The sequence below is a fragment of the Phyllostomus hastatus genome, unplaced genomic scaffold, assembly GCF_019186645.2.
Source record: "Phyllostomus hastatus isolate PE091 unplaced genomic scaffold, TTU_PhHast_1.1 phas_scaffold_585, whole genome shotgun sequence".
Lineage (NCBI taxonomy): Eukaryota > Metazoa > Chordata > Mammalia > Chiroptera > Phyllostomidae > Phyllostomus > Phyllostomus hastatus.
This window is the reverse complement of record NW_025334037.1, coordinates 29,062,254-29,341,358: the sequence shown is the minus strand read 5'-3', so window position 1 is coordinate 29,341,358 and position 279,105 is coordinate 29,062,254. Positions and strand designations below refer to the sequence as shown.

At 45.6% G+C, this 279,105-nt stretch overlaps 12 protein-coding genes, 1 long non-coding RNA gene, 2 other non-coding genes and 1 pseudogene across 41 annotated transcripts; 10 read left to right on the top strand and 6 right to left on the bottom strand.

The window, feature by feature from the left end:
* The first annotated feature begins 423 nt into the window (after positions 1-423).
* On the top strand, positions 424-528 carry LOC123810245. Its single transcript, XR_006784209.1, has one exon. It is a non-coding gene; the product is annotated as a U6 spliceosomal RNA (small nuclear RNA).
* Positions 529-2,111: 1,583 nt separating this feature from the next.
* On the top strand, positions 2,112-43,554 carry FNBP4 (formin binding protein 4). Of its 2 annotated transcripts, XM_045825320.1 has the most exons (17): positions 2,113-2,442; positions 3,744-3,836; positions 9,293-9,429; positions 9,781-9,967; positions 10,821-10,968; positions 11,076-11,196; positions 13,221-13,559; positions 14,484-14,694; positions 17,967-18,091; positions 19,277-19,381; positions 20,386-20,519; positions 21,507-21,694; positions 26,836-27,155; positions 27,279-27,423; positions 28,206-28,549; positions 39,795-39,952; positions 42,528-43,554. In XM_045825320.1, exons 1-17 carry the CDS (start codon positions 2,199-2,201, stop codon positions 42,616-42,618), a joined length of 3,090 nt encoding a protein of 1,029 aa, XP_045681276.1. In that variant the 5' UTR covers positions 2,113-2,198; the 3' UTR covers positions 42,619-43,554. The 2 variants fall into 2 exon arrangements, with proteins under 2 accessions (XP_045681277.1, XP_045681276.1); XM_045825321.1 differs by lacking the exon at positions 19,277-19,381 and having other exon boundaries at positions 2,112-2,442.
* Positions 43,555-44,060: 506 nt separating this feature from the next.
* AGBL2 (AGBL carboxypeptidase 2) lies at positions 44,061-79,654 on the top strand. Its single transcript, XM_045825158.1, has 17 exons — positions 44,061-44,529; positions 44,722-44,835; positions 45,081-45,144; positions 51,630-51,686; positions 52,460-52,645; positions 54,067-54,174; positions 59,735-59,888; positions 61,454-62,236; positions 63,864-64,020; positions 66,365-66,491; positions 67,088-67,188; positions 68,342-68,472; positions 72,428-72,494; positions 73,797-73,922; positions 74,443-74,550; positions 76,725-76,814; positions 78,676-79,654. The coding sequence occupies exons 2-17, from the start codon at positions 44,800-44,802 to the stop codon at positions 78,847-78,849; spliced, it is 2,469 nt and encodes an 822-aa protein (XP_045681114.1). The 5' UTR covers positions 44,061-44,529; positions 44,722-44,799; the 3' UTR covers positions 78,850-79,654.
* Positions 79,655-96,525: 16,871 nt separating this feature from the next.
* LOC123809935 lies at positions 96,526-103,162 on the bottom strand (annotated as a pseudogene).
* Positions 103,000-119,128, top strand: MTCH2 (mitochondrial carrier 2). The gene is made up of 13 exons (XM_045825539.1): positions 103,000-103,250; positions 105,404-105,488; positions 105,642-105,748; positions 109,274-109,300; positions 109,494-109,556; positions 111,425-111,482; positions 111,751-111,802; positions 112,231-112,290; positions 113,440-113,533; positions 114,440-114,487; positions 115,181-115,248; positions 117,142-117,217; positions 118,919-119,128. The coding sequence occupies exons 1-13, from the start codon at positions 103,164-103,166 to the stop codon at positions 119,003-119,005; spliced, it is 912 nt and encodes a 303-aa protein (XP_045681495.1). The 5' UTR covers positions 103,000-103,163; the 3' UTR covers positions 119,006-119,128.
* A 16,428-nt stretch (positions 119,129-135,556) lies between these two features.
* C1QTNF4 (C1q and TNF related 4) lies at positions 135,557-140,185 on the top strand. The gene is made up of 2 exons (XM_045825756.1): positions 135,557-135,966; positions 139,060-140,185. Exon 2 carries the CDS (start codon positions 139,065-139,067, stop codon positions 140,037-140,039), a length of 975 nt encoding a protein of 324 aa, XP_045681712.1. The 5' UTR covers positions 135,557-135,966; positions 139,060-139,064; the 3' UTR covers positions 140,040-140,185.
* Positions 140,186-141,360: 1,175 nt separating this feature from the next.
* Positions 141,361-143,087, bottom strand: FAM180B (family with sequence similarity 180 member B). 3 transcript variants are annotated; one of them, XM_045825666.1, is made up of 3 exons: positions 142,836-143,087; positions 141,966-142,036; positions 141,361-141,757 (listed from the first exon to the last, which is right to left on the bottom strand). In XM_045825666.1, exons 1-3 carry the CDS (start codon positions 142,990-142,992, stop codon positions 141,362-141,364), a joined length of 624 nt encoding a protein of 207 aa, XP_045681622.1. In that variant the 5' UTR covers positions 142,993-143,087; the 3' UTR covers position 141,361. The 3 variants fall into 3 exon arrangements, with proteins under 3 accessions (XP_045681622.1, XP_045681623.1, XP_045681625.1); XM_045825667.1 differs by lacking the exon at positions 141,966-142,036 and having other exon boundaries at positions 142,836-142,916; XM_045825669.1 differs by lacking the exons at positions 141,966-142,036; positions 142,836-143,087 and adding an exon at positions 142,218-142,291.
* Positions 143,088-144,063: 976 nt separating this feature from the next.
* Positions 144,064-148,817, bottom strand: NDUFS3 (NADH:ubiquinone oxidoreductase core subunit S3). The gene is made up of 7 exons (XM_045825273.1): positions 148,699-148,817; positions 148,521-148,586; positions 147,310-147,407; positions 146,949-147,098; positions 145,926-146,051; positions 145,703-145,822; positions 144,064-144,309 (listed from the first exon to the last, which is right to left on the bottom strand). The coding sequence occupies exons 1-7, from the start codon at positions 148,754-148,756 to the stop codon at positions 144,142-144,144; spliced, it is 786 nt and encodes a 261-aa protein (XP_045681229.1). The 5' UTR covers positions 148,757-148,817; the 3' UTR covers positions 144,064-144,141.
* On the top strand, positions 148,766-153,708 carry KBTBD4 (kelch repeat and BTB domain containing 4). 3 transcript variants are annotated; one of them, XM_045825267.1, is made up of 4 exons: positions 148,766-148,922; positions 149,844-150,461; positions 151,319-151,425; positions 152,081-153,708. In XM_045825267.1, exons 1-4 carry the CDS (start codon positions 148,766-148,768, stop codon positions 152,939-152,941), a joined length of 1,743 nt encoding a protein of 580 aa, XP_045681223.1. In that variant the 3' UTR covers positions 152,942-153,708. The 3 variants fall into 3 exon arrangements, with proteins under 3 accessions (XP_045681223.1, XP_045681224.1, XP_045681225.1); XM_045825268.1 differs by having other exon boundaries at positions 148,870-149,027; XM_045825269.1 differs by having other exon boundaries at positions 148,874-149,027; positions 149,848-150,461.
* Positions 153,709-154,117: 409 nt separating this feature from the next.
* Positions 154,118-158,855, bottom strand: PTPMT1 (protein tyrosine phosphatase mitochondrial 1). Of its 2 annotated transcripts, none has more exons than XM_045825270.1 (4): positions 157,989-158,855; positions 157,730-157,887; positions 155,634-155,841; positions 154,118-154,395 (listed from the first exon to the last, which is right to left on the bottom strand). In XM_045825270.1, exons 1-4 carry the CDS (start codon positions 158,751-158,753, stop codon positions 154,237-154,239), a joined length of 1,290 nt encoding a protein of 429 aa, XP_045681226.1. In that variant the 5' UTR covers positions 158,754-158,855; the 3' UTR covers positions 154,118-154,236. The 2 variants fall into 2 exon arrangements, with proteins under 2 accessions (XP_045681226.1, XP_045681227.1); XM_045825271.1 differs by having other exon boundaries at positions 155,634-155,825; positions 157,807-157,887; positions 157,989-158,780.
* An 8,555-nt stretch (positions 158,856-167,410) lies between these two features.
* On the top strand, positions 167,411-236,762 carry CELF1 (CUGBP Elav-like family member 1). Of its 18 annotated transcripts, none has more exons than XM_045825486.1 (19): positions 167,411-167,562; positions 170,546-170,616; positions 180,998-181,128; positions 194,869-194,983; positions 199,596-199,635; positions 204,905-205,056; positions 214,366-214,553; positions 216,402-216,484; positions 216,841-216,889; positions 221,419-221,553; positions 222,096-222,175; positions 222,487-222,648; positions 225,053-225,128; positions 226,560-226,688; positions 227,025-227,138; positions 227,655-227,840; positions 229,489-229,632; positions 230,347-230,510; positions 233,828-236,762. In XM_045825486.1, exons 6-18 carry the CDS (start codon positions 204,986-204,988, stop codon positions 230,472-230,474), a joined length of 1,545 nt encoding a protein of 514 aa, XP_045681442.1. In that variant the 5' UTR covers positions 167,411-167,562; positions 170,546-170,616; positions 180,998-181,128; positions 194,869-194,983; positions 199,596-199,635; positions 204,905-204,985; the 3' UTR covers positions 230,475-230,510; positions 233,828-236,762. The 18 variants fall into 18 exon arrangements, with proteins under 18 accessions (XP_045681442.1, XP_045681446.1, XP_045681454.1 ...); XM_045825490.1 differs by having other exon boundaries at positions 230,596-236,762; XM_045825498.1 differs by having other exon boundaries at positions 225,065-225,128; positions 227,028-227,138; positions 230,347-236,762.
* On the top strand, positions 177,159-177,322 carry LOC123810232. The gene has a single exon (XR_006784201.1). It is a non-coding gene; the product is annotated as a U1 spliceosomal RNA (small nuclear RNA).
* A 10,820-nt stretch (positions 236,763-247,582) lies between the features above and the next one.
* Positions 247,583-258,445, top strand: RAPSN (receptor associated protein of the synapse). The gene is made up of 8 exons (XM_045825808.1): positions 247,583-247,976; positions 248,484-248,822; positions 254,520-254,678; positions 255,221-255,319; positions 255,394-255,516; positions 256,016-256,069; positions 257,512-257,711; positions 258,168-258,445. The coding sequence occupies exons 1-8, from the start codon at positions 247,785-247,787 to the stop codon at positions 258,238-258,240; spliced, it is 1,239 nt and encodes a 412-aa protein (XP_045681764.1). The 5' UTR covers positions 247,583-247,784; the 3' UTR covers positions 258,241-258,445.
* On the bottom strand, positions 255,174-258,590 carry LOC123810218. 2 transcript variants are annotated; one of them, XR_006784198.1, is made up of 4 exons: positions 258,452-258,590; positions 256,470-256,673; positions 255,650-255,784; positions 255,174-255,313 (listed from the first exon to the last, which is right to left on the bottom strand). It is a non-coding gene; the product is annotated as an uncharacterized LOC123810218 (long non-coding RNA). The 2 variants fall into 2 exon arrangements; XR_006784197.1 differs by lacking the exon at positions 256,470-256,673.
* Positions 258,591-263,722: 5,132 nt separating this feature from the next.
* Positions 263,723-269,988, top strand: PSMC3 (proteasome 26S subunit, ATPase 3). The gene is made up of 12 exons (XM_045825376.1): positions 263,723-263,976; positions 264,209-264,292; positions 264,840-264,965; positions 265,408-265,512; positions 265,626-265,688; positions 265,951-266,088; positions 266,521-266,664; positions 266,782-266,930; positions 267,823-267,919; positions 268,622-268,767; positions 269,611-269,692; positions 269,804-269,988. The coding sequence occupies exons 1-12, from the start codon at positions 263,902-263,904 to the stop codon at positions 269,912-269,914; spliced, it is 1,320 nt and encodes a 439-aa protein (XP_045681332.1). The 5' UTR covers positions 263,723-263,901; the 3' UTR covers positions 269,915-269,988.
* A 1,518-nt stretch (positions 269,989-271,506) lies between these two features.
* On the bottom strand, positions 271,507-278,733 carry SLC39A13 (solute carrier family 39 member 13). Of its 3 annotated transcripts, none has more exons than XM_045825736.1 (10): positions 278,560-278,733; positions 276,805-277,113; positions 275,223-275,336; positions 274,875-274,999; positions 274,374-274,481; positions 274,174-274,263; positions 273,405-273,455; positions 273,028-273,156; positions 272,780-272,879; positions 271,507-272,680 (listed from the first exon to the last, which is right to left on the bottom strand). In XM_045825736.1, the coding sequence occupies exons 2-9, from the start codon at positions 277,103-277,105 to the stop codon at positions 272,817-272,819; spliced, it is 981 nt and encodes a 326-aa protein (XP_045681692.1). In that variant the 5' UTR covers positions 277,106-277,113; positions 278,560-278,733; the 3' UTR covers positions 271,507-272,680; positions 272,780-272,816. The 3 variants fall into 3 exon arrangements, with proteins under 3 accessions (XP_045681692.1, XP_045681690.1, XP_045681691.1); XM_045825734.1 differs by having other exon boundaries at positions 273,024-273,156; positions 278,560-278,731; XM_045825735.1 differs by lacking the exon at positions 274,374-274,481 and having other exon boundaries at positions 273,024-273,156.
* Between the last annotated feature and the right edge of the window lie 372 nt (positions 278,734-279,105).

Genomic DNA, 279,105 nt, shown 5'->3' with positions numbered 1-279,105 from the left:
TTTCTCCTTCCCTTCTCCTCTCTCTAGAAATAAATAAAATCTTTTTAAAAAAGTAACAGATTTTCAAAGTAAATTCTGTTAACCTCTATGATTTATGATAATCAAGCTGGACTTGATCATACCGTCAGTCTAATGTAAATGTTCCTGGACAAATTTAAAAGCAGTCATACCCACAAATTTGGGGAAAGTGGAAAATAAAATCTTGCATTTTAGTCTGTATATTAAAATTTCTCTTTTAAGGAAATAAGCTGTATATTATTTCCTTGTATGCCCTTTGACCTTTCTTGAGTTGTTTTATTTGTTTCAGAGAGTTTTCATGCATTTACTTGAGCCAAACTGATGATACATGCTAGGGAGCACGACCTCAAATGCTCCTTGACTTTTCATAAGATTTTAATTTTTATATTATCAACACCATATTTAGTGCTGTTTGGTGGCACATATACTAAAATTGGAACAATACAGAGAAGATTAGCATGGCCCCTATACAAGGAAGACAGGCAGATTTGTGGAACGTTGTGTATTTGAAAAAAAAATCACCGGGTCACTCAGTTGGTTAGAACAGCATTTTCTAAAAGCCACAACCTTTTTGGCACTAGGAACCTGTTTGCTGGAAGACAATTTTTCCACCCACTAAGGGGGTGGAGGTAGTGGAGACAGGAGGCAGAGCTCAGGCAGTAATGCAGGTAAAGATTCCCTGGGCCACTGCTCACCTGCTGTGCTGCGAGGTTCCTAACCTGGGTTAGAGCATCATCCTGATGCCCCAAATTGCCAGTGCAATCCCTGGACAGGGCACATACAAGAAGCAACTAATGAATGCATAAATAAGTGGAACAACAAATTGATGTTTCTGCCTCTCTAAATTCAATAAATTTATTTAACGAAATACCATATTTACATTATATCTTGGAGAGTTCTTGTCCTCCCACTGTTGTAAACCTGTGGCTTCCAACTGCAGCAAGAAGTATCTTTTGACCTACTGTATATACACATTTATAAGCAAAAGAAAGATTTCACGAAATTTGTGTCCTCTTACTATGTTCTCTGATGTTTTCATGAGTGACTAATGGGTCAATTTGAGGATTCTCCCATAAGGGGAGGATAATGATATCTACCCCATAAGGTTGTGAGAATTAAATGCAATTCTACATGTAAAGCGTTTAGTGCCTGACAATAAATTCTGGGTGAATGTTAGATGCTTAGTAAGAACTGAGCAACCAGGAGTATATATTTTCGTAAGCTGTTTAGAAGGGGTAAACGAGTACTAACTATAAATGTTAAATGCTAGGGCAAGTTAATGCCTGCACTGGGTCTTGAGGAATTAAAAAAAAATCGCCACGTGGTGGGTTATTCCGGACTATGAAGGATTGAAGGTGAGATGGTGTTCCAAGCGTTTGACTCCAGAATTGGGGCGGGGGTGGGGAGCGAGGGGCTGGGTTCCAAAGAAAGCTACATAAAGCAGGTTGAGGCTACCAGTGGGCCAGATTGGGAAGACTCCCGTATCCCATCGCCACAATTTGGGCTTCTACCTCGTACACAATGTAATTCCTAGTGATTTTTTTTTCCAGCTGACAAGCAACACAATGAGACATGATCTTTGTACTCTAAGGAAAATATTCACAAACGCATAAAAGACCCACTATTATATTTACTGTTCAGTGCTATACCCAAATTAACCCACAATAATGAGGGGGAAGTCCCCTCGTTAATACACAATAATGAGAAACTTGGAGGAAGTCCTGGAAAGCAGCACATCTTCCTAAGGGACAAATGACAACGAACAGTAAGCACAGAACAGGTACAACATGGAGGACAAGGAGGTAGAGAAAAGACTCCACAAAAGACGCATGGGCGGGGCCCGAGGTGCTAGGGAAATCTAAACTCAAGCCCTTACGTACTATTGGCTTGACTCTCCTTTTCTTCCTTTTTATTGGCTACCGGCTCCTTCAATGGGCCAAAATAGCCAATCGCGTAGCGTTATGGGTAAAGTCCTCCCTTCCCCCACTGAGAGGGTGAGGAGCCGGAAGAACCTGCAAGGCCTAAGGCGCTTGCGCGCGCGCGCGCGCGCGCTCCGCCGTTAAAAAATCGGACCTTTGCAGGAGGCGGTGTCGCGGTGTATGAATATTGATTACGCAGCGCCGCGCCGAGCGCCGCCCTTCTCGGCTTCCTGACGCGAGCGGCTCGCGCTTGGGCTCGCGATGGGGAAGAAGTCCAGGGCGGTACCCGGCCGTAGGCCTATCCTGCAGCTCTCCCCGCCGGGTCCCCGGAGCAGCACGCCGAGCAGGGACCCAGAGCCGGAACTCGACACCGAGCCAGACTCGACGGCGGCGACGCCCAGCCAGCCAACCCCGGCGGCGACGCCCAGCCAGCCAGCTCCGGCGGCTCCGCCGCCGCCGACCGCGGTGACCGCCGCGGCCGCCCCAGAAGACTCGCCTTCGGAAGGTAAGGGTGCGCGAGGGGCCCCGGCCTATAGGTGGGGCGTCCGAAACTCCAGCGAGGGGCTTGCGGCCTAGTCTCTTGGGCAGGGAGGGCCCTGGGAGGAGGAGGAACTCGGGCGGGCGGCGTCCGCACTGAGGCCTGCTGCGTGGGGCCTGAGAGGAGGACGCTGCAGGCCTCAAGGCGACGGAAGGGGCCGCGGAGCTGTGCGCGCGGGTCCCAGAGGCGCCATCTCTGGTCCAGGGTTTGGCCCGGCACGCTGTGCCTCGTTAATGTCCGCACTCGGTTTTGGATAACTTACGGGGTCGATGTGGGGTATGCGTTTACCCATCCACGGCTTGGTGACTCTGGAACGTGGCCTTTTTTACACGTCACCTGCTCTTCTCGTTTTGTTGAAACCGAGAGAAACCTTCGGAAGTGAGCAAGGCTTTTTTACGATATATGTCATCCAAAGCTTCGGTAATCCCAAATTGGCAGTTATTCCACAGATTTTTTAAGTGCGGTTTTTGGGGTTCCCAAGTACCCCAAGTACAATACTTGTGTGTTTCTTCCCGGACTGGTACTTGGATTAAGGTTAACTAATAAGATGGTCTAACCACTATGCCTTGCACTTGAAACTAACACAAAATAATAGTGAATGTAAACAACGGAAAAATGTGTACAACGGAAAAAAACTTTTTAAATAAAAAAAAAAAGGTGTCTCGACAGCGCTGATCCAGGGACTAGACGCCGGAGAAGCTGCAGTCGTTTCAGGTGTTAAAAAATCACATTGAGGAGCTTTTTCGAAAGAAAGTGCTTGTGCTTGCCATAAAGGCTTGGTGGTAGCCTGGGGAACATTCAGAGTGTGTGTGTGTGGCGATTATTTCGGATGTAATTTTTATTTATAATGTTCAGATTCATTTTTTAAAGATTTCATTTATTTTTAGAGAGAGGGGAAGAGTAGAAAGAGAGGGAGAGAAACTTGGATCAGCTGCCTCACCCCCACCAGAGACCCAACCCCCCAACCCAGGCATGTGGCCTGAGGCAGATTTCAGCCAGTGACCTTTGGCTTTGCCTAAGGACCCCCAGCTAGCTGAGCCACACCAGTCAGAGCTATGATGTTCAGATTATTAATGTTAAGCCAGTAGAAGATTCTAGTTTTGCTTGTTTATCTCAGTTATTTTGGTTAGTGATAGGTTATACACTGCCTTTTAAAAAGTGAGATCTAGACTTGAAAGGGCAAATCAAAGATTTGTTTGTGTTGCCTGTAGTGTTTCTCTGGTCCATTGTCTGACTGTAGTTTTCTTTTGTTCGTCCTCTAAATCCAGATGAGCAGGAAGTGGTGGTGGAGGCTCCCCGAGTTGTTCAGAACCCTCCAAAACCAGTCATGACCACCAGGCCTACAGCTGTCAAAGCAACAGGTATAACTTTTTACATTTTTTTCTATAGTATCTTTCATTAGGATCAAATCGGTTTTATTTATGGAGTGTTAACTGTTTCAGTGTTGGCTAATTTATATTTCTCCCATAAAAGTTGCGATTTAACTTTCAATTTTTATTTGTTTTATTGATTGATTTAGAGAGAGAGGAAGGGGGAGAAAGAGAAACATCAGTTCATTGTTCCACTTATTTATGCATTCATTGGTTGATTCTTGTGCACAGCCTAACCAGGGATAGGACTGCAACCTTGGTGAATAGGGGGATACACTCGAATCAGCTGAGCTACCTGGCATTGCAAAGTGGAAATTTTAAATCTCTCAGAGTTTGTTGGTATATGTACAATTCGGCCAGTGTACAATGTGTTGCTGAATAATCTGTACCCAAAATCCTACTTTTCTTCTAATGCCATCTTGTAGTGAGTGGTCTGGCATCTCCCTCTAGCTCAGGTACCATCTGTGTCTTCTAACACATTGCTTTGATTGGTTAGTGGAGCTGAAAAGTGCTCTTAAGCATTAAGGCAGGGGTGTCAAACTCATTTTCACTGGGGGCCACATCAGCCTCATTTTGCCTTCAAAGGGCCAAAGTAATTTTAGGAAACTACTGGTTAACTGTTAAGTTGAAATTACATTTGGCCCTTTGAAGGCAACCACGAGGCTGATGTGGCCCCTGGTGAAAAGGAGTTTGACGCTCCTGCCTTAAGGGATACGGTATATGCCGCAGTGGTTTTGTAGACAAATTTGGGTTCAGATCTTTGCTCTCGAGTTCATTCTAAGACCTCAGGACCTCGTTCACCTATAAAATGGATCTGACAGCCCTAAGTGTTATTTTTGGTGATTACATTGAGCAGTTTATATCAAGTTTTGCACAGAGCAAGCACCAAATGTATGATATATGTATGTATCTTGAAAGGTTAAAATATGTTTTGATACTTATTCTGTAATTGGTAATATTGGGTTGGCCAAAAAGTCTGTTATTTTTTTTCCATAAAATAAAACACAATTTTCATTTTCACAAGTAACTTGATTTGAATAATCTGAGTGTGTCAGCTATCTCCCGCTATTGGCTTCTAGTGGGTAGAGGCCAGGGCTGCACCTAAACATCTTCTAATGCATAAGACAGCTCCACAGCAAGGAATTATTTGGCCAAAATGTCACTAGTACTAAGAACCACTTTTGACGCACATTCTATCAATCACAGCACCTTCTCCATACACTGCACAAATCATTTTTTGTATTTCAGTTGCATTTTTACCTTTTTTGAAATAATAATATGCCAAAAACTGTATTTTCTTCCAACTTCACTATTTAAATGGCTGCATAAAAACGCACCAATTTTGATGTTTTCTTTTTTTTTTTTTAATTGTTTCGAATGAAGTTGAAGATAACTAAGCACAACTAGAACCATCATATAGAAAAAATGAAATGAACTTTTTGGCCAACCCAATAATTCTTTTAAGTTTGGTATACTTTTTTTTACTTAATGATACCTGTAATAATAGATACTCATTTCTTCCTCCTGCCATTTTCCACTCACCAAACAAAGGGGGGGAAAAAGAGCCCTGGTTTGTGTGGCTCAGTGGATTCAGCCCTCACCTGTGGACCAAAACGTTATGGGTTCAGTCCTGGTCAGCACACAGGCCAGCCCCCAGTTGGGGGCCTCTGAAAGGCAACTGATCAGTGTTTCTCTCACACGTCATTGCTGCTTTTCCCTTCCTCCATCTTTTCCCCCCTCTCTCTAAAAATAAATAAAATCTTTAAAAAAGAAAGAGAGAGAATGAAACCCAGTGTGGGTTAGAAAAGCTAAAACTTCATTGTGAGAGAAATATTTAAACTAAAAATAATATTTTCTATTCGTAAACTACGTATTTTATTTTACTTAATTTGAATGGCTTCGAGTAATAGAGTAGGCACTCGAGTTGACTATATTTTTTCTTTTTTCTTTTTTTTCTTTTTTTTTAATTTTATTTATTTATTTTTAGAGAGGGAAGGGAGGGGGAGAGAGACAGAGAGACATCAATGTGCGGTTGCTGGGGGTTGTGGCCTGCAACCCAGGCATGTACCCTGGCTGGGAGTCGAACCTGGGACACTTTGGTTCCCAGCCCGCGCTCAATCCACTGAGCTACGCCAGCCAGGGCCCTGACTATATTTTTTCTTGAAATGGTTTTCGAACTTTACCTTTATCATGAACATCAGATTTCTTTCTATTAAAATGAAATAAAGATTTTAAATTATTAATGTATGTTTTTATAATATAGTAGAGCAAGTATATCTAATACTTTGTCCTAAAAAATAGTTTTTAAGAGTATATGCATATGTAATTAAGGAAAACTTAATAGAAAGCTCTATTAAATTATATCAGTAGGCTGCTGTGATAGCCAGTATTTAAGCATCTTCTACAGAAGGGTACTTAGCATGGTTCCCCAGATGAGTGTCAGAGGTCTGAGAATCCCCTGAAACTTCACATTCGTGTATGTGCTTCTGTGAGGGGGTTCATAGTTTTTATCATTTTGATTGTTAAGATTCTGTGACTAAAGGGTTAAAAACTACTTTATGTTCAAACGACATTATGGGGAAATTATAATAGAATTACTAGAAGTGTAAGACATAATTACTGTTTGAAGCTTATCAGGAAAGTAAGGTATGTAATCTAAGATATCACTGTCTGATATATAGTTGATTTGTAAGCTGTATGGCACCATGCATTAAAGGTAAGCATATTGAGGTCAGCACCCTTTTCAAAAAAAAAAAAATGCTGCTAAGGACTGTGGCTCCAAAGAATGGCTCTGCTTCCTCTGGTTTGATGTGGCAACCACATCTCAGCAGTAGCCTGGGACATGGTCCTATAAGACTTCTATTTTTCTAAGATTAAGCAATTTTGCAGAATATTGTGAACATTTTTCAGTATTTTAAATTCATTTCCATTTTTATCAGTGTATGGATTAAATTTTCAGAGGTGTAAATAAACTTACATGCATTTCATGACTTGGTTTTATCTTGTTTTTATTCCCTTAGCATTACTTATTGTCCCCTTAGCATTATTTCATGTAATCCTATAATGGTCTAACTAATCTGATACTGTGTTGTAGTTGCTTTGCCAGTCCCCTATTTGAGAGCATTTGAGTTGTTCACAGCTTTTATTTATTTAATTAAGGCTGTTAGAAACTTTGTGCAAAAAAATATTTTTTTATTTCTTGGGGCTGTATTCTCACAGATGAAATTATCGAATTAAAACGGACTTGAAGTAGTTCTTGATACATGTTACCAGATTGTTACTAAGAAATACTGAATTGCCCTAGCCAGCTAGTATATTGGTTAGAGCATTGTCCCCAGACAACAAAGCGGCAGGTTCTTTTGGGTTGAGTCTTTTCCCAGTCAGGGCACATACTAGAAACAACCAATGAGTGCATAAACAAGTGGGACAACAAAGCAATGTTTCCATCTCTCTCTCCCTCCCTCCTTCTCTCCCTCTGTCCCTTCCTCTCTCGCAAACCAAAGAAAAAATTTTTAAAGAAAAATACTGAATCACCTTAATGTAGGTGTCTCTAACAATATTAAGTATGCCTCCTCCCTCAAATACTGAGTTTAATAATTTTCATTTACTTTCCTATTTAATAGTCATTATGTTATTAAAAGCTTAGAAGAGGTTTGATGTTTGTGCTGTAGAAAACTCTGAGGCACGAAGAAAAGAAATAGGTGGAGCCCTGACTGGTGTGGCTCAGTGGGTTGGGCATGTCCTGCAAACCAGAAGGTTGCTGGTTCCTGGTCAGGGCACATGCCTGGGTTGTGGCCCAGGTCCGCAGTTGGATGCGGGTACAAGGCAGCCAATTGATGTTTCTCTTGTTTCCCTCTCTCCCTTGTTTCCCCTCTCTCTAAAAATAAGTAAAATCTTTTAAAAAAAAAAAATCAATGGAGCCTTGGTGAGCATGAGGAATTACCTCTGCTTTAGGAATTTTGTAATTAAAATTCCATACAGTTCACCTGGTTGGAATCTTACCAAAGGGTATAGGTAGCATTAAGGACAGTGATTTGGGTGATTAGATCTGTGATTGTCTCTAAACCAAGAAGTATTGTTATGTAAAAGTACAGATTTTTCCATCTTCCTCCTTTCCTCAAAAAACCATTAGTGCTAAGTGCTAAAGTGCAGACTTTGTCCTTACAGCAATGTCTCCTTTTGTAACCCTACCCTTACAAGGCTAGGAAAGTTGATGTGTCACAAAACCACGAAAAATAAAATATTTGGTAACACTGTCAAATGCCTACCTACTTCAGATCATTTTAGTCAGTTTAAAGTAGTATTTTAGAAATTAATATTTAGTGTAAAAAATTTAACCTATATGCTAAAACATTTATGTGACTAAAGCATTGAATGTGAACTCTTATATAATATGAAGCAGTTAATGTTTATTTTTACATTAACCCAGGAATTCACTTACGAAATTATGACAAAGAAAACTAGATTTTGCTTTTGGTAAATAAGACGTTTACCAAATATTTATTGAAAACATAGAATGTGCCAGACACTGGGAAATTTAGTCTTGTTAATAAAGCTGAAAAGTCTGGCTAGGATTAAACACTTTATGTACCTGCTATTGTTCCACTTATTTATGCTTTCATAAATATGCTTTATATCAGGACAACATTTAGGCATGTCATCCTGATACAACAAGGTTCTGGGTTCGATCCCCACTCAGAGCACGTACAAGAATCAACTAATGACCCTGGCTGGCATAGCTCAGTGGGTTGAGTGCGGGCTGTGAACCAAAGTGTCACAGGTTCGATTCCAGTCAGGGTACATGCCTGGGTTGCAAGCCACAGCCCCCAGCAACCGCACATTGATGTTTCTCTCTTTCTCTCTCTTTCTCTCTCTCTCTCTCTCTCTCTCTCTCTCTCTCTCTCTCTCTCTGTCTCCCCTTCCCTCTCCTTCCCTTCCCTCTCTAAAAATAAAAATAAAATCTTAAAATTAAAAAAAAAGAATCAACTAATGAATGCATTATTAGTGAAACAATAAATTAATGTTTCTTTCTCCATAAAATTTTTTTTAAAGGACTTTGTTTTTAGTTTTAAAAATCTCTGTTTCGTCTTCTAAACCCTAATTGGTTTACTTGTTTGAAATAAATACATAAATTAACAAATGCTGAAATCCGGATATACTGTATGCTATTTTGACAGAATATAAGGCTGAGTGATTGAGCATGTATTTTGAGTAGAGAGTATTTTGAGTGTCAAGTAGCAATGCAGATTGATTTTATTAGCTCTAAGTGCATAATGTAATTTAACTCTGGTAGTTCATTGATGGTTTATTTTCAGGGTTGCTCTAATATGTAAGTAAACTAAATGTAAACTGTTTAGCTAAAGAACCATGTTATATTTTCTTTTCTTGGACATTACCTAGTACATGTTAACATTGTTATTAAGTAATGTTTACCTTTTTGTTTCTAGGAGGTTTATGCTTACTTGGTGCATATGCTGATAGTGATGATGAAGAGAGTGACGCTTCAGAAAAACCAGCACCGTCTAAAGAGGCGAATGGAAATCAGTCAGCAGATATTGATAGTACATTGGCCAACTTTCTAGCAGTTAGTAGTACTTTTGCTTGGGTTTTAAGTTATTGAAGCCACTCTGGAACCCAGATCTCAATTGGCTAGCCTACTTATCAGTCTGTGTCTCACTCTTCCTTCTCCCCTTTTACCTCTCTTCCTCACCCCCCATCTCCTTCTGTCTTCTTTTTGTCGAGGTTGTGAGAGAAAAATGGAGAATAGAATGGTTTGGGGGGACTTGTGTAATTAGAAGATAAGGATAATTTGAGAAGTTAAGAACTAAACATGGAGGGGTTTTTTGTTTTTGTTTTGTTTTTTTAGTGATTGTCATTTTCTCAATTTTCTGGTTTTTATGTGATTAATGGATTTGTTGCTATTTTCTTTCTAAAGGAGATTGATGCAATAACAGCTCCTCAGCCTGCAGCTCCTGTAGGAGCTTCTGCTCCACCTCCAACTCCACCTCGCCCAGAGCCAAAGGAATCAGCAGCATCTTCCCTTTCTTCCACTACTTCAAATGGAACGGACTCAACCCAGACATCAGGGTGGCAGTATGACACTCAGTGTTCACTGGCAGGAGGTAAGCTTGTTCCTTTGGTTTTTAAAGAAATCAAAAGTACGACCCTTAAAGCTGTTCTCGGCATTAAGATTTCCAAAGATGAATGCCCACATGCTTTAGCCCCAGACTGTAGGATTCTGCCTTTTTATTAATTTTTTGTTATTTTAAAATCCTGGAGCTCATGCTTATTGATTTTAGAGAGCAGGGAAGGGAGAGGGAGAGAAACATCAAATTGGTTGTCTCTCATACATACCCTGACTGGGAAATTGAACCCACAACCTTAGGTATGTGCTCTGACTGGGGGTTTGAAAACCATGACACTTTGGATATGGGACAGTGCTCCGACCAACTGAGCCACACCAGCCAGGGCTAATTCTGCCTTTTAAAATACAGTATTTGGGAAGATAATAAGTAGGATAGTTGCCTTTGAGAATTACTAAGAAATATTTTTATTATTTGAAAGATAATTGCTTGCCCCTTTAACCAGTAACAGCTTGTGCCAAGTGAATGATTGAAGCCATTATTTTAAAAAAGTTTTGGGGGGGTTCAGAGTGAGTTTTGCACTATCAGACTGCTTTTCCTTTTTAAAAAAAGGTATGCAAAGGTGATGGGGGGGTTGCCCCTGAGGGACATTTGACAATGTCTACAGACAATTTTGGTTGTCACAACGGGGGGTAGAGGCCAGGATGTTGCTCAACTCTGCATAAGACTGCCCCACCACCACCACAACAGAGAACTGTCCTGCCCAGTTTAATTAACATTGCTGAGGTTGAGAGACCCTGTGTTAGATTGTTACGGCTTAAGAGATGACTTGGGCTATAAGGTCAGAATTGTGGAGGAGTTTGTGCTTAAATTTTGTTTTCTTTTCTTCTAGTTGGAATTGAGATGGGAGATTGGCAAGAAGTCTGGGATGAGAACACAGGATGCTATTATTACTGGAACACACAAACTAATGAAGTGACTTGGGAGTTACCCCAGTATCTCGCCACCCAGGTACAAGGATTACAACATTACCAGCCCAGGTAGGAATAGACTTGAAATTACCTCAGAGGAAATCAGAGTCTTTATTTTTTAATGATAATATTTGCCTTCTGTTTTTCTTGCTAAGATTTTTTTTTTTTTTTTTAAGTTCTGTGACAGGTGCTGAAGCTAGTTTTGTGGTAAATACAGACATGTATAATAAGGAGAAAAATATTTCTGTTTCCAGTAGTAAAAGTGGACCAGTTGTAGCCAAGCGAGAAGTTAAAAAGGTCAGTATTACAACTTACCTCACTTGCTTATTTTTAAATCTGAAGAATTTGAATGTTACTCTGGCGCAGGTATATAATAAGCCTTCTATTATTTTATAACACAGATGTGAAATAGAATAAGTTCTGTTTCTTGAAAGTTTTATTTAATATGTCTCTGTTTATTATATGGCATTTATAGCAGTTTGACAAGTTCAGTGGTTCTTTTGGAGCTTTAGGGTACCTAAGAGGTTCCTTGGGTCATTGTAAAGGCTGTGGAAGCAGCCAAGTAGGTAGGGCTTCAGGTTCCCTTCTGGCTTCAAAATACTTTTATTTGGGGATTCCACGTAAGTATTGTTGCCAGTGCAGTAGTGTATTAGTTTCAGCTGTTCAACATAGAGATTCAACAGTCACACACCTTACAATGTGGTCACCACAATAAGTCTGTTAAAAATCTGTCATCATACAAAGTAGTTATATTATTGACTATGTTTCTTATGATGAACCTTATATTCCCGTGACTGACTTATAATTGAACTGTGAATCTCTTACTGTCCATCAGCCTTCTGCACACCCACAGCCATCCATGTGTTTTCTGCATATATGAATCTTCATTCATTTTTTAAAAATTTTACACAAGTGAAATATTACAGTACTTGTCTTTCTCTGTTTGACTTATTTCACTTAGCTATCTATGTTGTCACAAGGGGCAAGATTTCCTTCCTTTTTGTTATGTAAATAAGGCAGCAGTGAACATAGAAGCACACATATCTTTTCGAATTTTACTTCCATTTTCTTCAGATAAACACCCAGAACCAGGATTGTTGGGTTGCATGGTAGTTTATATGTCAATTTTTGGACAAACCTCCATGTTCTATTCCACAGCGGTGACACCACTTTGCTGTCCCACCAGCAGTGCACAAGGGTTCCTCTCACATCCTCGCCAGCACCTGCTGTTTGTGAACTTTGATAACAGCCAGTCTCACAGTTGTGAAGATTTTAATTGTCTTGAGCTTTTGAATGATGGAGTGAATGGTTATATCAAAAAAAAAGTGTTTTTAGAACAATTTCATCTTTACAATTCCAGGAGGGAGGTAAAATAATTTTTCCCAGTAGAGGAAATAGATACTTTAATAATAATCACCATTGCATTTTAGAAATATTTCACTTTCCTCTAAATCACCTTAGAATAAATGTGAGGTTATCTCATCATACAGAAGAGTAAGGTGAAGATTTATCAACAGTTATGTGTTGAACCTGTGAAACTTTTTTTAATTTATTGGTCTTATAGAGGAAGAGGGGAAAAAACATTGATTTGTTGTTTCACTTAATTTCTACATTCATCAGTTGCTTTTTGTATGTGCCCTGACCAGGGATCAAACACATAACCTTGTCCTGTCAAGACAACACTCTAACCTACTGAGCTGACAAAATTTTGGTCTTACTTATTTACTTATGTATTTAATTTTTTAAGATTTTATTTATTTTTAGCCTTGGCTATGTATCTCAGTGGTTTGAGTGTCCATCTGCAAAGCAAAAGTTCCCTGGTTCAACTCCTGGTCAAGGCACAAGCCTTTTTAAAAGTTTTTATTTATTTTTAGAGAAAAGGGAAGGGAGGAAGTACCATTCAGTTGCCACTCGCATGCCCTTCCACCCAGGACCAAACCCACAACCCAGCCATGTGCCTTAGCCAGGAGTCAAACCAGGGAGGGACCTTTCGCTTTGCAGGACAGTGCCCAACTAACTGAGCCACACCAGTCAGGGCTGATCTTATTTAAATCTGCCTGTGCTTCATACCAGTCTATCTTTCGACAGTGGGGGTTGGGGGGAGGGTATGTTTGAGTTCCACCCACAATTAGGTTCTAGGTCAGACTGCCTTCCTAAAGGATCAGTGTTTCCATTGTACACATGTAAGGAAAATGGTACAAACATAGTAATCTATTGGGAGTTGGGTTTTCAGGTTATTCAATGACAGAAAAATAGTGATTTTCTACATGACTATATACAGGTGAGATTTGTTTGAAAAGTGAGTGATTATTTCTTTATAGGAAGTAAATGAAGGAATTCAGGCCCTCTCAAATAATGAGGAAGAAAAGAAAGGGGTGGCAGCATCACTACTTGCTCCTTTATTGCCTGAGGGGATAAAAGAAGAAGAAGAGAGATGGCGAAGAAAAGTCATTTGTAAAGAAGTAGAGCCAATTTCAGAAGTGAAAGAAACAAATACAACAGAAGAAGTAGCAACAATAGTAAAGCCACAGGAAACTGTATTGGACAATATGGAAGACCCTTCTCAGGAGGATCTTTGCAGTGTTGTTCAATCTGGAGAGAGTGAGGAGGAAGAGGAACAAGATACCCTTGAACTGGAGCTTGTTTTGGAAAGGAAAAAAGTGAGTTTTTGAAATTTTAGTTAAAGCACATTTTCTTCTCCCAGTACTATCATATTCTGGGTATACTGTGCTCAGCTTACAACAGTTATTGGGATTTTGTTTTTCTTAACCCTTCATCTAGATATGTTTAAGCTTTTGAACTATGCAGTCACATATTTTTTGGTTCCTGGTGATCCTTTTTTGTTGGTTGACAACCAATAAAGACTGACATTGTTCTGATTTAAGGATAGATACAGTGAATAAAGTACATATTTAGCTTCTTAAATAAGCATTACAAACTCTTGTGATAACTTGTTTCTTAACCCAGCAATTAAAATTAAAGTACAGATCAACTTACAGTTATCAGCCATGGTATTGTTTTGATAGTTAAGTGGGCATGTAAGATCACAGAAGAATTATGAGGAAACCATAATTGCATGTGCTTTTCTTTTAAAAAGGAGAAGAAGCACCATCTTAAAAAGATGGTCCACAGAAAACTTTCCTGATTAACAAGTTGATTCTTAATCATTTTCTTCCCTGATTTTCCTGGAATAGTTTTATCTACTGCTTCCTTGAGTGAAGCAAAATCTTAACAGGTGTTATAACAGTAATATTTCCTTGAACCTATTTCCTTGATTCCTCTACAGGGACTAGTAGCTAAGTTAGGCTTTATCTGTTGTGTATACCTGTTGGATATTTTGTCTATTAGTGGATTTCTAAAACCTGTCTCCTTCAAATCAGTATTTGTTCACTATAATCATGAATCAGCATTTACTGAGTAACAAATGTGGACCATAACGCTCAGTTCTCATGGAAAAATTGTATTAAATGCTTCCTGTTCACTAAGGATTTAAATTCGGAGAACACATTCTTGCTACTCACAGACACTTAAATGTAATAAACAGTTAATGACACTCTTAACCTTATTTTCATGTTTTTTTGTAGGCAGAGTTGCGAGCCTTGGAGGAAGGAGATGGTAGTGTGTCAGGGTCCAGTCCGTGTTCGGATATTAGCCAGCCAGCATCTCAAGATGGCATGCGTAGACTTATGTCTAAAAAAGGGAAGTGGAAGATGTTCGTTCGAGCTACCAGTCCAGAATCTACCAGCCGGAGTTCTAGCAAAACTGGACGAGAGACTCCAGAAAATGGAGAAACTGGTAATTCATGATTTAGAGGTGAAAGATGTGGAGGGGAAATCTTTCATTTTCTGTTTTTTGTCCCCTCTTCAGCTGAAAGCAGGGACAGCACTTTACCTTTTTAGAAAAATGCTGGGAAGGAAGCTTCCTTTCACTTCTCTCTAGCTTTTCCTGCCCCACCTTCTAGTGGAAGAGTAAGATTCCAAAAAACTGGCATTCATTGGGTTATGTATTTACTACTGATTAGAGATTACTTCTTCTTCAAAACATAGAAAAACAAGATTGACCCTCACTCCCGCCACCTTTTTTTTTTATCCCACCACCACCACAATAATTGTATTGGTCTGTGTGAGAACATGGGCTGGCCTTGTGTAGCTCACTCTTTCCAGCTGGTAAGCAGGTCACGCAGAGACCACCTCTGGCAAGCCCAGCCCATCTCTGCTCTCTGTATAAGCCGCCCAGCCTCCACTTGGCTGTGTAGACGGTTTGATCCTGTAGTGAGGACTCACTGTCTTCGTTCAGGGTAATATGGAAGAGATCCTGCTGCATTTTTGCAATGTTATTAGAGCTAATTAAAGTGTTTATCTCCGTTTGGCCCCAGTTCCGTAGTGGAAAATTAGCAGCAAGATTTAAATACCAAATTGTAGTTGAGTATACCTAGCAGAAGATACCTGATAAGTTATGGTTTAAAAATCAACAAATGAAAACAGGGGTAATAAATGCAAATAACTTTGAATTTTCTCTTTTCAATCAATAATACAGAAGATGGTGAGGTAGAATTCTAAAAGTTCTCCATCTTTCTCATTCCCTACCCCCGAGGTCCATTTTCTGTATCTATGACCTACGTATATTCTAGAACTTTCTTTCTATTTACATTTGAAATTGTGTGTACATGTACATATGAATTACTAGGCGGTATTTTTTTTTTTTTTTCACTTAATATGGCTTAAAAATTATTTTTCTTAACCACGGAACGGTATAGATGTCTCCATTTTTTTTTAAACAAATAGATTTTTAAATGTTTTTATTGGTTTTAGAGAGAAAAACATTGATTTCTTCCACTTTATTTATGCATTCGTTGGTTAACTCTTTTTCAATCATTTTTTATTTTCAATTACAGTTGACATACATTATTATATTAGTTTAAGGTGTACATTCCAGTGATTAGATGTTATATAACTTAATAAGTGATCATCCTGATAAATTTCACACCCATCTGACACCATACATAGTTATTAGACTCTTATCAACTATATTCCCTATGCTGTGCTTTACATCCCCATGACTGTTCTGTAACAATCATTGGTTGAGTCTTGTATGTGCTCTGACTGGATCGAGCCCACACCCTTGTTGCATGGGGATGACAGGCTAACCAGCTGAATGAACTACCTGGCCAGCGCCTGTATGTCTTTGTTTAACTCTTTCTCCATTGATTAATATTTAAGTTATATTCATATTTCACACTTAAGACTGCATTTAGCCCTGGCCAAATGGCTCAGTTGCTTAGAGCATTGTCCCATATACCAAAAGGTTGTGATCTCAACCCCCAGTTGGAACCTATGCATGGAGGCAACTGATTGATATTTCTCTTTCACATCAATGTTCGTAAAAGAGAAAACATGGCTTGTTCACTCTCAAATCAAAAAATACATCCTCAGGTGACAGTTAGGAAAAAATAATAATTATTATTATTATTATTATTAATATTATCAAACATATAAGCCATTCAAATGTCCATCAAAGCTAGAATGGATAAATTGTAATATATTCTTTTTTTTTAACAGTTTAGTTACAGTTGTCCCCACTTTCCCCCTATTGTGGTATATTCTTACAATCAAATTCTAAACAGCAGCAGTGAAAAATAAATGACCTATAGTTATATACATCATTATGGATTAACCTCAGAAGTAATGTTGAATTGAAATAGACAGAAGAATGCATATGTTAATATTCTGTGGATATAAATTGGGAAATGCATAAAGATATTGTGCTTAAAGACCTACACATGCTGAAAGGAAAGGAATGAACTAACACCATCGGGGTAGAGGTTCTATCTGGTGTCGACATAGTGGCAGAGAGGCCAGAGTGGCTAGGAATAGTCTTCTGTTAAGCTGGGTTATAGTTCTTTGAGTGCTCCTGTTTTAAGACTGTATGTTGTACACATTTCTTAGGATGTTTTATGAACATATGCTGTGATACTTCACAATAAGAATAATGCTGTAATAAACATCCATCCTGTATATATTTTTAATGCAGATTTTTGTGTCATCGTATAGATTCCTAGTTGTATATTACTAGGTCAGGAGGTGTGTGCATTTTAATTTGATAGATCCTGCCTAATTGCCCTTCAAAATATTCAGGTTGTAGAGCTCTAATGGTGCTTAAAATTGTTAAATTCTTGTGCCTGCCACCTGATGTAAAATGCCTGATACATAAATGAATTACAAACTAATAAGTGAAAGAGTAGAAAAATTATATTTCAGTTGATTAGAAAATGCAGAAGAGATGTTAATGATCAAATGAAAGAGAAGAAGGCCATTTTAGGCTAATAAAAGCTGAGGAAAGTGATGTCAGTGTCACATTTCTTCCTTAGATCAAGGAATAACCAGAGTTAAGAAAAGGTACTCAAATTTGATTGTTTTTAAAAATCTGGTTCTCATGACAGAATGATTAACATTTTATATGAGGATTACTTTGTTAATCGCATGTTAAGCAGACATAACAAAGAGAGTTCATATCTTTTATTCCATTCAAGTTGGTGGTAAACCTGTGAAGGTTTCCATTGCTAACAGACATCAGCACCAACCAAAAGAGTAGGTTATAGGTTAGGCCAATACAGATTATCTATAGGTCTTAAGCAGATCAGGAAGGAAGTTACCAGGTAGTTTAAAATGCTCTGATTTTGGAAGCCTTTCCCCCGAAACTCACTTGATAAAGAACCCTCATATATTCCAAGTTTGATATTTAGCTTTTGTAAGTAATTTGAAGCCATGGTATTCTGGAAGAAGAGATTAATAAAGTAGAAAGAGAAAGCAGGAACTATAAAATAATGTAGTAAAACAAAGTAGATTTCATGCATAGGCCCATATCAAAAGTGATTATAAAGGATAAAAGGTTTTTGACTTAATGAAGACAATTGATAAATCATTAGGGCTTCTTTAGCAAGTAAGACTCACAGGCAACAGAGAGAAAGTTAACATTTTTTTTTCAAAGCTCTCTGATGTAGGGGTAAGAAAATGTTTAAGGTACTCAGTATCAATACCTTTGACTTAATTTTGTGTTTTCTTTTGCAGCAACTGGTGCTGAAAATTCAGAAAAAATAGATGAGAATTCAGACAAAGAGATGGAAATAGAAGAATCTTCAGAGAAGATAAAAGTACAAACAGCACCTAAAGTAGAAGAAGACCAAGATTTAAAAGTATGTGTACATATTCCTTAATGCAACATGACAGTTTTTAAAAAAATATTTATTTTTAGAGTGGAAGGGAAGGAGAGAAGGAAAGAAACATCAGTGTGTGGTTGCCTCTCAAGTGCCCCCTACTGGGGGCCTGACTTGGCCCACACCCCAGATGTGTGCCCTGACTAAGAATTGAACTGGCTACCCTTTGGTTCCCAGGCTGGCGCACAATCCACTGAGCCACACCAGCCAGAGCATGACAAATATTTTTAAATTGTCTAACCATTGAACTACTTCCTATTAGCAAGTAGTAAAAGTAATCTTTACTCTCTCCAAAATATAAATTATTTACTTTGTTGGATGGAAATGTCATATTTAAAGCTGAAATAAGGAATTATAAGACTGATTTTAAATGTAAAGGAATTTTCTAAAAATATAAATTCTTAATTGCTTTCTCACAATAAACCTCCTTTAGAAAGCAATAGCTTATTAAAGACTTATCTAGTTTGAAAGTACTAACAACACTATAAAAGTTAAAAATTCCTACATGTCCTTACACAAAGGCAAATTTGCTTCCAATTTCATTTTTTTTTCTCATATGAGTAGAATTGAGCCATATAAAATAAGTGGCTATTTAAGGGCAGTCTCTTGGGAAAAACAATTAGCATATTCTTCAGTCACTAGCTAGTGTACAGCAGTATAGAAGGGACTAGGGGAATTAATTTTTTTCAGAATGTGGCTAGTATACATAGTTAGTAATGGATAAATAATAGTTTGAACAATGTCGAGAGTTATTTAGCATCTGCTTTCAACTGTTGCATTATGTGTGTGTTCAAGTAGATAATGCTTTAATTTCTCTACCTTCTATGAGTTATTTTACTATAAATTATAATTTTATCTTATACACAACTGGATGCAGCTACTTGAGAAAGGTCATATAACTCTTTTAAGGTTTTATTTATTTTTAGACAGAGGGCAAGGGAAGGAGAAAGAGAGGGAGAGAAACATTAATGTGTGGTTGCCTCTCACACGCCTCCTACTGGGGACTGGGAATGGAACCAGCAACCTTTTGGTTCACAGGCTGGTGCTCAATTCACTGAGCCACACCAGCCAGGGCAAGGTTATATAATTTATAAGCAGGTCCAATTTACTTAACATAGAAAATATCGCTGGTTCCATTTTTAACTTTTCTTTCCTGCATTTCAGTTTCAGATTGGAGAACTAGCAAATACCCTGACAAGTAAATTTGAATTTTTAGGCATTAATAGACAGTCCATCTCCAACTTTCATGTGCTACTCTTACAGACTGAGGTAATTTAGCCATTTTTGGTATAGTCAATGTTTAAGTGAAATGTTGAATGTCTTGTTATGTTTTAATCCTAAATTTGAATGTTTAACCTTGATGTATATTTTAACCACTTACCCAGGAAATAAAACTGTGTATTAGCCAAAGCAGAACATTAAGATAAATACTGAAAGGTATACATATTGTATATAATGATGATACTTATACTTACCACTTTCAATGGGCATATGTATTTTATTTTATTATGGTAACATTAGTTAATAACAAATTTTACGTGTACAACTGAAAAGGCTTGTGTGTGTGTGTGTGTGTGTGTGTGTTTATTTATTTATTTATTTATTTAAGATTTTACTTATTTTCAGAGAGAAGGGTGGTGAGGGAAAGAAGCATTGATTGGTTGCCTCTCTCATGCCCCCAGCTGGGGACCTGACTAGGAATCTAACAGGCAATCTTTTGGTTTGCAGGCTCAATTCACTGAGCCACACCAGCCAGAGCAATGTGTATATTTTAATACAGGTTTTTTTTCTAATAAGTTAAAATTCTATTCATAATCAGATGAGACCATATAATATTGAAAGTACTTTATAAGTGCTCAAGTATAAGAAATCTAAGAAAAGTTCTAAAAAGTTCTGAGTCCTATTTATAACCAGCTTCCTGTAGGAAGCTGAGTGGTTTTCTTTAGAACTGAACTTTGAATTTAGATTAGTAACATTACTGACCTGAATGAACTATCTGCCCAAATGGGAGGTAAAATCACTGGGGAAATAATATAGTCTAAAGGGGGAAACTAAAACTGCTGCTCATCTTCACAGATACAGGCGAGTTGGCAGTGTAAAATGTACTGGGATCCAGGCTCATGTTTTATTAAATTAGGATGGGAATTCTTTTCCTCTTCTGTCTGCTCCTGCTACAGTCTAGCAGTACAGTCATAGACTGGAGGATTTGTGTCCTTACTTCTGCCTCCTGACATAGTAAGTCTCTAAAACTTAGTGTTGTTTGTTGATTCTAGACTCGGATTGCAGACTGGCGGGAAGGGGCTCTTAATGGAAACTACCTTAAACGAAAACTTCAGGATGCAGCAGAACAACTAAAACAGTATGAAATAAACGCCACTCCTAAAGGCTGGTCCTGCCACTGGGACAGGTACGCACTCTTCTCCCCTTTTCACCTTTCACCTTTGACATCTCAGACATGATTTGTGATCACCACCACCTGACAACATGACAGCCTGTCTGGAGACTGAGAGCAGCTGCAGTCAGCGGTGCTGGGCAGGCAAAGCACCGCAAAGGCTTACAGAGTTTGGGCCAGCCACGCGTTGGAGAAATAAAAACAATGTTTAAAGTGTTCCATGTAACGGATTTTTTTCCAAGATCGGACAAAGCTGGTTTTACTCTCCAGAGTGTTGCACGGAGTAGGGCGGGCTTGGGGGTTAAGCGCATGCGAGAGCTCTGTGCGCTTTACAGGACCTCTGGAAGCAACTACTCCTGATTAACCTCGGTGAAGTTAAGGAAAGCTTCGTGGCTGAAGATGTGAATGAAGAACAAGATTACTATCTTCTGCCAGCAGGTCAGATGAAAACATTTCTTTTTATATTTGACTTTTCTTGATTTTTTTTTCGTTATTTGAAATCTTTGCTCTTTTATTTTTCAGCTCCCAGATCCTCTCCCTCTCTTTAGCTTTCACTGTGTTTGGTATCAAGAGTATGAAATGTGAATTCCACGGTCCAAGAGGGGAAGAGTCACCTTCCGCACACTTCGTTGTTCTCTTCTTTGGAAGGGAAATTAGTGTTCTAGGAAACTGAGTCCCTCTGTTAATGACACTTGAAATCCTGTTAAGCATTGGCAAAAAAAAAAAAAAAAAAGGATATGAGAGATGTTTTCTAAGTCATCTGTTGGTGTGAGAGGGCTCAGGGCTGTATTCACAGAGCTGCTGGCAGTGCAAATAGCTTTGAATTATCCTTGGTTCTCCATTCTCAAACGTCAAAGCTCTTTGTTGCCTTTGTGAATAGCAGTCCTTTAAGAAGAGGTTCATCCCTGTGAGAGCAGACTGCTGTCCTGGGACAGGACCAAATGGAAGTGTCTTTGTAGGAGAATGGGTCTTAAAACATGCGTTTTCTTTCTTGTAATTTAGGGATCATAGACGATATTTCTATGTAAACGAACAATCGGGCGAGTCTCAGTGGGAGTTCCCAGATGGTGAGGAGGAGGAGGAAGAAAGCCAAGCACAAGAAAGTAGAGACCAGAATCTTCCTAAACAGACCTTGAAAGACAAAACTGGCACTGATTCAAATTCTACAGAATCCTCCGAGAATTCCTCAGGTGGGATAATTTACCCTGAATTAATTGGAGAGAAATTATTTTAGAGAGAAAAGACTTGTATTGAGATCATAAAAGAAAGAAATTTAAACCATGACATAATTCTTTATTATATATTTTATTTTTAGAGAGGGGAGAAAGAAAGGGAAACATCAATATGCAAGAGAAATGTCGATTGGTTGCCTCTTGCATGCCCCAGCGAGTAACCTGGCCTGCATCCTAGGCATGTGCCCTGACTGGGAATAGAACCAGTGACCTTTCAATCACAGGTTGGTGCTCAATCCACTGAGCCACACCAGCCAGGTCATAAATCAAAACATAAATTTCTGATTAAAAAATAGTGGTTAGAGCATTGTCCCAATATACCAGAGTTGCAGGTTTGATCCCTGGTCAGGGCACATACAGGAAGTAGGCAATGGATGCATAAATAAGACTCTCTCCCTCTCTCTTTTACTCCCCTCCCCCTTTTTGTTCTAAGGAGAGAGAAAGAAAGTAGCTTAACCTAAAGAAAGAATGCAGAAGTTATGCTTAAGAAAACAAAGGCAGTAACTGGTTGAAAATCAGCATACTATTGAGAAAAAATGAAATGATGAGCCACTGTATTTTGATTTAAAAGAGTGTCCTATAACTACCCTTTCATATCACAGACAAAGCTGTGAATTTCCAGTAACAGAAATGCTAATTAATGCTAAGGAACTACATGGTTAAATTGTGGAAATCTATGTGGAGTAATAATTAATAATGTGAGATTTGTTGCACCTTTCTGTGGAACTCTAGTGCAACCTCATTTTTCAACTTCATTACAGAAGTCTTAAAAGAAGTGTGGTTGTTTCAAATGATCTACGGAAATGCTATGAATATAGGACTATGCTTGTTCCAGAGGAGCAAAATAATTTATTATTACAAATAGTCAACAGTATTTTTCTATAAATCAGGATTGCTCTTCATTTAAAGTACTCTTGGAGCTCTTCGGTTTAGTTATAAACAGTAAGCCTCACTTACCTCTTCAATAGGCTCTGTGACTACACAAAACAATGTAATGAAACCAGTTTTACCATAGACTAATTGATATAAATAAGAGTTAGGTTCTTAAGTCATCTCATTCATCTTGTTGATGTTACAACAAAACGTTATGCGAAGACCTATTGTACCCACAGGAAGGGACTATCGTAATTTCTCAGTTACTTTGAGAATCTGGTAGCTCTTGTAAGAGTCATGTTTTGATTTCTTTCCCCATAATGGAAGAAGATACACATTTTTTTCTCCTCCAAGTCCATCTTGGAATGACAAAAATAAGTGAATAATGAAGCATAGTCAAAACTGATTAAAATTTTTGTTCTAAGAGAACTGGTAGCTATTAATACTTGTTAAAATGATGGCATATGAAGCCAAGAGTCTCTGGAATCATTTCTAAAGAAATGAACCTTTGAAGATAAAAAGACATGGAATCCGTTGGTAAGAGAGGGAGTAAAGAGCTGAATTCTTTTGTATTCTGCTTATCAGAAATGGTGCTTTGTGGTCTGTAGGCTCCCTAATCCCCGTAGAAAAGTTCTGATGATGTATCAAATGAAAGGAGTAATGATTTTAACTTCTTAAATGCCCTATGAGTCATCATCAGAGCACTCTAAATAAAAAAGCCCCATATGACTGCAGTGATCAGTTTAGAACATAGCAAAAAGGTGGTTTCATTCTACCTTTTCAGAAATACATTTTCTCACCTTGGCTGGTGTGGCTCAGTGGATTGAGCGCAGGTCTGTGAACCAAAGCATCACCGGTTTGATTCCCGGTCAGGGCACATGCCTGGGTTGCAGGCCATATCCCCAGTAGGGTGTGTTAGAGGCAACCACACACTGATGTTTCACTCCCTCTCTTTCTCCCTCCCCCATCTCTCTAAAGTAAATAAATAAAATCTTTTAAAAAAAAAATACATTTTCTCAAGTTACAGGGTATTTTACTTACCATTTTCATGAAGAGGTTTTCTTTTGATTACTTTCCCCCTTTCTTTTAGTAGCAGTGATAGATAGGTATTTTAATAAGTTGGTTTTATTATTTGTATTTTAGTAGTTAGTGAACTTAAGAGGCTTGATGGTGGTTCTGGGGAGGTGATTCCACTCCTGACCACTGTCTGATGTCTTTCTTGTATGTTCCAAAGCTGGATAGTCTAGAATTACCAACTAAGTGTGCTGTGGTCAGATGACACACCTGTTGCTTCTGTTTGGTAACGGGAAGACCTTGAGACATTCCTGTCTGATTAAAATAAAAGTAATTATGCTATGGGGAAAAGCCACTGCTAAACCAGCTTATATTCTTCAACCTCTTTATTGAGAGCCAGTAAAATCACATGATAAACTTGATGTAAATAAAATCCATATGTGTACTTAGGTTTTTGGGATTTAAAAGCAATACCCATTACTATTCTATGCCTATAAAGAAGGTTTATCGTGCATGCAGTGTGTGCTCTTGGTTAGTTCAGCAGTGGTTAAAGTAATCTTTCAGAGAAGAAAAATTACTATACTTTTGGGAGCAAGGAAGTTCCAGAGTTCTCTTTATTTTTAGTCCTTGTTTATTGTTTAATGTTTGAATTTAACATGTTTCTAAAGATGAGTGGTATTTCAAGATACCCAGTATGTCTCTTTTCCTGGGCTGTGTCTCTTAGTTTAAATATAGGGCTGCTTTTCAAAAAAAAAAAACTCTCTGAGGACGTATTATTTATAAAAGTTCTTGCTTGAAATTGCTAAACTGGCCTCTTGGCTCAAAATACTATACAGAGTTTTCTCCTTGTGGGAATATAGGGAAATAAAGGAAGCCCGCCTGTAAATAGAAATAAAGATGCATAGAAAAGACATGCTCTTGAAGCATTCAAAATTTGCATCCCCATACTATTTTGTCTTTAAATTTGTTGTTTTCTAAATCTGTTAGCATATAATGAAAGCTGTGTATGTACCATTTTAATCTCTCCTTGCACTTCATACTTGAGTGTTCTCTTTATTGGCAAAATAAAACAAATGAGTTACATTTAGAAATGAAGAAAAGCATCATGTGGATGACATCATGACATCCATGGATATTCAAACTAGGATTTCTTGGAAGTTCTTTGTATTTAAGCTAAAGGAGATGATGATAAATATTAAGACACAGCTTTTATGTTTTGAGTAAATGTAATTTGGAATTCAAATATTAATTCTAAAAGTGTTCCTTGTTTGCTGCTAAATTTATCAAGTCTGGTTCATTTTATATTTACACAAAGTTTAATTCTGATTCGCTTTGTTGGAGGTTGTAAACCACACTATTAATCTGAAACCTATGTTTCCCCGAGTTCCTCTGCACAGCAGCATGTCACCATGGTAATTGTATTGACATTGCACTATGCTTCTAAATGAAAAATCTGCCAATATATAAAATCTGACGTTTTTACTTACCTACCATATGTTGTGGTTGGTTTATTAGCAGGAAGTTTAGTATGATACTAAGCCTCAGTGTTTATTGCCTTAGTTCTGGTGTAATCTTGATATACTCTTATGTAATGTAGTAAACTTCTTGGCCATACCCAATCTTTGTCTAAAAGTTATTGTATAAATTCATAGGTGGGGTATAACCAAATACAAGTATAATGACACATTTGAAGTCTTCAGCTAAAAAATTGCATTTCTGTTTTCTGGTGAAATTTTCAGTGCTCTTTTCCTTAGTCCTAAACAACTCCTCAAAATAACTACAGTAATCATGTGCATCAGGTTCTTAAAAGTCTTTTACATAATGTGTCTATTTTCTGTTTCATGAAAAGTAAAGCTATTTCAAAAGCCAAATCGTTCATGGTCACTTTGGTTTTACCTTGTTGAGTGCCATTGTGGTGTTTTGTGAGCAAAGTAAGGTAGAATGCCTTATTCTTGTCCCAGAGCCTTTTATAATAGAGCCCTTACCTAATTCACTGCTTTTGACCATGAAATTGAACAGGTGACTGCATCTGGATCTCCATGAGAAGTGAGATTTATTTGACTGAGATTTCTAAAGCTCTTGGACTCCTGATACTTCACAGGGAAATCTTGGTAAACTAGCACTAGACTAGGAGTCATATGGCCACTAAGCTGTATAGTCTTAGGCAAGTTATGTATTTCCTCCTGGGTTTCATTACCTTTAAAATGAGAGGGTTGAACTAGATGATGTCTCATGTGTCTTCTACTCCTAAATTCTATGAATTTTAGGGAGAAAATACCCTTCAGCATTCCTGGGATATATATCTAATAGTCCCATATATTGTGAAACTTCCCTATTGACGATAAAGAGGGATGGGGAAGGCTACAAGTAAGTATATCCTATTTTCTCTAATCCTTAAAGCTTTTCCCACTAGAGAAAGGACAGTAATTAACTGTGAATTTTGGAAAACCAGAGGAAAGCTGATCCTACAGCTTTTCAGCTGTAATTTAACTCAGACTTCAACAGCAATTTCAAATCCTCTACATCTTCAAACACCTCTTGTGTGTGGGTGCCTTAGTTATTTACCTTGAAGATTTGTCCTCCTGAATTTCCCTTTTCTCACCACAAATAAAATTACCCTCTGTGATTTAGCAAATGAGTGTAATTCACACAAAAGTGTGAATGAATGTTAAGGTTGACAACAGCACCTTGCAAATGGGTTTTTAAAGCTTAGTGACCCAAATTCATTAAAACAGGTAGAATTTGTGAATGTTTTGAATGAGTACTTCTCTGGGTCATCCTCAATTTCTTGTCTAACTCAGTAAAACTACATGAAAATCAGCACTGCAAATGCACATCATTGCCCTCATCGCTTTTTGAAAATAAAGAGATCCCAGAGTGTTTGCCTTGTCATTCATGTATTTTGAAACTGAGTGTAGGTTCAGATGACCAAATTTCTCATTGGGTTAATGTGCTTCACTCATTTATAAATCTGGACCCAAAGAACAAAATTCGTATTTCATAGCTGGGGTATGAGTGTTAACTTTGAGATTCATAAATTTATCTTTCCATGAACGTCATTTTTGAACTGAGTTATTTGGTACTTAAGTGACATCAATATAGAATAGGTCTGTGGGTCAGATTTTGTCTCACCAGTCAGTTGCACATTTCTGTAAATAAAAGCCATGATGTTTTTGTATTGCTTTTTACCTGACACTTGTTTGTTTTTTTAGGTTCTCTTTGTAAAGAGTCCTTTTCTGGTCAAGTTTCTTCTTCATCACTCATGCCACTTACTCCATTTTGGACCCTCCTTCAGTCAAATGTGCCTGTGCTTCAACCTCCATTGCCTTTGGAAATGCCACCGCCCCCACCTCCACCCCCGGAATCTCCTCCACCGCCACCTCCTCCTCCCCCTCCCCCTCCTCCTGTAGAAGATGGTGAGATCCAGGAGGTAGAGATGGAGGATGAGGGGAGTGAGGAGCCTCCTGCCCCAGGAACAGAGGAGGATACTCCACTGAAACCTTCTACACAAACCACAGTTGTAACCAGTCAGGTAAGAAATGCTGTTTGGCATCCTAAAGAGTTTTAGGGGAGCAGGGTATGATTGACACCATGTTTTATTTTAGAAGAGGATGTTTAACCAGGTCCTTTAGCCACTGACCCTTTTGTGTTTCAGAGTTCAGTTGATTCTACCATCTCTAGTTCTCCTTCCACTAAAGCAATAAAGAGAAAAGCTACAGAAATTAGTACTGCAGTAGTTCAGAGATCAGCTACCATTGGTAGTTCTCCAGTCCTCTACAGCCAGTCACCTATAGCTACAGGTAAGCATCATGATTAAAATGTTTTCCTCGATGTACTATATCTTTGTTTCCAGAATTATGTGTCGTAAATTAGTGTTAAAAGCTTCTCATTGCATAGACAATTTATATGTGTTTCATTTGCTAAACACTCGGGTTACTATTAGCAATTTGGCATGTATTCTTCCAGATTGTCTTCTTTGTATTTACATAACAGTGGTTTTGATGTTTAAGTACTTTAATGCTGAAGTATTTTAAAGTATTCAGAAATTCATATTTTGCTACTAGCCCTAACCAGTGTGGCTCAGTTGGTTGTCCTGTAAAGCTACAGGTCACCAGTTCTATTCCTAGTGAAGGCACATGCCTGGGTTGCAGGTTTCTCTCCCTTTCTTTCTCCCTTCTCCACTCTCTAAAAATAAATAAATAAAATTTTTTGAAAGAATATATTTTGTGCCTTGGCTGGTGTGGCTCACTGGATTGAATGCCAGCCTGTGAACCAAAAGGTTGTAGATTCAATTCGCAGTTAGGGAACCTGACTGCATTACAGGTCAGGTCCCCAGGTGAGGGCATATGAGAGGCAACCGATGGATGTTTCACTTCCCTCTCTTTCTCCCTCCCTTCCCCTCGCTCTAAAATTACATAAATAAATTCTTTCTTTAAATAAATATTTTGTTACTAGAAAAGGTGGCTATATTTTTTGAGGAAGATTAGGATCATTTTGTAGGTGATCTGTAAGTTCCTCAATTCCCTTTTCTTTCTTGTTGTAGAATTTGTCATAAAGTTTCACTTTATGTTTTCTGTATTAGGTCTCCAGACAACAGGTACTGGACAACAGTCTGCAGGAATCGGACCCCAGGCAATACCAGTTAGCCATCCAGCAACAGGAATGGGTCATCAGGCCAGAGGAATGAGCCTGCAGCCAAATTACCTAGGACTGGCATCCGCCTCTGCAATTATGAATTATGCTGAGTGTTCTGTCCCAATGGCAGTGACTGCTCCCACACTGCAACCCGTGCAGGCCCGAGGTGCTGTGCCTGCCACTCCTGTTACAGAACCGCCACCGCCACCTCCTCCTCCTGCTCCCCCAACGCCACCTCCAGCTCCCAAAATGCCACCACCTGAGAAGACAAAAAAGGGAAAGAAAGAAAAGGTATAGTCAATCTCCCTTAACATTTTTTTTTAATTTATCTTAAAACTATTATTATTATTATTATTATTATTATTATTATTATTATTACTATTGAAGTGATACATAAAATTAACCATTTTAAGGGATATAGTTCTGTAGCATTTAGTACATTGATAGTGTGCAGCCACCACCTCTCTAGTTAACATTTTCATCACCTCAGCAGAAGACCTCGTACCATTAAGCTGCCCCACCACCCTCTTACCCTAGGTTCTGGGAACCACAAATCTGCTTTCTGTCTCTCTGGATTTACCTATTCTGGAACCATGAATATGTGAACTTTTATGTCTGGCTTCCTTTACTTAACACAGTGTTTTTAAAGTTTCTTATCCATGCTGTAGCATGCATCAGTATTTCATTCCATTTTATAGCTTTTAGTAGTAGTTGATTATATATACCACAGATTATTTATCCATTCATCCACTGATGCACATTTGTATTGTTTTAACCCATTTGGCTATTACAAATAGTACTGGCATGAATATGCATATGAGTATATGCATATTGAGTACTTGTTTTTGTTTCTGTGGGGTACATAGGAGTAAAATTGCTGGGTCATATGATAATTCTGTGTTTAATTATTGAGGAACTGCCAAAAGTTTTTCCACAGTGACTGAACCCATTTTACATTACCCACAGCAATGTACAAGGGTTCCAGTATCTCCAAATGTACACCAACATTTGTGATTTTCCTTTTGTTATAATTTTTTATTTTTTTTTTAATATATTTTATTAATTATAATAGTTGTCCCAGAATTCCCCCTTTGCCCCCCTCTGCCCAGTACTGCCATTACCTCCAACAGTCCCCGTTTAGTTCATGTCCATGGGTCATGCATATAAATTCTTTGCCTACTCCCATTTCCTGTACTGTTCTTAACATCCCTTCCTGTCTATTTTGTACCTACCAATTTGTACTTACTAATCCCTGCACCTTTTCCCCTATTCTCTTCCTTCCCCTCCCCACTGTTAACCCTCCATGTGATCTCCATTTCTGTGAGTCTGTTCCTGTTCTAGTTGTTTGCTTAGTTTTTGTTTTTGCAGGTTTAGTTGTTCATAGTTGTGAGTTGTCATTTTACTGTTCATCATTTTGATCATCTTTTTCTTACATAAGTTTCTTCAACATTTTATATAAGGGCTTGGTGGTGATTAACTCTTTCAACTTGACCTTATCTGGGAAGTACTTTCTCTGCCCTTCCATTCTAAATGAAAGCTTTGCTGGGTAGAGTAATCTTGGATGTAGGTCTTTGCTTTTCCTGACCTTGAATACTTCTTTCCAGCCCCTTCTTGCCTGCAAGGTTTCTTTTGAGAAATCAGCTGATAGTATTATGAGAACTCCTTTGTAGGTAACTCTCTCCTTTTCTCTTACTGCTTTTAAGATTCTCTTCTTATCTTTAATCTTGGGTAATGTAATTATGATGTGCCTTGGTGTGTGCTTCCTTGGGTCTAATTTCTTTGGGACTCTGGGCTTCCTGGACTTCTTGGAAGTCTATTTCCTTTGCCAGATTGGGGAAGTTTCCCTTCATTATTTTTTCAAATAAGTTTTCCATTTCTTGCTCTTCCTCTTCTTCTGGCACCACTGTGATTTGGATGTTGGAATGTTTAAGGTTATCACGGAGGTTCCTAAGCCTCTCCTCATTTTTTTGAGTTCTTATTTCTCTCTTCTGTCTAGTTAAATGTTTACTTCTTCCCTCTGCTCCAAAATCATTGATTGGAGTCCCAGTTTCCTTCCCTTCACTGTTGGTTCCCTGTATATTTTTATTTATTTCCCTTTGCATAGCCTTCACTTTTTCCTCTATTTTCCAACCATACTCAACCATATCTGTGAGCATCCCGATTACCAGTGTTTTGAACTCTGCATCTGATAAGCTGGCTATCTCTTCATTGCTTAGTTCTGTTTTTGGAGTTTTGATCTGTTCTATCATTTGGGCCTGATTTCTTTGTCCCAGCATGCCTATTACATAGTAAGGTGTGGGGGCTTAGGTATTCACCAGGGTGGGGCAACCCACATTGCTATGTTGTCGCACTATATGTGGGGGAGTGGTTCAAGAGGAAATAATGCCATTTGCTCAGCTCTTGCTGGCTTTCAGTCACTTCCTCCACTACCCACAAGCAAAATGGGCCCTCCTGGTGCTGATTTCCCAGTGAGGGGTGGTTTGTATACATTCCAGAACCCTGTTGGTCTCTCCAACGAACTCTCCTGTAAAGCTGGGAATTTCTCCCACTGCCGCAATCCCCACAGGTTTTCATAGCCAGAGGTTTTGTGGCTTTCTTTTCTTGCACTGGAACCCTGGCTTGAGCAGTCTGTCTCACTCCTCAGTTGTTCCAGGACCTCCTGGTTTATCTGCATGCAAATGTGGGACCACCAGCCACCACCTTGCCCACCGGTCCTCCAGCTGTTGCCTTGCTGCGCATCTTCTCCGCTCCTCCTACCAGTTTGAATGAATGTTTCTTCTTTAACTCCTTGGTTGTCAGAATTCCATACAATTCGATTTTCTGGCAGTTCTGGTTGTTGTCTGCTTTTAAATTTGTTGTCTTCCTTTTGGTTATGAGAGGAGGCGAAGTGTATCTACCTATACCTCCATCTTGGCCAGAATTTCTTCATCACTTTGAATACTTCTTACCAGTCCCTTCTAGACAAAGTTTCTTTTGAGAAATCGGCTGGAAGTCTTATGGAAACTCCTCTGTAGGTAACTCTGCTTTTCTCTTGCAGCTTTCAAGATTCTCTATCATTATCTTTTGGTATGTCTATTTTCTTTACCAAATTAGGGGAGTTTTCTTTCTTTATTTTATCAAATAAGTTTTCGATTTCTTGCTCTTCTTCTTCTGGCATCCCTATGAATCAGATGTCAGTACATTTGGAGATGTCCCGGAGGCTCCTTACTCTATTCTTGTCCTTTTTAATTCTTTTTTTTTTTTTTTCTTGCTGTTGTGATTGAATGTTTTTTTCCTTCCTTATGTTCCAAATCAATTAGAATCTTGGCTTCATCTCCTCTGCTATTGGTTCCCTGTGGATTCCCCACCCCACCCCCACTTAATGCAACCTTCATTTCTGCCTTGGTCTTTTTTATGCTGTTGCAGTACCCCAGTGATTTTTTTTGAGCATCCTGGCAACCAGTGTTTTGTACTCTGCATTTGATAGGTTGCTTATCTCCATTTCCTTTAGTTCTTTTCTTGGAGTTCTGTTCTGTTCTTTCATTTGGGCCATATTTCTTTGTCTCATTTGCCAGCCTCCCTGTGTTCATTTCTGTGAATTAGATAGAGCTACTTTGACCTCATTTTTTTAGTAGCATGTCCTGTTGTGGAAAAGGTACCTGTCTGGAAGAATATGGCTTCTTTAAATCCTGAGTTGTCAGACTTCTATTCAGCTCAATCTTCTGATGAATCTGGATTAAATTTGTTTTGTAATATACTTGTAATTTTTTCTGTAGTTGTGCACAGAGGCAAAGCATGTTTTCCTATGCCTCCATCTTGGTCAGGCTATCATGAAGGTGTATATTGCTTTAGAGGCTAGTAGCCAGTTAACTTGTCACCTATCCATATGCAAATGGCCTGTATTCCTCTGGTCTGTGAGATCTTGCCCTCTTTAATCTTCATTCCTCAACTCCTAAACTTCTCCACTCTTCTTCATCAGAAGATCTACATTGGGTGCCTCGTGCCCTCCTTTTTTTTTTTTTTTTTCAATTTAATCTTGCACCTTGAGTTAGTCTGTCAGCGCTAGGCTGTTTATTTTCAGTGTCCTGTGCACTCCTAGCAAGCAACTGCACCATGACTCTGACTTCCAACTTGAATGTATCGTACCATTGCTGCTGGGACAGCTGCGATTGGTTATCTAGCTTACAAAAGATTTTATGTTAAAGATCATCGCAACAAATCTATGGTTAACCTTAACATTCAGAAAGACAGCCCCAAGATCATACATGCTTTTGACTTGGAGGATTTGGGAGATAAAGCTGTGTACTGCTGTTGTTGGAGGTCCAAAAAGTTCCCACTCTCTGATGGATCTCACACAAAACACAATGAAGAGACTGGAGACAATGTGGGACCTTTCATCATGAAGAGAAAAGAAGCTTAAATCAACAGTTTTAATGCTGCAAACCAACTTGTCCTGATTGTTAATTAGAATAACTACCACCTCTGTCTAATTGGCCTTCTCTGGGTTCTAGATGTGATCCATTGCAAACTGCTGCTTTCATATTCATGGCATTTGCCATACTTGTTGAACCACCATGGTGCACATTGGTTTAAACAACAAAAAAAGGAAAAAGTGAAAGAAAAAAATTAATCTTTCTTTTTTAACATTACCTTTTAGTCCCCTTAGTGATTTTCTATTTTTCAAGAACATTATTATACCAGTCCTAATGGCCATGAAGTGGCACCTTATCATGGTTTTGATTTCTGTATCTGTGGTGAGTAATCTTGTTACACAACTTTGCATTTGCTTGTTAACCATTTGTATATCTTTGGAGAAATGTCTGTTTAAGTCCGTTGTCCATTTTTTAAATGGGTTGTCTTTTGTTACTGAATTGTAAAAGTTCAATCAATATATATTACAGGTTAGGGTCCCTTATGAGTTATATGATTTGCAAATATTTTATCCCACTCGTGGGTTGCCTTTTCATTCTGATAGTGTCCTTTGGTACACCAAAGTTTTTAATTTTGATAAAGTCCAACTTAACTGTTTTTTCATTTCTGCTTCTGCTTTTGGGGTCATAGCTGAGAATTCATCGCCAAATCTAATGTCATGAACATTTACCTCTATGTTTTCTTCTAAGAGTTGTGTAGTTGTTACTATTTTAATTTTTATGAGTTTATTTGAGCCAAACTTATGACATACAGGAAGCAAGATCTCACATGCTCCACATTATATAGTTTTAGCACTTAGATTAGGTTGTTAGGTAAAGGGTTAAATTTCATTTTCTTGAATGTGGATATTCTTTTGTCCCAGCACCATTTGTTGAAAATACCATTCTTTCTCCATTGAATTGAAGACCTTATCTAAAATCAATTCACCATGAATACATGGGTTTATTTCTGGACTTTTAAATCTATTCCATTGGTCTATATGCCAGTACCACAATGCTTTGATTGCTATAGCTTTATAGTATAGTATGTTTTTAAATTAAGAAGAAATTTTTCGCCCTAGCTGGTGTGGCTCAGTGGATTGAGTGCTGGCCCACCCACCGAAAGGTTGCTGGTCTGAGCACATGCCTAGGTGATGGGCTGGGTCCCCATTGGGTGGAGTGAGAGAGGCAGCCAGTAACTATTTCTCTTGCACATCATGTTTCTCCCTCCTTTCCCCACTCTCTAAAAATAAAGAAATAAAATCTTTAATAATTTTTTTAAAAGTACTTTTTCAATATTGGCTATTCTGGACCCTTCTTCAGTCCAGTGGGTCTGTGCTTCAATCTCCATTACCTTTGAAAATGCCACCACTGCCACCTCCACCCTTATAATTTTACATGAATTTAAAGGTCTGGTTTTTTTCATTTTTGCATAAAAAGGCAGTGTGATTTTAATAGGGACTGCATTTAATCTGTAGATTGTTTTGGTCCTATTGCCAGCTTGCCAATATTGTTTGAATCTTTCAGTCCATGAGCACAGGACTCCTTTTTATGTATTTAGGTTTTTAATTCATTTTACAAATTTTTATAGTTTTCAGTGTACAAGTCTTTTAGGCTAAATTTATTCTCAGGTTTTTTGGGGGGTTTTTTTTTTTAAGATTTTATTTATTTATTTTTAGAGAGAGAAGGGAGGGAGGGGGAGACAGAGACAGAGACAGAGACATCAATGTGTGGTTGCTGGGGGTTATGGCCTGCAACCCAGGAATGTACCCTGGCTGGGAATTATTCTCAGGTTTTTTTGTTTTGTTTTGGTTTGGTTTTTTTGGATGTTATCGTAAGTGGTATTGTTTTAATAAAGTTTGGTTTAGTTACTGTTTTATTATATAATGTCTTTCTCTACTTCTTGTAACCGTTTTAGACTTATAGTCTGTTTTGTCTTGTGTTATTATTGATACCCCTGATTTCTCTTGATTACTGTTTGCATGGAACGTATTTTTCTGTCCTTTCACTGTAAATCTGCCTGCCTCTCCTTATTGATAGGTAAGGACTTAATAGTGCCATTTTTGTTCTTGTTTTGTATATGTCCTTTTTGTTTGAAATATTAGAGTCTTATTTAAGAAGAACAAAAATGTCAACAATAAAATGGCAATAAGTACTTGTATATGTTTAACAGCTTTCCCCTTGTTTTCTCCCTTACTGTCTTCCTTTATGTTTAGTTGATTTTTTCAGTGATTTTCTTCTCATTTCTTTTATGTACATTCTGTATTTGTGGCTGCCATAGGAGTTTCATAGAATATGCTGAAGTTATGTTGTTGGTGTTAAAAATTATATCTTTATATACTACATACTTGTTAACATAAATTTATAATTTTTTATGCTTTTGTCTTTTAGATTCTGTAGAATAGATAGAATTGCCATCTAAAATCACAGTAATACTCATTTTGTGTATGTAATTGTTTATATTTACTTTGCCAGAGAACTTTATGATTTTGTTTAACAAGTTATTATCTAACATCTTTTTGTTTCCACTTGAGGGACTCCCTTTAGCATGTCTTCTAGGGCAAGTTTAGTGATAATGAACTTCTTCAGCTTATGTTTATCTAGGAATGTCTTAATTTCTCCCTCATTTTTGAAGGCCATTTTTACCTGTCATAGGATTCTCAGTTGATAGTTTTTCCTTTGATCACTTTACATGTATCATCCCACTGCCTAAGGCCTTGCAAGGTTTATGCCAGAAGTCCTCTGAATACGTCACTTTTCTTTAGCTGCTTTTAAGATTCCCTGTTTGGCTGTTTGATTGTGTGTCTCAATGTGGTCTTCTGGGTTTAATCCTACTTACAGTTCATTAGGCCTCTTGAATGTGTTAATCCATGTCCTTTCATAAATTTGGGGAGTTTGGGGACATTGTTCAAATAAGCTTTCTGCCCCTTTTTCATTCTCCCCCTAGGATTCCCATAATGCATATATTAGTGTACTTGATGACATCCAATAAGTGCTTAGACTGTTACTCTCTTTGCTTTATCTTTTTGCTTCTCAGACTCAATAATTTCAAATGACCTATCATCAGTTTTGCTGATTTTTTGTCTTCTGCCTATTGGATTCTGCTGTTGAACTAAAGAATGTTTCAATTCAGCTGATCTATAGTTATCCAGAGATTTATTGTATTCCTTTGAATGGGCATGTTTCTCAAATTTTTTGTATGCTTTGTGATCTTTTCTTGAAAATTGGTCATTTGACAAAACTCTCCCAGTCTGTACACTGGCTGTGTATAGGGAAGACCTTCATTAATATGCCCATAGTGAAGGCTCAGGATTTTTTCTTTGGACCTTTTCTGGACATATGTGTTCCCTAGACTTGTGCTGCTTTGTTTTTTTTTCCCCCATTACCTGTATACATTTAGTTTTAATTAACCTATGAGTCTCACATCTGGTTCTTCTAGGAGCCTTAGATTATTCTATTGTATTCCTCTCCCATAATCTCTTGGCACCAGGTATTCACATGACTGCAGTCCTCCTGTGATTTTCAGAAGCTCAAGCACCTGCCTTTGCTCCAAGTCAGGCAATACAGAAACCTGTTCCTTAGATAGTGATAGGCCAGAATATTTTAATACGTTCTGCTTTTTTTCCATTATAGTTTATGTTCAGTATTATTTTGTATTCGTTTCAGGTATACATACATTGCTTTTTTTCCCTCCTAAGGGAAGGAACTGAGAATTGGGTTACTTCATCCCAGTAGCACTGGGGAAGGGATTGTGCAAGTATAAGCAAATACACCACAATAATTCCTACTGTTCTGAGTGGCTTTTTTAAAAAGAGAAATGTTGATTTGTTGTTCTACTTTTCTATGCATTCATTGGTTGATTCTTGCATGTGCCCTGATCTGGGATTGAACCTGCAGCCTTGGCATGTCATGATGACACTTGAACTAACTGAGCAGCCCATCAGGGCCTAAGTGGCTTTTTCTTGATCAGGTATTCTCTTTGTTGCTGTGAATCGCTGTTTTCCACAGTTCCCACAAGCCATTTTAGTCCGTCTGTATCTGTGTGCATAATGTTTCCACATGGGGACAAGGGCTCTGGGTTTTTTGTCTGCCATCTCTCAGATACCACCTTTGTGGACACTTGAATGCCCTAATAACCCAGAGAAAGTTTCTGGATAGTGTTTTCTACCACTGTCAAAGTTCTGTTGTCTGCCTCAACCTCAACTGCATGTAATCTTTTGCTCCGCGGATCAACACAGCAAATTCATTTGCTTTACAATGGTTCAAGGAACCTTTCTGAATGAGCTTTATGTTCACAAAAAATACACAAGGTATTTCTGGATTTGAACCACACTTGTCCAAGTTGGTACCATGGTTCCAGAAATTATCTAGAAATGAAGTAAATATAAAAATCAACAGTGACAATTAGGACAATATCTTGAATAGACTGTTTTCAAGCTATGTACCATAGCGTACACACAACAGTTCTTCTGAGCCAATGTACTGTTTTAGCCCCTTGTCTTAGCTTTGTCCATGAATCCCACTAGTGTTCATTCTTTATACAATTAAATGTTAGACAACCAGTATGTCAGGAAACATTTCTTTTATGAAGCCTCCCTTAGCATTCTTCCTCCAGTCCTCCAAAAGAGGTATTAACTACTCTCTCCTCTGTTAATTCAACAAGAAAGTTTTTAGCCAGGTGTGCTTTTATGATCTTATATAAATAATCATTTTTGAAAACCCAGAATCCTAAATTAATACATGGTTTTTATATACCTGATACCTGTAAAGAAACAACCTTTTTGTTGTTACAAGCCATTTTTAAAGACTATAAAATGCATAATTAATTCCTCTAATGTTTAAGAATATTTGAGACCAATATATATTTTCACCAAAATGAAGTTTTATGTGCAGCTTAATAGAAAATAAACTAGAAAAAAAAGTTTTGCCATTTAATTTTTATTCCTCTGGTTACAGTGTTGCCCTATTTAAAATATGTTCAAATAGCCAGTGCAACTCAGTGTCCATGATTTCAAGTGTGACATGATTTCAAGTGTGACAGATAATTTCTAAAATAAAACTTACTTTCCCATGACATACAGGAATTAAAAATGCAAAAGTTCATGAAACCTTAAAAAGTCGAAATGGAACAGTGGTGACTCTATCTAGATCTTTGGTTTTTAATCACATTTGCAGGTGTTCAGCAAGCCCTGTATACACACGTGACCATTACTTACCCACATTGCTGCTAACCCAAGATGGGCTCTGGCTGCTGGAAGGGTGTGTGTGTGGTTGGTCTCCTTGTACCACAGGTGAAATGAGAGAATGGAATGTGGGAAGGTGCGTGGAGCTGCAGGTCTAAAGCATCATGGGATGGGCATCCATTTTCTCAGACACTTAAGAACTGTCAGTGACAGTCAAAATAGGGTATGGATCAGGGAGCCAAGTATTTCTTTTATTCAGGCTGAAAAATAGTATTGACATGGATCTTTGGGACTTAAGAAATGTGTTGCTGCCAAGCGTGGGCAGGAAAAACAGCATGGACGCTCATAGCCAGTCCGGGCAGGATGAGTAGCATGCAGTCACAGCTGCCACTCGAGTGCCTGTGTGTCATGCCTAGATTGTAACCTGGTCAGCTCTTCAAGCACACAGCTCTGCTCCTTTTCAAAAACAGCGATACTCGTTTGTTTTACCAATTTCCAATACAGTGGCTCTCTTAATTTCACATAACTAATCATACATGTCAAGTATATTTCAAATGCATACTACTTGTCAGGCGTTCTCCTTAGGAGCCTTGGGATTTGGTAATAAATCAAATGAATATAATCTCTGCTTTGGTACAGCCCCTTTTCTCGCCAGCCAGGGGAGAAGTTGCAACAGAGGTGGTGAGACAGATAAGCAAATAAATGTTCAGCATTTTAAAATGCAGTGGAAAGTTCTGAATGGTGTGGCCAAGTAGGTTGGGCATCATCCCACAAACAAAGGTGTTGCTGCTTCAATTCTCACTTGGCCACTCCTGGATCCCCAGTTGGGGGCATTCAGGGGTCAGCCAGTTGGTGTTTTTCTTGCCCATCAGTGTTTCTATCCTTTTCCTTCTACCTCCATTTCCCTCTCTCTAAAAATAAATAAAGTGTTTTTTGTTGTTGGTTTTGTTTTTGTTTTTGTTTTTGTTTTTTTAAATAAAATGCAGTGAAAAAAAATAAGCAGTGTAAGAGGACAGAAAGTAGTCTTTGGGAGGTGGTACTATTTCAGATTGGGCTTAGGCAAAGGAAGGCCTTTCTGCTGGAGTGTCATTGATCGGGAGCCTGAAGGTCATGATGGAATAAGCCATGTTGGACAAACACAGTTCTGCATTTGCAAATATCACAAGTTTTTTTGTTTTTTGGTGGTTTTTTTTTTTTTTTTAGTGCAAAAGGATGTGTTTATTATAGGAAATTTAGAAGATAAAGAAGCCAAAAGAAGAAAAGGAAATTTATTAATACCCTCTTAAAATTTCCCTGGCTGATGTGGCTCAGTGGATTGAGTGCCAGCCTGCAAAACAAAGGGTTGCCAGTTCCATTCCCAGTCAGGGCACATGCCTGGGTCATAGGCCAGGTACCCCGTTAGGGGCATGAAAGAGGCAAGTACACATTGATGTTTTTGTCCTTCTCTTCCTCCCTCCCTTTCTCTGAAAATAAATAAATAAAACTTTAAAAAATGTCATTCATATTTTGACATATCTCCTTGCTTTTTTCATATTTCATAATTGCCGTGGACTTTGTTGCTCTCCCCAGAAATGCTGGTCATTTGTTTCTCACCTCTATTTTTCGCTTGATGTTAACACTGCATCTATTTAAAATTTGTGAAGAAGAACACCACAATTCTCTGGAGATGAGGTGAGGGCACCAGTTCTGACTTCCATAGAACATGGAGGCTAAAAAAGTTTTTTTCTGACCTGATTTGATAAGACGACCATGTTTACATTTTTTAAATTTTTAGCCAAGCATTCAGTTTATAGTTGGTAGGAATTTTTAGCAAGAACTCAGAATGGTATTTATTTTCTTTCTGTTATTTTGATTTTAGTTTACTTATTTTTTTAGCACTAGGAAAAGATCCTGATGTCACATATGGAGGACTCGTTTCCTTATTTTATGTATTATATTCCTTCTGACCTTTAACCTTCGTCATAGGCAAAGAAGAGTAAAACCAAAATGCCATCTCTGGTGAAGAAATGGCAGAGTATCCAGCGTGAGTTAGATGAAGAGGAGAACTCTAGTTCCAGCGAGGAGGACCGGGAATCAACAGCACAGAAGCGGATTGAAGAGTGGAAACAGCAGCAGCTGGTCAGGTAAAGAGACCACAGATGGGGGGTGGGTTGTGGTGAATTCATAGAAATATTTATCCATAAACACTATGGTTTAGCCTTTTTTAAAATCAGAATTATTAGAGTTGCAGTACTTTCTCCTACCAGTTGCTCATCTTATGCAGAGGGCTGTGTTTTAACACTCAGGATACCAGGAAAAATAACAGCCTCCATTTACTTCTAAATCTAATAGACTCTTTTAAATATACTTTTTAAAAGTTTATTTTATATATAATGTACAGAAGTTAAAAATAAATGGAAGAGGTGAAAGCAATATATTAGAATTTTTTTATTTTTCTTTAAGATTTTATTTATTTATTTTTAGAGAGGGAAGGGAGGGAGAAAGAGAGACAGACATCAATGTGCAGTTGCTGGGGGCCGTGGCCTGCAACCCAGGCATATGCCCTGATTGGGAATCAAACCTACAATGCTTTGGTTCACAGCCCGAGTGCAATCCACTGGGCTACGCCAGCCAGGGCTGTATTAGAAATTTTAAGAATTTAAACATAGCTAACTCATTTTTATTTTTTATTTTCCTAGTTTTGAAGGTATATATATATTGAAATGAGCAACATTATTCTAATGTTGCCCAATTGTCATGCGTAACTTGGACCATATTTGCCTCATAAATAGTGATGCCAGATTTCAAATTCATCTCTGATAGGTCTAGTTTATCATTCTGGTGTTTGAACTGGCAGTATCCATAAACACAGTACTTATGAAAACATTCAGTAGAAGATAGCCATTCTTCGTAATCCAAAGTATTTTCATTTTTGGACACATAAACACCAATTGAATTTGTTTCTACAATATCTATTTCTCTCAAGTCACTACCTATCTGCTTTCAGCATTTTTCCACTTGAGAACCGTGTCAAATAAATTTTAGCATGCAGCATCGTAAAACTGGAAATATTCCTGTCATACATCTTTTTAGGAAAATGAGCTGGTGTTCTTGTTACAACATACTGGGTGATGAAATTGTTCCTTTTTTTGTCTTTAGGAAATACTGTTTACTCGCCAGTCTTGAATTTGAGAAAATTTTAGAATATGGTCTTCTGGTCCTGGCTGGTATGGCTCAATGGATTGAGCACGGGCCTGCAAACCAAAGGGTCACCGGTTCAGTTCCCAGTCAGGGCACATGCCTGGGCTTCAGGCTAGGTCCCCAGTAGGGGGCATGTGTGAAGCAAATAAAATCTTTTTTTAAAAAGATAGAATATGCCGGGCTAGTGTGGCTCCATGGATTGAGTGCCATCCTGCAAATCAGTGTCGCTCATTTGATTTCCAATCAGGGCACGTGCCTGGGTGTGGGCCAGGTGCCTAGTAGGCGGTACATGAAAGGCAACCACACATTGATGTTTTTGATGTTTCTCTCCCTCTTTTTCTTCTTCCCTTCTCCTCTCTCTAAAAATAAGTAACTTTTTTTTTTTTTTAAGAAGAATATGGTCATTTTAACACATAATCTGAGATTTTACTTATTTGGTCAGTTTTATCATAATTAGAATCTACAATGCCACTCTCTGTCACTTTGTTTTGTATTTGTTAAAAAAGAAAAAAAAATGCAAATGTCTTCTCCAGACTTGATACATTATTTTGGGCAACATGATTAGAAAACTGAGGGATGGTATTAGTGACAATTTATTTCACTTTTGCATTATCCTTATAGGTGATTCCGTTATTCAGGGTTGGTTTGTTTTTTATTGTTTTAGTACTTTTTTTATTTTTAATATTACTGGGAATTCAGTAATGATTAATTCCTACAATGACGAAATAGCAAACTACTTAAAATGATGGAGGGAAATGCCAACAATCCTGTAATTTATCTTAGATTATTTTAGATTTTGAAAAGAATTTAGTACACCCATTCTGATAATTGCAAAATAGAATCTGAGAGCTTTAATTTTTTAATATTTTATTTATTTTTAGAGAGAGCGGAAGGGAGGGAAGGCGAAAGAGAGGAAGAGAAACATAAATGTGTGGTTGCCTCTCACATGCCCCCCTACTGGGGACCTGGCCCACAACCTAGGCATGTGCCCTGACTAGGAATCGAACTAGTGACCCTTTGGTTCAAAGACTGGTGCTCATTTCATGGAACCACACCAGCCAGGGCTAATCTATTTTTTTAAATGACCGAATAAGCCACGAGATACCACTTTTTATGAATAGAACTGGTCAAAAGAGAAGCTCAAAAACATTAGGTCTAAAGGTTCCTGATGGTATATTGAAGGTTAAATATATCTTCTTTAAAGAATCATAACTCCAGAGGCCATTAAAAACTTTGATAAGAATGTGTTTTATGCCTTTAATGTGGCTTTAGTGGTTGCTAAAGATATATAAATATATGCACTAACATACACATAAAACTATACAAAGTGTGTGTTATGTTTTTCATTGACCCATCAAAAGAAATTTGACAAAGAATTTTCTGGTACTTAGCTGAGGAATTTGAAGCATTTTCACACTTGAAACTTTCACATCTGTTTCAGTTAGATATTTTTGGTAGGAAATGAACAGTTTTATTCTTTTTTTTTCTGGTGAAGTAATCTATATGTTTTCTTTACAGTGGCATGGCAGAAAGAAATGCTAATTTTGAAGCCCTTCCTGAGGATTGGCGAGCAAGACTGAAGCGAAGGAAAATGACTCCAAACACATAGTTTTTGTTCTGTTTTGTTTTCATTCTTATTGATTGTGTGTGTGTTCAGAGTCTTAACATGTTTCACTGTTGTCAATAAACTAAATGCTATGAGGGGGGAGCATATGAATTTTCTGGGCAAGGACATACACACAGAGTTTGGCATTTGTGAGATGGGGTTTTTTGTTTTTTGCCAAAGGGTGGGGTGACTGAACACTTGGGTCTGGCTGCCTTTATTGTCACACTGGCAAACTCAGCATGCTAGTTACATCACCTCATCAGCCTGGACCGTGTGGCTCGTGAGGGTGACACCTCTGTAGAGGACCCTGATGGGAAGTGAGCAATTTCCCTTCTTGATGGAGGCCCATGAGGCGCCCCAGTGTGGAGCACTCCTACCCCGCTCCAGAACAAGTGCAATTAGGAGGCAGCTCTGGCCTCTGCCTCGCTTCCCTGGGGTGTCACAATCTCCCTGAACGCTTCCTCTGCTTGGCTCCCCCTGAAGTGCGGAGTTGGGTCGGGCTGCTATTTGCCTTGTGCTGGCAGGTGGCCACACTCTAAAACATATCTCGCACACTCTGGAATCGATGGCTGTCATTTCATGCACAAGATGAAATACTTCCATTTCAGTACCAGCAGCAGCACGTGTTCTTGTCTTCAACTTTGATAATCCCCCCTTTCATCTATGGCCATCTGTGTAGCCAGAGCCACTGTATGTTAATGTCTCCATTGTTTTACCTATTCCAAAATCCACCTCCCTTCTATGTGTGAACTATTTTCCATAAAATTCCAGTATTTAAAAAGCAGTTTACTGTTTTGTATTTTCTATTGTACCACAATCAGGTAAAAGTCACTTTAAACTGAAGAAAAGTCAAATTGTGTTTTAAAGCTGTTTGTATTTATCCAATTTCTGACCTTGTAAATTTGTATATATGCTCTAATAAAGCCTCTTTTTTTAATACTTTTGATGGTCTATTCTTTTACTCTTGGTAAATTTAACTCTGTGATTGTGTAACCAAGCCTTATTTTAAGTCAATCTTTTTTTTTTAAATCCTCACCAGAGGGCCTTTTTCGTTGCTTTTCAGACGGGAGGGGGAGGGGACGGAGAAACATGGATGTGAGCGTGGCACCCCTTCGGCCACGCTTGTTAGCTGAAGCTGTGTCAACAGCAAACGAGTTTGGGGTATGTTGAGGACTACAGGCTGTGTACTCCTCGGCCTGTTGCGACCGACAACCCAGAAGTGGTGCCAATCGTGTACGAAGAGGAGGACTCGGACACCGCGATCTTGCCTAGGCCTGCGATCCGGAGGGTCGCAGGAGGGTCGCATGCGGCCTGGGTTGCGGGCCAGGTCGAACAGCAACTTTTCCTCTTTAGGCCGGGGGCCTCGGTCCCCGGAAGCGCCCGCCCTCCCGCTTCCGCTTCGCGGTTGCTAGGTTACGCGGGCCCCAGTAGCCAGCGGCGGGTGAGCTTGGTTCTCGTGTCCGCCTGGTGCGCGGCGGAGTCTCTACCTGCTGTGCTTAGCCTCCCGCCTCGCTCAGGCGTTCCTGCCGCAGCAGGCGCCGCGCCCGCCCCTCCTCCGGGGGCGGCGGGAGCGCGAGGGCAGCGGCTCCCTTCCTTCTGCGCTTCTAAGAAGTCCACCCTGCCGCCCACCCTGCGAGTAACTTCCCTTCACCACCTTCCCCCGGACCGGGAAGCCCTGAACCCCTGCACGTTATTTTCAGAGCCCACTCTCCGAGCCTCTGGCCTTTCTTTTCCATCTACCTCAAACAAACTCGCCGTATCCGCCCGTTCTCATTTTTTTTTTTTTTCCGCTTACTTGCGGCTCCTGGAGGCGGGCATCCTTCTGCTCAGGGAGAGGGAAGCCTGCGGCCTGCAAACGACGGGCGCCTCGGGAGGCGAAGGCTAGAACACGGGTCGCCCACCCTAATTCCTCAGGTGTGCCTCCGCGCCGCAGAGGGAACCACCGGCGGGGGCTCTGAGCAGAGGCTGAGTCGGCAGGGAGGAGCGAGTGATGTGGCAGGGCGTCGTAAAATCGCACGGGAGCTGCGGGAGCAAAGGGTGGGAGTGGTGAATATGGGCAAGCTTTCCAGTTGTCCTGTTGTTGTTGTTTATCTTCTGTGCAATCAGCTGCCCATTTGGAACTCGGGCAGGAGCTGTGGCTAGATGCCTATGTGACTGATCTTCGGTGTGCCATACAGCAGTGACATGTTCCCAGCGCTGGAAACAGACCTAAAGCAGGAGGTGGGTACACGCCCCTCCCCAGGAACTCCGCAGAAAGTCAGTACAGTCGGAAGGTGTACAGCCTTTTTCTAGCTGGAGATCTTCATCCCCAGGACAGAATGATTTGTGTGAATGTCTTTCCGTTGGCTTGTTGACGGAAGTCCTCAGGCATACTGGCCTCCGCAACAATGCTTGTGTACCTTTTCTTAAGAGTTCAGTATTATTTGAAAGGACTTTCCTGATTTAAACGGCCTTTCCTTTCACAGACTCGTTCTGATCCTTATGAAGACTTTATGTACCGTCACCTCCAGTACTATGGCTACTATAAAGGTAATATTTTACCGGATGGGGACCGGGCCCAGAGCCGGTAGTGTGTGGGTTCTTGACTTCATGCAGGACAGATTTCACCACAAGGGTCTAGGTGAATTTCAGAGTACATTTATTCAAAGCAGGGACAGTGAACCAAAGGAAGGGCTTAGGGTAGAAGAAGCAACAGGAGAGAGCCAGGGGGCCCTGGAGACAGAATCAGGGGGTTAGCCGGGAACGAGCTGCTGGTGCCCAGTGCACCCCTGGTTGCAAGTCTCTTGGGGACCCTTAGAGTTTAGGAGGAAGTAAAAATTTCCAGTTGGAGAAGGGGCGTGGCCCTGCTTTAGAGCTAGCCACACTGGGTCTTTGGCTTAAGGGTTTTTTTCTTTCTTGGGAACTGGGGGGAGAATCTTAGGGAAGGGTTTCAGCAGGATATTCACTAGCTTTGCAGAAGTGTTTTTCATATGCTTGATGCATCAAAATAAGTGGATAGGGGAGTCTGGTGTTACTCATTGATCTGCTTTACTGCTTTATCTTGCGTCTGTCAAACTCTGATTGAGCTTGTGTTATTATCTGTTCCCCTGACTTCATTCTTTCTTGTGTTTAGCTGGCATAAGTGGCATTAATCGGGTCCCTGTCCCCTATCTCCCTGACCAGGGTGACATAAGCTAGGCATTCTCTGGTTATCGAGGAGTGGTAGCAACCATTTGCTCTCAGGTGTCCCTGGTTAGGGAAGATGAGGTTTCAAGACTCCCTAGCTGGCTGGAAGTTGTTCCAGTCGTTTGGCCTTGTTTAATTATCTGGTCTCAGTTTCCCCATTCCGCTAGCCCAGGACATTTTTCGGCTTCTTAGCATCCTGCTTCAGTGTCTTGTTCCTGTCTAGCATCGCCTTTTTTGGGTTCGTGAAGCAAAACATTTCATTAACTGAGAGAGTTATGCTTGGATCAACTAATAATGAATTTTTTCAAGCACCATTAGTGAAAAGTGCTTCCTTTCCCCATTGTCTGTCTTCCCTTACACTAATACCCTTTGTTAATTATACTATGTGACGTTAAAAGTCTTTTTTTTTTTTGCTTTAAAGCTTCAATATGCTGGATCATGGCATGAAACATTATTATTAACTTTTGTTAGTATAGTCTTAATATCTGGAAAGGTACATCTTCCAGATTGTTCTTCAAAAGTGTCTTGGTTATTCTTGCCTTTTCATATAATTTTAGAATTGACTTGTGATATTTAAAAAAAAATATTGGGATTGCACTCAATCTATAGACTCTAATTTCACAAGAACTGAGAATTTGCTGATACTGGGTTCTCCAATCTTAGGAATTTAGTCTAATTCTCCATTTACTTAGGTCTTCCTTAATTTCTCCCAATAAAGTTTTATAACTTTTATCATAACACTTCATATTTTATGCTATTATAAATTATGTCTTTTTAATTCTGACTTTCTAACTTTATTCTTGTCATTTAGAAATAAAGTTTTTACATTGACTTTATTACTGTCAGCCTTGTTCAACTTTCTTATTAACTGTTTCATTTTTTTAACTGATTACTGATTTGGTGAAAACCGTGTATCCAGTCTTCCGCAGAGCCCTCGCGACAAATCAGCTCCGGCACCAGGGCTCCGCCCCCACTCTGAGTACCAGCCTGCACTTGGCGAGGGCTCTCTCAGCCACTCTTAGAGCCACCAGCGCTCTCTGCCTCCCAAGCCCTTTATTTTTCCACTGTCCATGCTGCTTCTCAGGTCTTCTCCTTACTGTAAAATGGGGAAAGTGATGTTTAACTCAAGTAAATTGGAATGTGAAAGCTCTTTGGGAAAATGAGATGTATTCATTGTGAAGGCCTGTGGTAGTGGGGTTTGGTAGTGATGGTTTTGGCACAGAGCTAGATGTTGGAGGTGGTGAACCAATCTTCCAGCACCTTTAATTAAACCATCTTTTCTTAGTTCAGAAAGGGAGTTTACCAAACTCTGCCCCACACCAGCGTGTTTGGAAGAATAATCCCCGATTCGATTCATCTTGGGTGGCTCCTTTAGGGAAAGAGATGATTTGATACCAGACTCCCTGCAAAAGGAGAAGCTTCTGTGTGAGTAATAATCAGTGTGTATGAGCCCCAAACCCTCACTGCCGTGAGCAGCTGCTCTGGGTATTCGGCCAAACATGGCCCAATGTAGGAGAAGCCAGAGAAGCAGCCTTGGCCACTGTTCCTGACATCACTCAAAAATGTTCTCTCCAGCCCTGGCTAGTGTGGCTCAGTTGACTGGAGCATCATCCTGTAGCCAAAAGCTTGCAGTTTTGATTCCCAGTCAAGGCACATACCTAGGTTCAGTCCCCAGTCTGGGAGCCTACAGGAGGCAACCAGTCAGTGCTTATCTCACATGGATGTTTGTCCCTCCCTCTCCCTCCCTCTCCCTCTCCCTCTCCCTCTCCCTCCCTCTTTCTTTCTTTCTTTCTTTCTTTCTTTCTTTCTTTCTTTCTTTCTTTCTTTCTCTTCCTTTCTTTCTTTCTCTCTCTTTCTCTCTTTCTTTCTCTTTCTCTTTCTCTTCATCTCTTTCTAAAAGCAGTAAAGAAATGTCCTCAGGTGAGGATTTTTTTTTAATGTTCTCTCTAGATCTACTTTGGATTGTAGGTTTAAATTAAAATACTGAGCATGCTTGGTTGTCTTCCTCAATTGTTGGCAAATTTGTTAAGACTCTTTGCTCCAGAGTAAAACATTGACTTTTCTTCTTAAGGTTGTATTTATTTATTTATGTATTTATTTTTGGAGAGAGAAAGAAGGGACGGGAAAGAAACGTCTTTGTGAGAGCAATGCAGGCATGTACCCTGACCAGGAATTGAACCAGCGACCTTTCGCTTTGCAGAAGGGACCCAACCAACTGAGCCACACTGGTCAGCACTAAAACACTGACTTTTCACACAGTTTTGTTGGATATATTTGTTAAGGCTCTTTGTATAAGAGTGGTGGAAACTACTTCCAGCTAGCTTAAGCAAAAAATAATTTTCTACAGGTATTCCACAGATTTATTCCAGAATCCAAGACAGGAATTCAGTCAAATACATAGTCAGCCAGATATCAATTCACTTCTCTTTACTCTACGTCCTCCCTGTCCCCAGCCCAAGCTACCCATCATTTCTCACTATTGAAATAGCTTCATAATTGGTCCCTGGCTTCTCCTGTTCCGTCATGCCCTTTTCCAATGCATTTTCCACAAAGCAGTTATTTTTGGTTTTTTTTTATTTGCAAATCTGATTGTGTCTCTTTTCTAGTTAAAACCTTTGAATGACACAAGACCCAAAGCCATAAAGTAAAACATTGATAATTTTTACAAAAAGTTAAAACATCTGTATTGAAACAAGTACCATCAATAAAGGAAATCAGAAAATGAAAAATATATATATTTGTGACAAACACATCAAGAATTAATTTTTTAATATGTGTTCTTGGTTATGCTATAACAGTTGTCCCATTTCCCCCCCCCCCTAATTCCCCTCCACACCACCTCCCACCTGCATTCCCTCCCTTTGGTCCATGTCCATGGATCACACATATAAGTTCTTTGGCTTTTACATTTCTTATACTATTCTTAACCTGCCCCTGTCTGTTTTCTACCTACCATTTATGCTACTAATTCTCTGTATCTTTTCCCACTCTCCCCCCCACTGAGAACCCTCCATGTGATCTCCATTTCTGTGATTCTGTTCCTATGCTAATTGTTTGCTTTGTTGTTTTTTTGTTTTAGGTTCGGTTGTTAATAACTGAGTTTGTTGTCATTTTACTGTTCATATTTTTTATCTTCTTTTTCCTAGATAAATCCCTTTAACATTTTCATATAATAAGGGCTTGGTGATGATGAACTCCTTTAACTTGACCTTATCTGAGAAGCACTTTATCTGCCCTTCCATTCTAAATGAAAGCTTTGTTGGATAGAGCAAATCTTGGATGTTGGTCCTTGCTTTTCATGACTTGAAATACTTCTTTCCAGCCCCTTCTTGCCTGCAAGGTTTCTTTTGAGAAATCAGCTGACAGTCTGATGGGCACTCCTTTGTAGGTAACTGTCTTTCTTTTCTCTTGCTGCTTTTAAGATTCTCTTCTTATCTTTAATTTTGGGTAATGTAATTATGATGTGCCTTGGTGTGTTCCTCCTTGGGTCCAACTTCTTTGGGACTCTCTGAGCTTCCTGAACTTCCTGGAAGTCTATTTCCTTTGCCAGATTGAGGAAGTTCTCCTTCATTATTTGTTCAGATAAGTTTTCAATTTGTTACTCTTCCTCTTCTCCTTCTGGCACACCTATAATTCAGATATTGGAACATTTAAAGATGTCTTGGAAGTTCCTAAGACTCTCCTCATTTTTTTGAATTCTTGTTTCTCCATTCTGTTCTGGTTGAATGTTTCTTTCTTCCTTCTGGTCCACACCATTGATTTGAGGCCTGGTTTCCTTACCATCACTGTTGGTTCCCTGTACCTTTTCCTTTATTTCACTTAACATAGCCTTCGTTTTTTTCCTTTGATTTGCAACCAAATTCAACCAATTCTGTGAGCATCCTGATTACCAGTGTTTTGAACTGTGCATCTGATAGGTTGGCCAATCTCTTCATTGCTTAGTTGTATTTTTTCTGGAGCTTTGATCTGTTCTTTCATTTGGGCCATTTTTTTCTGTCTCGGCACACTTGTTACGTAGTAAGGGGCGGAGCCTTAGGTGTTCACCAGGGTGGGGCAACCCAGGTTGCTAGGTTGTGATGCTGTATTTGGGGGAGGGGTCCAAGAGGAAACGATGGCACTTGCTCAGCTCTCTGCCATATTTCAGTCACTTTCCCTGCTTCCCCCAAGCAAACTGGGCCTTTCTGGTGCTGATTCTCAGGTGGGTGGGTTTGCGTACATTCTAGGCCTCTGTGGGTCTCTGCAATGAACTCTCCTGTGAGTCTGGGGGTTTCTCCCACTGCTGCCTCAACCCCCACAGGTGTTTTCAATCAGAGGTTCTGAGGCTTTATTTCCCTGCACTGGAACTCTGGATTGCATGGTCTACCTCGCTCCCCAGTTGTTGTTTCTCCTGGTTTATTTATCTGCACGCGAATGTGCAACTGCCTGCTCTGCAATCCACCACCTCACAGGGTCTGCCAGCTGCTGCCTTGCCTGCTCCAGCCCTCCAGCCGCTGCCTTGCCCAAGTCCTCTCTGCCTGGCTGCCTGTCTCCTCCCCTCCTACCAGTCTGGATGCATATTTCTTCTTTAACTCCTTGGTTGTCAGACTTCCACACAGTTCAATCTTCTGTCAGTTCCGGTTGTTTTTTTGTTTTTAAATTTGTCGTTGCTCTTCTTTTGGTTGTGCGAGGAGGCACAGTGTGTCTACCTATGCCTCCATCTTGGGTGGAAGTCCAAATTAATTTTTTTTAAATAAAACCGCTTTTATAAATCAGTATACAAAAGATGACCAAATAGAAAACTATGCACGTAATTTCTAGAAAAACAAACACAGATGGTCATAAGCTTAATGAAAAGGTGCTCAGTTTTACCTCTAATTAAAGATACAAACCAAAATATCAAGGTCCCATGTTTTAAAGATGAGATCTGGGCAAAAAGACGAAGTGCCCAAACCAGCTGGTGGAAGTAGCACGACAGGGGGTCTCAGTTCAGGGCAGAACTGACGGCCTGGCACCTTTTCCCCTGCGTTGATCGTTGGAGAGAGGGAGATATTTTTTTCTTCTTTCTTTATAGCAAAGCATTTATTGTCCTTTTTTTTAAGATTTTATTTATTTATTTTTAGAGAGGGAAGGGAGGGAAAAAGAGGGAGAAAGAGAGAAACATCAATGTGTGGTTGCTGGGGGCCATGGCCTGCAACCCAGGCATGTGCCCTGACTGGGAATCGAACCTGCGATACTTTGGTTCGCAGCCCGCGCTCAATCCACTGAGCTACGCCAGCCAGGGCTCGTCTTTTTTTTTTAAACCAGAGAATTCAGAGGTAAAAACAAAAGTTACATTTAAATGATAGAAAAAAGCACAAAAGGAAAGCTGAACGCCCTCCTTACTCAGCAACCCCCAATGTAGGCACTGCTGTTATCATTCTTTTTTGGGGGGGCAGGGAATCCTTATGTGCCTATATATTTTTTCTTTCTTTTTTTCTAAGATTGTATTTATTTATTTTTTTAGAGAGAGGGGAAGGGAGGGAGAAAGAGGGGGAGAGAAACATCAGTGTGTGGTTGCCTCTCACGTACCCTTCTTGGGGACCTGGCCCTCAATCCAGGCGTGTGCCCTGACTGGGAATCGAACTGGTGACCCTTTGGTTCGCAGGCCGGCACTCGGTCCACTGAGCCACACCAGCCAGGCTTTACCATATTTTTAAATGTTTATTGTTCCTCCCCCCACCCCCAATTAAACATTGGGGAAAAGATTTAGAGATAGAAATACTGGGTCCCAAAGTGGGTCTGGGGAATGGAAAGGGTTAGGGGAAAGGGGGCAGAGAGAAGAAAAGACAAAGATCCCTGAGTCAAGGCCGCCTTCTCCCGCCTCTTTCCAGGGCCTCCCCGTCTCTCTTCCTCCGCTGTGCACAGACAGGCAGAAGCTGTGAGCAGAGGTACTTCGTGCCCCTCCAACCAGACACCTCCGATTCCTTGGTGGGAACAGGCCTCCCCCTGCTGCTCTCCCCCCGGAGCCGGGAGCGGCCGCACCTGGGGGCCTTCTGCCTTCCCCTCCCCTGGCAGTTTCTTTCTGTTCATGCTCCCTCCCATTTCCTTTCTTTTTCTTTCTCCCTGAAAGTCTTTCTTTTCCTCCCTTTTTTCTCACTCTCTGTTTCCCAAGAGCTCCTTTCTGTCCCTCCTGAAAGTATTCACAGTACTTTCCCACTCCCTTATCATTCTCTGTTTGAGAAGTCTCTCTGTCCTTTGAATGGTCACGTTACGAAGTAGAAATTTAATTTGCAGATTGTTTTAAAGAAAGCTTTATGTATACTTTTCTAAAATGCTAATGAGTGAATTGAAAGGTCCCTCTCTTGCCTCACTCTACACAAAAGTAATGAAAGGCATTAAGTAACTTTTTACTCATTTGCAACCCACTGTGGCAATGTCTTAGACTCATTAGCTCTGATTTTTTTAAAAAAGTTTCTTCTAACTTACTCTGAAATATTGAATAGACTGTGCAAAATTTTAACTTGATTTTTATAATTTCAGTGCTGTCATCCCCAAATACATCTCCTTGAAGGAGAAATATGTACACATGTACAAGAGAAGATTACACATCTGTGCCCATATTTTAATACAGTGCGTCCCGTTGCTTAGTTGTTCGAGTTGACTAGTGAAGTTCCCAAGAAGGAAGAGGAACCTGCTCACTCATTCTCTTGCCCTTCCACAGATTCTTTTGTGCTGAGTTCACCGCTTCTCAAGAAGAAACAGCTGCTTCACGATGAGTTTGGTGAAGCAAACCCACGTCTTCGAGAACCCCGAGACCTCTTTGCCTTTTTCTCTGGCAGCGAGCCGATGCAGGCTCCAAGATGGCCAATAGAGTGTGAGGTCATCAAGGAAAACATCCATCACATTGGTAATGTGGCTTCCGTGTCGTGGTCTTGCCGTCCTGACAGACTTGATTCCGAGACCTCACAGTTTTAAGTCCTTTGTTCTGAAGTGTGGGGCCAGACCTTAATCATTCCACCCTGAAATGATTAGGCTCTGGGAAACTGATACACACTCGCCAAAGTCAAAAGTTACACCAATATGTAAACTGGAATGTTTCTGAGTTTATTGGAATGGGAGGATACCTTGCTGGAGACCAAAATATATTCATACTTAAACCCGATTTCTGGATTATTCCCATCTCAGTATTAATGTGCACAGTTGAGTTGCATAAAAGTTGTATTCTTGACCAGCTTTGGTATAGTTGATGCACATGCCGCAGCATTGTTTTTACTGTTTTTCATTATATTTTTATTTTATTGGAGTTTTTATTGGAGTTTTTATGGGAGTGGTGGAGGCATTTTTAATGGCATTGCTGGTCATATCTTTGAGCTATTGGTGCAAATATTATCTCCAGCACTCCATTGATGAAGCCTTTTCAGAAGCGCGTTGCATTGAAAAGTGGGGACTTTTCTAGTTGCCAGGACACTGACGTCTAGCAGACATCATGTCTCTGCTGTGGACTGCTGGATAAGCAACAGGATGTTTCTTATTTTCTCACTCCCCTCATATAATACGCATCCAATAAATATCTGTCAAGCGTCTACCATACGCTAAGTACAGTGCTTAGTGTTAGAGACACAGTCGTGAACAAGGTGGAGACACCCTGAGCTCCCACACCGGTGGGGGAGTTAAAAGATGTAACCAGGCAGTTGCATGGAGCTTGGTGCCTTTGGGAACGCTTCACCCCAGCCTGGAAGATCGGGGAGGGTTTCCGAGGAGGGTTGAAACCTGAGGTGAGATCTGAAGGAGCAGCTAGAACTGATCCGATTGAGAGAGTCAAGGAGCAGTATTCCAGTTAGAGGAAATGGAGAAAGAGCGAGCGTGTCAAGTTTGAGTGACTGTGGAGCACTGAGCATGAAAGACAAGAAATGAAGGGAAATATAGGCTTTCATCAATGGCTTCTATACTTAAAATGATATTGAAAATTGCCCAAGTTGCATGCAAGAAATCTCTTAGAATTAAGTGTTAGTGAAAAAGCCTTGTTTTCTCTGAAACTATTGATATACTTGTTCCTATGTGGTAATAAAATGTATGTAGCCGATCACACTTTCCTGATTGTAAAAGGAAGCTCGGGGCCAAATTTTGAAGAGTTATTGCAGCAACTATATTGACCTTTCCGGCTTACTTTTAAATCTTCTACTTATACCTTACATTTTGTATTGAAAGTCTCCTCATAGTCTTATGGAAAGAAGCAAGACAACTCATAAACACACTAGAAATTTAGGTTCTGCTAAAGTGCTTTTTATATCTTTTCTTATTTTGCACTTTTTCAATGTCTTCTTTCAGACAGAGTTCCACCTCAACCAGAATATTTTTATCAACCTACAGGAAACGAAAAGGTGCCAGAAATTGTAGGAGAGGAAAAAGGCACAGTTGTCTACCAATTAGATTCAGGTATTGTCGTCACACTGAACAGTGAGTAGTTAATCATGACAGGGTTATAAATATTTTCTGTAATCGTGATTTCTAAAAATTCATAGTTCAGTGATGAATTGTCTTTTCCAAACCAACCGAAATGGGAGGCCGCCTATTCATGACCAGTCAGCTTTAACATGGCAATCTTTTTTTTTTTTTAGTGACAGTACCTTTTTCTTAATAGTTCCAAGTTCATTTTATAGCTTCTCCCTTGCTATTCCTCTTTCTGAAATTCAGATGTTGGATCTTTGGGGAATTTGTTCTTCTTTTCTCCACCTCCTATATATACTTTGGTGAGTACTTTTATAGTATGTGCATATGACTGTCGTTTACTATGTGGTTTCCTGCATGAAGTTGCAGGCTTCCTAGGGGAAGGCTCCGGGTCTCTTATTAAAGTGTGCAGAACATCGTACCCAACAAGAGCAACAAAATACACTTTCTTTTCACAGGCACATAGTAGACTCCCCAGTATGCACCATATGCTAGGTTGTAAAGCAAGTCTTAATACCTATTATTTTAAAGGATTGAAATGGTACAAAATATATTTTCTGACCACAATAAAATTCAATTAGAAATCAACAACCAGAGGACATTTGGGAAATCTGTAAATATTTGGAAATTGAGCAACACATTTCTAAGTAACCCATACATTAAAGATATCCCAAGGAGAGTTAAAAAGTATTTTGGAGTGAACATAAAACATCAGAATTTGTGTGATGCAACTGAAAGCATTGCAAGATAAATTTATGGCTTTAAATACATGTGTTTGAAAGGAAGAGGGAGAGCCCGAAAAGGATTGTGGGAGAAAGTCTCTTCCTTTCCGTCTGGGAGACACCATCAGGTAAGCCAAGATGGGTGCGTAGAGGTACATCCAGGAGCTGTGGAGGACAGAGCAGTCAGATGCAATGTGCTTCCTTCTCAGGGTATGCTGCTGGCAGTACCGCTTGCTCCCTGTGCTCCACAGGGCCCCCCGCCCCCTGCCCCACCTGGCCCAATAAAGTACAGCAGACTGTGATACAGGGTCAAGCAAGGTTATGTCATACTCATATATGGGATTCGTGGGCACCATGGTGGCCACAAAGGCCCAGTTTGTAAGGGTGCAACTACGGCAAGCCTGTCTGTCGTGGTGTTAGCCAGCGAACCTGTGCTCGAAGCCATCAGTCTGTTGCCAGAGGGCGAGCTGGACGTGACTGTGGGGCTCTGAGAGTCCTGAATTCTTACTGGGTTGGTGACAATTCCACATACAGATGCTTCGGGGTTATCCTCATTGATCCATTCCATAAGGCCATCAGAAGGAATCCTGACACCCAGTGTGGACCGGATCACCAAACCAGTCCACAAGCACAGGGAGGTGTGAGGGCCGACACCTGCCGGCAGCAAGAGCCTGGTCTCGGAGAGAGTCACAGTGCCACCGCACTGTCGGCGGTGCTCCCCGTGCCGCTTGGAGAGGGCGCGGTGCTCCCAGCTCCACCATTACCGCTAATATAAGTAACATTTGTAAAAGTATTACCTAATGAACAATTTAGGACAGTCAAAATGTGGGTGGGGGCAGGGGGAGCATGAGAAAGATCTCAAATCAATTACCTAAGCTTCCACCTTAGTCGGTTTGAAAAATCAGGGCAAAACAAATCCAAAACAAGCAGAAGGAAGGAAGTCAGAGATAATGATGAAATCAGTGAAACAGAAATCAGAAAAGTAGTAGGGAAAATCAAACCAAAAGTGGAATCTTTGGGAAGATAAACAAAATTGACAAACTTGGATTAACCAAACCAAGAAAAAAAGGGGAGACACAAATTCTCAAAATCAGCAAGGAAAGGAAACATCAACTCTTCAGAAATCAGAAGAATTACAAGGCAATGCTGGCAACAGCTTCACGCCAACAAACTGGAGAGCATGGATGAACAGGACCAATTGCCAGAAAGACACAAATGACCGAAACTGGCCCAGGAAGAAATTAGAAGTCTGACTAGATTATAACAAAGAAATTGAATTAGTAATTTAAAATCTTCCCACAAAGAAATCCCTGGCCCAGATGGCTCGACAGGGTTTGTTTGAATCATATGAAACATCTAATGAAATAGCACTAATTCCTTATAAACTCTGAAAGCAGAGGAGTTGGAGGGAGCATTAACCAACTCTCTTTGGTGAAGCCAGTGTTGTCCTGATACTAAAGCCAGACAAAGACATCACCAGAAAACTACAGATCAAGATTCCTCATGAATACAAATGCAAAACCTTTCAACAGAACACCTGCATGTTAAAGGATTATACACCATGACCAAGGCGTCTATCCCAGGAGAGCAAGGGTGGTTCACCATGAGAAAACCAGTGGAAACCCATTAGTAGAACAAAGCAGGTAAAAAAAAAAATATATATATATATATATACATCTAAGTACAGAAGAAGCATTTGACAAAATCCAGCCTTTCATGATAAGAACATTCAGGAAACTAGAAATTGGAGAGAATTCTCTCAAGTCGATAAAGGGTATTTATGGGAAAAATGGATAACTTCACACCCACTAGAATAGCTGTAATAAAAATATAGACAATGCTGGGGAGAATGTGGAGCAGGCGGTAATACTAACACTTATGACAGAAAAGAAAGGGAAGTAAGTGTTGAATTAATAATGTCAGGATGCCAACTTGGTAACAGGGAGGGACATGAGGAGGTAAGGAATCTGCTGACGGGCACCCTCTGTCATCACCAAAAACCCCTCTGAAGCTCATTGCACACACAGGTACCACAGCCCATCAGAACTTCTTAAAAGGAATTCTCTGCAGTTGGGGAAAAGCTGTATTCAAGAAATAGAAAGTAAGAAAATATTCTCATAATTTGAAAATCATCCCTACTAGATCATCATCAGAAAGGAAATGTGTTTTTTTGGAAGAGGAATATGTACTAAGTTTCGTCAGGAAAAATAGAATGGGTTAAAGAAAATGACATGAGGGGAGGCTTCTGGAGAAACAACCAGAAGAAGGAGGGAAGGTCCACACTGCCTTTACGCTCCTGCAGCCGGAAGGGTGCAATGAGCTAGTCACTCCGGGGGGCTCAGCTCTGCCCCCAGGGCCTTGATTATGAGCCCTCCTCACGGTAATAATTTGGTGAGAAAAGCTACCATACTTTGCCGTGTGTAGTGCACACTTTTTGGCCCAAATTTTTGAGGGAAGAAAAAGGACGCACATTATATGTGGGTAGTACCAGGAATACCTGTATCTGTTCTTGTGTTTTGTAATTATTTGTTACATCAAATTTCTTGTACCATAATATGTTCAAAAATAAATGCTAAAATTCCTTTTAATACCAAAAAACCAAGTATCTAAATAAATAAAAATTGAATTAAGTAATTGAAATGAAAGACTCTTTTTCCCGGAAGGTTTGGGGAAGAAACATAGGTGCGCACTTTCCATGGGTGCACATCACACAGGGCAGGAGTAGGGTCTGTGCAAGGAAGTAAACGAGGGGGAGCAGCTCACAGTCTGCCCAGCTCCACCTTGTGGACTGTCTGAGGAGGAGCTTGGGGGGCACTGAAAGGGAGATTAGAGATCGTTAGGCTTGGGTTACTAATAATGGGGGATGTAATGTTTCTACAACCTTAAGTAATTCTTAGGCTTGTAAGCCTATTTTACTGGGTTTGGAGTCAGTAAACCAGGTGCCCGGGAATCCTCAGTGCTTCCTCTGTTCTAGTCAGATACTTCCGCACGTCTCACGCAGGAGGGAACCCCAGGGCAGGGAGCACTTTGTCCTGATACAGCAGCTTTTGTGCGACGTCATCCTTGCTGTCCTGTGAACACACAGTTGTGGCAGCTGCCTTGATCTTGTCTTTTAGATTCATCAAGGAGAGCTGAGCCCACCTAACTGGTGGAATAAAGAAACAGAAAACTGAGAAGATGGGGCTCCAGAGGGAACTTGGGAGTTTGTCAGTTTAGGGGCCCCACAGCAACTACATGTGATGAGAATATTGGGGGAGGGGGGTACTGGTTTGATATTTTTTTGAGAAATATTCCTCTGGGCTATGAATTGGATCTTTAATGTTACCTAAGAGACTCAACAAAATACTGAAATTTCTTTATTAGTGGCATCCGGTTGCTGGTTGTACTCTGACTAGTTTCATGAAGAGACTGCACCACGTGGGTCCCCAGCTTGTACTGGGATTACATGTACTTTCAGCTGCTGCCTCTGCTCCTTCCTCTGTGCTCATTTTCCTCTTTCACTCACTCCTTTACGTGATGGATTTGTCGTCTGCTCTCACTTCTTACCCACATGTTTATTATAAAGTCTCCACACTGACATGTGGTTGCGTAGGAGCAAAAGTCATCATAGTGTTGCTGTGTTTACCAGTGAACTGGCTACTTGTATAATCAGGCCCCTCGCACATTACTGTGTGTTCAGTGCTCCAGAGTCAGCATCTTTGTTGGTGTCAATCACCTGCTGATTGGTGGATATTGTTAACATCTGATAATATAATGCACATAAAGTAAATAAGTGCAAAGTGAAATTAAGGTTCTTAACAAGAGATGCAGGATTTTATGAAGTTGGTAAATGTTACAGGACCGCTTGACTGCTTGACTCACTCACAAAGCCACTGACAAATGAGAACCTAGAAATTTTTATCAGTTAAACGGAAAATCAACAAAAGATGACTAAAATAGGTTCTTCTAGACATAATGATGAGAATATTGTGGTACAAACAGAAGTCCTTGGGAAAACTGTGAAGCCCGAAAAAAAGTTTTGCAAAAACCAAAGATGTTATGTGGCATTCTTACTGAATTTGTCTGAAAAGTTACAGCCCTACTTTAAAAAAAAAATTAACAATTGATTATTATTCCAAGTATTAGAGATTATTATTATAATCTAAATTTTTTTAAATAAGATAAAGTTCATCACTTTTTTGTTTTAGCTTCATTTTAAAGTTAAAATTTTAGATGGGCAGGGCAGGGGAGAGCAATGGGAGGAAAATTGGGACAACCGTAACTGAACAATAATTAAAAAATAAAATTAAAAACAAAGTTAAAATTTTAATTGTAAACTGTTTACTACTTACTGTGATATTTTGGTTCCTTATTTAGGGAAATTCACCCATACCAATTCTCAAATTTCTATTTTTGTTATATTTAAATCTGGAAGGATATAGCAAAAATTTTTATGGAGTGTACTACATTCTCTCTTTTTTGTTTTTACCTTCATATTTTTAAAATGAATCAATAGGTGCTATTTGTTGTGTGTTTTTAAATAAGATTGCAAATGTTTTCCGGTACTCCATTTAGAATATTACCTTTTGCCAACATCCTTTTACATTAGGGCTTAAGTGGGTACAAGCAGCATCTCTGATGACCAGGGTGGCCTGTAGCAAGAGGAAGTGCTCTAAACAGGCCTTCAAAGAAATACACTTTAAAATTAAAAGTCGCAGCAAGGACAGTTGAAAATTCGAATATTCACTGTCATTGACCTAGAACAGCACTGCTGAACACACGCAAGGGCACGGTGAATGTTGTGGGATGAGCGAGTTCTGAGAGGACCGTGTCTGTCCCATCTGCAGTGCCCGCCAAAGGTTCCTACTTCACCAGTGCCAGAGTGGGAGGCAAACGAGGAATCATCAAGGAACTCGCCGTCACGTTGCAGGGGCCGGAAGATAACACTCTCCTGTTCGAATCCAGGTTTGAGAGTGGGAATCTGCAAAAAGCCGTCAGAGTGTGAGTAACAGAGAGGGTTTCCCCAGAGGGAGGGTGACTGAAGTGACGGAGGAGAGTCCTAAGGAATCACCTTAGGAGTCAGGAATGTTTCTGAAAAACAGAAGGGATGGGACATGGTTATGAGGATGATAAAAAAATGGAAAGACTGTGCCTTGTATTTTCCCCCAGAATAAACATTTATCTAAATTGCTTTTTCTGCTTATAAAAGAAATGAGTGCTCATTTGAAATTTGTATGAATAAAAATACATAACATAAGATTTTGCCCTGGCCGGTGTGGCTCAGTGGATTGAGCGCCAGCATGCGGACCTAATGGTTGCCGGTTCAGTTCCCTGGGTTGTGGGCCAGGGCCCCAGTAGGGAGTGTGGGAGAGGCAACCGATCACTGTTTCTCTCGCACATCATGTTTCTCTCCCTCTCTTTCTCCCTCCTTTCCCCTCTCTAAAAATAAAGTAAATCTTTTAAAAGTTTTGTAAAAATTTTTGAGTCCTATAATCATGCTTCCCAGGTGCAGCAATTGATAACAATTTGATATATACTCATATATATTCATTTTCTCTATGTATGTGTAATACACACATATGTATTTTTAAAAAAATAGGGTAATGGTATGCATACAATTTTGCAAATTGTTTTTTCCACTTGATACATTATAGGTGTTTTTCTATGGCAATACCACAGTTATATCTCCTCATTTTTAATAGCTTATATTATTCTATTATATGGATATTCCATACATTATTTACCCTGTTCCTGACTGATGAGAAATTAAGATATTCACAACTTTTAAAACAAATGAACATAATTAACACCCTTGTGCCTGTATATTTTTATGGAGTAAATTCTGTTATAAAATTAGTGGGTCAAAGAGTTTGAACACCTCGGTGTTGCTAGTTTGGGCCACATCGCCCTCCGGTGTGATTTCAGCTCCCGTCAGCAGTGTGTGAGAGTGCGTTTCCCAGTGTTGAAATGTTGATGAGAGGGTGGAGGAAACATGCCGTTTTAATCTGTATTTCTTTAATGATGCATGTGGATGAGTATCTTTCCATGTTTTCGGCATTTGTATTTCCTCTTCTGCAAGCTAGTCCCGTTTCTTTTAAACAAGGTGCACGCATTCCAGCAAAGCCCCTTTATCCTCAAACAATTAATGATCAGAGATAAAAATAGCACAGAAAGCTTAAGGATCTGGTCCACACTGGTGATGTCCAGGATGTAGCTAGCAGCCCACACTAAGGGCTCCAGCTTCACTGCTTTTCAGTGTGTTTCAGAGAAATGGAGTGCAGTGGTTAGAAACTGCTCCTGGGTGTTCTAGAAAGACACCAAGAAGCTCAGAGCTCCCCAATCCTGTGCAACAGTGTGAATTTTGAGACTCTTCCATCCCGCCCCAAATCCACTTTCTTTCCCCAAGTTTCTGTTAGCCTAATACATGAGTTGGAGAACTGGGTAAATGAGAAAATAAATGTTTGATGTAACAAGGTTTCTGTTGGAGTAAGATCTGTTTTTACCAAGAAATAACAGTATCTTGAGGGCGGTGTTACAGAGATATTCTTCTGTATTCTTCATTACAGAGACACCTACGAGTATGAGCTGACCTTGCGAACCGACCTCTACACGAACAAACACACTCAGTGGTTTTATTTTCGAGTTCAGAACACCAGGAAAGATGCCACCTATCGCTTCACCATTGTCAACCTGCTGAAACCCAAGAGCCTTTACGCAGTAGGGATGAAGCCTCTCATGTACTCGCAGTTGGATGCCAAGACGCGCAACATTGGCTGGAGAAGAGAAGGGAGTGAAATCAGGTACTACAAGAACAACACGGAGGACGGGCAGCAGCCCTTCTACTGTCTGACGTGGACCATTCAGTTCCCGCATGACCAGGACACTTGCTTCTTTGCGCACTTCTACCCGTACACGTACACTGATTTGCAATACTACCTCCTGTCGGTGGCGAACAACCCCCTCCAGTCTCAGTTCTGCAAACTTCGGACTTTATGCAGGAGCCTAGCAGGAAATACTGTCTACCTGCTCACCATCACCAACCCATCCCGGACCCCTCAGGAGGCTGCTGCAAAGAAAGCTGTGGTCTTGAGCGCCCGGGCCCACCCCGGGGAAAGCAATGGCTCCTGGGTCATGAAAGGGTTTCTGGACTTCATTCTTAGCAACTCCCCCGACGCTGAGCTCCTCAGAGATATCTTTGTCTTCAAAGTGGTCCCCATGTTAAACCCAGATGGGGTAATCGTGGGGAATTACCGGTGTTCCTTGGCTGGAAGGGACCTGAACAGGCATTATAAAACCATTCTGAAGGAGTCTTTCCCGTGCATCTGGTACACCAAGAACATGATCAAGAGGTGAGAGCCCTTATCTGTTGAACCTCCTCTGATTACTGGCTAGTGGCAGGGGGTTGGGAGGGGTGAGGTCTCTTCTAATGTTGTGGGAAGTGGAAATGGCTTTGTAGACAGTCCTTACCATTCTCTTTGTAGTCACGTGTGTTTGTTCATTTTCCAACTTTTAAATCAGGTCTTATCTATGAGTGGAAACTGAACATGCAACATTTTAGCCAGAGATATTTCACTTAGAAGTGAAATGATTGGAAAAGGTCAGATGTCAGAGGAATTCATAGGTCTTCATGATGAGAGTTGTGTAATAATAGAATATAACAATTTATAGTTTTATATGAGATGACAGGCAGTATTAACAGTGCTTTATACTTATGACCCATTTCATCTTCAACTCATTTAATCTTCACATTAACCCCCTGGGGTAAGCACAATCAATATCCCCATTTTTTTATATAATGAGGAAATTAAGGTCCAGAAAGGTTAAGTAACTTGCCCAAGTCCTAGCATAGTAAGTGACTGAGTAGATATTTAAACACAGGCTCTCTGATTCCAGAGTCTATGCTTTTTTGGGGGTGGGGGGGATTGATTTGCAAGGGAGAGGGAGAGAAACATCGATTTCTGTTCCATTTATTTATGCATTCATTGTTTGATCCTCGTATGTGCCCTCACTGGGGATCAAACCCACAGCCTTGCTGTATTGGGGTGATGCTCTAACCAACTGAGCTACCTGGCTAGGACTGGAGTCTGAGTTTCTCATTACCATCTTATGTTGCCTGTCATCGAAGAAGGAATAATAAATCAGTTAGCATTTTTCAAGCCTGTGTAAAAGCCATGGAAGGCTATGATGTAATAGCACCCAGCTTAAAAGGGCTTCCATTTCATTGGAAATGAAACTCCAGCATACAAGACTATGTCAGTGCACACACCGTCTAACCATATCTGTGTGAAAGGGTGGAGTGGTGTTGGGCTGGGAGCAAAATGGTTAAGGGCATATGTTTGGGAGTCAGACACGCCTGGTTCTGAGACCTAGTTTAATTATTGGCTGGTCCTGTGACCTTGGAAGTCACTTAACCTCTCCCCTTCAGCTTTCTCATCTGTAGAATGAGGATAGTAACACCTGCCTTGGATGGTTCCTGTGAGGATTAAATGAGATAATCCGTGTAATCTGGTTAGCATAGCATCCAGCACATTGTTAATGGGTAGCATATTGTCATACTCTTCATCCTCTCGTTATGGGGCAGGTGACCTTGTTTGGAAGATTGTACAAGTATTCTGGGTGATCAGGAAACCAAGATCTGAGCCTTATCAGAACCAGCCCCGGGAAGTGAAGAACCAAGGCTTTCTTTGGTTCTTTTTATCCCTGCAGTTACAGCCTCTCTGCCTCTCCCCACTTTCCGCTGGTCTACACCAGGGTGGGGCTACTTTCAACAGATTTTCCCCGCTTCCTTGTCGCCCACCCCTTTCCACATCAGGAGTGGCTGGGGAAGGTAGGGGCCTTGGAAGGCCATCGGGAGCTGGAATTTTCTTAGAAGGGAAGGTATCTGCAGGCACACTTAAAGAAGAGACTCCAAATAATCCTTGATTATCCGCATGCATTTGGATGTCCACTGAGTCCTGTGTTTGCCCCCCTCAATAGACTTCTTGAAGAAAGGGAGGTTCTCTTGTACTGCGATTTCCACGGCCACAGCCGTAAGAATAATATCTTCCTGTATGGCTGTAACAACAGCGATCGCAAGTACTGGCTTCATGAGCGAGTCTTCCCTTTAATGTTAAGCAAAAACGCACCAGAAAAGGTAAGCATGTGAGGTCATTTTTTCTGTCCATCGACTCAGGGAGAAGGGAGCTCCCTGCTTCTTATATGTAGTGTTTGATTTGGCACTCTGTATCTCTTTTTATCATCTTGGGTAAATCCCAGCAACCTGACTTCAAGAATGTATTCCATGTCCATCAGCTGGTGAGCAGATAAGTAAAATGCTGTGCATCCACACGATGGACTGTTGTTTGGCAATAAAAAGACTTAACTACTGACATGCTAGCACATGGAGGAAACTTGAAAGCATGGTGCTAAGTGAAAGACAAGACACAAAGGCCACGTTGCCTGATTCCGTTCTGTGAAATGCTGCAGAGACAGACGGCAGCCAGCGGCGGCCCAGGGCTGCGGGCAGGGCGGCGTGGGCCGTGACTGCTCGTGGGCCCTGGGTCTCTGTGGGGGTTCTGAAAACGTTCCAGACTTACACTGCATCCCTGTGAACATACTTAAACCATTGAACTGTGTACCATAAACGGGTGGATTTTACGGTATGTGAATTACATCTTAATAGAGGTGACTTTTAAAAATTGCTCTGGCTGCTTTGCCTGGGCAGAGTTCAAACTCTCATTAATGGAGTTATCCATCATCTTGAATCCTGTGATTGGCAGTGGAAGCAGGGACTGGAGGACAAACAAAATGTTATTGATTGTTACGTGAGCCTCCACAGAAAAGTTCATGTAATGTGAGACCACAGGTAACGAAGACACTGAAGGGCTAGCGCAGGCAGCAGGAGTCTGTGACAGTCGGCCGAGCACCGGCTGGGCGGCAGCCGGGCGTATACGGAGCATCCTCATTGGTTCAGCACCATAAATGCACCCACACAACGTAACTGGCATTAGAAGAAGTTAGGTTGGATTTCAGAAAGTATTTGAATGATAGTACAAATTTTCTCATAGAAGGTGTTTGAGACGAATATTTTGTATCTGCTGCTCTTATTGTAAGAAAGAAAAAAGGAAGCTTTTCTTCCTTTCTTCTTCCCTTCTTCCCTTCCTTCATTCCTTTCTTTTTTCTTTTTTTAACATTCTTGTCCATTTTTGCCAGGGATCTCTTTCTTCCAATGAAATCACTTCCAGAGCCCAATATCTAAAGCAATGAGAAGCAGAGCTGCACTGGTGAGGAGGGGTAGAAGGCTGGAAACCACGGCCCTTCTGCCTCCTCCTCCAGTCCCTGGACAGCAGTGCCCCCCCGCTCCTCAGCAGAGCTCCTGGGCCCTAGAGACCTCGAGTTAGCAACCACTAGGTAGTGAGGGGTCTCCCAAATGTGAAGCATCTTCAGCAGGATGGCCAGGGCAGGTTGGGGTAGGTGCCAAGTGCACATTACAACTTCCAAGAGAGGAGACAATGTGGGGGTGGTCGTGAAAGACAATGGAGGACATTGAACTCCGAGCTGAGAGCGTTGGCAAAACGGAGCCAGAGAGTGAAAGGCAGAGACTGTCGTGCTGAGGCACTCACAGATCACACAGAGAGGATAAACCCAGCTAGATCCGAGGGTTCAGGTTGGGGTGTGCTAGAGCGTAAGTCTGGTGGTTCTGACCGGCGTGGCTCAGTGGGTTGGACTTCATCCCACAAAGAGAAAGGTCACTGGTCCCTGGTCGGTGCACATGCTTCGGTTGTGGGGGGTGTCCCTGGTTGGGGCACGTGTGAGAGGTAGCCACCAGTGTTTTTCCCACACATTGATGTTTCTCTCCCTCTCCTTTGGAAGGGAGGGAGAAAGAGAAGGAGAGATACATAGATGTGAGAGTGATACCCATTGCCTCTCGCACGCCCCCAACTGGGGACCTGGCCCGCAACCCAGGCATGTGCCCTGACTGGGAATCGAACTGGTGACCTTTCGGTTTGCAGGCTGGCGCTTAATGCACTCAGCCACTTCAACCAGGGCTAAATAAAATACTTTTTTAAAAAGAAAAGTCTTACAAAGGCTGTCCATTGCTTTCAATGCCAAATTTGGTCAGTGTTCTCAAACAGGCATTCAAAGGAACCCTAGTCCTGCAAAATGTCCCTAAGAAAGGTGGGTTCATGGCCAATGAGAAACAATATACTCCCTCCCCTGTGGAGGGTCACAGTCCACAGTAACATCAGCTGCTCTGAGAGGGGCTGGAGAGGAAGCCTGTTCAGTTTGTTAACCCTCTATCTCCCTGATGAACAGAACCACGGAACTCATGCTTTCCTCTGTAATATCTATTAATAGACCTTAGCATTAGTATTTTATGGAACGCGCTCTCGGAAACAATATATAGATCCCAAGGGGACCATTCTTGTGTCACGTTAATGAATCTGCTTAAGCATTTGCCAGCTTATGATTAACAGAGGACTTGGATTTCTGTTTAGTTCTCTTTTCATAGTTGTAATTTTAAGGTCCAGAAGAGCAAAGAAGGAACGGGACGCGTGGTGATGTGGCGGATGGGGGTCCTGAACAGCTATACCATGGAGTCCACCTTTGGCGGGTCCACGCTGGGTGAGCTCCCTTCTGTGCGTCGTGGGCCCGCGTGGCCGGGGGCGCTCTGCAGAGCGTTGGGGAGAGTCGTTCCCTTTAAATGTCTGGGTTGGGGGGCGGGGAGAATTGACCTAAAGAATTTTCTTGTCTGTGCCTCATGCCAAATTTGAGTACCCAAAATATGAGTGTGAAATATAATATATGACGGAGCAGGTAGCATAGTGGCTGCTGAGGACGTAGAATCAGGCAGATCTGGGTTTGAATTTCAGCTTGGTTTCCAAGTCACGTGACCCAGGTAAGTGACTTAACTCTTTGAACCCTATTTTTCTGTAACTGCCAGCAGAGCACCTGCGTTACAGGTACTACCTAATGAGACAGTGCATGTAAAGAAAGCACTTGGCCTCATGCCTACCACAAGGTACAACTTTGTCATCATGGTAATTATAACTTCATAATCATAGCCTTCGTCGTTGTAAACTTTTTCATTGTCCAAGATTCTCCGGAATCAAACTAAAACTAGAATCAGAGGTGGTGTTTTTAAGGAGATACTCATAAATTAGATTTGCAATTGCTCATTAAGATTTAGTAAGAAATGTTTATGGGTTGTTTTTTTCCAGGCAATAAAAGAGACACTCATTTTACCACTGAGGATCTGAAGTCCCTAGGTTATCACGTCTGTGACACCCTTCTGGATTTCTGTGATCCTGACCGAGCCAAGGTAAAAAGGGAGTTTCCACAAATGCAGTGCCCTGGCCAGTTGGTTGGAGCATCATCCCGTGGACCCAAAGGACACGGGTTTGATTTCTGGTCAGTTAAAAAAAAGAAAAGAAAAGGAAGCAAGAAATGTGGTGATGCAGCTACTGTGATCAGTTTCACATAGGTCCAAATTCAGCTGAGTGGGATTTCAGGTGATCTTTATTTCTTCTTAACATTTTTCTGAAATTTTTGTAATGGAAGGAAAAAAGAAAGGCCCAGCCTGCCCTCTCCTGGCAAATGGTGAGACTTCACCAAGCAGACAGCAGCCCTCCTGCCAGTCCCTCCAGCGCACCTCTCCCCCGTCGCTTCGGGGCGCACCCATGGCCGCTCCCTCCTTCCCTTTCTCCTGTTTCCCTTTCTCCTGTTTCGGAAAACCAGTCCTCACGAGTCTTCTCCAAAACCAGCTCTGCCCTTGGTGCATTTGCTGGCCTCCCTGACGGCCCCCGAGGTCTTGCCTCATTAATAACCTCCCTTTTTTTCTGTGTCCTCGGTTTTCCCCTCTTACTTCTTCCCTTCAACTGCAAATGTTCTCAAGGTGCTCCAATCCCAAGTCACAGAAGTTCCCTCTGGCCTCATTTCCTCTGCAGTTTGTTTTCCTGCATCACCCAGCTTCTTAAAAAAGGAGTCTGTACTCGTGGTCTCCAACTTATCTCTCAGACCCCCTCTGAAATGTCAGCCTTGGGGACACGTGGTGGGCACCCTCTCTGGATGCAGCTGCGTAAGAAAAAATGTTTAACGGAGAATTTGGCCGCAGCATGGCCTGTTAGATCGTATTTGCAATAGGCCAAAATCTGAACAATGCTGTTCTAACTTTTCCTTCCTTATTACTCCAAAAGAAACAAATAGACAGACCTTTGCGTTTATAGCCAAGAAGTGTGGTACTGGCTACAGCCGAGGAAACGTGGCTAAAGCAGTGCTTATGGGTGTTCTGTCCTGAAAACACTTCTGTGTGTTCCCACAGCTCACGCGGTTTACCTGGTAACGTGTCCGGAGTGGCAGACGTTACAGCGTCCTCTCCTCGTGTCCTCGGCAGCCAAGTGCCTGTTAGCATACACTTAGTATATGATGAATGAGTACATGAATAATCGGAATAAGTTCTTGTCTTATTTCCACAGTTCATGCAGTGTCTAGCAGAGCTGAAGGAGCTCTTACAACAGGAAATCCATAAGAAATTCAATGAACTTGGACAAGATATGGATTTAGGAGAAAGTTGGAATGACATCTCTTTGTCTGACATTGAATCCAGGTAACAAACCTCACTTCAAAGAAAAACCAGGAAAGTTTTATTTTTTTTAAATTTGTTTGTTTGTTGTTTTGTTGGTTTAGATGCAACCTCATATGCAAAATACCGAGTAAATCACGGCACGTATGACTACACTCGCTCCTTTGACAACTCTGTGTTGGCTGCCTGTTCTTTGACCCCGTTGTAGGCACTAGAAGGGGTTGGGGAGATGGGAGGCAGTTGGTACGGAGCCTTGTAGGCAGTTGTAAAAGCTTTTGTGTTTTATCCCTGTAGGGGGCGGGGGGGGAAGCCTTTGGAAGATTTTAGGTGGAGACAGGCCCTGACCGGCCCAGGTTTTAGTTTCCGCAGCAGTGTTCTGACTGCTCTGCAGAGACGGACTGTAAAGAGGACCTATCTCAGCAGGGACACGCGCTAGGAGGCTCTCTCAGTGGTACAGGTGCAAGGGGAAGGCGGCTTAGACCAGAGGGGTAGTGGTTGGTGGCGTGTGAATCGGTGGGATTTGAGATACATTCTGAATACATTCTGAAGTTTCAAACATTCGGATTTGCTTATGGGTTGAATATGGGGCGCAAGAGAAAGAGAGAACAACTCCACGGTTGGCAGGATGGGGTTGCCTTTCACTGAGACGGAGGAGGTCCGTGGGCTGGTGAAAACCAGGAACCCGGCGCTGGGTGTAGTCAGCTTGAGACGTCTGGTAGACGTCTGAACGGAGATGGCGAGTGGGCAGTGGGCCGACGAGTCTGGAGTTCAGTGGGGAGGGCTAACGGAGTTGTCGCTGAACAGACATTTACAGTTTAAGACTGGGTGAGATCCCAGGGGAGCGAGTGCAGAGAGAGCAAAGCGGTCCGAGTCTGAGCTGGTTCCACAGCTTTTGTTTTTAAAGATTTTATTTATTTATTGTTTTAGAGAGAGGGGAAAGGAGGGAAAAAGAAAGGGAGAGAAACACCAGTGTGAGAGAGAAACACCTCACGCGCCCCCACTGGGGACCAGGCCTGCAACCCAGGCACATGCCCTAATTGGGAATCGAGGCAGTGACCTTGTGCCTCAGGCCCAGCCGAGCCACGCAGGCCACGGCTGGTACCACAGCTTTACAAGGTCAGAGGGCTGGGGAGGAGCCCGGAAATATGACCAAGAAGGGATCAACCAGGCCAAAAAAAAGTCAGGAGAGTGATTATTTTTAAAACAAATCATCCCTGGCTGGTGTGGCTCAGTGGATTGAGCACTGGCCTGCGGAATCAGGAGGTCACTTGTTCAATTCCCGGTCAGGGCGCACGCCTGGGTTGTGGGCCAGGGCCCCAGCTGGAGGTGTACAAGAGGCAACTGACTGATGTTTCTCCCACACATCAATGTTTCTCTCCCTTTCTCCCTCCCTTCCCCTCTCTCCAAAAGTAAATAAAATTAAAATCTTTTAAAAAATCGGATCATGGCATTCCTCTATTTAAAATCATTCCTGTTTAAAACACCTTAATAGCTCTCCCAGTTCACTCAGACAAAAAAGTCTAGGACCTACAGTGAATGGACTACAGGGCTTTAGGATCTAGCCCCCTGACACCTCTATGACCTCTGCACCCACCCTCTCACACTCCGCTGTGGCCACACTGGCCTCCTCGCTCTTCCTCACACTTGCCAGACCTTCTTCTGCCTCAGGACCTTTGCACTGGCAGTTCCTGGGATACTCTTCCCCGAGATTTCCGTCCACTTGGCTAACTCGGTCACCTCCTTCACGTCTCTGCGCCAACGTCAGCACGTTCCACATGCCTACCTTCCTCACTCCGACGCTGCAGCAGCCGGCTCCCCTGCCCTCCCCTCCTGCCGTGCCCGTCCCCCTTAGGTGCTCTCATTTTTGTCCACAGCATTTTATCACCTCTGTCATTCTGTGCCATTTACAGTTTTATTGTGCCTGTTATTTGTTATCTTTACTCTCTTACTAGGATGTAGGCTCCACAAGGCCAGAGATCTTTGTTCTGCTCACCTCCGTACCTCATGCATCTGCAGCAGTACCTGGCACACAGGGAAAGCTCAGTAAATGTTTGTTGAGCTAATTTAGTGTGTAGGATCTCGGCCCCACCCTCACAGTCTCCAGAGGTATTTCGGAAGCCCCCAGGTGGGCACTATCTCACATGTGTGCGAGAACACCTTCTACCCCAGCTTCCCCACCAGGGTGCCTCAAGCCCGAACCCGATGCCCTCAGTCAGAGGTTTCTGGGCTGGGCGTGGAGGCCTTCTGCCGGGAGCTAGGCTGTGGTCCATGGGGGACAGTGGGCAGCGGGCCGCTCTCCCACATACTCTCTGTGGCACATTGACCTCTGGGCACTGCAGCTGATCTGCTGGCTGGGGCTCCCAGAAGTCTGCTTAAACCACATGATCGGGCCAGGTCAAGTGCCCGATTCACCAGGTCTCCTCTTCCATGCTCCCAGAATCCTTTGCCTGCCCCCCAGGACCGGGATGAAAACAAAACATCCCCTGCATATGAACGCACACAGAACAGCCCCAGGGGAGTCAACCCAGAGACAGCCAGACCGCTTTCCAGCGGGCTCAGCAGAGAAACACTGACACGTTGAGTTAGAAATGACTGAACCGTTTGCCAGCTTCTGCACCGGGAAGCCGGCTCCCACGAGCCCCCGCGGGGTGCCGCCTTTCTCCTCTCACCGGGTGACACAGGGAAGCAGGGCGCGCGTACAAGCCCAGCGAGAGTCTGCTCTGTCCGTGTGCGCCCTGCCGTTCTCGGCATTGCTGTGGCATCCTGCATCGAATGCTTTTATCCCATTTGTTGACGTTCTCTGTTATCTCTGAAAGGGACTTCAGAGACTATTATCCAGTGGCCTCAGAAGCCGCTCCTTGGACTGAAAAAGCCCTGTGAGAACAGGGAACTGGGACTTAGATCAGAGAGAGAGGGCTTTCTTCCCGCCGCCTGGCTGTGGGGCTGCTCAGTGTGCGCCGGCCTGCCTGCCGGGGTGGAGGGGCGGGGGCGGGGGAACGAACAGAATGAAAGGGCTGAGCGAAACGACGGCTTGAAATGCTGCCTCTTCCCAGATTCGAGTTTTGTGCCTAAGACGTTCTTTTGTATGCGGAGAGTGCCACAGAGCTCAGTCTCCGTCAGCGCCCGCCACACCCCAGGAGTGAGGAAAACACAATGTGACGCACGGTGGAGGGAGGAAGAATCGGTCATCTGAGACCTTCTTCGCCCCGGCCCTTGGAGAAAAGGGGGCGGGCACAGCCGGTGGGGGAGACTTCAGATCAGTCTACACACACACAGCCAAAACTGGTTTTTAGAGTTTAAAGTGCAAGTGAGTTTATTCGTGAAGCAGCGAGACAGAGAGCAGGTATTCCACCGCGGGCAGAGCGGCCCGTCCAGAACTCCTGAAGGGAGAATCGGGGCAATAAAAGTGATATTCCTAGTCTCTGACCTGTAGACTCTTCGTATTGAGTGTATGTGTTCATATACTGAACACGTTAATTTGGAGAGGACCTGGAGGGGCCTCGCTCTGGGCGGACACAAGCCACACGGGAACGACTGCGACCGGGCCCTGCTCTCAAACAGACCCCGGCCCCGGTGTTCTCCAGGGCCGCCTGTCCACTGTCCCAGGGCCTCAGGCAGTCACTGCCAAGGGCGGCTCTGCCCACCTGGCTGGCTGGTGGGGTTTTTTCGTTGGTTGGTTTGGTTTTTTGTTTGTTTTTTGCCACATGGATTGCAAACTCTCTGGGGCAGGGACTCCGCTATGTCCATCTGTTTCCTGTGCCTGATGCACTACCTGGCATTAAGTAGGCATTTGGAATGAATGAATGAATGAATGAATGAATGAATGAATATGCTCGTCAAGGATTCTTAGTCATTGAAACAGACAGTGCGGGCCAATAGCAGCCTGGATGTCCTAGCCCCACGCACCTGGCCTGGGAAATGGCCTGCTTCCAGGCATCAGTAACAGGCATTTCCCTTTCTTCTCTCCTTTCGAAAACAGCACCAGTGGTTCTGACAGTTCCCTCTCAGACGGCCTCCCTGTTCACCTCCTGAACATAGCAGATGAGGTGAGAGCAGACAGAGTCTCGCACCCAGGAAACAGCAGCCTTAAAACACCATGGCACTGCTGGGGAACTGGGTGGAATTCTCCAGCTGACCTAAGATCTGCAGAAAACAGAGCCATAGCCCTTTAACTGGTTCTGGAATCTTTGGCTTGGTCCCTTATAGCTTTTGTTTTAAAAATCTAGGGGGGAAAATGTGAAGACTCCATATTTATTCCAAAGTTAAATAAAAAATGGAAAAAAAGGTTTAACTAAAAGTGAAAACCATAGCAAAAGACAGAGGTTGCTAAAAATGACCCATGCTTGTTTGCCAGAGGGGAGGGTGATTAGGGGGCCGGTGAAAACGGTGAAGGGATGGACAAGTGCAGGTGGGTGGTTGCTGAATAGTCGCGGGGATGTGAGGTGCGGCGTGGGCAGCACAGTCAGTGACACTGCAGCGACCGTGTGTGGTGCTGGGTGGGCGCTGGAAATGCCAGGGGAGCCCTTTGTAAAGCATATGATCTCCTGCTCTAACCACTATGCCGTACACCTGAAACCAATACGAAATAATATTGCATGTAAACTGTAGTTTTAAGTTAAAGTTCTTTTATTTTAAAAAAAAAGATCCATATTTTTTAAAGAAACTGTTTCTTTATTCATGTGGTCTTAGGCAGTTTTTATCCTTTGATGTAAGTAACTTTGTTGCCTCATCTGTTCACAGACTTTACATAGATGATATGTAAGGTGATATTTAGAAACAGCAAGATATTTCTTGTGGCTTATTGGGCGCATGCTTGCCCACTTGCATTAAGAAATGTCCCAGTGGTAGGGTGAGATCACAGTGGCTGGGAGGAGCCAGCCAAAGAGACAGGACCCTGCAGTTTCTTCATCTGGGTTGACAGCAACGTCAGATTAAGCCTCACCACACCACAGGTGCCTAGAAAATTAGTCCTGAGCTTCATTTGCTTAACTATGAAAGCCGCCTTGTAGTAACAACCAAATTGAATCTTTAACCACGTGTCTAATGATCAGTATTGTCTGTACCCGACATTATTGCCGTAAGTAACCAGGTTTCATGTTACAAAGCACGGGTGCCTGGTTATTGGTGTAGGAGCCCCTTTGGCAGCAAATGTACGGTGGTGGGATTTGGGAGGTGTTAAAAGGGGAGCAGCCTCTGGCACGGAGGTGACGGAGCCGTCTGTTCTCCAAGCCGACAACGGTTGGACACCATGAGGGCCGCACACCAGGTTGGCCGTTGTGTCCTGAGTGTTGTGTGAAGAGAGTCCTCTGGCATCCTCAGTGACTAGTTCCCTGTACTTTCTGGAATAGTTGAATCAGAAGAAGAAGATGGATAAGAAGAAAAAAAAGAAGCCACCTCAGACAAGGAAACAGCGAAATGAACAGTATCAGAAGAACAATTTGGTACGGGAGTTGAAGTCCACAGAAGATGCCCTGGTAAGAAAGCTGTGCTGCCTGCATCCACCGCCGTCTGGTGAAACGGCCTCCCGTGGCGGGGCGTCAGGCAGACTCCAAACCAGAAAGGGAGCTGGTGGCGGGAGTGGGTCTTTCAGCCTTTAGGTCAGAGCTGTTCCCCGGTCCCTGGACATCTCTGTCCAGGGCTTCCAGCCTTGGCGCACCGGTCTGCTTCTGTGCTCCGGAATAGCAAGCCTGGGTTTTGACCGAGTCTGGATTTCCAGAGGGAAGAGGTGGAACAGGCTGGATAAGCAGTGGCCGGAGCTAGTCCAGGGTTGCTGGGTGCTGAGGGGTCAGGCCCGGTCCAGGCTGAAGACCCCTGGATTGCACCGTTCTAGGCCTTCTCCTCACTGCTGCGCCCACATTGTACCCTCTGCTTTCTAACACCGAAATTGCTTTCAGAGGTGGGAGTTTTACTGTCAGGTGAATTGGATGAGTTTTGAGTTAGAGTAATTGCAATGGATCAATTGAAAAACATTCTCTCTGCACTCAATCCTTCTAGGAGAGGGCAGGATTTGCTTCTACAGTGCAAAAGCGGTCTACCTTTTCCAAAAATGCAGATCATACCAGCTCCTCAACAATCCAAAATGAAAAACCAAGGCTGAGTGAGGTAATATATTTGCTGGACTTTTTAAACATGCTCATGGGAAATTCATTAAAACGTTTTGGTAACATATTTAAAGTGTACAGTGTGATGCTTTGATACGTGGATACATTACGAAAGTGTTCCCACCATTGAGTTAATGATCACGTCCCTCACCTTACATATTTACCTTCTTTTCTCTTTTGGTGAGAACACTTCAGATCTACTCTTAGCAAATTTCAACCATGCAGCACAGTGTTCGTAACTGCAGTCACCACGGTGTATGCATCAGAACTCAGGCTGTGGCTTGTCACCAACGGTTCGTGCTCTGTCGCCATCCTGCCCCTTTTCACCCCCCCCAGCCCCGGCAGCCACCACTCTGCTCTCTGTTTGATGTTGTTAGGTTCCACATGACAGGTGGTTCCATGTAGTGTTTGTCTCTCTGTGTCTGGCTCACTTCCTTTGTATAACGTCCCCAAGTTCGCCCGTGCCGCCGTGGACGGCAGGGTTTCCTCCTTTCTTATGGCTAAGTACCGTGCTGTCCGCGGACATTCCTCCCATCCAGGAGGCTGCCTTTCCATTTCGTTGTTGAGTTTCTTCACTGTGTAGAAGCATTTTAGTTTGACGGGGTCCCGCTGGTTTGTCTTTCCTTTTGCTGTCTTTGCTTTTTGTGTCAAATCAGAAAATCATTGCCAAGACCTATGTCAAGGAGCTTGCCTCCTGTGTTTTCTTCTGGGAGTTTTACAGAGTCAGGTCTTAAATTTAGGCTTCAGGCCACTTCGAGTTGAATCTTGTGAATGGTACAAGACAGGGTGCAGTTTCATTCTTCTGCACGTGGATAGTAGTTTTTCCAACATCATTTATTGAAGAAACGGTCTTTTCCTCGTTGTATATTCTTGGCTCCTTTGTTGGAGTTTAAATGACCACTTGTGCATGAGGTTATTCTGGGCCCCATATTCTGTTCCACCCTTGACCCCCCCACACACACACACACACACTCTCCGATGTTTCCAGTTAGCGTGTCTCCCCACAGAGAAAACAACCCGAGAGCCCTCCGCGTCCCCCAGTCGGCGCCGCCGGGAGCGGGCTGCATTAAACGAGTGGGGAGACTGGCTCTGCCTTGGGTTGGACGCCGCTGAAGTCTGGTGTCAGGTACTGGTCATTCGTGATTCTGCACCCAGACCACAAGGACAGGCTGCTTCACCATCCACCCACCCGCTCGTTCAACAGACTGTGCAGCTGGCTGCCGTATGCCGGGCCCTCCGCTAGGAGTCGGGACCAGGACAGGGAGCAAAACACTGACCCTGTCAGGGACCTTGGGGAGTTCAACACGCGAACAGCCAGTGACATAGCAGGATCGGGTGCAGGGAACGCAGAGGAGAAGCAACTCACCAACCTTTAGTGCTCTGGAGTTTTGTGGCTGTGAAATCCTTGATTCTTTTGTGTGTAAAAATAGGTTTGGGTACATAGCTAATTCTCCGCGGATAGGGTGCACAGTCAGCCCTCCTCAGGTGGAAGGCTGCCCTGAGAATGACAGTGACGCAACAAGGTCCCACTGCATTAGTCGAGGAACCCTCACAGGGCACAGCCATCTCTGTTCGGTGTCAAGGGACATCGGGGTCTAGTGTAATAGTGACAAGGCCATGAGCTTTGAGGTCTGTCTTGTGTTAAAATGACACTCCTGCCCTGGCTGATGTAGCTCAGTACACTGAGCGCTGGCCTGCGAACCAAAGGGTCACCAGTTCGATTCCCAGTCAGGGCACATGCCTGGGTTGCCGGCCAGGCCCCCAGTAGGGGGCGTACCAGAGGCAACCACACGTTGATGTTTCTCTCTCTTTCTTCCTTTCCCTCTCTCTAAAAATAATAGATACTCTTTTTTAAAAATGCCACCCCTACTATTAATTTTCCACAAGCTACTTAGTCACCTTGGGGCTCCTTTTCCACATCTAAAATATTGGGGAAATAATATCTACATCACAAGGTTGGCTGAGAAAATCAGATATGAAACTGTGTAAAGTGCCTAGCATATGGTGGGCATTCAATAAGCACTAGTTTCCTTCTTTTCTTTGAATTATTTGTGCCCCACCCCTCTTTTGGTGTCAGAGTATCGTGATGAATAAAAACAGTCAAACAATGTAGGTTTTACATAACCACACCTGTCCAAGTGGAAGTGTTGATGAGGATGTGTTTGTGTGTTTTAGTCCCGGTTACGTGGAAGAGACAAAGGCCTCTCCCTGGACGCATCAGAGGCAACCGCCTTGGTTCTGACTAAGAGTAAAGACAGAGTGCAGGTATGTCACGTAATGTATGCACACACACATCCATGCCAGTGACTTACTTTACTTGGGGCTTTTTGTTGTTGTTTTGAGGATACATTTATTAAAGCCGGGACAGAGAAGCAAGGGCGGGCTTCGGAGAGAAGCGGCAGCAGGAGAGCCGGGGCGCGGCTGCTTTGACTCCACGCAAACGTTAAGGGGGAGAGAAGGGAGCCCGGGCGGGGCTGCTGTCCGCTCCCTGGGAGGCCAGAGGAAAGGGGGCCTCGGAGACTCATTCTGGAGTTCTGCTGCCACTGTTCCTCGGCTTGCCCGTCCCATGGGGGCCCCGGAGTTTTTTCTTTTTTCTTTTTTTTCTTTTTTTTTAATAGTAAATGAAGGGCGTTTTTTAAAAGATTTTATTTATTTATTTTTAGAGAGGGAAGGGAGGGAGAGAGACAGAGAGAGAAACATCATGTGCGGTTGCTGGGGGTCATGGCCTGCAACCCAGGCATGTACCCTGACTGGGAATCGAACCTGCGACACTTTGGTTCACAGCCCGCGCTCAATCCACTGAGCTAGGCCAGCCAGGGGTTCTTTTTTCCAGTACACGCCCAAGAGAGGAGTACAGGCACCGTGAGCACGCACTTTATCTGGTTTTGAAATGTATTCTGTGATAGGGAGGGGTAGGTGCTCCACAGTCCCCAGTTTCACTGCCTCAGGTTTGTTCTCCTCTGGTGAACACCCAAAGTAATTTGCACCTCAGGCTGCACCCCACCTGACCTCCCTGAGGCACAGCCCGCCCGCTCAGACTTGAACTACAACTGGGGCTCCCCAGTCAGCTACAGCGTGGCTCACATGCGGTGGCACAGCGATCGTTACCTACTGAGCTCCGCGTGTGGTTTGCTTTTTCAGAAGAGTGAGTGAGCAGGAGTTCACGTTTCCTCCTACAATATCACTCTTGCTCGCTGGGACTTGGGTGTTCTTTCCTTAAAGGGAGGAAATGGAGGTGGACACGCAGCGAGGGAGCTGTCGTTTCAGACGGCGCCGGTGCCTCTGTGGGGGGCAGGGGTGCTGCTCACAGGTGTCCAGGCAGAGACCGGCCACCACCGGGTCATGCAAGTGTCCCAGCTGTGCACCCAGATCCCCAGTTCCCCCGAGGTGTGGTCCCTGCTGTCTTCTCCAGCCTGCTGCTTGACAGTTGTCAGGCTGATGTTCTCGTCACCCAACAGTATCTTAGGGAGAACCCACCAGGCTCGGGGCCCTTCGGGAACAGCAAGACCTGTGCCTCCCTTAGGCAGTGATCCTCTGCAAGGGGGTGGCTGGTCATCCAACCCGCTGGTAGAACAGAAGCTGAAGAGCAATGAAAAGAGAGGTTTAAATAAAGTCAAATCAGAGAGGGCATCTCTCCTGACAGACCAATAAGTGATGAACTCGTCCTTTTTCCTCATTCAGCACGTATTACAAGAAGTCTTGTAATGGTGGCTAAAACCATATCCCGCAACCGAAACACGCTAGTTAAGCTGTGACAACGGGTAACTAGGGTTCCAGTTAAACCCGGTGCACAGGGTCAATGCCATCCAAAGCTGTGCCTTCGCTTCCTTTTCCTGAAGTTCCCAGGATCCCATTTCTCTAACAGAGACGTAGGCCTTTGACTTCCAGATGGCTTACTGACTGCCGTCCCCGAACTTCTCAGAGCAGTTAAAACGGTGCCACCGACCTCGGGCGCTCTGAGGGACTGGGCCCGAGCTTGGTTCACTTCTGCCCTCCAGCCACGGCTCTGGTTTTGGGGGGGAGCAGCTACTTCTCACTGACTCCTTGTGAAACCACCCAAATCCTTGCTCTAGCTCTACAAATGGCAACACAGAGTGAGCTCAACTCTTACATCTTGTTTGCACAGAGAGAAAAGCCAGGACACACCACGGCCTGCTCTCCAAAGACGAGCATGACCCCCAGCCGAGAGCCCGCTCCAGACGCAACGCAGAGGTGGCTCCGGAACAGGCTTCTGGCCCCAAGGAGACGCCGAGCCACCATGGTGGTGTACCCGTCCTTGCACGTCTACACGTACCCGTAGGCGCCTGGGCCGCGCCCCCATGCTCCCTCGGCGTGTTTCGGGTCGGACACTTTTTGTGAAGAGGGGAGTGGAGTGGTGTGGCTGGTGGGCACTCTCATCATAACGCGCTGGGTCGTGTGTTCGTGTGCACCGACCTCCCACTGTGTGCGCACACTGTGTGCACGCCTGCGAGATGCGGACCTCATGCATTACATTATTTTTCACAAAATGGAGTTTCGTGATAATGAATAAAAAAGCTTTATCAGAAGTTGAATGTGTGCTTATGGAACTACATAGCACAGATATACCTCATTTTAGCCAATAGATATTCTCTCTAAGATTATGTGAAAATCAATTTTAGAAGATCAAACTCTGTTCCAAACACATTCTGGGAGCGTGCCGTGTTCAGAACGTCTGTGTCGGAGCTGCCCGGCGAAGAGGCAGGGCCAGTCAGACGGCGGGGTCCCGGGCTCGCTCAGGGTGAGGTGTTCCCAGGTGCAGAAAACAGCCCGTGTATTACCCGGAATTTGATGTTGCATATATTGTGTTCCACGCGGTTATGTAAGTTTTTAAACCCAGTGATTAAAATTCTTTCTCTGTAACCAGTTGTTCCCATTGATTGGTTCACTGCATAATCTTAGGTGAACAGACACTGCACACCCCTCACAAGCAGCGCCCGCCTTCTGCGGCCCGTCCTGTCGACGTGCTGGGGTCACGTTAAATGAGGGTCACTCCGGGTCATGCCCGGCCTCCTGTTTGACTTCACCTTCTTCCCGAAGTTCTTCATTATCACGTTTAAACTCTTGCAGCCACCACCTCGACCCGGGGGCCAGCGATTAGAACCACATGGCAATACAGATTTTATTACAATCCCAGTATCTGTCTTTAGAAACAAATTACTGGAGTTCATCCGGAGAACAGTTTCAGATTTACAGATAATTGGACAGATAGTACAGAGTTCCCATGTGTGCTGCCCCCCCCTCCCCCTCCCACCACCCACACAGGCCGTGCCCGTCTTTCTCTTCTGTGTTTTCCCCCCCCGCGGTCCCCTTACAATCGCCACACCGTTGTCCACGTCCATGAGTCCTTTGTCCTCTTTGCTCAATCCCTCCGCCCCCTAACCTCCCCCTCACCTTAGCTGTCATGCTGCTCTCTGAGTCTGTCTCCGTTTTCCTTGTTAGTTCAGTTTGTTCATGAGGTTCCACATATGAATGAAATCATATGATATTTGACTTTTTCTGACTGGCTTATTTCACTCAGCACCATGCTCTCTATCCATCCACGCTGTCTCAAAGGGTAAAAATTTCTTCTTTTTTACAGCCAAGTTGAATACCATTATGTAAATGTCCCATAGTCGTTTTATCCACTCATCTACTGATGGACACTTGGGCTGCCTCCATATCTTGACGATTATAAACAATGCTGCAGTGAACATAGAGGTGCTTATGTTCTTTCAAATTAGTGCTTTGGGTTCCTTGGGATATATTCCCAGAAGTGGGATCGCTGGGTCAGAACACAGATTCATTTTTAATTTTTTGAGTAAACTCCATACTGCTTTCCACAGTGGCTGCACCAGCCTGCATTCCCACCAACAGTGCAAAAAGGTTCCCCTTTCTCCACGTCCTCCCCAACACTTGTTATTTGTTGATTTATTGATGGTAGCCATTCTGAAAGGTGTGAGGTGATACCTTATTGTGGTTTTAATTTGCATCTCTCTGATGATTAGTGACATTGAGCATCTTTTCATGTGTCTATGGGCCACCTGTATGTCTGCTTTGGAGAAGTGTCTATTCAGGCCCTTTGCTCACTTTTTAATTGGGTTGTGTGGGTTTTTTTGGTGTTGAGTTTTGTAAGTTCTTTATAAGTTTTGGACATTAATCCCTTAACAGCTGTATCAGCAAATATGTTCTCCCATTCTGTGGGTTGTCTTTTTATTTTGCTGCTGTTTTCCTTTGCTGTGTAAAACATTTTACTGTGATGTAGTCCCATTTGTTTTTCTTTTGTTTCCGTTGCCTGGGGAGATATATCCGATAAAATATTGCTATGAACAGTGTCCAGCATTTTGCTGCCTTTGTTTTTTTTCTGTGATTTTCATTATTTCAGGTCTAACATTTCAGGTCTAACATCTTTAATCCATTTTGAATTTATTCTTGTGTGTGGTGTAAGAAGGTCTAGTTTCACTTTTCTGCATGTGTCTGTCCAATTTTCCTAACATCATTTATTGAATAAACTCTCTTTAGCCCATGGCATGTGCTTGCTTCCTCTGTCGAATATTGTCGAATATTACTATAAAGGAGTGGGTTTATTTCCGGGCTCTGTATTCTGTTCCATTGATCTATGTGTCCATTTTCATGCCAGTACCATGCTGGGGTTTTTTAAATAAGATTTTATTTATTCATTTAGAGAGGAAGGAGGGGAGGGAGAATGAGAGATACACCGATCAGTTGCCTCTCACACGCCCCCAACTGGGGGCCTGGCCGGCAACTAGGCACGGGCCCTGACTGGGAATGGAACCAGCGACCTTTCAGTTCGCAGTCCGGACCTCAATCCACTGAGCCACGCCAGCCAGGGCATTAAAAAGTTTTTGATGGATCACTAAATATAGGAACTCTGTGTAGACATAGAGGCTCCTTGAAAACAAAAATTCTACATGTTTTTGCCATTGTCTTTCAAAAAGTGCAAGAATTTTGGAGACCTGGTACCTGGCCGCTCTGAAACTACCACTGACCACTGGTTTCATTGTGTTGTCTCCAAATTTGACCCCAGCTCTTGGCAAAATGCCACGCAGAGGGCTCCACTTTGCAGAAGCAGAGCAGCTAACCCCCAGTTTTCCAGACTCTGCTCAGACTCCTTAGTTCTGGTTTCATCACCTAGAACAGCAGAGATGTTTCCAGAGCACAGACACTCGGCACCGTCTGCACAGGGCGCCTTCGAGGCTGCAAAGCCTGCTCTGTCCTTCAGACCACAAAGACTGACGGTGCGGCACGGCCGGGTTCAGTTGGCCGACCTCCCACCAGCGACGTTTCTGTCCATTTCTTAGAGGGATATTCCCGCGGAGGACAGCTCACCTCTGTTCGCATGTGCTGAGGTCAAACGTCTGTGTCCCCTTTGCCTCGCCTTGCTGCTCCCCGATAACTGAAAAGCAGCTCTGAGTGGACTTGCCCCTTTAAGGGTGTGCCACCTCGGCTCTGAGCCACTGGAGCCACGTGGTCTCGGAGAAACAAGCCTCCTTGTGAAGTCGGGTTCAGAAAGGGTTCGTTTTAATAAGGATGATAACGGACAAGCTCCGGTGACAAGGCCTATGCCACACGGCCAGGGTAATGCTGGATCAATACGGGGCAGAAGAAGCAGCTCCCTCAGAAGATGGGAAGAAATGGTGTCACTTGAAAATGCTGACTGCCTGCCGACCCTCCCGCGCTGAGACGCGGGCTGTTCCCGCAGACTCATCCATCAGAAAGAATGCGTGTGTGATTCAGGAACTGCGGAGGATGCGGCGATGTAGGAGGCTGCATTCCTGCCTCTGTGCTCCCGACCCGGGCGGAGGAGCGGAGCCCAGCTGGCCAGGCTGCAACTGGGCCACTCACCTCTCAGCCACCGTGCCCGCCATGTCACCACGTGGCCATCAGTGGTCCCAAGCACTGGGAAGAAAGTGGTGCTTTCTCCACCCCAGGGTTCCAGGACGTAGTCTGGGGCTTCATCTCGTCTACCCAACACATAATATAAGGCAACTACACCTGGGTTTTCCCAAACAACTTCTACTTCCTCAACCCTGTGGAACAGAAGCTGCCACTGACTAAGGCTCAGTATGGGGGCTGCTTTCTTTTCTACTTTCTCCCCCACCAAAATTAAAATGTAGGGGGTTTTTGATCCTCCCCCCCACACACACAGAAAAAATAGCTCAGATGGAGGACAAAGACAAGTGTACGCACCGGCACAAACCAACCAGTGAGACATTTTGCTTGCTTCTGGGTTTCAACCCGCCTGGGCACAGTTGCCTAATGGCTCCGGACCTTCACTTTTTGACCTTGAAAGTGAAGTGAATGTCCAGGTGAAATCATCTCTAAGATCCTTTTCTTTGTATGAAATCACATTTATTTGGACACTTCTCTCAGCTGCTGATCATGCATTGCAGCAATGTGCCCAAAGAGCTTCCTGCTTCACCCTGTGGCCCCCAGGTCTCCTCTCAGCCTCCCGCCCCTGGGGAAGCAGAGAGCCTTGGTTGCTCTCATTACAGCACCTCCCCGGCTTGCCTCCAGCCAAGTTCAGTCCAAGGCCATCTCTCCCCCTCGTCCCCTGCGCTGGCTATTCCTAGACTGTCGGATTCGGTGACCGGAAACCACCTCGGTGAACCCCCTCTCAGCCCAGCATCAGCTCCAGCCAGTCCCCTTTCTCTCTCTGGGCTTCGCTTCCTCCCCCGCCCCCTGCCCCCCCCCCCCCCGTGCAGCCCAGACTCTGGGGAGCATTCTGTCAGCCGCTCTCTTGCAAGCACCCCAGAGCCTGCACCCTCAGTCCTTCTGCCACATCCACATGGTCGTCCCCCAACTTGGGACCGCTCCAGCCATCCCGGCCATCTGTCTTCTCTGTCCCATGCCCACGCTGCCAGGATGGCTGCGGGGGACCCTGCTGTCAGGTGGCCCACCCGGGGCCACCGCTCATGTAGCTCCTCCAGCCCCAGAAAGGCACCCTCTGCGTCTGGCACTGAAGCACCCCCCACCCCCGCGCTCCACCTTCTGAGGCCATGTCACACCTTCTCCACAGCCACAAGTCCCCTGCTCCCTCCCTGCTACCACCTCCCTGCCAGTGACAACCTGGCTTCAGGAGGTGGTGGTGAAGAAAACCACAGGCAAACCCTGAGCTCTCTTCAGCACGTTCATTTCCACCCTGGCACTGGCGAGATGACCCTGAAACGACTTCAGGTGCATTGCATGACGGAGTAAAGTGATTAAGTGTGTTGATGTGAAGAGCCAGGGTTCTCACTCTGGAGGAAGAGAGAAATATTTAATGGAGGGAAATAAGGAGAAACACTGTGAAAATGGCTTGGAATTAGAGATATCAGTGTGAACTCATCATTTCTTTTTTTAAATATTTTATTTATTTTTAGAGATGGTAAGGGAGGGGGAAAGAGAGAGAGACAGAAACATCAATGTGTGGTTGCCTCTCATGTGGCCCCCAATGGGGACCTGGTCCACAACCCAGGCATGTGCCCTGACTGGGAATCGAACCTGCGATGCTTTGGTTCGCAGCCCGAGCTCAATCCACTGAGCTATGCCAGCCAGGGCTTCATCATGATTTCTAAAATAAGGGTATGCATGCTTATTCATATGCGTGTACGCACCTATGTATGTGTGTTCAGCGCTGCCTGCTGAAGGGCCTGAGATGAAGTGCGCTCCATGAGCAGAAACACACTTTGCACCACGATCTGGTTCTCTGACATTGTTCCCCACTAGGAGGACTCAGGGTTCCTTAGAGAAGTGGCCGATTGCACGGCTGGTCATTGTAGCTCTGAGCTGAGGGGCCTGGAATATTCTGTTATGCCACAAAGCAAGAAAGTACTTGAAAGAAGTACTTTCAGGCAAAGGAGCCAGTTTGACTAGCTTGGATATCTCAGGTGAAATAAAATATATTATTAAAATTAATTTTACCTGTTTCTTTTTACTTTTTTCTTTTTAGCAACATTTTACTTTTTAAATATATTTTATTGATTATGCACTTACAGTTGCCCCAATTATTTCCCCTTTGCCCCCTCCACCAGTACCCCCGTTCCCTCAAGCTGTCCCTCCCTTAGTTCACGTCCATGGGTCGTGCATGTAAGTTCTTTGGCTTCTTCATTTCCTGTACTGTTCTTAGCATCCCTCTTCTATTTTGTACCTACTGATTACGCTTTTTAATCCCTGCACCTTTTCCCCCACTCTCCCCTCCCCCCTCTCCCAGCTGGTAACCCTCCAAATGATCTCCACACCTGTGATTCTGTTCCTATTCTGGTATTTGCTTAGTTTGTTGTTTTTAGATTCCATTGTTCATAGTTATGAATTTATTGCCATTTTAATGTTTATAGTTTTGATCTTCTTAAATAAGTCCCTTTAACATTTCTTATAATAATGGCTCGGTGATAATGAACTCCTTTAGCTTTACCTTGTCTGGGAAGCACTTTATATTTTTATCCACCACACGTGGGTGCAGGGCCACCAGTTCCGCATCTCCGCGCCTCTCCCCATGTCTGTGCCTCCTACCCATCCGGATGAATGTGGCTTCTTTAGTTCCTTGGTCATCAGACTTCCATACGGCTTGATTTTCTGACCATTCTGGGTGATATTTGTTTTGTTGTCCAGTTGTAATTTTTGCTGTGGCCGTGCAAGGAGGTGAGCTGTATTTACCCACACCTCCATCTTGACTGGAACTCCCTGTTTTTACTTTTTTTAAATGTAGCTACTAAAAATAACGAATGGCTGGAATTATATTTCTGTTGGGCAGCACTGTTCCACAATATTCATCTCATGATGAAATACGGCTTCTTGTCACGTGCAACACCACTTACCTTAGCTCCCTGAATGCACCCTGGGCTTTGGGGCTCTCCCTGTGCAGGCCCCACCTGGGGGATCTGTACACCCCAGTGACACAGGGTCAGGCCTCTCCTGCACCCCAGTCCACTTGATCATCTCCCCTCCATCCCTGCTCAGTTCCCTTCCACACCTCAAAGGCAACATGCCCCAAAAGGAATCATCCCGTTATCTGTTCCTTTGATTAAACTAGAGCCTCTGTCTGTTGTCTCCCTCAGTAAACAGGGCCTCGGTCATTACCATGCTCACAACCTTAGCACTTCCAGAGCCCCTTCCCCTGCCCCTCCACCGCCAGGGAGTCACCACACCCTGTTGACTCTCCCTCCCGAGCAGACATGAACTTCTAAACTTCGCTCCACCAGCTCGGGGCAGGTTGCTGTCATTCTCCTGAACTGGTCAGTCTGGTCTCCCAGCCTCCAGTCCTGAAGACCCTGACCTTTCTCTCCAGAGCACGTCACAAGGCAAATCTGGTCCTGTCGGTCCCTGGTAGGGCACCTCTCCTGCAGGACAGACCTCCTCTGACGTGGGCCTGCGGCCCCGTGGGCCTCAACTCTGAATCCGCCCTGTTTCCTGTGAATCTGCAACGTTAACTGCCTCCCCTCTCCCTCCCCACCCCCACCCCACTGATGCAGACTGACTGCGAAGAACAAACTCACACGGACTGCAGAAGTCCTGTGGGGAAAAAGGGACGGCATGGCCGCTCTCTGAGTGAGAGAGAGGACCCTGGCCCCCGCCTGGACAGGCTTTATTGCTTTTCTGGATATATTACACTGAGGATGGTCCTCGTTTACTATGCACAGGTTTGCTGTAGGTGGTTACCTTTTACAGAAAACAAAGGAAAGAATATTGCTAATTACTTCAAAGAGAAGGATGTCACAGACTAAGGGGAAAAGTGGTTGAACCGGTTATACTTCATACTTGGGAGGTTTAGCACAGACTTTATAGAGATATGCAGTCAAGTTACTTTTAAGATATGCAGTAAACGTTTGCTGCCTCAATGCAGGGTGAGGGAGTTTTAGCAAAAGCAAGCCTCATAGCAGCCTAGGTACAATGCAGGCCTGATTCCCCACCTACCTGTGAGTGTGGGTCCTGTGAGCCGGACCTCACTCCCCACTGGCCTTTCCAAGTAGGGGCTGGGCTACATTTTCCACCACCAGGCGGAACAGTCCCTTACACCCCATTACTTAGCAAACACCTGTAATCTTTCAAGACTCCGCTCAGTTACATGTCAAGTATATCAAACTTTTTTTTAAAGACTCAGCTCAAACAGCAGCCCACTCTCTGAAACTGGCGGGGATGCTGTTCCCAGGCGGGAGCCGGCAGTCCTCTCTTCGCCTCCTACAGACTTCTCCCTCGGCACCCGGAACACCTCAGTGCACAGCGTGTTTGCTTGTCTGCCTGTCCTAACTGGAATGATTTCCACTATAGCCCACGGGTGGGGGAGGGGTGACACGAGCAAAATGCAGCATTGCTTCAGGTAAACCAGTAGTCCAGGCATAGGGCAGCTCCAGGACTTGGCAGTGTACCCGGCAGCCCACTGGTGCCATTGAAGGTGAAGGCCTTGTCACCTTCCAGCCCCCCCACATGCAGTGCGGACCTTGGCCAACGCTGTTGCTGTCTATCTGTCTGTCTGTCTGTCTGTAGCAGACCCAGGCAGACCCCCAGACCCATGATGCCCATTGAAAGAGAACACCTGTCTCTGTGTGTCTTTTTGCTTTTCTTCTATAACCTTATCTTGTGGTAACGTTTGATTTACAGAAGAGTTGCAAAGACCCTCTCGCAGTCCCAGTTTCCCCGAATGTTACCCTCTCCCATCACTGTGGCTCGAGGTCAAAACCAAGAGAGCATGGGTGTGCCACTGTCCACTAAGCTCCAGCCTTTATTCAGATTTCACTGGTGGTGTTTTTTTTTTTTAATATTTATTGATTGATTTGTTTTTAGAGTGGGGAGAAAGAGAGGGAGAGCAACGTCAATCAGTTGCCTCTCGCACACGCCCCAGGCAGGGACCGGTCAGTAACCCAGGCACGTGCCCTGGCTGGGGATCCAACAGGCGACCTTTCACTCAGTGGGACCGACGCTCAGCCAGCTGAGCCTCACCGGCCAGGGTGCACCAGCATTTTCCTTAATGTCCTTTTTCTCTTCAAGCATCCAATCCAGAACATGCATTTCTTTATCACTTCTCTCTAGGCTCCTCTGGTCTGTGACCATTCCCAGTCTTTCCTTATTTTTCACGAGTGATATTTTCAAAGAGTACAAATTAGGTATCTTATAGAATGGTCCTCAAATTGAGTTTGTCTGATGTTTTCTCATGATTTGACTGGGGTAATGGGTTTTTTTGGAAAGATCACTACAGAGAAGTGTGCTTCTCATCAGTCAGGGGCACTTGCTGTCCACAGGACATTACTGGTGATAACATGTCTCTCTCTTTAAAAAAAAAAGGTTTTATTTATTTATTTTTAGAGAGAGGGAAGGGAGGGAGAAAGAGAAGGAGAGAAATATCAATGTGTGGTTGCCTCTCACATGCCCCACACCAGGGACCTGGCCCCACAACTCAGGCATGTGCCCTGACTGGGAATCAAAACAGCAACCCTCTGGTTCACAGGCTGGCACTCAGTCCACTGAGCCAGACCAGCCAGGGCAGATCCGTCTTTTTAAAGCCAGGAAAACCTTCCCAAAAGCCCTGGAGAAGATTTCTGCTTATGCCTCATTGGCCAGAATCCATTGGCTTTGATATCAAGATAATAAAATCCTTATAGAAGGAATTAAGTAGAATGTCTTTCCTCTATTTTCTGAAAGAATTTTGCAAGAATGATATTTTTTTTTCTAAATATTTGATAGAACTTATAAGCCACACTATTTGGGCCAGGGTTTTTCTTAACAGAAAGATTTTTAATTACTAATTCAATTTAATTTTTTATTATCAGTTAATCAGTTTTTCTTTTTTATTGATTTTAAAGAAAGAAAAGGAGAGAGAGAGAAACGTTGATTTGTTGTTCCACTTATTTATGCATGCATTGGTTGATTTTGTATGTGCCCTGACTGGGGATCGAACCCACAACCTTGGCCCATAAGGATGACACTCTAAGCAACCAAGCTACCAAGCCAGGGCTAATCAATTTTTCAGTTTATTTTTGAACTGGTTTTGATCATTTGTGTCCTTATAGGAATTTGTTCATTTTGTCTAAATTGTCTAGTTTGTTGACATAAAGTAGTTTGCAATATTCCTTTTTAATCCTTTTCCATTTCTGCAGGATCTATGACAGTGTCCCCTCTTACATTGCTCACTTAGGTGATTTGTCTGTTCTTTCTTTTTTTTATGGTCAGTCTAGCTAAAGATCTATGTTGCTTTTTTTCAAAGAACCAACTTTTGGTTCCATTGATTCTTCTCTATTGTTTCTGTTCATTATTTGATCGATTTTCACTTTGATCTTTTTATTCTGTTCCTTCTACTGACTCTGGTTTCCTCTTCTTTTTTTTGGATTCCTGTTGTAGAGCCTTATTAGAATAGATACGTGAAGCTATAAGCTTCTCTTAACACACTGCATCCATAAATTTCATACATTGTGTTTTTGTTTCCATTCAGTTGAAGGTATTTTCTAATTTCCTTTGTCATTTCTTTTTTGACCAATGAGTTATTTAAGAAATATATTATTTAATTGCCAACTATTTGGGTGTTTTCTAAATTTCTTTTGATTCCTTATTTCTAATTTAATTTCATTTTGAAAAGTATACATTTTATTATTTCAATCATTTTAAATTTATTGAGACATTTTTATGTCCTAGAATATTCTACAGAATATGTTTCCAAATAAAAAGTAAGTTGGAAAATAGTATGATAAGATGTGGAACTGAGGAAGAAGTGAGTATAAATTTATTTCAACATTGCTCACAGTAGGGAATCAATAGGTACTATCTAAAGAAGAGAGAATAAGATACAGTATATAAACTTGTGGTCACAAAAATAACCACTATATCTAAAATAGAAACCTATCAAACATACCCCCACACACTCCCAAAGCAGATAGTTCACACAGGAAATGTTTATTTTTAAAGTATTGAAAAAAAAACTATTTAAAAAATAGTAAATACTTTTTTAAATGTTGTAAAAAAATTGTATAACCAATTGTAATGGAAGTGTGACTAAACATATGTGTCATATTTAGAAACATGACACATAAATGGGCCCTGACTGGTGCAGCTCCATTGGTTGGACAATGTCCCACAACGCAAAAGGTCACCGCTTTGATTTCCAGTCAGGGCGCATACCTGGGTTATGGATTTGATCAGTGTTTCTCTCCCTCTCTTTCTCCCTCCCCACTCTCTAAAAATCAATAAATAAAATCTTTTTTATTTTTTTATTAAATATATTTTATTGATTGTGCTATTACAGTTGTCCCATATCCCCCCTTTATTCCCCTCTGCCCTGCACAGCCCCTCTCACCCACATTCCCCCCTTTAGTTCATGTCCATGGGTCATACATGTAAGTTCTTTGGCTTCTCCATTTCTTATATTATTCTTAATCCCCCCACTGTATATTTTCTGCCTACCACTTATGCTACTTATTCCCTGTACCTTTTCCCACTCTCTCCCCCTCCCACTCCCCCACTGATAACCCTCCACATGATCTCCACTTCTGTGAGTCTGTTCCTATTCTAGTTGTTTGCTTAGTTTGTTTTGGTTTTGGTTTTAGGTGTGATTGTTAATAACTGTGAGTTTGTTGTCATTTTACTGTTCATATTTTTAATTTTCTTTTTCTTAGATAAGTCCCTTTAACATTTCATATAATAAGGGCTTGGTGATGATGAACTCCCTTAACTTGATCTTATCTGGGAAGAACATTATCTGCCCTTCCATTCTAAATGAAAGCTTGCTGGATAGAGTAATCTTGGATGTAGGTCCTTGCCTTTCATGACTTGGAATACTTCTTTCCAGCCCCTTCTTGCCTGAAAGTTTCTTTTGAGAAATCAGCTGACAGTCTGATGGGAACTCCTTTATAGGTAACTGTCTCCTTATCTATAGCTGCTTTTAAGATTCTCCCTTTATCTTTAATCTTGGGTAATTATGATGTGCCTTGGTGTGTTCCTCCTTGGATCCAACTTCTTTGGGACTCTCTGAGCTTCCTGAACTTCCTGGAAGTCTATTTCCTTTGCCAAATTGGGGAAGTTCTCCTTCATTATTTGTTCAGATAAGTTTTCAATGTGTTACTCTTCCTCTTCTCCTTCTGGCACACCTATGATTTGGATGTTAGAATGTTTAAAGATGTCCTGGAGGTTCCTAAGCCTCTCCTCATTATTTTTGAATTCTTGTTTCTTCATTCTGTTCTGGTTGAATCTTTCTTTCTTCCTTCTGGTCTACACTGTTGATTTGAGTCCCAGTTTCCTTCCAGTCACTGTTGGTTTCCTGTTCATTTTCTTTCATTTCACTTTTCATAGCCTTCATTCTTACCTCTAATTTGTGACTATACTCAACCATTTCTGTGAGCATCCTGATTACCAGTGTTTTGAACTGTGCATCTGATAGGTTGGCTATCTCTTCGTTGCTTAGTTGCATTTTTTCTGGAGCTTTGATCTGTTCTTTCATTTGGGCCATTTTTTTTTTTTTGTCTTAACATACCTGTTATGTAGTAAGTGGCAGAGCCTTATGTATTCACTAGGGTGGGGCAACCCAGGTTGCTAGGTTGTGATGCTGTATGTGGGGGAGGGGTCCGATCGGGAACAATGCCGCTGGTTCTGCTCTCTGCCAGATTTCAGTCCCTTCCCCCACTTCCCACAAGCAAAGTGGACCCTTCTGGTGCTGATTCCCAGGTGGGTGGGCTTGTGTATATTCTAGGGCCCTGTGGGTCTCTCCAATGAACTCTCCTATGAGGCTGGGGGTTTCTCCTGCTGGCTCAACCCCCACAGGTGTTTTCAGTCAGAGGTTCTGAGGCTTTATTTCCCCTCACTGGAACTCTGGATTTTGTGGTCTTCCTCACTCCCTGGTTGTTCCTCTCAGTTTATCTGCACTCGAATGTGGGACCGCCTGGTCCTCCAGCTGCTGCCTTGCCCTGAGTCCTCTCCACTCAGCTGCCCATCTCCTCCCCTCCTACCAGTCTGGGTGAATGATTCTTCTTTAACTCCTTGGTTGTCGGACTTCCATACAGTTCAATCTTCTGTCAGGTCTGCTTGTTTTTTGTTTTTAAATTTGTTGTCCTTCTTTTGGTTGTGCAAGGAGGCACAGTGTGTCTACCTACGCCTCCATCTTGGCCAGAAGTCAGTAGGCTTCTTTTTAACAAAACCTTTTTTTTTAAAAGGAAGCTTAAAAAAAGAAATATAAATTGTCTAAATTCATTCTATTCAGAGTTTCAGATTGAATCCCACACAAAACCCACAACTACATAGCATATATAGGAGACACACTTAAAACAAAGTAACTAAAGAAGGATGAAGATGAAAGGTCAGAGGAGAACTAAAGAAATAAAAAAATAATAATAAAAAGGCTATTGCCTTAATATCAGATAAGATAGAATTCAAGGCCAAAAGCATTTAATAAGACAGACTGAAAGAGTGCAATATACAATTAAGTTACAAATTCTCTACACCAAATAACATTGTATTGATATTCATAAAGATAAAACTACTGGAAGTACAAGGAGAATTTGACCAATATACATTAACATTAGAGATTTTATTTCACCTTTCTTTGGTTGAGTGGACAAAAACTGAATTAAAATGCACATACACACACAACGCTAACCCTGAGAAAAGATGATATTTATCCTTTGCACACACTCATGAAACACTCCCAAAAATCACTCATATATTAAAAGCAAGTAAATGTATAAAGCTACAAAAAGTAGAAACAGAAAACCACAAAGCAATAACACCAGCAATGAATCATATTATCTGGAAGGTACCATAAAAACGAAACTGCCACTGAAAAATTAAAGAGCTCTCTAGAACAAATCTTTGGCTGAAGGAGAAATCAAAACCAAAATTGCTAACTACTGAAGAACATATTAGAATCTGTGAGCCAAAGCTGTGCTCCAAGGGAATTTCCTAACCAAATGCTTACAGTAATGAATAAGAATGGGTGACAACAAATGAAGTAAGTAAGTGTCTACAGTAAGCAGACTTTTAAATGTCTCCCCTAAGATTTCTGTCTTCTGCTTATTTAATCAAACACTAATCTCAGTACTGCTAGGGAGGGATGCTTTGTGGATGGAATGAAGGTTACTAACCAGCTGTCTTTAAAATGAGATTATTCTAGATTATCCAAGTAGAGAAAATGGGTGAAAGATGCAAAAGAGATTGCTAGAAGGGAAGGTCAGAGATATTTGAAGCATGAGAAGGCTGGAGCCACCTTTGCTGGCTTTGAGTCAGAGCAAGGGGGCCCTGAGCCAAGGAATGTTAGCCTCTAGAAGCTGAGACCAACCCCTGGACTACAGCCAGCAAGGAAATGGGAATCTCAGTTTTAAACCACATGTACCTGAACTTGAATTCTGCCACAGGGTGAATGAGCCTAGCAGCAGAGTCTCACCTGGAGCCTTTAGGTAAGAACCCAGCAGGCCAACACCTTGACTTCAGCCTTGTGGAACCCAGAGCTGAGAAATCAGCCAAGCCTGCTAAACTTCGGACCTGCAGGACTGTGAGATAGTAAATGTGTGTTGTTTTAAACCCACTAATTTGTTATGGTAATTTGTTATGGTAGCAATGGGAAATTAATTCAGCATCTAATTTTAAAAGTTAGAAAAAGAACAACCAAATAAAGTCAAGGGAAGCAGATGGAAAGAACTAATAGTTAGAAATAGAAAATGATTAGGGCTTCCAGTCGAGATTGAGGCATAAGTAGACCCACTTCACCTCATTGCACAAACATAAGAAGGAACAAAACCAGCTTAAAAATGAAAAACACCCAGAACTCCCAGAAAAACACCTGTAAGTGTACAGAAGTCCCACAACCCAGGATTTAAAGAAGCCATATTCATCTAGATGGGTAGGAGGGGCAGATACAGGGAGTCTGGGCAGAGAGGACACAGTGGGGCCGCAGTGGGCAGAACAGGTGGTCCCATGTTCACGTGTGGTGGATAAAAATCAGGAGGACACCTTGTGAGTGAGCGATTCCAGCCCCAGGCCAGATCGAGCAGCCCAGGGTTCCAACGCTGGGAAAATTAAACCCTCATAACTTCAGGCTATAAACCCAGTGGGGGTTGGGGTGGCAGAAGAAACTGCCAGTCTCTCAAGAAAGCCCAGAACATACGTAAACCCACTCACTCTGGGAACCACAACCAAGACAGCAACTGGAGGGGTGCCAGTCACATAAGGGAAGTGGGTGGAGTGACTGGGAAAGGGGGGAGTGCCAGGCAAGCCTGTAGAATCAGCCAGCAGTGGCATTGTCCTGTCTTCAACCCCTTCCCAATACCCAGAGCCACAAAGGAGTGAAGCAGGTTGCCCTGCCCTGGCAAATACCCAAGGCTCCACCCCATACAACTTAACAGGTGCGCTAACCAGGAGATCAAAGCAGCTCTACCTAGTACATAGACACAGGGAGGCTGCCAAATGAGGAAACTAAGATCTATGGCCCAAAAGAAGGAACAGAACCAAACCCCAGAAAAAGAACTAAGCAATGAGGTGATAGCCGACCTATCAGGTGCAGAGTTCAAAATACTGGTGGTCAGAATGCTCAAAGATCTCACTGAATGCAGCAAAAGCATAAGGGAAGAAATGAAGGCTCTACTAAGGAAAAAAAAAGAAAAATTCACAGGAAATCAACAGTGAAGGGAAGAAAGCCAGACTTCAAATTAACGACTGGAACATAAGGAAGAAAGAAATAATCAACCAGAACAAGATGAAGAAACAAGAATTTTTAAAAAATGAGGAAAGTTTAAGAAGCCTCTGGGACATCTCCAAACTTACCAACATCTGAATCATAGGGGTACCAGAAGGACAAGAGGGAGAGCAAGAAACTGAAAACTTATTTGAAGAAATAATGAAAGAAAACTTCCATAATTTGGCAAAGGAAATAGACATACAAGTCCAGGAAGCACAGAGAGTCCCAAACAAGCTGAACTCAAAGAGGACCACACCAACACACATCATAATTAAAATGCCAAAGGTTAAAGATAAAGAGAGGATCTTTTTTTTTAATATTTTATTTATTTATTTTTAGAGAGGGAAAGGAGGGAGATAGAGAGAGAGAAACATCAATGTGTGGATGCTGGGGGTTATGGCCTGCAACCCAGGAATGTACCCTGGCTGGGAATCGAACCTGGGACACTTTGGTTCCCAGCCCGCGCTCAATCCACTGAGCTATGCCAGCCAGGGCCTAAGAGAGGATCTTAAAAGCAGCAAGAGAAAGGCAGAGAGTTGCCTACAAAGGAGTTCCCATAAGACTGTCAGCTGATTTCTCAAAAGAAACTTTATAGGCCAGAAGTATTCAAAGTGATGAATAGCAAGGACTTACAGCCAAGATGACTCTATCCAGCAAAGCTACCATTTAGAATGGAAGGGCAGATAAAGTGCTTCCCAGACAAGGTAAAGCTAAAGGAGTTCATCATCACCAAGCCCTTATGATATGAGATATTAAAGGGTTTTATTTAAGAAAAAGGACATCAAAACTATGAACATTAAAATGACAATAAAGTCACAACTATCAAAAACTGAGTCTAAAAAAAAAACAAAAATAAACTAAGCAAACTAGAGCAGGAACAGAATCATAGAAATAGACACCATTTGGAGGGTTATCAGTGGAGAGGGAGAGAATAGGGAAAATGGTACAGGGGTTTAGAAGGACAGTTGGGTAGGTACAGAATAGCAGGGGAGGTTAAGAACAGCACAGGCAATGGAGAAGCCAAAGAACTTACATGCACCACCCATGGACATGAACTAAGAGGGGGATCGCTAGAGAGAAGGGAATACCAAATGGAGGGGTGTAAAGGCGGAAAAACTGGAACAATTGTAATAACATAATCAATAAAATATACTTTAAAAAAGGAAATGATTAGGGGACAAACAGAAAGCCATCAATCCATCTGCGAGCCAGTTAAACTGTAATGAACCCTACATAATCTGGCAGAGAGTCCAAAGCATTTCCTCAATTTCATGAGCCTCTCCTGGGCCAGTGGCCAAGGTGGGGCAAGGCCATGAAGGACAAAATGCATATTCTTGAACAGGAAAATCCTTTCCATAACAAGCAAGCGTGGGTCCACAAATAGCCACCTTTGTAATCTCTAAGATGGAATAAGCCCAAGTTGCAGATGGGCCGCAGAAGCTTTTTCCTCTCCACAGTGAAAGGCAGGAGTGTCACTCACTCTCTGCTGCCACACGGTTTTCTGTCTCCTGGGCTGTGCGTGTGACTCGGACGCTGTCGGGTCGATCTGCTTAATGCTCTTCTTTCTAGCTTTCCTGCCTCCTGCACTAGAACTTCTGCTTTTATCTGCCAGCTGCCAGCCCTTTCATTTGCTCTCATTGGTTTTGTCCAACACTGGACTGATCTATATTTTGGTGGGGGAGAAATAAAAGAGTTAAAGTGTTGGCTAACCTCATAAATGAAAAAAAAGTATAAATATAAATGCATAAAATAAGCAATGACTACAAGGAAGTTAACCACAAACTCAGCATATGTAAAAAGAAACATGAGGCTCCTTCCCTCAGCTCCATGTAATTACATTTGAAAATCTGGATGCAATCAATAAGTTTCTACACAATGTCAATTATCAAGAGAGATGGAAAATCGAAACTAATTGCCTTAAAATAAATAGGGAAAGGTGTCAAAAAGCAAACCCCCCAAAGAGCACCAAGCCTTAGTTTCACAGGACTATTCTACCAAACTTTAAGAGATTAATTACAATGCTATTTAATTGTTTTAGAAGATTAAAAAAAAAGAAAAGCTTCTTTTTTCAAAAATCAATAATATTGATACCAAATCACAGGGCCAGCACAGAAAAAGAAGATAACAGACCACTCTCACAAGATTTATCTATTCATAAATACCGTGTAAACTGTTATAGAATCAAACCTAATAAAATTTTTAAAAGATAGCACACCTTAGACTACGCCAGGATTTCTCAATGGCTGCACTACTGCTGTGTCCAGATGTTGCCCAATGTCCCCTGGGGGACAGAATCACCCTCTTCTGTTTGATTTGGTTTGGTACCAAATTACTTTAACTGAAGGAACAGTACAAGTGAAGAACATAAGTGGATGTTTCGTACAAGTTATAGAAAAGGCCAAGGTCTACCTGTACCTCCAACACGCACACACTGCCTTGGCGACCAGGAAGTCGCCAAGTGGCAGCGGGAAGGCAGCCTGAGGCTAAGCCCTTGTCACTGTGTCCCAGCCTGTGCTTGTCAAAAAGACGCTCTGCCACATCAGACTCAGGGGCCCCCGACCTGTTCACGGTGGTCACGCGGTCACCCAGCTCTTTGAGGGCTTTCAGCAGCTCGTCCAGGTAGTGAGTGTCACTGAAGTCACACAAATGAGGGTCGTCTTTTTCAGGGGTCAGTTTGTGCAGTTTCAGCAGTGACTGATTCACACTTTTTTCCGAGTGGAATGCACACTCCATCGCGTTCAGCCCACTCTCCCAGCCATCACCGGCTGGTGTCTTGATATCCTGAAGGAAGATTCAGCCACCTCGTTGGTTCTGCAGCTTCTTCAGTTTCTCAGCGCATTCTCTCTTCTCATGAGACTGGTGAAGAAGACATTTGGCAAAGTTCTTCAAAGCCACATCATGGCGGTCAAAGTAGTAAGACATGGACAGGAAGGTGTAGGAAGCATAGAACTCCAGGTTGATCTGGCAGTTGATGGTGGCCTCCAAGTCTTGGTGGTAGTTCTGGCACACCTGCCAGGTGACATGGTTGTCATGATGGGGGGCTGAGGACAGGTGGCTGAGGACGGGCAGTTTCAAGGAGCTGGGGTGGTGGTGCAGCCCTTGGGGCAGTCTGAGGGCGCTGTGAGGAAGTGGCAGAAGGACGGGTCACTGGTTCCATCCAAGCACTGTTGAAGAAGGAAACCACGGTGACTGTTGGCGAAGACTGTCAAATCATCCCCGGCTGTGAACCACTGGCAAGGGACCCACTTCTGTCCAATAATTCACGAGACGTCTGCTAGGGGGAGGCAACTGGGGGAAGGTTTTCTTTCTCCAAAAAGAGAGCTATGGAAAAAGACCCCCTCTCCCTTCTTTCTTTGCCTATGTTAGTGTTTGGATATGAAGCCAAAAACTGCAGCAGCCACCTTGCTATCAGCCTAAAGATGAAAGGCAAGGTGGAAAGAATCCAGGTCTTCGATAACATCCTTGAGTCATGGACTCGTGCAATTCAGAAGACTCTGTGAACTCAGGTCTTCCTGTGATGCAAAATAAGGTACGCTACATTACTGAAGCCCGCGTGACTCACTTAAGGAAGAAAGTACCCTGCTGAGACCTGGTGAGTCCAAGGAACAGAGAGGAGAGTAAGAGAGACAGGGACGAGGTGTTGCCTGCCTGGGGAGGGAAGGGTCAGGCTGGAAGCAGGCACGTAGATGAGGGTGTTGGCAGGAAAGAAGCAAGATGGCACCTTTGCTGTCCAGTTTCTCCTGTCACAAGCCCAGGACTCACCTGCTGAAGTCACACAGGCCCAGAGATTTTCGCCTGCGTGGCACACTGGGGCTCCTCAGCCTCCCCGTTTTATCAGATGGGGAAACACAAGCCCGGAGAGGGGCATGAACCCAGGATCATAAAGCAAATAACAGCACACTTCTGGGTTTCTGGCACCCAGCCGAGCAACCTTCCCATTTGTATTGTCTGTTCCCTGTTTAAAACCGATAGGGCTCCCTCTGGCCTCACAGTCAAAACCTCCAGGACCTTCCTTTCTCACCTCTCCTACATCAATCCCAACCCATCCTGCTACACAAATTTTCTTCCTTTGAAGTCACCCTCCTATCTGCCCCCAGCACTGCTCTTGTGGCTTTCCCCAGCCAGGACCTAGCAACCAGATAAAGGCTCTCAAATAATATTTGTTGAATGAGAGAATGAATGAATGAATGAATTTTCTCTCCTTAAAATCGTAATTCAGTTCCTACTCCCTCTTTGAAGCCCACTGAGATCTAAATCTGCTCTCACAGATGTCTCCTTTCCTTGTGCATTGGGGATAAAATTCAGTCCTCAACAGCTTCCTGCATCTTAGTTTTCTGTCCCTAACTAGATTGTTCATTCTTCAGTATTCATGTATATAAAATTTAGCTCCCAGACCTAGGTTGAGAGTTCTATTTCTAGCTGTATTATAACTTGGTAGAGTCTCTAAGCCTCCTGAAGTTGTCTTCTCATCTTTACAAACAGAAACGATCCCTTGCCTGCCCATTCATCAGGTTGCTGAGAACGGCCTGCCCATTCATAAGGTTGTTGTATGTGAAGAAGCACTGGAAACTGAGGTGGTGTTATGACAGTAGGTGCAATAACTGTTGACTGATTAAAGAAGCAAAGAATCAACATTTATTGAAAACCTGCCAAATTTCAAGTAGAAATGAACTACTGTAGCACCATTGTAGTTAAGAAATACAGTGCTATTTTTACCCATCCAGTGATCATTAGCCTTTTTTCAAATATCAGCACCCCAACTTTTCTTTGGGGGAAATTGTGCCACTTTCCATCATGTACTTTGGGTGGGCTTCCAGTTTATGATGTAAGCTCCCTTGGGGCTCCAAGGGAGGCCATGTGGTCTATGCCTCAGTTAAGCTGCATGTCCCATCCCTCTGATCACAGTGAGTTCAGGAGCCTGTATACAATCCAGCCCAGACCCTCAGGATGTTTGTGGGGACCTTAGAGTTGAGGGTAGCTCCACTGTCTGGTCTCAGGACTGTGGGAGATGCAGGAGGACCCCCTGAGGAGTGATCCTATCTGAGAATAAAGCCTATAAAGAAGCAGGACTGCATAAACAAAACAACAAACAACAAGTGTTGGAGAGGTTGTGGAGAAAAGGGGACCCTAGTGCACTGGTGGTGGGACTTCAGACTGGTACAACTGCTATGGAAAGCAGTATGGAACTTCCTCAGAAAACTAAAAATGGATCTGCCTTTTGACCCTGCAATTCCACTGCTGGGACTCTATCCTAAGAACCCTAAAACACCAATTCAAAAGAACCTATGCATCCCAATGTTCATAGCAGCACAATTTACAATAGCTAGATGCTGGAAGCAACCAAGATGCCCATCAGTAAATGAATGGATCAAAAAACTATGGTACATTTACACAATGGAATTCTATGCAGCAGAAAGAAAGAAGGAGCTCCTACCCTTTGCAACAGTGTGGATGGAGCTGGAAAACATTATGCTAAGTGAAATAAGCCAGGCAGTGACAGACAAATACCATATGATCTCACCTTTAACAGGAACCTAAATAACAAAACAAAGAAACAAGCAAAATATAACCAAAGCCACTGAAATAGAGGACAGGCTGATGGTGACCAGAGGGGAGAGAAGAGGGAATTTAAGAGGACAGTGGGAAGGGTTCACAGGAACAAACTTAAAGGACACATGGTCATAAACTAAGGGGAGGGTGGTAATGGGAGGGAAGAAAGTAGGGTGGGAGGGGGGACTGGATTGGGAGTAAAAAGGAGAAAACTGTATTTGAACAATGATTAAAAAAAAGAAGCAGGACTGAGCAAAAAAGGGAAGCCTAGTCTATGTAACATCCATTAAAATCCTGGATGCAGCCATGCCTGAAGTCATCCACTTACATGAATCTGTAAATTCCCCCCCGCACCCAACCCCAAACAAATTTGAGTGGGATTTTATGTCACTTGCACACAAAAAGCCCTAATTAGGACAATAGTTGAGATTAACACAGCTTATTTTTTAATGTAGTTTATGGATTATGCTATTACAGTTGTCCCATTTTCCCCCCTTCACTCCCCTCCACCCTGCATACCCTCTCCCACCCACATTCCCCCCTTCAGTTCATGTCCATGTGTCATACTTGCAAGTTCTTTAACTTCTACATTTCCCATACTATTCTTCCCCTCCTCCTATTTTCTACCTACCATCTATGCTACTTATTCCCTGTACCTTTTCCCCCTCTCTCCTCCTCCCACTCCCTGTTGCTAACCCCCCATGTGATCTCCATTTCTGTGAGTCTGTTCCTATTATAGTTGTTGGCTTAGTTTGCTTGTTTTTGTTTTAGTTGTGGTTGTTAATAATTGTGAATTTGCTGTCATTTTACTGTACATGTTCTTTATCTTCTTTTTCTTAGATAAGTCCCTTTAACATTTCATATAATAAGGGCTTGGTGATGATGAACTCCCTTAACTTGACCTTATCTGAGAAACACTTTATCTGCTCTTCCATTCTAAATGAAAGCTTTGCTGGATAGAGCAATCTTGGATGTAGGTCCTTGCCTTTCATGACTTGGAATACTTCTTTCCAGCCCCTTCTTGCCTGAAAGTTTCTTTTGAGAAATCAGCTGACAGCCTGATGGGAACTCCTTTGTAGTTAACTGTCTCCTTTTCTCTTGCTGCTTTTCAGATTCTCCCTTTATCTTTAATCTTGGGTAATGTAATTATGATGTGCCTTGGTGTGTTCCTTCTTGAGTCCAACTTCTTTGGGACTCTCTGAGCTTTCTGGACTTCCTGGAAGTCTATTTCCTTTGCTAGATTAGGGAAGCTCTCTTTTATTGTTTGTTCAAGTAACTTTTCTACTTATTGCTCTTCCTCTTCCCCTGCTGGTACCCCTATAATTCAGATGTTGGAATGTTTAAAGATATCCTGGAGGTTCCTAAGCCTTTCCTCATTTTTTTGAATTCTTATTTCTTCATTCTTTTCTGTTTGATTGTTTCTTTCTTCCTTCTGGTCCACTCTATTGATTTGATTCCCAGTTTCCTTCCCATCACTATCAGTTCCCTGTACATTTTCCTTTATTTCACTTAACATAGCCTTCATTTTTTTCATCTAATTTGTGACCAAATTCAACCAATTCTGTGAGCATCCTGATCACCAGTGCTTTGAACTGTGCATCTGATAGGATGGCTATCTCTTCATCGCTTACTTGTATTTTTTCTGGAGCTTTGATCTGTTCTTTCATTTGGGCCATTTTTTTTTTTTGTCTTGACACGCCTGTTACGTAGTGAGGGGCGGAGCCTTAGGTGTTCCCCTGGGTGGGTCAGCCCAGTCGCTGTGCTGGAATGCTGTATATGGGGGAGGGGTCTGAGAGGGAACAGTGGCTCTTGCTCTGCTCTCTGCTGAATTTCAGTCACTTCCGCTACTTCCCCCAAGCAAACTGGGCCTCTCTGGTGCTGATTCCCAGGTGGGTGGGCTTGTGTACATTCTAGGACCCTGTGAGTCTCTCCAACAAACTCTTCTGTGAGGCTGGGAGTCTCTCCCAGCACCTCAACCCCCACAGGTGTTTTCAATCAGTGGTTTGAGGTTTTATTTCCCCACATTGGGACCCTGGGTTGCGCAGTCTGTCTCACTCCCAGTTTTGCCTGGTTTATCTGTGGACGAATGTCCGGTGACTACCCGGTTCCACAAGTCACCTTGCACACCAAGCCCCTGCACAATCTGTCGCCTCACTGGGTCTGCCCACTGCTGCCTTGCGCAACTGTGGGGTCCACCAGTCACTGATTCTTTTTTTGCCGCCACCTGGCTGCCCGACTCCACCCCTCCTGCTGGTCTGGGTGAATGTATCTACTTTCAACTCCTTGTTGGTCAGACTTCCATACAGTTCAGTTTTATGTCAGTACTGGTTGATATTTTGTTCCTAAATTTTTGTTGTCCTTATTTTGGTTGTGCAAGGAGGCACAGTGTGTCTACCTACAGCTCCATCTTGGCCAGAAGTCCCCAGACAGCTAATGTTTCTATTTTAATACAGTTTTTAAAAAATATTTTCCTGTACACAATTTTACTTAATGCTTAATAACCCTGAGATGTAGGTACTAGTGTTACTCTTTAATTTAGATACAAAACCTGAAAACAAAGGAATGCCTCCTGAATCATTCGAATAGAAGAAAAAGCCAGGATCTAAAGAGAGGTCTCCTCCTTACTTCATTCTCTGTGCCACGCTGGGTTGGGGGCTAAAGGGGGCAGAAGAATGCCTTTTCCTTTTCGCCTCTAATAGCCTATAGTCTGATGGGCACTAAAGTATTTGTTCATTCATGAGCACCAGTTATATGCCAGGCTGAATACACAACAATGAAAAAGGCTGTGTAGGTTCCTGAACTCAGAGCTTATATTCTAAAAGAGGAAACAGATATATTACAACATATGCTACAGAACGATATACTAGGAAATAAGAGATCAGAGAAGGCACTTCCAAGACGTTAACATTAATTGATTGCATGAATGATAGGAAACCCACTAATGGATATCAAAATTACATAGTTTTTGTTAGCCATTAGATTTTTTTATGGTTCTCACGCTGAATGCCCTTTGAACTTTATGTTGCTAATGCAAGGCGCAGAGGCGAGTCATAAGGAAGAATTCTTTCAATTATTCTTCTGACCTTGCCTTCGCTCTCAGGGTCACCCGCACCCCATGACCACGCCCGTTCTTCTTCCCGGCGCTTCCTGCCTGCGCAGGCGCAAGACAAACTGCCTTTCCTAGTGGAGGACGCGGATCCCACCACCAAACGCATGCGCCCCAGAACCCTACGCGGGCGCGCGAGCGCTTGCCGTTTCTCTAGGCGGCGCGGTGGGCGGGGACTGGGCGGAGAGGCGCCCGCCGGTGTGTGCGTGCGCGCGCGCCTCGGGCGGGCCGGAGGAGCTGGAGGTCCTGGCACGTGATCTGGGGCTGGCTAGGTCGCTCGGTGGTTCCGTCTGTCTGTCGGTCCGCGGGTGCCATCATGGCGGACGCGGCCAGTCAGGTACTCCTGGGCTCCGGTCTCACCATCTTGTCCCAGCCGCTCATGTACGTGAAGGTTCTCATCCAGGTATGAGTCTCCATTCCCTTCCCCGCCGGGCGCCCTCTGCGGTCGCCGCTCCAGCTCCTTGGCCTTCAGCCCCACGAGATGCTGCTCCTTTGCTACCCCGTCTTTTCCCGCAGGGGCAACTTCCACCGCCCGCCGCCCTCCCACTGCCTGCGGGCGCGCTCGAGCTCTCGCCCCTCCGCCAAGCGGCGAGGCCCGCTCCGTTCCCAGTAGCCAACTGTCGCCGAGCCCTGCCCGGTGGCGCCTCTGAACTTTGTTTTTTCTTCCCGGAGGTTAATCTTGGCCGGTCCTCACCCAGAGCTTCCCAAACCTACTCATTCGCCCCTCTGAAATTAGCATTCACCTGCTTCCCCGCCTCAAACTCAAGACACAAAATCTGTTGAAATTTGGAATTAGAGGGGAGCCAACATTTTATTAAGCATTATTTTTAGGGTTTTGGTTGTTTTTGTTTTTTTTTTTGCTAGTTACTGTTGCTATTCTGTCTGTTCCGAGATTTTAGCACCAGATACCCAGATAAACACAGGAGCTCTTTCAGAAGTGGTAATGAAGTGGTGGCCGAATCAAATTTCGGAAGGAGCCCCTGGGTGCCCTCAACAGCAGCAGCCCATGTGGCTCCTGACAGTGAAAATCACATCTGTCTGAGCTGAAAATCAGTTCAGCTGAGAGTTTTAGCTTGTTTAAGCATATATGTTAGTTTCTAATCTGCTATCAAACAATTCCTAAATGGAATTTTGTATTCACAGGCAAGTAGGCCAGGTTTTAGTGACAGACCATAGGTAGTATATGCAGTTGTCTTCGTGAAATTTCCCTGTGATGAGCAGGTCATTCATTTTTTAAACCTTTGTTGAGAGTTGACATAATTACATCATGCGTTGCGCCAAAGAAGGGAGCGGCTTCTAGAAGCCCTCCTGTCCACACAATCTACCTTTCTGTCAAAAATGTGCAACACACTAGGGAGGACCACATTTCTTATTCTTGAGGTGATGCTAATCCAAATTAAGTTATTTCAACCAAGAACAAAGACTTTGATTGAACTGAAAACTATACTGTGTTGCCTAAACCAGAATTGGCACATTTGTAGCTACATAGTATCTATGCGGGTAGCGTTTTGTAGTGAAGCTGCTATGAGCCCATTGCTAAGCACTTTACCAGAAGGTTCTCCAGTGGCAGTCAGAGCTCTTTATGTGTTGCCAAGTGTCTCAGGGGTTTTGGTGAAATTCCCAGATATACAGTTGTTTGGGGTTTTTAAAAAAGACTTTATTTATTTTTAGAGAGAGGGGAAGGGAGAGGAAAAGGGGGTGGGGGACAAACACCAGCATGTGGTTGCCTCTCGCATGCCCCCTACTTGGGGGCCTGGCCCACAACCCAGGCATGTGCCCTGACTGGGAATCAAACCAGCGGCCTTTTGGTTCACAGGCCAGCACTCAGTCCACTGAGCCACACCAGCCAGTGCTCAGATCTGCAGTTTTTTAAAACAGTTGTACGATGACACTTTCAGGGAGCTCAGTTGAGAGTTATTTAATTGAGCAGGTTAACAATCAGCAGCAGAGCCCAAACCATGTCCTACTGTGTTTTCATTCTCTCAAGTATCTCTTCAGTACTAAAAAGACTCAACTGTAGAAATAACATGATAATCATTAACCCTAAAATGCCCTTCATTAGATTGTTAATGACAGTCTGCTCTTTAACGGGGTCTTAGTTTATACTTATTTCCCAAGTGAATTTTCCAGCTACGTCTGCATTCGCCTTTGGAGTGTTTTATCTTACTAACCAAATATGAAGTTGATAGCTCAGCCTTCTCATTTTGTCCAGCTATATGAAATGTGCTAGATTTTCTTCAGAAAATATTGCCGAACCTCCTCAGTAAATAGTTGCCTTCCTAACACAAAGTTCCCTTATTCTGTTTTCACTTTGATGTTAGTCTGTCTCAGCTAAGTAGCTTACTTTCTAGAATTTGAACCAAAAGAAAACCCGTCTTATCAGTTGACAAAAGAAAAACTGACAAGGGTGATGCTTCATCATTGCCTTGGAAAACATACATAGCGTTTTAACTTGTGTTCAGTATTAACCCCGATTTTGTTCTTAATTCAAGACCTTGCAACCAAGGCATTCATGTGGATATTGTTTAGTAACAATATATTCTCTTGTTTTGAAAGGTGGGATATGAACCTCTTCCTCCAACAGTAGGACGAAATATTTTTGGGCGGCAAGTATGTCAGCTTCCTGGTCTCTTTTCTTATGGTAAGTGTCTTTGGTTTCTTTGGAATTGGGTGGCATTGGAGATCATGACAGGCAGGAGTTACTGAAAGAAAATATAGAGAAGACATGTTTTCTTGAAATATCTATGTTACCATTTTCTTCAACTAGAATTTCAACCTCCGACTTGTCTTTTAGCTCAATACATTGCCAACTGCGATGGGAAGCGTGGGTTGTTCACAGGCCTGACTCCAAGACTCTGCTCAGGAGTTCTGGGGACTGTGGTCCATGGCAAAGTTTTACAGGTAAGAAGAGCATCAGGTAATCCGCCCACAGATTTAGATTATCTTTTTTTCTTTTTTTTTTTGAGTTTCTTGAAGAAAACACATTTACGTAAACATGTTGTAAAGAGTTTATAGCATTACTCTAAGTATTTCTTTCAGTAGAAGTTGAAATATGTGCTTTCTACAGTAATACATACTGTTTTAACACAACTGTGGTAATGATGCACAGAAATGCCACATTTGCAGTAATTTTCATAGGAAATAACTCCTAAGAACAAGTTTGTGTTACAATTGCATGAACAGAAACTAACTCATTGAATTCCTTAAGTAGAAAGAAACTCTGAGGTACAAAATGCTGCAAAGTAGTCTTTTTTTTTTTTAATTTTCATGGGAAATAACTTTTTTTTTTTTTCAATCATTGTTCAAGTACAGTTTTTTCCCTTTTACTTCCAATCCATTCCCATCCACCCTTTTCTTTGTTTAAGATTTTGTGTTTAGAGAGAGGAAAAGGGAGTGAGAAAGAGGGAGAGAAACATTAATGTGTGGTTGCCTCTCCTGAGCCCCACCACCAGCGACCTGGCCTGCCACCCAGGAACGTGCTCTGACTGGAAATCAAACCAGCAACCCTTTGGTTTGCAGCCTGCACTCAATCTGTAGAGCTAAACCAGGCAGGGCTACATGATCTTTTATGCAGTTTGTTCTACTGATCACAAACAATTCCAAAGATACATTTATAACCATGGCCTTTCTTTATCTTGATAAACATTGACATGAAATACCTGGTCTTAATTCTTTCCTGGGAAGCAAGGAATTTGTACAAAACGAAGTAACTGATTTTGATATACACAATCTTCTTCCTCTGAACTAGTTCTGAGCAGACATTAAATACACTTATTTGATCTCCTGGACAGAAATTAGATACACTTAATTGATCTCCTTATAGCTTATTTTATTACTGTGAAAGGGAAGGAAGCTGATCGGAACCTTATTTCTTTCCAAAGTTATTTTCTTCTCCTTTCTAGAGTCAGCCTCTAGTAAAATGATTTCTGTTACAAGTGTATCTTTAACAACAACAAAAAGAACAAGATAAACATAAAGTCAGGATAGTGTTTATCTGTCGGGAGAGGGAGAGGAGGAGCCAGTGCATGGGGGTTCTGGGTAAAGAAAATTATTTTACCTGACCTGGATCATGAGTATGTGATATTTGCCTTTTTATTCTTTATTGCATTGTGCACTTGTATTTTGTATGCTGTTTCCATACCTGTGTTGTATTTGCATAAATTTGAAAGGTTTTTTTTGAAGATTTTATTTATTTTTAGAGGGGAAGGGAGGAAGAAAGAAAGAGAAACATCAAATCAGTTGGTTGCCTCTCACACGCCCCCAACTAGGGGCCTGGCCCACAACCCAGATGTGTGCTCTGACCGGATATCGAACCAGTGACCTTTTGGTTCACAAGCCAGTGCTCTGTCCACTGAGCTACACCAGCCAGGGCTGAGAGTTGTGGGTTTTTTTAAGCCTCACTAAAGTATACATGTACTGCAGGGTAGTGGTTACTTTTGGGAAAGGGAGGTGAGGGTGGAATTTAGCTATATTTGTGGCATTTTATTTTAAAAAGGCAAGAGATCTTAAGCAAAAAGGGCAAAATGTTAACATCAGTTTAACCTTGGTGGTAGATATGTAAGTGAATGATTTTGTTAATTTTTCTGTATGTTTGAGGTATTTCATAATGTTTTTAAAAACATCAAAGTTGCATTTCCTTTTTTAGAGATGCTTTTGTTTTACCAGCTTCTTTTAACTTCAAATGCTAAAACATGACTTTGTAGTGGTTTTTCAGTTGCACCAATTACAATGTAGGTCATACAGCATTGCCTTTTGCTCTATTTATAAAGGTGTTATGAATACAAATTCTGTACCATGTAGAACAGTCCATGGGAATGTTGTTCAGCATGAGTGTGGTTGAGAATACAAAACTGATGGGTTTTTTTCGTGCATTGTTGTCTCCTGGCAGCAAGGGTGTTATCTTCTGTGTTATAAATCAGAAATGTGTATGCCAACCAAATCTATATAATACTTTCAACCTGAGTAATATATCAGATGTGCTAAATTTCAAATGCTTACTGACTACTTATTCAATTAGTACTCAACACGATCTCCCTGTACTTTTTTAGGCTTTAACATTTGCCCCAATTCTAATGTTTCATCATCTGATGAGCAAATCATTATCTTGTTAAATAGTTGCATGATCTACGTGGCTTAGATTCATAAGTGCTTTTTAGCCTTCATGGGTGTGAACTGGAGAGGTTATCAGTTAGTTCCTCACACGGAAACTGTTGCACCCTTCAGTTATTTTCTTTTCTTCTTTTTTTATAATTTTGGACAGTTTCCATTGCTGTCTTTTTTTTTTCTTTCAAGACTTTATGTATTTATTTTTAGAGAGGAGAAGGGAGAGAGAAAGAAAAAGAAAAACATCAATGTGTGGTTGCTTCTCACGCACCCCCCTGTTGGGAACCTGGCCCACAACCCAGGCATGTGCCCTGACTGGGAATCGAACCACAACCCTTTGGTTTGCAGCCTAAGCTCAATCCACTGAGCTACACCAGCCAGGGCTCTTTTCTGTTTTTTGTTTTTTAAGATTTTATTTATTTTTAGAGAGGAGGAAAGAGATGGAGGAAGAGAGAGAGAAACATCAGTCGGTTGCCTCTTGTTATGTACCCACACTGGGGACCAAACCTGCAACTCAGGCCTGTGCCCTGAGCCTGATTCCCTGACCGGAAATCAAACCGGCAGCCTTTGGCTTTGAGGAGCGAAGCCCAATCAACTGAGCCACACTGGTCAGGGCTCTTCCCCTGGGCTTTAAATACATAATTCTTTTTACAAAAGAAAGTGATTCTATTTTTTAAATATGGTGTCACTAGGAACTTCATTGTCTGATTCTTTCATTTCACCTAGCCTCTCTATTATTCTGAAATACCCAACAAATAACATTTCCCCTTTCAGTATAGCCTGTGCTCCAGTGGTATTCATGTTCTCTTCTCTGATACAGGGAAAAAAATCTCTGACTTGTTTTGGAAATAGATACAAAAGACAAAGTGGGGCGATCCCGGCTACTCAGACCTAGCACGGATTCTCTGTTCTTTTGTGCAGTGAAGAAAAGAATCTCGCCCTGATTTGGTGTTGGTCCTGCTTTTTCCATAAAAAAGCCGTGAGGTTTTTTCCATCACCTTAGTCCTAGGCTATGTTTTTACTGATTGTCTTCTATTAAATGTCTGTTTAATAGGGGGCATTCTTGGATATTTGTTTTCCTTTTTCTTGTAGATGAGAGTTCTTGTGAGCATTTGCTCATTCCTTCAGCTGGCCAGGATGTTAAACTTAACAACAAAATTGTCTTAGAGATACTTACAATTAACTAATTAGAAGATAATTGGAGATTTACAGCAAAAATAAAATCAATCAGCTTTTAGCAACAGAGTTTTTATTTTATGTCTTCTCTCAGTGACACTGTGATAGCCCTAATCATCCCTTCTTTTCCTTTCTCTTCCTTTGCAGCATTACCAGGACAATGAAAAGGTTGAGGTAGGTCGGAGCTGATTTGCATGCATGGGCCCCTTTCCCTAGCAGGTTGCTGCTCTTGCCCTTTTTAGGAGAAGGGACAGGCAGGCAGTGTCCCTTTCGCCTCAGTGAGTGTTGACATACAGGGTGGGCTCCTGTTTGAACAGTTCTATTTAAAATCATCAAGATATCTTATCTTCTTTTATTTGATTTCCAGGAGTTAGGTCCTGGAAATGTACAGAAAGACGTCTCATCTTCCTTCGACCGAGTTATCAAGGAGGTAAGAGATGCTCTGTCCCGTGCCGTTCTCCTAAATCAGAGGGCATGCAGTGTGGCGGTGGTGGACTCGGGATCGTTGATCCTGTATGTGCAACTCCTGTTCCAAATGAAATTAAACCTTCAATGTAACTGGGGCTTTTCTGTATGTATAACATTAAAAAGAGTGGAAAAGCTTTGCTTGCTATTCAGAATAGGTACATTTCAAGAAAACTAATTTACCCCACTTACTTCATTGCTTTTTTATAGATTTTATTTATTTATTTATTTTTAAGAGAGGGAAGGGAGGGCAAACGAGAGGGAGAGGAACATCCATTGGTTGCCTCTTGTACGCACGCGCCATCTTCCAGAGTCCAAAGCCACAACCCCAGGCACTTGCCGTGACCGGGAATCAAACTGGCAACCTTTAGCTTTGTCAGACGACACCCAGCCAGCTCAGCCCCACCAGTCAGGGCTCGTTTGATCTTTAAAATGGAAGCGGTTTCCACGGAAAGTCTGCTGGTGGAGTTGAAATCCTCTGATACAGAAGTCTTACTGTAGTGGCCAGACCCTTTGTGTTTGGGTATTATGTACCCAGAAGTGCTTTTAGGACATTATTCTGGCTTTGGAATATTCCTCATTACCCATTTCTCACTCCTGTATGCTGCCATTGGAGTTCGTTTCGTTCCTGATGCTCACTTAAGTACTACTTACTTATTTATCATTCCTGATACTTAAAAGCCATTGATAGCTTTTAGAACTCCTCTTTTATTTCTTAGTCTTTACCTCGTCTAATTGTCTTTAGTAACTTCACAATTTTCTAGCAAATGCTGTCATCTAAAATATATATTCCAAAATAAACCTTACTAAGATGAATCAACTCAATTTTCTATAAATTTTTATGAAGTGAATTTATTTAAAAGTAAATGTATTAATAGACATTTTGTATTTTTTCTTTAGATTTTATTTATTTATTTATTTATTTATTTATTTATTTTTAGGCAGAGGGGAAGGGTCAGGGAAAGAGGGGAAGAGAAATATCAATGTGTGGTTGCCTCTTGCATGCCCTCTACCAGAGACCTGGCCCACAACCCAGGCACGTGTCCTGGCTGGAATCAAACCAGTGACCCCTTGGTCTGCAGGCCGGCACTCGGTCCACTGAACCACACCAGCCAGGGCTGTTTTCTCAACTTGAGTTAGCCCATCCTGTACCATAGGAAGTTTTCAGAATGACTGCTGGCAGAGGAGTGAGGAATGTCTTAACCAAGTGATTGAAGATAGTGTTTAAATGCAAAAAAGAATGATAGACCTGCTCTGTTTATAACTACCTCCAAGTATTGTAATTTAACTTTCTTTACGACCTTTTTGTGGAGTCCTGTAAAGACAAGGATGAATACAGCAGCTCTGAGATGACTGCAGGGCTATAGGGTTGTGTTCAAAACACAAGTCGAAGGCCTGTCCTCACAGAGGTGTCAGGGCAGATTCCAGTGAGCCTGACGTTTGTCCAGCACTGGTGTCAGAGTCTCTGAGGTCCCTCACAACTCAAGAGCCACTTCATAATCTGACTCCAGGCCTCACGGTTTTATTCCAGCTCAGTGACGATTTGCTGGTGACCCTCCCTGTTTCTTTGTATTAGTTTTTCTTACCTATAAAATTGAGAAGATAACAGAAATATTTGCAGAGAAATTTTGAGAAGTAGCTGTGACAGCAGTGAAACCCATGAGTGAAAGCGGTGATGGAATATCATGCAGTCAAGCTACTTCCCCTTCCCGACTCCAGGGCGGGGTGCTGTGCCGCTCACTCCCGTATTCCACGGTACCCATCCCCGCACTTCTCACGGGGACTTGGGCGTCGTGTATTTAGATCTCAGAAGTGTGTGTTGATTGTTTCTAGACAACACGAGAGATGATGGCTCGTTCCGCTGCTACCCTCATCACACATCCCTTCCACGGTACGTGAGCAGTCGACACCCGAAATGGGATTTCTTACCATCCTTGTATCACACGGCCTCTCCCGGCAGCTTGGGTGGTTGACGTGGGGGTTCCGTAAAGGGCCCTGCCTGCGTGTTTTTTGTTTGCTTGCATGTTTTGGCTTTTATCCAATTTATCCACATAGCAAAGTGTCTTTTGAGGTAGAAAAAAACCTTTTTATTTATTTTTTTAGGTCTATCAAAATTCATCTCGTATAGTTTTAAAAATTCTTCTCTCTGTGTTCTGTAGTGATCACTCTGAGATCCATGGTACAATTCATTGGCAGAGAATCCAAGTACTGGTAAGTGTTTCTGTTTTCAAGTATTCAAGATCCATTGAAGCCAAAGTATTAAAATAATTGTGCTTTATGTTGTTATGTTACTTTAGAGTTTACAGAACAAATTCATGTATCTTATATCATTTGATCTGCACAAAAACCAGTAAATAGAAGAAGGTAACCTAGACAGGTTTAGGAACCTGCCTGGGATCTCAAAATAAGTTACAGAGCCACTGAAGCCGAAATTCACACTGACTTCATGTGATTACACCCGTTAGGTGGTAATATCTCCCTTTCCGTGTCCAGATTCAACTGTCTTTGCAGAGTAAGGGTGGTAGAAGGGGGGGTAGGGGGGATATAGATTTGACCTTGTCGAAAGTGATAATTGAACATTTTCTAAAAATAGCTTCAAAATAATCCATGTATTTTACCTTTCCTTCCTCTGTACCTAGTGGACTTTGTGACTCCATAGTAACCATCTATCGGGAAGAGGGCATGCTAGGATTTTTTGCGTGAGTAAATTGCAATTTGTGGGTGTGATTGTTGTAAGTGGAGAGCTTTAATGAAAATAAGGACATGACTCGTTATTTAATCCTTGAGGAAAATGTACTTCTGGGTTTACTTCATGTTAAGCTCTATTTAGACCCAGCTGGCTTAGATCCCAGACTTTTGCTTCTGGTTATCTAAAACATTTGAAATGAGAGTTTTGTTTGTTTTTTTAACAAATGAATTCATTCCAAGTTTCTACCCTTACAGTAAGTTTCCAATATGTACTGTTGATACAATAAGGAAAATTAATTTTTGAAAAAGGGGGAAATCATCTAACATGTAGCTTCCTTATCCTGAGGGAATACGTTTTTGCAAGGCTGTATAAACTCCCTGGGATTTATTTTGGAAGAACTTAAGGCTGCTACCTTTGGGTTTTTTAAATAATAATAAAAACTTCATTATTAAGTAAATGATCCTTTTTAATTTTAAGAGTGTTTCTACATAACTGATTTTATTTGTGCATCATAAATACTCTGGAAGATGGGCAGAACAGCCACTTACTGTTGTCATTTTAGAGATTAAAAAATATGGATGCTCTGGGAAGTTCATTTGCTGCTGGTCATAGAGCCGATGAGTGACAGAAGTGAATTTGATCCCTGGTCTTCTGTCTGTGGGGTGATGCCTACCCTACTTCTCCATGCTGCCTCACCCAGATCTCCGCGACTCCCGAAATGGGTTTTTATGTCCCTCACCTGTATCAGGGTTTGGGCCGTTCTCATTCATTCTGCAGTTTTTCTCATCTTTGCCCTGCCAAGTTTGAATATCAAATACAGTTTAGTAAAAACCATACTTAAGCCTCTTCTCCAAAGTGGGCAGATCTTGGGCCTCCCTGTTTATGGTTATTAATAGTAAGGTGAGCCATTGGCCATAGCTTAGCAGTATAGCTGACCTGCATTTTAAAAAAGGAATGAAATCATTAGAGATAAGCCTCAAGTACAGTTGTATCAACTAGAACAAACTAGTTATGAGGGCTGGCTTCTGGTATTCGATGTCTTTTCAGTGTTCTGGAATGTTTTGAAAGCTCTAATTCTTTGGGAAGTGCTTGTATGGAGTGGATTAACTTTTCACTGATCACATTTCTTCATTCTTATTTTTATTGTTTCTTCATGTAGGGGTCTTATTCCTCGCCTCCTAGGTGACATCATTTCTTTGTGGCTCTGTAACTCACTGGCCTACCTCGTCAATACCTATGCGCTGGACAGCGGGGTAGGTTTGGGGCCTGGGCGAGGCGTGCAGCTGCCGACTCAGCAGCTCGGTTAGCTTTAAAGTAAGGTGGCAGTTCGTTGTGCACCAGGCTCATCACTACAGAGCTGAACATCAATCAGGGTTTCAAAGACTGATGGGACAGCCTGTACTATCTACCGTAAAGAGTCTACCTAAAGAGTCCTAGGGTGTAGCATGGTAAGGCCAGGAGAGCTGTGCCTGTCTCTGTGCTGCAAGGAGGTCACCTCTTTATCAGTGCCTAACTCGAGAGGATACCAGGAAGCAAGACAGTTGTACCGTGCATTCAGGGTGTTTCGTCTCATCTGAAGTGTTAAGGGGACCCCTCTGTTGGGCTTTCTAGGAACCTCGGTCTGGGAGGTTTGGCAAATCAGCCTTTCCTAAAAGTAATGTTTCCCCTGCCTCAGCAGTTGTGGGCCTCTTTGAGCACAGGCAGCCCCACCGCATGGTGGAAGATAGAACACACCCAGGAGCAGGACTGACTCCGGGCTGTAAGCTTCTTGAGTACGTGGCCGGGGTGCAGGGAGGCAGTGACTCGTCCCTCGGGTGGACTGTCAGTGTGGTTTCTGGGGGTGGGATTTCCAGGACATGGGACAAGGTTGCCGATCTCCTTCTCTTCTGAAATCCTGACGCCGTTACATTTGCTCCTAAGCCATTTAAAAATTCATTCACCGTGGATTTGCTCGTGTTGCATCGGGTGGATCATTTGGACCACTGCCTGTTTGTGCGCACAATCAGTATTTCATGTGTTCACCCTCAAAGTTAAATCTCAAGGTGTCAGAGAACTAATAATTTAGAAATAGAATACATGGATGTGTTTGGGGACAGTTAACTGTTACTATCAGCTTACTGTTTTCACTCATTCTAATACAGGCTGTCTTCCTGTTCTAGGTGTCCACCATGAATGAAATGAAAAGTTATTCCCAAGCTGTCACAGGAGTAAGTTTTTTAAAAAATTTTTTGACCATCTAGGAATTGTTTTGTTTGCTTTTGTTCTAAATTTGGCCTGCATCATCACTGCTTTAAGCACCCAGGTGTTTCGCAGGAAACTCAGATTTGTTGCTGTTTGTCAGAGGTGCGAGTCACACAGAGTCTGTGGGACACAGCGGCGGTGATAAAGGGCCCAGTGCTGCGGCGGGTGGCGTTCGGGGGCTTGCGGGCCTCTCTCAGCGGAGCGCTGCGCCTGGTTCTCGGGCCTGCCTCCCCCTGCGGCCCACGGGCCTGCCGCCGAGAACCTCACGCTCTCTAGGCACAGGGGCACTCTGGCACTTGACCTTGGAAGGCGTTTCCATTGTCTTTGGAAGGGTGCTTATGTTTTCTTACCTTTCTTCAGGGCTGTTTTGAAATTATATTTAGTTATATTGCTTTTTCTCTCAAATATTGTAGTTCAGTTTTATTTGAGGACTCAATCACAGAATACAAGAAGTCTTCTGGCCTTTAGTTAACATGTGAGCTGTAGTGGCATATTAAGAGAAGGAAGCATTTCCAGGCTCAAAAATGTATGTAGTCTTTCCTGGGATTCTGAGAAAGCAAAGCCAGTGTCAAAGCACTGGGCTGGAAGGGAGAAGGACGAATAGAATAAAGAAGGCTGGAATGGCCTAATAACTTAGCTGCCTTTTTACTGTTTTACAGTTTTTTGCCAGCATGTTGACCTATCCCTTTGTGCTCGTCTCCAATCTCATGGCTGTCAACAACTGTGGGTAAGTGCTTTGCGTTTCTCAGCCTGGTGGCGGCTGCCTGCATGCCTGGCAGTCAAGGCAGTCCTGGTAGAAACGTGGGGGACGAAAGTACAGTTGATGCTGTTGCTAGATTTCCTCTTTTTTCTCTGTATGCCTCAGGGGCCAGCAGTGGCATTAATTTATGTCATAAGCAGCCACCTCATTTCTTTCTCTTTTTTTAAATATTTACTTCAGAGAGAGGAGAAGGGAGGGATACAAAGAGGGAGAAAAACATGAGCATTCAAGAGATACATGTGATCAGTTGCTTCTCGTGAGCCCCCCACTGGGGACCTGGCCTACAACCCAGGTCTGTGCCCTGACTGGGAATGGAACCGTCAGCCCTTCACTTCACAGGCCAGAGCTCATTCCACTGAGCTACACCAGGCAGAGCTCATTTCGTTTTTTGGGTTTTTTAAAAGACTTTATCTATTTATTTTTAGGGGGCGGGGGGAGAGAGAAAGAGAGGGAGAGAAACATCAATGTGTGGTTGCCTCTTGCATTCCCCCCATTGAGGACCTGGCCCGAAGTACAGGCACGTGCCCTCACTAGGAATTGAACCAGCAACCTGTTGGTTCACAGGCGAGCACTCAATCCACTGAGCCACCCCAGCCAGGGGTCATATCATTTTTTGGAGTAGGGAAAGACATGAATAATATTTGTCAAGTACTTATACACACTTTCCAATATAGGTCCCATTCTGAAAAGGGCAGGATAATTATCAAATTATCCTATTTTCACATTTTTCCTTTATTTTAAATCTCTTTCCTCTTTTTCTTGAAAGTTATAAAAGAGTCCTGGCCAGGGAGTTCAGTTGGTTAGAGTGTTATCACGATATGCAGAGATTGCAGGTTTGATCTCTGGTCAGGGCACATACAGGCATCAACCAATGAATGCATAAATGAGTGGAACAGCAAATCAGTGTCTGTCTGTGTCTCTCTCTGTCTCTTCCTCCCTCCCTCCCCCCTTCCCCTCCCTATCGCCTTCCCCTCTCTCTCTCTGAAAACAATGGAATAAAAAGTTACAAAAGGTATTTTCAGGGATTGAACAACAGCCTGCACCTGTTTTTCCTAGAGGGTTCATAGAGAAAGTTTTAAAGAAAGGAAAACAGGAAATTGGTCCATGGAAAGTTTCTTAATCTACCCCTGTATTGGGCAGGAAGGGTGGGTGGAGGTGTGATGATGGACCCCACTGAGTTCCAGCCGCTAGATGCCAAGTGGCCATTTGGACTTGGAGAGGCTTCGCCCCTCGATTGGGTTCAGGAGAACTCCGTTCCCGTGCGGTCCCTGCTGCAGCACGCCCTCAGACCCGCGGGCCGCTGTGTCCGAACACGACACCAAATGGGAAGCGGGGTGGGGCTCCGAGCGCAGCTGTCGTGTTCCACACCATGCTGCACGCTGTCTGTTTTGTGAGTTGTAGAGCAGCTGCCGTGTTTTAGCCCGGAGCATACTTGGAGGATGAGCTAACCGCACTATGATTTCTGACAGTTTTTGGAGAGCAAGTGATTATACCTGAGTAAGAGCAAGTAGTCACCACTCTTTCTATCCAATTGTTACATTTAGGTTCTTTTAAACACCACGTCATTTTTAAATCCCTTTTTCCTAGTCTTCAGTCATTTAAGTGCTGTGTTCTAGAATTTCATGTGTCCACAAATTAAAAACCTAGGCATTTTAGAAAATATGTAACTGATTGAAGTTTTTGTTTATTCGTTAATTCAAAATCTAAAATATAAGGAAGGGAAGTTTGTTAGAACTAGATTGCCTCTTGGGGAAACGTCTAGGCAGGAGAACATTTTGACAGAGATTTACTGACCTCTTGAGAACATGCTTTGTACATATCGACTTGACTGGCTCTGGCTCGCCTTCTGTTCTGTTTCAGGCTTGCTGGTGGATGCCCTCCTTACTCCCCAGTATATAATTCTTGGATAGATTGCTGGTGCACGCTGCAAAAAGAGGTACTTCTGTCATTGTCTCTCCTGCTTTTGCCCCTCCCCCAAACATACTCTTTTGTTATTGTTGGTTTTCTCAAAAAATGTCACTGGAATCCAAGGTTAATTCTGTAGCTTAGCTTTTAGCTACCAGTCGCAGTGCCCTTCACAGTGTCCTGTGTGTCGCTCTGGCACAGAGGTGCAATGCTGCTTAGAAACCATCAGGAGGGTAATGCAGAAGTAGGGTCCCCAGATGTGATCCAGAAGCCGATGAGTGATCACGTCCAAATCACAGCAGGTCTGGGTAGATAGTTATCCTGGGTGTTCAAAGGATGGCCTTGGTTTCAGATTTTTGTTTCTCAGCCTCACCGTTTGGTAACTTCTCAGACTCTCCTTATATATTCAAGTGCTCTCCTACAGTGTAGTAGAGCAGAACCGGAGAGATAAGTTGTTTATTTATATTATTTTTTCACAATGATGTTGTTGGAGCTGGTCTCTTCTAGAGTCTTGTCAGTGCATGATTTTGTTCCAACTCTAGTTTATTGTTTCCTATTGCTGTGAGATATAAGCATTATTGGGAGACAAAACAATGGCTGTGTGCTAAACTTAACACAGGATTGCTTAAGCTGTTTGTGAGTGGGAAGCACTTTTCGTAGGACTGCAGAACAAAGTGTGCGAGAAGCCCTTTGTTGCAGTACCTTGTAGCACTAGTGATACACATGAGAAAGGCCCTTGTCCGCAGAGCTGGGGCTTCCCCAGCCTGAAGTCAAATGAAAAGGCCTAAGTGCATCTGCGGTTGCTTTGGCTCAGTGCGCATGCCCAGCAAGCCCCTCTGAATCCACGCTAGAACTCTTGCATGATTTTTGTACAGACCTACCGAACATGAACACTCTGGGTTTCATTCCGAGTTTTACACTCTCCTACTGTTACCCCAGTTTAAAAGGAAAGGTATCCCTTCTTTCCCTGCCTTCTAACCAACCCCCTTCTATAGTAAGAAAGCAGATAGAAAATGTATTAGGGTATGAGACATCTTACCTAGGAAACAGTTGGTCCTGTAAGTGCTTAAGGCAACAGCAGATCTTGGCTGGAAATTTACTGCATCTCAGGCACCATGCTAAGAGCTTTCCACCTGTCAGCTCGTGATTGTCAAAATGACCATAGGAGGTGGGTACCATTTTTTATTATCCCACTTCGCACGTGAAGACACGGGCTTTGGACAGTTAAATGACACCAGTTACGTGACTCAAGGTTGCACAGCCTGTGTTTGGAAGAGCGGGGTCTGCGTGAAGGCACTCTGACTGCAGCCTCCCCGGTTGTGCTCACGTGACTTGAGCTGTAAGAGTTTATAGGTACTCCCTAAACACCATTGCAGGCCATTGCATTAAAAATGAGTAAAAGCTGACCCTTACTGAATGTTAGGACTGTTCTCAGCACTTGATATGTATTGACTCATTTGATAGCCCAGCTAGCGAGTGGCAGAGCCGGAATCCAAACTGGGAGTAACCGCTAAGTGAGAAAGGAACTTTTGCCTTACACCCATGTGGTTGTAGTTCCTTGGACAGAAGCTCAGCGCGAGTCAGAGGGTGCAAATGGCTGCTCTGCGGTGCTCGCCCCGAGTTTGTCCTGCTCTCTAGTCATGTCCCCAGAAGCGTCCAGCGGGACCCCCGCTGGTTTGGACGGGGTGAGCTCATTTCACACTAGACTTTACTTGTATTTTTTTTTTTCCAGGGAAATATGAGCCGAGGAAATAGCTTGTTTTTCCGGAAGGTCCCCTTTGGGAAGACTTATTGTTGTGACCTGAGAATGTTAATTTGAAGATGTGGGACAGGGACAGTGACATTTCTATAGTCCCAGATGCACAGAATTATGGGAGAGAACGTTGATTTCTATACAGTGTGGCGCGCTTTTTAAATAATCATTTAATCTTGGGAAAATGGAGGTGTTTGGTGTCTGCCTTTTTTATTGTTTCCCAGCACAGCATAATGTACCACTAATACTCCCTCTTTAGTTACTCTGAAATGGGACACTTTGGCTCCAGACCTCTCATTTTACTTACACAGAAAGAAAAAAGTTGCCTTTTCTTAAAGATTGTCATGCGATTTAAGTCTTACCTAATTCAGAGCTTTGTAAAATGAAGAGTACAATCCCAAGAAGAGAAATAGTTCCGTGAAAGTTAAGAAAATCAGTAAGGCAGACTCTGAGGGAGGTCGTGACCGTAACAACTCAGCGGCATCCACCGGAACCTGCCCCCCGTTGTACGCTTCTAAGCATGTTTGATGAGCCCGTCTCTCCTGTGTCACGAACAGGACGATGCATTGCCGAGTTACCCTAGGAAATCGCTGTGTGAGGCATACACATCTTCCATCTACTGTTGAAAAGTGATAAATTGTTGCCAACAGCAGGAAAAAAGACAATGATAGATAGGCAAGATTTGGAGAGGAAGCATAATGGCTCCCCCCCCCAAAAGAGATTCTTGTCATGTAAAAAATGAAAAGCAAATACCGCAGCACCAGCCCCTTCTCTAAAAGCTACGTATTTGCCTGTCCCTAAGTGACATCTTTACACAGTTCTAATTGTATATGCTCTTCTTCAGTTTCTGTTTTGTTTTCCTTTTGTTGTTGCAGAAGGTGAGTAGTTTGGTTTTCCTTCCTTCAGACACCCTTAGAAAGTGTACTTGTAACTTCCTATTAGGCGGTACAGTCCACAGGGTTCTTTAGAAGGAAGTGAATTTCAGCTCAAGCATAAAGCTTCTATTTACTCAGGACTTTTAAAAGCAGGTAAAATGCTCTAAGATGAGAATGGATATGGTTTCAAGTTTTTAAGGAATCCACTAGGATGTTGCCAAATGAGTAAGTACTTCGCTGCTTCCCAGACCTCCCTATCAAAGCAGCAGCCCCCTAACGTCAGAGTGAGCATGCAGGGGCCTCCTTCCTCCTCCAGGGTTTAGCAATACAGCCTGAAGCTCATGGGTAGCTTACCTTGAAATGTCTCTGATGTCTCTTACTTTGTCTCCAAAAGTAATGTAAATTTTATATTCTATTCAATATTATATGCATTTGTTTAATATAAAAATGTTTTGCATTACCCGTCTTACCCCTCCCCCCAAGAAAATCTTCAAGTAAAGATGATCTAGGAAAACCTGCCATGTTTATTATCCTGTGGCTTCTGTGCTCTTACCCGCCTGCCTGTTCCTAGTTGAGTCTGACTGCGGGAACCAGTCTACCACCAGAGGGCACCAAGGCTTTGGGGTTTTTTGTTGGGCTTTTTTTTTTTTTGCCTATGCAAGTTGGGCTGCTAAGAAATTTCACCAATGCCTGGAATTGTTCAGAGTACTAGTCGAATCACCCTAACTGCATCCAAATGATAGGTCCAGTAAGAGTACTATACCTGTGTTCCTCCATAAAATCTTGTAAGTTATTCATGTAATCAAAAGTCTGGACTTTATTCAGGGGCTAGTTAATGCAAGTAAGATACTCATGTAAAAATAGTGAACTCCTATATGTAAATAACATAGACTTAGATAAGGACCGTGTGGTAAACTGCACCTGTGAAACTGGACAAGGCGTTTGCCTTGGCTGTGCTGAGCTCAGTGCCAGGAAGCACCCCTCCTGGGGAGCGTGATGGTCTTCGAAGCCTTGCCTGAAGAACCCGGGCTTTCCTGGAACTTTTAGGGTGGTTGCAAAAGGACCAGGGTACAAAAGTAACTTTGGGATGAAATAAACTCTAAACATTACCTTATATCCCATCTTCTTGCTGTGACCGAAACATACCTTGGCTTTGCAATAATCTACTTTAGAAATGTTCTCTTCTCCTCCTCCCCATTGAGCTTTTTCCTGTCTGGTAAGTTTCCGTTCTGGGGCCATCTCTTTATTGAAATAAGTCTCTCATTCGTAATCCTCCCAGCTGGAGGAGGTCTCTGCCTTAAAACTCCTCCGTAACTAGAGTGTAATATAAATGGAACTGATGAGACAGAACCTACACCCAGAAACAAGTCCAAGGCTTACCCAGCAGTGGCATTACTTCTCTCTGATTTGAAAATCTTTAAAAAAAAAATTACATTTAGCCCTTTTAAACAGGCCCACTAAAACACTAGGCTTTCTAGAAAGATTGGCTGGCCAAGCCGCAGTGCAGGCAGTCGGTCGGTCCAAGGTGTGGTGGCAGGTGAGGGAGCGAGGAGAGGACAGCACGGGGAAGGGGTGCCTGCCACGCCTGTCGTGGGGGTTCCATTCTCGCGGTCTTCCGGAGAGCAGTTACCCCCTTCAGAAATAAAGGAAACGAGACTCAGGTTCAGTTACTCATTCACAGGCACGTAGCGTGTTTCGGAGCTGGAATCACACCTGAGTTTCCCATTATAAGGCGTATTTACTGCTTCATGGAGGGTATGACATGCTGAGGGGGAAAGTAGCCAGTGAACCAGATGGTCAGCCAGTCATTCATGTGAGGAGAAAGGCCACGCATGCCAGTCAAAGCAGCGAACCAGAGAACAGGCCTCCCACAGGGTGGGGGGTAGAATAGTCTTAAGTCAGAAACAGTTCTCGCCTCAGCAGAGTGGTAAGTAGGTAAAGAAACTGAAAATAGAAGTGGTCGCCGTTCCTTTTCTAGACTATTAAGATGGTTTGTGCAGCTGGGAAGTGGAGTTACTGTGCAGTAAGGATTTACTCCTAGGAGTCCTGTCAGTCCATTTTATTTGGGTTTCTGCTACATTTGGGACTCCAATGGATTCTTCTAGAACATCCTTGCATATTGGATGGGTTCCTCCAGGCTGCCTTCTTAAGTGCCTTAGTAATTTCTTGGGGTTGTCTTGTTTGTTTTTTAAATATAGATGAAGACAGATGTTTCACCTCCTCTGCAGAGACTTGTAGGCTTACCTAAAGATGTCACATGTGACGTGTCGCCCCCTCCTCCCCCCGCCCCGTTGAGCCCCTGTCTTACTGTCTCTTCAGACTTGAGTGAGTCAGAATCTTCCAACCTCATTTTTGTCTTAGAGGCCAAGTTGCAAATTAAAGGTGTTTTTTGCCACCACTCCCTTCTTTTCAGGAGGACGTCTGATAACAGTGATTCATTTTCTAAAGTGACTGAGAGCGTGTTCCTTCCAACGAACTCTGTCCCTCTAAGTCAGCTTCCTCGTGTTTGCTGCCTGAAGAGGTCCTGGGGAGCCCCACCCCCAGCACACTGCTCTAGTCAGCTGTCACTCACAGCCTGAGATGAAGTCTTGAAGAGCCCGTTTTGCATTGGTCTCATAGGTGGGTTCCTCTGCAATCCAGGCCTAAATTTCTGGGGTGGAACCACTTAGACAAATTTATAACTTTACAATTTATAAACATTTACGATTGTTGAATCAACACACTGCAACCTTGAAAAAGAATATTTTCAAATTGATCCAGATTAAAATATGGTTGGAGAACAGTGCTTTAGAGAGTGTCAAGGAAAAGAGGGAGAGAAACAGAAATTGGACCTGGAGGTGCTCTGCAGGAGTCACCAGCTTCCTGCTGGGAGAGCACAGAGCCAAACAGACCTCGCCTCCCCCCCCCCCCGCCCCCAAAGTCTCCAAGGCAACATTCTGTACCACCCTCTACCCCCCTGAGGCGAGGTGGCCAGAGGAATGGAGCGTTCTCCTGTAGTGCCATATTTGCATGGAAAATCTATTCGGTATTGCAACTTACTTCCAAACAGACTAGTATGAGGAACCGGAGGTTAAGTAAGGACAAGAAACAGAATTGTACCTACTCACTTTCTGTCCGGTCTGGGACCTTGCCCTCCTGGCATCAGAAAGACTGGTGAGAATGTCCTTTGGCTGCAAACGAAAAAGGAGGGTGAAAATGGAAACAGCAGCCACACCTCGCTTTAGACCGCTCACTCCCACTGGAGGTCGGTATCTCACGCCTCTCCTCCCCCAAGGGGCCCACGTTGAGAGTACAGTTGAATGCTGCCTGTGCGAAGTCCGTGCTAGGGGCAGGGGAGGGCGCGTGGGTGTGTGGCACTGCTCGCCCGGCCCCCATGGCACTTCCTGTGCGCGGAGGGAGGGATGCAATGTGACGAGAACACGAAGACTGGGACTGGTGGGAGGATTAAATGGAACCATATGTAGAACAAAGCCTGGTACACTGAGAGAGGACAGACACTGAGTTCCGGAAACACACTGTGGTGACTGTCCTGCCAGGCAGTGTGTGCCAGGAAGTGTTGAAACCAAGCACCCTGGGATGCACGAGACTGGCGGGATGGTCTGTGCGGCTGGGGAGGTGTCAGGGAGGGTGGCGAGGGTGCCGGAAGGCTGGGGGCTGGGATGGGAACAGTTTCCAGCGCTGTCAGTAGGTCTAGCAGCTGCAAGACCTTGGGCAAGATACTTGATCATTTTAAGCCTCGAGTTCCTCATCTCTAAATGAGAGTGACCCTCTTATTGGACCATTAAAGTTAGTACAGTGTCCGAGGAAATATTTGGTATGTGGTAGCTGTTACTATTTAAGAGTCAGAAGGAGAGTACAAGCGCAGCTAATGTGGGCGAAGCTGTGGAGCTAGTGGCTGCTGAGGAGTTGAGGGCAAGTGGAATCGCACCTCCCAGCCTTAATTCAAAGCTGCATTTGAAGCTCACGAGTAATAAGCACCCAGAACAGTAACTACCACATAGGACTGGGCAAATGTTTGTGAATGGATCCTGAAACTGAATTACATCCCCACCCCTCTCCCCAAGCCTGCAGCGGTACTTGCCTTCTCCAACTTTATTAAACACCTCATTATCACCCTGTTTCCCAAGCTGAAAACTCCCAAGCTGGAGGTGACTGAATCCCCCTCCCCTCCCCTGTACTTCTAAGAAGTCGCTGTGAGGTTCTCAGAAACGCCTCCTGGATTTGTCAGCTCCCCTCCACCGCACATCTGGGTGGATCCTCGCTGCTCAGCAGCTGCTGCAGCCTGTTATCTGTCTTCCCCGCCTGGAGCGCTGCACGGCAGGCAGTAGATAAGCTGGAGCTGAGTCTGGAGGACACCTAACCTAGGGCTGTCTGACTTCTGGCCCTGGCATCCTGAGCCCTTGTGTCCTGAGCCTGAACTGTACAGCCCCAGTTCTCCAGCCTGCTCTGCTCTGCGCCTTCGGACCCGCCAGCAGCCGCTCTGTGTGCATGTGGTCTCCCACTGGAGCCTGTGCAGGAGGAGCCAAGCTGAGAGACCAGGGCATTTATGAATAGGAAGTGAGTGTGAAGTTCCCCTAGTGTCTCAAACAAAGCGAATTCCATCTCCTCCATTCGAGCTTTGAAATTCCTATCCGCCTCTTCCATCTTTTCCCAAAGTCTGTGAATTCCTGCCCACTCCTTGGTCATGGCCATGATAAACCTGGAAACCATGGCGGCTAAGAGGTGTGGCCTGGAAAGCAGTGTAGGAAATACAGTGGATCCGTCATCTATAGAGAGCTGTACAGAGTAACCACTATTGAGATAACAAATGGACTTACCAGCTAATGATAGGGTGTTTACTGGTGGCCTACTCATGTCCTGCCCATATGTCTATTAGCTGCAGCCCATAAAACAGCTGTATAAGCAACATCACCCCTGTTTTACTGGTACAATAGTGAAGCTCAGATGGGCTAGCCGATTTGCCCAAGACTGGTAAAGAGCAAAGCCAGCACTCAGGCCCATGGCTGCAGGCCTGGGGAGTTTCCAATATGCCATGCCCATTTTGTGAGTCCTGCTGTTTTGCTGCATAAAATAGGGGAACCAGTTTAAGGAGTTCAACATGAAACCTGATGAGCAGGAACTCATCATTTCATCCAATGAGAAAGGGTCAACATTGTAGATTCGGTTGTGTACTCAGGAACCCAACCAATTAGCTTCAGACAAGGAATTTATTGGCTCGAGGAACAAATGGCCAGAAGGTAATCAGCACTCCGTTTTCATCCCTCAGTCTGCCCGTCTCTGCCTGGTTTTCCTCTGACGGGCTCATTCCACGCGGCAACAGCGTGCTAGTGGCGGCTCCACTCACTTGGCTTCCTCACGCTTGTAATTCCAAAGAGCGAGCAAATGTCTCCTAGGGAAGCTCCTGGCAGATTCCAGCTTGGAATGCACATCCGTGTCCAAACGGGGATGAGTCAGGCAAAACAGGGTTCATAGGAAGTTGAAACCCCAAACAGGAGAGAGGACAGTAAGAAAAAACCTAAGCCATTTAAAATGAGGTGCAGATCCCGAGGTGCTGAACTGCCTTTGCAGATAACGTCCTGGACCCCCTGCCAGGGCAGCTGAGAAAAGGGAGAGGGGCCGCAGTGCCTGGTAGCTGCAAATACCCTGACACTCAGAAAACAGGAAAGGTAGGTTCCGGAAACCCTAGAAGGGGGCATTTGAGGCGAATCTCCCCAGCACTTATTCTAGAGTACGATATTAAACTGTGGGCTCGAGAACACCTAGAAAAATAACTGGTCCCTTCACTAAGAATAAGATACGGTAAATAATACCAACAATAGTTTATTGTTACTTATTTGGAAGGCCACTAGGAAGGTTCCCTGGACAAAGTGTACTTGTTTCCAGTTAGACATGGAATGCCTCCTGATCGAGACCGCGAGGAAAGCAGTGATCTCAGAGATTACCCAGTCATTGGATTTGTATCGCTTCCCCCAGCTGGCCATCCAGTGCGTGCAAATCTGGAGAGAAATCTTAAGTCCCAGGCTTCTAGACTCTGCACGGGTTCAGCGCAGCAGTTATCAGTTCTGCCGCACTCCCCGTGTTTGCAGATGGCACCACTTATTGAGAGCAAAAGCTAATATTTGAGTGTCAGAAATCAAGATTCTAAAGTATCTTGAAACAGTGGGCTGAAACCAACAGGATGAATTTAAAAGACGCGGAAAGCAAATAGGGTGGCGTTACAGCTGCCTGTGGAACTCGGTCCAGCAACAGCTGTGCAGGTTCGCAGCCTGGGAGCCGCAGGCGGCACCGCCCAGGTTTGCGTGACAGCCATGTTCGTGCAATGACATCTCCAGACCTCGCACTTCTCAGAACGTGTCCCTGTAGTTAAGTGACACGTGACTGTGTAAACAAACTACCCTAAGCCCAGATTCCGCCTGCTTCATTAATTGAGCACCCAAACCAAGTTTCTTTGTCTTGTCAGTTCCTCAGAAATATATTGTTTTCGTTGGAAAAGAATAAAACTGCCTGCCTCGGTCATTTCTTGAGGTCCCCCCAACCCACCCAAACAAAAAAGAAGTAGAAAGACCTGCATTTAGATTTTTTGAAACCAGCTGCACACGCACAGGAGGAAGGAAGCGTGGCTTGGCAGTGGTGCACGTGAGGAAAGGCCGGCCCCAGGTTGAGCAGGAGCCATTAGGAATGGAGCAGCTGCCTAAGAAGATAGTGGTCCTCCCGAACCGTTTTTATTTTAGGCACAAAAGGGTGATAGTGAAAAGTGTGTCTACCCCGTGACCATTCTTCTTCTCAGGAGGCACCCACTGTGAACAGCTTCTAGCAGATGCTCCAAAATGCATTCTGTGCACATAAAAGCAAACGTGTACTTTTTTCTTTACATAAATGGTAGCATGCTGTACACCTTGTTTTTCACTTACCAGTGAATCTTAGAGATGATCTCATATCGTTATTTGAAATGATTCCTCATTCTTGTGTAAAGGATGCATAGTCTTCTATTGGACATGTGTACCAGAATTGATGAAATGGGTCCTCTGTTGCCGCTGGACCTGCAGATTTTTTCCAGGGTTCTGCTATTACACACAATGCTGCAATGAATCACTCATTTCAAACGAGTGGGCATGAATCGGAAGAAGAGCTTTTTGAGAAGTGGAATCACTGAGTTAAAGGGCATGCACATTTTTACATTTAGTAGCTGTTGTCCAGGCGTTTGGTTGTGCCCACTAGCAAGGTGTGAGTGCCTGTTCTTGCACCCCCACCCCACCCCACCCACGGGGTGTGCCGTGAGTCTCACCGCTCTTTGGCAGCCCGAGAGGTAAGACTGGAACGGCTCCTTACTGTGATGTTCTTATTCTGATACTTGTATGTTCTTTGTATTGTTTATCTCCATTGTCCGTTTTTCTACTGAGTTGTCTTTTTCGTAGAGCTCTTTCTGTATTAAAGAAATTTGCTCTTTGTGGAAGGAGTTACAAGTATGTTTTCCAGTTTGTAGTTTGTCTTTTGATTTGTTTCAGGCAATTTTGCCATGTTTTCCTTTTAAGCTGTAAAATGTATCCAGCATTTTGTATGACCTCTGGAATATATGTTATCATTTAAAGCTCTTTTCCACTCTAGAAAATCACCACTGAGCCCTGACTGGTATAGCTCAGTGGGCTGGGCGTCATTCTGCAAAGTGAAGGGCGCAGGCCTGGGTTGCAGGCCAGGTCCCTGGTCAGGACATGCAAGAGGCAGCCAATCAATGCCTCTCTCCTCTTCCTCCCTCCCTTCCCCTTTCCCTAAAACAAGTAAACAAATAAAATCTTTTAAAAAATCATCACTTGATTTTTAGTGCTTTTTTGGTTTTATTTTTGCATTTAAATTTGTGATCCATTGGGAATTTGATTTGCTGTAAAGCATGATGTATAGATCCAACTTAATTTTTTTTCAGATATTAAGAGTCAAAAGCTGACTCCACCTGGGTCCTGGGTGCTACCTAACTGCCCCCATGCAATTTACTAAATTATGTATCTTTCCTCTGATTTAAAATTCCACGTTTGTAACATTCTAATTCCAATATGTATTTGGGTTTAATACTAGATTTTATATTCTGCTCTATTGATTTTCTTGTGATACACTTGAAATAAAGTATAGTTTTTATTACTATTTTAAATTATTTTTGAAATGAAAGCCATAAATACTTGTTGTAGGAAGTTTGGGAAATAGAAACAACCACACTGAAAAAAATAAATATCATTCCTGAACCCACCATAAGTAACTAAATATTCTGGTGTTTATCCATCAGTGTTTTTCTACATGATTATAATTGTTACTCAGTTAAGATGAGGCTTCGTGGGTCTAATTTTCCATCCCCCAAATGTGATGCGAGCTAAATGCCCAAAGTGGACCTGGGCCTCATTGCACCCAGACTGTCACCTCCCCCAACCCCGGCCCCCACCCCATCCCGCTCCCTGGCACCCAGGACCCAGGTGGAGTCAGCTTTTGACTCTTCCCACACTTTCCCTCCCCGTTTTCATCCTCGTCGCCAAGTCCTCCTATTTTCCCTGCATAGACACGCTCTGGATTAAGAGATCCTCTCGACACACAGATGAGGACACCAAGACCCAGAGGGGAGAATAACTCGTGAGAGTGCTTTTAGCTACGAGAAACTCAACTCGCAGCGGCTCAGCCGAGAAGTGGGTTTATCAGCGCTCGGACATATTGAGAGGTTCGCAGGCAGGGTCAGTCCAGGGTGTGCTACCTCAGGGGCTCGGTGATGTCGTCCAGGACCCCATCCTCGCGTCTGCCTGTTCTGCCGTCCCGTGTGTGTGTGTGTGTGTGTTGGCTTCTGTCCTCACACTTTCCCCCTCGTGTTTTCAAGATGGTGGCAGTAGCTCGAAGTACCATCTCCTCATGTAATATTACCCAGAGGCCAGGAGAGATCATGCCCCTTCCCACCTCCGTGGTGCCCAGAGCAGGAGGAGGTGGGGCCATTGGGGAATGTAGGAGGGTGTTTTTGCTGGTCACAACGGCTGAGGGACCCTAGTGGGCAGGGGCTGGGGGTGCCAGACGTCGTAATGTTTAGGGCCGTTAAGTGAAACATTAGCTTTTATTTCTCACAGTATTCAGGTGAAAAAAACAGAACCTAACTCTGTTTTTACATACAAACTGTTTTTGCATGGTTTTAATGGACCCTGAATTTTTTCAGGAATGTAACTTTCCTGTGAATTGAAGAAGGATTGAATTTTTTTTTTATTTGGAACTTCAAAAAGAGTCATTTAGCCCTGGCTGCTGTGGCTCAGTGGATTGGGTGCCGGCCTGCAAACCAAAGAGTCGCTGGTTCGATTCCCAGTCAGGGCACAAGCCTGGGTTGCAGGCCAGGTCCCCAATAGGGGGTGCACAAGAGGCAACCACACAATAATGTTTCTCTCCCTCTCTCCTTCCCTTCCCCCTCTCTGAAAATGGATAAGTAAGATCTTAAAAAGAGAAAGTGTCATCCACTATTTCAGACGTCAGTGCTCCCCATGCACCAGGACTCCCAGCCGCACACTCCGTGTCTGCCAGTGTTCGTGGCTGTTGCACTCGTGATTCTGCGGAGTGGAAAAATCCAGCTGCTCTACTTGGCTTTTCTGGTGTAGCAATGCCCCGATATTTACATACGAAAAACATTATTTTATTAAAATTACTGCCTTCCCATTTCTCCTTTATTTCACACTTGGAGCATTCTACTGACTTTGGAATACGTGTTGTTCATCTTCTGTGGATTTCACTTCAGTGTAGGAAAGGAGGCGTTACAAAGTAGCCGTTACACATAAAGCCTGGAAAGCTTCACCTGGTGCTTAAAATCCCTCACGCTCAGATTCCAAACCCACTTTTCGGGACCCGCCTCCTGGCAGCATCCCCGGGTTTCCATACTTCAGCCCTGCCAAGGTGACTGTTCGTTTTTCAGACACAACAAGCAACAGTAATGGCACATAGTGAGTGCTTGCGACAGGACAGCGAGACATAGATACTCTCCTCATCCCCATTTTCCAGGTGGGGAAACGGTCACCTGCTGAGTGATGCAACTGGGGTTCAAACTAAAGCAATCTGATGCCAGTTCCCACTCTTCACCGGGACTCTGCATCGCCTCCTGGGGGGATCCCCCCCACCGCCTGGTCCTTCCCCCCAGGATGTATGTCCCATCTCGACTGCCTGTCAAGGTCTCGCACAGCCTTCATGGCTTCCTGTCAGTGTTGCTCCGTTCATTAATCCTTGCTGGATCCCTCTGCTTGGAAATAATTCCTTCTCCTAGTGCTGCTCTCATTGCATTTAATCTGTGATTGCTATTGCGACTACTCTTTCAAGAACGGAGGTGACAAAGATCAGGTGCTCTGTCCAGTCCTGTTCCTGTCTCCTTCCCTTTCCCCACAACAGATACTCAGCTGGGCTGTGGATATGTTTATGTCCCAGCCCCTCTCCCCCAGTCACTCGGGACTCTGCTGACCCTCCCACTGGCTGGCACTGCCCTGGGGTAAGCACAAGCAAAGCGATGCATCCCCCCCACACACACATCACACCCACCGTTCAGAACCAGAATCCAGTACCTGGCATCAAAGGGCACTTCGTTGTCGGAGACACGGATCAAAATGCCACAGGGGCCACAGGGGTCCTTGGGCGTGCCCTTTCTTTTCTCTCTCCCACCCACTTTCCCAGCGACTGTCACGCTCTGAGGCTCCTGCAGGCCGTGACCATGGTCTCTGCCTCGGCCGCTGCTGCCACCACTCTCTCAGCTCTCACGGAAGAGTGGGTCTTGTCCCAGCCTCCTCCAATTGAAAAGCTGACATTTGCCCCCAAGGACGTGTCCATCAGGGTGTGTACATACAGCCTCCGTGGCCAGACCACACAGAATCTGGGTCTCCTGACCCGTCTGGAGTTATCTGTGCCCGCAGCCTCCCTGCCGCCGCCGATCAAGGGGAACTTGCCACAACAGCTCAGAAGACGAGCCTGGGTTTGGGAAGAGACTCAGTGACTGTCCTGCACCTGCACCCCAGTTTTGAGCAGTTCTGGTTTCCCCAATGTTCCAAATATCAATTGCTGCAGGAACCCAAAAGTCACTGACTTAACAGCTATTGCTACCCTCTTGCGAGCCTGGAGGCCATGGGGTTCAGCTACACGGCTCTCACTCAGGGGCCCACATGCAGTCACAGTCAGCACTGGTCTGTGCGGAGGTTTCCCCGCCCACGCTGAGAGCAGCTGCCGCTGGACCCTCCGCTGGGGTCGGGGACAGCTTCATGGGCTGGAACTTGCACAGCTAGCTGCACAAGGCCCCACACTTAGAAGGTTTAATGCTCTGTTGCCACCATTTCAATTTTTAACTTTTGAATGAGGGGCCTGCATTTTCACTTTTGCACTGGGCCTTGCAAATGAGGTGGCTGGTCCTGACGGGGGCTGTGGGCCACCACATTCTCAAGCCTTGGTGGCGGGGTTCCCAGGGTGAGAGCTCCAGGAAACAGACAGCCAGGCAGCAGCCGTCTCACCTTCTGTGACTGAACGTAAGTCCTCCTCCTGCAGGGGCGTGGCCAGGTCGCAGTGTGAGCAGCAGCGAGGGGCGCCGAGGGGCGCCGTCCCAGCTGTCTTTGGAAAATGCAATTTGCCATATCTAGTGAGCAGACCACCTCCCATCCGGGGCCTCGACCTCCCCATCTGCAAGAGGGGTGGGGGTGGGGGGTGCAGTTCCTCTCTGGGAGAAGGACCCAGGGAGAGTGGGGACCTTGATCTTTCAAGCAGCTCCCAGCTCTTCCCCTCCCAGGTCTTTTTTGCCCAGTGCTCAGGGGAACTGGAACCACGATCAGGTCAGAGCATGACCCGTGACCCCGGAGCTGCAAAGCCGCTCCCCCGGAGGTCTGGAGCCTCGAGGGAGGCGGAGACTCAGCGCCTGACATCTATTTCTCCTGCGGGCATCTCTGCTTGGCTAACAACCCCTCTTCTTTCGTTTCTCCCCGGGGCCTGTGGTTGTCTTCTCATTAACTTCCCCTCAGCTCCCAGCAAGGTCCCCAGACTCCGAGCTCTGCTAATTCCCCTGTAATCTCCTGGCAAACCAGGAAGCTAATTAAATTGTGACTTTGTGCAGCCCTCTCTGTCAATCTCTGTGTCTCTCTCCCTCCTGTCTCTTCCCGTTACCTTTCCTACTCGCCCTTACCTGCCCGTGACCTCTCAGGAAAAGCCCTTCCCTCCCTAACTGAGCTTACTGTTCCCTCCCCAAGCCCCCACCCTGACACCTCCACCCGTGTTCATATTCTGGATCCCACCCCTTCACTCCTCCTCCTCCTCACTGGGTCAAATCCTCACCATAATTTAGGAACAGCCTGCACTGTGACAGCGTCCTGATCTCCCCAGCTGGAATGTCTCCCTCCCTGAGCTCTCAGTGCACTCTGAGCTCTCAGTGCACTCTGCAGTTCTCTCCCAGAGGGACGCTGACCTCGTTTTCACCCTTTCCACCCCTTACAGTTCTTTGTGTCCACACCCAGCCTCTCTGCTACTTGATTAGCTCCTCCAGGCCAGAGGCTCCAGGTCGTCCTCATCTCACCTTCTGAGCACCTACCTAACATCGCCTTGGAACACTTCCTTGCTGTCTGCTGGCCCCAGGTGGCAACTGGCGCTCCAGTCTTTGTGTATACATTCCAGGAGGAGAAGAGGGAAGGCAGAAAGGGTGGCCTCCCAGCTGAGTTGGTCCCTAGAAAGCAGGGGTCCCCAACCTCCGGGCTGCAGTGCCGGTACCATTCTGGGCCTGATGGGAACCAGGCTGCACGGCAGGAGGTGAGCTTTAAAGTAATGAGCTTGAATCATCCCCACCCCCGTCCGTGGCAGAGTTGTCTTCCATGAAACTGGTCTGTGGTGCCGAAAAAGTTGCCGTAAAGCATTTTCTTGCCCGGTAACTTCTGCTTTCATCTGGTTGACCACACCGAAATTCAGAAGACACGGTACACTGCCTCCCATCAAACTCAAGAGCTCACCTCTCCTTTTACAGGTGAAAAAAATAAGGCCCAGGGAGGAGGAGAGGACTAGGGAGGCTGCAGAGCGTAGTGGGTAAGGCCTGGGTTTTGGAAGCAGACCTCGGTTGGAAGCCAGCCCCTGCATTAACCTATTTATTTCGCACTTGCAAAACTGAGTTAATGATACCTACTTCAGGGAATGTTGAGAAAATTAACCAGTCCTGGCTGGTGTGGTTCAGTGGATTGACCACTGGCCTGTGAACCAAAAGGCTGCCAGTTTAATTCCCCGTCAGGGCACACGCCTAGGTGGTGGGCCAGGTCCCGGGTTGGGGGTCTGCGAAAGGCAACTGGTTGATGTTTCTCTTGCACAACACACTGATGTCTCTCGCCTTCTCTTTCTCCCACCCTTCCCTTCTCTCTAAAAATAAATAAAATCTTTTAAAAAATTGTTCATTGTCTTAGTTTAGATTTGGGTGCAAGTTGTTTATCTAGGAAGTGACCCCAAAAAGCAGGGTGAGGGAGCTGGCCAGTCAGCCAAGGGAGGACCGCACACAGCACACACACACACGAGAGACTGAGGTTTTATTTATCCGCTCACACTGGAGCCTCCTTGGCTGAGGGCTGCTCTGAAGGTGTCAACTCTCCACCTCCGGCCTCCCCGACACTCACTTCCACAGCTAAGAATGCCTCAGGAGAGGCCCTCAAAGTTTGGCAAGTTCTAGAACTGTCTGCAGGTGACCTGCCGGTGGGTGGGGCGCTGACAGCATCTGTGACATTCAGTAAAAGGACCTGCTGTTACAACTACAATCGTGTTGTGATAGCTGCAGCTTAGCTACCACGTAAGAGCAGGCAGGGACTACAACCAAACTCAGGGCTCTTTTCCCTGAGCCCCGCACCGCCTCCTCCTCACCTCCATTCTGGCACCCCCTCACCCACCACCAAGCGCCCCCATCAGTTCACGGCATCCTCTTCCTCCGTGTCCCTTTCCCAGTGGCCTCTACCCCATCCCAGCCCCCTGCTGTCATCTGCTTCAGTCACCTGTCTCTACCCCTGACCCTGACCTCTCTGGAGAAACCTTTGGTGGACTCAGGGAAAGTGTCAAAGGGCTTTCAGCCTGAGCCAGGCCCCCTGCTGGGGTTTAATGGCCCTGCCTGGAGAGTCCTGCCTTCTTCCCTCCCATCCCACCATTGCAGCCACATTTTCAAAAGGCACCTTCAACATGGCAGCCCTACCGCCACCTGACCTGACTGACTGGTGTGGTGGGTTGGGTGCTCTCCCACAAGGCAAGAGGTCGCCAGTTCAGTTCCTGATAGGGGCACATGCCTGGGTGGCAGGTTTAGTCCCGGACGGACGGGGCTTGTGCAGAAGGTAATCGATCAGATCTCTCTCACATCAATGTTTCTCTCCCTTTCCCTCCCTTTCAGAAATAAAATCTGAAAGAGAAAAAGACAAGGAATGAAAGGAAGATGGCAGCCCCTGCCCTCATGGTCCAGAGGAGGACCAGTACTCTAAGGAGGGTTGAGGGGGTAAAGGCGGCAGAGGTGGCCTCCTGCCTGCCCCAGCCCACCTGCCACATTCCTGTGCCGTTTGGCCCACCCTCACCCTGCCCCACGCCCTCTCCATCGGGCTTTCAAGCTGGTAAAGGAGATAGTTGTGATCACAGGGCTAGACAGGTGCTTCGCCCTCCACCCCAAGGCCCAGCCTCTGCTCATTCTTTCCCTTTAAGGCACGTGATCACTCATTCATCATTCGCCTGACACCCTGAAGAACACACAAGGAGCTTATCGTCATTATCAACACCCTCATGAGGATTAACACCTATTAAATTAACTGGGATCGTGTACGTTTTCAGGTAACAGAAAGAGAGCTCCCGAGGGCTTCACGGGGCCCCAGGCTTCTCAGGGGCCATGCAGAGGGTCTGTGGCAGAGCCAGGACTGCAGCCCAGGCCTCGCACCCCCGCCGACCAGGTCAGGCAGAGGACACCAGCGACTGGCACCTCAGAGGAGGCTCTTCCGAAGCCATCCACTCCACCTGGTGAGGGCCATCCCCCCACGAGAGAACAGCAGCTCCCTGAGCTCCGGGCCATGGGGTCAAACCCCAGAGTGGGGGCTCGGATGACTGCTGACATGTGACAACTGTCCCCAGCCCTGCCCTGTGACTGGCTCCTGCTGCCCCCGCCCCAGTGCCAACAGCTATCAATGTCCCTCTGCAAACAGGCCCTTCGAGTCCTCCCATTGACCCTCTCAGCCTCCTCCCTCCTCTCAGGTGCTGACCCAGCAGCCCGTGCAGCCAACATTCGGTTCTGCACCAAGGACTCCCTCCTTCCTCACCCGCTCCCCAGGGGCCCCAGACTGGCCCCAGGATGCCTGGGAGCTCTGTCTTCCTCCTTCCTCACCAACTGTGGGCATTCTCGGATTGGGAGGGGAGGGAGAAAATCAGGTCACCCGAAGCCCTTTCTACACCCGCGACATTGACCCATTTATCCTTCTCGTCCCTGAGACCCTGTCCCCCACTGCCACTCAACCACTCAGCCTGGACATCTGTCCCGGCCAAAATCTCACCTTCCACTGTCCTTGCAGCCCAGAGGCTAGTCCGGCCCCTGTGTCCTGCTCCAGGCCTCTCTCCTCAAACCAGACAGGATGGGGGTCTGCAGAGAGCCCTGGGCCACCCCCAGTTTGGCCCCTGCCTCAGGCCTCAGTTTCCCCACCTGCTAACTTGAATTAATGCTGCCTGCACGCTAGACCCAGAGGGATGAAGCAAGCAAGCTCTAGGGAGGTCACGGGGGAGGAAGGGCCCGGAGCTCCGCGCAGCCAGCCGGCGAAGGGGCCTCCTCGGGGCCGTGCCCTCGGGCCCGCTGTTCGTCTCCCCTCCGCGGTGCGCCCCTCCCTCCCGCTTCGCTCCCTGCTCTCCGCTTCCCGCCTCTGCGCGGCCGCCCCTCCCGCCGGTCTGCGGGGCTCGCACTCCGGCTGTCCCCTGTGCTTCGCGCCTCGCTGCCCCGCGCCCACCGGGACCCCAGCCCCCCACCCTGCCGCCGCCTTGGGTTGGGGAGAAGCAGCCCGAGCCCCCGCCGCCCCGCCAGGCCCCGCCCGCTGCAGCGCGGGCGGTCAGTGCGCAGCCCCGCGCCCGCGAGGAGTCCGGAGCCCGGAGCCCAGATCCCGAGCCGGATCGCGGGCTCGGAGCGAACCCGACCTGACCGCAGTCCCCAGCCAGGTGAGGGCAGCCCCGGGTGGGGGCGGGGACGGTGCAGCGGGAGCAAGGTTTCTCCTTTATTGGGAGCGGGGGCGGGGAAGGCGCGGGGAAATCGGGTCCTTCTTCCCTGAAAGGAGGACCTGGGAGGTTTTTTAATGAAAGAGGCTCAAGGGCTTTTTCGCCGAAGGGATGGATGAAGGGGGGTCTGGGAGGAGGGGTCCTGCTGGTAGGGAGTCTGGGGTACCCCTTTGTGGGGGATTCTTTTTGTCATGAGAAATTATTAATTGGCTTCTGTGAAAGGGGGACTTAATTGGGAGCATCAGGGGCTTTCAGGGTAGGTGGGGAGGGGGTTCTGGCAGGGCTTGAGGGAGGGTTTGGGGAGGGGGATCGGGCGGGGTGGGGGCCCCTGAGATCCCCTTAGCCTGCACCTCCCCCGTTGGTTTCTGGGGCTCTGGGTCTGCCCACCTCTCTGTGTCCCAGTTTTTTCTCTTTGAAGATGACTATTTTGAGCCCCTCCTGGACAGAGCTAGGAACAGCCATTTCCTTCCCTGCGGCTACAATGCCCACCTGACAACCTCCACCTCTGACCTGCTTAGGGAAGGAGGGTTAGGGAAGGACGGAACCTAAGCATCTGGGAACTGGGCAGTGGTGGGTGACACGGAGGCGGGGGTGCTGCAGGAACCTCTGACCCTGGCGGGTATACCAGACGTGGCAGGGAGCTTGCTGGAGGTAGGGTGGGCAGGTTCCTGGGGCAGGGCAGCTAAGAGAGTAGCAGGGTCAGGGAGAGCTCGGATGTCCCCATACTTTCTGAAGGCAAAACAGTAGAGTTTTTGTTTGTTTGCTTTTTTTTTCTTTCTCTTTCACCCCTGATGCCAAGACTCATTCCACTTGCTTCTCCTATTTTTGCAAAAAAGAAAAAAGAAAACCAAGGAAGAGGACAGGTTGGTTGGAAATATCTGTGTCTAGGAGGGAAAGGCAATGGAGGGGGTACACTGAATCAGGACTCAAGAGACCCTGGTTCAAGCTGGCCTCCGTGCTCCATGGGTGACCTTGGTCCAAAATGCTTCTTCCTGTTGGGTCTCAACTTCTTTTCTCATCTGTAAAGCGTGAGAGGGCCCACCTGTCTCCCAAGTTTGCCGTGAGCCCATATGTTTCCAAAGAGTTTTGTAAAGGGGAATGCAAGGTGCAACCTTTAAAAAAAAAAAAAGGTTTTATTTATTTATTTTTAGGGAGAGGGGAAGGGAGGGAGAGAAACATCGCTATCTTGCATGCCCCCAACCAGGGACCTTGGGACCTGGCCTCCAACTCAGGCACCTTGCTTTGCCCAAGGACACCCAACCCACTGAGCCATGCAGGTCAGGGCTGTGAGGCGCCATCTTTCCGACTGCAAAGGCAGATGGGCTCCCTTCCTCGCAAGGGTAAAGGCTAGCTCATGGGGGAGGGCAGGTGGGGGGTGCTTTGTAGGAATTAGGAAAGGTACCTCCTCTGGAGGGAGAGTATTCAGCTGGGGTTGGCCCTTGGGGTCTTTATTACGAGGATTAGAAGAAGACACACTTTCCCCCAGGTGCATCAGCCCTGCACCTTTGGGCAAGTACAATGTGGGCTAGGTTCCACGGCCCATCTACCCTCAGGTGAATGTTCTTGTGGTGCAGGACACACCTGCACCTGGCAACCCATCTCAGCAGACACAGAGCTACACACACTCCCGGGATATTGCCTATAGAAGCCCACATCCTAGGCTGTTGCCAGCTCACTCTCTCTCTTGCTTTGTCTCCACGTCAGGGCCTTTGGGTATTCTGTCCCTGAAGCCTGTGCTTACTAGAAGCATGATGGAATCCCACCATCAGAGAGTGACTCCCTGGAGTTAACCAGTGCCTTCACCAGGCCCCCAGGGGTAGGAGTACTGGGTCCCTACCTAACCCTTTATGTTAAGAACTTGATCAGATTGCTTTCTCAAGGCCAAGAGCAGAAGCATCTACACACTTGGGTGTGCACACCTGTTATCTCAGAGCATCCTTAACAGTAAAGCTTGGAGGGAAGTCTCCTTCCCATGCCCAGACAAGTTAAGGAACTGGCCTAAGGTTTCACAGCTTGTTCGTGGTGGAGCCAGGACCCAAGCCTAGGTCCGGCTCTCTGTCCTCTTCACTCCATCACTGAGGAATAAAGCTGCTGACCTCACAGTCTTGTCAAAGCCCTGCCGGGATTGTTGCACTCCCTCTCTGTTCCCAGCAGCTCCTGGCTCCCTCCTTCTACTTGGGGGGCAGTCACTTTCACTTCCTCTGATTTCATGGGAGCAAGAAGCTGCCTCAAAGCTCAACTATTCTGGCCTCTTTAGTGCAAAAAGGGCCCCTGGGGAGTCCAGAGGGCCAGTGTAGAAGCTGACCCTTGAATGGGTCCAAGGCTAGTTCCATTCCTAGATGGGGGCTGAAACGGTGGCCACCATGGAGGACATCAGTACAGCAAGCTAGTCCCTGAGTGAGAGGCAAGCCAAGGACCACAGAATAGGGCCACAGCCTCCAGGTTGCTGCATTTGCAACAACCTGAAGGCTGAAGGAAACTCCGAGACCCTGCCCCTGGCCACCAGGAACCAACCTTTGTGTTCCCAGAGCCCCTGGATGCCAAGGGGAAGAGATGGGGTAAACCCAGCAGACAGGGCTATAGGGCCCTACAGAGAGAGCATTTCTGCTTGTATCTGTGTGATGTGTTCGAGCTTTCATCTGAGGAAGGGGTCTGGTGTTTACAAAAAAAAATTTTTTTGAAGAGTTACTGGTCTATCTAATGGTTCCCAAAGTGTAGTCCTGGATCAGCAACATCTGCATTACCCAGGAATTTGTTAGAAATGCAAACTCTAAGGCTGCCTCCTAGACCTGCTAAGTGGAAACTCTGAAGGCGAGCCCAACAGTGTGTTTCAACAAGCTCTCCAGGTAACACTGAGGACTGCCTAAGTGTGTGAATCACTGTTTTAGTCCAAGGGTATAGGAAACAAAGACTGTCGTGGATCAAGGGCAGGGCTGGGAAGAGAATCACTAGTCTCCTCGTCTGGGAGCTCCAGGAATTTGCAGGTGGCCCCCCTTTCAACCCTCCTCTCCTTCCCCTTTTTGCCTCCCGTCCCAGGGGCCATGCTGCCATTCCTGCTGGGCCTGTTGAGCCCAGTGGCCTGTTGGGCACTGGGCCCGGCTCCCGGCTCCACGGAGCTGCGCTCGGCCTTCTCCGCAGCACGCACCACTCCTCTGGAGGGCACGTCGGAGATGGCGGTGACCTTCGATAAGGTGTACGTGAACATCGGCGGCGACTTCGACGCGGCCACGGGCCAGTTCCGCTGCCGCGTGCCCGGCGCCTACTTCTTCTCCTTCACGGCTGGCAAGGCTCCGCACAAGAGCCTGTCAGTGATGCTGGTGCGCAACCGCGACGAGGTGCAGGCGCTGGCCTTCGACGAGCAGCGGCGGCCTGGGGCGCGGCACGCCGCCAGCCAGAGCGCCATGCTCCAGCTCGACTACGGCGACACGGTGTGGCTGCGGCTGCACGGCGCCCCGCAGTATGCGCTGGGCGCCCCCGGCGCCACCTTCAGCGGCTACCTGGTGTACGCGGACGCCGACGCGCCTGCGCGCGGCCCGCCGGCGCCCCCGGAGCCGCGCTCGGCCTTCTCGGCGGCGCGCACGCGCAGCCTGGTGGGCTCCGACGCTGGCCAGGCCCCGCGACACCGGCCGCTCGCCTTCGACACCGAGCTGGTCAACATCGGTGGCGACTTCGACGCGGCGGCTGGCGTGTTCCGCTGCCGCCTGCCCGGCGCCTACTTCTTCTCCTTCACGCTGGGCAAGCTGCCGCGCAAGACGCTGTCGGTGAAGCTGATGAAAAACCGCGACGAGGTGCAGGCCATGATTTACGACGATGGCGCGTCGCGGCGCCGCGAGATGCAGAGCCAGAGCGTGATGCTGGCGCTGCAGCGCGGCGACGCCGTGTGGCTGCTCAGCCACGACCACGACGGCTACGGCGCCTACAGCAACCACGGCAAGTACATTACCTTCTCCGGCTTCCTGGTGTACCCCGACCTCGACCCCGCCAGCTCGCCCGGCCTCGGGCCCCTGGAGCTCTGAGCTCCCACCCAGGGAGGAGCCCGAGGGCGTGCATGCCGGGCCAGCCGGGCTGTGGCCGACCCCTCCGCCGGCGTGAGCATGATGGCCCGCCCAGGGCGGCTGGACTCTGCCAATAAAGTGGGCCTGCGCCGGCGCCTGTGTTCCTGGGGTCCTGTGCTCTGTCTTGATTGCCAGTTTTGTCTTGGGGCTGTCGAGAGACACTGACTACGGGGCGCGGGGTGAGGGTTGGAGGTCAAAGGGCAAAATTCGGTCAGGCCCTGGGAGGGTGAGGAGATGGGAATTCGAGTGAAGCCTCCACGCCTAACCTGTTGTGGGCCCTCCATTCATGTCCTTTTCCAGTCAATTCCTCTGCCTGACTCCTCCCCGCTGACCTTCAATGGTGTTCTTAGGGCCCACTGATGGCTGATTCCTCTCTGTGACAAAGGACAACACCCTCCTACCTCTCGGAGGTATGGGATTTAGGGAAACAGCACGTTGCTTCTTCTAGCAGGGCGCGTGAATGGGGCGAGCAGGCAGCACCTGGTCCCCCCAGCTCCTGCCCTCCTAGGACAGGCAGGGAGAGTGATTTGCTCAGGTGGGGGGTGAAACAGCTTACTCTGACATGGAAGGAGGCAGAAGGCCAGAACAGAACATTTTATAGGGTGAGCCAGACAGAGTCAGGGTGTATGCCAGCCAGCCTCCACTTGTCTCTCGCAATCAGTCCCCCACCAGCCCCATTCCTTCCTCTGAGAGGTGTTCATCTGAGCCTCGAAGAGATGGACCAAAAAACATCCCTGCCCCGCCATATGTATTTCCCCGCCTGCTTCCCTTCACGCACCCCACAGACCAAATTAAAAATGTCCAGTCTATTCTTCCAGCCCAAAGAGGGAATTCTGAGGTTCAGGGGCCCCACAGCAGAGGTTGGGCTCAAAGGGGTGTCCAAATTAGGACTGGGTGCTGGGCTCCTGGAAGGCTTCTGCTCTCGTGGACTGCCGGGGTGGGGCTTGGAGGGTCTGACCTGCCGTACTCAGGGTCAGCTTCCCTTTCAGCATCTTAAACACACTTCTCAGTCCCGACCCCAACACACACACACACACACACACATACTGCCTGCAAGTCCTGCCTTTAACTTGGTACCTGCCGCCCAGGGCCCAGGGCCCAGGCTCTTAGTCTTCAAGACCCAGGGAGGATGAAGAGGGAGAAGTAAATGGGGGTCTGGGGTGCAAGCCAAGCCCAGAGACCTGAACACAGGGGGAAGAACCAGATGCCAAATGGAAGTCCCTGCCCAGGATGGGTCTGGCTTGGAGGTGGGGATTGGGGGGCTGGCAGGGGAAAGGGGAGGGTCAGGGAAAGGGGTCAAGGATTGAGGCCCAGGGCCCCAAAGAAGGAGGCTGGTCGTGAGGGCAGAAGCCTTTGCACAGGTCCCAGAGTGTCTCCTGTGCCAGGAGGGCAAAGACCTGTGCCCAGCGAGCCCTCTCCTCAGCCTCCAGAGCCTTGTGGAGCCGGTAGACACAGGATAGGCCTGTGAGGAGCAGATTTTCAAAGTCCCAAGGGCTTAGAGGAGGCCCCGTGCGCAGGTCCTGGAACTGCCGCAGCCGCTGCTCAGCACCCTGCCAGTCACTGGGCACGTGGCGCTGCAGGAGGAGCCTGAGTCGGCGGCCTGGATGTGTGGATGCCAGTTCCTCATCCTGGAGGTGCAGCTGCCCCATGACATCCAGCTCCAGCCCAGCCCAGAGCAGCTGCAAAGGGAGCCATGTAAGGAGTGGGCTGGGGTCTGGGGAACAGGGCAGGGAGCAAGAGTGGGCCAGCAGGGTATAAGCAAGCAGTAGGACCCAAGCTGGGTTGCCCCCCTCCCCCAGGCCCAACTTGAGATATCCCCCTTCCCGACCCTGAGTTCGGGGACCTCTGGATGCTTCCACCCCCCACGCCCCGGGCTGGAGGAAAGACCTCAAACATCACTTCCGGGGCCTCTGGCTCCTGCAGGCCACCTCCCACGCTGCTGCTGTTCGTGGGCTGCCCTGGGGCAGCAGAGAGAAGTCAGGCCCCTGCCAAGCTTCACCCTAAATACCCCAGCCTCCCAGAAGTGCCCCTCAGCTGCCTGGTAAGGGTGCCTAGAAGTTCTTCTAGCTGCAAAAGTGCAGGAATGCCATTCCATGCCTTCCTTTCCCTACACACACATGCACATCAACACTTACTGACCCAGGCATAGGTCTTGTGATTCCAAGATCATCATCCCAAACCCAGATACCTCCTTAGCAAATGTCCAGGACTCCTTGAACTTGTACAGTTCCCTTGGCCAAGAGCTCCAGGCCAATGGGTCACAAGACACTTGACTTCCTACTTCCCCTCCCTATCATCATCTGGGGACAGTGTAATCTAAAACAGTGCCAGTGACCTTCCTCAAAGATTGAGGACCCCTTTGAGAAGAACCCACTCTTTCCTTACTCCTCAGTAGTAATCACATGCAAAGTAGGATGTCTGGTGCAGCTTCCTTCATCCCACCCCAGGGTTCACCTGGCCCTTGGCATAATTGTTCCAAGCCCAGGGGAGATTAAGGGGGTGCTGCTTGGGGCATCATCTGGAATAAGCCCAGGCCCAACTCTGTCCAGGGCCAGCACTGAGGGCAGCTAGGGCTATGTCCCTTCACTTCACCTAACTGGTCCAGTTCTGGGGGTGAAGCCCACGCCATTAGCCCCCATAGCACAGGTCAGCCTGGAACAGACCATGCCCAGTTTCTAGGCTCAGACACAACCAACTCTAACTATTAGCCAGCAGCCTTCCTCGGCTCCCATCCACCCGACCCTGAAGCCCTGGTACCTGCGCCGTGCTGGGTTGTCGTCATCCCAGGGAAGAGGACAGTGGCTACCATCAGCCAAGCCAGGAACCGCATTTTCCCCGCCATGCCCCACCACATCCTCTGAGTCTTACTCTCCCCAGCTGCTCTCTGCTCCTGTACCCGCCTGCCGCACACCATGGCTCCAACTTTCCACTGCAGGCTGCTCAGGCGTTCCCTGCTTTGCGTGTCAGTCGTCAACACTGAACAGGGAGGGACTGGCTCTGGCTTCCCAGGGGCTCTTTCCATCCTGTGGAAACGTGGAATCTTTGGCTGTTGGCAGGAGCCTGGCTCCCTGCCTGTCAGGCCCTCAGCCTGTTCCCCAGATGGGCAGGATGCTTGGTTAATAGAAAAAAGGTGTTTTGTAGCAAACAGTGCGCTTGGCCCCCCCAAAAGGTAGGAAAGACCCCAGGCAGTAATACTACCTTACCGTCTGTCCTCACACCCAAAACATCCTGCAGCTGAGCCAGCTCCTGACGCCCAGTCCAGCTCATACTCCAGGGAGCCCCTCAGCAGCCAGAAACATGAGCTGCAAAGCCTAGTCCTTCAAACGCACGGTGGACTGACTGGGCAGCCCCACAGGCTTCCACCTCAGGCACTTGGCCAGACTGGCGGGACCCACCCTGGCCCAGCTGGAGCAGGCAGTGCTGTCTCCCTGGAAGACAGACTGCAGCGCCTGAGTTTCTTTGGTCCCAGCCCTGGGACCTCCTTTGCTTGTTTACAACATTCTTGGCTCAGGCCCGAGTGCAGGAAGATTCCCTTAGCCCAGGCGTGATGGGCTGTCAGGTTGCAGGGAGCAGGATGCAGAGTTCAAGACTCAAAAACGAGCTGCGGCTCTTCCTGACTCTGGCTGTCGACTTGTGGAGGGAGCCCCATGGATGTTCGGATGGAGTGAGCGTGGGCAGGGGTCACCCCGGACCCACTGGCTACCACAGGGGCTTTCAACACTTGTTGAGACCCTTCCAGTCCTCAGGAGAGGCCATGCCACACCCATCCTGAGCCCTGTACTCTGTGGGAACTTTTCCATTTCAACTCCAGAACCCCTCTTTCAGAAATGCACCCAGGCCTGCAGGTCACCATGTCTGCACCTGCACTACTTAGTCCATGCAAACAGACTCTGGTTTGGTAGTCTCTCTCTCAGGGAAGAGGGAACCCCCGCCCGTATCTTCCCCCTCCTGAATCAAAGCTGCAGGAGGATCAGCACACAAGGAGTGGTGAGTCTCAGCAGGGTTTTATTTACAGACAGTTACAGATAAGATGCTTTCTAGGATCCATGTGCCTTCCCTGGAGCTACTTGGTTTCCGGTTTCTTGTCTCCGGCTTCAAGCTTGAGACTCTCAGGGGGCTGGCGATAGGCAGGGAAAGCCTCCCACGGGCTGTTCAGGTCAAACTTGCGGAACTCTTGGGCCAGCTCCACCGGCTCAGCTACCACCCGCTTCACCTCGTCGTCATAGCGTAACTGCAGAAGAAGAAGACAGTTTTGTGCATAAAGGAAGGCCTTGTTACAGTGACCAGCGCACTCTCCCATGGCCTTGGGGGGCTTCCCAGCCCCTTTACTTCTCTGCTCTGGAGTGCTGTCCTAGCCTGACTCGAGTCTCCATCCACAACTCCGTTACCTCTCAGCCACAGTCCAAAACGGCTTCTCCCTCACACCCGGCCACCACCCGGTCAGGCTCCCCTGCGACCGTAGGTATCATCGTGAGCTCTGAGCTCCTTCTCCAGCAGAACCGAATCCGCTCACCCAACCACACGCTTTATAAGGTACCGTGCAGGATCAGAGAGCAAGGCAGTGGCTGAAGAGAGTACACCTAAACTGGCAGGCACCAAGTTCAGGTCCTGTGGCCTTGGGAATAGATGCAAGGCAGTGAATTTTGGCATGTTTTTTCTTTCTTTCTTTTAAAATTAATTTTAGAGAGAGAGATGAAGAGGCATGGGGAGAAATATCAATTTGTTGTTCTACTTGTTTATGCACTCACTGGTTGGCTGTTGTATGGGCCCTGACTGGGGGTCGAACCTGCAACCTTGTTGTATTGGGATGATGCTCTAACCAACTGAGCTACTCTGCCAGGGCTATGGCTGTTCTTGTTATTGGAGGATCAGCTGGATGAGGTAAAAACAACCAGGAACTGGTGTGAAGAGGCAATCCAGATCAGGGGGACGGCAGGGAGGTCAGAAAGGGAGAGGAGAGGGAAGGAACGCTGACCGGAAGTAGCTTGAGAAGAACACAGGAGCATCTGCACCCTGAAGGGAAGGGTCGGACTGCCGCTGTCTCAGTGTTTCTAGAGAATTTGTTTCTCTGCGGCAGAATCGCCATGTGAATGCACACAACAGACCATCTCCCTGCTAGTAAACAACCCGCTGCACGCGGTGGTCAAGTAAAACACAGAAACCCTTTAAAAAGGCCCTTACAGCCATGTGCTACTGGTCCTGCCTCTGGCCATGCTCAAGACTGTCTTCCCTGTCAGCTTCCTTCTCAGCAGCCCAGGGCAGGGTGTCCAGATCTTGGGGACAGGCCGAGTGTGTCCTCAAGGCTGCCCTGGTCATTAAAGTGATCACCACAATAATGGCTAAACTCAACTGAGCATTCCTAATGCACTGGGCATTACACGCACACCACTTGGCACACTGCAGATCTTAACAGGTTAAGTACTATGCCCATTTCGAAGATGAGAAAATTGTGTCATAGAGAAATTACACACTTTGCCCCAGATTTCAAAACTGGATGTAGGATTTGAATCCAGAGCCTAGGCTTTTAAACCACTACAATCCATATTCCCTGCCACGCCCAGGATCCCCTAGATCCCCTCAGCCCCTCCCTGAAGCTGCTGCTGCCACAGTTCCAAGGCTCCTACCTCAACGTAGCCAGACAGGGGGAAGTCCTTCCGGAAAGGGTGGCCCTCGAAGCCATAGTCTGTCAGGATCCTTCTTAGGTCAGGGTGGTTAGCAAAGAAGACTCCAAACATGTCCCAGATCTAGAAAACAGAGGCCTTCAGGCAACCAGTCCACCGTGGCCAACACGGGTTGGGCATGACACCTCGGGCCCAGAGGCCGCATCCACCATGTCCAGTAACTCACCTCCCTCTCATACCAGTTGGCTGCCTTGTGCACAGAGACACTGGACTCAATGGGCGTCAGCTCGTCTGTGTAGGTCTTCACGCGGATCCGGGAGTTGAAGCGCAGAGAGAGCAGGTTGTACACAATCTAGGGAGAACAGAGGGAATGGAGGACCAAGATGGCCGCAGGCAGAAGGGTATGCGGCGGGGTCCCTGAGGGGGTACATCACGGATGAGGTCACGAAGTGAATTAGGGCTCTGCCCAATGAACCCAACTTCTATCTGGAAGCTCAAAACTTCAACGCTGCAAAGGCTTCAGCCGTGCTGATGTGCAGCAAGGGCGTCAGCATGCTTGTCTTTGTTCACCCTGTGCCCTTTGCCTGGCATGTCTCCCGGACCCGCCTCCCCCCACCCCAGGCCTCATTGGGCGAATTCCTAGTGTCCTGGTTGTCCATTAAGACTCAGCACAAACATTCCCTCTCCCTTCAGAGAAGCCTCGCAGACAGGGCTGAGTGGCCCTCCTGCATTCTTACGGCATATCTCTAACGCCCCATGTGTTTCATGTTATTACAGTAAGCTGTTTATGTGTCTTCTGCCCTCACTAGAGTGTGGGGGACTCCTGGGGCGCAGGTATCGGGTGTTACTTCTCTCTCTATCCCAGGACCTGGCAAACAGTGTATGATCGATAATATCACCAGCTAAACATATCGAGAACCTGTGTGCTAACAATCTACCTGTACTCTCTCCTTCAGTCCTCACAGCCACCCTGCAAGGTAGGGACAATTTCATACTCACTCCGCACGTAAGAAAACTAAAACGCAGAGAGATTAAACAAAACGTTGGAAGTCACACAGCCTGTGGGTGGCAGAGTCGTGATTCGGACTTGAGCATGTCTGATTCTGAGCCCCCAGTTTTACTGCTCTGTCAAACCGTCTGACTCAAACTGAAACTAAGAAGGCTACAGTTCCTACTGGTAGCTGTCCCCCTGCAAGTGCTCTGTCCCCTGTCCTTCCTTTATGCCATAAACCTTCTCAAATCTCCTGACCTCAAAACGGTTCTGCCGGGTTGGGATGTCCACTGCCGTCAAGTCAGCCAAGGATTTGAACTGTGCGTTGGTGTGATCCCTGAGGAAAGTCAGCACTGGAATGACTCCGTCGGGATGGATACAGATTTCCAACTCATTGAAGCAGGACACCTGCAGACGTGGAGCAGGAGGGGAGAGACAACGAGGAGCTACCAAGGGAACAGCGAACTTCAGCGGTTCTCCTGACATAAGGCAGGGAAAGAGGCCCAAGTTGGGATGGGGAATCTGTGGCTTCTTTGGTACTGGGCTGCCCACTCCCACGTGACCAGAGAATACAGTTCTTTCTTGACCCCGACCAAATAACAACAGTAGTGAATATTACCTGAGCTTGTTGGACATACTTAGGCAGGATTTCAGCCACATACTCTCCAAAAGCTGAGAGCTGTTTGTGGACCACGTCATTCCGCGGTCTGACAGTGGCTAGAAGGAAAAGGCATATTTCACAAAGGAATAGCAAAGGCAGCAGCCAGCCCTGCATCCAGTCTGGGCTTATAAGGGGCTCCCAGGAGAACGTTGAGAAAGGTAAGGGTGGAGGGTTCCCCTTCCAGGAAATAGGAAGCGATGAAAATTTAGGGGAAATGCCACCTACACAGTCCGAAAGGACTTTCATTCCTGAAGCTGGCGTGTTCGTTTCTTCTCAAAAGTACTCCATTCCTTCCTTCACATTGTCTGCATTTCTGCTAATGCATCATATGTCTCAGCTCTTATCAGACTAGGAGCTCTTTACGAGTGGGAACAACAACATTCCCTTCTGTGTATCTACTTAGCACAGGGCTTGGAGCAAGCTCCTGGCAGAAGAACTTTAGGTCTTAAGAGCCCTCATGGATTATCTAGTTGAAACTTCTTTACTTTTAAACACATGAAGATACTGCGGCCCAAAAAGGAGGGAACGCTAGGTCTCCTGCCTCCCGGTTGGATTAGGTCGACTGTGACATATTTCTACACAAGGACTCATGCAACCCTAAATCACTGAGCGCCTGCACATCATTGATTGCAGGGTAATGGTTCCATGTTCTCTGCCCCTGGCAGCAGGCCAGTTTGCTCAGTCACTCACTAGTACCCTAACCCTGAGGGTGTTATTTCTTTGTAGTTTCCTGATCCACAGGACGAAAAGGAATACTATCTACCTCATGAGATTGTTGTGAAGACTAAGTAAGGTCATTCATAAAAGCACTTCGCGGTTGCTAGACACAACAGGCACTCAAATGTGAGTTACTATTACAACAGATTCTACTATTGGGCTCTGAGGCCCAAATGTTGTTTTCTGCTGTCAAACAGCTGACAGCTTAAAAGAAAAAAGGAATCATGGAAATGGACAAGGGAGAATCAGGGCCACAGCAGAGAGGCCTAAGGGCACAGGGAGGGCCCGATTCTGTCTGCAGAGTGGGAACCATTGCAGTCAAATCTCCAAGGACAAGCAGATTTTGCCAGGATGCAGGGAAGGGCGTCCCAGAGCAAGGGCAAACATATGACGAACGCAGTGAGGGGCCCCCGCCTGCCATACCGACAAGGGCCGGGCCCACACATACTCACGGCGCGCGTCGGCTGCTGCGCTTTCCCTCCTCACCGGCAACAACAGCGCCGAGAGTCGTCGGGACACTGCACCGGGAGATAAAAGGCAGAGGAACGCAGCGTGAGGCCTAAGGGGCTCCCTGCGCTGGTTGCGCCGCTGCTTCCTGCCCCAGGCCTCATTCGATTATCCCCTGCTCACCCCTAGGCATGGCCATGGCCCCCACGAGCCCCCGCCAAGAGGCTCTAGCCGCCGCCATATTCCCCAGATGCACACCAAGCACCGGCGGCAAGACTCACAGGACACGGAGCCCCAAGGGCACGGACCGGAAGCGGAAGTGTGCCTTAGATCTTCTTCCCCGCGGACTGGAGGCCGGAAGCAGAGGTTCCGGGTTCTGGGTTTTGGAATGAAAGGAGGGAACGCAGGTGAGGAAACGAGGCAAGCAGGTGGGCAAACGGTGAGGTGAACCTGGCTCTAGCTTGGCGTGGCAGAGGCTGGAGAGAAGGCGAGGACCCTAAAGAACCCGACGGGTGAGAGGAGGAGAAGGGGCGGGGGTTCTGGGTTCTACATGTCACACCCCTCCCCCTCTCCCTAAGCTAAGCTTTTGACAAGGGCTGGCGGGGCTGGCTGGCCTAGTGGGGGTGGGGAACGGTTTCCCTGGCGACCGTTTCCCAGGCGACTCCTGGTGAAGCGGCGACACTGCACGTGGCAGTGGGCCTTCTTGTGCCCCGGGCTGGGGACAACTGGACTCTGACTCGAGTTCTGGGACCGAGCTTAGGGGAGTCATTAGGGGGAGCGGGGAAGTGCTGGGGAGAACTCGCTCAGAAGAGACCATATGTGGGGCTGACAGATGTCCCAGCCAATCCTCGAGTTGGAAAGTCTGGTCTCCATGTGCACGGGGAAGTGGGAAAGGGGGTTGGGAGTGAGCTCTTCCCGCACACAAGGACTTGGGCGTCCTTTTTATTTGTTTCTGCTCTCTAGAGCCTCACTAGTTTTATACCCAGTAGTTAATTCAATATTTGGTTTGCAAGACTCTTCTCCAGACTTTTAAGATCATGGTATCTCTCCAGCCGTTTGCTTTCATCCGCTGACCAAAAATACCAGGGCTTTTCTTATGTCACAGAAAGGAACATTTCATGTCTTCTCAGGGAAACACCCAGAGTGAGGAATTTTATTGATTTTATTAGGGATGGGGTGCCACTGCAGGAGAATGAACTCAGCTGTGGTTGTAGGGGATCATCCAGAGATGTTATGGTCTGGGCCCACTTTGCTTTCAACTGCACAGTTTGATCCATAGACCGTGGCTGTGGATTCCCCAAGTTACTGAGGGTGGTGTTGCTTTGCAGACAGCTGGCAGAGAGAGAAGCTGGCCACCATGGAATCACCGGAGGAGCCTGGAGCATCCATGGATGAGAACTACTTTGTGAACTACACTTTCAAAGATCGGTCACACTCAGGCCGTGTGGCCCAGGGCATCATGAAACTGTGTCTGGAGGAAGAGCTCTTTGCTGATGTCACCATTTCAGTGGAAGGTCGGGAGTTTCAGCTCCACCGGCTGGTCCTTTCAGCTCAGAGCTGCTTCTTCCGGTCCATGTTCACTTCCAACCTGAAGGAGGCCCACAACCGCGTGATTGTGCTGCAGGATGTCAGTGAGTCTGTTTTCCAGCTCCTGGTTGATTACATCTACCATGGAACTGTGAAACTTCGAGCTGATGAGCTGCAGGAAATTTATGAGGTGTCAGACATGTATCAGCTGACATCTCTCTTTGAGGAATGTTCTCGGTTTTTGGCCCGCACAGTGCAGGTGGGGAACTGCCTTCAGGTGATGTGGTTGGCAGATCGGCACAGCGATCCTGAGCTCTATACTGCTGCCAAGCACTGCGCCAAGGCCCATCTGGCCCAGCTGCAGGGCACGGAGGAATTTCTCCACTTACCCCACCATCTGCTCACTGATATCATCTCTGGTAAGTTGAGGGAGAGGGCACATCGCACCCAGCTACTTAGTTATGCTCATTGGATATTCTAATTCAGGAGAAAGGAACCCTCAGGCCTCCTGGTGTTAGTTTACAGTATTATTGGTGGGAATTTAGATACCTTCTGAGGGAAATTGACTTGCAGTTTAGCACAGCTGCTATCAGAGTCCCTTTCTGAGGAAGGCTTCAGGAAAATAAAAGCAGCAGCACTTACCCACAGAAGGTAACAAGGAAGTATTTCTTTCTTTTTTAAGATTTTATTTATTTTTAGACAGAGAAAGAGTGGGATAGAAATATCAATGTGTGGTTGCCTCTCACGTGCCCCCTACCAGGGACCTGGCCCACAACCCAGGCACGTGCCCTGGCTGGGAATTGAAATAGCGACCCTTTGGTTTGCAGGCTGGTGCTCAATCCACTGAGCCACACCCACCAGGGAAGTATTTGTATTTATACTCTAATCTCCCCTGAGCTTAAGTGTTCTTACCCATCCTGCACTCTGCATGTGTCTGTTACCTAAGTAAATTTATGATGGATGAACGAAGATATCTAAAAAACTTCTTAAGTGATGGGCCAAGTTCAGGCAACAATCCTGACCCTCAGGTGAGGTATAACCATACTTTAGGTGTGAGCTCTGCAGCCTAGTAGATTGCTTTCATGACAAATGGGAGTATAGCAAACCAGCAATTTGATTAAAAGAAACAAAGCAATTTTAGATTAACTTCATGTACACATACATACATGCTGGTAGCCTAACAAAGTGGTTCACACTTTTAAAGGCTCTGGGTCTAAACCTCCCTTTCAGATTGTCAGTGTGCCATTGACCATGCCTTTCCTCTGGTTCTCAACAGATGGAGTTCCATGTTCCCAGAACCCAACAGAGGCGATAGAAGCCTGGATCAATTTTAATAAAGAGGAAAGAGAAGCTTTTGCAGAGTCACTCAGGAGTAGCTTGAAGGTAAGGCAGATTTCTTTAGTGTGAGGACACTATAATAACCATGCATTACACCTGTTGATAGGCCTGGCACCTTTAAAAATATATATTTATTTATTTATTTTTAGAGAGGGGGAAGGAGGGACGGAGAGAAACATCAATGTGTGGTTGCTTCTCACACAGCCCCTACTGGGGACTTGGCCCATAAACCAGGTCCATGTGCTCTGACTGGGAATTGAACTGGCGACCTTTTGTTTCACAGGCTAGCTCTCCATCCACTGAGCCACATCAGCCAGGGCTGGCCTGGCCTCTTTGATGACTAGTGAATAAGAAGTTATTTCTGGCTTGATGGGTAGGAGCCAGGAAAGATGATGTGTGTGAGCCCAAAAGTTCCTTGAGAGAACCACTTCCATTATTGCATAGCAGTCCTAAGGACCTTTTGTCTGAATCACCATCTCAGGGTAGCTTTAAAGGGCGGAAAGCATGAGTGCAACAGACTCCCTGCCCCAGCATAAAACGCCTGAAAGACAGTGATTAGAGGAGAGTCAGGGTGACACTAGGAGGGAATAGGTTAGAGCAAAATACAAGTGTGTGGCCCAGGGCCTTAAGGCTGTGTTTCTCAGCTGAGCCTTGGAGCAGAGCTGATAGGTACCATTTATAATTTAAATTTTTCCAATAGGAAATTGGGGAGAATGTGCACATTTATCTGATCGGGAAAGAGTCATCTCGTACTCACTCATTGGCTGTGTCCTTGCACTGTGCGGAAGATGACTCCATCAGCGTAAGTGGCCAAAACAGCCTGTGCCACCAGATCACTGCAGCCTGCAAGCATGGTGGAGACTTGTACGTGGTGGGAGGGTCCATCCCACGGCGCATGTGGAAATGTAACAATGCCACCGTGGACTGGGAGTGGTGTGCGCCCTTGCCCCGGGACCGGCTCCAGCACACCCTGGTGTCTGTGCCCGGGAAAGATGCCATATATTCACTCGGTGGCAAGACACTGCAGGACACCCTCTCCAACGCAGTCATCTACTACCGGGTGGGTGATAACGTCTGGACAGAGACAACGCAGCTAGAGGTGGCTGTGTCGGGGGCTGCCGGAGCCAACCTCAACGGGATCATCTACTTACTAGGGGGGGAGGAGAACGACCTGGACTTCTTTACCAAACCTTCCCGGCTCATCCAGTGCTTCGATACAGAGACAGACAAGTGCCACGTGAAGCCGTATGTGCTGCCCTTCGCAGGCCGCATGCACGCGGCTGTGCACAAGGATCTGGTGTTCATCGTGGCCGAAGGGGACTCCCTGGTGTGCTACAACCCCCTGCTAGACAGCTTTACCCGGCTCTGCCTTCCTGAGGCCTGGAGCTCTGCCCCATCTCTCTGGAAGATCGCCAGCTGTAACGGGAGCATTTATGTTTTTCGGGACCGATATAAAAAGGGAGATGCCAACACCTATAAGCTTGACCCCGCCACCTCCACAATAACCGTCACCAGAGGCATTAAGGTGCTGCTCACTAACCTGCAGTTTGTGCTGGCCTAAGGCTGTGGTGGGAAGAGCAGCTGACTTTTGTCCTCCCCCTTTCCAGCACCCACCCATCCAGCCTTCAGAGTCCCCCAGGCCCCTGCTCAGAGTACTGTTATTCATTGGCACGTGTTCCACAGGCAGCCCTCAGCCCTTCCCCGAACCCACAGGGGTAGCCCTTTTGGGGCCCTCAGACTGCTGCTGCTCAGCCGGCTGCTTGAGCCGAGGCGGTCCGCCTGTCCTCCGCCGTCCCCCGCCGTCCCGGGGTGATCCTGTGCCTCACACACGGACCGCTTAGTGTGTCTTCGCAGATGTCTGGCACAGCCTCCCCTCTGGGCCTAATGAAGGTTAAATAGAAGCACCCCGACCCCCGACCCCCGGATAAAAGGAAAGATGGCAATCTTCCTTTTTTCTGCAGCCTGCAAAATGGCTGCTTGGTAATTTTTTTCACGGAGAAGTAGGTGTTGAGAGTTTTCCTTCAGGCTTTGCTTGGGAGAAAGAACAAAGCTGAAGGTGTCCTTCACCAGCAAGAGTCAACGACAACCGTCTCTAGAGTCTTGGACGTTCTGTCTATTGTTTTCTCAGCTGTCGGTCAGGAGATGTATACTTTGGTTTGATTTTTGGCTCCCTCTAAGGAATAAGCCAGAAAAAAGTAGAAAGGACTATTTCTGATTAATAGCAGAAACATTTTTGAAACTCAAATAGATAAGGTCTCTGCTCTTTTAAAAGTTCTAAGCCCCATCAAGAGCTAAGAACTGTTCATACCAATAAAAGTTTTCAAGGGCTGTGCGTGTCTCATTTGAATTCTGAAGGGGTGACTTTCTGAGGAACGCTAATCACACGCACACACAGTTCTAAGTCAGCCACAGTCCTGACTGCATCCCGTGTTTCCTTGTTTCCACCTAGGTCACTGCTCCAAAAGTGGGGGCCAGTAAACGGGGAGTCTGGCCAGAGCTGAGTGTTTCCCCCCTTTCCCTCGAGGTAAACGCCTTTGGGTTGTGGTTCTAATACCGTCAGATACAACAGGAGGTGCACGATCGGCTTCTTTGACCCTGTTCCAAAAACTAAGATGCCCCCATCCCTATCCTGTATCCCCAAGCCCTGTGAACAGAAGCCATGCTCAGTCCTTCCAGCCATACGACGGAACACTGGAACCCGTGTTCAGGGAAATGAAACAGGACAAAGGGAGCAAAATTACCCATTATTCAGCACACTTCTATTACGCTGCCTGGGCTTAAGCCCCATGGGTCCCATTAAATTTTTTCATCCTATGGCCAGCAGGGTTGTCTTGAGCTCTTTCTAGTCCACACACTTCATGTCTGTGATGTAGGATGCGTCTCATCTTTTGCTGCACTCGCCGTGATCTCCTTATGGAACTCTTTGAGGATTTCCAGCTGGCCGGGTCTAACATGGATGTGTGACCGGATCTTGGTGATGGCCCCTATTGCCTCCTCGGGGCTCCAATTGTGCACCTGCAATGCAGTTCAGGGTTGAGAAATCAGCGAAGAAAGAAGCTGGTGCATGGTGTCCTTGACCTGATGACAGGGGCTAACGGGCTCCCAGAATTTCATTAAAAACAAAAAACACCAGGAGAGGGGAGTTTAAAACCATGTTCCACACATTATAAACGGGAGAGCACTTCAGCAACCTCCGTGAGCCAGTCCCAAATTACTATGCAGCAGGCTGGGGGGACAAGTCAGACTTTCTGCCTGAGTCCTGCTCTGCCAAACCCTGGCAAAAGGTTGAACAGGTGAAGCTTAGATCCTAAATTCAAACTTGCCTCAGCCTATGAGGTGTCCTTCCCTGAGCTGGTCCCCTGGGTACAAGTTTCCTGGAAAGAGGAGATGTTTTTATGCAATTCGTTCCCCTGGCTAGAGAAACAGCACTTTCGGAATCCGGCTGGGAGAGTTATCTTTGTGTCCTAAGGAAAGTTGCTGGTTTAGAACACAACAGAACCAAGAAATAGGGACTTCTAGCCTGCTGGTTCAACTCTCACTCGGCCCAAAATACCCTCTGGAGCCCCTGTTTCCAGCCAGCAGTCCTAATAGCCAAAGCTTTAGTACCGTGAAGTCATACGCTCGTCAGTGCACAGGAATACAGACAAGGCCAGGCTGGTCATCTCTACATCTCCTTTTCCTTAAACTACCCACGTGACTTAACAAATGCTCTGCAGGGGCCAGACAGGTAACAAAAATGAGCCAGGCAGGGGGTATGTAACAGAGAGTGAGAAGAGTTGTTGGCTTCTAAATATTTTTTTTAAAGTATCCCACCTCATCACAGCAAATTGATAGGCCAAATTCCACTGGATCCTCCATTTCTAGAAACTAATGTCCAGAACCATATTCTGAAATACTTGAAGGAATCTGAGTATCATAGAGCTGTAAGTGATCAGCACTATTTACAGTACTAGACTTCCTGGCATGCTGTTCATAACAAGTGTTTCTAGCCTTTAGCTGGTGGTCAGATCCTTTGTAACTCTTTAACGTGAGGAAACGGCATCGGAGGAAGAAGCCACTTTGGCCTAAGGTCACAGAGTTGGCAAGTGGCAAAACCATAGATCAGCCTACCTGCAAAGCTCAGGTGCTTTCCACCTCCCAACAGCCTGAAACCCGAGACATGGCTCTTTCCAGCAAGACCCATCTGTAGACTATGCTACTGAAGTTCTGGAAATCTGCTGTAAGCGGGACCAGTGCAGAAAGACCTTTCCTACCTGAATCAGATACGCTGCCACCATGGTGGCACTTCTGGAGCGCCCGGCCTTGCAATGCACGTAGACACTCTGGCCCAGCGACTGGTACTTGAGAGCAAACTGGACTCCTTTCCGGAGGTTGGCCAAGGTTGGGATTCCAGTCATGTCTACTGTGCTGAGTCGCAGCTGCTCAACCCCTACTTGCCTCCACTCCTGAAAGGAGGTCCACCAGCATGAACAGAGGGAGAAAGCCAGGCGTTAGTAGCAGGAAGACGGGCTCCCAAAAGGCAGCAGAGCAACAAGGAGGCCTCAGGGTTGACTTCAACGTGAATATACTGTTTACTGTTTTCTAAACAAGAAACCGTTTACAGAAATATTTTTTATTTTCTTTTTGTGTGTGTGTTTTAGAAATATTTTTTAAATAGCGGACCTAGATGGTCAGTCTTTCATCAAACAATAGCTATGCCGGCGAGTTAGAATTATGTCCAAGATTTAAAATGTTCCTCAAGTGCCCTTTGGGTGTTTGCATTTTTAGCTGTTAAAAAATCCATCTACAAAAGTTGTGCAGCTACATTTTTGTATAATCTTGGTGCCTGTGCAGTGACCTGGCCATGGAATTGGGCTACTGTATTTTGCAAGAGCTTTCTATTTGTCTTCGCATTAAGTCTTGTTTTTACCACTTTTTTCTTGAGAGGGTACATGGTAGAAAATAGTTATTTTAAAATTAAAACAATGCACCTAACTTTGCTATGGCATATTATCAATTTGCAAAGAAAAAAAAAAGAATCAGAAATAGGAGATAATTGGTCTCTGGCAAACAGGGAAACTTTTTTTTTTTTTTTTACTTTAAGACTTCAGAGAGGCTCCAGATACTCATTATTAATCTCTTTAGCTAGAACCAGAGACTTGAGGACTCTGAATGAAGGTCAATAGTGCTGGTAAAATGAACAAACAGCAGTTTTGCAGCATGTGGCTTATGCTTCAATGACACCAGAAACACCCAGGGAGTTTACTAAATGTTCTGATTCCTGGGATACACCCTAAAGTTTTGAGCCAGAATGTCTGGGGCTAGTACCTAGGAATCTGACATGACAAGACTGCCAGATCATCCTTAGATGTATTACAATGTGAGAACCACTGCCTGCCTTGGAGATTTCTTTTCTAGACTAACGGGATAGTATAGCGAACTCGTACAATGTCAAATGCCACACATGCAAGACAACAAGCACTTTTTTGCAACTCCTCTCGCTCCACAGGACTGACCACACTAAGGAACATTCATTCATTAGCATTCTGGCTAATGGCTCCTGAGGCTTTGTGGCAAAGTACTTTGGGAAATCCAAGGAACTGTTCTCCATTCCTTAAAAATGTATGCCATTACTAATCAAAATATTTTAAATGAGTCGTAGATATTGCTAAGGTTTCAAAAAATCCACGGGTTGAAATTACAGCATCTTCACCATATTAACACAGTAAACAAGAAGGATAATCGTGTAAGTAAGGTTAGTAGATGTCCCACACTGTAAGACAGGGCAAGGTCTTTATCTGAAGATAGAGCAATGCCCAATAACCATTGTGGAGAGTTGCACAAACAGGCATTCACATTTAATGGAAATTATGTTTTAGGGCTGAACTTTATTATGACAGTATTTTGGAATTCCACTAAATCTCTAACGTGAATAAAAATTCCTGAAATCAAGAGCCAAATGAAGTTTACCGATGCAGTTTTTCAATGGATCGTTCTATGATAAATTTACTCTGGGGGAGGGAGGCGAGGGCAGCTTTTCTTAAGAGTTCATAGGGCCTTCATCTTGAATGCCTAGGGCAGCGCCTGATCCATACTTAGTGCTCAGTCAGTGTTGAATGAATGAAATCAGCAAGCCGAAGTAAAGCTGCCTTTCAAATTTACTTACTGATTCCTAATTACCGAAATTAAGACTACATTTGTGCACAAAGCCGTAATCACTTTGTCAACTCTACTTTTAAACGCCTTTCACAACAGTTTCTGTTTCACAATTAGTTTCTGCTTGCAGTCGCAGTCATTTAAGCTTCCAGTCCTGGACCCTCCTCCTGAGGAGGCAAAAATCCTGGGACACCAGGGTCTGGATCAAGCTCACCTGCGGCGCCCCTCCCCCAGCTTCCTCCGGCGCTCCGGGCCGGCCGCAGCTCCCCGCCTCTGGCCCAGGCCCCTCACCTTGGCGGAGTTGCACAGGAATCTGGTTTCATACTCCTCGTTCATGGTGATCACCCCGCGCACGTTCTCGTCCTCTACCAGCTGCCGAGGTAAAGAGGGGGCTCAGAACCGGTGGCCGAGGCCCGGGCGGCGCTTGCCCGGCTCCCAGGCCCGACGCGGCCCGGCCTCCCGGCCCGGCTCACCCCGCGCGTCATGCTCCGCAGCGGCAGCGCGCCCAGCAGCACCGTGCGGTCGATGCGGTGGTACCAGTCGCGGTGCGCCGGGCCCGGCACCTTCCCGCGGAACAGCGTGTACAGCAGCGTCGGGTAGAAGAGCACCCGAGCCAGGCCGGCCTCCAGCAACGTGCCGGACGCCATCCCGCCCCACGCGGCCCGGCGTGGCAGCGACCCGTCCCCCGCTGCGCTCGCGGTCGGCGGCCACTCGGAGAGCCAGGCGGGCGACGAGGACGCGGGCCGCGAGTCATCCGAAGCCTCCTGTGGAGGCGACGCGGTCGGCACAGGCCTCTCGGGCGCCGAGACCTCGGACCGGGCGCCCGGGGCCTCCGCCTGGGACCCCGGGGATCCCGGGACCCTCTGCATCGGTCCGGAGGCGGGGCCGCGGGCCTCGGGGGAGGGACCAGGGCTCCCTGGGCGGGGAACTAAGGCCCTGGCCCGGGGAGGGCACGTCCAGCCGAAAGGCCTGTGCCTATGCTGAATGTCAAACTGGGACCCATGCCTGGGGTCGGTGAGCCTCCCTCCAAGGGAGGGGGCTGTGGCCCCAGGTGAGGGGGACCCTGACCCCTGCGTGTGGAACTGTGACCCGGGCCGAGGGAGGTGGGGTCCCAGCCAATAGCCTGAGGGCCTGTGACCCCTCCCCAACCGCAGCCGGATGAAGATGGTTCTGACCCCAGATGAGCGTGTGACCGCACGGAGCCGAAGACGAAACCGGGAAGAGCCTGTGTAGTACATGTAGCCCTGCAGGGATGAGCAGAAGCGGCTTCGAGTTTTTGGGCAGAGGGCTGCGTTGGTGGAGAGGGTCAGATCCTGGACAAATGGGCACCCTGGGTTGATAGGTCCCTTCTCACCGTCCCCACCCCTTCACCATCTACCTAAGTTATGGCTCCCTCCTCCTGACCCAACCGCAAATTATGGAAAAAATGTAATATCTATAAGGTATTGTGAAAATACGTGAATACATCATTAAGAAAAATAATATGCCCTGACCGATGTGGCTCAGTTGGTTGGTTATCCTCCCGCAAAATAAAATCTTTTTTAAAAAGAAAAAAAGGAAAAATATATGCTTAAATATAAAACCCACAGCTTACAAAGTGGTAAGAGGAATGGTTGTAATGCTGGTTATTTACATTTAAATAGTCTGAGGTATGTGTCTGGTGCTTTATTTATTTATTTGAAGATTTTATTTATTTTTAGAGAGGAGAAAGGAGGAAGAAAGAGAGGGAGAGAAATCAGTTACCTCTCCCAGGCTCCCAGCTGGGGACCTGGCCCACATCCCAGGCTTGTGCCCTGACTGGGAATGGAACCAGCGACCTTGCGGCTCACAGGCTGGTGGTGCTCAATCCACTGAGCCACACCAGCCAGAGCTGCATCTAGTGCTTTTTTAAATATATTTTTAAATAAATAAATCATATATATTATTTTATTTTTAGAGAGAGGGGAAGAAGGGAGAAAGAGAGGGAGAGAAACATCAATGTGTGAGGGAAACACTGGTAGGGTATCTCTGGTGCCCCGTCGGTGGACAAACCACAACCCAGGTAATGTGTCCTGACCAGAGTCTAACCAGTGACCTTTTGCTTTGCAGGACTCCACCCAACCAACTGAACCACAGTGGCTGAGGCTATTGTTTCTTTTTTCTTTTTAAATTGATTTGAGAGAGAGAGACTGATTTATTGTTCCACTTATTTATGCATTCATTGGTGGATTCCTGTATGTACCCTGCCTGGGGACGGAACAGCAACCTTGGTGTATGGAGATGATGCTACAACCAACTGTACTACCCCACCAGGGCTGTTGCTTTTTCAGAATGAATTAGCCCTCTATTCTATCCTATTTTTGATACATGTAAAATATACATTTGAAATAAAAGTTGACAAATTGTATTATTTACTGTTCTGTGACCTTTTTCACTCAACAATATAAGTATTATGCCGTGTCAACACAGATAGATACACATTTGCTTTATCCTTTTCAGAGTTACACAGTATTCCAATATATGGCTTTCAGTTGGATTTTTCAAGTGTTTATTGAGTGGCCTCCATTTTCCAGGCAATATTCCAGCCCTCGGGATACCTCAGTGAGCGGCACCAGGGAGGGTTGCTACTGTCTCTGCTCTTGCCTTTCCGGTATGAACTGTGTTTCGGGATAACCAAATATCCGTAGTTGGTGAGAGAAAGTTCTTCTCTACAGCATACTTCCTGTTAATAAATGTGAGAGAAATGATAAAACTGGAAACTCAGTATTATGCATTCCAGCTAACACATGTGGAAGGAATGATAAAATTCGGAACTCAGCATTTTGCAATCCCTGGTGAAACAATTGATGCCATCGATGGTCATCAATGGATAAAAGCATGAGGTGAAATGCTGGTAGGAAATGCCCGTGGAGGGATCAGGCTGAGGCCACCTAAACTGACTAATCTCCACTTGGAGAAAAGCAGGACAACCTGACATCATTGGCCTCCAGAAATGATGCTGCATGATGCTCAGCACCGACCTCAAAAAACTTGAAACTGGATTTAACCAGGCCTTGAGAGCTAACTTCTAAAAAAGATTTTGTTTATTCATTTTGAGAGAGAGAGGAAGGGAGGGAGAAACAAAGGGAGAGAAACATCAATGTGTGAAAGAAGCATTGACCAGTTGCCTCTGGCACACCCCCAACTGGGGACCCAGCCTGCAACCCAGGTATGTGCCCTGGGAATAAAACCTTCAGCTTTTCAGTTTGCAGGCCAATGCTCAATCCACTGAACCACACCAGCAAGCTGACTTTCATTTGCAGGGAATAAAGGTGATAGAGGGATAATCTAAATGTCATCACGGGGGAAAAACAGACAAATCCAGAATATGTCACGTTTTTCAGAAACAACTGACTCAGCCCTGGCCAGGTAACTTGGTTGGTTAGAGCGTCGTCCCCACACGCCCAAGTTGTGGGGTTCTGTCCCTGGTCAGGGCACATGTAAGAAGCAACCAATGAATGCATAAATAAGTGGAAAAACAAATCTGTTTCTTCTCCTCCAACTCTCCTTCTTTCCCTCTCAAGTGAAAAAAAAAAAACAAATCCTGACTTAGTTGATTTATCAAGTCAAAGCATGAAAAAGAACAGGAGAGAGGCTGCCTCAAATTAGGGAGTCCTAGAGACATGACAGTGTTCCCTGACACCCCTGGAAGGCACTATTCTATTTTCTGTCACTATGGTTACTAGTCTAGGTACCTCATACATGTGGAATAATGTAGAATATGGCCTTTTGTGACTTATTTCACTTAGCACCATGTCCTCAGAGATTAATCCATGTTGTAGGTGTCAGAATTTCCTTCCTCTTTTAAGGCTGAGCAACATACCATTGTATGTATACGAGGTCTGTCCAGAAAAAGTCCAAACATTGTTAATATAATGAGAATGGTTTGTGCGACATTGATGTAACCTGGCAGCCAAGCGGAGTGTGCTGGAATGCGCATGTGTGAACAATGAAGACTTTGCTATATTAGTGAGTAGGGGTGGTAAACGCCCTTGAGTGACCATGTGTACTGTGTGGTCGTCACATTCAAAATGACTGAGCAAGTATGGCAATATCAAATGTTGCATTAAGTGTGGACATTCCTCCATGGGAACTATTTGGATGATTCAGAAGGCCACAGTTCTAGCATCTGGCGATTGGCAGCTTCATCACAACAATGTGCCTGCTCATGCATCAAAACTTGTGCAGGGTTTTTTGGTGAAACATCAAATCACCCAGATGACTCAGCCCCCTACAGCCCAGATTTGGAACCCTGCAACTTCTGGCTTTTCCCAAAACTAAAAATTACCTTTGAAAATGAGGAGATTTTAGATGGTCAATGAGATTCAGGAAAATACAACAGGGCAGCTGATGACGATTGGGAGAACTGTGAGGTCCCAAGGCACCTACTTTGAAGGGGACTGAGGCGTCATTATTCTATGTACAATGTTTCTTGTATCTTGTATCTTCTTCAATAAATGTCTCTGTTTTTCATATTACATGGCTGGATGCCTTCTGGAGAGACCTCCTGCATCACATTTTGTTTATGCATTCATTCATCGATGAACACTTGGGTTCTGAAGCCCAACTCTTAATGAGCCTGGGCGGAAAGGGTAATCTATAACTCACATAACAAACCTCGGAAAGGGCGAGTGGGCCAATAGAAACAGGCATCACCAGGGATGCAGATGCTGCCAGGACTTTCTTGTCTGTCATCGGTCCTTCCCAAGCTTACTTCTCCCCAAATTTGCCTCCTACAAGAGAACATATCTCTTCCCTTAGTTGTTTCTTGTTTTTTTTTTAAAAAAGTTTTATTTATTTTTAGACGGGGAACGGGAGGGAGAAAAAGAAGGTGAGAAACATCAGTGTGCCGTTGCCTCTTGAGTGCCCCCTACTGGGGACCTGGTCAGAAACCCAGGCATGTGCCCTGACTGGGAATTGAACTGGCCACCCTCTGATTTGCAGGCTGGCATTCAATCCGCTGAGCCACACCAGCCAGGGCCTTTTTAAAAAAAAACAATAACAAATATAGTCAATTCCATGACTATGGAATCTATAACTCCATTGTCTATCCCAGTGTCTGAAACAGCTGGCATTCAAATAGTACTATCTGGCTGAATTATAGAATGCCTTTGCATGTGCTTTGCCCACCTATCTTTCTGAAGGAAACATTTCTAGAAATATAATGGCTTTATTAAAAGATATGAGCCTATTTTTAAGAGGTCATGGAGAACTTTTTATGGTTTTGTTGAGTATAATTGACATATACTGAACACATTTGAAGTATACATTTTAAGTACATTGTGACATGTGTATACACTTGTGAAACCATTACCACAATGAAGATAATGAGACATATCCATCATCTCCAAAAGTTTCTCATGGCCCTTTGTAACTTTTTCCTCCCATGCCTCTATCTTTTGATACCCCATTCCCTGGCAACCACCCATCCACTCTATAGTGGATTAATTAGCATTTTATAGAATTTTACATTAAAGATGGGAATATTTTTAATTTTAATGACAATTGTTAAATTTCCCTCTACTATGGCTATACCTGTATACACCAAGAGGGCCTGTTTCTCACAACTTTATCAACCTTTAAATTTTAATTACTTAATTTAGCTCCCAATCTGTCAGTTAAAAAAAAATCACTTTGTTTTAATTTTAATATCTTTAATTATTTGTGAGCTGAGATCGAACATCTTCTGTTTATTGGCCATTCCATTCATATTCTTCCTATGAATTGCAGGTTCATTTCCTTTGACCATTTGTCTAACAAATTGGTGTTACTCTTTCTGGCCACACAAAGTGCACAAATTCTAGGTGCATGGCTTCATGAATTTTGCATGTCCATATACCCATGTAACCACCACATAGACTAAGATATAAAATATTTCAATACTCCAGAAAGCTCCCTCATGTTCCCTACAGTTAGTCAATACCCTCCCCCTGGCAAAGGTAACCTCTGTTCTGACTTTTTCTCATTGCTTTTGCCTGTTCTCAAACTTCAGTTAAATAGGCTCATGTAAATGTGCTTTTACTCTGCTTGTTTTGCTCAATATTATGTCTGTGCAATTCATCCACTTTATAGCTATATGAGATAATTAATATTAGCTAAACTTATTGTGGTATATATATATTTTGATTTATATATTTTATAAATCAAATATATAAATCAAATATACAAACAATATTTATTGAGCACCTACTATGGGGTCAGGTATTATTCTAGGCCCTGACCAAAAAAAAAAACAACAACAAACAAACAGATAAAAATCCCTATTCCCAAAGAGTTTCCTCACCTTCTGGTGAGGGAAGGCTACAAATAAAATAAGTAGAATATATCAACTGATGGTTGATGATGCCCATTTAATGCTAACAGAAACTCCCAATTTGGGGTGTGGTGAAGAAGGAAACATTACCTATTTCAAAACAGCTCAATTGTGATACAGGACAGCTGTGAAAATAGCATAGCTGTGAGACAGCCCTGGGACCAAGCCCCTCTCTGGCCAGACAACTCTGCCCTAGTCCTCTGCTTTGATCTGCTCTGGTCTGCTCTGTTTTGTGCCAGTTTGCTCTTGTCTGTGCAGGCCAGCCAGAAAATTGCAGTCTTCCTTAGAGAGGGAAAGTGCACTCCTTTTTTTATTTTTTGGAAAGTGCACTCTTAGAGCCAGGGGGAGCTGACTTAAACAAAGGTCCCCATCCCTGGTCCCTGATTGGTCCACCTTCATGTAAATGAGGACTCCAAATCATCCAAGTTTGATTGGTTCAAAATGCACTGTCCTGATTGGTCAGAATGGATCTGCTCAACTGGTTGGTGAAGACGTTGATGGGGAGGGGTAGATATAGCTGCACAGCTCTAATTGGATGGGGAAAGCCTCAGTCTTATTGGTTGAAAGAGGATTCCATGAACTCCTTAATAAGGGTTGGCTCCGATGGCAGAAATACAGTGTATGCAGGCAGCTCAGTGCAGAGGCAGGTAGTTTACTGCAGTCTGTCCCCTAAGTGCAATTTACATGACAGGCCTCTGTTTAAAAATGGCTGCTAGATTCATGGGTTGTTGTTTTTTTTTAATTTGATTGCACGTAGCCACCAACAGCCCTTTTTAGTAGTGCTCTTCTCTCCCAGGGTTCACAAATATGAAGCACAAAATATACTATGTTAGATGGTGATAAGTGCTTTGGATAGAAACAAAGCAGGAAATGGGGGATGGGAAGCATGGGTATATGTGTGTGAAATTTTAAATAAAGTCACCAGGGAAGGCCTGAGAAGGTGAGGAAGAGAGCCGTGTGGATATCTGTATGAATCTGTGGTTTACAAAAGGATGGGACAGATTCTCTGTTTATAGGTTTCTACAATCTATGGTAGCTGGGAGGCAAATATAAAATTCATTGTGGTGTCTTTTTGGCTCTCTTGGGTAGCACCATGGTAGTGAGCAAGTACAGATACCTTATGGAAGGTGGCAAAAAGGGAGCCAAAAGAAAGTAGCTGATGGATTTTCTAAGATTAGTATGATGTCAAAGCACAAGCTATGTTCAATGTAAGAAATATTGGAGAAACACTAGACACGAGAAGACAAGCAACCACAATCACTTGATGCTCTCAAGTGTCATGTTTTTGAAGGGAGCCTTGCTGACCTGCAGAATTAACAAGTTGCATTTAGAAAATTCAAGCTAATTACTGAGGATGTTCAGGCAAAAACTGCCTGCCTAGTTTCCATAGCATGGATTTTACCCATGAAAAAATGTGCTCCACAGTCAAAAAATGACAGACTGTAATTGATGGAAGCTTATGTTGATGTCAAAATGACTGGTGATTATTTCCTTCATCTGTTCTGTGTTGCTTTTACAAAAACAAAAAAAAGCACTAATCAGATGCAAAGACTTCTTTTGCTTAGCATCAACGGGTCTCCGAATCCAGAAGATGATGGTGGAAGTTAAGACTTGAGAGGTGTGGACAAATGGCTTGAACGTAGTCCATAAATTGATTCCAGATAGCATTGGAAAAGACACAGAAAAGGCTTGGCAATCTGTGATTCTGCTTCATGATGTCTTTGTTAGGAAAGCCAAAACGCTGAAGGAGCCCAAATTTGAATTGGGGAAACTCATGTTGCTCCATGGTGAGGGCTGCAGTTCTGGAAAGGTTACTGGGGATGATACAGGTGCTAAACTTGAACAAGCTAATGGATATGAACTCCCAGTCCAAGAATTTGTTTAAAATTCAGACATTTAGTGCCCTCCTTTCAGGTGGGCATCTATTCTTTTCTCCCCTAAACTCTAAGGGTCTTCATGAGACTTGCAACCAGGGGAGCAGTGGTCAGCAGCAGCCCGGCTCAGGCTAACCCCCTAAAGCTGCCTCCAAGGCCCCCTTTTTCTGACTTTTCAGTGAGCTGACAGCAGCCCTGCCTTCGCTCACTTCTTTCCTACAGCATTTTGGAGAGCCAAAGCAGCCCCGTCCAGGCTCTCTCCTGTTGCTTCTTCTAGTCTAAGCTTTTCCTTGTTTCACTGTCCCCAGTTTTAATAAATGTACAATTTTTAAAAATCAGACATTTAATGGTGACTAATAAATATCCCATTTGTGATAAAAATAAATAAAATAAAAGTGTAATGTATATGTTGTACAAGCTATAATGGTCTATAAATATAGGATGTTTTTAGTAAATTACACATAAAACTATTAATATGATCATATATTGACATAATAAATGTATATAAAACAATAAATATACAGTATGATTAGGGAATATGACAGCATACAACTTAGAGGTTAATTGTTCCAGTCTGCATAGTACCACAAAAACCGTGGTTATTTTTTTTTCCTTCCCTGTGGGGGAAAGAGGTGCTTCCAACACATGGGAAAACCCTTGAGGTTTCTGCTTGGGAGTCCACTTGTTTTTGTGTGGTAAGGTAGGGTATAATCAGCATTTGTGGGTATAAGAATATTTACTCAGGGAAGCCAGATGATGTTACAGAAAAATTATTTGCAAAGCCACGAGTTGTTTATATGTTGCTGGGGCCAAAAGGTCACAGAGCTAAATTTTATTTTTTCTATCTGTATTTCACGGTCCCATAAAGTGTATAACTCGAGGAATAAACGACGTGAACCTTTAAAAAAAACAAACCACTGTACTGTTTGCATTTTACCTAGATTCCGGGATTCCTGAGTCACTCTGAAGGAGGGGAACTTTAAGGTCGTAACTTGGGTTTGTTTAGAACCCCCTCACCGTCCCCCGGAAAGCAGTTTAGGGCTGGGCCATCCATCGAGCCCTTATGAGCTTCTGGCTCTGCAGGATTTTGGCAAGGTTGTGCGTTCACAAACCGATCGTCCCGCTAGAAAGCATTCCCCTCATTCTGAAAGCTTGCAATACATTCACATTCCACAGTTAAGCGAAGAAGGAAGAAGGCCCGGATCCTGCTGCTGGTCTGGAGGAGCTGAGGGGAGGGTGTGTCCAAGGCTGGCCAAGCACACCATTCCAGTCGACTCATTCATTCATTCATCAAATATTTTATTATGCGCATATTGAGTGCCAAGCAGGGGTTCTTGCCCACCAGGTCATCCAGAGCGGTGCGCAGAGCCGAGAACTTCAGGTTCTCAGGCAGGAGTCTTCCCATTCTTCCCTCCAGAAGAGCTCGGAGACAAAGAGATGCGCCCCTGCAGCTCCCGAGGCTGAGGTTCCCCGCGGCCCGGGGCGGAGGGCGGGTGGGGGGATGGGTCCGGTGCGGTTGCTTCTCCAGTCCCCAGCCCGAGGGGGCGCTGCGGCGCCGGGCGCCAGGCCCGCCCCTGCGCTGCGCCGCGTTCCGCTCGGATCTGCGCTGCGGGCGGCACCGCGGTGGTACGTTCCCCCTCGCCGCCCTCCCCCTCCTCCTCGGCCCTCCCCGCCGGTGGTAGGTGCCGGAAGTGCCGCCATTTTGGGGTGTTCTGCTCTGGCGGCAGCGGCGGCGGGACGCGGAGGCTCCCCCGGGACTCGGCCTCAGCAGCGAGGCGGCAGCGGCGGCTGAGGAGGCGCAGGCAGCAGTTGAGGCAGCGGCGGGCTCAGGTGCAGCCGCTGGTGAGTGCGGCGGCCGCGTGATAACGGGCCGCTGGTGGGAGGGAGCGAGGGAGGGAAAGGAGGCTGGAGGGAGGCGCCGCGGGGCGGGTCCGGTCCCGGCGGCCGCGGGCACAAGGCCCTCCGGGCGCGGCCGCTCTTCCTTCCCCGCGCCCCGGGGGCAGGTCCGGGATCTCCTCCCGCGTGTCTGGGTCCCGTGCTCCCCGGGTCCCGCCGCGCTTGCCCGGCGCGTGCCCCCGCGCCCAGGGAGACCCGCCCTCCTCGTGGCCTCTCTCTCTCTCTCTCCTCGCGCCCTTTGCCTTCACCCTCCGGACTCAGAAGCCCTCGTTCTCTGCCTAGGGGTAGCTCCGTCCTCTCTTTTCCGGCCTCCGTGCCAGACCCAGGTTGCTTGCCTGGGACACCGCTTCCCCGCTCCTGTCGCCCCACATGTGTTGCTAGGTGCTCTCCCCTGGGGGTGCCCCGGGACCCCTGCCTCTGGACGGTAGCGCTCCTCCTTCGGAGCCGCGAGAGCCTCGGTTCCTCGCCCCAGATCCGCTAGGGCCTTGGCTCGCCCTCCCCCCACATCAGGTGTTCACCCAGTCGTGGCCTAGAAGCAGGGCTGAAGTCTCGCACCCGGAGCGCGGAGAGCCGCGCGAAGAAGGGCTTTCTGCTGGGCACCCGGCTTTGCATGCAAAGCCACCGGCGCCTTGGTTGTGGCTCTCGGGTCCGGATGTTGTTGTAATTCTCTGAGACTACGGCACCAGCTTTGAGGAGCTTCTCGGGGGTTTAGACTCATCCTCATAGTTGAGAGGGTGGTGAGATTTTTGGTCGGATCCCGTTTTCAGCAAAAAAAAAAAAATGGAATCTCTTTCTCGCCAGCAGAGTTAAGGCTGTACTTTTATTACGTGCGAGTTTAAAGGCTGTATAACAGTTTTCAGCAGCGTGGCGTGCTGTAATGTCTGCAGGGGAAGAGGTTACAGATAGCCAGTGACTCCTTGACGGGAACTTCACCTTTTAGATGAAAGGTTTTTCTTTGCCATCGGTTCTCTCTGTGGAATGGGGAGGCTTTTATCGCATTCTTTCGCCTTCTCCGTGCAAGTGTGGAATTTCTTAGAGCGCTCTGCCAGTTTCAGTCTCTCCTGAAATTCTTGGTGAGGAAGGTGTCTCCACTTAGAATCGCCCAGGGCTCTCTCTGTTTTAACAGGAATGAACCCACGTGGAAAATCACAAAGTTAGCATAGAATGCAAAACTGGTGCTACCCTCACCGCCCCTCCTCTGGGCCAGTTTTTAAATCGTCTTCTAACTTCATAGTGTGTGGTTTCTGATCGTGAGTTAGCCAAGGTGGAATCTGGAGCTTTTCAGCTGTTGCTTTGGCCAGGAAGTTTATGGTTCCCTCCGTGGCTCTTCCCTTTTGACTGTGGCCACCTGTTTCCATTAAGAGTGACTTTTGGCCGGGAGCATAGGCCTCAAACGTCTCTCCCACCATTCATTCTCGCCCTTGCGGTTTTTTTCTCCTACACACTCTTAGCGTCCGCACTTAAAATCCATGAGCAGGTGGGGCTCTTAGAGACAGAATATATTTCCCAGCCCCTTCGCTTTTCAGATGAGGAAACTGAGGTTCCTAGAGGTTAAGTGACTTTGCCCAAGGTTACATAGCAAGTGCTCTTAAAACAGCCTCTTCACAGATTTTTAAAAAAGAGTCTCTTGCACATTGCCGGTGAAGATGTGGTGGAATGGAAAGGAAAGGGCCCTGAGCTCGAAGTGCAAAGGCCTGGACTGGAAGCCCTGCCCCGTCGGCCACTAGCTGTACAGCCCAAGTGACTGCTCTGCGCCTCGCTCAGTGCATTCTCATCTGCAAAATGGAGGCCATGGTGTCTCCCTCGCACGTGTGCTGCTCCACCGCCCGCTGTGGCCCGTGCGAGTGCCTGTGCCACCAGAGGCAGACAGTGAAACTTTGAGTTAGATGGTTGGTTTGATGTATAAAATTCCTACCTATTTTTTTGTTACAGAAGTTACAGGTTCTGTATCTTATCCTTTTTATATGCTATAGAAGTGTTTCTTATTTTACCTAAAGAGGCTTATCCAAGTAACAGTTTTGTGTTGTGTTTTTAAGATTTAGTAATAGGTGATAAGCGTGGTTTAACAGCCACCTTTAGATGTTGCCCTGTATTTAACAGCTCCAGCACTCGTGAGGTGGGCCCGAGGACAGTCCAGCACAGGGGCGGGGGCGCTTGCTGTTTTAAACATGTGGAAGAGGAGGAGAGGAAGGGCATTTTTTATATGTCTACTCTGTGATTTTTTCTTTTAAATAAAGTTTTGGGGGTTCTGCTGAAGAAACGTGGAGTGTGAGTCCTGAATTCTGTGCCCCTTCCTGTAACTGCCCCTGCAGCTTCTTCAGCTTAATTTGACTGAGGCTGTACCTTGTAAGGAAGTGGGGCGGGGGGTGGGGGGGGGGGCTGACAGGAAAGAGAAGAGCTGTCACCTGGGGGCCACGGGGAGTTTGGAGGAAATAGAAATATTAGGCTCCTCTCTGCTCAAGGCTTTGAGTGCCCCAACAAAATTGCCGTTTCCTCTGCCATTATTAAAAAAAAAAAAACACACTTTATTGAAGTTGAATTCACATAATTCAGTGGGTTTTGATATATTAAGTTATTTTTAAATTGAAATACATACCAAAACCTTGCTATTTTAACCAGTTTTTATATTTGCATTTTTATGTGGTAAAAATTACATAATATAAACTTTACCATCTTAACTTTTTGTGTGTATAGTTCTGTGGCATTAAGTACATTCTACAGATTGTTGGGAAACATCTACAGAATTTTTATCTTGCAAATCTGAAAGTTCACGATCTTTCAATAGCACAAAGGTGCCAATATTTGCATATCCTTGCCAACATTTATTTTTTTGTTTTTTTTTTAAGTATTGTTATACTAATAGGTGTGAGGTGATAGACATCTCATTGTGTGTTTATTTTAAAGGTTTTATTTCTGTATTTATTTTTAGAAGAGAAGGGAGGGTGAAAGAGAGGGAGAGGAACATTGATCCTCCGACCAGGAACTGAACCCGCAACCTAGGTATGTGCTCTGACCGTGAATCAAACCGACAACCTTTGCTTTGCCGGATGACGCCCAGCCAAGTGAGCCACAGAGTCAGGGCTCATTGTGGTTTTGATAATGCATTTCTCTGTAATGATGTTGAACATTTCCTCATATGCTTGTTGGCCAGTGTCTTTGCAGAAATGCCTGTTCAAGTCCTTTGCCCATTTTTAAATCATATTGTTTGATTTTGTTGTTGTTGTTGAGTTCAGTTTTTTATATATTTGGAATTATTAACCCTGTATTAATATATGATATGCACATACTTTCTCCCATTCTGTAGGTTGCCTTTTCACTGTCATTTAAAAACTTAATATTTTTTAAGTTTGATTTTGTGGCCCCTGCTTTTGGTCTTATATCTAAAAAAATCATCGCCAACACCAAAACCATAAAGCTTTTTTCCTACCATTTCTTCTGGAAGTTTTATAATTTTAGGTTTTAGGGTTAGGTCCTTTAAATCCATTTTAAGAGTACATTCACAGTACTGTGCTGTCACCACCACTATCTTTTTCCAAAAACTAGTTGGTTGGGCATTGTCCTGCAAATTGAAAGGTCCTGGGTTCGATTCCCAGAGCACACGCCTGAGTTGCGGGTTTGGTCCCTGGTTGGGGTGTGAGCAAGAGGCAACCAATCAAATGTTTCTCTCTCATACTGGTGTTTCTCTCTCACTTTCCCTCTCTTCCCCCCTCTCTAGAATAAAAAAAAGAAAAGCAAATTTAAATTTTGTAACCATTAAGCGATAAAGCCCCATTCTCCTTTCCTCCTAGCTCCTGGTAACCTCTCAAGTTTACTTTCTGTTTGAATTTGCCTCTTCTAGGTATTTCATATAACTGGAATCTTAGAATATTTTTGTCCTTTTGTGTGTCTGGCTTATTTCACTTAGCACAACAGGTTTTTGGGTTTTTTTTTAAGATTTTATTTATTTTTTTAGAGAGGGAGAGAAAGGTAGATGTGCCCAAGAAATATCAGTTGGCTGCCTCTTACTTGCCCCCAGCTGGGCACCTGGCTAGCAACTCAGGCCCTGACTGGGGCTCAAACCTGCAACCTTGGCATATGGGGATGACACTAACCAGCTCAGCTACCTGATCAAGGGCTAGTCTTTGTCTTGATTATTTTTGATAATAGTTAGAAATTGAATGTATCATGGAAGTTCAAGTATTTCAGAAATATAATTTGAATCAAGAATTAAATTTCTATGTCGACTTTCCAAGTGGAATTTCTAACAAATTCCAAAGTTGATTGATGATAATATAATCCAGTGTTTACCTACACACTCCTTCCTAGAGGTGTTGTGGCACACAAAAATTGTCAAAATGCAAGTAAAATAGAAACAAGGAATTTTTTAAAGCAACCTGGAAAACAAATCTTTCCCATAATCGAGAATTGATTCTTTGATTTTTGAGTCCTTAAAAATGAAAACTTGTGGTTTCAAAGAATGGTGTGACTTGAATGGGGTTATTATGAACACAGCCTGGGAAGGACAGGTGTGACAGCTCCACCGGGTGGGCTTAACAATTGCTGCCGTCGCTGTGTGTGACCTTAACATTTCCCGGTCTGCCTTCCCATCTTTAAGAGACACGCCAGGCTGGAATGGTAATGTGAGAGTTAGTGGAGATAACCTATGCGAGGCACTGAGCAGCGTCTGGCACAGTATTGATAGTGCTATTTCCCTTTTTCATCTGTAGAAGTGGGCTCACTACTTATCGTATGGGTCAATAATGCAGTTCAGCCAAATAAAACTACTCAGTTGAAATGCCTAGTAGTGCTGCAATAAAAAGTAGGTACTGAGTCGGTGTTCCTTTCGTTTCCACTTTTGGGTTTATTTTGTTTTTTATTTTCCTTTGTCTTTTGTGGCATAAGGGATGAGATTGTTTCCTAATATTTCAATTCTTGCACATGAAAGGTTTTGTTACACAAGGCATCCTTCCTTCCCCATAGAACCTTTTAGCTCATTGTTCCCTGTGAAATCCTGGGTAATGTGGTTTCCTAGATTCATTTTTGCTCTCTACTTCATGTGAGAGTCTGTTGATAGAAAACTGAAAATACAAATGAGTAGGTAGCTAGTTTTAGGCATGGAGGGAGGGAGGGCTCTAATATTTAGAGTTGTAATGTGGGCAGAAGAGGTCATTGTATCAAGAATCCTTATCTGAGCTTTGTAATTTGCTAAAGACAGTTTTCTTGATGAGATCTTTGTAATTGTAACTTAATCCTTGTCACAAAATTGTCTGTTAGACTCTCCTTAAAGTAGGGATTTCCTTACAGAATTGTTCTGTTATTTTTTAAACCTCTGCTGTGCTATGGAGGCCATGAGCATATATTTATTTTAAACTTCTTTGAGTTCCAGACCTGTAAAACTTTCCAAGAATGCATAAGCTCCATATTGACTTACTATATTATTCTCACTAAGGAAATCTTTAATTCTCCTAAAAACTCTTACCTCACAGGCTAAAAAGGATAAATACCAAAATTTCTCTGGGCATTGTGCCATGGATGATTTTTGTTGTTCTTCATACTTACCATTGTTTTAAAATTTTTATGCAGAGAACATTAATTAAATAAATATGAAAAGTTACATTAAAATTAGACTTTTCTCAACAGGTGAGAAAGGGGAGGAGACTGAACGTAAGATAATTCAGCCACTTAAATGATTTAAAGCATTTTAACTCTTAGGAGTTATACAAAGTTCTAATAAGACATTCAGTCAGCCAGTCTTTACCCCACTTTACAAGAAATGGACTTATTTTCAGAACAGCTTTTATAAAGAGGAATCGTGAGTTCTAGTCAGGCTGCAGTGAGATCTGATGGATCTCTCTTAATTGACTTTATTTTTTATTTTTATTTATTTTTTGGCTGTTATTTATAGCTTATTGGACAGCTTTTAGTTTTTATCCAAAGAGACAGTTAGTAATAATAGGCCTGTATTTGCTTTCATTAGGAGAGAGGAAAAGCCTGAGGTTCTTCAGGGAGAGATCGGTTTCTGGCCCATCTTAGGAACTCACTTTTTATCATAATTTTTTTTTCTGCCCAAAAGGTAGGGATTGTAACATATATGATTTACATATAAATTAACAACTTCTTTGTACTGTGATTTTGTTGCTGGCAGTGTTGGTGGTGAAATTGGACCTTGGTTCTTGAGTTTGGCCAAGAAAAGATTTCAAAGCCAAGAATTCAAATTATAAGAGAAAGTTTATTTAGAAAGTTACAGAGGGCATGCTCTTGTGAGGGAGAGTGCCCACTTAATTGATTTTAATGTGCCACTTTTAGATGGAGCGTGGGGCTTCAAAAAGAACTGCTCACTACCTTTCTGACCACCACTGACTGCCAGCTCTTCTTTTTACAGCTGTGTTCAGCTTTGACAGAATGGAGTTGAATGTCACTATCCCCATATTCAAACGTTTGTTTTGAATTGGGAAATGAATGTCTTTAGCTTGGGGATTCTACAAAAATGAAGTTTTTTTTTGTTTCCAAAGCTGTGTGATTTTATAGTGTAGTGTTACAACACTTTTACTTTTGAAGGTCAGTAGTTTCCGTAGCATTGCTACTCCAGAAGAATCCCTAAATTAGAAACTCACTACTTTCTCATTGTTCTTTTGCCTTTTTGTTTCCTGTGAAATTGAAGCAAGGTCTTGTAGAGACTGGTAATGTGTGTGATATTTTGATGATAATGCAGGGTAATAGTCTACTGTGAGTGGACTTTTTTAACCCAATATTGTTGGGGCATCTGTTAAGTCTTTGCTAGTTTCTGTTTTGTATAGATAATTTACTGTAGGCATTTCCCAGTTTCTTTCTGTGCTTGTAGCTTTTGTGTGTGGTAAACATTCCTCTTTTCTGCTCCAATGCCCTCCCACCACATTACTATCATAATTTGCCTATTGTTTCTCTCTCCTGCCTGAATACGGTCTATGTGATGCTGCCAATTAGGTTGGGTGGGACACTCTCAGTGAGGAACACCTGTGTCGTCTTATTAGGTGCCCTGCCTGACTCTGAATGCTATCTGAGCAAGAGTCTTAGGGGTCCAGGTAGTGAAAGGACATCAAGGTGGTGACGACAAGCAGCTTAAAAATGTATAACTGACATTCATCAACTGTGCTCGTTAATTACTGCACCTTGAAGCAGTAGTGCCTTTGTGCCCATGTATAATAATTTTAAGCCTTACAGCAAGGGTATTTCTTCACTGGAGGCTGTTTATGTGGTAAAAGACTGTCCCTTGGGTTCACATTTCTTAGAAGGTTAGAGCAAGAGGAGCAGGCATTGCATTTTAGGTTCTTCAGGCCTTCCCTGTCCGTGGTTCAGTTTCTGTTGGTCACTTAGTGCACAGCTCACCTTTTCTCGTGGAGCTTTTCTTATCTGTTCATTCTGCTACTGTATCGTAGGGTGTTGTTTTCAGTTTATCAGTGATAACTTGTTTTTCATTTCCACAAAATTTTAAGCTTTTTGAAGATGGAGACTACTTTTTCTTGTTTAGTCAATTTCATCTCTTTTGAGGAGTCAGGCACACAGTCCACACCCTAATTATACTTTGTGATGTAACCCTTCTTTTCTCTTTTCTTAAAAAACAAACAAACAAACAAACAAACACAAACCCACAACTTATTTATTTTTAGAGAGAGGGGAAGGGAAGGAGAAAGAGGGAGAGAAACATTCATGTGTGATGGAAACATCAATCAGTTGCCTCTTGCACACCCCCACCAGGGGACCTGGCCCACAACCTGGGCATGTGCCCTGACCGGGAATCGAACCTGAGACAAGCCTTTCTCTTTTCATGATGACACCCAACCCATAAGAGCCGTGTCGCTCAGGACAATGTAGCCCTTCTTGTAACAGCTTATTGCACCAGGGGCGGACACCTAACCCACGCTGGGCAATTCAGTTTCTCCTAGGAATTTGAGATTGGCATTAGATTCAGGTCTTTAGGGAACAAACAGATCATCTGAATTCAGAGAACTTGAAACATACAAACTTAGAAACTCAGATGCTAGGGTGCAGCCACATTCAGGTTCGTACATGTGGAAGCAGTGCAGGCCGGTCTTCTGCAGGAAGGGAGAATTAAGTAGATTCATCCAGAAAGATGTGTAGATGGGAAATGTATTATAGCTCTGGAGAGAGGTAGCTGTCGACATGCAGAGTAGAAGCTTGGGTGCATAAAGGCTTTTCAGGTGTGGCCCTGTTGTGCTTTCTGTTTTTGGGCCCTTTGAGGTACTCCAGCATCCTTCAGTTAATTCCATTTTTTGCTTAAGTTAGTTTGAAGGATGTGTCTCTTAATTACAACCAGAAGAGTTTTGAATGAGATACTCAGTACAGAGCTCTGTCTAATATTTCTTAAATTCATTTAAATTTTTGAATAGTCAGGCCTAAGATCATTGTTCTTTGGAAGATTGCCCTTCCCCCTACCCTCCAAAAAGCCTGCTCACTTGAGGGCTCCCTTAGTCTGTAGTGCAGACACGATGCACCTGTGACGTTGCTTTTGGTGTATAGAGTGCTTCTCCCGGGTGCTTTGCCAGATCAAGATTGAAGCTTTGTTGTTGGGTTTTTTGTTTGTTTGTGTGTTTGTTTTTTTAGAAGTTTTTGTGATTATTTGTTTATATAACTGCTTCTTTTAGGCATATAAGATAATGAAATAATACTACTGTTTCAAATGGGAAACAGAGTGAGCCATCATTTTAAAATGATTTTTATGAGGCACATGGATTAGGTCCTTTCTTCCTTTCTAGGTAAGTAACACATTTTTAGTGTCCTGATTGTTTCCTCTTTTAAAAAAAGGTTATAGACTTGAGTGGAACACAATGCTGTGGGTTGAATGGCAGTTGAGACTTTAAACAAAGGGTGATGGTGAGTGGCTGAGTGCCCAGTTGATGGAGTCTGTCTCGTCTCTGCTTAGTTAGTAACTTCATGAATGATCTGTAAATAGGAGCATCACAGTGGAGTTTTCTCTTTGAGAAATGTTAATGAGGGGGGTAGGGACGGAAGCGCTGAGCAAGACAGTTTAGTGCTTCTAATTTGATTTTTTTTCTTCCTGTGATCATTATGTTTCTGTTAAGTCAAAAAACTTTATTCCAGAAAAAGATAAAATTTCCCAGTGATATTAGTGAGCAGGAATTAAAGACACAAGAACTAGCTTTGAAATGTGGAATTATATACAACCAAGAAGGAATAGATTTGCAGTGTAGAAAAAGTTGGAAGGTGTTGCCACCAGAAGCCAAGTTGTAGCAAATGTGTACCTAAACAATGTTATGCTTTTATGTAGTGTATATATAGTATTGAACCAAGTGCTGTGCATAGAAGTTTTGCAGTCCTTAGTGCCTACTTGTACCAGGGCCTTGCATAGTCAATACTCAATAAATATTTGTTGAATAGTCAATGTCTGGTCAAATGGCACTTTATTTTTATGTTTTGAGACAGTTTAGTACTGTTGCAAATTAATTGCCTTTTGAAGATAATCAAAGTACTTTAAAACCCCAGGGAGTTTTCTGTTGGGGGGAAGAAATAAGCAGCTTTCCATTCCATTGAAAAACTTCCAAGTTACACTAACCGGGCAGGGGCGATACCATGATCACCAAGGTGGTTTTCCCTGGGCGAGGCTGATCCATTGCACTCTGGGTGTGCTGACCTCTGCGGTTTCCCCACATGTGGGAAGCTCAGCTGCATAATTTATGGTAGTAGGGGACTGCATTTGCGCTCTCCCCTGAAATGAAAGAAATAAAGACATGAAGTTGGCTGAGATTTGCACTATAAAAGCGTTTGTGTAGCTCTGTGATCCTGAAACCTCATATTGTATATTGCTTGGACAAAATCAGAAGGCTCCTAGACAGCCCTGATTCTGGCTCTGTTTTCTGTAGCTCCAGAGATTAAGAAAAGGAGAATCCGATACTGCTGGCAGTCTGTGCTCTTTTGCTTTTCTGGCCAAGACATGTATTTAAAAATAAAATAAAGGAAATTGTAAACCAGTAGTAAAAACAAATAAAGCACCTAGGAGTTGCCTCCTCTCATGTCCAGTTGCCTGAGTCTCTCCTTTTTGTCTTTAGACTCCCTGATATCAAACTACTGTGGCAAAACTGTCCTCTGGGCTTGTCCTTTGCTCCTCCCCTTTCAAGGTTATGGGAAACCGTCATGGAAAGGCACCATGTTTGTTATATATTTGTTGTTTTTGTCATACACTGTTTCTGTCTAATAGCCTCAGGATACGTTTGTTTACAAGTGCACCTTAAAAAGCTCGAAAACTTGACTGAACTAATTTGGGTTATAGATTGTGGCAGTGGGGTTGGGAAACTATTAAAAATAACCCTTTTGGATGTGCTGCAGGAAAGCTTAGGTGAGTAAATATATCAAAACCATATACAATATTTCTGTGGAATATCTTTTTTTTAAAGATTTTATTTATTTTTAGAGAGGGGGGAAGGGGAGGAGAGAGGGAGAGAAACATAAATGTGTGGTTGCTTTTAACATTCCCCCCCCCACCCCCCCTGGGGACCTGGCCTGCAACCTAGTCATAGACTCTGACTGGGAATTGAACTGGTGACCCTTTGGTTCGCAGCCTACGCTCAATCCACTGAGCTACACACCAGCCAGGGCTCTGTGGAATATCTTAATGCCTATGTTTCCCTTTAGCTGATGGTATACCCTATCTCCTTAGATTATTATTTTTTCGTTAGGCTTGTGAATTTGTGATTTCTGTTATATAATACGGTTATGAATTTGGTTTTTAATACATTTTACCTTTGTGGCATTTATACTTAGGCTTTTAAATAATTATTAGTTTGAGATTAAGGAAAGACTCAAGGAGCACATGGACACTTACTGAACTTTGTTTCAGGTACTTTCTAGATTACAAGTTATTGTGGATCAGGCCTGGGATAGCCGAAGTTCTCGATTATTACTGTAAAATCAAGTGCTCTCATTATTAGTGTTCATCTGTCTGATGTAACTTCGTTCTGGGCTTATTAAGACCTGGAGAAAGACTTCAGTCTGTTCTAAGAAGCATACAACTTAAAAAAATGTTTTCTTTTGAATTTTGACTGTTCCAGTTTTCCTCTGAACAACCAGATGCACAGATCAGACTTGTAAATGATCTGTTTTCTTAAGGTATCTCCTCACAGAATTTGCCTTGGAGGAGCTGAGTGGCAGCCCGCATTTAGCTGGGAGTGGCAGTTCATATCCTTCCATTGCATCCCTTTGTCCACACACAGTGACTTTGGAGCAGACTTGGAATTAAACTTTTCTGTTCTCATTTAATCGGTTGGGTTTGTTTTATAATCAGTTTGATTTATTATAATTATATTATGTGTGTGCTGTATTTCCAATATATGTAGGGAAGCTGAAATTTCTTGAGTAGAAATTTGCTTTGGAGAACTTTGAAGTCTTGATAGGGAAAATACTAAGTAATATAATTTATGCAGTATGGTGATTTGGAAAGAAATGGTATGTATAGGTCACTAAAACTTAGTTCAGTTTGTATTTATTATTTTTATGAGTAGGGAGGCGGTAAAGATTGACTTGCATATATTTAACTCTTTTTCAAGAGAGCCACTAAAACAGTTTTATCTCTTCAGAACTGTATGTTGCATGGTAATATTTCTTGAAAGCAGCTTGCTGAAGAAGTCACATCAGGCTTTCTGAATTGCAAGATCCAAAACATCAAAAATTTCTTTAGGGAAAAAAAAATCCTGCTGGATCCACCCCCAGGAATCCTAGTGGGTCCCCATGGTAACAGCCTTCTTGCTTACAACTTGTCACTGTGTAACTGTCACTGGGGTTCAAAGAAAAGCCAGAATCTCAAGAACTGTGGCATTAACTACTTGATAAAATGCTGCTGCTGTGTGTTTGCAACAAGCCTGAAATAGAAAGTTCAAGGTTTTAATTTCTGTGTTCCATTAATTAGATGCTTTAAAAAGCTGCCTAATTATGGTAAGGTGCCGCAGTTGGCAAGTGGTGGCCGAGGCAGACATAGGAGGAAGCCACAGTCTCAGAATGTTAGAACTTTCAGAGATTTTTCTTCTGTAATCCTTTCATTTTGCAAATGAGGAAAGTGAAATGCCTTACTTAGGTTCACATAGAAGCAGAAGCAGGATTTCAGCCCCAGCTTTCTAATTTTCCAGCATACTGTTCTGTTGTCCTCCTTCATGCATTGATTGCATTTATTGCATTTACCATGCCTCTACCTTTTGTAAATGAAGTTTCATTTCCTGAGGTTAGGAAAAGACCTTAGAGGTCACCCAGGGAAGCTTTCTACCCAGGGAAGGATTCTCTTCTATTCCATTCTGGACAGGCGGCCTCTTCCTCTTCCCTCTTTCATCATGTTGTGGGTTACCTAAAAACCCACAGCCTAAGTTCAGAGAGAATGTAGTTTTACATGGATCTCCCATTGTAAAACTTTGTTTTTCTCCCCTTATAAAATAGCAGTTGGAAATCAGACCCGAGTGGTGGTGGTGGTGTTTTGTTTTGTTTTGTTTTTAATTTATTGGGTGTGTGTGTGTGTGTGTGTGTGTGTGTGTGTGTGTGTGTGGATGAGAGAGAGAGAATTGATTGAGATTGACCTGCTATTCCACCCATCTGCACTCATTGGTTGACCCTTGTATATGCCCTGGCTGGGGATTGAACCCACAACCTTGGCTTACCAGGACGGTGCCCCAACTGAGCCACCCAGCCAGGGCCAGACCCGAGTGTTTTTCATCAGCCTGTCTGTCTCCATTCATGTCATGTGTGTTAGTCATGACAAGATAGACAGTTCATTAAAAGAATTATGTCAGACTTAACCTAGCACTTTGAAGCAATAATGCCGTATTTGGAGCAACCTACATCTTTGACGGGGGGAGGGAAGAGATGATAAATGCTATCTGTATGTTCAGCTTAAATACCTTATAGTGACCTTTATATGATGAGATGATTATGAGCTAAAGAATATCAGAAGAATACTCAAAATATTTTAAAAGCAAAATCAAAAGGCAGATAAGCAGATTGTTTTGTCTTTTTTGTGGTATGTTCGTGAATGCTTTTGCCATGGTTTATAGTAGGTTCATTTACACAAAAGTGAGTTTGGGGTTCAAAACCATTATTTTGGTAATTATCAATCACATATACCAAAAAAGGGATATAGGTCCATTTTATAGATGTCATGTTGCTTGGTGCCAGGAAGTGCTTCAGCTTTTATTTTACTTTCCTCTTTCAGAACTACTTGAAAGGTAGTACTAAGTAAACAGTTATGAAAATTGAGTTTTTTATACTCTTTAAGTATAAACACATACTTTCTAAAAAGTTGTACAGAAATGTTTTCAGTTTCTTAAAACTACAGGTATTTTTTCTCAAAGAATTTACCTAGAAATGGAGAATGTGGCTCCAATATTAATTTTTCTTTTTATTTTACCAGAAAACTAAAGTGAAAACACTGTTGGCAGTCTGGCCGTTTTGACTTCAGCATAGTAGAGAATGAAGACGTGGCTGAGTTTTTAATATTCTGGAATTTCATGACCACCAGCACTTTCTTGTTGTGTAGCCAAGGTAATTAAAGCAATCAGATACTTTAGTCATTAGCAGGTGTGGCCTGGCTCTGAAAGAAATCTCAAATCCTAGCTTTATCCTCAGTGCCCTTTTGTGTCATTTACTCTAAAACATGTTTATTATTTAGTTGATATTTGGTTCTTAATTTGACCAGTGAACTTTTGCTTAAAAGTTTATTGTACAAAGTTTCCTTTGATAGAAACTATGTCAGATTATAGTATAATGAAAGAAATGTATCTGTTAAGACTTCACATTGATGGGGGTAGGGAGGGAAGGACAGAGACAGACCAGCGAGGAGAGAGGGGAGATGGAGAGAGATAGGATTGCATCCTTACCATTTTGTAGATGAGGAAGCTTGAGGCTAAGAACCTCAGTGAAGACAGTCACTAGTTTGGGACATACAGCTATTAAGTGATAGGACATGACTGGGCTATCCAGTTCACACTCCAAATGTTGCAGTGTATTCCTGTATTTTCTTGCTTCTTGAGGCCCAGTCTCATAACAGCAATGAAATACTTTACTTCTGTAACCACTCCCTTTCATGTGGCAGTATAATTTTTAACTATTAATGAGTAATGTGAATTCAGTGTCTCATTCCAGAAGTTCTTGCCTTTGAGAGCTTTAGAAAAAGAGACAAATCTGTTAAACAGAAATGAGATACTGCTTGTATACCCCACCTAAACTGTTTACCTGTGTTCCTACTGAAAAGCAGGAGTAATTTAACCCTACGAGAAGTGACATGGAAATGTGGTGTAAAGCTAGGTAGCATTCATAGTGTCCTCAAGTTTTTCTTTTTTAGAAGAAATGCATGGGTCGCAGTGGAGTTCTTAAGGGCAGACAGGTGGAAGTACCCCTCCCATTCATCATTTAGTAGATGAGAAAACTGTTACATTTTTATTTGGTTCCCTAGTGAGACATGATGTGATAAGACTTCTATCTCCTTTTTAATTTTCTTCCCTTAAAGTCTGGTCCCCCTTTCCCCAGTTCCCATGGCCCATAGCTGTCCTTTTGGCTCTGATGTTGCCTCTTAATTCCAAACATCTACATTCCATGAGCTCCTAGAAAAAAAGAAAGAAAGCATCCATCTCCAGACTGCCTTGCAGTCAGTGCCACAGTTACCACATGGTCTGATCTGTGACCCTGTCCTCTTTTGACTGTGCCCACATCGAACTGCATCCCAAGTGCTGTCTTGATATATGTCCTCACTAGCTATCTTGATTTTTAAGCTTCCATTCACAGTTGATTCACATTGGGGGGGGGGAGCCATGTTCAGAAACTTTTTCTGAGGGCCTGAGTTTTCTTGTCTTTCATCCCTTTGCTTCTATTTATGTTCTTTGTATCTCTTCTTCCTTGAGCTTGCACCTTCTGCATAGTTGACTCTATTATATCATCTTTGGGGCTGCAGAATAAAAGTTGGAAGATTTTAAAGTTAAAAGTTCCCAGAATAATGTTGTCGCCCACATTGCACATATGTCACATTTTGAGTTTACTAGTTGAGCCTCTAAATATGTGCTTTCCTATACAGTACGTGCAGTGTGATGACTTAGTTGCCATGAGAACCTAAAAATCTTAGGCTTAAATGGTTCAGTAACAGACACATTTTTTTTCTTTTATTGTCTTAGAGGAAAGGTAGGGGTTTTTTTCTGTTATCTAATATACTTTTTACAAATTGAAATATTAGGACGTGAACATTCTCATGTACCATCTCTTGCTAATAGTAGGATGGGTGGCTTCTTTGTCTATTATCAGTCTCCTTCATTCCAGTCTTCCATGCTCTAGTTTTTTCCCTCTGTACCTGTCTCCTGTTACTCTCTCTGCCACAGGATAGGATTAGAAGTAGGAAACTGGAACCTTTTAAAAAGAGTGCACCTGGAGAGAGACTGTCTATCGAGTGGGGTATCCTTAAGCACACCTAAGGAATTCTTCTCTCACGTAAGCCTGAGGTGAGCTTGTAGTGGTACAATTTGCTTGAAAAGTTAAAAAAAAAGCATTGTAACATTAGTCTGTTGTAAAAATTCAGGTTCACTTTGAATTGGAATACATTATTTTGATTAATTTCTTGGTCAGGATATTTGTTTATTCTTGGCTGGGTTTAGTCGTAAAGATGCCCTTCTTTCTGGCCAGTGGTATGAGGAGACGGCAGGGTGTTAGAGATGGAACACGCTGTGTTGTGAGTCTTGGGTTCCTAAACCTATTTTGGATCATGGACCCCCTTTGAAAATCTGGTAAAAAGCTATGGACTTAATTTCCCCATAAATATAAACAAAAAAGTGCGTAAATATAGTTTGTATATATATATGTAAAATTTGTTACATAATGTAAGGAAGTTTATGGAACCCATGAAATATCCATAGATTCCATAGGCCTGTGGACTCCTGATCTGATCCCGTGCAATTTTTCACTTGATGAAACAGGTCCAGAGAGGAGAAATAACTTGGCCAAAGGCTGTACTGTGTGATCATAGCTATGCTCATACCCCCCAAAATAGCATATCAGTTCATATCATGAGTCAATGTTGTTATAACAGGGCTGCTCACAAAAATTAATTATGTAAGCCACTGTCCACAATTAAGAGGTTTTTAATAAAATGTTGAACAGTTGCATGCCCGTGTTTCTGGGACATGAAAGTGCCACTGCTGTAGGATCTTGCTGTCTTCTTTTCCCTTTCGGTATATCAGACAGGTTGTGGACAGGGCTCTGCCTGGCACTAGGAAAGCTAGGTATTTGCTGTCATTAAGTATCCTTTGCTCATCATTACCACCACATTACCTGCAAGGGGCAAAGAGAAAAATGTCAAAATTTCAAATGGTTAATTTGCTGATAGATGGTATTAAAGTAAGCAAGTATAGTGGACCAGATAAATCTTAAAAATTTGAAAGATTTTCTTTTAGGTTTTAGGGAAAGCGTGTTGTTGGGGAGCTGCCTAGTATATTCATGTTTGTGCCCCATAAGCTTGGATCGTGCGCACATGTACACCAGGCAGTTCCGTGATGGAAAGGAGCTGGGCAGTGCTCTTTTTTCTCCGGGGCCTCCCTCACCGCCTGGATGACCTGGCGGTGTTCTGTCTTCCCGGAGGACCTCAGAGCGTCAGCATCAGCGTTTGTCGTTCCGCCATCTTGTCTCCCCGTGGCAGGTGTTTATGTTTCTCTAATGGTGGCATGAAATTTTCTCAAGGCGAAGCAGAGCTTTCTGAGATGGAGGACTCTTTTCCTGAAAGTGTTATGTGAGAGATGTTAGAGTGGATGTGGAGTTATGGTCTAAGTTTATTTTTGTCTTTCTTTAAAATATATTTTCTCTAAAGTGAGCAAAAACTATAATTTTGTCTCTATAAGCAGTATGCTATTAATTTCATACTGCTGTAAAACATTTTGGATTTGGTTTAAGGTATTACACATTTTTTAATTATATCCTCAAGGAACTTCAGGAATGGAAGGACCTCGGATTGAAAATCATGTAGTTGAAGTCCTATATCCTCACATTTAGGATAACTACAGGGTCCCCTTAGTGAGAGTGCTGGTAGGTGGGACCCCTGGAAGGTGTAGGTCCGTCTGTCCTCAGGCTCTCTCTTTCAGTTTGCATAGTGTTTATAGTTTGTACCCCACATTTTAGGCCTAGTTATAGATGTTCGGCCTTTATTATCATGTATTAATCTTATCCAAGAAGTAGGTAAGTATAGGGGGTCTGTGAGAGCATGGCTCACATTTGTTCTGTAGCCTGTGCAATACTGACTGAATACAGAGACTGTGTGCCATAAGTACTGGTTGATTTATTAAGAGCCAAAGTAGCTCTGACCAGAGTGGCTCAGTTGGTTGGATTGTTATCCCATAATCGAAAGGTTGCTGGTTTGATTCCCACTCGTGGCATATGCCTGGGTTTATGTGCAGGAGGCAGCCCAATTGGTGTTTCTTACATCAGTGTTTCTTTCTCTCCCTTCCCCACTCTCAAATGAGAATAAAATAAACCTTAAAAAAGTGCCAAAGCATAGAATCACTTGATCCTATCAGCCATGCATTTTTAAAAAAATGTGTAGAGTGTTCACTCTGCTCAGAAATTAGGCTTTTCATATATTTCACATTGAGATAAATCTGAATGAATTGTTCTAAGCAAAGTGATTTTTGGAATATAAATACATATTTGGCTTCTGAGTGTATAAGCCAGCGTCCTGGGAAATATATTTTTATTATATCAGAATTTATTTTAACTTCTAACAATGAGAAAAAGTAAGAGGCCATGAAATATAGCCTAAGAATTGGAATGTAGCAAAAGAAGCTGTAAAAGTTAGACTCATTCACATAAATGGGAAATAACCTTTTTTGTGTCTTTAAATTCCCAGAATTTAAATGATAAATTTAAGCCTCATGGATACTGCTGATCTGGTAAGAATCTGACCCAGTAAAGTATTCACAGTGTCTTTTCTCTTTGCCTGGGCTGAGGGATTCTTGGTGTAGGTGACTGAAATTATTAGGAAGTTCCTCGATTGAAATAGAACCTCTCAGACCTTTCTTCAAGTACTGCTTGTATGTTTCTGCTTTTTGTCTGGAGCATGTGAACAGAGTGCATGTGTGTGTGAGATAATGGGGCTTTCACTAATGGTCCCTTTTCAGCAACCATGTATGGGTAAAGCTGTGCAGGTCTCTGCTCCTCCCTCTCTGAGCACGGAGCAGAATCTGTTCTGCTGAAGCTGCCGTTCCACTTTTCAGCTTTCTATATTTGTACAGCAGCAGCAGGCACAGCCCACTGGCTAGGCTGTGTGGCTGCCCTGTGTACCCACATTGGCTTAGGGGCCTGCTCAGGGCTCAGCCAGGGCTCGAAGTCTGTGTTCTTACGTGCGTCCATCTGTCTGTCTGTGTGCATTTCTGTGGAGGACTCAGATTTTCAAGTTAAAGAGGTGACCTGTTTGTCTTTGTTGTCTTGTTTTGTTGATTGATTGTAAATTGTAGAGAATGTTTGAGAATCTTTAGATGGGATGAGGAGGCAAGATTTGTATCATTTAACAAAATATGTTTTGTGGAGGGGATGCCAAACTGGCTAATACAGTGTCAGAAATGGTCTTTGGGTTCTTTCCTAGAAACTTAACTCATTAAAACTCATTAAAGTAGTAGTCTCTTTTTTCCTTTTTTTTTTTTTTTTTGCTGGTCACAAAGATCAAATCTTAGGGGTGGAAATGAATCCTTTCCTGGTACAGATTTAAGCAGAAAAGTCTGAGACACCTCTGCACCCTTAAGAAATGATTTTGTGTAGTAGAGGCTAAACTTCTTGGCCCTTTGCTGGGAAAGGAACTGTGGGAACTACCCTGTTGACTCTGGGCTTTGCAGTGGTCTGTACTGTGTTTGCACTGCTTCAGAGTACTTTCTAAAGTTTGGCCTTACAGAGAGGGCTTGCAGTGTGTTTTGGTGTCATGTCTATTTAAGGAATAGTAGGGGACATGACATGTAGACAGATTTCAGGCTATTTCCAAAACAGTACTGGGTTTGATACTATATTTTTTAAAAGATGCTTTCGTTTGTTATGAGATATTCTAATTAGAAATGAATTCCTCACTCTTGGTCAACTTAAGTCTAAATTCAGGTTTGTTTGTTTTATACTTAAGTCCCCTCCCCCATGGCCCTATGAGTCATAAGCATGCAGACTTGGGAATAGAGCATGTCAGCTGAGTAGGGATGAGAGTTCTCTGCACATATTTGTAACTGTGACTGATGAGGAGAGAAAAGGACTTTAAAAGCTAGAGAAACACATTCTCTGTGCCGTGTGGTATGATTGCAAAGTTCCCTGCTACTATTTGCTGATGTATTCTGACTCCAAATCACTTAGGAATCTGTTTTGCCACTTGTCCATTGTTTGGGGGGGGGGGGGGTAGGGCCTAGGACCTGGTGTGTGTGTGTGTGTGTAGGGCCTAGGACCTGGGGGGTGTGTGTGTGTGTGTGTGTGTGTGTGTGTGTGGCCTAGGACCTGGTACTGAGCCTCTCAGGGGTCCTGCATACCTAATGACTTTCTGTTGATTGTGGCGTTAAATAGGCTTAATCGTCCCCTTCTTGGCAACTCCTAGTACCCATCTCATGGGTACCATCCTACTAATGTTTTCTCATTTATACCATGAATTACTGTATGCTCTTTGTAGCGTCTGTCACTGGGGATTAACCTCAACGACAGCTCTACCTCAGGAAAGGGCAGTGTGGCTAGCACATCTCTATTCCACTTTTCCTTTTATTCTTGATCTTTTAAAGAAATTTATAATCTTGTCAAAAAAGAAAACTTTTTTGGACTCATCCTGTTTTACCATAGGTGCCAACCTTAGAATCTGGAGGAATAATGATAGAAAACATTTCCTGAGCACTTTCATGTTCCAGGTACTGTTCTCAATGCTTTCTGTATGTAAACACTTCAATTTTCACACACATCCTGGAAGGTGATCCTACTGCTGTAACCATTTTCCAGCTGAGGATACAGGTATAAAGAAATTAAACAATTTACCCAAAATTTGCTGCCTGGTTAATAAGCAGCAAAACTGGACTTAGAAAGCAGCGGTGTGACTAGAGTCTGAATATAGGGTATATTGTAGACTGACAGTAAATGTGTGTCTATTTTATTAACAGATTTGAAATATTATTTGGGGTTATTGAATGATGAATCAGTTTAATCCAGTTTTGTGTTAGAATTTCCTTATGAAAATGACTATATGACTCTGGTTTTGCAGGTCATTGTCAACTAATTTATTTATTGATTATAAAGAACTGCAAGGCAAATAGTAAGTCCATGGGGCATCCCCAAAATTACTAGTATGCTAGTGCCTGGCTATTTACTGAAGATATAGAAAGCAGAATGTTAGCTTCCTTAACTCTTGTTCCCTGAACTACACATCCTCAAGAGATGCCCTCAAAGGGGGAGCATAAGAAAGGAACATTGGCAAGTTTTGCCTAATCCACTAACCTTGATCTATGTGCATATGACAGGGTAACAGGAAGGTCTGTTCAAAAAAAAGAATGATGGGAGAATTATAGTAGGCTATAGTGGGAGTGTTATCAGTGGAGGGTAACAAAAGTGTTGTTCTATCTTAGACAATGTGGTTGAATAGCACAGAAGTTTGATTTAGACAGGGAAATAAGAATTAGTTTTCCTGAGATGTTTTAGTGTTTCTCTGTGTCTGTCTCTCTCAAATTGATGGCAGGTTATTCTTTGCCATATATGCTTTCCCTTGGATATATGCCATCTTACGTTTTTTTGTTTGTGGCGTAAGTCATGTCTTCTGAACAAGACTCACAAACTCATTAAGGACAGGGTTTGGGCCTTTTTTTGGTATTCTCTCTACTTCTTAGTTTATAGTGTATATTCTGTCTGTATGTTTTTGATTGATAAAGCTCCCATTTTATAAAGAGCTTGTTTTTGTGAAAATGGAATCAAAGCACTGACAAGTTTAATTTTGTGAAACAGTGGGATTTTTATTTTTTAAGGAGTGGTTTGAAGGAGGCGACAGATCATATAAATGGATATTTAAATGTGAGAAGCACTTTTAGGAGCATAATTCAAGAGTGATGAAAGCATAATAATTGAAGTAACTTTTTAAAAAGTGACAGTATTAATGAGATACTTAGAATTTGCCCTGGGGTTGTACATCCTTTGGAATGAATCAAGCTAGCCTGAACAGACTCCCTGACTGGCTGAAGCAAAGGTGTAATTTGTGTACTTTCTGGCATATAACCTAACCATCTCAGGAAGTATTTGCTAGGAGTCTTTTCTGGTTTTGTAGGATTATAATATTAAGAACAGAAAGATTGAATAAAGTTTCCTGCTTGTCAACAGAATAGGATAAACCTCTTGAGACAGGGCCATATGGAAGTATCCTGCTTGAGTGCCCATGTGTTTGGGGTGAGGTTGGGGCAGATGGTACAGGCAGGGTTCTCTTGGCCGCTTGGTCAAGGGTGTTGTAGATGATAGACGTTAGGTGCTAGGTGTTGTGGAAAGGCTGTTGTATGTTGTATGTATTGGGCACATCTGCCTAACGAGTGGAGTGATCTCAATGAAAGGATGAGTTGGGTGGTGTTGAGGGGTGAGATAAGGGATTGGGGGGTATGCTGACCTGGAAATGATACCTGCGATTTAATCTTAACCTCTGAGATTTGATCTGAGATTTAGAGAAAGGGAGACAAGATACAGTGTGAGTAACAATATTCCAGATGCCTGGCTTCTGTTTTCTAGAGCCTTCAAGTAAGATATTACAGGACTGTAGGATTTTTCTGTTCAAGCCTGAAGCTGTTTTGATCCTTTTTGAGGTACTAGGCCAAAAGCTGTATTTACAGAACTTGTTTTGACATCTTATCTCACCCCATCCCTGTCTTCCTTACTGGAATTCAGCTAATGGTACACTTTGCCTGGTAAGAAAGGTTGATTTAAGGAAATGTACACATAGGAATACAGCTGAGTGATTGAAAATGGCTCCAAACTTTGTAAATAGGCCAGTCTTAAGATTTGTAGTTTAAGCTGCATGAACATCAGTTGAGTTGCTGGGGTAATATCAAATGATGCAGTATAATTACCTGGCTCACATGTGGTATGCTGCCGTTTCATCTGGGCAATGGCTGTTGCTACACAGAAGTTTAAAGCAAAGCGGGGGCGGGTGGGGGGAATACAAAAACAAAGTACTTATTTTGGAACAGTATGAATTGGGAATTTACTTTGTCCCTCATGGTTTGAGGAGTTTTCTTCTAAAAAAATTCTATAGAATAGGTAACATCATTTTGTAAATAATTCAGCCAGTATTCCACATTTGCAACCTTGTTAGCAGTTTTTTGTTTACCCTTCCAAAGATCTTCTCTTTATATTGCCATGTGCAATTCCTTTCTCATTATATAAGTCTGTATCTTTCTTATCAATCCTTAGTAGAGGTTGGAACTGCCTTACTCTTTAATAGCTGCAGAGTATTCTGCTGTACTGCTATGCTGTAATTTATTTAAACAGCACCCAAATGATAGGCTTATATGTTTCCAGTTTTTGCTATTCTGAATAGTGGTCTTACAAAGCCCCTCTTTGCATACTCGTGTATATTTCTAAAACTGGAGTTGCTGGAATCAAAGGGCATGGGTAGTTGTCAGTACTGATAAGATACTTGAAGATCTTTTAAAAATATTTTGCAAGTTATATTATCCATTGAAGAATATTATTGGTGATCAGAAAGGTCTCAGTGCAATGGCAAACTACCACCCCAAACAGTTAGTAGAATGAACACATGACCTGAAATGGAAGATTTAAGAAACCTTCTTGAGATAAGCTTTGTTATTAAACCTAGCAACCATTTTTGTCAGAGGAGAAGTAAGTTGCCTAGAGTAGGCAGGAGCAGGCCTTCCTTTAAAAAAAATTTTTTTTTAAATTTTATTTTTATTTTAAGGGAATTGGTGATGGTAGCTGAATCTACCAGTTAGATACCTCTTCCTCCCTCCCTTACTCAAAATGTTAGTTTTTCTCTCTCTCTGTTACTCTCAGAATGTTAGTTTCACCCATTTATGATCTCTACCAATTAGAAAAACATTTGTGGTCCCTGACTTATTGGGTCTCCTACTCTTAAAACTATTTAGATGGCATGACACCATTTAGTCATCATAATTAGCTTTTAAATTCCGAGTAGTTATATCTACAGTTGGATGGCCACCTCAGAAAATAAAAGCAAAGTAATATTTTGAATTTCCCCTCCAAAAAAAGCACTTTACAAATGGACTTATTTTACCAAGTAGAGTACTGTGACTCCAGAAAGCATAAGTCTCACTGACTGGTTGTAGAGCCTAGGTCACTTAACTTGCTCTATTCACTTGAGTTCTGAAAAGTGGGAATGAAAATGCTAAATAATGTCCTTTGAGCGCTCAGAGAAATAATTATAGTCATTTCCAGAAGGTTATGTATTATAGAAATGACTCTTCAGAGATATCAAGATTATAAAGTAATTTTAAAAGTAACTTGACAGTGTTTCAGAAAAAAATTAGTCACATTCTGCCTACATGGTACTAACATATGGTGCAGCCCTGATGAGCTGCACAAGTGGGCTGAAATCAAAATGCAGTTGGAGAGGAGCAGTAGTGACTCACTAGATGAGACAGACTTGGCCTTATGGCAGGGCAGTGAGACTGAAGCGGAATTGGTGGCCTTAGAACATGTCAAATTTGAGCAAGTGATACATGAACATTATGGGAAAGTAGAATGAGCCCTCGAGTTTGGATCAGGTACTTTGTCTGGTGTTTCAGTCCCCGTTGGTAGGCCCCTTCTGTGTCTTTAGAGCTTCCACTTCTTCCACACAATGGGGAGCCTTTGCTGCTTCTGACTTCTGTGCATGAGTCGCTGCGTCTTTGAAGGTTGAAACCACTAGTCAAGTATTTAACATTGATATGCCTGAACACTGGATTCAAACTAGAAAAATACATAGAGTTAGTAATTCTCCCCAGAGAAAGCAGCGCGTTAACTTAACTAACATATATAAATTACTGCTGTTATATCGAGCAATATGTTGCTCAGTTCTGACAGTGCTGCCAAGGAAACAGGAGCTAAAACAGAATGAGATTCCTACATTTCACTCCCAACATCCAATAGAGAGCTATAGGAGAAGGAGAGAGGGAATATGTATTTCACCATGTATAATGAGCACTTTCTTTGCCCAAATTTTTTGGGGGGAAATAAGAGTGCACATTATATGTGGGTAGTACTAATTCCCAGTTTGTCGTGGGTAGTGTACGAATTATACATGGAATTAGCACTAAAACGTGGGTGCACATTATACACAGGAACGCATTATACATGGCAAAATACGGTGCTCTATGGGGACCTGAGAATTGTTTTGAGAGTATAGGTATTTTGGAAGGAAGTAGGAAAAGAGGGGCTTTTTTTCTTTCTTTCTTTCTTTTTTTTTTTTTAAGAATTTTACAATCCCTTTCTGCCTCACCTGAGCACCTCCAAAATAGGATTCCCGTCTGGTGAGATGGTCTGCTGTTTAAGTGCATATATAGTCGCATGGAAAGATCGTATAATTGAGCAGGAAATGGGATGGCAGCTCAGGTAAAGGAAGGAAAACAAAGAGCCAACTCACCTACCTTAGTCCAACTTTACTGCTTTTTTTGTAGCAGTTTCAGAGGGTTTGATAATTATGTTGGCTTTGTAAAATAGGTGTTATATTTATCAGTTGTGACGTAATAGGAAGGATGCTATTGGTACAGTCAGGTCAGTTCTGACTGATTCTTAAATACAAGCTGTTCACAAGAAAAATGTCTTTATTGTTAAGTGAAAAAGGTAGGTTACGCAATAGTATGCACAGAATGATATTTAATTTGATAATAATTATGCATATTTGAGTGTGCATGAATCTTAATATATACATAAGAAAAAGCCAGGTAGGAATTAAACCAACATGAAGTTTATGTCAAAATGAATAATTAGGTAAATTTTTTAAATGGAGGAAGTAGAAAAATTAAAGGAATAAACAATCTACTTCTATTTTAAAAATGGAGGGTGCTGCTCATAATGTTGCTTTTACCCAAATACCCACAACTGAAAGGTGGGGAGATGTTTCTTACAGATAATTATGTGTAGATGTTTTAATTTAAATGTTAATGTAAGATTAATAAATTATAGTAGATAAACCAGAGATTTCCACTCCGACAGTTGAAGGTTGGATATGTGCTAACTTTATTCCAGTTATTTTGGGGGTATAAATAGAAAACAGGAAAAGGGACTTGTTACTTGTTCACAAAATGGTAACATTTGAAATATAATTGGGTTGGCCAAAAAGTTCCTTTGGTATTTTTCCTTACATGGCTCCAGTAGGGGGTCTTTAACTTCATTTGAAATGATATTGTTACATTGTATTGTGACAGCTGTCATACCAGTATGCACTTAAAAAAACTTAAAACTGGTGAATTTTTGTTGAAGATGGAAGAAAATATGCAACATTCCAGCATATTACGCTTTATTATTTCAAGAAAGGTAAAAACTCAGCTGAAATGCAGAAAATGTTTTGTGCAGTGTATGAAGGCAGTGTTACTGATTGAATGTGTCAGAAGTTGTTTGTGAAGTTTCATGCTGGAGATTTCTTGCTGGACAACACTCCACGGTTGGGTAGGCCAGTCGAAGTTGATAGTGATCAAATCAAGATATTAATTGTGAAAACAATGTTATAACATGTGGGAGATGGCTGACATACTCAAAATATCCAAATCAATAAAGCTACTGGTGAAGAAAAAGTCTTATTTTACAGGAAAAATTAAATGGACTCTTTGGCCAACCCAGTATTTTATTAACAAAAATTTAGAAATAAGGTTTACACATAGTTTTTCCTAGGTATATCCCATATGTGGATAGCAGTTTAAAATCAGTTTGGAGGAAATAGGATCATGCCTTTAGATTACTTTTAGTGATAGTTGGATTAATCTAGTTCTGTCCTCTGGTTTTATAGGTGAGGGAGCTGAGGCCCAGAAAAAAGTGACTCACTCAAGATCATACAAATAGCATCAGATTTGGCCTTTGTCTAACATACTGTCTGTTTTGTTACTTTGTAGCAGAGAGTCAAAGCACAGGCCAGGCAGGTGGGGAGCATTCTAGCAGTGGTTAGAGAATCTAATGAAAACAGGATTCTCTCTTCAGGAAATCATGTCCATTTTCACACAGTTAAGCAAAAAAAAAAAAAAAGTGTGTGTGTGTGTATGTATCAATCATAGGGTTCGTAGACCTACTTACTTCCCTTTCCCCAAAGCTCGTCTATGGACTTGGAGGGTCCCAGATTGAGAATTAGATGAAAAAGGAGAGGTTTTTAAATTATTGCCATATTGCATAACAATATTAACATGCTGAACTGGGTTAAAAATGACTAAGATGGTAGCCCTGGCCAGGTGGCTTAGTTGATTGGAGTGTCGCCCTGTGCACCAAAAGGTTTTGGGATTCATTTCCTGGTCAGGACACAGACCTAGGTCCTGGGTTTGATCTGGGGCTGGGGGCTGGAGAGAAGCAACCTATTGATGTTTCTCTGTCTCTCTCCCTCTTTCTCCCTTCCTCTCTCAATTAATAATTAATAAACATATTCTTGGGTGAGGATTAAAACATAGTTGGTTTAAGATATTAAATTTTATATATGTTTTTTACCATAGGCTTTTTTTTTTAGTCTGGAAAAAAATTGTTGCCACTAAAGAAAGAAAGAGTATACCGGCCAGTGGAGGAGGAGATGAGATTGAGATCTGTTTATAAACTCTTCTACTAGGGTCAGGGAGAGGACACTCATAGATGACTCAGTCTGTAAAGAGTCAGAAGCCCTAAATTTAAGCCTGAATCATGGACATAGTAGTCACAGAGCACGAGTCACAAAGGAAAAAGATTTTTGTACGCCTCACAGAGGAAGTGTTAATAAGCTCTATCCTTTTCGACCACGACAGGTCAGATCGAAGCCTGGGGCAATACAGGACCCAGAGTGTTCAACATAAAGTAATTTATTAGAGTGGGAAGACGATGCTCTGGGAATAATGGGACTAGAAGGGAATTTACTGTGTGCTTCAGTGTATCGGTTTAATCCACCTAATCATCCCCATTTTACAGATCAGCAAAACAATTGTTAGTTTTTCTGCCGTCATTTAGTCTTGGGTCCACCTATGTTGCTGAGTGCTTTTACACATTTTATTTCATTTAATGGACTAGCCTTTGATGTTAGATTCTACCCTATTGTGATATGTGTGCACAATCCTGGATTAGGATCTGATGGTAACTGTTATTTCCCTGCCACAGGTTCCCAAGAAAGATAGGTAGATTGGCTCCCCCAGTCAAACTACTGGATTTTAACACCAAAGCCTGGTGAAGTTTTGCATGGATATGAGCCTGCCTAGTCAGGAAAGCTTCACAGGTAATCCTTTTGTCTGGTCACTTGGATTTCTAGGGTATGGGAGCTGGAGGACAAGCAGTTTTCCAAAGCAGTATGCCCAGGCTCCCTTCCTATTCGATTAGGGGTTGTCAGATGTTTTTAAAAGTAGAAATGTTTTCCCCTAAACACAAAAGTCAAACTGTTGAGGTTGAAACAGAGGAGGACAAAGCAGAGCCCAGCTGTGTGCCTCTCCTGGCCCTCGAGTTTAACCCTAACCCTAAGTCCATTAATTCCATATTTCCATACTGTATTCCATTAATTTCAGGATACACACATTTATGAACCAGCCATAAAATAAGACAAAAAGGGCATTGCAAGCGTTCTAAAAGTACCATTTTTTAAAACAGCGCAATTTCCCCAAGTCATTTCTATGATTTGTCTCTTTCCTCTTCCAGTTAGGAGTTTGTGCTGTGGCTTGATCGAGTTCTGGGTATTCATTTGGTTTCTTTTGAGATTTGTACTTAAGTTTTCTTTTATAGGTGAGGAAACTGACACTTAGAGATGTTAATTAACTTGCTCAGAGTCACAAGTCTACTGAGTAGCAGCAGGAAGTTTTCTCTACCTTTAATTGTATCTCTCATGTGACTGTTGAGACTTTGGACATTTACTTACTTAAAAATTTGCATGTTAAAAAAGGTAAGATTCAACTTTATGGCCTTCAGCATTTAAACAGTCTTTTCTGTGGTTTGTGTACTCGATCTTCCTTGTACACAGTTTTTAACCTCAGTCCACTTTTCACCTAAGGGTTGAAGTGTCTGGCTTTATAGTCCAACCTCTACGTTACCTGGATTGATGTGATCTTGAGAGTTAATTGCTTTGTGTCTTTTGTCATCTGTAAATAAGGTTAGAAAAGATATGAGGATAAAATATAAAGCATCTGAGATACTGCATTGCATACAATAAATGCCCAGAAAATGTTAGCTCATATAATTATGATTGTGTAAATGTCTAGACATTTTTTCCCACTTTCAGGTGTTAAGATTTACAGTACTTTAAGTACTGTATTCCATTAATTTGAGGATGCACACATTTATCACCATTGATGGCATTTTAAATTCCTTGATTTGCAGTAATCTATTAGACTGCTAAAGATTAAAAAATCTGTTCAAAAAGCTGCTCATCTCCAAGCAAAATATAAAATCAGAGGATTATCTGTTGTTCTGAATTACCCAGGCCTGTGTTGTCATATTTCCCAGGAGACATGGGGTTAGGGTTAAACCTGAGGGCCAGGAGAGGCACATTGCTGGGCTCTCTCGGCCTTGCCCTCCTCTGTTTCAACCTCAACAGCTTGACTTTTGTGTTTAGGGGGGAACATTTCTGCTTTTAAAAAACATTTGATGGCCTTTAATCTGGATAGTTCAATTCTTCATTAGCTCTCTGCATTATATCAACAAAATTTTTCAAGGTATTGAGAGCACTTCACTAACACTTGTCAGTAAGAGTTAGTGAGTCTTAACAGAATAGTGGTTACCAGAAGGGCAGAAGTGAGATTGAGAGGGGGGTGGTGCAAATGGGTAAAGGATGTCAAATAAATACATGGTGATGTATTGGAAACCAGACTTTTTCAGTGGTGAGCACACAACAGAGTATATAGAGAAAGTTGTTAACCAGTGTTACCTCAATTAAAAAAAAAGTTAGTGAATCTTGCTAATGAGGCCAAACATGGGTTCAGGCCTTATGTAGGTCATTGAGCATTACTGTGCCTGCTACCAGCCCCTGTATTTGGAGTTTGTAATTCAGTGCATACTGTGTAAGAGCTGCTGATGGAATGAATCATTGGCCATCTTCCTGGGAAGGAAGTGTTTTGTCATTTACTGAACACACAGGCTCCATAGGCAAGCAGAAAACTGAGGAATGGAAAAGATTTATTACCTTGCCCACACAAGGAAGACATGTAGATCTGAGAGCTTTTGTATCAATCCCAAGAGGTGATATTGTTCGTTCACTCTTACACCCTTGAAGCATGTCAAGATCATATGTAAGTTCAAAGATGTATTCCAAAGCCACATATAAATTCTTCCCAGGTTATCTTTCCTTGGGGAAATCATGAGATAGGTAGTTTGCCTTTTAGAGTCCCTGCTACTACTTACTTACCAAATACAATTTTAAAACTTCAAAGGAGCCCTGGCTGGTGTGGCTCAGTGGATTGACTGCCAGCCTGTAAACCAAAGGGTCACTAGGGATTCCTTTCAATTCCCAGTTGGTCCGGGTCCCATGGAGGGGGTGCACGAGAGGCAACTGATGAGTGTTTCTCTCCCACATCGATGTTTTCTCTCTCCCTCTCTTTCTCCCTTCCCCTCTAAAAATAAATAATATCTTTAAAAAAACTTCAAAGGAGGTCATATTTTGAACAATTAATACTACTTGCTTCCCTCAGCTGGCTTGCCCTTCATCCTTCTCTCCTTTGTTGCCTCCCTACCCACTCCTCCCCTCCCACCTTTTTGGCACTCTTTTTCCCCCTTAATACTTTTCACCTCTCTTTGGAACCTCCTTGTTTTATATCTTCTATCATGGTGATTGAGAAAGGTAGAGGTAATGTTCATGGAAAAAGACTTTTTGCAGAGCTCTAAGGAGCTACAGACTTCCTCACAGAGCATTTTGTTTGGGTTCTCAGAAATAAAAGATGTTAAAAAACTCAAACTTCAAGATTTTAGTTTCTGTTTAGCTTCCCCCTCTCCCTAAAGCATTTCTGTTTTCCTATAGACTAGGCAACAGAATGTAGGAAAAGCAAAACTGGGAAAACAAAGCTTTTAAAGGAAATAGCTTCTTGTGTATTAGGCTTCCCACTATCCCCTCCAAGTGACGGCCGGGGGTGGGGGGGTGGGCTGTGTGGATGGAGGAAGACAGTGATCCTTTTTTTGTGTTTGAGTTTTCCTTTTAAAAGTCTTTGGGTAACTTAGGAATAGGGTAATTAATATCCTACTTACCTATTTGTTTGTTTTAAAGAATTCATTTTTATCTCTTGTCTGGGCAGTTGGAGTGTTCCTTAGCCCCCACTAGGGCTGCTGTGTTCTCTCGGATCTAGACATGTATCCCTCACCCTTTCACACACTGGCCCTTCTTAACAACCCCAAGGCTTCCCTTTTGCTCTCTGTAACCCGGAGATTCCCCAGGTATCATGCTACCTAAGTCTGGTCTCACAGGGTCACACAGCAGCAGTGTTTCTCAGCTGTTCATGCATGTTTCATGAAGCACTGGGGGAGGGAAACATGACTCCCAGTCTTGTCTTTGCCCTTTCCGCTTTCCAGAATAAAACTAACAAGTAGAAAGTTAACTTGCTCTCTACCTTCCAAGGTAACCACTGCTCCACTGCTGTCTCAACAAAAGCTTGTGCCTCCTAGATGGTGGTCACATTTCTCAGGACAGACAGACCATAGGCTTTGGGGTTAGAATCCTTCATGCAGAATGTTTTAGTATCTAAATCCTCAGAGTGGTCCCCACTGTAAATGATGACAATATTACAGGATTATATAAGGTATTGTGAATCCAATAAATGTAAATTCCTGTTTCTTAACTTTTTGGTGTTATAGGCAGGTCCAAGTAAATGCTTCTAGAAGTTATTTTTGTTAGAATACTCTTTGCCTTCAAGTGATTGCTTTTTGCAAGCATCACTACTTCAGCAAAACTGAAAATCAATTTGGTCCGTACGAGAAGTCAAATTAAGTACTTAAGCACCGATTTTATGCCTGTCAAGTTACATCTTTGTCTTCAGGGAGGATAGGTAGAGTGTAGTATCTCACCATTCTGATTCTGGCTTTGACTTTCAGGGTTCTTTCACACTTGCCAATGTAGAGCTCATTCTCGGTGACTTTGAGCCGTTCTCTGTGTCTAGCTGAAGGAGTTGTGGACAACGTTTGTAAGGATTTGGGCAGCTTTACAGAATCAATCTTTACTTGTGAGATGGTTTGATAATGTTTAAAAATAAAGCAAATTGGTCTTGTGGTTCCTCTCTTTGCTTTTACCTTCAATTAACTTCCTTATCTTCTGATTTTTTTTTTTTATTTTTTATTTTTTGGTTTCAGTGGTTTGCCACCACCCTGCTTTTACAGGGCCAGTGAGATGCATTTACACGGGCAGGAACTTGGTTGCCTTTGAAGAGTTTTATGCCTGGCACCTATTCAGGAAGGTTGCGTTGGGGAATAAATATAAAGTGGCCTCGCCACATTAATAACACGATCCTTAATTGCAAAAAGAATTATGCAATTTTTAACTTTATTGTAGTTCCCATCCAAGAGCAGACAGTAAAAATGATTGTTTTGGTGACTTAGATATATTGGAATTCAACCTTCTAAATCCTAATCATTGTTTTACAATTTGTAGTGACATTTTGGGGCAAGCCTCTATTAAATCATTTGGTACTTTAATTCCCTATTTTTTAAGTTGATGGAGTTTTAAAACTAGCTTTAAGATGTTAAATGCAATTTATCTTTAAGGTATTGCGAACTTTAAAAATGGGAGAGGGAGGGGTTCTGTCAAAAAAAATTATCACTAGCCATGGTGACAAAGGGGGCTTTTCTTTGGAAAGAAGATACATATCTGGAATTATGAGAAGTGTAGGCATGGCCCACTTATTTTTCTTTCCTTGGTTTTTTAGAGTGAAGACATAGTCCAGAGAGGGAGGTGTAAAGCTCCAGGTATGGGCTAACTACTGGATGGGTGTGCTCCATGGGCATCTTTTTAACCTTCTTGCATGAGGCCTGTTGTGCAGATATGAAAAAATTGCCTTCAGAAGGATGGCTTTTTTCTACATTATGGGATATAATTCTTGTTCCTAGGAAGCTAGAAATATTTTCTAGCTGTTTCTCAACTCTCTCCTTAGGTAAAATTTTCCAAGGCAGGTTTATCTCCCAATTGAACTAGCTGTTCACTAATTCTAATAGCTGTGGAAGGGGGAGGGAACAAGAGGGGGAGGAGGGAAGGGAGGGAGAGAGGGGAGGGAAAGAGCGAGGGGTGGGAGGAGCAGTACTCCATGCATCAACTACCCAGGTAACTCTCCTTCCTATTCCACTTAAAAACTGGGAGACCAAGTAAACTAGAATGAGAGTGAAGACAGGGCTTAATGGTTTTTACACAGATAATGTTGCCCCCTTGGAACCAGGTTTTGTCTAGCATGTTGACTTTTTAAATCAGCACTGGAGTTTAAATACAGAATTATACTCAAGTTCCAGAACTAGTTTGGTATCTGAAAATGTGACCTGATTTGAAGGGTGATCCCAATTTGACAGGGCAGATTATTAGGTTAAGTTTAGTCCCAGACACTTCAAGAGAGGCTCTGAGCTTCCACTTTGGCTTAGAGTGGAAGCAGGGAAGAGGTCTTCCTGTTGGTCCTTAAAAGAATGGGGGAGGAAATGGAAAACCTTTTAGATTTCAAAAAAAAAGCATTACTTTTCCTCCTTTTCACCTTGTCATGTCCTCTCAGTATACCATATATGATAATTTTACAGGCAAACTAACTTTCATAGAACAGTCACTAAATTTAATGCCTTTTGTTTTGCAGTGATTTTAGATTTGAAATAAAAAATTACTTAAAATATTTTTTAAAGAATTTATTTATTTTTAGAGGGGAAGAGAGGAAGAAAGAGAGGGAGAGAAACATCAGTGTGTGGTTGCCTCTTGTGTGCTCCCTAATGGGGACCTGGCTCACAATGCAGGCAAGAGCCCTTGACTGGGAATTGAACTGGTGACCCTTTGGTTCCCAGGCTGGCGCTTAATCCACTGAGCCACACCAGTCAGGGCTACAATATTTTTTATTCTTTACTTTAAAACTCCTTTCCCCAGATATTTTTTCATTGCCTAGACTCTTACTGAAAACTCACAAAATTTTCTGGTTTGCTTTAAAATATACTTGTCACATTTTTGCAAAAAACCTCCTACAAAGTGAGATGCCAGGGGGATCATTAACAATTTAGGTCAGTGTATTTCTGCAGGTGCAAGGCACTGGATTGGGAACTCTAGGAGACCCACTAATTATAGCAGAAGTACTCAAATTATGAAGTGGAATTTAAGTCCATAAAAGTTTTAAGCTAAATTAAGTTATTCTGGTTGGTTATTTTCAAGTTGTGTCAATTACTTCTTTTCTATCTTCCTTATATCATCTAGCTGCCAGAAGCTGGGGCGGGGGTGAACATACAGTTCACTTAACTGTCTGAGGTTATAACTTAGTTAGATTTTCACTTTTCCTTATATAGACTGCTGGTGATTTTTAATGACACAGTTTCTTTTATAATTTAGTTGCAGGCTCTAATTTTCTCTTAAGTTCACCTAACTAGACCTCACATTTTACCCTTTAAAACAAACATGTTTAGATTATCTGGGTGGAGGTATAAAACCACTTCACCTGTCATTGAACTCCCTGGTTACATCAGATAGAGAGCAGCATGCCACTTGGGTTGTTGTTTTTATTTCCTTGCTTAACTTTGCTTTTCTTTGTTCATTCACTCTTTTTGACAAAACAAAGGGCTGTGATTTCTAGCATTTCTCTCAATTCAGTTTTTAAATTGCTTATACCAGAATTGTCAAACTCATTTTCACCGGGGGCCACATAAGCCTAGCAGTTGCCTTCAAGGGGCTGAATGTAATTTCAACTCCTTAACAGTTAAGGTTTTGTTACATTTATATAGTCCTAAAATTATTTCAGCCCTTTGAAGGCAACTGTGAGGCTGATGTGGTCCCCAGTGAAAATGAGTTTGATGTCCCTGGCTTATGCCATTTAGATATTCTAAATGCAGGGTATGCTATTTTTGAGGGTTCCCCTTATCTACCCATCATTTTTTTATGATTTGGGTTCTTAATGTTATGGCAGACTGATTGCATCTACCTGCTTTGACATAATCAAGTTTTGAATTACTGCCCTTAGAAAAGAAGTATAGAATATTCAAAGCAAAGAAAACCTAGACAGACAACCAAAGAAAGAACAGGGACCCATGAATATAAATTCATAATGAGGACAAGTGGTAAAAAAGGGCCGAGGGAAAGTTAAGGCCTTCTTTTGCAGTGAGCCCTTGGTTGTAATCCTTCCTGTCAGCTCTCTATTTCTAACGCATCCTTTAGGAGGAAAGCCTGGAATGTGTTTCTGATTTAGAAATTAAAAACAACTTATGAGCATTTTTTGTGAGTAACTTTTAACCCTACTTTTTAATTTTAACACCTGCATTTTTTATACCCATAATTGTTTTTATCATCATTTAACTTTGTAACCCTTTTCTAAAATTGAATGACTTGTGATTAATTTCTGCATTCTCCCCCCCCCCCCAAGCATGTTGGATGTGATTATACTGAGATAAGTCTTGTGACCTGACTAAAGAAAAGCATTCTCTTTCATGTAATAACACTTCCATCTTGTAGCTTTTTAAAACAGTGTTGTTTTATATATTGTAAAATGGATTTTAAAACATTACTCCGAATAAGTACTTCCCACATTTGGCTTGGTGAAAATTACTGTCAGGAGTGAACATCATTGCATACTCTGAGCAGTGCCAGGCTACTCAATGAAGTCTGCCACATTTAAGTACTCCCTTATTATAGATGTGACTCTCCTTGAAATAGAGATGTAATTAAACCATGTATTTTTACTGAATAATAAAATCATAACAATAACTACTGGGATTTTAAAAAAATTTGTTGATTCCTTTTCAAAGGAATTCTTGAACTAAAAAAATCTAATTCAGTTAAGTGACTTCACAAATTTACTCCTTGATCCAGGTATCTTTCTATAGGAGGAGGCGTGTGACCAGCTCCAGTGCACACAGGAGAAACTAGGACAAACCTACCAGTTACTTAACCAGTCCCAGCTTTGGTTATCATCCTCTGCCTGTCTGGCAGAATCAGGGCTTGGTGAACTGTGTGTATCGAGTTGCACAGTCTCCTCTCACTTGCAACTTGTTTTTGCTTCCTTCCCTAATAGGATGGAAGAGAGCTCCTGCCACTTCTGCCTCTGAAGCAGTAGATCCAATGAGGCAAGGTCTCTGATGAATAGAAAAGTAGTTCACTGCAATTAATCGTTTTAAATTTTGGGTGGTCAGTTTCTGCCTTCCTCGGTCAAATGCAGGACAGATGTCAGCCATAGTTACACAGACTAGAACATTTAGACTTATACCATGATGTGCTGCCTTTCGGGTTTTTGTTTTTGTTTTTGTTTTTATCCACATATTTAGGAGTTCATTCATTTACCTCTTTAGAGGCTGAACATAACTTCTTTTTTTCAAAGTTCCCTGTGTTGTTAACTGAGCTTGAGTGAAGTGAAATTTTTGAGGTAAGGCAACCCTAATGATAAATGTGAAAAGAAGGGCTGTGAAATTTGGGAGCCTTCAGAGCTGCAGTTTTAGAGTCATCGCCTAAATATTGAAATGCCACCATTTGTTGTTGGGAGGGATGTGGAGCTAAATTGAGAACGGGAGCACCACATCTGCCTCGACTGCTAAGTATATCCATCTCTGCTGCTCACCCACAATAGAATTTTTATGTCTGCATTCATTAATTCCAGTTTTAGCAAGTTTAAAGGAGGACAGCGAATGAAGAGGCTTAGTCTACATTTCTCTGTCCTTCCTTACAGGTTCGAGTGTTTGTCCCAAGCAGGCCCTGGTTCTTCTTCATTATTAGAAAGGTGGAACAACTGAAAAGACATTATTTCCTAGTACTCTGTCATGAGGCAGAATGGTGCAATGCCATTTTCATTTTTACCTTTTTAAATTCTCTGGCAAGTTAAGGTTCAGAGTTAGTAAAGAAGATCTGCCTTGTGCCACTTAAAGAATGTCAGTGAAGCAGCAGTTTTTAAAGCTCTTCACTCTGATGAGGGAGCACTCTCTGCTATCAACATATCAAGAAAGCAGTCCAGTACAGGTAGTAGTATGTGAGCAGTAAGTCTCTGGTGGCCAGTTCTTCAGCCATCCTCTGGCCTGCTTCTGGTGGTTTGAACCAGCGGTCCTTCTTTTCCACTATTCTGTGGTTACTTTGTACCCAAGCACTGTGCTCATTGCTGTCTTTGGCACATGGAAACTAAGTTCCGACCAAAGCTAACAACTTAGTTCTCCCCCCCCCCCCCCAATCTCCCCAAATTTTACTTATTTATTTTCAGAGGGACTGGAGGGAGACAGAGGGAGAGAAACATCAATGTGTGAGAGATGCATTGATTGGTTGCTTCTTGCACACCCCCAACTGGGGATCTGACCTGCAACCCAGGCATGTGCCCTGACTGGGAATCAAACCAGCGACCTTTTGGTTTGTAGGCTGGCGCTCAATCCACTGAGCCATACCAGCCAGGGCTCAGTTCTTTTCAAAAATATTTTCAGTCCTGGCTGGTATAGCTCAGTGGATTGAGTGCTGGCCTGAGAACCAAAGGGTTGCTGATTTGATTCCCAGTCAAGGCACATGCCTGGGTTGTGGGCCAGGTCCCCAGTAGGGAGCACGCCAGAGGCTACATTGATGTTGCCTCTCTCCCTTTCTTTCTCCCTCCCTTCCCCTCTCTCTAAAACTAAATAAATAAAATCTTTAAAAAATTTTTCCAGGCCATATAAGGTAAGAAGGTGAGTCCCCCCTGCCCCCTCCCCTTCAGGTATTATCAGATTTGAGGCATCCTCAAAAACTGATTTGCAGGGAGAGGAGTTTGGAAAATGTGAAACAAGTTTGTGTTTCTTCTGCTCTGTTAGCCACTGCTATCTTTATGGATTTGACACTCTGTTTATCTGACAGTGCACATAGTACTGCTTCGCCAGGGAAAATCACACAAAACAAGCCTGGCGCATCAGCACTTTCATTGTGTGCCGGGCTGAGCCTCCCCTCACATGGTCACATCCCCGTTTTAATCCATTATTCCCGTTCCCTTCCCCAGTCCTGCCTGTTTCTGTGGCACTTATTGCTGGTTTCCCTGAGCTCCTGTTTCCACTTTGTGTTTTTTGTGGGGCCCAGGAAGCTAAAGCTGTGTGTATTTGTGGATCAGACAAGTGCAGCAAGTTAATATCATTGACTTCTGAAGGGGAGAGTGAGGTGATGGCTGCGTTTAAGTTGGATTTCCTTCCAGAAATGATGGTGGATCATTGCTCTTTGAATTCCAGTCCCGTGTAAGTATTTTTGTTGTCTAATTTTTTTTATCATAAGTAGAGGAACTGGGTTGTTTCCTTTGTTATTTAATGAAACTGGTCCCTTTCCTTAAAAGAAGAAAAAAATGGGGTGAGGAAGCCAAAGTCTACCCTACTGTTATTTTCTAGTAGTCTTATTCTGTCTCATTACTGCTGATTTCTTTCTTCAGGGCTACAATGAAGTTCTGTACATGAGAGGGTACATTTGATATATGACTAGCAACATCACCTCAAGTGTGCTAGCTCCTCTCCCTTCACGTGGTAGTGTTTTTCCATATGATAGGTTCCAAGGTATCTTTTTTAAACTGTAGTTTTATTACTCCGGGTTGGGTATATAATTCAAATGATCTTTAGGGAAGTTAATTATTTTTAATTATCAAATTCTTAGACTCATTACAGAGAAGACTGGTAAACTCATATCACAGAGGGTATATTTAGTAGTATGAGTAGAATGCTATATTGACATCTAAACTGTAATTCTGGATTTTGATTTTTTCCCCAGTCTAATTGAAATGCAACGTGGTACATGGTTTGGGAGATATCAGATGCCCCTTCCCCCAAATTAGACCAATCTTGATGGGCAATTTGCCCAAATAAATTTTGAACATGGGAATGAGAAGCCTCATCACTTTGCAGTACTGTGCAAGTGATGCTGCTGTTGTATAGAACTAAAATGCTAACCTGGCTCTGGGTTACAGCTACAGGGAACCTGAATTCTGGGTTTTGTGGAGAATACATTTCTAACTCCTGATTTCTGTTACTTTACCCAGGCTTCAGAGTATCTTGGAACCTCAAATAAGTGAGTCTTAGGTTATTCAAAGCCAAGAATATTAAGTGGTAGAATATTCCCTAGATAACAGATGGTAGTTGCAAGTCTTTGAGTTTAGACCGCCATGTGCGAATCAGGCTACCCTGGGATTGGGTGTAACAGTGTGGATAATAGCAGATTCTGAACACCTCTTCATGGAATGAGTAGTTTGGTGGCCTTCAAAGTTACCTGGCTTGCTCGTTTAAAGTAGATCCTATTCTTTCCCTCTAGTCTCCAAAATAATAGTAATGTAGATGTCTTTTTATGAGAGTTCTTTACTGCTGGCATTCTATTTTAGCAGCAGGTAACAGGTGAAATCATAATGAATGCCATCGTAAAGACTTACTGCATAATAAAAATTATTCCTGTGTACCAGATATATGATCCTTAAAAATAGGACTTTGTGGCTCAAAGTATCTTTCATTGTAATACTTTCTGTCTATGCTTTGCCATGGCCTATTGTTCAGGCCTTAGATACAGCATTTTCTATTTCCTCAGTCTATTTACTCATCTTATTTTTTTAAAGATTTTATTTATATATTTTTAGAGAGAGGGGTAGGGAAGGAGAAAGAGAAACATCAATGTGTGGTTGCCTCTCACGTGGCTGCCACTGGGGACCTGGCTGGGGCAACCCAGGCATGTTCCCTGACTGGGAATTGAACTGGTGACCCTTGGTTCACAGCCTGTGCTCAATCCACTGAACTACACCAGCCAGGGCTATTTTCTCATCTCTTAAGAGGTTGGACTGATACAGCATCTCATGAAGTCTGGACCATGGAACACTGCATGGAAGTTACCTGGAGCATAAAAATGCGGATTCCTGGACCCATGCCCAGATGTTCCTATGCTGGAATAGGGCCTAAGAACCTGTTTTTAATAATGTCCCATGTGGTTTTCATGCATACTAGAGTTTGGTAACTAATGGACTGAAAATAGGTCATTCTGAATAGAGGTAATCAGGGTGTAGACTGTTATATCATTTCCCCCCAAGTGCGTTGGCATCTGTTTTAGTCATCCAGCTTCACAAAAGCTTTTTTGAGGTTAATTGGGCATAGGCTATTGCCCCTATCTTACAGATAAGAAACTCAGTTGAGAGGGGCTAGAACCGACTTACCAGAGGAGAGTTGGTGTCAACCTTGGGTCTACAATGCAAGTTTAATAATAGGCTCTTTATTTTTGCCCCCCCCCCCCACTAGGCCTCAGGTGTCTTTGAGTAGAGTTACCCATCAGTTCTCATTATCACAAGTCCTCAGGCCTAAGCAGATACCGTATACCAAAATATACACCACAGAGTTTAAGGAGAACTTTCTAGAGAATGATGTGTGCTTGTGATCTCTTTCTTAGAATCCACGCCCTTCACACTTGTGCTGCTTTAGCAGGAGGCTTGACATCGGTGGTTTTCTCTCTGAAATGATACTGCCTGGGAATGTGATCTAGCAGTGTATCTCATTTCAAAATTTCTCACAACAGAGAATTTGTGGAGGGGCTGTGGAGGAGCCTGGGGATCTGACCCCTGGTTCCTGTTCTCTTTTGTAACAGTGTCCTTGGTTCTACTTTGACCACTCTTCAGCTTGCACTGGCTCCTCTTACTTGGCTTGCACCATAAGACATGGCTGTTCTCCAAGGGTTGTATCTTAGAGGTCTTTTCTCTCAGCTCTCCCATTGCTTAAGGGAGCATTAATGTGCTTTTCTGGTTCTCAGATCTTTCTATGTATCCTGTAAGCATCCCCTGAACTGTATGTTGTTTTAAAAACTATTCATTGAGTATCTCCATCTGAAGGCTTCCCCCCGCAAAAACAGTCCCTCATATGGTCTGTGCTAGAATCCAAGAGTGAGTCCTCCTCCACCTCATATCCTTCCTTGATGGAGTGATCTACAAGTTTAGTGGATTTGCACTCCCCGACCCCCATATTTCTCAGCATTGCTTAAGACTAGTTCTTAATCTCAGAGCTAGTTTTTACAACTGCTTCCTCTTGTAAGAGGAAGCTTCGTCATATTTTGTCACTTTGTTTCATCCTATTACCAGGTGTCTTTTAAAAGATAAAATCTTGGAATAAAGTCCAACAACCCTTTCAGTATGACATGGAAAGCCCCTCACTGGTTCTCTCCAACCTCTTTGCATCAGCTTTCTAATATGCATTTTCTTTTTTCCTAGTTTAAATGTTTTTATGCTCAACCTTTTAACTTTCTCAAGTGCTTTCTCTACCTTTGCATGTTATCTCAGTATTCTTTCCTGAGTCCTTTCCGTCTTCTCCTCACCCTTTGGTCTTTCATAGCTCCATGCAGTGTAGCACTTTTCCCAGCTGCTTAGTCCATTCTGCTTACATTCTTGTACCCCCCCCCCCAAATAAAATAAACTGTAGTAGCCACTTTTCCCCACAGAACTTTTATTCATTTGTTAAAGCATTTGTTGGCTATTATAGTTGCGACCTTCTACTTGTTTAGGGCCACTGCCTCCAGGGCAGGAATCGTTCAGTCCCCCCTTTAATGGACCCCTTACGGTGTGTAGTGCCTGGCACATTGTAGGAGCTTGGAAAATACAGTTGAATGAATGGTAAGTCTTGTGAGGTTTTTTTAATAATTAGAGATGATTACAGATAGGTTCTCTGGACATTATCTCCATACCTTGGGGAAGAAGGTCAGAAACCTTCACAAGCAGATTGTTAGCTATTCTGTTATTGAGTGGTGACTTAAAAACCTTTATTGATAGCTTTTTCCAACTAACAGTGGAAGAGCTTCCTTTACCCAAATGAAAATTACTTCCTTCCAGCGTAGACACATTCTGTCTTGTTCTCACTAGAGAACAGCTGGTAAGTGTCAGGCCAGGGCCCTTTTTACTCTAATGTTCTTCTGTGCCGCTTTTTCCATAGTGCGGTATGTGAGCCAGCAGGGCCTGTCAGTAGGGCTGGGTGGTGGCTGGGGTTTGGGATGCAGAAAAGTATTTATGCCTGCTGGGAAGTGGAGAGATTGGTAAGTATCTGGAATTTCTCTGTTTATAAGTGAACAAATAGCAGTCAAAACAGGTCATGGGGGGGGGGGGGAATGAGTAATGAAAGGTTTTGGAAATAATTTTTAAACAGATGTGAAAGCAGTATTTAAGGGTGTTTTTGTTAAGGACACGTGAACTGGGCTATAATGTAATCAGGAACTCCGCAGCTGGAAGACCTGAAAACTCTTTCCGGCTCAGAAAACATGTTCTGCTCTGTACATATGCTGCTGCTCCTCACTTACCTTACAACTTTAGGGTTACAACATGGCTTTCTTTGCCTTGCCCCTGCCCTTCTAGCTTGTCTTCTGATTCCTTACTCCATTTCTCCGTCTCTGTCTCTCTTTCATTGAGATATAATTTACATAACAAAATTTGCCCTTTTAAACTCTATGAGTCAGTGATTTTTACTATATCCACAACTATCACCGCTAATTGCAGAATATTGTCTTTTTAAAGAAAATTTAAAAAAATGATTTGAGAGAAAAAAAAACACATCGATTTGTTATTCCACTAATTTGTGCATTCATTGGTTGCTTCTTTGTACCCTGACCAGAGATTGAACCCACAATATTGGCATATCGAGGGTGACACTCTAACCACCTGAGCTACCTGGCCAGGGCCCACAACATTTCATCACCCTAAAAAGAAACCCTGTACCCATTAGTAATCATCCCCTCCCTTCTCTCCTACCTCCAATTCCCATTCCCTAGGCAACCACTTGCCTACTTTCTGTCTCTGTAGATAGGCCTATTCTGGATATTTCACATAAATGGAATCACATAATATGTAGCCTTTTGTGATTGGCTTCTTTCATTCAGCATGTTTTAAACTTCATCTATATTGTAGCATGACCCCTGTTATCTCTTGCCACTTGTCCTTTTTATCTTTTCAACTTAACTCACATGATCTCTAGTTGAACCATTTCCATTTCTGACTTCACCACTGTTTCTGTTTACCAATTCTAGATTCTTTAGAGCATTGCTGTGCAGTAGAGCTTCCTGTGTTGATAAAAAATGTTCTCTCTCTGCTGTCCTATGCAGTAGCCATTAGTCACATGTGGCTAGTGGCTGTTGTCTTGCTCAGTGCATCTGTAGAGGAACTTGATTGGTCAGGCCTATCTTTCTGTTTTAAGCTTAGTGGTCATGGTGTTAGGTTTCTGGCCAGCCAGTGGATCAGATTAAGAACCCACCCTCCCCATCCCCGTCTAGTCAGTTGGGGTATGGGAAAGAGGTGGGACTGAACATCAACTCTGTCCCCTGAGAGGAGAAAGAGAAGAGAGTGTTTATCTTTAGGGATTTTGAACAGATAAATGCTTTGAAAATAAAGCTCTTTGTTTTCCCTTCTCTGTTTCTCTTCCAAGTTGGTTCTCTGTTCTGTTTTCCTATAGCATGTTCCATGAAAAATCAGGTAGACAAGGCAGCCTCTGGTCCTAATTTCTCAGTTTTTCATTTTTAATGATTTGCCAGTTGCAGCCATTATCGCTTCTGCTGTCAGAAGCAGAACCTCGAAAGAGGTGGGTTGGTGCCATGCCTCTTTCCTAAAATATTTGCTGCCTTCTTATCTCCCTTCTTCCCTCACTGCTGCAAACCATGCTTTTCCTTTCTTTCATCTTATTCCCAGTTGAATACCTCCACAGAAGATAAGAATTTTATAGACTTGCCTTTTAGAAATCATAGGCACACCATAGGCATATCGAGGGTGACACTCTAATCTGGCACACCAGATCTCCTGGGGGCTGCTGAATTCATTGGCTCTTGAGTAGGTGTATTAGATGCACCTAACTCCAGCCCTGGCTGGTGTGGCTCTGTGAATTGAGCATTGGCCTGTGAACCGAAAGTCACAGGTTCACTTCCCAGGTGGGGCACATGCCTGGGTTGCAGGCGGATATCTCTCCCCCTCTCTTTCTCCTTCCCTTCCACTCTTTCAAAAAAATAAATAAAATATTTTAAATATACCTAACTCCAGCAGATCAGTGACCCTGAGGAGCTCTCCATCAGTGGAAGGTAAGGCACAAATCTGAGAATGGATTTAGTGACATACAGAGTAAATGCCATACTTGAACCATGTGGGATCCTCATCATGTCACACTAGGTTTCTTGTCCCAGGTGACTTTTATACAGTGGTTACTTTTAACTAAGGACAATTTACACACTGGAAGTATGTGTGGAAGGTTGAGGATGAAGGAACTTTCATTGTTGCTCATCTCGTTAGACACAGTAACCTGAAGTTTGTGGCTGCTTGTTACATATGCATAGGTACACATGGTTGCTTCCCCCCTTTTTGGGTTATCTCTAGCTGATGTTGTTACTTAAATTATTTCTAACTCTGTCTTCATGTGCTCCAGTGAAATGTTTTTCTTACTCACTGATGTATACAACATCTAACACAGTGCCTGGCCTGTGTAAGGAAGTGCCCCGCGTTTACTGGAGGAAGGGAACAAGCCAGTGCGTAACTGCAGTTGCGTGGTACCCACAGCATCTTGAACCTGGCCTGATGATTTGCCATGCTATAGAAGTGCTCCTCAAACTGATAGAGGACTGTGTCCTGTCTCCCTCCTTCCAACTTGTAAAATACCATAGAAACAGTTAAGTAGGAAATAAAGTGTAAATTTGCATTTTGTGTCTTTTTATTATTATTATTAAATTGAAGATTTACAAAATTGCCTGGTCCAGTTGTTATAAAAGTTTCTAACGAGTTAAGTTTGAAGATTGCCCCTGGTCCTTGGGCACTTTGGGCAGCAGTGCTCTTGGGGATTCTTCTAATGAACTGGTGTGGGGGTGTTGCTCGTGGAGTAGGTGGAAGACAGGGAGGAGGATTCAGAAAGAGAGAAGGGTGTTTGTCTCTAATGTTGAGTCTCCACTGAACTTTTGGATAAACCACCATCCACATGTGTTGCCTGTGTTTACAATGATGTAGAAAGTTTAGAAACAGCACACAGTTGCAGGCAGAAGGGAGGAGCTGAAAGCAGTTGCCTCCAATGTGTAATACAAATTAATGAAACCCTGACTCTTCCCGAAAACAGCTGTCAGCTTCTTTATCATCAAAACATATTCTGAGCGCCTTTGGGGATTTATGTTAACTCTCCCTAGAATAGAAATATAATTAAAGACTAGCAACATTTTAAATACTTCGTTTATTTTTAGAGGGGGAGGGAAGGAGAAAGAGAGGAAGAGAAATATTGATCGGCTGCCACGCCCCCAACTGGGGACCTGGCCCACAACCCAAGCGTGTGCGCTGACTGGGAATTGAACCTGCAGCTTCCGGGTTTACAGACCAGTGTTCAGTCCACTGAGCCACACTAGCCAGGGTAAGATTAGCAACATTTTAATAAAACATTAAACTTGGCCCTGGCTGGTGTAGCTCAGAGGATTGAGCGTGGGCTGGGAACCAAAGTGTCCCAGGTTCGATTCCCAGCCAGGGTACATTCCTGGGTTGCAGACCATAACCCCCAGCAACCACACACTTATGTTTCTCTCCCTCTCTCTCCCTCTCCCTCTCCCTCTCCCTCTCCCTCCCTCCCTCTCTCTCTCTCTCTCTCTCTCTCTCTCTCTCTCTCTCTCTCTCTCTCTCTCTCTCTCTCCCTCCCCCCTCCCCCCCTCCCTTCCCTCTCTAAAAAAAGTAAATTAAAAAAAAAAACATTAAACTTGGTAATTAAAGTTGTTGGGAGCAGGTTATAGGCAGTGATACTCATTGTTTCACTGGTCATAGTGCATTTTAAAATTTATTTCATTTTTTTAATTAAATTTATTGGAGTGACAATGGTCAAGATTATATAGGTTTCTAGTGCAGATTTCTGTGGTACATGATGTTTATATTGCATTGTGTGCCCACCACCCAAAGTCCCATCATCTTCTGTCGCCATATATTTGGCTTTCTTTACCCTTTATGACAGGTTAATCCTGTGACAAGTAGTCATAAGAGATAATAGAGGCTCTTTAATTTGTGCTATTTATCCCTCTTTATGCACAGCATTCATTTTTTATCAGAGTTAGTTGCTTAATAGGGGAATTGTTGAGAATGAGAACAAGAAATTTCTCCCATCCCACACTGAGTGCTTACATTGAACCAGGTGTGACTACAAGAATGAATTGGAAATAAAACAGTTTCTGCATTCAAGAAGCTCTAGACTAAAGCTAGAGGACGGGAAACCTTTACAGGCATAGTGACACAGAGTTGGTCTGTATTAACAGCTTTTGACAATAAGTTAATGCTAGGTTAATGAGAATAGTTCTTGTGGGTGTTCAGTTATAAGAGATTTAGGGATTAAAAGATAGGTTGAGCTTCCTAGAATCTTTCCTAGATTCATCATTCTCCAGGATTTTCAAATACTATTCAAAAGGTAACAGTGGTGTAAAAAGTTGTTTTTCCTTTAGTGAAAACTACCATTTTATTTAGGATTGAATATTGAAACATGGCAAATTTGAATATGATGATGTGATTTTGTGTGAAGCAGCAAACACTTATAGAAAAGTTAATTATGCTGGCTCTTTGGAATTGAAGTTGTTACCAGTATATGGTAAGATCTTGAAACACTGTAGAGAAGGCCTTTGATTTATTTTGGGTGGTAGAAATACTTGCAGTGCAAGAATCGCCTTGGGTTCTTGGCAGTTGCAGTGGTAGCAGTGAAGGTATTCAAGCATGAGCATTACAAGTTTGGTGTGATAGGATTGGAGGAATTTGTTGGTGTTGTAATAGTTGCAGTTGGAATTAACTGGTAAAGTCGGAAAAGTAGCATTAAACTGGATAACGGAGAAACAATAAAAACTGAGAATGATGGCATCATTGCTTATGTTTATATAATATTATTTAGAGTTGAAGAGGCAAAGTTTTGTTTTGGTCTAGGGCCTAACTCAAAGAACGCCAGGATTAGCACGTGAGAGAGCCACATTCAAAGACTGACATTCTGGTCAGTCCTTAGCTTAGGCCTTGGAAATCAAGCGCCTCTGTTCTAATGCTACTGAAAGAAAACTTTTTACCTATCATTATATTCATCGAGAGTCCTGAGTCTTTTCATAATCAGTAGTCTTTTGTGATTTTTATGTGTGTTTAAAATTAAAATTTGCTTTAGGAACTTTACCTCTTAAGTTCTGAGAATTTTCATGCTAGATAAGGAGTAAGTGACACTCAATTTCTTTTTTATTTTAATTATTGTTCAAATACAATTTTCTTTTACGCCCAGCCCACCCACCCAGCCCTCCCCACCTCCCTCTCATTTCCACCCGCCCCTAGTTTTTGTCCATTCAGTTTCTTAATTAAAACCCAGGGTGTTCTAATCAGAATGGTGACTTTAGTTGGGAATCCAGTTCTAATGCAGGGGTGGGGTGGCCATGGTGAGAGAGGACAAGGGAACTCTGGTAAACTGAGTTGGAAGTAAAGGAAGTAGAATCTTTTCCCCTTACTTTCCCAGGAAGTAGTTGAGATCTTTAAAGCAAAGAAAACTCCCTCTGGAAAGTAACATAAATACATAATATTAGTTTTATTTTATCTAATGCAGCTCAAAGAAAATGAACGGCACCCTGGACCACCCAGACCAACCGGATCTTGATGCTATTAAGATGTTTGTGGGCCAGGTCCCGAGGACCTGGTCTGAGAAGGACTTGAGAGAACTCTTCGAACAGTACGGTGCTGTCTATGAAATCAACGTCCTGAGGGATAGGAGCCAAAACCCTCCTCAGAGCAAAGGTGAGGGCTTGGGTTTTACGTGTGATTTTTGTCATGCACATGCTCTTTCATTGCCAGCACGTTCCTCTGATCATGTGCGGGGAGGAGGAGAGTCTTATTTTATAGTAGCGATATTCCAGCTCATACATGTTTTATGGCTTAAATAAGAAGTTAAGGTGACTTCATGAGGATGATTTGTAAGTTGGATCTTGGGTTGTCTTTTGTGAGAGCTCTAAATTCAACAGATAGACTCACATGAGTGTCTCATTTGATCTTGGGAATGAATGGACTGACAAAAATTAAGTTTAAACCAACCACATAAAGTTTTCTTTCATATTTTGGCTAAAGTAAACTGAAAGAAAAAGACTGTCCTTTAGCCGTGGATTTCTGTTAGAGCATATAGAGGCCTTGCAGCATGACTTAGCAAGTAGGAGGTCCTTGTTTGCAGATGACCTGTTTGCTATGTGGCGTATATAATGAACAGGAGAAGAAAGGCTGAACTGCTGCAAGAAATACCCAGCAGAGTGGAGGTTTCACAGGGCTGATGGTAGGTGAGGCATTAGCTTTGCCCCTGCACATGCAGATACACTCTTATTTTTCCAAGGGACCAATTCAGAGTAATTTTCTGTGAAAGCTCTTCTACAGTGCAAATGTAAACAAGTATGATTGTCATGTTTGAAACCAGCTTTAATAACAGGATCTAGAACCATAAATTATTTTCTCTTTTTGGCATAGTTGACCCAAAAAATAAAGTACTGTACTTTTTTTCTAATGACTGGCAATATAATGTGCAATAATTTAAAATCTTAATTGCACATTCATTTTGAAAGAACTCTATGTCATATCTCATGGACTTATGGACACAGGATTTACAAGATACACCTCCTCCCTCCTATATCCAGCAAAGATACAAAAAACAAAACTACAGATCTCAGTCAGTACCATGTGCTGTTAGAAGCTTAATTATATTTGCTGAGAACCAAGAGTCAAAAAAAAGATACTAAGAGGATCTTGCTCTTAAGTCATTTTATAATTTAATAAGTGATAATTATTTTGAGGTATATGGTAAAATTGGCTACAAAGTAAGGAGTGGTTCTAAAAAAGAAAGAGTTTCTGGTGGACAAAGAGCCACAAGAGTTCAAGGTCCCTGTCTGTCTTGTTTGTAGCTGAGTGCTCTTGCCCAGCACACTACCCCGTGCTCAGACAGGGTGGGTTGAATGGCTTGGTACTGTGAACTTTGTAAGGGAAGTCATCTTTCCCAAAGAAGTTATAGGAATAGCTAAAGGAGACTTTTAACAGAACTAAGAGACTAGGCCCTGGCCAGGTAGCTCAGTTAGAGCATTGTCCTGATACACCAAGGTTGTAGGTTCTGTCCCTGGTCAGGGCACATATAAGAAGCAACCAATGAATGCATAAATAAGTGGGACAGCAAGTTGATGTCTCTACCCCTCCCTCCTTTCCTCCCTCTCCCCTGCCCCCTCCACTTTCCTCTCTCTCTAAAATCAATAACTAAAAATCAAAAATAACTAAGAGACTATAACAATAAAGAAAATGCATAGAAAATAATCTTTGTTTTTTCTCTGGCTAGGTTCTGTGTCTCTGTCTCTGCCATCTTTATCTCTCTCGGCTAATTTTAATAAACCCTGCTCTTTTAAGTTCTAATGAAGGATAGGGCAAAAGTAAGCTTACAGTTGTTTATATGGACAATAACTATAGCAATAAATAATGATACAAGAATAAACTGTGTTTCTCATACTCATAGGTAAACCTCTTTTGCCCCAGCCCTGTATGCCCATGCAGGACTGTGTGCTGTAGGAATTTCTGGTTTTGAAGGACTGGTTTGATTTTGTGAAATCTTGTTTATTGCAGGGTGCTGTTTTGTTACGTTTTACACCCGCAAAGCTGCATTAGAAGCACAGAACGCTCTTCACAACATGAAGGTCCTCCCAGGGGTAAGAAAGCTCCTACTACTAAGTGGAACTGGTGGTTTTGACACCTGGAACATACTTATATGTATCAGGTACACACTGAAAACCACTTTGGGGAAAGGGTGACTGCCACAGGAATGAGTGTAAAGGGGACTTTCAGAGAAGATAGGCTGAAAGTAGTTCTCTCTCAGCTGAGAGAATTTTGACTGCTTGACTCAATGTTCTGTCCTGGTATTTGGTGGGGAAAAGTCATGAGGTAGTCAGACGTGAGTTCACGAGAACTCTTAGGGGCTCTAGTTTCGGCATTCCTTTAGGAGCCCTCATACTTCTGAATGCCTTCAGTGTGCACAATGGTAATATGCCTGTGTTTTTCCTTTTAGATGCACCATCCTATACAGATGAAACCTGCGGACAGTGAGAAGAACAATGGTAAGCAAGCATGTAGCTTCCCCCATCCAGGTTTCTTCCTGGCTTTTTTGCTGTTCTCATGGCATCTGGATTGCTTTGTGTGCTAAGTCATTTCTTTTGAGGGTAGAATTGACATATAGCATTATATTAATTTTAGATGTACATCATGTTTTGATATATATTATGAAATGATCACCACAATAAGACTAGGTAACATCCATCACCATACGTGGTTACAAAAAAAAAAAACCACTTATGTTAAGAACTCTTAAGATCTACTCTCTCAATAGCATTCGAATATGTAATACAGTAATAACTATAATTTCCACACTGTACCTTACATCCCCATGACTTATTTTATAAGTGGAAGATTGTTCCTTTTGAGACCCATCACCCCTTCCATCCACCTATCACGCCCCATCTCTGACAGCCGTCAACCCGTTTTTGTATAGCCTTGGGCTTCTGTTTCCTTTTAAGATTCCACGTATCAGAGAGATCACACTGTATTTGTCTTGCCCTATTTGACATGTTACACTTAGCATAATGCTCCCAAGGTCCATCCATGTTGCCACAAATGTCAAGATGTCCTTTAAAAAAAAAAAAAAGATTTTATCTATTTTTAGAGAAAGGAGAAGAGAGGAAGAAAGAAACATCAGTGTGTGGTTGCCTGTGTGCGTGCACACATTTTTTTGTCATTCATCAGTGTGCTCTTTGGTTGTTTTCATGTCTTGGCTGTTGTAAATAATGCTGCAGTGGACACAGGAGTTCTGTATCTTTTTGAATTAGTATTTTCTTTTTCTTCAAGTAAATACCCAGAAGTGGAATTGCTGGATCATATGGTAGTTCTAGTTTTAATTTTATAGGAGTCTTCCTTACCGTTTTCTACAATGGTTGCATTAATTTATATTCCCACCTACAGTGTATAAGGGTTCTCTTTTCTCCACATTCTCACCAACATTTGTTATTTACTTGGCTTTTTGATAATAGCCATTATCAAAAGGTGTGAGATCATACCTCATTGTGGTTTTGATTTGCATTTTCCTGATGTTACATATTTTTTTATTGTAACCCCTTATCAGGTGTGTGATTTGCAGATATTTTCTCACATTCATAAGTTGTCTTTTCAGTTTGTTGATGATTTCCTTTGCTGTGCAAAAGTTTTTAGTTTAATGTAGTCCCACTTGTTTGTTTGTTTTTGCTTTTAGAGTCATATCCAAAAAGTCATCACCAAAACTGATGTCAAGGAGTTTACCACCTATGATTTTCTTCTAGGAGTTTTATGGTTCTGGATCCTATGTTCAAATCTAATCCATTTCAGTTAATTTTTTATGTATTGTATAAGACAGTGGTTCAGTGCTCTAAGTAATATCATCTAACTTACCTATTTTTTTTTTAAGTGTGGTAAATAACCGAGGTAAATAGAGTTAGTAGGGAAACATTACAAGAGCATTTTAGATTAATTGGATTTTTTAAAATTGGTTATGCTATTACAGTTGTCCCAGTTGTTCTTCCTTTGCCCCTCGACCCCACCCAGCACCCCCTACTCCCTAAGTTCCCACACCATTTTCATGTCCATGGGTCGTGCATAGGTTCTTTGGCTACTGCTTTTCCCATATTGTACTTTATATCCCCATGGCTGTTCTGCAGCTACCTACTTGTACTTCTTAATCTACTAACCTCTTCGCCCATACCCTACCACCTCCCCCCTAGTCTGAGAACCATCAAAATGCTCTCCATACCCATGATTCTGTCTCTGTTCTTGTTTGCTTAGTTTGTTTTTTAAGATTCAGTTATTGATAGATAAGTATGTATTGCCATTTTATTGTTCATAGTTTTGAACTTCTTTTTCTTAGATAAGCCTGTTTAACATTTCATATAATAATGGTTCGGTGGTGATAAACTCCTTTAGTTTTTTTCTTGTCTCGGAAGCTCTTTATCTGCGCTTTGATTCTAAATGATATCTTTGCTGCCTAGAGAAATCTTGGATGTAGGTCCCTGCTTTTCATTGACTTTGAATATTTCTTGCCAGTCCCTTCTAGCCTGCTAAGTTTCTTTTGAGAAATCAGCTGATAGTCTTATGGGAACACCCCTGTAGGTAACTAACTTCTTTTTTCTAGCTGCTTTTAAGATTCTCTTTATCTTTAACCTTTGGCATTTTAATTATGATGTGTCTTGGGGTGGGCCTCTCTGCATCATCTTGTTTGGGACTCTCTGTGCTTCCTGTACTTGCATGTCTACTTCCTTCACCAAATTAGGGAAGTTTCTTTCATTATTTTTTCAAATAGATATCCAATTCCTTGCTCTTTCTGTTCTCCTTCTGGCATCCCTATGATATGAATGTTAGAACACTTGAAGTTGTGCCAGAGGCTGCTTACACTATCCTCAGTTTTTTGGATTTGTTTTTCTTTTTGTTCTGATTGGTTGTTTTTTGCTTCCTTAAGTTCCAAATCATTGATTTAATTCTTGGCTTCATCCATTCTAGTGTAGTTTCCCTGTAAATTGTTTTTTATTTCAATTAGTATATCTTTAGTTTCCAACTAGATCTTTTTTAGGCTGTTGAGGTCCTCACTAAGTTTCTTGAGCATCTTTACAACCAGTGTTTTAAACTCTGCATCTGATAGGTTGTTTACCTCCGTTTTGTTTAGTTCTTTCTCTGGAGTTTTGATCTTTTATTTGGGTCACATTTCTTTGTCTCCTCATTTTGGCAGCCCTGTGTTTGTTTCTATATATTGGGTAGAGCTTCCATGACTCTGTCTTTGTAGTGTGGCCTAATATAGTAGGTGTCCTGTAGGGTCCAGTAGCATAGCCTCCTCATCTCCCAAGCTGGGTACTCAAGGTACACCCTTTGTGTGGGTTGAGTACACCCTACTCTTATAGTTGAGCCTTGATTGCTGTTGGCAGATTAATGGAAGAGATTTACCCAGGCCAGTCAGTTATAAGAACTAGCTATGACCACTGACCACCAACCACTCCCCTCCTTGGAGGATCAACTGTGCAGGGACAGGGTGGTGACACTCCAGCATAGTTTGTAGCTGTCTACTCTGTGTGCAGGCTATGGTGTTTCCGGGGTGGTTCAGGCCAAGGTCGGTCCACACCTGTGTTTTGCCCTGGGGCCACCATGCGTGAGCTGTAAAGCATTCTGAGATGGTTGCTACCTGTGCTGGGCTTAGAGATTTCCAGGCAAAGGCAAATTGTGAGTCTAGGTTGTTTGCTGCTAGTGGCAGGCCTGGGACCTGTTAGCAAGAGGTATGGGGGTTGAGGGCTCACTGAGGCCAGCTGTTGCTTGTTTGAAAGGATTTAGGAAATTGGGAAGCTTGAGCTAAGACCATCCATTCATATGGAAAAGCAGCTTTGGTGGGCCAGTAAGTTGGGGGGCGTGGGTAGAGTCTTTGGAGATCACCCAGGTGGGTCAAACAGTGTTAGCCAGGTTGATGGAGTCTCAGATATGGCACCCGCCTGCCAGTTCTGTGGCTGTCGGGAGAAAGTTCAGAAAAGGGACAGTGGCCTCTGCCCACCTTTCTGCCTGGGACAAAGCTGTCCTCCAGCTCTCACCTTTGATGCCAGACACTTCAGTTTTTCCCTGTATCCCACTGGTGCCTTTCAAACTACTACCCTGGTGCTGGAGCTCAGAGGGAGTGAATCTGAATAAGTCTTTGTGTAGGTTCTTTAAGAGGAACTGCTTGGGGGTCCAGAAGTTTCTTCCAGCAGCTCAGTCCCCACTGATTTTTGTAGCTAGAGGTAAGGGGGTTTATTTCCCTAGCATTGGAACCCTGGGCTGGGGGCCTGCTGTTGGACTGGTACTCCTTGCTCTGAAGATGCCCCTCCCAAATTTTTATCCATCACACATGGATGTGCAACCAGCCCATTCGGCATCTCCACCCCTCCTGCCAGCCTAGATGGATGTGGTGTCTTTATTTCCATAGTTGTCAGACTTCCATGCAACTCAATTTCTGACAGTTCTGAGTGATGGTTGTTTTAAATTTTGGTTGTAATTTTGATGTGTTTGTGTGAGGAGGCTGCCGTGTTTACCATGCTGCCATCTTGACTGGGTATTGGAATGTTCTGATCAGTGTAATTTCTTACAGACAGAAGTGAGGGGGGAAATGAGGGAGGGAGGGAGGAAGGGAGACCCTTAGTCCTCAAGAGGACAGGTAGAAAGTGGATAGTTGGACTTTCTGAAAGGTATGTCCTGTTTCTCTCAATGAAGTGTGAAAACTCATTCTTTAGTAGTAGTTCTGTTAGTAAGAGCAAATATTACCAAGTGCTAGGTAAGAATCTGAGCACTGTGCGTTTAATTTAATAATACCTACAGCTGCCTTTGAGGTAACTCTCATAAGATCACAAAGGTACTTTATTTTATCTAAGTGCTTTCAGTGATAACTTCAAGATACCATTGTTTGTACTGGGAGAAACAAAGTATATCTTAGAATCTGAAAATGGTATCAAGGCACCAGAGCCAGGCTTCAAACCCAGTGGTCCTGACTCCTGAGTCTCTGGACTGCTCAGTCTTGTATAATAACGTTCAGACCTTCTGTGTTTTACTCTCTCAGCAGTGGAAGACAGGAAACTGTTTATCGGTATGATTTCCAAGAAGTGCACTGAAAATGACATCCGAGTCATGTTCTCTTCATTTGGACAGATTGAAGAATGCCGGATATTGAGGGGACCTGATGGATTGAGCCGAGGTGGGTACATTTTTAAACTTTAAAGATGCTCCTCTTGAATGTGGATTTTCTGTTGAATTGGACCAGTGGAAAACAGTGATCTCCAGCCAGTGAGGCTCTGTCGTGATGGAGAAGTTGGGTGCGGTGTTACATGTCTAGGTCCTGTCACAACTCCTACAGTTTCATCCCTTTTGTATTCTCCCATTATCCTTAAGGACTTGATGTTCTCCCCTCCAGTGTCATGTATTAAAATTCTCCGTTTTCATGCCTACAGATGTTCTTGAAGTCAAAATTGAAACTTTTTATTCCTGAGAGGAACTGGAGGCTATGAATCCTCCTCTGTCCCTCAGGCACTTTGTTTCCTGTCTATGCTTCCTTGGTTTTTATCACTTACCACACTGGTGTAACGTGGCTCTCTCTTCCGCTAGATCATGAACTCCTGAAGGCAGAAACCATGTCTGGATTGCCAGCATGGCACTTGACACATAGTTAAGTGCTTAGTTGATGTCTATAAATAAACAAGGAAATGAATGAATGAGTTATTGATCTTTCTCTCTTACCAGGTTGTGCATTTGTGACTTTCACAACAAGAGCCATGGCACAGACGGCTATCAAGGCAATGCACCAAGCACAGACCATGGAGGTAGGGAACAGACGGATGTAAGGGGGCAGTTCCTCAGCCTGAGGGTACTAGGACATTTGGCCTTCAAAGCCCAGCAGCAGTATAGCATCTTACTGTTCTAAAAGTTAAGCAGGCCAAACATAAATTAACATTAAAATTAACATATTGGAACTAGTTGCCCTTTTAAGTTATCTTTTGCCATTTATGTGTATCAGGAAGACAATCACTTGGCAGTGAATAAAATTAGAATGGAGGCTGTGTGTCGTTAGAAATGAGGATTTTTCCTACACCCAAAGGAAGAATTTGACCCTTTGGTTTTGGTCTTTTCATAGGGTTGCTCATCCCCCATGGTGGTAAAATTTGCTGATACGCAGAAGGACAAAGAACAGAAGAGAATGGCCCAGCAGCTCCAGCAGCAGATGCAGCAAATCAGCGCAGCATCTGTGTGGGGAAACCTTGCTGGTCTAAATACTCTTGGACCCCAGTATTTAGCAGTGAGTCTTTGTGGTTTGCTTTCTGCAGACTATGCAAGCTCTCAGCTGTTTCTTCTTCTGCTGTCCCCAGCTAACAGACACAGTGGCATTTACAACTTTTAGCACACTGAAATTTTACGTAAACATTTAGGCAATGCAATATTCTTGAAGTCATTGTTATTTTCTCTCCGTCTCTCTGGTCACACATCTTTGGTTATATCTTGAGTTAGAGTGAAATCGTAATTTCCTGATAAAAAGACTTAGAAACAGCTCATGTCCCTGCCCCCAAGAAAAAAAATTTCTGAGTCTCAACTACCAAATATTTTTCTCCATGTCTTTTTCTACCAGGTGTAGAGGGTATTATTAAAGACCTATTGAGTCTCCCTGAAGAATATGATAAATGTTTCTCTCTTGCTAATTGAGAGATCAAGCATGGACATTATTTAAATGAGTATTACAGATGTATATTTGAATTCACTATATAGTAAATAGGTTTTCTTTTAATTTGATCTTTCTCTTGTTGAGCTTAAGTCATGGAGTCCAAAGGAGAGACAAGCTGCTATTTATCATTAAGTTTTACTAGGTCTGCAGTATGACAAATTATTATTGTTTAAACCTTTAAAAGGAATTGCAGACAAGACAACATAATTAAAACTCTGTCATCTGTGAATCAGAAAGAAAAGATCATCTGTAAAGCTACCAAAGAAAAAATAAATGGTGATACCATTAGATTTATGTGGCTGGTCCAAAAATATGTAATCAGAATACTTAGAGTCATCCACTCCTCATCCTTTCAAAGATTATTCTGTATAGAAACAAGAAAGGCAATGATTTCTGTCCTCCAGTACTGAATTCTGGCTAATTCGGTGCTCCTCGGTCTCCATATTTCTAATTTGTTAGAAATCCTGGTTCATTCTAGCTAGTATTTCTCTGAAGTCAAAAAGTGTAGATAGTTGTTCTGTTTAAACAGATCAGATTATTTCTTAGTGCTAGAACACTGCTTAAAAGTTTCAGAAATTCGGAGCTCTCTTCTTCCAAAATGATAATGCTTTGAAAATCATCTCCATGATGTGCATTTACTTTTCTTGGAGAGTTTAGAGCTTCTTCTCAGGGAACACTCCCTTTCTTGTCATTGCCAGCAAGTATGTGACAGTATGTGGTGAGAGCTCTGTTTTCTTTAAGTGAGATATGATTCCCTCCCTAAGAGCTGTTCTTGTTTATGGAGGAAATGGAGGGGCCGAGTACAGTGTGCACAGTGCCCTAGTTGGGACTGAACACATTGCCCAAGGTATTTAAGAAGACAAAAATGAAGATGTGGATGCTAATGGGCTGTGTAAGTGGTAGTGCATCATCATGACTTATGAAGTTTTTTTCTGGAAATATGTGGATTGAACCTGATCTCTGTTGGACCAGAGCAGTGGTTTTTAATCTTTGTGGGGTTGTGGACTCCTTTGAGAACCTGGTAAAAATTGTATGTACTTTTTTTTTCTCATTCTGTTTCTGGAAGTTTGTGGATCAAAGGCATTCATGACAGGGAAACCAAGTCAGATGTTTATGGGAATGGACAACAGGTTGAATAAAGAATCTAGAAACGAGAATACCAGTTGTCCATAAAGAACACTGATTACATTTGAATGGAGCAAAGGTTTTCAGCAGGTTGGTTAGATGAAGATTGTGGTTTGCTGAGATACAGAATAAGGTCAAGGCCATGGAGATCCATAAGCTGATGGAAAGGCTCTTTTCTTCATTTGTTATGGGATATCCATTGAAAGAGAATGTACATTGAACCGATATGGACTGGCCCATCAATCATTTGGTCATCTGCAACAGTGAGGACCAATTTGGAGGGAAGGAGATAAATGGGCTCGATGGATGTGTAGCATGGGAGAGCGATCTAGTCGTGGGTCTGTTGTGGCTGGTAAAGAATGACTCCAAGAAAACACCCTGAAACCGTCAGATTTGATATTTAGAATAGTTGTTTGAAATAGAAATTGGGTATCCAGATGGAAACAATCTGCAAAATAAGATGTATGGACTTAACTAAGGAGAACTTGGGAGAGAGGAAATAGAAATGGCAGTCATCCATACCAGACATGCATCGCAGTCAACTACATAGCTACTTGAGTTGAGTTTAGTTCCCTGCTCTACTTCTGTCCTTTGCTGTGCTGCGTTCTGTCGCCCGGGCACTTGAGCTTGGCTCAGTACTCAGTAAGCATTCCTGTCCTCTGGGCCAGGGCTTTAGCTGTGTTGTATTGTCCTGTGCTGTCATAAGTCTTGTTTCTGTTGTGTTGGCTTGGGTTCTTGTCTTCGACATTCTTCTCTCTGGGGGCCTCTGCACTCTCGCTTTGCTGTGCTGTAGAGTTATCCCAGATGCAGAACCAGCCCTCACTCTCACTCTTGTTCTGTTTTTTGGTGTAATGTCTAGCTTTATTTGCAGCTCCTTCAGCAGACTGCCTCCTCTGGGAACCTCAACACCCTGAGCAGCCTCCACCCAATGGGAGGTAAGTGTTTCACTGCTGCGGAGGAGCAGCAGCAGCCAGGCCAACAGACCCAGCTAACAACAGTCTGAGAGTTCTGCACTATCATGCAGGAAAAAATTGTTTTCCACTCCATAAACCTGACATGAGACGAACATCCCAGGACTCAACTGCCTTGTCTCTAGAAGGTGACTCTATCAGTCATTGACACCAGAGTGTTCTGGGGTTGTCTTCTCCCCATCCCTCTAAATCTCTGTTGAGGAAGAAGATGGAAAAGATCCATTAGGACCTGCAGACTCTCTGAGGCCATTTTGATCAGAAGGAAACCGCTGCAGCTCTTTATTTCCACAATAAAGAGACTTTTCCAGTGACTCTGAAGAAAAGCCTAAGAGGGCTTCCATGCAAATGGCTTACCCTGAAGTTGCTAGAATCCAGGCAGTTAGTTTACTGTGTCTTCTCTGTGTTACGCCATAGGTGAATTACTTTTTGTTGCTATTGCCATGCATGGAAAACTTAACTGACACATACTTGAGTTTATAACAGAATGGGGTTCCACAGACAAACCTAGGCAAGATCTGTCAGAATAAGTTAGTGGGGATGGGGTTGAGGAGCTTCAGACCTGCCTGTCCACCCCTTTGGCAGTGGGATAAGGCTAGGCAAGTGCAGGTGAGGAAGGGGTGGTCTGGGGTAAGCTACATTGTGCCATTTGAAAAATGTTGATAGTTGTTTGCTTTGTCCCAGGGACTGAGGAAGTTGCCAGATTGTGAATCTGTGTTGTAGTTTTTTATTCTCATTAACTTTTCCCCCATCCCTCTGCCTTCCCATCATCTACTAAATGTTTTGCAACACATTGTCAGTGCGGTTTGACTCTCTGACTCGCCTTTTAATTGTTGTTTAGGCTCCATTTGGAAACCTTTCCCTCGTTTTTTCTCTCTTCTCCTGATGACTAATGTGCTGTTCAGGTGGTGGTTTGTCTTTCTTTCTCCTGCCGTCCTCCCATGTATTCTCTCCCGTCGTTCCTCCCTGTCTGGGTCTCTGCTACGTTTTCTGCTTGTTATCTCCATTTCAAAGGACACATTCCCTGTAAAGTCTGGGTGAGGGACTCGGATGCAGTCCCATTCTGTGTCACGGGTTTTGGCTTTGTCATCGTCTGGCTCCATGGTAGACCACAGACGTCCTTCTCCTTCCCGGTTTCCTAATTGCCTGTCTCTTTATTAATGCTCACTTGGGGTGGCGTGCAGTTGGATTAGATACTTCTTCCGAGGAAAGTATGTCAAGTTTCTTAATGAGTTGAGTGATATCTGAATCTTTTTGGAGCCCTGTAGGGTTGCTCATAAAGCTTATCTAGAACATTTCCTCTTGGGAGCTAGCCTTCTCCCAGTGTGCGCTGTCATTGCTGGAATGGATGGAAGGCACCCATATCTGCTCACTGATCCTTTGCTTTGGATGTTGCAGGGCTGAATGCAATGCAGTTACAGAATTTGGCTGCCCTAGCTGCTGCAGCCAGTGCTGCTCAGAACACACCGAGTGGTACCAATGCTCTCACTACATCCAGCAGTCCCCTCAGCGTACTCACCAGTTCAGGTAAGTGTGGGATGGGCCAGAGGGCCCTTGTGTCCCTTGGGCAGAATCCCAAGAGAGGGGTATGTCATTCTGGAGAGTAGGTAACACCCATTTCCAAAGGAGACAGATCATGAACAACAGATTTTCATGTGCCGTCTTCTGACTTTAACATCTCACAATTTTTAATTTCTTATAACCATCATTTGACTTGATATTCAGCAGGAAGAGTTATCAAAATTAATAACTGAAACCCTTCTTACTAAGAGAATACTTAAGTAGTGTCACTCTTGGGCTTTGGATCTTGTTGACATGAGAAGGTGAGTGTTGGCTTGAGTTTAACTCAGGGATTTCTGGTAGCAGGGTCCTCACCAAGCTCCAGTAGCAGCAGCTCTGTCAACCCCATCGCCTCCCTCGGAGCCTTGCAGACTTTAGCTGGAGCCACAGCAGGCCTCAACGTCAGCTCTCTGGCAGGTGAGAGGCAGCCCCTGGATGTCATTCGGCTTTTCTTTGTGTAGATGGCACACTATAAACAACTCTGGTGTGGGCACTGTTAGAATGATGCAGATAATCATGCAATTTTGAGTCAGACCTGAGTTAAATTCCATGTCTGTCCCTTCACTGGCCATAACTTTTGACCACCTTTTCAAGGTCATCTTCTCATCTATGAAGTGGGAATAGAATACTTCGAGGGTTATTAAGTTAAATGAGAACACAGGTAAAGTACTGAGCACATTGCTCAGTACAGTGTCCAAAGAGAAAATGGGGCAAGTCATGTGTGAGTGGTATCCTTTCTTGCACAGATGGAAAGGAGGTAATATCTCCATTAGCAGTGAGGCTTGGTGAGTATCCTAAAGTCTGGCCACTCAGATGGATATTTCTCCTCAGAGTGATACTAAGAGCAAGATAAAAGGGAGGACTTCGGAGTTTTTCTTTGGTATTGATTGAGTCTTTTCAATACTGTTAATCCTGTTCTCTCCCCCACCCAAGGGATGGCTGCTTTAAATGGTGGTCTGGGCAGCAGTGGCCTTTCCAACGGCACTGGGAGCACCATGGAGGCCCTCACGCAGGCCTACTCGGGGATCCAGCAGTATGCCGCCGCGGCGCTGCCCACTCTGTACAACCAGAACCTGTTGACACAGCAGAGCATTGGTGCTGCTGGCAGCCAGAAGGAAGGTGAGTAGTACAGAGGGAGCCTGGAGTTGGGGACAGGGGTGGTTTCTCTGCATCAGAACTGAAAGGCAGTACAAAGGCCATTCAGGCGGTCAGACTGCCACTTTTCTTGGACAGTGTCAAAGATAGACTGAGAAACTCTTTAAGTGTGATCTACTTTTGGAATGTTTTCTGGATGTGGCTCAGATCAGAGATACCTCTGAACGCCCTTCTGGAATGGGGCTGCCATTTTTAGATGAAGAAACAATCTGTTTTTATTAGGAAGTCTCTTCTTGAGTTATAAACCTGTCAGAGGAGATCTTCAGTGTGGGTGTCCCTTTTAGCTATATCTTGGCATTTTTCTCCTTTTCTGATCTATGCTTTTACTAATTGAGGACAGAATGAAGGCTGATGGGACAGAAAGAGCTGTGGCCCGTGGGTTGATGCAGAAGTACGCGTTTTGATATAAATGGCATTAAATTTAGGAGAGGCTGTCTAGGCAGAAAGAGGCCTGAGGTAGTTTGTATCAATAGAAAGTCCTGCTGCACCTCTCTGCTTGTGTTTGACTGGGTTTTTACAACCAGGAGCTGGCAAGGTTTAAGCACTACTGTAGGGAAAAGGCAAGTGTCCTCTCTTGCCTTAGCAGCAAGGAGTCCTGGGTTAGTACAGCCTTACCTGCTCTGAATCAGGTGCTTTTGTGCCTTAGGTTGTGGTAGTAGGAGAACTGGTGGCACTGTGGAGACAGACAATAAACTAGGAAAAGTGTGAGGTGTTCAAGACAGCACGCTGAAACATGAACAAGAAAGGGGGATAGGGAGTACTGGGGACACCACACTTTATAGGGGGTGGTTGGAGATGGTGTCTCTAGGTTGCCATTTAGGCAGAGGAAGACGAGTGATGGGGGCAGAGGAACAGCAAGTGCAAATGCCCTGAGGTAGCAGTGTTCCTCAGCGTGCTGGACCGCATCGGGGAGGCCAGGGTGCTGGAGAATGGCTGCACTGTGATTGTAATGCAACTCTTCTTGGTTAGAAGTCGTTGGGTGGTTGGAGGAGGAAAGCATGTGCTATTTTTGAGCTCAGTGTTAATCATAGTTTAAAATGTAATTTCTTTTCACTGAGGTACAATTGGCATAAGGTGAAATTCACTTTTTTTGGAATATAGCTCTGTGAGCTCTGATGAAGGCCTACAGTCATCTAACCACCATCGCAAATACAGAACATTTCTGTCACCCCCAGAAATTCCCTCGTGTCCCTTTGTAGTCATTTCTTTGCCCCCACTTCCTGCCTCTAGCAATTACCAATCCATTTGCTGCCCCTGTAATTTCTAGACATAATTTTGAAACCTGTTATGCTTAGAAGTTCTTTCTATCTCCTTTTCTGTTTTCTACGAGCATCTAGTCTCTGGTTTTATGCTGCACATGCAGGTTCCCGCACTTCGTTGTGTAGCTGTACCTTCCTCCACAGGGTCAGATTCTGATGTCCCTCCGTGAGACACGGAGCATGGCTAAACGTGGGGGAAGGGATCTGTTTCAATGATTGCCTGTCGGTTCCCTGCTTTGTATTTGGAGAATCTGTTGGGGTGCTAACACTTTTAACAGCAGTGGGGAATGAGAGACGATGCAGGATAAGCTTGCTTCACACTGATACCTTTTCAATCGATGGGTGTCTTGAAGGTCCAGAGGGAGCCAACCTGTTCATCTACCACCTGCCCCAGGAGTTTGGAGATCAGGACCTGCTGCAGATGTTCATGCCCTTTGGGAATGTCGTGTCTGCCAAGGTTTTCATAGACAAGCAGACAAACCTGAGCAAGTGTTTTGGTATGTGGGCTTCCCTTCTGGTGTGTGTGTTGGGAAGGGGGGTAATTATATATATTTTTACCACAGAGAAAGACAGGGAGGGGCTGATAGCAGAAACTTGGGATGGAGTTTGGATTATTGTTTAACTCATCCTTATACAGATTTTTGTGACCTTTTTCTGAGCCTCGGTTGGTGTTTTGTTTTGTTTTGTTGGGCTTTTTTTTTTTTTATTTTTTTTATTTTTAGAGAGAGGGGAAGGGGAGGAGGAAGAGGGAAAGATCAATGTGCAAGAGAAACATCAGTTGGCTGCCTCTCTCGTGCCCCCAACTAGGAAACCTGGCCCACAGCCCAGGCCTGTGCCCTGACTGGGAATCAGAACCGGTGATCTTTTGGTTTGCAGGCTGGTGCTCAGTCCACTGAGCCGCTCCAGGCAGAGTTAGCCTCAGGTTTTTTCACTTCTGTAACGGGCGCCATGAGTTCTGCCTGCACTGTCTCTCCAGAGGATAAGATGATGTGTGGGATGGGAAATGGCCAAAATACTAAAAGTACCGCATCAGTGTCAGGTGATACTGTTAGGAATTTATTTTATGTGATGACAATTTACGGATATTTTTGTCCCTGCTGAGGAAACTTGGGATTTGAAGCTAAGCTCATCAAGTATTTCTTGCATAAGGAGGACTGAGAATCTCCTTGCCTCGTTATACCCCTCACCTAGGTTTCTGCTTGGACACACAGGTTTTGTTAGTTACGACAATCCTGTTTCGGCTCAAGCTGCCATCCAGTCCATGAACGGCTTTCAGATTGGCATGAAGCGGCTTAAAGTGCAGCTCAAACGTTCGAAGAATGACAGCAAGCCCTACTGAGCGTGCTCCCCTCAGACTGGAGTGAGAGGGTCTCTGGTAAGTTGGGGAGGAGCACCTGGTGAGGCGAAGCCCTAGGCTGTGTGTTGGCAGCCCCGGACCCTGATCCCTGCCACTCTCGCAGGCACAGCTTGCCCTGAAGACGCGGCTACTGCCTTCTGTGGGAGTTTCGCTTCGTACAGAGGACGAGTTTGTGCTTTGGTTTCCAGTGTTTTACTTTGGAGTTTAGGTGCCATATTCTGAGTTTTTTTCTTTATTTAAAGTTTGCTGTGTTTGTAACCAGTGTGTGTTGAGAAGGACCAACATCACACCGCCCTGGGGGAGGAAAGGGAATGGAGAAACATTAAAGAAGATCAGGACTTGCCCAAAACTACCCCAAGAGAGAGGACTGAGTGAAACCAAAAACTGACCCCCAGAATCTCCCCAAGTGCAAGAGTGGATGAAATGAGAACTAATGTCCAAGAGCCATGGTGGGTGGAGCTGGTGGGGTGGTGCCGGAGGAAAGGGAGAGGGAGTTGACACACGGAAACTTCCGTAGCTGCCTTCCGTGGAAGTACTGAGTTCTTGCTACCAGTTTTTCTGACTCTTGTCCAGGACCTCTGCCCCTCTGTCCCAAGAAAGGGCTAACAATTCTCTGGAAATAAAACTCCTGTTAAATTAGCCTGACATATGCAAAAAAGCGGGGAGACATCACCGATCACTGGCTTTCCCAGCCAGCCACTGGTGTGATTTGGCCCTGCCTGGCTAGTGGATCCTAGGAAGAACCAGCCAGTCAGAGTGGCCATTTTTAGTTCATTTCAACACCAGATTAGACCATGGCCCGTTTCTTACAGGTCCTTTTAGAGAAGGCCTCCAGGGAGGATACTCTGGTTTCCTTCCTTGTAGTTGACCACAGTGAGGAGTGTCATTTCACCCCAAACCACCACTTTATCATGAGGGCAGAACCAAGAAGGGCTTGTAGTGCCTGGTGGAGGGGGCTCCTCTCCTGAGCAGAGGGATCAAAAGCCATCTAGTTGGGGGAGAGGAGCCTGCTTCTAGGTGTGTCTGTCCTTCAGGCCAGAGTGCTACATTGGCCAGAGGCCAGCCAGCACTTAGTACTTGAGACGGTGGAGAAGTCCGTACTTGCCTCCTTGTGGAGGGGCCCAGGCGTAGTATTTTCACCAAGGCAGGCCCTTCTTCTAACCGCTCCCACACTACCTTCTGCTCTTGGGGACAAAGGAGACTATAGGACGTTTACAGCCTCCATATGGATTTAGTGTTCATTTACCTCAGTATTACCTTGTTCGTTTTTGTCCACGTGCTTACAGTTAGCTCCCTGCTGCCTCCCACAGGTCTCACTCCAGCTCTTGCCTGTGACTGTCCCCCCGCCCCCAGCCTCTGGGCTCTGCCTCTGCTCTAAGAAACGCTGTGGGCGTAGAGAGCCAGAAAGGACATGCTGTTGGGAATGTGCACTTTGGCACAGGTAGCCCTGTTAAGATATGACTCTTAGCGCCAAGGCCAGTGACTGGGTGCCTAGGATCTTCAGTTTCACACACATCAGTCCTGACCCCTAACAGCAGAGATGAGATCAAAGGGGTTGGTTTGCTAGTGAGTCAGATGGGGACTCTCTCCTTGTCGTGCTGTCCGTTTGGGTCGCAGACAGGGGTTGACCATCTTGCTGTCGCACAGGTAGTTGGTGTTGGATTATCCCATTGAAGCTGGGACAGCTGTTCTCTTCTCATAGTAATAACTTGGGTCTGTTGTCCTCTAAGGAGCGTGAAACATACTTAAGCTGAACCACGTAAACTTGAATTCTGCACACTGGGTGAAATGTGTCCTGTGTTTCAAGGATAAAACTGTTCCAAAGGCTTCCAGGGTCATGATGGGATTTTTTAAATAAATGCAAAAAATAAAAATAAAAAAGAAAAAAGAAAACAAAAAAAGAAAAAAATGCTAGGTTGGGGAGGCGCTGTTCTGAATCCCAACCAGCTGGAATCAAGAATGTCGTTTCTATTTTTATAGAAGTTTTATACAGCTCCGGGGTGGAGAATATTTATTACCTAAATTATATCTCTGGAAAAGGCCAGGATTTTGTAGAATCCAGAATGTGATTGTTATACACACAGGGTGCTGTGTATGATTGAAACTACTGACTTTCTGTGGCCTGTTTGCAGCCCAGCCAATCTGCCAGAGGGGGAGGAGTTAATGCTGTGAATTGGCGGAGGAGAGAGCTGTGCTCTCCAGGGTGCTGCGGTGCTGTGATCGCTAACCTTCTGTTGTGTCTTCCTCCTTGGCCATCGTGGGGTTTTCCAAGTCCCAGAACTCCACTCCGTCCCCACTTTCCCCTTTCTCTCCCTCCTCCCCCAGTTCACCATTATTGTCCATAGATTTGTCCTGGGCTCTGGGACCTTCAGAAACCCCTTTCCAAATGACTTGAAAGGCAAAGGTGTGATCGACCTGCCTTTGAAACCAGTCCCTGAGGTTTCATTCCTGCTTGTGGGTTCTCTTTTCTAAAAGGATCATTTGCCCCAGCAGGGCCCTGGGCTGCCACAGCGGCCAGCTGATGAGGCCAGCTGATGAGACGGGCGCTTCTGTCTGTTCTCTGCCCCTGCCCAGTGAGTTAGCGCGGCAGCACTGCCCTTGAGCACAGTTTTCTCCCCAGGCCAAAGAGGGTTTGTGAAGGCGCTGCTCCCCTACAAGCCTCACGGTGTGAGAGTGTTCATTTTGGAGAGTGGAGACTCGCAGTCAAGTCTTAAGCAACCTTTTACTGTTGTGTGGGGGTTTCATTTTCATAAATGTGTTTTCTCCTGTAGTTTTTTTTTTTGTTTGTTACTTACTTGGGTTTCATCATGAAATTGATTTGCCTTGAATGCAGCTAGACACTGTCTCCTGGGTCCCACATGAGTGGCCAGGGCCTGCGTGGAAGCTAAGAGCTTGGATTTCTGGGAACAAAGGGCCATCCCCACAGGACTGAGGAGAAGTCCTGGCCCTCTCCCCTCAAGAGTTCTCCCACCCAGGCTTCTCCTCCTTCCTGGGTCTTACACAGGGAGTTGGAGAGGCGGAGGCTCTGCTCCCCCCCCCAGAGGCCTCTTCTTAGATGGGTTTGGACGCTTCAGGGGAAATCCAAGCCTTAGTTTCCCTTCTGTCTCTGGCAGTTGGATGTTTTCTTGGTGTCCTCCATGTCCTTTTTGACTTTTCCCTGTGTCCATTGTTAGCATGTGCAAAAGTTCCCTGTCATTACCCAGCCCCTGCCCCGCCCGCCTCCTCATTTCAGGGCTGTACACAGTGAGTGTTCCTGTTCTCTCTCTCTTTGTTTGGATGTATTGCTCTGTGTAACTCAGTGGGTCTCCCTCTTTCTGGTTTGTTTTTTTTTCTAGATTCCTGCCGTTTGTTCATCGTTGTGCCTAAAGCATGTCGATGTGGCGTCAAGTACATCGTCCAAATCCCTGTCTCTTCAGCTTCTCTGATGCTTGAACTCTCACCTTTGACCTTGTGTTGATCTTTGATGCTGATGTGTATTTTTATTATGTTTGTTTCTTTCTTTGTTTTTCTTTTTTCTTTCCTTTTTTTTTCTTTTGTGCTGCCAAATTGGTTTTGCTAGAACGACTGCTGAAGGGGAAATATTTAAACTTGCATTTGAATATAAAAAAATCTATTTTTCTAGAACTTCATAAGATAACCACTTGATTTTGTGATTCCAATTCTTTGTAATTGTCTTCAGAGCAGCCCTACTAGCACATACCGCGTGGTGTTTGTATTTCTGTGAACACACAGCCAGTCCGTTTCTAGGCTTTGTTTCTGTGTGCTTAGTTTTAAAGACAACTTTGAAGTAAACAATGAAATAAAAGATGTCACTGAAACCTTTGAGGCTCCTGAGCACATTTTGCTGATACAGTTTGTGGGGCTTGAGGAGACCGCATGTGTTCTTATTTTTGTTTTTCTGAGCTCTCAACTGCAGAGAACACCTGAACCCCTTCTCCTTTTTGACAGCAGGCTGCAGCTCGGGCCCCAGCCAGCCCTTTTCCTTTGGAGGGTCTTCCCTGCAGCCACCTCGCAGGGGCCTGCAGATCCCTCGGCCCCTCCCCTCCATGCTTGTTCCTACAGTCTCCACAGCAAAATGTGATGCTTTGATTTTTTTGTTTTGTTTTTGTATTGTTTTTGTGCTTTTGTTTGGAATTTTTTCCTTTCCTAGTAAGATTATGCCCAGAAAAAACAAGTTTTGCATGTTTCCTGCTGTTTCTTCACACCTTCTTATATATCACCTTCACCTCTCTGTTTTCTATAGTTTGTGCAAAAACTGACCGATTTAAAAGGGTTTCAAAGAAGCTGTTTTAAATTGTTGTGGGGTTATTTTTTCAAGATTGTATTGTTTTATTTTGAAGTGGCGACTTTCTCCTCTGTTGCCCTTAGAGCGTTTGCCTGTGCACTTAGACTGTCACCTCGAGTGGCCTCTGGGCCTCGGCAGGGCCTCCAGGAGGCCAGCTGCCCTGTCGGACATGGGCTGGGAGGGTGCCAGGAGAGGCACGAGGAACAGAGGTAGAATCCAGAAGGTGGCTGCGGGTGGGCAAGAGGCTTAGCGTGTTAAGGGTAGCGAGTATCCTCGGTCCAGAGGAAGGAGGGTGCTCTCCGCCAGTCGGAGGAGGCTATCTGTGCACTAAGTGGCAATATACCTGCCCGCGTTTTTCCTAGGTGACAAGCACAATACTACAGTCTTCACACTGTTTACAGCCCTGGCCACCAGCTACCCCACACTGGCTCTTCACCACAGCTCTGCTCTTGCTCAGCTAGTGGGATGGGGTAAGGGCGGGGATTTGTTTTTTTTTAAACTGGGTGAAGAGCCAAATAGCTACTGTCCCTGGGTGCCAGGCAAGCCAGTTCCTTGGTTTCCTGAAGGGAACTTGCCCTCCTCTCATGTGGCACCACCCACCCCCAGGGTCTAAGGGCCTGAGTGAGAATGCGAATGGTGAGGGAGAGCCTAGAGGAGGTGAGTGGTCACAGGATGGGTCTGTGGAGGTAAGAGGTTGCAGAGGGAGGAGTTTGTGAGAGATCCCAGCCAGAGAGCTAGGCTGCTAGTGGGCGGGGGAGCTGGGAAGCAAGATTGTCCAGGGAAGGGTGGAGAGGGAGGGGTAGCCAAGGGCCCAGGGAGGGGGTGGGGAAGGTAGAAGCACTGTTAGCATCATCCATGCTGGGTTTGATGAAGGAAGAGGTCCTGGCAGAACTTCTGGTCTGGGGCCCAGCAGGTTGCCTAGTATTATGCTTGGGGCCACTCTTACTGGAAGGAAAGGGCAGCCAAATGAAGTCCCAGTGTATGGTAGACTCCTTAATTTCCTGGAAGGGGCAGTTGGATGGAAAGAGGCCAGGAACCCCAGCCTGAGCAAGACTGCCGTGCACCCCACAGTCTGACTGCACAGAGCCACCTCTGTCGGCGAAGGCGCTGAGGCCCCCCCTTCCTGTGTGTCAGAATCCGTGTTTGCCAATGTATTTTGCTTTCAATTCCAAGAGGAGCTCTGGGAAAACCTGTGGATAAAACCAAATGCCAAACGTTGGACGTTGTTTCCTTTTCCTTTTCTCTCTCTGATTGTTTTAATTGTTCTGTGGTGGTTTTAATGGATTTGAGACCCTGGAGCGGCAGCTGCCTTTCTGATTTCCAGCTGCTTTTTGTGAATAATTTAAAAAGAAAAAAAAAAGAAACTTTACATTTTGGAGACAAACCTGTGTGAGTTTTTTATTGGTACAAACGTTGTATTTAACACTAGGGGTTTTGTACAGTTTTTTGCCTTTTCTACTAGAAAACAATGTAAAGTGATTTCACAATGTGAAGAGAAAAAATTGCCACTATGACCAAACGCACAGTCTGTTCTGCAGCAACAACGGGATTCAATCAGCTCAAAGTCGCGATTCAGCCGTAGAAATGCTTTTCCTTTACCTTGTTTGAGCTTTTCCTTTCTTTCCTGTTTTGATTTGCAAAAGAAAATGTCTTTTTGTGTGAACTTGTGTTGTACTATGTAGAAAATTATGGATTTTACTTTAATGGTTTAAAAAAAAAAAAGGCAAGAAGAGCCCTTGTTGCTTTTCTGACCTGATCACAGAGTTTGTGTAGTGGATTAAAAGAAAAAAAAATGTTACAAGTTTGGAGCGAGGGAGTATGTGTTTAAAAAGAATCGCCTTCCTTTTTTGTGTGTTTTTCCTTTTGTCCCAATGGGGAACCTAAATCTGTTTTAATTGCACAGACACACGGACAAAAAGTCATTTTGTATCTGCCAAGTGTGGTACCTTCCTTTGTTTATTTGCTATTAAACTGTTTGAGAAGAACTGGTGTTGTCTTCAGAGTGGTTGATTGTTGGGGTGGGCGGTGGGTGTGGGGGCTGGAGGCATTGGTGGCCTTCCTGGAGAAGTGGCCGGTCCCCTGGTTTCACTTTGATGTACCTGTCGGTTTGCACCTGAACCCACCAAAGGCTCCTGAAAGAAGATGGTGTCTCCCAAAAAGCTGCCTTCTCCATCATCCGTTCTTGTGCAGTAACCCTACTAATACAGAAGCACCTCAAAACTTTTTTAGTCTTCTTAATTTTCACGCTGCTTTTAATCCCAGTAGTGGCTGCCACACTGCAGAATTGGCCCAAACCTGTGAGTGCAAGTCTCTCCCTAGGCGGCGGAGTTCCTGTGCTGGGGGAGGCTGCCGGCCAGCGAGGTGTCTGGAGCGTGGCCTTCTTCCTCTCGAGGCCTCGACCGCCGCAGCCCAAGTGGGACAGCTTCCTTCCCCTTCGCTCTGCCCTCAGAACAGAGTCACAGCGGGGCATTTCTAAGGTTCCTGGGCTTCACTGCTCATTAATTCTCGATTCCTCTCCAAGGGAGGTCCTACATCAGGGCCGCCTCAGTCCTCAGTGACTGGTGCAGCCACTGGGCCAGGAGTTTGGGGCCCTCCTCTGGGAGGCCAGGCCCCATCCTTCTCACCCCGGGCCCTCTAGCAGAGGGCCGTGTCTGGGGCGGTACTTCCCAGCAGGGTCGCTCTGAGGACCAGCCTGTGCAGTGTTCAGTGGACGTAGGGGTTCTGAATGCAAGTAGACTAGGGAATATTGCTTTGTCGTTTATAATTGTTAAAAACATGTGTCACTAGCCCTGGCCGGGAGGCTCAGTTGATTGGATTGTCATCCACTCACCAAGAAGGTTGCGGGTTTGATCCCCAGTCAGGGCACATACGGGAGGCAACTGATAGATGTTCTCACATCAATGTTTCTCTCTCACCCTCTTCCCCTCTCTAAAGTCAGTAAACATCTTTGGGCGGAGGGCTTTAAATACATGTATTTAACTAAACATCAAAACTTCGTATTAATAGGCGGTGATCATCCTAGCTGCTGGTTCATTGAACACAATCCCAGTGCTGTGGGAAACACTTGGTACACATTTTATGTTTGTCTTTTTTCCCCCCTCAAAGAAGGTCCTTTACTGAGACCTCCTTCAAACATTTCAGTCCTGATACTTCAGGCTCTAAATAAACTTCAGCTCTGTTGACTCTCTGACGGCTGAGCTACGTGAAGTCTTCACAGTGGCAAAAGCACTCCCCGCTGTGCTCCAGTCTTTACAACATCCCCGGAAAGGAGCTACCGTTCCCACCCCTGTTTTGCAGATAAGCAAACTGAGGCTAAAAGGCACTGGCCTGCTTACTAGTACGTGGCATGCACTGAGAATGAAACCGGGCCTGCCTGATTCCCAAGCCCTTTCTTGTAACCACTGTTGAGGAGACAACTCAATAAAAGCCAGTAGATGTGCTCTAGTTAACCTGTGCGGCCTCACTGCACGCACTCTAGGCTCTAATGAAAGGAACCTGGGGGACCCTGCGGCCCTGTGGCTTCTTTGGGTGGTGAATCGTCGCAGCTTTGCCCTCCTTAGAGCAACCGTCGGGGTGTTCAGGGCTTCTCTCTCCAGTGGCTCGGTGCTCCTGGGTGACTGCTCAGCGAGCCCCTGAGACACCACATCCTGAGAGGGCAGGGATGTCACTCCCGCCGCACGATTCTCTCCCGGACTTGGCGCCACCGGAACTATTTGCCTAACGTTTGCTTTTGCTTTTTTTGTCGTGGTTAGATACGTGTATAAAATCTTTTGCTTCACCATGTTAAGTGGGCATTCAGTGGTACTCAACACACGTGCACCATCATGCAGCCATCACCACCTGATTTTTTTTTTTCTTCAAAGTTGAAATGTCTCTATTTCCACGTGGGTCGGTGTCATTCAGCACATCTGGTTAAGGTAATGTTGCTTCTGAATATCCCGGGAAGGAAAACAAAGGAGGGGGGACATGTAAGTACTACTTTTAGTTAATGTACACATTATAGGGAACAATCTGTCCTCACTAGAAAACTGCATTTTCCATGGGGACTATTTTTACACCTCTTAAGTTGTAGAAAACAGACGGTAATGCACAAATAGTTCTTTTGTTTAATAATTTTGTATTTTTATTACCACATAGTCCCCTTATAACCTCCGCCCCACAATCACCACACTACATCCATGTCCATGAGTCCTTTTTCCTTTTCACTCAGTCCCTCCACCCCCAACCCCCCCAGTAGCTGTCATCTGCTCTCCATCTATGAATCTCTCTCTGCTTGTTCATTCAGTTTTGTTCATTAGATTCCACATACGAGTGAAATCACACGGTATTTGTCTTCCTCTCACTGGCTTACTTAGCATAATGTTCTCCAGGTCCATCCATGCTGTCGCAAAGGGTGAAACTTTTTTACAGCCAAGTATTCCACTGTGTAAATGACCCATAGTTGTTTTATCCACTCATCTACTGATGGACACTTGGGTTGCCTCCATATTTTGGTGATTGTAAACAATGCTGCAATGAACATAGGAGTGCTTATGTTCTTTCTAATGTGTTTTGGGTTCCTTTGGGTGTATTCCCAAAACTGGGATCTCTGAGTCAGAGGCAGATCCATTTTTAATTTTTTGAGGTATCTCCACACTGCTTTCCACAGTGGCTGCATCATTCTGCAATTCCCATCACCTGTTTTAAAGCACCTTGCCCCTGGCTGGTGTAGCTCAGTGGATTGAGCTTGGGCTGCGAACCAAAGCATCGCAGGTTCGATTCCCAGACAAGGCACATGCCTGGGTTGCAGGCCACGGCCCCCAGCAACCGCACATTGATGTTTCTCTCTCTTCCTTCCCTCTCTAAAAATAAATAAATAAAATCTTAAACACCTTGCCATGTACTTTTTTCAGCTTCTACTCACCTGATCATTAGTATTTGTGAAATCCCCGAATAATATAACTTCAAAATACATGTTAAGCTACATAACCACATATTTATAAAGTATCCATTTCACGCCAGTGTAGGGCTGCATTCACACTTTGGGACATTGGGTCAGAATGAAGAAGCCGTGGAGTCCCTTCACAGAGCTGTTTCCTCTGTGATTAGAGGGTAGTCGAACCTGAAGTTCTCTCTCATTCTAGCACAGACCTTCTCAAATGGAAATGCAGTTGGCCATGACTGGTGTGGTTCGGTTGGGTGTCATCCCACAAAACAAAAGGCTGCTGGTTCAATTCCGGGTCAGGACACAGGCCTGGCTTGTGGGTTTGGTCCCCACTTGGTGTGCATACAGGAGGCAGCTAATAGATGTTTCTCATGTCAACAGTCCTCTCTATCCTTCACCCTCTTTAAAAGAAAGATTGAAGTATAATTGACCTTGACTAGCTTCGAGCGTACAACATAGTGATTCGATATTAAGTGCGTCACGAAGTGACCACCACAGTAAGTCTGCTTACCTTCTGTCACCGTACAAAAGTTATTAGTGTTGGTGGTGGTGTTCACTAGGCTGTTACCACATCCCCATGCTATCGCAGATTTTTCTGTGACTCAAGATCAAGATGATCCAGATCTTCTCTGAGTTTCTGCCTTAGAACTCTCGAGATAGAACGTGGTATGAAAATAGAAGGTTAAGTACAACTTGAATGTCTTCCCATTCAACATCATACTTAAGAGGTGGTTGTTTTTCTTTAGAATTTACAAAAAGGAATATGCCAAAATGACTTTTTAAAAAGTTTCTAAAATTTAGACTTGTGCATCTTTATATAGTCATATGGCTGCGTCTTAAACTATATTCCTTTTAAAAACCAACATTCAGGTGCTGGCTGGGTAGCTCAGTTGGTTAGAGCATCATCCTAGTACGCCAAGGTTGCGGGTTCAGTCTCTAGTCAGGGCACATACAAGAATCAACCAGTGAAGGCATAAATAATTGGAACAACAACGCGTTGTTTGTGTGTATGTGTATCTCTCCCTTCCCCACCTCCTTTTCTCTCTCCCTTCTCCAAAATCAATTTTTTAAAAAGGTAAAAACTGACCGTCACTACTACTTTAGATAGACTCAGTCCCTCCCCCGCTTCCCCCGCCCCCACCCCTGGTTCCTGGCTCACCGTGGAGAAACCGTCTGCACCAACTTTCTCGGTCAGCACACAGCGTCCCCGACTCTCCCAGGTTCTGTACGTGCTGTGCCCACCTGAGCATCTCAGTGCCTGATGAAGAAAAGCCGTTGGGAAGGAAATGAAAGACCAGGTTGTTCCTTCACCTCTGGGAAAGTCAAACTAATGTGTCATAATAGTCCTCCCAGGAGAGAGGGTAGAGGGCGTCTTTTTTTGTTTTTGCACCTTCTCTGTTTTTCAAGCTCGCGCTCGCTCGCTCTCTCTCATCTTTTTCAACCCCCACTGGCTGGAGTTTGGTTTCTTTTGTATGTGCCGACTTCCTCTTCACTGATAAAGGCTCCAGCTGTAGGGAGGGCTGTTGGTGTTTAAATCACAGTCAACCTTGCGACGGGAAAGCCCCTTGAAGCCCGAGTTGGTGTTCTGCAGCCGCGCGATGGAGAGTCGCACACTCTGCAGCTTGCCCTCCTAGAGCACATGGGCATCGGTTTTCAGCATCCTGCAGCCATCACCACAGCCTTAATTTCATTGCCCCCTAAGAAACCCCATCCTCATTAGCAGTCACCCCCATTCCCAGCCCCTGGCAACCACTCATCTTTCTGCTCTAAAGATTTGCTTTCTCTGGGCGTGTCATGTCCACTCAGCCATGCAATACATGCCTTTGTGGCTGGCTCTCCCTGAGCCCACCTCCTGCGGGCCTGTTCTTTCCCTTCCCTCCTTGAAAACTGCCCAGCAGTGGCCCTTGTTCCACTTGCTGCTGCCATTCTGAGCGCCTCTGAGCGTGTCTCCTCGCCCTCCAGCCACGGCTCAGCAGCCAGCCTGTCCCTGCCACTTCTCCCAGCTCCTGTTCACCTGCTTCGTCATCGGCCGCACGTGGACCTGGCCATCTTGTAGGCCTGCCTGCATTGTCCACTACGGTGACCCCCTAGCCACTGAAGCTATTGAATGAGTGTCATTCCTCAACTCCTTGCGAAGCCGCATGTGAGGAGTGGCTTCCGTATTGGACACAGAACACGCCCATCCTCGCAGTCAGTGACAGGGTCAGGGCTGTTCCAGACAGTTGCTTGGCTTTTAAGAATACAAACTTCCACCAAAGTGTCGCAGGTTCGATTCACAGCCAGGGCACATGCCTGGGTTGCAGGCCACGGCCTCCAGCAACCACACATTGATGTTTCTTTCTCCCTTCCTTCCCTCTCTAAAAATAAATAAATACATGTTTAAAAATGTTTAAAAATGTTTAAAAAAAGAATACAAACTTCCTACATTTATGAGTCACAGTCACTATAGTAGTCCAGCAAGTGACAGCACAGGGCGGTAGGAACGGAGGCGCAGAGAAGCCGCAGCTCTAAGTAGCAAAGCTGGGTTTTAACCCGGGTCCACCTGGCGGAAGTGCCTGCAGAGCACAGGCCCTAGGGAGTGTCGAAGTGCCGCTGGGGTGCCCTGGGGGGAAATCCCACCTCTAGGATGGAGCTCCTGGTGAAGGCCACGTCCTCCCCGGGCCCCGGGGCTCGCAGGTCAGTATTCAGGACATACTTAGTGAGTGAGTAAAGGAACAAATAAATACCAAAAGATAACAGTTACTTTTGTAAGCTTCCCAAGTAAGGCGTTTCCGGCCCCACAGCTCACGCACACTATGTTGGAGTTTTATTGACAAATTGCCACCCACATCAGGAAAAAGGGGAGTGACTTACTTTTGTACCTTGTTTACAGATTTGTTAGCTCCCTGCTCGTACCCCAGTTCTTCACAGGCCTTCAGGGGCCGTGAGATAAATGGCAGCTGTGTCCCTTAGAGCCACGTGACAGGGATCCTGCTGCCACAGCTTCTGAGGCAGATAGCCAGGGTGGGTCCTCTGGGAAGCGGGTGCCGTGCCGGCTCTGCGGGCCCTCTGCTGCCGGAGGGGCCCAAGGAAGCACAGCTGCCCGTGGCCCTCCAGCACCTGGAGCTTCCAGCACACCGAGACCTTTTTAACAAGTCATTTCAGGGTTTCAGGGTTTTTTAATGGAAAACATTAGTTATAGAAGTGGGGGAAGCTTATGTTTGGGAGCCTCTTTTTTTTTAAGATTTATTTTTTTAGAGAGAGGGTAAGGGAGGGAGAGAAACATTGATGGGTTGCCTCTTGCATGCCCCTGGTCCCCCAGCTGGGGACCTGGCCCACAATCCAGGCACGTGTCCAGACCGGGAGTCGAACCAGCAACCTTTCAGTTCACAGGCCGGCACTCAACCCAGTGAGCCACACCAGCCAGGGCAGTTTAGGAGCCTGTTAATGTTATCACACCGGCTGTGTGACCTTGAGGAAGCGACACGATTCTCAGCCTCAGATTCCCGGCCTCTCTGCTAGCGGTGCAAACACCCACCTCACAGGGTTGGGAAGAGGAGAGAATGTCCCAAGCTGAGCGCTTGGCACAGTGCCACCTGGCAAGCATTCATCCAAGTCGCTAACGACCCTGAATAAGTATAAGTTAAAAGTGAGCGTTTCCCCATCTCCCACAGCCCATTGATCACTTAGACAGATGGTGTAGGTAGGCTTCCAGAATTTTTCTATGTACAAAAATATGTACATATGTAATTTTTGTTAATAAAAACGAGATCATGCCGTAACGTACAGAATGTTCTGCAGCTTGCATTTTTTCAGTTACTATGTCAGGGTGCCCTTCCATCGTGGGCACAAACACCAGTTACTGACAACCCACGTCTTTACAGGCTACATAGCATTTCCTGCCTTCTCAACCTCTCTCCGATTGGACACCGGTTATTATCTAGTTTTGTCATCAGTATAAATTCTAAGAACTAATTCAAGGAAGGTTCAGGAGGTTCATCAGAGGGATATTAGTTTAGTGTCTTGTTTTATTTTGCTTTTTTATTTAACGATTTTATTTATTTTTAGAAAGAGGGGAAGGGAAGGAGAGAAACATCAATGTGTGGTTGCCTCTCACGCGCCCCCTACTGGGGACCTGGCTGGGAATCGAACCAGCGATGCTTTGGTTCACAGGCCAGCGCTCAATCCACTGAGCCACACCAGCCAGGGCCAGTGTCTGGTTTTCAAAGCAAGTTCTTATTTTATCTCATTTGGTTTTCACTGAACCCTTACCAGAGAGGCGATACCCCATTTACAACTAGGAAAACAGGTTTGTCAAGAGGAACGGGCTTCCCGAGGATGCCGCTAATCATGACAGAGGGGACCGAGCACTGTCCCCTCCAGTTGCATGTGTCTGTCGTGCTTCAGGAGCAGAAGCTGCCAATGCAGGGGTCTGCAGGGGCCAGGCTGGTGATGCCAGCAGGGGAATGGCCAATCTAAGGTGACGGGTGGCACTTGGCTTCAGCCTCGAGGCGAGAAGAGGGAGCGGCGGGGGCTGTGGGCCCGAGAGAGACCTTCCTGGTCGCTGACCACTTGACCAGCTGACGGAGAATCACAAGCCCCGCTTGCTTGAGCTTCCGTGTCCAAGAGAAGCAGGAAAGGCAGGCTTTCCTGTGAAACCTCCCAGACGGCAGATGTAGCCAGCCAACTCAGAGCTCTTCTGCCCTCGAGTGCGGACTGGGGCCCCGGGTCAGGCCCAAACTTCACTTTCTACTTGTGATTATAAAGCAGGGACCTAGAATGCGAGGCGTGGTCGCTGGTACCCGACACCGCAGTCCCCCGCAGGCCCTGCTGTACCCCCCCCTTGCCCCGTCCTCCGCCCTGGGGGGTTAAGTGGCCCATTTAAAAAGAAAAGACCACTTTATTTTGTGGCTCATCCTCCTGCCTTCCTTTTGTCCACCTTCAGTGCTGGGCACTGGTGAGCAAGCCCTGACTGTCCCCGTCTCCTGAGCCACCTGTGCGTACGTGACGTCAGCCCACCCAGGCCAGAGTCTGGGAGAACGTGCCCCGTGAGCTGTGTGTCAGGTGAAGACCATCAGACTCCCCTTCACTTCTCTGCCTCTCCATCTCCCTGTCCTCAGCAGCATGGTGAAGAGTGGGGCCCCGAGAGCCACACTCCGTGGGGTCCGGTCCCTGCTGTGTCTCTAGGTAGCAGTGTGGTCTCCAGCAGTTCACCTTTCCACCTGTGCCTCAGTTTCCTTATCTGTAAACTGGAGGCAGTGCTTAGCTCAGGGAATGTTGTCACTCTTCTCTAGCTTTGCCGGGGCTGTGCAGGCGCTGGCGGCACAAAGGGAAACCTCAGCGCTTGCCCTAAAGCAGCACGGCCTTGACCTAAGTGTGCACAACAGTCAGCAAAAAGCTGGTGACTCTGGGGCAGCCGAAGCCTTTCTCCTGCCAGGTGTTCAAGTTTTGAAATCTTTAGAGTTCCCAAGTGCCCTGAAGGCTGGGTTCCCTGACTCCTTTGTGGGGGGCCGCTGTGGGCTGCCCACCTCCTTTTCTTCCTGCTAGAGACTCACGGCGAACTCGGGCCTGGATTCCTGAGCCGGAGAGAACCTGCTGGCTCTTCAGCCCTCTCCCTGTGGGCCAGCTTCCTTCTCCTCTGGCGGTGCACGTCAACCCAGACCCACCTTCCAGATGAGAGAAAGATCCCGGGCAGCTCTCCTGGGCAGAGACTCCCTCTTCCTGTGGTCCAGGTTCAGGCGCACTTCCCCCTGGAGGGGCCCAGTGGCCTTGTCCAGTCCATGGGCCTACACCTATATCCTCTCTACCTCTGCTGAGCCATGACCCCGGGGCAGGGACCCCTGGGCTCACCGTGACCCCATTCATAGTAATGTCCAGAATAGACAAATCCACAGACAGAGTGTGGCCATGGGGTGTATTAACCCACTCAGGCTGCCGTACCAAGTACCACAGACCAGGGGGCTTGGACAATTCACGTGTATTTTCTCTCAGCCCTGGAGGCCAGGAATCCGAGAGCGAAGTGTTGAAAGGGCTGGTTTCCCTCTGAGGCCTCGGCTGCTAGATGGCCGTCTTTCCCGGTGTCTGCACGTGGGCTTCCCTGAGGGTCTGTGTCCTGACCTCTTCTCACGACGCTGGTCACCCTGGATTAGGGCCCACTCTAGTGGCCTCACTTTGCCTCTTTAAAAGACGGTGTTCCCAGCCCTGGCTGGCGTAGCTCAGTGGATTGAGCTCGGACTGCGAACCAAAGCATCGCAGGTTCGATTCCCAGTCAGGGCACATGCCTGGGTTGCAGGCCACGGCCCCCAGCAACTGCACATTGATGTCTCTCTCTCTCTCTCTCTTTCTCCCTCCCTTCCCTCTCTAAAAGTAAGTAAATACAATTTTTTTTAAAGACGGTGTTTCCGAATCAGTCCCGTTCTGAAGTACTGGGGCTGAGACTTCAACATGAGAAGGGAGGTTAAGGGGCACACAGTTCAGCCCGTAACACAGGAGGAGTGGGGCGTGACTGCTGGTGAACACGGGGCTTCTTTCTGGGGTGATGGAAACGTTCTCGAATTAGTGATGACCGATGCTGAAAACCGCTGCCCTGCTCTGAAGGGGCGAACTTGGCCTGGTGCAAGAAGGAGGCTGGTCTGCAGAGGGAGGAGAGTGTGGGCTGCGACCAGCTGGCAGGTCGGCAGGGGGCCCGTCACCCAGGCCTCCCAAACCCCGCAGCCCCGGTACCTCAAGTGGCTGCTCCCCGAGGAAGACTTTGCCCTTCTCCACAAGGTCCGGCCTGAACGCTCAGTACTGCAGACCCTTCCAACTGGGATTGGAATCGGGACTGTTTGTTTACTTTATTGATTTATCACTCTTCACTTGAGGACATGCTTATTGATTTGCTGATTTTAGGGGAAGGGGAAGGGAAGGGGAGAGAGGGGAAGAGAAACATTTACACAAGAAAGCAACATCAATCCGTTGCCCCTGGTATGCACCCTGACTGGGACTTGAACCCATGACCTTTTGGTTTACAGATAATGCTCCAACTAACTGAGCCACACCAGCCAGCCACGGCGGGACACTTTTTAAACCTCCAAGGGCCGACCTCCTTCCCTGGTGGGCAGTTAGCCGTGCGGCAGACGCAGCTCAGAATGACTTCTTGCTTGTCGACACACGGGGTGTCCCCTGTGTGCCAGGCACTGTGCTGAGTCCTGGCCACCCAGTGTGCCACTTAGCTCTTCTGACAATCCAGTGAAGCAGGTACCATTTCAAAGCCACGCTGCCCACACAGCCGATAAACGGCAGAGTCAGAATTCGAACCCTGGCAGCCTGGCTCCAGGGCCCGTGCCGTTACCCACGACTACGCTGCCCCGTAACAGCCCTACAAGTTAGAGTGTATCAGCCTGTGGTCCTAATGGTCCTAGCTTTAGAGATGAGGACACTGAGGCCCAGCAAGGCCCGTGACTTGGCGGGGGTCACACCGTGAGTTGGGGTGTTGGGAATGGTGTGGGCCAGTGCGTGTGGGTAAGTGGCCTTGGTGCCTGGGAGACCACAGGGACAAAGTCTGGGGTGGGTGAGTCCGGCGGGGAGCCAGTGGTGGGGGAGAGGCAGGGCCCAGGGCTGGGCACCGCCCCTGCCTCCCGCCGCCTGGGTTCCCAGGCTCAGCCCTGCTTCCCCCAGCTCTCAGCCCAGCTCTCAGCCGCCCCGGAGGTGGCTCCTTGGCAAGGCTGTGGGGCAGCCTTCCCTGCCACCGGGGTCAGGGCCAGTGTCACGGGTGCCAAAGAGACAGCCAAGGGGCTGCGCAGGGGCAGGGTGCCAGTATCCCTGGGAAGCCACCTCCCCGCTTGAAGTGGGTGGGGTGCGGCAGAAGCCCTCGTGACCTTGCGGCTGACATTCCTTAGTGGCCACGTGGCCCCAACTGGCAGGGACAGCTGCAGACAGGGGCCGGACCAGCTTTGTTCCCAGGGTGGCACCGTTCTCCACCAGGCCCTACTCGACTCCCGCCTGGTGCTGCTTTCCTTCCCGGAGCGCAGTGGGCAGCGGGCACTGTGGGTCCCCCGCCATGAGAGTCTAGAGGCGGCGAGCCACCAGGGTCTGTCCGCGTGGGGCGTGGGGCTCCGGGAGGATGGGCCAGGACCAGACGAAGCAGCAGATCGAGAAGGGGCTCCAGCTGTACCAGTCTAACCAGACGGAGAAGGCGCTGCAGGTGTGGACGAAGGTGCTGGAGAAGAGCTCCGACCTCGTGGGGCGCTTCCGCGTGCTGGGCTGCCTGGTCACGGCCCACTCGGAGATGGGCCGCTACAAGGAGATGCTGAAGGTGGGGTGCCCGCGGCTGGCGTGGGAGGGAGGGGCAGGGCCGGGTTTCGCCCAGGCTTCCCGGCCTCCCTCCCGCGTCCTCAGGCTTCCCTAGTCCCGCAGGCTGGCAGCCGGGACCGAGGCCCTGAATCCACACCCGACGCCCTGGGTTTTTGATGCTGAGTCTTGGCATGGAATTCAGGCTTGTGGCCTTGAACTTCTGGGTTCAGGGGTTTCGAGGCCGGCAGTCTAGGTTCCAGACTTCCTGTTTGGGGCTCTGCATCGGAGTCTGGGGGGCACTGGCTGCAGGTTTGAGGCTGGGGCAGGAAAGGTGAAAGCTCTGGGTCTGAGCTTGGGAGGTGGAGGCTCCAGGGCTGAAGCTTCCACTCTGTGGTGGGGAGCAGAGAATGCTCCTGAGGCTGGGTGTGGCAAGTTGGGGTCTAAGCTTCAGGGTCTGAGGCTCAAGGGGGTGGAGGCTCCAGTCCAAGGCTCAGGCTGACAGCCACACGCCCACCACCCCTGTGGGCAGTTTGCCGTGGTGCAGATCGACACTGCTCGGGAGCTGGAGGACGCCAACTTCCTCCTGGAGAGCTACCTGAACCTGGCGCGCAGCAACGAGAAGCTGTGTGAGTTTCACAAGACCATCTCCTACTGCAAGACCTGCCTCGGCCTGCCTGGCACCAGGGCGGGCGCCCAGCTCGGGGGCCAGGTCAGCCTGAGCATGGGCAACGCCTTCCTGGGCCTCAGCCTCTTCCAGAAGGCCCTGGAGAGCTTCGAGAAGGCCCTGCGCTATGCCCACAACAACGACGACACCATGCTTGAGTGCCGCGTCTGCTGCAGCCTGGGCAGCTTCTATGCCCAGGTCAAGGTGTGTGCGGGCCCCCGGGGCGGGGGGGTGATGGTGGGGTCAGGCTCCCCTTGCATTTCCTCGTGTATTCAGTCCTCCTGTTCAGGTAGGGACAAGGCGGACAAGAGTCTGAGAATCCGAGAGGGAGAACACTTACCCAGGGAGGTAAAGACTGGGCTAGGAGTGACAGAGCCAGGATTCAAACCTGGACGTGTCTGTCTGACTCTCGAGGGGGAATGGGAGGCTCCTGTCTGAGCACGGGCCGGGAACCTGCTCTGCCGAGCACCTGCTGTGTGACCCTGGACACGGCACCTCTCCTCTCCGAACCTCGGCAGGTGTATCTGTATGACGAGGAAGAGCAGGGGCTACCGTCCAGCGTGTTTGTAAGGATTCATTCATCAAATAACTATTGGGCATTTGCCATTTCCCAGGCACTTTTGCTCTGGGGTGCCGCACTGAGAACAACAGCAGAGTCCCTGGCCCCGGGGAAGCTTGTTCCCCAGGTGGGGGATGAGGATAAACACAATGAGTAAGTCAGTTCCATAGCCTGCTAGAAAGTGCTTCTTAGGAGGAGGGGAAGCAGGGCAGGGGGTGGGAGGTGCTGACAGGGTGCTGCAGCCTCAAAAGACTGGGTGTCGGAAGGCCTCACAGAGGTGATGTTGGGGACTTCAAGATGAGGGTGAGCCATGCACAAATCTGGGGAACGCGTGGAAAGGAGGGAACGGCAAAGGCAAAGCTCTGCCCTGGCGGAGCACACCTGCCGTGTTCCCGGAAGGACAGCGGCCAGCACAGCTGCAGCAGGCGGTGAGAGGGGACAGGGGGTGGGGGTCCCAGGGCATGGGGGAGGGGAGAAGGCAGATCCTGAACGGGCTGATGGGGCCTGTGACCACAGGCTTCTGGTCCTGAGGCTTTGTTCTTTCTCTGAGCATCCAGGCTGCCCTCGGCCAGGCCTGTGGCAGGTGCTCATGCCTGGCACGTAGGCAGTGCCTGGGAAACCTGGGGTGAGTGAGCGCGTAGAAGGTTAGGAAGCGAGTGGGGCTGTGAGGAAGTGAGAGTCTCCCAGGATGACACTGAGGGTTTTGTTTCCAGCAGCCAGACTGACAGGGAAGCCATTCAGTGGGCTGCACGAGGATCGGAGACAAATGGGGACGTTTTCAAACCTTGTTTTATTGCGGAGAAAACGAACCATACCGGAAAGTCAAGAGAGTAATGTGTACATCTCAATATATCCTTTTAGAATGAACCGTTATTAATATTTTGCCGTATTTGATGTATACATTTTTCTATTTTCATGTAACTTTTTTTTTCAGTTACAGTTGACTTTCAATATTATAGTAGTTTCAGGTGTACAGCACACTGGTTAGACATTATGTGCCTTGTGATGGGACCCACCTGGCACCATGCGTAGTTACTGTGGTCACTGACCGGATTCCCTGTGCTGTTCTCTGCATTCCTGGGCCTGTTCCATAACTGCCCATTTGTGCCTCTTAATCCCTCATCTACATATTTTTAACTGAAGTGTTCTGATATAAAGTTATAGATATCATGATACTTTACACCAAAGCACTTTAGTCTTGCATCTCTGAAAAAAAAAAGAGGACATTTTCTTATATTTCCTTTTTTTTAAGATTTTATTTATTATTTATTTACTTTTTAGAGAGGAGAAGGGAGGCAGAAAGAGAGGGAGAGAAGCATCAATGTGTGGTTGCCTCTAACATGCCCCCCACTGGGGACCTGGCTCACAACCCAGGCCTGTGCCCTGACTGGGTTCGCAGGCCGGTGCTCAATCCACTGAGCCACACCAGCCAGGGTTTATATTTCTTATATAAGGACACTTTCTTACCTAATTGAAATTCTATTGTTATACATACCATAATGAAAACCTCTTTATTTATCTTAAATTTCTGTTCTTTTCCTGAAAACATGCTTTTACCCTTGGCTCCTTTGATTTGGAACATAAGCAGGAGTTGTATATTATGTCTCTTAAGTCTCTTTTGGTAGAAAATTCCTACCCTCCCCTTTTACTTTCCATCATTTATTGAAGAAGTCAGTTTAACAGTCTTGTAAAATGTTCCACCTTATTGTCTCATTGCTTCCTCAAGGAGTCCTGTAATAATTGTTCCTTCATCTCTTTACCTCCCTATCACCTGGAATTTTTTTTTAAGATTTTATTTATTTACTTTAGAGAGATGGGGAAGGGAGGGAGAAAGAGAGGGAGTGAAACATCAATGTGTGGTTGCCTCTAACACACCCCCTACTGGGGATATAGCCTGCAACCCAGGCATGTGCCCTAACCGGGAATCATACCAGTGATGCTTTGGTTCACAGGCCTGCACTCAATCCACTGAGCCACCAGCCAGGGCCCTATCACCTGGAATTTAAAAATGACTTGTTTAGGCCCTGGCCGGGCAGCTCGCTTGGCTGGAGCGTCATCCCAATACTCCAGGGCTGTGAGTTCCATTCCCAGTCAGGACACATGCAGGGACCAACCAGTGAGTGCATGGATGGGTGGGGCAATGGATCGATGTTTCTCTCTCTCTCTCTCTGTCTCTCTCACAAATCAGTAAAAATACATACACACACACACATGCACACATCATGACTTGGTTAGAGTGAAGCAACACATTCTTGGTAAGGATGCTGCCTGAACAGTGCTGTGTTCTTCATGTCGCATCATGTCGGATGTTGAGGGAGTAACCAACTACCTGACCCTTCCGTTTCAGGGTTTGGTTTCTCCTTTCGTGACCAGCAGGTTAATGTGTAGGGTGACGCTGGCACCCCGGGAACGTTCTGTTCTGCAGTGACATTTACCATAATGGTTTTAGCGTCCACTGATGTTTGCTGCCTGCATTGAGTCATTCACTTGAACGCTCATACAATGGCCATTTCCCAGTTCTCTCATTCCGGCTACTGTTATGAGCTGGGATTTTTCTATGCAGAAGAACTTGTCCTCGTCTATCAGGGCTAGTTGGTTACTTTGGAATACAGTCCCTAAAGGAAAGGCCGAGATACCGTTAAATACTTCCTCCTTCTCCTTAGTCACCGCTTTCAGAATAAGTTGATGGTCACACTTACCCGATTCGGCTTCCTCTTTTGGGAGTGTTACTGTGAAATCATGGATTTTCTGTACAGTCAGCATCGTTCAGTCAGCTGCAGCCGTTGTTCTTCTTGCTGTGCACGTGCTCTGACTTCAGGCAGCGGAGTTGCCTCCAGTCCGGCTCCGGGGCCCTCCCACCAGATCCGTTTAGTCCTGGACAGGGTTCTGCTTTCTGGTGCGATACAGCGTCCCGGGCTCCTTTTCTGGCTTTCTCACCTCGGGCCTGGAGTCGGCCAGGTCCTCAGGTTCTTCTTCGTGGGAAATGGTGTTTAAAGGCAAACTGCGGGCTCTCGGCAGGCTCCGGGCTGCCGGCTTGTTGTCGCTTCTACACCTTTTTGGTTGCCAGGAGGTGTCATGGTGACGTTTCCAGTTCAGATCTAAGTTTCAGGATTTAACTTATTTTAAACTTGATTCTCTTTTCTCTCAGACTGATCTTCTTGGTTTCTAACAACACAATTAAACATTTTAGCCTACAAAATACATTAAATAGTTTCAAAAGAGAATACCAGCCCTGGCTGGTGTAGCTCAGTGGATTGAGCACGGGCTGAGAACCAAAGCGTCGCAGGTTCGATTCCCAGTCAGGGCACATGCCAGGGTTGCAGGCCACAGCCCCCAGCAACTGCACACTGATGTTTTTCTCTCTCTCTCTTTCTCCCTCCCTTCCCTCTCTAAAAATAAATAAATAAAATCTTTTTTAAAAAAGCTCAGACATTAAAAAAAGATATCAAACATTAAAAAAAAGAGAGAATACCAATATTACTCAAAAAAGTGGCTGAAGGGAGTTTAAGATTCCTTTGCTGTTTTTTTGATTTATAATACATCCCAATGTGGAGGAACTGTCCAAGTATATGTTCTGAGTTCATTTGAAATAACTTGTTTTGTTTGGTTTGGTTTGGTTATGAGGAGACATGTCCGAAGCTGCAATCAGTGAGACAAGGAAGGGCTTTAGTGCAGAAGGAGCAACAGGAGAGCCCAGGGGCCGCCTGAGCCCACTGGGAAGTCAGGGAAAAGGGGGCTTTGGGGACGGGCTCAGGGGACGGGCCTGGGACGAGCTGCCCGCTGCCTGCTGCCTGAGAGTTTCGGAGACGCGTGCCTGTGGGGAAAGAAGTGGGGGTGGGGGGAGAAGAAAGGGAAGGGAAGGAAATCTAAAATAAATTTTCTTCTACGTGGTTATAACTAATATAGTATTAATATAATGTAATATACTATATTATGATGGAATATAGTATACTGCATTATATTATATGTAACACCAATAAATTATAACAATTATATTATATATTTATCATTATCTTAATTACAATATAATAATATGCAGAGTGATTTATTTCTATCTTTAGAGTTTTTAAAATTAAATTTATTTATTTATTTTTAAATATTTTATTTATTTTTTAGAGAGGGGAAGGGAGAGGGAAAGAGAGGGAGAGAAACATCAATGTGTGGTTGCCTCCCACATGCCCCCTACTGGGGACCTGGACCACAACCCAGGCGTGTGCCCTGGACTGGGAATCGAACCGGCGACCTTTTGATTTGTAGGCCAACGCTCAACCACTGAACCACACCAGCCAGAGCTAAATTTATTTTTTTTTAAACTATAGAATATTTATATGGCTTCAAATTAAAAAGTACATAACAACATGTGTATAAGGAACAGGTTTCTGTCGGGGTTATTGAGAATTCTCTTCTGGTGGTATTAACTCAGAGGCGCTGGTCAGATATGCAGTTGAAGAGCAGAGAGGTGCTTATGTGGAAGATCTGAAACAGGTGTAGCCGAAGGAGACGTGAGGTCCAAGGAGATGGTTGGGTTTTGATGTTTGTGTTCCTGTCTGAAGTGAGCTGAGGCTCGCTGATAGGATTTGTCCCGGAGCCCCAGGAGGGACTCACACCAGACAGGGGTGGGGAGCCCTCCTCCTCAGTAGCAGGAGGGAAGCAGAGGGGTCCCCAGGGTGGGTTTGATGGATAAGCTGCTTAATGGAGCTTCTCTCTGCTTTTCTTCTGTTTTCCCAATGGAGTGTGAGGCGAGGCCGTCAGCTCAGAAGGGGCAGGGAGAAGGGCCGTTCAGAGGTTTGCAGAGAAAGGGTGAGAGAGTGATTTCATGGCCTCGGTGAGTCCATCCCGGTGTTCTTTGGAGCCGTGGCAATCAGTCATGGCGCCTTCCAGGAGCAGCTGCTGCGCTACTGGAGGCAACCTCGCGTGGGGTGGGGGTGGGGCTCTGGTCTTTCCCCCCACCCCCACCCTTCCGTGTGTCTCTGAGGCTGACAGGCCCAGCTGGGACTGGGTGAGGAGGGAAGCCAGCTGTACATTCTTGCCTTTTCATTCATTCCTTCGGCAATATTTACTGCGTATCTACTAAGTGCCAAGAACTGAGCAGTGGGTTGCTCTCCAACATCAGCAACCCAGGTGAAAATCCCTGAGTTCATGGAGCCCACACCTTTGCACTGGCTGTTCCCTCTGCCTGCATCACTCTTTCCTGGGGCTCCAGAAAGGATGAGTGGACAGCCAGTGGAGTCTAGGGCCCCCTGGCTGCCCGAGAAGCCGGGGCCTACAGCCCTCAATCTTGGAGCAGCTCCTGACACTCAGTGTGCCCCCACCTACCCCAACCCCTCCCTGTGTCCCTGCAGGACTACGAGAAAGCCCTGTTCTTCCCCAGCAAAGCCGCAGAGCTCGTCAACGACTATGGCAAAGGCTGGAGCCTCAAGTACCGGGCCATGAGCCAGTACCACATGGCTGTGGCATATCGCCTACTGGGCCACCTGGGCAGTGCCATGGACTGTTGTGAGGTGGGGCAGCAGGGCAGGGTGGGGGCCGGTGGTGGTGTGGGCCAGGGTCCGGGGCCCAGAGCAGGTGGGCCTCTTCCTTCCAGATCAGCCCCAAGTCTTGCCCCTTGTCCAGCCTTCCTACAGCCAAGCCCCTGGACAATGCACGTCTCCCTGGCGCCCAACCCTCACTCCTTCCCAGTCCATTCTCAGGGGTGCGGGCTTCTCTCTGCCCCCCGCCACTCATCCTCCGTGGGTCACTTTAAATAGGAAGCAAGCCAGTCTCTGAAGTTCCACTGACCTGGGCTCACATCCCAGCTTTGCCCCTTAGTAGCCAGGCGGCCCTGACGGAGCCATTTCTGCCCTCTGAACATGTTTCCACTTTGCTGGGCGCTGTGAGACCCCTCCGGTTCGGTGCGTGGGGCCTGAGAACCAGCATCGGTGTATTGGGCTCTGAGGCCGTTGGTGACCCCTGGTCTGCCTGTCAGAGGAGCCCCCCCCCCGGGTGAGGGCAACCCAGTGGTGGGGGCAGGTGGGCAGGCCTGGGTGACGGGCCTCCCTCGCAGGAGTCCATGAAGATCGCACTGCAGCACGGCGACCGGCCACTCCAGGCGCTCTGCCTGCTCTGCTTCGCCGACATCCACCGGAGCCGTGGGGACCTGGAGGTGAGGGCACCGGGAAGCGGGGGTCGGGGGTGCAGGCCTGGCCCAGCCTGACCCCACCCCCACCGGCTGCGCAGACAGCCTTCCCCAGGTACGACTCCGCCATGAGCATCATGACCGAGATCGGGAACCGCCTGGGCCAGGTGCAGGTGCTGCTGGGTGTGGCCAAGTGCTGGGTGGCCAGGAAGGCGCTAGACAAGGTGAGGTTGGGTCCGGTCCTGCGGCCCCCAGAGCCCCCAGAGCCCCTAGAGCCCCCAGAGCTCCCGGCCAACAGTCCGTGTGTCTGGTGCAGGGCAGGGCCCTCCCAGACACTGTGTCTAGTGTCAGCCTCACCTCAGGCCCAGTGTCCCCAGTCAGCTTCCAGGCTCACGGGGGGCCCAGGCACTGCCCAGTCCCACGGCTGGTGAAGGGCCAGAGCTGGGGTTTGAACTCAGGATGCTTTAACTGCTTCCCTTGATTTCATGCACCCTGCAAGACAGACGCATTTTTCCCCTTCTGTATCTGAGGAAACCGAGGTGTAACTTGCCCACACAGCTCTTGCCAGGGGACCCCAGTCTCTTCCCACTGCCTTTGCACCCGGGGCAGCTGCCTGCCCATGTCACCCTCCCCATGGCTGTCCTGCCACCTTTTCCTTTCCCACAAGCCGAGGCCTCTGTCAGACAGCTCTGTCCGCAGCCCTGGCCTGTGCTCGCCTTCCAGGCTCTGGACGTCATTGAGAGAGCCCAGGACCTGGCTGAGGAGGTGGGAAACAAGGTCAGACCTGATTCCGTCTCCTGGGTCTGGAGTCAAGAGCCCAAGGTGGGACCTTGGGTGGGTGGGAAGGGCCCCTCGAGTCCGCACGTGCCCTGAGCGCTTCCTGATCTCCAGGAGGTGCCCCAGCCACTCCCAGCCCCAGCTGTTTCCCTACAGAGTGCCTCAAAGGGTTGGGCAAGAATTCCATGGCCCTGAGGATATCGGAAGTCCTCAGGGCTCTCTTCTTCTTCTTCTTCTTCTTCTTTTTTTTTTAAGATTTTAAAAATTTATTTTTAGAGAGAGGGGAGGGGAGGAAGAAGGAGAGGGAGATAAACATGAGTGTAAGAGAAACATCGACTGGTTGTCTCTCGTACGCACTCTGACCTGGGACTGAGCCTGCAACCCAGGTATGTGCCCTGACCTGGAATCGAACCAGCGACGTTTCGCTTTGAGGGCCAACACCCAACCAACTGAGCTGCACCAGCGAGGGCCTCAGAACCTTCTTGGTGGTCACTAAAACGTCTAACAGTGACCTCCATTCACTGAGAGATGGGCACCGCAGAGCCCTTGTAGGCATCGCTCCCAGTCCTCACTGTCTCCCTGCGAGATGGGTGCAGCGGGCTCCCTGTCACAGATGGGAAAAGCGAGGATCAGAGGGGTGCTCAAAGGCCCACTGCCTGGTGCCTGGCCTGTCTCAACTCCAAAGATACATGGCCTCTCCAAATTTAATAATTGTATGCAATCCTTTAAGTATTGAAAATAGGCTCAGTGTTTCTCCAAGTCTGCTAGAAGATGTGCATTTCTCTGGGGTCGGGTAATAGTCCAACTAAAATTCCAAATAAATGTGCCTTTGGCTTGGTTATAGCCACTCTGGTTTACCCAAGTAGCTGATCAGAAATGTTAATAAGCTGTTTTTGTTTTTAAAATTTTACTTATTCTTAGAGAGAGGGGAAGGAAAGGAGAGAAACATCTGTGTGTGGTTGCCTCTTGCACACCCACTACTGGGGACCAGGCCCACACAGGCATGTGCCCTGAGTGGGACTCGAACCACCGACCCTTTGGTTCACAGGCTGGCACTCAATCCACTGAATCACACTAGCCACGGTTAAATGCTAGCAGGCTGTTGTTACAGTTAACTAATGAAAACAGGAAAACAATTATGGAGTCAATGTAGCAAGTTTGGTCAATGAAACCCTTCAAAAACATGGGGTCCCCAGCTGGCTGTAGGGGTGAAGACAACTGACCTCAGCACCCATCCCCCACTCTGCATGAGAGGACAGCACGGCCCAGAGAGGGCGGGACATTTTCCTCAGGTCCACCAGCCAGGCAGGAATGTGCCCAAGACTGGACCCCGTATGACTGACTGCCTGGTGACCCCTCGGGGAGGGAAGCGGGACGCCCGGCCCGTGAGCACTAACTTGGTCTCATCCCCTCTGCCCGCTCTCCCATCCCCGCCGGCCCAGCTGAGCCAGCTGAAGCTGCACTGCCTGAGCGAGAGCATCTACCGCAGCAAGGGGCTGCAGCGGGAGCTGCGTGCCCACGTGGTGCGCTTCCACGAGTGCGTGGAGGAGACTGAGCTCTACTGCGGCCTGTGTGGGGAGTCCATCGGCGAGAGGAACGCCCGGCTGCAGGCCCTGCCCTGCTCCCACATCTTCCACCTCCGGTGAGGGTTCCTGCGGCTGGGGTGGGGTTGGGGGCGGGGGCACGGGGGTGGGGGGGCGCTCTGCGGGCGCTCTAGGGCCTCGTCACAGTAGTAATACCAACAGCAGACATGCAGTGCTTTCTGTGTCCCAAGGTTGCCTCAGAGCTTCCCGTATTTTGACTCATTGAACCCTCCCCGTGGCCCGTGAGGTGGCCTTCCTTAAGGTCATCCTCCCCAAAGAGAATTCAGAGAGGCCCCTGAAAGGTCACGGCATTTAGGCAGCTGGAAGTACACCCCTTCTAGGCCAGTGCTGTGGGCAAGTGGTGGGCAAGCAGTGTCACAGGCAGGGGCCTGGGGCCATCCCCTTCCCTTGGCTCCTCCCAGGCCCCTGGGGTGGGGGAAGGGTGGGAGAGAGAGGCCATGGCCTAGGATGGAAGGACAGGCTCAGTGCGTAGACAGAGCCCTTTGCCTCCCAAGGTGCCTGCAGAACAACGGGACACGGAACTGCCCCAACTGCCGCCGCTCATCCATGAAGCCTGGCTTCGTGTGACTTTGTCAGCAGCCATGGGCTCCCGCCGCACCCGCCCTGCTCCCGCTCCACCGTCACCCTGGAGACCCCCGACTGGCCGTGCCTAGGATGCCTCTTTGCTCCTGGGAAAGCCGCCACGACCTAGAGCCTGACCACTGCTGTTCCTCAAGGCCCTGCGCTCCTCCCCACCTCTTTGTACTTTGCTCTTTATAGAAAAATAAACCGTTTGTACCTGGTCCCGGCGATCCTGACTTTTCCCTAACGTAGGTCCGAGAGGGTGGGGGACGGCGGGGTGAGGCTCCCCACAGGAGCCTCCTCAGACACACGCGTCCCTCTGCGCACACATGTGAGTGCCTCCCGCTGCCCTTCCACGGGCGTGGGACGCCAGTGAGCCAGAGACAAAGGTCCCTGTGGGAGGAGCTGCTGACGTGCGGGGGGTGGGGGGGGTGGGAGGATGTGACCAACAGAAACACAATAATCAAGCAACATACAAAGTCAGCGAGAAGGATGGTGTGGATTGTGTCCTCCATGTGTCGAAGCCCCAACCCTGCCCTGCTGCAACTGCATGAAAAGATAAGGCCTTTAAGGTGGAAATTAAGGTTCAATGAGGCCGTAAGGGTGGGGCCCTAATCCATTAGGTGACTGCGGTTAGAAGAGGAGACACAGGAGAGCTTTCGCTGTCTCTCCGTGATGCACAAAGGAAAGGCCGTGTGGGGACGCGGGAAGAGGGCAGCTACCTGCACGCCAGGAAGAGAGCCTTCCCTGGAAACCTGATTTGCTAGCACCTGGATCTTGGGCTTTCTAACCAGCAGAATCGTGAGGAAATAAATTTCTGTTGTTGAAGCCCACCCATTTTCTGGTGTTTTGTTATCGCAAAAGTAATGGCAAAAACAAGTGGACTATTACAGCAGTGATGAGATTTGGGGCAACGAAGAGTCGAGCAGTGTTCCTCTGCCTCACCTTCATCCCTTCCCTTCTCTTCAGCCCTAACACCGTGAGGTGGGACAGAGCAAGACAGGCATGCTTGGGGAGGGTGGCTCGGTGCCGGGTGCTGGGGCCCAAGCAGTTGGAGCAGGTGTCCACACAGGGGAGGAGGCTCCAGTGTGGGAGGGGCCTGCCTGCAGAGAGCAGGGTGGCCGCACATATGGATGCCTCATTCCGGAGAGTCGGAGCCCAAGCAAGGTGAGCAAGGGGCTCAGAGGGCAAGGCCTGGTGCTGGGTACTGGAGCCGAGCGAGGTGAGGAGGACTCCATGCATATGGCTGGTCAGGAGCGGAGCCTGTAAAGGGCGTCTACACATGGGGCAGCTGGTGTGGAGTGTCAGAGCCAGAGCAGGGTGGTGAGGACACCCTGGAGGAGAAAGGCCTCACATGGGGACCCGGCACCTGTGCAAAGGGACCAGGGCATCCACTCGGTGGTGGTGGGCAGGGTGCCACCCAGCACAGAGCACCAAGCTGGGTACGGAGGGGCAGCCTGTATGGGTCTTTGGGGCCTAAGCAAGGTAAGGAGGCAGCCAAGTTAAGGGAGGTCAGGTGTGAGGTGTCAGAGCTTGAGTAGGATGAATAGGGTCTATGCGTGGGGACATCCGAACCCCGAGAGCGTGGACAGAAATCTGGGCATGGAAGGAAGGGGCAATGAGAAATTGCTTCATAGAGGGGACTGGTCACATAAGTAAATATACTCAGGGGAGTGGGAGCCAGGTCACTATTGAAAAACAGTCATAAATAAGAAAAGGAAAAATGCCAGAACTGCAATTGGAGGAATCAATGTGAACTCACAGATTTCAAAATATATAGCTAAAGAGAGAAATAAGCACAGGGCGGGGTAAACGTGAGTTTACCATTGTGAGTGTGCAAAACACAGTTTATTCTTTTTTAAAAAAGATTTTATTTATGTATTACATTTTTATTGATTTTTAAAAAGATTATTTATTCATTTTTCAAGGAGAGGGTCCGGGAGGGAGAAAAACATCAATGTGTGAGAGAAATATCGATCAGTTGCCTCTTGCACACCCCCAACCAGGTACCTGGCCCACAACCCAGGCATGTGCTCTGACCAGGAACCAAACCAGCGACCTTTTGGTTTGTGGGCGGACACCCAGCCCACTGAGCCACACCATTCAGGGCTACAGAATTTACCCTTGTATTATTAGTCAGTAATCATTGTATTATTTTCCATATAACTGCAAACCTGCTTTTGCCCAACTCTGTATAGCTATGCTTGCGTGTGCATGTGTGCATTGGCCTGGTAGCGGTGACATGCCAGTAGCAATGAGCACACCTAGCACCCAGATGTTCGCTTCTAAATACCGTGTTCCACTAAAAAGAATCAAGGTCTTCGGGGGAAATGGGCAATTCTAGGCCTGGACCAGGGAAGGTACAAGATGAGCCTAGAATATCTTGGGTCAGACAGCAAAGAAAGTTGAAAGAATGACGAGGCTAATTCAAAAGGACACAAGAGCCAGTTTGAATGGGCTCCCGCTGGCCCATTAATACTGATCATCTTAGCTCAGGCTGCCATAACACAATCCCATAGACTGGGTGGCTTAACCAAGTGAAATTTATTTTCTTGGAGCTCTGGAGACTAGAAGTGCAAGATCAAGGTGCCAGCAGGGCTGGTGTCTGGTGAGGGCTCTCTCCTTGGGTTACAGATGGCCACCCTCTCATTGTCCTCACAATGCCTTTCTCTGTGCTTGTGAGTAGAGAGAGAGAGAGATCTTGCTTCCTCTTCTTATAAGGCCACTAATTCCATTGTTAGGGTCTCATCCTCATTACCCGTCCAATCTAATCCTTAATTGTGCCTCCTGAAAGTTCTATTTCCAAATACCACCCCCATTGGGGGTTAGGGCTTCAACATATGAATTTTTGCGGGGGGCGGGGGGAACCCAAACATTTAGTCCATCACAACGATAGTAACAGATTTTATCGGGTAAAGCAAGAATCCATACTTACATAAATAAATAAATGACTAAATTAAAAATCTGATGAAGAATGGGATCTTTATAGAGCTCCAAAATACTTTCCCACAAAAGACTTATTAATTTCAAGGGAAAAAAAGAGTGACTTCCCAGTGGAGAAGATTGGCAGACACCTGATTAGTCAAGTGAGAAAGGTTGACCTCTCCAGGGAGGGAACAATACCAAAGCAGGTGCCACCTGAAGTAATGCAATGAGACACTCGGCACCTCCTCTGTGATACTCCTGCCAGAGACGAAACACCTGGATGTAAAATCACGGGGAACACCAAATAAATACAAGTTTAGAAATAGTCTCCAAAGTAACTGTAATCTTCAAAAATGTCAAGGTCACGAAGCCAAGGAAAGACTGAGAAACTATGCCAATTAGAGGAGACTGAAGCACTACAACTGAATCCTATGCTGGATTCTGGGTTTGATTCTGGACTGGATCCGTTTGCTGTAAGTGACATTATTGGGTCAGGTGATAAAACATGAATGAAGACCCCCTGACATTAAAGGTTGTGTTGTGGTTAAGTAGGCAAATGACCTCGATTGTAGGAAATTCCCACCAAAGTGTTCAATGGGTTGTGGTAGCCTGTCAGCGATTTACTCTCAGTTGGTGCAAGGAGAAGCGTGATTTGTATTGTGTTTCAACTTTTCTTTAAGTTTGATTTTTTTTTTCAAAATAAATATATGTAGTTTAAAAAAAGAGTAGAGCGTCGTAAGGGGACGAGGAGTGTGGGGAAGGGCTGGGGCTGTAAGGAAGGGTGAGCCTGGGTGAGAAGGAGGCATATGAGCCAAAATGTGGAGGAGGTGAGGGGGTGAACCAAGCAAATACCCTGGACAGCGTTCCAGAGAAAGGGAACAGAGATCTAAACAGGAGCCAGGGGAGGCCTGTGAGTGTGAGTAGGGTGGAAGCGAGGCGGAGTCGAGGTCCTGGAGGAAATCGTGGGAGAGCAAAGGCACCTGGGAACCTGGGGGACGGGTAGCTGCTGAGGGGGTTTGAGCAGAGGGCTGACATGGCCTGACTAGGTTTTAGAAGAATCCCTTTGGATGCTTTGTTGAGAACTGACTTCACTAGATACTGGCTTGGGTGCCTCAAACATGTTAATGGCATGAAAGACCAGAAAAGGACTGTTCTGCATTAAAGGCAGCTAAAGGGATATGTCAATGGAGTGTTATGTGAACCTGGGTTTGATACTGAGTTTTTTTAAGGCTCTAAATGATGTTTTCAGGATAATCAAAGACATTTTAATATGGGCTGTGTACAGATATCAAGGAGGGTGGTCTCGATACACGGAGTAGGAGTCTTGATAAAACTGGGCTAGGCAGACAGAGGACAGCACCCAAGGACAAGACCTAGTGGAAAAGAAGATGCAGGAGCCTGTCTAAAGTTCGGTCAAGGAGAGACTGCCACCAGCAATCACAGGCCCAGGCTGGAGACTTTCTAAATGTATTCCCTTTTGTTGGGGTGACCAGTAGGCTCCAAACAGGCCCCACCTGCCCCAGGACCAGCACAGGCAGGACAGCTCCTTCCCCACCTGGGCTTCTTGACCCGTCAGGCCGCTCTGAAAAGTGTGAAGTTGGGGTCAGCTGCCGCCGTGCTGACACTGACTCACTGAGCAGCCTGGACAAGTCACTTAACCTGTGGTCCTCCACATCCTTGTCTAACACTGAGAATGATAATTCACCCCGTTCACAGGGCTGGGCTGTTGGGAGGATGGAATATACACTGTTATGTGCAAGGGTGCTTTGTCAGCCTAAACAAGCCACTGCCAAAGGAAAATTCCTGCAGCTGCACCCCAAGAAAAGCACCGGGCATATTTTCACCCAGTGGATGGTTTGACCTAAAATATAAGCTACTTGACTTATATGAAGTTCGTTTTATGGGGTCCTGTGCCTCGCCTCAGAGTGGTAAGCAGAGATCCTCCAGCGCAGAGGACACAGGTGCAGCAAATGAGTCTCAGGTGCTCCAAAGAGCTCTGTCGTACTCAGATGGAAAGAAATGATTACAGACGTGATGGTTAGTTTTTGGGGTTTTTTTTTAGTCGTAGAGTCTGATTGCCAATTGAGCTCTTACCACGTAGGCAGAACTGTGACACCTGCTCCGAAGTTAGCGGTAGCAATGATCTCCAAAACTGGTTAAGAATTTTCTCAGGTAACCCTGGATGGCCAGCTTGTACTTTAATAAATTGTAATTATAAAAACGCTGCCTGACATGTTATGACCCCCCCTCCCCCGCGCGCTTTTACACAAGGCTAGCGTATGTTGTTTACGTTTGGATAGGTAGAGCCATTGTGTGAATCCCCTAATTCCTAAATGGGTCAGACTCTGAGGTTGAATCAACTCCTTCGAAAGCGTTTCAGTTACGGGCCAAACTAAGACTACATTTCCCAAGGGCCTTTGCGGCTCTCGCCCTTTCTCCCGTTGGGGGTTGAGTCTCTGCCCCCGCCCACTGGGCGCGCCGGCCAATAGCACAGCATAAACAGGACGAGGGCGGGAACGTTTCTGGAGACTCCGCGCTGAGTCGTGTGGTCCGTGCGTCGTCTTTTGAATTGGAGAAGCAGATTCGCTGGGATAACGAAGCTAAATCGGCTCGAAGCTAAATCGGCTCGAGTCAGGCCTTGAGAGAGGTCTGCTACTAGTCAAGATCTGGTGTTAAGAAAGATAGTACTAATTTTATGCCACGGCTCCTGCGCAGTCCGATCTTCGACCTTGTCCTCGGGGAATGAATCTGCTGCCGGAACTCGAGAATTCAGTGACTCGGCAAGAGAAGATGGCGACCGTGTGGGATGAAGCTGAGGTGCGCGCTGGGAGAGGTGGGGGTCCTAGAGCCAAGGCCAGAAGGGACACCACCTTGGCGGGAGGGGAGATTTGGCCCGGTCCTAGAGTTGAGGCCGCTTGGGATATGGGCAGGGATCTCGAATCCTTTATTCTGGTCTTACGGGCGGGGAAACTGAGGCTGTGAGTGGGCTTGGACAAAGCGGGTGCTTGACGTCAGTTAAAAAAAAATATATATATATATATTTTAACAGCAAGATGGAATTGGGGAGGAGGTACTCAAGATGTCCACAGAAGAGATTATCCAGCGCACACGGCTGCTGGACAGTGAAATCAAGGTGGGTATACAGGCAGGCCAGGGGGATCCCAGCTGCCTCCTTAGGGGAAGCATGGGGACTGCGGTTTCCTCCTTGGACCAGAAGAAAAGAAACCTAAACCTTAAGAGGGACCAGAAGCAGAACAGGGTGCTCGGATACCAGGCCTGAGAGTAGCAGTCATCAGACTGCCTTTCCCAACGAGGTCATTACTCCTGTAGAAAAGCCTTCTTTTAGGAACGCTTCATTTTACAGGTGAGGAAACTGAGGCTCAGAAAGTTTTTATATTGAAGTACGCAGTCCTTAATACTTAAAAGGCAGAAACTAGAACCTTTATTTGACCCAAAGGCCTGCTCTTTTCCCGCTACTATAACTGCTTCCCCAGGAGGTCTCTAGACCGGCCTCCAGACTAATGAGGGATGTGGCAGAGCCAGGCCAGCGTTCAGAGAGCCTGAGAGCTGAGTGAGCGGATTCGGGAGGCCCCTTGGGCAGCTTGGACCTCACCTATTAAAGACCCTGGGGGCAAACGGAGCCAAAGCTGAACATTTGCTTCCACTCATCTTCGTCTCAGATCATGAAGAGTGAAGTGTTACGAGTTACCCACGAACTCCAGGCCATGAAGGATAAGATCAAAGAGAACAGTGAGAAAATCAAAGTGAACAAGACCCTGCCGTACCTCGTCTCCAACGTCATCGAGGTGTGTGTGTATGTGGAGGGGAAGAGGGGTTCACGGGGCCTGGAGGCAGCTTGTGATGGGCCGGTGGGGAAAGAGTGGGCTAAGTTTTGAGGCCCAAATTGCATATTGGGGTACTCCTGTGAGGGCCTCCTTCCTAGTGTACATTTCTTAGGGGGATGTGTAGGGCTGGAAAAGGTCTCAGAAGGCCCACGTCTTCTTTTCTACTGGTGGTTTTGCCTCAGGGGCAGGTGAGTTCTGTGTAGAGGAGTATCACCTGAACAGAAATCTTACCAGTACTGCGGTTTATCAGCTGCGCTCGCTGAGCTCGGGGCTAGTGTGAGGAGTGAGGTCGGGATGGTCAGCCCTGTGAGTGCTGGGAAAGTCTCAGCCCAGGAAGCACCTTGCTCTGGGGGGTTCGGTGGGCCGTGTGGGGCCTCTTCGACTAAGCTTTTTCCCTTTCCAGCTTTTGGATGTTGATCCCAATGACCAAGAGGAGGATGGTGCCAATATTGACCTGGACTCCCAGAGGAAGGGCAAGTGTGCAGTGATCAAAACCTCCACGCGACAGGTGAGGCTGCTCAGCAGTAGGAGGACCGAGGAGGGTGAGGGGTGGATGCAGGAAAGGACTAGGGAGCCTTACTGGGGGCAGTAACTGAGGTGCTTCTGGACTCTCTCCTACAGACGTACTTCCTGCCTGTGATTGGGTTGGTGGATGCTGAAAAACTGAAGCCGGGAGACTTGGTGGTGAGCGGTGTCCCTGAGCCCAGGGAGAGCTCTTCCAGTGAAGTTTCTCCCACTGACCAGCTGAGCCCGGCCGCAGGCCTAGGTCACTGTTGGCCCTGAATCTCAGCAGAGCAGCCTGGAGAGTCAGATCCTGTCGCCTTGCTCTTTGCTGTGTTGCCCAGTTGCATGTCATTCATTCTCTTCACTCTGCAGACACCTGTCACCAGCCAATTAGTTTGGCCTTGAGCTGGGACAAATCTGAAGGCTTTGTCTGTGTCCCCAGGGTGTGAACAAAGACTCCTATCTGATCCTGGAGACTCTACCCACAGAGTACGACTCCCGGGTGAAGGCCATGGAGGTGGACGAGAGGCCCACAGAACAATACAGTGACATCGGGGGCTTGGACAAGCAGATTCAGGAGGTGAGGGTGGTGTGGCAGCCACTAGCGGCCTCGTCAGCCTTTTGTGTTTCTCTGCTTCATTGACCAGGGTGCTTCCCCCTGGTGTGCTGCTTGTCCTCACAGCATCCCAGGGAGGCAAGAAGAATGCCATGTGTCGGTTTAGGAAACCGAGATCCAGGACATTGAATGACTTGGTTAGGGTCATAGAGGGTTAAGGCCAGCCAGAGCCAGGACTGGAACTGAGGCTCAGTGTGTTTCCACCATCCCCTGCAGTTCCTGGAAAGGCCATTGTCAGCCTCGGTGGGAGTGGGCATTCTGTTCTCTTGGTATGGGGGACGGGGGAGGCAGTGTCCTTGAGTAGGAGGGTTCCAGATTGGGGTTGAAACCATTAACAATTGGGCTGTAGGGGCCGTCAGGGCTTCACTCTCCTCACTCAGGGCTTCTTCCTGGCAGTTGGTGGAGGCCATCGTCCTGCCAATGAACCACAAGGAGAAGTTTGAGAACTTGGGGATCCAGCCTCCAAAGGGCGTGCTGATGTATGGGCCGCCGGGTACAGGGAAGACCCTGCTGGCCCGGGCCTGTGCTGCACAGACCAAGGTGAGCACTTGGGAAGGGGTGGAGGGGACCTGGACAGAGCTGAGCACTGCAGGCCCAGAGCAACCTCTCGTGGTGCCTTTGGCTTGACTCCACAACGCCCACTCCCTCCACACCCAGGCCACCTTCCTGAAACTGGCTGGCCCCCAGCTGGTGCAGATGTTCATTGGAGATGGTGCCAAGCTGGTCCGGGACGCCTTTGCCCTGGCCAAGGAGAAAGCTCCATCCATCATCTTCATTGATGAGCTGGATGCCATCGGCACCAAGCGGTAAGGGATGCTGAGTGCCACCGAGGGGGTTGTTCTAAATCCGACTGTCCTATCCCGGTCCCCTTTCCCGGGGTGATGCAGCTCTACTTATGTTATCCTAAATTCTCCTCTAACTAGCCTCTCTGCTTCTAACCTCTTCCCCTGACCATCCGTTCTTCTCACATCTGGCAGCATGTTTCTTACAAAACCTGGTCACGTCACTCACACAGCCCCTCACACAAATGGATCCTACCTACTCCAAACCCTTCCTGCACCTTCCCCATTGCCCCTTGGGATAAATGCTTGGGCTTGCCTGGCTTGCAAGGCCTCCTGTGTGGCTCTCCCTGCTTCCCTCTGACCTCATACTGTTTCTGTTTCTGCCTCTGCCTTCCCTTTCGTCAGGACTCCCCAGAGCGCCCCCTCGGGTTGTAGGCCCACTCGGCTTTGCCGTGGGAGCGATTTGCACCTATTGTTTCCTCTCTGAGTGTGCTTCTCCTTTCTCCCTCTTCTCCAATGTCTGGTCGCCCAGCCAACGTGTTTTCAGCCTCAGATCTCAGCTGAGGGACACTTCCTCGGGGACACCTGCCTGGGCCCCCGTTGCACTCCAAGTCTGGGCTGGATCGCTGTTTCTAAGCTTAGCTCAGTGTGCAACGGCACGCTCATCAGGGCGCTAGTCCAGGCAGTGGTGGTTTTGTTCACGTGTTGCCCTCCGCTTGGCACCTGATCCCAGCCACCCCAACAGTCAACAGTTACACCTTTTCTGGGCTAGTCCCTGGGCTGGGGGCCCCAAGATGAGCGAGACATTTCCCTACCCTGCACAGGTTGGGTTACGCTTCTGGTGGGTGGAGGAGGAGGGGAGCTCTCTTTCCCAGCTGTGGCCTCACCAGTGTCTTGGGCCTCCTGTGTCCCTCAGCTTTGACAGTGAGAAGGCTGGGGACCGGGAGGTACAGAGGACGATGCTGGAGCTTCTGAACCAGCTGGATGGGTTCCAGCCCAACACCCAAGTCAAGGTGAGTCTTGCTGAAGTATTGTTAAAGATGAAGAACAAGGGCCTCAGGGGTCAGGGCGCCTTCTCAGGCACCGCGCTGTTAATGGGCATGCTGACTCGGGTTGGCCAAAAGATCCATACAGTTTTTTTGTGTGAAATATGTCTCAATTTGATCTCTGTCAACTTCATCTGGTCTGTCTACCTGACCATGGAGCATCATCCAGTGGGAAACCTCCAGCATGAAACTTCACAAACCACTTTTGACATGTTTGATCAGTCACACGACCTTCTTTCACTGCACAAATCCTTTTTTGCCTTTCAGTTGAGTTTTTACCTTTCTTGAAATAATAAAGTATAATATGCCAAAAATGTTGCTTATTTGTTCCATCTTCAATATTAAAATGGCTACCAAAAACTCACCAATTTTGATTGGTGAAAAATTCAACAAGTTTTTAAGAAAGTACACACTGATATGACAGTTGTCACAATACAGTGTAACAAAATTGTTTTGAATATAGTTAAAGACAAGTACAACTAGAGTCATGGGGAAGAAACCCGGAAGTTTTTAGCCAACCCAGTAGACGAGGACTGGAGGCCTGTGTTGAATGCCCCTTGCCCTCTCACCTGGCCCTGGGCTGTCTTTCTGCTTGTTGTGGCCATGACTGTCCCCTGTCTGTGACACGGTTTCTCCTTCATCCATGTTGCTGCTGCTTCGCTTGTTCAGGTAATCGCAGCCACCAACAGGGTGGACATCCTGGACCCTGCCCTGCTCCGCTCAGGCCGCCTGGACCGGAAGATTGAGTTCCCGATGCCCAATGAGGAGGCCCGGGCCAGGATCATGCAGATCCATTCCCGAAAAATGAACGTCAGGTGAGCAGGGGCACCATGAGCAGGGGGCGAAGCCCTGCCGGGGCAGCAGCACAGCGGTCTGTTTCTCGGCTTTGTGCTGAGCTTCCCCCGGCCTCCACCCGTCCCCTCCCACAGCCCGTCCACACACACAGCACTCTGCTGCACCACAGCCTCCTTTTCTCCCCAGGCGCCCGAGGGGGATCTTGTCGAGGCCCAGACCCTAATTCTGGCTGCTCTGCTCCTTAGAATCTACCTGCTCCCCTCCTCCCCATGCCTGGAAGGTCTGCTCTCAGTTTCCCAGCCTCCCTGACCCCAGCAGATGGGCACGGTCCAGCATGGTCCAGGGGATCGGGCTAGGGGCCAGGCGGACCTGTGTTCGCCACACGGACCAGATCTCTGACCTTCAGCAGGTGGCATAACCTCTGAGCCTCCGCTTTCTTAGCTGGGACTTGGAGGTAATGGCCCCGACCTTGTGGGGTTATGGCAGCATCAAGCATGGTGCCTGGTGTGTGAGACCAGTAAGTGGCAGCAGTATGTCAGCACAGGGCCTGCATTACTTAGGAGAGAGCGGATGGCCCTCCTTGTCTCCCTCCCTCCTGCTCCCCTGCCTCAGCCCAAATCAGCCCCCAGGGTTTCAGGGGCATGTTTCTATTTCCAAGACACGGAAATAGCCGGGTCTGATCTGCTGTGACTGTCCCTCTCCCTCCCCTCCCCTCAGTTTGCACCAAGAACAAGGCACAGTGGCGAAGGGACTGGGCTGCAGTCTCGGGGCGAGTCGACTCGATGGTGCGGGGTAGGAGCGTACCTGCTCCCCCACCCCATCCCTGTAAGTAACCGAGCCCTTTGCCGTGTGTCCTTCCACAGCCCCGACGTGAACTACGAGGAGCTGGCCCGCTGCACGGATGACTTCAACGGGGCCCAGTGCAAGGCCGTGTGTGTGGAGGCGGTGAGTGGTGGGGGCAGGCTGCTGAGGGGGAGAGGCTGAGAAGGCTGGGGCCCCTGGGAGCCAGGCCAGGGCTGTGGGGGACACCCTAGAACCTGTCTGTCCTGGGTGCAGGGCATGATCGCACTGCGCAGGGGCGCCACGGAGCTCACCCACGAGGACTACATGGAGGGCATCCTGGAGGTGCAGGCCAAGAAGAAAGCCAACTTGCAGTACTACGCCTAGGGGTCGCGTGCCACCCCTCCCTGGTCCCTTGCTGGTTAAAGTGCATAATAAAAGATGGTGTCAGGACGCTGCTACCTGTCTGTCTCACCGTCCCTGGCCTCTGAGTGGAGGAGTGGGCATGTTCGCACGAGAACCCTGCCCCACGCGCTGCTGCCTGGAATCTCAAGTCAGCCGTGGGCCCCACTCTGGTTGTCAAGGTGAGGCTTTGGCAGGGAGTGGGGGTGAGTGTGTGCTGCAGCTGTCCGTGGGGTCTTCTGGCCTCTCCCACTGTTTCTCCAGACCCCTCCCCCCACCCCCTACCCCACCTCACTGACCTTGAGAGGCTGTGTGGTGCTGCAGCTCCCAAATGGAGGCCCTGAAGAGAGCCAGCCTTTCCCTTTTCCAGTTTTGGTGCTCTGGCTCTTGGCCTTGCTTCTTTGTAAAGTCAGGCTCTGGGTCTTTTCCCCTTGAAACTCCCCGTTTCCTGGCCCCCGAGTCTCCTGTTTCTCCATGTGCCGCCCTGCTCTTTTGGCCCATTTCCTCTGGCCGAAAAGTGAACCTTAAGCACGATCCACTGGGAGAGCCGTGCTAGGCCTAACCTTTCGTTGTGTGTGTGTGAACACGGTTCTGCCGGCAGCCCCACTTGCTGTCAGGCCCATGTCGTTTGACAGCCCCCCAAATGGCCTTTCAAAGCAATGGCAACCCCACTGACTTCCCAACCCCTGACTGAGGAGCCCCCGGCACCGCCTCTGGAGTGCTTCTGGTTCTGTCCTGCCATTCTGCATTCCCCCGCACAGCCAGCTGTTGCATCCACCTGGCCTGGGCTGCCTAGGAAACCTGCAGGCACCGCCCGAGGCTCAACGCAGGAGCCCCAGCGCTGCTGAGGGGAGGCTGGGGGCTGGTGAAAGCCCTGGGTTCCTTCCCTGACAGGCCAGAGGCAGATCCACCAGATCCTGGGTATGTCAGCCAGGTGCCACAGATCACTTCTTGCTGAAAAGGACTCAGCCAGGCTGAGGGTGCAGCAAGTTGAGCTTCACAGCCCGTGTTCCAGACAGGCGCAGGCTTGGGAAGAGTGGGTGCGCCCCGCTTCCCCTTCTGCTTTCCCCTGTAGCACTGTGGGGAAGCAGCGCCCCCCAGTGCCTGGTCCCATCCTTACACAGCACACTGAGATGTGAAGGTTGTGTGGTTTAGAATAAGGGTCTGTATTTTTTTTCCTTCCTTTTTAATGAAAAAATTTCATCGAGGCTAAACCTGGAGTTGCCTTTGTGGATGGAGTTCCTTTTGTTGATTAAATTTCTTGGGCAGGATGAGAAAAGGCTGCTGGCTCATAGGCCTGTATAATGAGGATACCACCCTTGAGGGTGCTGTGGGCTACAGTGCACAGCGCCTGGCCTGTGTTTTGAAGGGACAAAAAACCAACCACATGAGCCAGGGAAGCACCGCAAGGGTAACAGTTCAGAGACAGCACAAGGCAGAAGGGTGGACAGTGGGGATGAGTGGAGACTGGTGGGCGGCTGGCAGCTGGGGCCGTGGAGCTGCCAACCTGGCTGGAGCCCCGGTGCCCAGAAAAGCCCACTTGACCGTGGACGGTGTGCAGAGCAGAGGCAGCAAGGTTGTGTATAGTATTTATTTGCATCTTATATATAGAACAGGTATTTACAGATACAAACGGACCACAGCAAAACTGCTGTAAAACCATTCAGACCCTCTCAGTGGCCACTTCGGAACGCCTGTGGTCGAGCAGCAGGGCTGGGGCCTGGCTGCAGAGCGGGCCAGCTGAGCGCCTGGGTGCCGGCCAAGGGAAATAACTGGGGATTATGGCTTCAGCCTTCTCCAGGAGCACATTCCTGAGTGCTGACAGCATGGAGCCCTCACCACCCCCAGCCTACCCCTACTTGCAGTGGGTCAGGAAAAGGGGCCCGAGCAGGGAAGGGCAGCCCCAACCGCCCCTCCTGGCCCTGGGATATCTGCCTGGGCCCTGCGCTGGCACAAGCATCCCTGAGCTAGATTGGGAGGCCTGTCTGGCCCAGGGCTGCTGGCTGCACTGCAGGCTGCTGTTTGGCAGCTGGAGGTGGCAAGGACTGCTGGTGCTGCCAGGGAGCATTCACTGGGGGACAGTCCCACTGAAGCCGGCCCAGGGCAGGCAGCCAGGAGGGAGGAGGGGAAGGTCTCGGCATCCTCCAGCTCCATGCTGGGAGGGGTGGGACTGTCAGTGCTGAGTGGGGCTGGGGTCTGCTAGAGCACCTGCATCTCCTTTCTTTGGCCTTGCAGAGAGGTCACCTGACTTCTGCCCATGGTTGGGTGCGCGAGCAGGGGGTCTACTCCCTCAGCCAGGGACATGGGATGCCCCAACAAGGAGGCAGCTCTGGGGTTCTCTTGGAGTCTTGGTGGGGAGAGGCCTCTGCTTGGGTGCAGCGCTGCTGTTTCCTCACTGCTCACTGGGAGGTGTAAGATGACAGGGTGGCAAGAGGAGGGGCACGGTGTGATTGGGGGTGGGGGGGTACTGGGCCCCGGGCCAGCGCATGAGGGATCACAGTGTCGGTCTCACACACCACTGTTCACACATGCACACCACACACACACACACACACACACCATCTAGTCTGTTCAGAGGCCCGCTGGCACTCTGACTAGCTCTCTCTGCCTCGCACAGGGTCACAGAGTAAATCCGAGTCTCTTATTGCTGTGTGGGGGTTGGGGCACCAGGGACGTTACTCCACGAAGAGCGAGAACAGCACCATCACCAGGATCCCGGCGCAGAGGAGAAGCACTTGCTGCAGGGAGTGCCTGTGGGGGGAGGGGCCAGGGCTCAAGAGCCACACTGGATGAGGGGGAGGAGAGAAGCCTCTAAGAGCCCCAGGCGTGGCAGTCCCATGGGTCACTCACCACGGGTCATCTTCCTCCAAGAGGTCGGGCAGCACGTTCACCAGGGCGATGTAGAGAAAGCCGCCAGAGGTGAAAGGCAGGATCCAGGCCACGGTCTCCTCTGCAGTGGGAGAAGGCCTGCCTGGCTGGGAGCCCAGAGAGCTGTGCACACCCCACCCCTCCCTCAGGGTGGGATGGGGGCAGAACATGACCTGGACCCCTCAGCTGACCGCCACCTGCCTGCCCCCACCCACCGTGCCCATACCTACTCCCTTGGGGGACTGTGTACAGATGGCGAAGCAGGCCCCCAGCAGGCCCCCCAGTGCCGTCGAGAGCTGCAGCTTGGCTGCACTCCATCGGTCGAAGCCGGCCCGGAGCAGGATAGCAAAGTCACCCACCTGAGGGAAGGTCCAGATGGTCACTCTGGGGACCAGACCCTCTGTGTGCCTCAGGTACAGACACACACAGCCCCCTGCAAGGGTCTTCTGCTGGTCTCCCGGCCCACATCCCCTTGGCCGGGTTCCCAGGCCTGAGAGGCTGAGCAGCTGCAGGCCTCGCAAGTCTGGCTCCAAGCCTGCCACTACAAGGCAGCCCCGCCCCGCGCCCCAGCCCCCCACAGCTGACCATGGGCCCCTCTGGAACTCACTTCATGGGGGATCTCGTGCAGGAGGATGGCCATGGTGGTCAGGAGCCCAATCTGCAGGAAGGGGGGGGGAGTGTGTGGGGGTCTGTGCCTGGGGCCAGGGCACCGACTTATCCACTCAGTCTACCAACACCTGCTGTGCTCTGGCTGGCCACCATTTGGTGACCAGAAGTCCAGCAGTCAGTCAGCCTGCCCTCGTGAAGCTAACAGTCTTGGGGAGGGAGGCCAGGACTGAGCACACACACAGAACCATGAGATCACGCACTATGACAGCTGCTGTGAGGGTGGTGGGGGCTGGGTGCCATAGGCATGAGTAATGGGGGCCTAATCAGACGAGGGGTCAGCAAAGGCCTCTTCGAGGAAGTGCATTTAAGCCAAGGCCTAAAGGCTGAGGAGCAGCCGTTCAGAGTGGGAGGAAGAACGTTCAGGCGGGTGGCGGTGTCAGGTGGAGGCCAGGAAGAAGGCAAGAGCTTGGGTGTTCAAAAGTAGGCAGAGGAAGGTGGAGGAGAAGCATCTAGAAGCAGCATGGCAGAGGCATGTGATCTCAACAAGAAGTTTGCAGCAAGAACAGACCAGTGGCTCGGGACAAAAGAAGGCCGTGTCCAGGAGAGTGGCAGGGAGGACTGGGGGCTCGGATGAGGGTGTTGCTGGTGCAGGGAGCAAGAGGTGATGGACTGGAGACCTATTTTGGAGGTAGAGCCAACTGGTCAACACAAGCACCCTCATTCCCACTGGGACTGCCTGGGTCCCACCTGCCCCAGCCGCCACTCACCTTCTTGCTCACAAGGAAGCTGGCGGCCACAGCCAGCCCATGCGTGAAGTTGTCTATGGTGTTGGCCAGCAGGTTGAGATAGCCACTGACCTGGGTGAGGGGGGAGAAAGCTGGCTGAACGGGACAGGCTGGGTTGACCTGGGCCGGCCACTCGGGGTGGGGTGGCTACAGGAAGAGGGGGCCCTGAGCGGGCCACTCACTTTGATGCTCTGGACCACAGCGCTCAGGCCGGGCTGTGCAGCCGGCTGGGCCAGATAGTGGCCTCCATTGAGCGCGGCGGCAGCAACAACGGGGTCTTTGCTGGGGGCCTAGGGCCAGGAGAAGGAGGGAGAAGTGACATTAGATGCCCCCCACTTGGCCAGGGTGGACACGGAAGGGGAGCGAGAGGTGGAGAAACAGACAGGGAATTCCCCTTTTGTTGGCAAGACTTCTCGGTTGCCCCATCAGCTGGGCGCCCCCAAACCCAAAAGCCCACCTCCTGCACTGCTGTCATTATTAGTCTACGAGAACAAGCCGAGGAGGGGGCTGATGCTGTCACTCCCCAGATCCCCCCCAACAATCTGGCCCAGCCTCCCAGAGGTCCCAAGAAAAGGCCAAGAGACCCTCTTTTTCAGGATTCAGCTCAGAACTCAAGCCTCCAGGCCCTGGCACCACCACAAAACGGAGACCAAGGCATCCAAGTCCTGGGGTGTAGGGCTCACCTGGTTGGCCCCCTCCTGCTCCTTGCTGTCCAGGAACATCTTCTCCAAAGCCAGGAAGGTCAGGAAGCCAGCAATGACCCACAGCCCCAGTTGCTGCTGCTGCTGCAGGCTCTGGCCCTCACCACCTGCAGGGGCAGCACTGACAGGCCAGGCCAAGCCAGGGCCGTAGAAGGGGTGCCATTTGGAATGGGACCTAGTCCAGAGTAGGGACAGGGGCAGGGGGACCCCAGGGATCAGGACCCCTACCCCAGTCATTCTGAAAGAGCAGGTGGGCCCTAGGCTGTTACTGGGTATGGGGCCCAGCCCCCCAAGCCCACCCTCCTGCCCCCAGCCTGTGACTTCACTCACCAAGACTAGAGCTGCACGTGTAGGCCCAGGCCTCAGGCAGCAGGTGGAGAAACACGTTGCCCAACAGCCCTCCCAAGGCAAAGCTGAGCAGCTGCTTCAGGCGCCGGGTCCCAGCTGCAAGGCAGAGATGCAGGGCCTGTGGGCTGACCGCCCAGGCCTCTCCCAGGGTGCGGCTCTTTATGTTGTTGCAACCAGAACAGAAGCCTCTAAAAGGCTGGACGGGGGCTGTTGCCCTTGCTCGGTCCCCTGCACCCAGGCCCAGCTGAGTGCTCAGTGGGAATACACCACGACCCGCTGATGGACTGCACAGCCTCTACTGCTCATGGTTAAGGTCCCAGCTGCTCCAGCCACCAGCTGGTGACCTTGGGCAGATTATTGCCGGGACTCAGTTTCCCCTCTGTAAAGTGGGGATAACTGCACCTATCTGATAGGGATCTTGTGGGAATTCGGTGACAATACACATAGCAAGTACTCATTAAATGGGAATTTTCTTTTTTCAACCACTGTTACTCTCAGAAAAGTAACAGACTTGGGGGCTTCTGCCATCCTGCAGCATCCAGAGTCGGAAGTGCCTGAAGGGGGCCATATACAAGCTCTTGAAAGAAACTGAGGCACAGAGGGCAGAGGCAGTGTGACCTCAGGAGGGTCAGAGAAACTCTCCACGCCTGTGCGCCCCTACCTGTAAAATGGAGCCAGTGACCCAAGCCCTCCCGACACTGACCTCGCCGGTCACACGAGACCGGTGGAGCGGATGCACTGCCGTCACAGCAGCCCTCCGCCTGGTGAACAGGGGCACGAGCACCTGGGGCCTTCGTCTCAGAGACTCCTGGGGCCGTGGTCCAGCCTACCTGTGTCATATTCTTGGGTGCGGGCGCAAGGCACCTGAACTGTAAGCAGCTCCCCCATCTGATCTTGTGGGCTGCTTATTCCATGTCATTTGTGGACAGACAGTACATGCGGACCGTACAGAAGCGTAGCCAAGGGAAAGCCCCCGCCTATGCCTGTGCCCCACCTCCCAGACCCCTCTCCAGAGGCATGAGAGCTCTTTTACACTGTGAACAGAGACTGAAGGGAAAGGCGGTGCTTTGCTGGCCTCTGCACCCTCACACCCAGCACAGGGCCCGCGAACATGCAGCCTTTTCCCTGCGCCAGGCAGTGCTTTGCTGACACAAGGTCATAATAGTACCTGTGAGGTAGACACTGTTGTCATCCCCATTTTTAATGCTGGGAGCCAGAGGCAGGGTGAAGTTAGGTACCTTGCCCAGGGGCACCCAGCTGCAAAGTGGCAGAGCCAAGATCTGAACCTGGGAGGGCTGGCATCCATATCTCGAACCTCTATCATTACTGCTTCTTGGTGAATGTGTGCTGACAGTTACTCTTTCAGGATAAAAATGCACAGGTGAATGAACCAACGAGCACGGTGCACCCCAGTCTCCCAGGCCCAAGGAGAGAAATTGCCTCCTGCCCTCACCCTCCGCCTCAGTCACACTGTAAGCCAGGATGTGAGACCCCGCTCCCCATGGAGGGCAGCCTGTTGCCCTTGCTGCTGGCTGCCCCAGGGGGCCAGAGGAGGGTCACCCACCTTCTGAGCGTAGTGTGGTCCCCATCTCCAAGGGAATGACCAGTAGCGGGAAGACGCCGCTGAGTCCCACCATGAGTGAGCCCAGGAGGGAGCAGATCCAGGTGTCCAACCTCTCCCCGCTCAGCAGGGCCCCCCAGGACTCACTTTCCTTGTTGTCTAGGCGACAGGCTGCTGCAGCCCCCCGGTTCCGGAGGGCCTGCTGGGAACCCCCAGCCCCTCCCAGGACCTCCAGGGCAATAGCAGTGAGGAAGAGGAGCCTTTGGCCCGCCATGCCACAGCCAGAGCAGGGACATCCAGGCATGCCAGGTGCTGAAAAACACAAAGGCCACTTACCTGAGTTGCCGCCCTTGGCTGAACACCTACTTATGAAATACAGCATCTTAACCTTCCCGCCCCACCATGGGCCACGGCATCTGCCCTCCTGCTTGCCTGGCCCAGGCCTCTGGGGATCCAAATGGCTGCACAGAGCAAAGGTTCTCTCCTGCTCCACACTCCAAGGACCACACATTTTTTCCTTCTGGGCCCATTTCAGACTGTGTGTCAGCATGTCTGCCTGAGGCTAAACTTTCCCTAATGACAGGGTGAGGTGCTGGCTGGGTTCCTCTTAGCCACCGGCAGGCCCGGCCCAGCCGGGTGTCTCCGGCTGCCAGGGGAGGTTCTGCCGCCAGGATGTGCCCTGGTGAGGACATCCCAGGGACCAAGCCTGGCACTATCTAGCTTGATGGGGCAACATTAGGAGGTGCAGGTGGAGAAACCAAGCAGCTGAGCAAGGACAGGACCATTAGAGCTTCTTCCTAGGAAATAAGTCCAGTGTCCCTGGAGCACAGAAACAGACAGGAGGGGACTGAAGAGAAAGGACCCTTCCAGGAGGAGCAGCTCCACAAACGCTCAGAGAACTGCCATTAGCTTTGCGCTCTGCACTCACAACTGTTTGACCGTGCACATGTCTCCTGAAGCCCCTCTCCGAGCCTCAGTTTCCTTCTCTATAGCAGGACGATAAGTATTGCCTCCCTCACATAGCTGTGCACACAAGATGCGCCTGATAATAATGGTCAACGTGCCTGGCATGGAGGAAGCACAGAGAGCCCTCCTTATGTTGGGGGAGGCGCACAGCGCTGGGCAGCAGGAATGTACCCAGTGGGTCATCGCAGGACGAGGATGTGAATCAACCAAGGGAGAAGTTCAATCTGGAAACTCAGGCATGAGATTTAAATATGGTCTGCCCTGCCTTATGCTGACTGTGACCTTGAGCTGAAGATGTCCCTGCCTCAGTTTCCTCGTCTGATACTAGAGGTAGGAGGCAGGGAAAGCAGATGCCTCTGGCGATGGAAAAGTTGCCCCCGTTCAGGATCTCCAGGCTTGAACGGGAGACCCTGATAAAATTAGCCGGGCTCCACTGGGGACCAGAGGCAGGGCAGGGCGAGGGCCAGGGCCAGGGCAGGCATGGAGGCCGAGGCAGGTCACGTAGCGGTGAGGGGACCACAGGTTTGGGAGAAGGGAAGCGGGTGCAGAGTCAGAGAGGAGAGGGAAGGGAGAAATCAAGAGTCCAGAGAGAGCTAGAGATAGTGGGAGACACAGACAACGAGGGGGAGACGAGGGAGAGATGGGGAGCGACGCGTGGGCGACCGAAAAGAGCCCAAGGAAGTTTAACTCCGGGCTGGGCGGGCGGCCCAGGGCGAGGCTGGCCGGGGTCAGGGGTATCGCCGGGTCCATCCCGCCCAGGGCGCGGGCCCTGAGGGTCTGGCGGTCACTCACCGTGCAGCGGCGGCGGCGGCGGCGGCGCTCCGGGCGGCCCCGGCCATCCAGCTGCGGCACCGCGCCCCGCCCCAAGCCTGCCCCGCCCGGCTCCGCAGGCCGGCCCCCGGCCCGGAGCCGCCCCCAGCACGCGGCCACGTCAAACGGGACCTGTCCGGAACCCGACACGCCGCGCGCCGTGGTGTTGGGGGGAGTGGCTCTCCGGGAGCGCTTCCGTTTCGCGGCCAAGGGGGATCCGGACGCCCAGCGCACTTCCGTTGGGGCACGGCCAGGGGTTTGGCGAGGAGGGCCGGGCGGAAGTGGGAGAACCGTAGGTACCGCGCTCAGCCAGGCTGGGCTGGGCGGAGGCGGCGGTGCAGCAGAGACCGCGAACCGCTAGGCGGCTGGACGTGCGGGTCTGCGCGCCGCCTCTTCTCGCGGCTGCAGGCTCCCTCGCGGCCGCACGAGGCGCGCTCGACTGCCGGACTCGCAGCCCCTGGCTGGCCGGCCGCGTCCAGAGTGGGAGGATGGCTGCGGCCGTCCACTTCTTAGTCAGCCCGGCCTGGC

What these genes read in the sequence shown, in the direction of transcription:
- AGBL2 (XM_045825158.1), top strand. Translation starts at nt 44,800, where the DNA reads ATGTTCCCAGCGCTGGAAACAGACCTAAAGCAGGAG. An exon ending in ACCAAGAACATGATCAAGAG is followed by an intron (nt 62,237 to 63,863) that starts GTGAGAGCCCTT and finishes CCCCCTCAATAG; the next exon opens with ACTTCTTGAAGAAAGGGAGG. An exon ending in TCCTGAACATAGCAGATGAG is followed by an intron (nt 72,495 to 73,796) that starts GTGAGAGCAGAC and finishes TTTCTGGAATAG; the next exon opens with TTGAATCAGAAGAAGAAGAT.
- SLC39A13 (XM_045825734.1), bottom strand. Translation starts at nt 277,105, where the DNA reads ATGCCTGGATGTCCCTGCTCTGGCTGTGGCATGGCGGGCCAAAGGCTC. An exon ending in CACGTGCAGCTCTAGTCTTG is followed by an intron (nt 275,000 to 275,222) that starts GTGAGTGAAGTC and finishes CTGCCCCTGCAG; the next exon opens with GTGGTGAGGGCCAGAGCCTG. An exon ending in TTGGAGGAAGATGACCCGTG is followed by an intron (nt 272,681 to 272,779) that starts GTGAGTGACCCA and finishes CTCCCCCCACAG; the next exon opens with GCACTCCCTGCAGCAAGTGC.
- C1QTNF4 (XM_045825756.1), top strand. Translation starts at nt 139,065, where the DNA reads ATGCTGCCATTCCTGCTGGGCCTGTTGAGCCCAGTGGCCTGTTGGGCA.
- RAPSN (XM_045825808.1), top strand. Translation starts at nt 247,785, where the DNA reads ATGGGCCAGGACCAGACGAAGCAGCAGATCGAGAAGGGGCTCCAGCTG. An exon ending in GCTTCTATGCCCAGGTCAAG is followed by an intron (nt 248,823 to 254,519) that starts GTGTGTGCGGGC and finishes GTGTCCCTGCAG; the next exon opens with GACTACGAGAAAGCCCTGTT. An exon ending in GGAGCCGTGGGGACCTGGAG is followed by an intron (nt 255,320 to 255,393) that starts GTGAGGGCACCG and finishes CCGGCTGCGCAG; the next exon opens with ACAGCCTTCCCCAGGTACGA.
- MTCH2 (XM_045825539.1), top strand. Translation starts at nt 103,164, where the DNA reads ATGGCGGACGCGGCCAGTCAGGTACTCCTGGGCTCCGGTCTCACCATC. An exon ending in AGGACAATGAAAAGGTTGAG is followed by an intron (nt 109,301 to 109,493) that starts GTAGGTCGGAGC and finishes TTTGATTTCCAG; the next exon opens with GAGTTAGGTCCTGGAAATGT. An exon ending in GGTGCACGCTGCAAAAAGAG is followed by an intron (nt 117,218 to 118,918) that starts GTACTTCTGTCA and finishes TTTTTTTTCCAG; the next exon opens with GGAAATATGAGCCGAGGAAA.
- CELF1 (XM_045825494.1), top strand. Translation starts at nt 204,986, where the DNA reads ATGGCTGCGTTTAAGTTGGATTTCCTTCCAGAAATGATGGTGGATCAT. An exon ending in ACCAAGCACAGACCATGGAG is followed by an intron (nt 222,176 to 222,486) that starts GTAGGGAACAGA and finishes GTCTTTTCATAG; the next exon opens with GGTTGCTCATCCCCCATGGT. An exon ending in CAGCCTCCACCCAATGGGAG is followed by an intron (nt 225,129 to 226,559) that starts GTAAGTGTTTCA and finishes TGGATGTTGCAG; the next exon opens with GGCTGAATGCAATGCAGTTA.
- NDUFS3 (XM_045825273.1), bottom strand. Translation starts at nt 148,756, where the DNA reads ATGGCGGCGGCTAGAGCCTCTTGGCGGGGGCTCGTGGGGGCCATGGCC. An exon ending in GGCCATGGCCATGCCTAGGG is followed by an intron (nt 148,587 to 148,698) that starts GTGAGCAGGGGA and finishes CTCCCGGTGCAG; the next exon opens with TGTCCCGACGACTCTCGGCG. An exon ending in CCCTGTCTGGCTACGTTGAG is followed by an intron (nt 144,310 to 145,702) that starts GTAGGAGCCTTG and finishes CTTCTTCTGCAG; the next exon opens with TTACGCTATGACGACGAGGT.
- FAM180B (XM_045825666.1), bottom strand. Translation starts at nt 142,992, where the DNA reads ATGGTGTGCGGCAGGCGGGTACAGGAGCAGAGAGCAGCTGGGGAGAGT. An exon ending in GACAACCCAGCACGGCGCAG is followed by an intron (nt 142,037 to 142,835) that starts GTACCAGGGCTT and finishes CTGCTGCCCCAG; the next exon opens with GGCAGCCCACGAACAGCAGC. An exon ending in CCCCGGAAGTGATGTTTGAG is followed by an intron (nt 141,758 to 141,965) that starts GTCTTTCCTCCA and finishes CTCCCTTTGCAG; the next exon opens with CTGCTCTGGGCTGGGCTGGA.
- PSMC3 (XM_045825376.1), top strand. Translation starts at nt 263,902, where the DNA reads ATGAATCTGCTGCCGGAACTCGAGAATTCAGTGACTCGGCAAGAGAAG. An exon ending in TGAAGCCGGGAGACTTGGTG is followed by an intron (nt 265,689 to 265,950) that starts GTGAGCGGTGTC and finishes CTGTGTCCCCAG; the next exon opens with GGTGTGAACAAAGACTCCTA. An exon ending in AGCCCAACACCCAAGTCAAG is followed by an intron (nt 267,920 to 268,621) that starts GTGAGTCTTGCT and finishes TCGCTTGTTCAG; the next exon opens with GTAATCGCAGCCACCAACAG.
- PTPMT1 (XM_045825270.1), bottom strand. Translation starts at nt 158,753, where the DNA reads ATGTACTACACAGGCTCTTCCCGGTTTCGTCTTCGGCTCCGTGCGGTC. An exon ending in CTGGGGGAGGGGCGCCGCAG is followed by an intron (nt 155,842 to 157,729) that starts GTGAGCTTGATC and finishes CTGTTCATGCTG; the next exon opens with GTGGACCTCCTTTCAGGAGT. An exon ending in TGGCAGCGTATCTGATTCAG is followed by an intron (nt 154,396 to 155,633) that starts GTAGGAAAGGTC and finishes ACTGCATTGCAG; the next exon opens with GTGCACAATTGGAGCCCCGA.
- KBTBD4 (XM_045825267.1), top strand. Translation starts at nt 148,766, where the DNA reads ATGCACACCAAGCACCGGCGGCAAGACTCACAGGACACGGAGCCCCAA. An exon ending in AATGAAAGGAGGGAACGCAG is followed by an intron (nt 148,923 to 149,843) that starts GTGAGGAAACGA and finishes GTTGCTTTGCAG; the next exon opens with ACAGCTGGCAGAGAGAGAAG. An exon ending in GCTCACTGATATCATCTCTG is followed by an intron (nt 150,462 to 151,318) that starts GTAAGTTGAGGG and finishes GGTTCTCAACAG; the next exon opens with ATGGAGTTCCATGTTCCCAG.
- FNBP4 (XM_045825320.1), top strand. Translation starts at nt 2,199, where the DNA reads ATGGGGAAGAAGTCCAGGGCGGTACCCGGCCGTAGGCCTATCCTGCAG. An exon ending in TCCAGAAAATGGAGAAACTG is followed by an intron (nt 14,695 to 17,966) that starts GTAATTCATGAT and finishes TTTCTTTTGCAG; the next exon opens with CAACTGGTGCTGAAAATTCA. An exon ending in AAAAGGGAAAGAAAGAAAAG is followed by an intron (nt 28,550 to 39,794) that starts GTATAGTCAATC and finishes CCTTCGTCATAG; the next exon opens with GCAAAGAAGAGTAAAACCAA.